A 283340-nucleotide genomic window follows, 5' to 3' on the forward strand; every position below is an offset into this window, starting at 1 on the left:
GAACAGGTTTTAGTGTGCTATTTCTCATTTGTAGTCAGAGCTTGTGGTGATGACTTGTAACTCAACCTAATTTGGTTGGAACTGGTAAGGTAGAGGCTCTCAATTACTCTCTTTTGCATGGAAGTTAATTTAGTAATGTTGGATTGCTTGACTTTTGGTTTGTTTATGTTTTGTTAAATATAGAGATCATAAGGCTACTGCAGAAAAATTTGCCTTGTTTGATAATCTTGTGGCAATGGTCAAGTTATGTTACCAGGAGTGGAAAGGGTCTTTGTGTAGCATAGGAACAGCATATTTCCCCATGGGACAACAGTCCTTCACTTTGACTGATGTTCCCATTGTAGCTTTGCTCTGAGCACTCGTTTGCAATCTCTGCTTGGAAAGTTCGGTTCTCCTCCTTGGGCCACTATTTCCTGCAGTTAAGGTTCTCTAGCTGGTGTGTTCTGCCTGTGGGAAGCCATGAGGTCTTGACTTCATGGAAGGAGCAGAGATAACAGCAAGCACCCATCTGTTCTTTTTTTCCATCCCTTCGGGATATCCGGGTGTCCCTGGTTAGAATTCTTCTCCAGATAAGATAGGGGAGGTGTCACTGTGGGGCAGTCAGGCCAGAAAACAATAGTGGGTTGAGTCCAAAAACCAAGATTGGTCAGTAAGTACATCTCTGTTGTCAATAAGGGGCAGAGCTGCTCTGTGGAGGTCAAGGCTGGAGCTATACCCCACATCCCTTCAGCTTCTTCCTCTGATATACTTCCAGGAGAGCTATCACACTTGCTCTTCAGAAAGCTTGGGTTCAGAAGCTCCATTGAGAGGAAGGCTGTAAGAGGCACAGCTTGTGCAAGGGCTTTCGAGCCCCTGTTCCTTGAATGGTAACTGTTCCTTCACTGAGTGGGATGTTCCAGTACTTGTTTTTCTTTATCTGCTTCACCATTCAGTTGCAGCTAGCATCTTCAATGGGTGAGTAAGGAGGCAGGGCCTTCAAGCTTATTCCTGTTTGCCATTTTTAAGGTTCTCACTGAGCCTTGCTTGGTATTAGATGAAAGACTGGAAAACGTGAGAAATATCCTTTCTCTTTGAAGGTGGTGTGAAATTCTTCCTAATTGGAAAGATCTTTCTGTTACAGAGTGTGAAGCCTCCTATATTGGGAGAATCCCAACTGCCGAGGCACTGCAGGATTTTCCTCTCCCTTCATAGGAGACGCTTTATGAGTAGATATTTTGCTACATTTTTACCTGCTTCTTTGGCAAATCTTAACTGAATTTAGTATCATAACGTAGTGCTTCTCATTTCATTGCTTAGTCATGCCAAAGCAGAGACCTCCAGTTACACAATACACACAGAATTAATCTCTCTGCAGAATGGTGGGCTTGTGAGTGCTTGCTAGAGCCTTATTTGTCATGCAATATATATGCTAGCACATCAGCTAGAGAACTAATGATATCATCAAGATTACAAATGGAAAAGCTTTACTTCATAGCTAATGCTTGTCAGGCTGAATTGCTCAGGCCACACAAGAAGTGTTGGGGAGGAAAAAAAAATGCGCCAAGAAAAATTAAAAACAGGGTGAGCTGGAGGCAGTTATACATCTTGTGCAAAACCCCCATGCTTTCATTGTTTGGGGAGAAGTCACAGGAGGTTGATTGGTTGCTTCTATGTTTTTGTGGAGTTTTTTCTTAAAAACTTAAATTAGTTTTCAGTAAACTGTGCTGCCAAAGAGTGCTCGGTGTCTGCATGGAGGCTGGCTTGGGGCAGCGCTGGCAGTTTGAGGGTGGCCATGAGGGTATGCAGTGTTCGGAAGAGCACTGTCTGCTTTTTCTGCTTGTTTGCCTCCCCTTCACTCCTGCCTGAAGCTCTCAGAGAACTGAAAGATGTGAGAGTGTGCTACCCCGTTCCCCTGAAGTGCCTTCTTCCAGCTCCCTCTGAGCCGCTGCTTGTTCATCTTAGTAAATTTTGTCTTTAAATTATCTTCTGAATGTTTAGGAGACAACACAGTCTCCCTAGATGAGTGTTTTCAGAGTCTGTCGACAAAGGATATGTCATAAAGTTAATTATACTATGTGAAAGCTAATGAATGCGTGTGTATTTTTGGTGCTGCCCAGCTGGGAAGCTGGCAGGGCATTCCTTGCTTTGCCTCATTTGGCTTTTAACAACACACACCTTTTAATCTTAGTCAGTGACTCACCCTAAGGCCATACCAAATTATCTTGTGGAGCCAAGTGAGTTACACTGAGGGAAGCCCAGAGGAAGCTCTGTTCAGCTGCATGTAAAGAAAAGGCAGGAGCCATCTTTTCTTGTTGCAAGGAGTCGAGCAAGCCTTTGGAGGATGGGTGCTGCTGCAGCCTGTGGGTGGGTAAGGGGGTCAAGGAGAGGCAGGTGAAATCAAAAGCTCATGAGGGATTGCCTGGTGAATCTCCTCAAGAGATTTCTTGCAGCGTTCCCCCCTCTGCTGCTCAGGAGAACTAGGCTGGTTGTGGTGAGAGTGTATCTGCTTCTCTGCATATCTCGTGGAGATTCCCTTCGTAACCCAGGTCTGTGCTCCCTGTGCCAGCTTGCAGCTCTGCAGCACTCTCATGGCTGTGGCAGATGTTTCTGCCTTTTATGCTGGATTTGAGGCCAAACAAAGCATGTCTGTGGCTGAGGAAGGTGTAAGGGTGTTTGTCAGGAAAGATGTTGTATTTGTGAGAAGGTACAAGGTAGCATGCTAGTGGGACAGGTATTTACAGAAGATGCAGCTAAATAAGGGTGACTTGAAGTCCATTCTCCGAAGCACTGGCAGTTCACACTTTAAAGTCAGTGAAGTGAATCAAAATAATGAACCAAGAAGGTTTCTCTGAGTTCAGAGCATGCTGATAGAAACTGATAGAAATACACTCCCTCCCTCTATTCAAACGGTATCACCCTGTTGTTTAAACAAAACAGTTTTAGAATGTATAAATAAGTGTGATATGGAAAGTAGAGGGTATTCCAGTCTGAGATGCGTTTAATCAGAATGACTGGGTTTATTAGCCTAATTCTAGGAAATAATAATCAATTTTCCTTACTCAAGACAGTATTAGCATTCATTTTGCTTAATAGGGAATAGCCACGGGTAAGTAGTGCTTAATCAGGTATTAAATGTAAGTGAACATGAAAGCTCTGGAACTTTTGGTCGGGAAGCTGCCAAATCGGGGTTGATTAGGAGAAGACTGAAAATGTAATGAATGCTTCAACTCTTCTTTTTTTTTAAAAAAAAAGTTCTTCTCCCTGTGGTATTCTTGTGTTATAATTGTTTGCAGAAGGTTCAGAAAGACCTCTGAAAAGGAACACACCCCTTGACACACTGCATGAGCAGACATGCACGTACCAGGAGGTTCGTGTGTTTGTATCTTACCCTCACAAACACTCACTTCACTCACAAACATCTGATCTGCTGTGGAGATCAGGAGGGTTTGTGGGCTTGCAAGGAACATACCTGTGTAAAGGGCTGAACATTTTGCTCCCCAGAAGGTCCTGGTTCAGACCATCATGCTCTCTAGGTTTTAAGATAATAAATAAAAAGATACAGGGAAGCTGTTTTAGGTGTAGGAAGACTGCAACATCACACAAAACCACAATAGATATTGTGAATCGCAGAGGTGGGTGGCATTTGGCAGAGAGAAGTCGGGGACAGAGTCTCTGAAGGAGACCAGGGCCCATCTAAATAGGCTTTTAAATACAGGGGGCTGCCACCTCTCTCTCTTGCCCTGTTGCAGAATTTTACAGAGTACACATATTTGAGTTACAGCTGTTGGCATAAATGTACATAGCTGTAGGAGAGACAGTGGATGCCAAAACCCTGGGTAAGTGGAGCAGGATCTCTTTCTCCTACCTCACCTCACTAACCATACACTCTTGGTTAGAGACCACCTGCTGGGCTATAGATCAACTTCTTTGTGACCTGGGAGAGCAGTTCTTATATTTAGCTGTTTAAAATTGTACCCTGAAATGAGTAGGAGCTGGTAAATTATGCTTAGATATTGCTTACAGTTATATAAGGGTCTAATAATTGAAATGAATTTTTTTTTCCTGTACACCTTAAATGTACCATTCCTGTGGCGTATCTTGTAGTTCACATTTTAATTTGTGCTTTGCAAGGTGATCTCTGGCTTGTAGTTATGGCAGCTCAGCTGTGAGGGCTGACGCTGGCTATGGATGGATTTTGAGAGAAGCTGCATAAACTTTTTGAGTTCTGGTCCTTTTCTCCAAGGCACCAGTGACCAGGAGGGTCTTGCAGATGCTCGGTTAGTACTCAAAACAAAGGGTGGCTAGGTCCAGTGCTCCCAGGACGTATTTCCTATGGCACAGTTGCTGCCTGGACCTTAAGCTTGCTTTTTTATATTTATTTATTTATTTTCTCGTCTGTCATACTCTGCAGCAGCTGAACAGCAAGTCAGACTGTTACATAATGTTTTAAGGGCTCTGTTAATTTACTTGTTCTTCCAAAACATTTAAGCCAAGCTGTCAGAATTTTCCATAAGGCAATTAGTTACCTGGTTATCACTGTTTCTCCCCAGGGATCCCTATCTATCACAATGATTCTGTTAACTTAGGAATAGAAAAAGAAATTATTTTGCATTCCTTGCAATTGTCAGTCAACAATTTGATTTGATATCTACCAGATGTTTTTTCTTGTCTCTTGCTGCACGTCTCAGCCCTGGACCCCTGCTCTGCCTACATCAGCCTGAATGAGCCCTGGAGGAACACAGATCATCAGATAAATGGTTCCCATGGCCAGCCGACATGCGACAATCAAATCAACGGGGAGTGGTATCGCTTCACTGGCATGGCTGGTGATGCTATGCCTACCTTCTGCATCCCAGAGAACCACTGTGGCACCCATGCTCCCATTTGGATGAATGGCAGCCACCCACGAGAGTCTGATGGCATTGTCCCACGCCAAGCCTGTGCCAGCTTCAATGGGAACTGCTGCCTTTGGAATACCACAATTGATGTCAAGGCGTGCCCAGGCGGGTACTATGTGTATCACTTAACCAAGCCTAGTGTTTGCTTCCATGCATACTGTGGGCGTAAGTAACTGCTGAGATCACTTCTCTGAAACCCCTTTGTCTTTGTGATGCAGGAGAAGGCAGTGAGCATCCATATACCCGGGAGAGATGGTGACTGTCTTCTGGCTTTCTTACCCAGAAGTGTGTCAGGTGATGCAGTGCAGATGGTGGCCTGTCTATATGAGAACGATTAGACAATCTCAGCTCTGTGAATTCTAGCCTTTGTTCAGGTGGTGGAAATCTTCCATAGCTGACCTGGCCACAGTGATTTAATGCTCTCTGTGGGCCCTGTGTTTTGTCTGGCATGTTCCCAAAGTCAAAATTTGCATTTCTGACTTAAAGTAATTAAAATAGATTGTTTCTCATCAGCTTTAGTGAAATCATTCAGCTTTCCTAATTTGGACTGGGTCTATAACTGATAGACTAGACACAGGACATGAAGCTGATGGTATGAATACATTATTTACATTGCATGCTCAGTGTTTGTGCTGACAATGTTTTGTCATACCCTAGATTTTTATGACATATGTGATGTGGTGGATTGCCAGGGCCCATGCCTGGACACCAGCGACTGCACTTGTTCCCTGGGGACAACACTAGGACCTGATGGACAGACATGTCTTGGTAAGGGTGAAAATAATTTGTCTTGGTTACTAACACTTTCTTTCCCCTTTCTTCCATTGCTTGTGTCTCAATCCATTGTCTTACAAAGCAGTACAAAAGAGGAAAAGTATTCTGAGAGGAGTTTTTCCCCCTTGCTGCCTAGAACAGGTTTTTGATTCTGTAAATGGTTCTTGCTCTCTTCCTGCGGGGTGAGAGAATGACATCCCATGACCAAACACATTTTGGTGTCACGGGAGCTGCGCACGTACCGAGGCTAGACTTGCTTTCTGCGTGGTTCAGCTGCTGAAGGCAGCAGCTTCACTGTCAGTAGCAGTTCCTTTGCAAGATCACGGTACAGTCTCATTGGTATTCAGGAACCGCTGTGCCATTTGTCATTAGAGATTTCCTCTCACCTGCTCTGTTGAATGCCTCTTTCCTCCAAGAAAAGTTTTGCTGGCTGGTGGAGGGCTGCACACTAAGCTTCACCATAATTACTGCCCCTGTGGGGCATTGTCCAGGGCCTGGGGCTTGAGGAAAGCCAAAGGGTTCTAAGTCTCAGCACAGCTGCAGTGTTTTTAGGCAGCATGACGAGGTGGCATTCAGGAGGCTGGCACTTGGTGGCTGTGCTGGCAGAGACTAGCATGACCAGGAGGGAGGTGGAGGGCTGTGAGAGCAGAGCAGGGGAATGTGGGCTTCAGGGATTTGCAAGGGAATCCCCATGAACCTCTGTGGAGAGGATGGCTGCAGTTGTGCATGTGGTGCTGGGAGGAGAGCACCTGGACTACAAAGTCTTAGTAAGAAGATGGTCTGTGGGGCTATGGAAGGGGCTGGGAAGGGGTGGCTGTTGAGGAGCTGCAGAACCGCACTGATGGATAGCAAGAGGTGATAAAGCAGGAGGAAGGGGTGCTAGTGTTTGGGAGAAGTGGGATCTCATCTTTGTCTTCGTGGCTTAGTTTGGTCAAGTTGAAAGCAGAGTTGGTCCAGGAGGCTGTGTGGCAGATTAGTTTCTTCCATACAGACTACAGCTGACAAAGCAGGTGTGGGTGGTTTCTTTATTCACACTCCTCATGTCTGTGGGCATCGGGGTAGGGGCTGCAGTCTGCTGAGAGAGCAGCCTGGCTCTAGTGCAGATTCACACTTGTCACGCTGATTCTGCAGAAGGGTTTTGCTTAAGCTGCTCCACATCTCTGTGGCTGAGTTGGCACTCTCTCAGCTAATTAGAAGTATTTATTGGCTGCTTCTGTGCAATACTTCCAGTCATAGAAGTGCCCTTGACAAGCACCAGCACTCAATAAATGTGTGGCAGGCTCTCAGGAAAGGATTTCCTGCAGCAGGAAGGCATGCAGGAGTCCTGAGCCTGTCTGCACGTGCTGCAGCTGCCTTCATCCCACTGTGGCCAGGCAGGATTTCTGCACTGCTGCTTCTCTTTATGATAACCAGATGGCACAACATCTCAGCTGTAGAAATCACACTGGTTTACCTGCCTGTAGCCTCTCTTGTTGTATGGCTCACTCATCTATCTAGTGACTTCCTGTTGTGTTGAGTAATTGTGCAATCTCATCTCTGAGAGCAATCATGCTGGCATTCTGGAGAAATCAAACAAATCTGCATTAGCTTTTCCTATACCTTTCCTGTATGGAGAATGTTCTTCCCTTCCCAGCTCACTCTAAGAGGGAGGCTGAAGATGCTACAGTAATGCTAAGCGGTTCTGTCTGTGACCCTCCGTGTGCTAGGCTGTCTTCAGTATATTATATGCTTTGAATCCTAGAGTAGAACTGCTGATCCTAAGTTACATTTTCATTTGCAAACTTATTTAGGGGTTAGCTTAGGTCTTAGACATTCTGTCATGGATCCACCAGCTTGGTGCTTTGCCTTTGACCTCTTGAATACCTGGATCCATGTTGTACTAAGCCATGGTTAAAGTCAGTTCAGTCCTCTCCTAGTCCAGTGTCAAGAAAACCAGCCTGTATCCCAGAAGTGCTGGTTTTCATGGGAGTCGGAGAGCAGAGACAGATCTGCTGTGTGCTGCAGAACTTGGAGGACTGGCAAGGTGAATTACTGGGTACAACCCTTGACCAAATTAAGCTCTAGGACCTTCTAACAGCATCTTCATGCCTTTGCTAATAGCCCTTTCCTCTTTACCTTCTGTTTTTAAGCAGCTTTAGTTTTATTGTTAGCAGGGAAAGTGTGGAGCCTGTCACATGTGTGAAAAGGGAAGTGTCTGTATGTGTCTCTTGGACATGCTTCCTGCCTCCCAAGGCAGGGTACCAGACATTTCTTTGGCTAAAAATATTCAATTCACGTCATTTGTGGAAAGAGACACCACCAGCAGCTGCAAGCTGTGGGTGCTGTTTATGTGTGGGACCACTCATACCTAAGAGAGCTCACCCCTCACCTTTCTCTTAAAATGGTATTTTTCTTTATTCTTGGGTTTAAGGGTCTGACGTCTAGTAAATGATGACTTCTAAGCTGTTTTGGTGAAATCCCACATGAACCTTGATTGATAACCTCAGCATTAAGAGAAATCATTAGTTTTGTGGCTCAGCAAGAAAAATGACTGTCCCCTCCTCTCTGTTTGATTCACTTTTTGCACACAGAGATTAAATCAGGTTGAAGAATGAAAATTTCAGAGAACAAAGTACTTTTGGGGGAAAAAAAAAAGGCAGAACATAGAGGAACTTCAGCCTTTAAAACAGAAAATTAGGAGGACTTTTCAGAGATTGAGGCATCTGCTGCGCTTTTTCCTCAATAAATACCCTCAGCACTCTGGAGGGCTCTTGCCTGGAGCTGAATACAGCCAGCACAGAAATGTGACACAGGTGTACTATTCATGGGTATATTGCTTTAGGTTATAAGAACTCAGTCTAGGCCTAGTACAAAGTTATTCTGCAACCTTTATCCAGAGTCTGGTCCAGAAAGTGTGAGATGCCAGCTCAGGCACTTCTTTCTTCTGGGCTGGAAAGGCAGGAGCCACAGCTCTGTGGAAGGCTGCAGAGGAGCGGAGCAGGGAGGGCTGTCATGTGGCAGTGGGGAGCTAAGCCCGCAGAGGGAGGGAGTATCTCAGAACTCAGCTCTTCATCTCTTCTTTAGTACTGCGTGTCTGAGCAGCTAATGGTTGCGTTGGCCTGTGTGGCACCAGTGCCCAGGTTAGGTCTTACCATGGTGAGTTGACCTTTCTGTTCTGCAAGAACACCTGAGCTGCCCGGTGCAGGGAACCGCCAGAGCTGGGACAGGAAAGCAAAATTATTGCATTTCTCATTATGTGGCTTTTCTTGGAAAGCTTCATGGGGTTCATTAAAATGGTTTGATTTGATTTCAGCTTTGTTTATATGTTTAGAGCTGGGTTTTATTCTTGTCTTTATTTTGAAATGAGGGGTGAATCATTTAAAATTGCTGGAGGATAGTTGACCACCTGTACCAGTAGCAGGTGTGATACAAAAAGTAGATAGGGTTTATTTTTGACTAGTTCTGGTATTCGTCTAGTTTTAGTGTGCAGTGAAGTCATGTTGACTTCATTTTAACGTGTTTGTGAGTGGAGTGGAACATAGTTTAGGATGAGAAGATAAATGAAAACATGAACTCTCCAGCATGTGGGACCAGTTTGGAAGCTTCCCAGTGAGACTGTGTCCATCTTCACTCTGAAATGGCTGTTCTGTGCATGCAGACTTTCCCTCCAGGTCTGCTTTGTTCCTGAGGTAGACACAGCATAGCAAAACACTCCACTAGCGGCCCGTAGCATTCAGCGGGATTACTCGTCTCTGTTGCCCTGATCCAGGTCATGAGGTCAGGAAAGCCAGTCCACGGTCTGACCAGTGCGCCTGTGTAGCAGCTTTTTGCCAGCTATGTGTTTACCAGGGGGCACGTTATGACAGTGGGGTTTGATTTTTTTATTTTTTTTTCAGATGAAAATGAATGTGAGCAGAACAATGGAGGCTGCAGCGAATTCTGTGTTAACCTGAAGAACTCCTACCGCTGTGAGTGTGGGATCGGGCGCACTCTGGGAAGTGATGGGAGAACCTGTGAAGGTGAGGTTTCAGCTATTGCAGTCTGCTGGAAACTATACAAATCATTCCCCTTCCCTTGCAGCACTAGTTCTTTCTTGGCTCCTTGCAGCTGGGATTAAATGTCACTCATATCACTTCTGTGCTCGTCAGTGGGGTTATTACTGAAATGTCCTTCTAATCAAGCAGAGAGAAGTCTTCTTGTTGTTTGTTAGGATTTGCTTGTATTTATCTCCATAGGGGAAGAGGCAGCAGTGGATCAGGAAGATTAGTTGTCCAGACTGAAGTAGTTATTGCTAGATATGCTGCAGTTTGGCTCTGGAGATTTGTATGATAGTTGTGCACGGGAAGAATTAATGTTGCTGGTTTTTGATAGATAGCATTAGATATGGGGTAATGTCATGACATTAGACTAGAGCATGAGGATCACTTAGCCTCCCAGAATAGAGATTGAGGAGAGGGGGTGCCAGTCTGTAAACAGAAGCTGGATTTGAAATTAGAGCTGCATTTTCACTGTGCGATTTTTATAAGTGGTTAGTTGTGGGTTCTGCTGTGTGCAGCTGCTACAGTTCCTTCCCAGTGGTGGCACAGCTGGGTTGAAAACCCTTGATGAGTTTAGACTGGTAGCTTAGCAGGGGTTTGAAGACCAAATTGTAGGTTTGATCTGTTGTCACAAACAATGTACAAACATCTTTGAGTAGAAATATGAAAACCCAGCAAAAATTGACTTGTGCCTGATGTTTTCTGTGGTCAGCTGTGAAGAGCAATGTGCCTCCTCCCAGGCAAAGCTGCTGGGTTGTATGTTCACAGATACTGTGGTGTCTCAGACAAGAAAAACAGGTACAGCTGTGCCTCAGTCTTGAGCTGCCCAATTGTCAGATATTAATACATTTGCAGCCTGCATGCAACCTTTTATCAGCTGCTGTGTGACAGACATCCATGGTGCAGGGAAAGAGAGGGATTGCCATTATATTTTTGAGCTGGGCTCCACCCTTTGTGATTTGCTGAGAAATGGCTCCAAGCTGCAGGTTTTGTCTCTGTTTTCCCCCTCTTTGATACCAAAGTACATTTCATTTCACTTGTGTGAAAATCTCCTCTCTGAGCTGTGTTATTAAAACGTTGTTCATCCAGACAATGACACTTCCCTAGGGAAAGCTGCTGTGTGGAGTGCTCCTGAAGTATTTGTTGTGTGGAGCCAAAAGTGGTCTGTGGGCTTTGTCCCTTCCACATCCAGCACTGAGCTGGTGGAGTGTCACATGAACCAGCTGTGCTACATGGCAGTTTTTATTCCTCAGCACTGCACTCTTCTGACAGGGCTGGAATAGTCTGTGCTTGGAAGCTTGTTTATTTCTGCTGTTCCCAAAGTTGGATTTTAGGGCCTGTGATATATCATTTAATTTCCCCTTCCATAAGAGGGATTGTGCTTTTCACAAGTTTAACACTGCTGCTGGGAATTTTTACAGTCTTGTTAGTGAGTTTTATTTTGAAAGATGTGCCCTCAGCTTTGTAAGCCATTAGAGTATGTGATTTACTTGTGAGCCACCTCACAGCTGTTGCTAAAGAGAACAAATCTAAGAGATTTAGCTTGATTACATGAGCTGGTGAGGCTGAGTAGGGTTATGAGTATCTCAAGATTTCCATTATAATGGTTTACCCATTACTTTGTTCAAGCTGTTGTTTTCCATGCAGTGTGTAAGACTGAGTATGGGATTTCCATTCTTTTCTTTACATTTCAGAGAAAACTACAGTCATTTCTGACTGCAGGCTTATGGAGAAATATTTTGTATTTATGATTTGTTTAAATTATATGAACTATTATTTTACTGAGAACATCTAGTAATATTTATCCTAAAGGGCTTAAAAAAATCAAGCAGTGAAGGTTTGTTGTTTTTTTAAAAAAATCGTGATATTCTGCTATTTTCTTTATACTAGAAAGCCAACAACACCTGGAAGTTACCTTATTTGCCTTCAGTTTTCAGATCTTCAGACTGTGTTTGGGTGACCTTCTAGGCTCTTTTCTGCAGCTGTAGTGGCTAGGAATATGTTTTACACAAAACCTCAGATCCTCAGAGAGTTGCCTCACCTGAACAGAAAAGATATAAGGAAAGACGTGATAAATCTTCCAAATAGCCGTGCTGCCCTTTCTCCTCTGCATTTTAGAATGGGGAAAATTAGGAGGGGAATCAACCTTACACCACGAACGTGTTCTGTCCCTGTGATAATGCCCTTCAGTTCAGGGTAGCTAACCTCTAAGCTTAAAACTTGTAAACTAGCACAATTCCTGCTAAACAAACTCCTACGAGCAGAGTTGCATCCTCAGCCTGCAGAGGGGAAGCAGGAATCCAGTATGCCCACCTCCATCACAGATGGGAAATCCACAGGCAGGGAGTGCATCATCTTCTCTCTGGTGTTCCCTGATGGGAATAGGAACTGGCTACTGGCAAGTCTTGTCTTCCCCAAAACACCTCCCCTGCAAATCTCAGGGCTTTAATTCTGGTGATGACTAAGGGAGTGAGTATGGTTCCACATAGAAATTTTAAGAGGATTTTCCTCCCACCTTTTTAAAGTAAGAAACAGCAGAAAAATTTCATTTAAGAGGATGTCTCAGAAGTTAGAAAGGGCCAAGCTGAAGATTGCCTATTCAGCTTTCTTATGTATGCCAGTTATAGCACGCGATTTAATTTGGTAAGCTTTTTCACAGAATTCCTTGTTAACTTCATGGCGAAATGACAAACATAGAAAATTGTACTATTAAAAATAGGCTTCCGCTGAATTTTCTTGGAAGCAAGCTCTCACCATGCTGTGGCCTTTGAGCTCTGTGTTGGTTGTACTGTTTGTTAGTCAGCCAGGAGTGTATACTGAGGCCTGCACAGCCGTCACACAGCTGTCTGAGGAGCAGCGTGTGCTAATTTTCCTTTGTTTTGCAGAGATCGAAGGCTGTCACAATAACAATGGAGGCTGCAGCCATACCTGTATCGAAGTGGAAGACACATACCAATGTGAATGTCCAAGGGGACTTGTTCTGTCAGAAGACAACCACACTTGCCAAGGTAGGTCAACAAAATCTCCCTGACAGTCTCTGTTCCCTGGATGCCAAAAGTGTGTCTGAAGGAACTTTTCTTCTTGTTTTTGTTATCTTTTCTTAGTTTGCGCTTTCCAGTTTGGTTAATGGAGCTTTGTCATTAATGACAGATCAACCAAAACTGAGAGCCTGGAGGTGCTGCTTTTTTTACCAGGCAGGAGAACAGACACAGGACCCGGCTGGGTGCATCTTGCATCACAGATGGTTTTGGCAGCACTCACTTAAAATTAAGATTGCTTAACGTCTCCTGTTACATTGCTCCGCTTCAGCTCTGTGTGTCTTTGACAAATTTATGTTATTAGACTGAAATTTTCTGTGCTTCAAACTGGGCTTTAAAAATTTCAGCTAAAGTGGTTCAATCCTTTCCAAGAATGAGAGGGGCCTTTTTTTGCCCAAATCTCAGTAGCCATTCCAGTAAGCATTCCTGTGTCTGGAAGCAGGGCACTAGTTCTCATAATAGGTGTTTCTGCTGTCCCTTGGAAAAGCGCCCAAGATAGAATCTGAAAATGGACTGTTGCTTCTGCTGCATTAGAGGCAAGCGCAATGTTATCCTTGGAAGACCTTCCATCTGAATTTTACTCCATTCCTGTACGCAGGGAGTCATTCTTGCAGACTCATTTGCACCTATAGCATTGCACGTGGAATAAACATGTTCCCTGTTTTGGGTAGCAAGAGCTGAGTGAGATTTCCTTTGCAAATACATCCAAGCTCTCAGGGGTCAATTTAGCTCTGCAGCACTGAGGGCAGGGAGCAGGGGATCAGGGAGAAGTTCCTGAGGGCATTGAGAGTTAAGCAGAGGGTCTGTAGCTCCTCATGTAATGACTTCTTACAAGCCAGGACTTGCACCCTGGATTCTTCCTGGTCTTGTAATCTCACAGCTAGCTGAGCTCCTATGTTGCTGAAAGCATTGAGCACCCTGTGTATCTTACAGAGATGTCTACTGTGATCTGCTGCTGAAGGGACGTTCAGTCAAAACTGCATGTTGGGAAGAGCTATATGGGCATGTGAAAGGCAGATAGAGGTCATGCTCTCTGGTGGGTCTCATCTGACTTGGCTGGCCACTTCTCAGATTTGTCAGGCTCGGCACAAAGCTGGAAAAGGTACACTACTGCCTTGGTAGAGACAGGCCTCGTAGCGCTCTGTTTGTGTTTTGCCTTGGTGGGCCCATAAAGAAACCTGTATGGTTGCTTTCAAACATTTCTGTGGGAATTTGCTAATGGGCTGGACTCAAGCCATAGCCAGGACAGAATCTAAAATGCAATAAAAGGGATTCTGTCATGGGCTAATTCACTTGGGTTTTAGATAATACCAATGAGCCGGTGTTATCCCGGTGTGCTGGGAATCTCCCGTAGTCTGATGTGTTACCGAGTGCTCAGACATCAGTTAGAATAGATCCAAATTTCGTGGTGGCCAACAGGGCAGGTATGCCTCAGAGATGAAGTTGGAATGGTTCTACTTGATGAAATTTGTGCTTTTTAAGCTTTTTAGAAATGCAGGGTACTGTTGTCGGGGCGAGCATAGCACACTTGGGAGTCAGTAGTGCTTACTGCTCCAGCAGAGCCAGGTGGGGAGGCGGAGATGGGGATTTCCAAGAGCTGTGATTATACTTACTGATTGGAGGTGTGATTGATGGATACAGGCCAGAAAAGGGAAATGTTCTTCAATCCTGGCTCCCTGAGGCAATGCCAGCAGGGTGTTAGAAGGCCATGCATTTCTCAGCCAGTGTTTCCCCTTCTTCTGAGGCTGCTAATGAGAGCAGCAGCGCTGCTGGGTACCAAGCTGAGGCTTGAGATACAGAATCTCATAAAGCAAAATTGCTTGTTCTTTTGGTACATCCTCACACAGTGGTCTGCAATTTTGAGCACATATGACAGAATATATCTGGAACTTGACCACACAATTTTTTTAAAGGCATCCAGTCGGGTTTATAGTGGCACAATTAACAGTGCAGGGCAAGCACAGTTGCCTGAAGCAATTGGATCTGCAGCCTGTCAACCCTCTGCACTGCCTCTACATTCAGAACAAACATTAATAATCTTCCACAGAAATCAGAATCTTGGCCACAATTTTTCCCACAAAGACACCAGACAACAAAATACTTGAAATTTTGCAGACCATCCTAGTACCCCACCTCTTCCTGAAGTGTGGTGGTGAAATCCTTTTCTCCCCTCTTCCGTGCCCAAGCCTCATGTGCAGCTAAGAGGGTGCAATGGTGTAATTTGTGCCTGTAGCAGTGGTTCAGGGCTCCCCAGCACCAGAGTGCCTATCTTACTGAGCAGCCGACGCAAAAAGATAACCTCTGCTCCAAGCAGCTGTACTTTGAAAGGCCAAGGAAGGAGCCATACGCTGGACGAAGGACGTGGTGCCAGCAGTAGCAGACTGCAAAATGAGCGTTGGATTCACCACAGAAGCTTCCTGCTGGGGTCAGGGTACTTGCAGACATTGGTGCAAAGCAGAGTTTAAAGCGGTAACGAGGAGACTTTCCCTGCGCTTACAGGTGTTCAGCGGTGTTTGAGGGTGAAGAACTGGAATGTGTGACTGGCACAGACTGGGTGGGGCTCTTGAGCCTCACAGGCTGGGGTGAGCCCAGGGCAGGGATGCAAGAAGTGGATGCTGACAGCACATCAGGAGAGTGTAGCTCTCTGAACAGATGCAAGAAGTTGTGAATACAAGTGGCTTCCTTGGCACCCAGATTAACTCATTTCGGCTGGGCAGCTCAGCCTTGACAGTCAGGACCTCATCACTTGCACTGGAAAAACATGTCTGCATATAGTCACGGCTGCGTTGTCAGCTCCTTTTCAGCTCCCCCTACAATGTTATTGCTGGCAGTCTGTCTTGGGGGAATCAGGCCTGCTCAGAGCCGAATCATGCTGGTGCACAGTGTCTCTCTGCTTGCAGCACCACTGTTAAATTGGTAGAACTGAAACACTGTTCTCTATTGATTACTTTTCTGTGTACAAATGTCTAGGGTTGGTTGAATTATGTTACCAGTTACTCTGAGATGGTTAGTATAAGGAGTTTCCCAGAGTATTTTCCCCAATAGTGATGAGTTGGCTTGAATCAAAAGTGCATCTGCTCACAGGTTTCGTTCACTTGTTTCTGTGCCCAGGTGGTGGAGTGTACACTGAAAGCACCTGCAATGCCAGAGCAGAGGTTAAATGGGTGTCCTCTCTTTCTTCCCCTTTGTGCCAGTCAAAGACATTTAGAAACGGAGACAGCCTGAATCAAGTTGGTCCTAAACTCTGGAGGATTGCAGCTGAGATCCAAACTGTCTTGCCCTGAATTACGACTTTATAGAAGCATTACATTTTTTTATTAAATGAGTTACTAGAACAGTGAAGCTTTAAATCCAAATTGAGCCAATTGGTTCTCCAAAAGATGTTCATCTCTGTCTGGGTTGCACTGTGTTCTCAAAGTCCCTTTGTCTCCTTGTGAGTTTTGCCATTTGACACGCTCAGTTACTGCTGCTGTGGATGGAGGAAAAGTTAAGATAATTCTTAGTTCTTTAGTTTTCTGTTCTAACTCAGCAATGTCATTATGAGAGCATATTGCTTTGGGCACACTGCATACATTTTAGCATATCACCTTGAAAAGATCAACTTTTAATAAAAAATACTCCCTGCAGGTACACAGTAGCTATTACAAATACCTTAGCTGGGACAGGAGAATTTTTTTGTAAGGGAGGTAAAAGGCATGTTTTAGCAGTGTGCCTTGCATCCAAGATCCAGAATCTTGGGTTATATAATTAATGATTAAAATTAAGGGAAGGCAGATCATATGAATGTCAAGCATTGGGACTGTGAATAATTTTAGGAAAAAGCTTGGGCAACTGGTATATTTGAAAAAAGTTTTGTCATGTGATTTTAAAATATGATAAATGGAACTTCTGCAGGGGTTTTGTTTTTCTGGCTGAAACTAGAATATATGCACCAGTACGCTTGTCCAGTATCTAACTGAATAGATATGTTTACACTCAAGGACTATCTGTAATAATTACTTTTTCATTGAAGTTTATTACCTTTTCTTTCCTCTGTCATTTTGTCCGATCTTTTTTTCTTTTGCTGCTTATGTAATGTAATTTTAAGTTTTAAAAGTTCACATGGATATCTGTATCTAAATTCAAAGGTTGGAAGGAGTTGGAATAAGTGAGCTAATTAGGTTGGTTTGTCAGAGCTGGGTTTATTGCTTATGAAAATATTATGGCATTTTGAGGTGCTTCCATTTTAGCTCAGCATCTGTATGGATTACTCTGCCTTGTTTTGATATGTTCTGGTTTGATGTAAATCTGATTAAGGGTTTTAAAAAATGGCTTTGCCTGGTGTGTTGTGAATTTGAAATCTGTATCTGAGAAAGGCGCTTCCCAGGACACAGCAGTGCAAGAGGTATCAGTCAAACCTGTGCTGAGTATTAAGTATAGCTGGAAGTTACTGCACAGCTAAGTTCCTGTTGCAAGTGTAGCGGTCACGTTAATTGTTTTTTGTGGCATCGCTGCATCAAGAAAATTTGGGGTAGTTGGTAGCTCAGGAGGTTTGCGTTGTGTAGGTAGGAATGTAAGATAGGTAGTTAGATTACTACGGTAAGATAGTAATCATAAATGCAACATAGGATCCCCCTTTTTTTACCCAGTATCGATCGGTATAGCCCTTCCCCAGCTCCCTGGTAGATTTGTAGTGCAGGCTGTTATTCTGGGGACTTTTCTTGTAGTTCCAGTGCTGTGCAAGTCCAGTTCTATTGAGGTGAGCATCCCAAAGGACCTGGTTGGAGGCCTGGACCTTTCCCTCATCAACACTTCATGCAAAGGAGTGTCCAATGGCACTCACGTCAACATCCATTTCTCCCTGAAGTCCTGTGGCACTGTTGTAGACGTACGTATACCCATTGCTGTCCTGTCTCTTGGGATCTCTCGGATGTGGGGACTTGGCTATGGCTTACTTGGGGAATAAAGCTGATTTAGCTGTACCATCAGAACAGTTCCCTGTGTTGCTGTGCAGTTGGCCTCAGACTAGACCTGGGGTGGCACCCCAAAGTAGGAGAGCTTGTTTCCTCTCCTGTCCAGTGGCGTGCATCTGTCAGCATAGGTACTGCTTTCTGCTCACCTAGCACTTCAGAGGCAGCTTCACTATCATTCCGGTGCAGAAATCGCGAGTGGTGTCACCCTTCATCCTCCTGTTGAGACAGAATCTGGTCCCCCCAATAATAATATCTCAAAGGTTATGCTGGCAGCTGGTCAGGAACCAGAGAGCTCATCTTGGGGGGTGGCAACTGGAAGAAAATTCTTCTGCTTCATGCAGGAGTACAGTGCATCAAAATTGACAGCAAACTGATGGAGGCTTTTAGTTCATAGGTAAGGATGAACTTCATTCTAGTTGCAGCATATAAATTCACAAGCTGTTCTGTTAGTGGCTAGTTTATGTCTGAGTTTCCTGAACAAGGTAAACTCAGCAACTAGTCTGAACTCAGGTCTTCTTCAGTGATCTCCCCTTTCCCTTAAACTCCTTTCTTTGCTGCAGGTAATAAATGATAAGATCATTGCCACCAATCTGGTGACTGGCTTGCCAAAGCAGACTCCAGGAAGCAATGGGGACATCATTGTCCGCACTGGCAAGCTGCTGATCCCAGTGACCTGTGAGTTCCCACGCCGGTACACCATCTCTGAAGGTTATGTGCCCAACCTCAAGAACTCTCCCCTGGAAATCATGAGCCGCAACCAGGGCATCTTTCCCTTCACTCTTGAGATCTTCAAAGACAAAGACTTCGATGAACCCTACAGGGGTGCGCTTCCCACCCTCAAGCTCCGGGACTCTCTGTACTTTGGGATTGAACCCTTAGTACATGTCAATGGACTAGAGACACTGGTAGAGAGCTGCTTTGCCACTCCTACTTCAAAAATTGATGAGATCCTGAAGTACTACCTGATTCAAGATGGGTGAGTTGACTGTTTCCTCTCTTGCTGGCTATGAGATGGGAATGGGTAGTGGGGCTAAGTTGCATTGCCTGTGTGACACAGGAGAACTGTCATTTCTCTACAGCGACTTATCTGCTGTGTTCCTAGTAATCACCAGCAGCCAAGCCTTTCAGCCATCAAGCTGAAACCATCTGTCCCATCAAAAGTGATTAGAAGCGATGGAAGGCAGTGAAAGAGGTTACTCCAAGTGCAGCCTTTACAGGATATATTTCCCTGTAACTAGCCTTGTGGATAATTGAGTTGGATCCTATAGAAAAGATATCCTTCCTGATATCCTCTCTCTGCCAACCTGCAGATTGCCAAACCAATCGGCAGAACCCCGCCAATGGCTGCGTGCCACCGCTGCGCAGCCGCTGCAGCAACTGGAGTTAATGTTCCCATAACAGCCTTATTACAGTGTGAACTGGAAGGCTCCATGGCTGGTCCAGGTTGGAGCTCCCAGAGCTCCCCTTGCTTTGCTCTCTGTCTGATGCCTGTCACATCACTGTTACTGATGCAGTAAGCTTAGGGTCCCTCAGTCTGGCTTGTAATTTTCTGAGATGTTTGGGGTTAGTGGTCTTTCCAGGATACGCTCGTAAAAAGCTCACAGTGGATCTGTGGGTTCACGGTTATGGGTTTTGCATCTGAGGTTGGGGGAGCATTGCCGTGGGCTCCTCTGTGGCTCCTAAGATGACCCCTGTTTTCAGGCACTTGTTTGGGTGCTAACATGGCAGTGCGATGCTACAACATTGCTGTGAAGTGTTTGCATCCAGCAGCGCCTGACAGCTTAACCAGACAGCACTGTGGAAATGTCACAGTTGGGAACCAGTCTGCTGTCCTCTAGAGAAGAAAGTCTAGCCACATAATATCTAAGACATACCCAAGTGTCATAGCCCAACAGTCAAGGGACTGTGCTTGTACACGTTCTGTATTCTGTTTGCCAAACCATCTAATGAGGACAACAATTATTTCCTCTGCTGCCAGACTAAATCACCCACCGTTACAGCTGGTGATGACAAGCCCTGTGTGATTGTCTTGTAGCAAAAGGGTCCTGCAGAGTACAGTATGCAAAAATACTGGTTTTATTTCCTTCTGACAAAGGTTTCAGCATTAGCTTGCTCTCCCTTCATCCTAGGCTGCAGCTCTTCTGTGCCTGACATTTCTGCAGTTTATGAGCAGATTGGTAATGGAAGGATTGGTTTATTGACTCCCTGGTTTGGCTGTTCCTGTGGACCCTTCACAGAGTCAAGGCTCCAAACATTAATTCATTTCTCACAGTGAGTGAACATGGTGGGATTCAAAACAGTGGCCAAAACCTGAACTGAATAGAGCAGGGACAGGGCAGAAAATGTCATTTCTTGAATTCACCACAGCACTCTGGAAGATCTAGGGCACCAGCAGCCCCTTTGGTACTGTTATCCTGCAGAGGGCATTAAAACTTCACCGAAGGGAAAAGGGGGCTGGAGTCGGCTGGCTGGAGCCTCACCCAACCTGCTCTGCTCTCCAGCTGTCACTGCAGGCCCCAGCGTCCCCCGAGGTGCCAGCCCCTGTGGGCTGTGCTGTATTTAAATTGAACCACTCGCTTAGACCAAAGGCTAACGATGTGCTATTGAGCTAACTGCAGTTGTCTTTCTGTGTGCTCACACCAATTAAAAAGTAAAACCAGGTGAATACACTGCTGATTTATCCCTGCCCCAAACAGCTCTGTAATAAACCAGTTTCCTTCCATCAACCCAGCCCCAAAAGCCCAAGGCAATAAAGGTGGGATTTTAAAATCAGTTTGATGATGTAGCATCAGACCACAGGAGATAACTGCAGCTTCCAGAAGGAAACTGTTAAAATTTGAGGGGATATACCTTAGACTGAGGAATGGGAAAATTCCCTCTCGTGCTTTCTTCCCTGTTAATTCCCTGCCATGTCCAGTTGGCAAGAAGTGGGGGTCACCTCCCTATGCTAATGTGACCATGCTGGAAATCAGGATTTTCCCAGATCCCTCCCCGCTGTCTCTATAAAACCCTGTACTGCTGCTAGCCCAGCTAGCCAACCTTAAAGCAGCTCTCCCATTTCTGATCTTATTCTTCCTCTTTCTCAAAACAAAAATAAATAAAAGGCATTTACTGGTTGCACAGGTGATAAACATTGAAGCGGTTTGGGGCATCTGGAGCAAGGTCATGTCACTGAGGGCAATTGTAATCTGATGCGGTCAGGAGCTGTGATTTATCTGAGCATGGTGTGGTTAAGGTAGTTCCTTTTCAAGGCTCAGCTTGTTACACCTCCGGCTGCCCATTGTTTATAGGCTGATGTGGTTGTTCTGTGACCAAGCCCTCCTTTTTGTCTTGCAGTCCTCCAGTAAGAAGGTCAGAGCACAGCTTCCATGGCACAGTCGCTCCCTGCTCCCCTAACCTAAGCACATTGGGCACAGGAAAGGGGTTATTTTCACCATGTCCTGGCCGGGGTCACCTGTTTTCTTTCAATACCTGTGCTTCCTGCCCTTTCTTACTGCTGCAAGGTGGGAGGAAGAGTCTGGGGGTTTCCTAGGAGGGTGGGACATGATATGGTCCCATACAGAATGCAAAGGGGCCTGACTCTGCGAATCGGGAGGTTTCTGAGCTCTTTTTGTCACGCTGCAATGCATTTGTCAGAACCCTCCATAAGACATACTCAGGGGCATGGTAGGGGCTCCATGTATCCCTGGTTCCTCCTTGTTCTTCCATTTTTCCTCTCCCCAGCCCCAAAGCAGTAGGTTTCCTGCTACCAGTGAGGAAGGACTTTGGAGAACCCGGAGTGTAGGAGTCAGTTTGAGCCAGCATCCAAGAATCATCACAGGTTTTATGCTCACAAATGAGGACGTGCCTATGAGTTGACTTTATGGCCCCAAAGCTTGGCCAGTCACTTATGAGAAGTTTTTTAACTGTCATTCTTTACAATCAGATGCCTTCAGGAATGCTACTTTTAAACGCACTTTTTTCCTAAACAACATAGTAATGTCTAGTGTTTGGCCTCAAGGGGGAGGAATCGATGTCACTTTTTCTAGATGCGCAATGTTAATTCATTAGCTCTCCTTGGATGGCTTTTTATGTTTGCCTCCCAGGCAAGTTAACTAGACAAGCGCTGCAGACAGGGATATCCCTTCAGACCGTGACTTCAGCTGGCTGAGAAAAGCTACAGAAATACACAGTGGTGAAAATAACGTTAGGATCAGACCAGTGCTTAGTGCTCCCATGAACATACAGTGCTCTCTACTGTACGTAGCTGAAGGGCAGTTCTGGAGGGATTGCAGAAGGCTGCCACCCACAGAGCAGAGTCAGCCAAAGAGCACAGAGATTTCCAAATACGTGTTCTAGTGAAAGCAGAGCTACATATAGATACGAGGTTTGCTGCTGTTTGATAATTGAACATGTCAAATGTCAGCATTTCTGACAATGCGTTATATATTTCTGGTGTAAAGATGGAAGCTAAGGATTTCTGCAGGAGTAGGACTTTCATCTGTCACTGTTACCTTGTCTCTTCCGCCACCATATTATTTTTTTTCTTTTTTTTTTTAGTATCTTGCAAAGTCCACATTTCTGGAATTCACTGGCTAGAAAGGAAAAGCTACATTGTAATGCAATATAACAGCAGCATCTGGGCCTCTTAAAATGCCTAAGGCTTTGTAATAGGCAGCAGTAATTATCAAGTCACTTTTTGTCTTGCTGTTTCTCTGTCAAACTCTAAATAGGCTGTAATGATTTATAAATAGACTGCACCTGGAATGTAACTTTTATTAAAAGTACCTTATTTTCTTGCAGTTCTGTGACCTCTCACATGATCATGTAGTACTAGTGATGGAGAAATTCAAATTAGGAATTGTAGTGTAGTCAATTTGAGCTGTCTGACCAAGTCCAGCAGGACAGTAACTGATGTAAAGCAAAGTAAATCTGATTTTTTTTTTTTTTGTGGTTTTCATCTTCTGCAATATTTTAGTAATGTGGGTTGAGACTTCTTCATTTTAAGCATGATTTATGTGCATATATATGTGTATACAGAAACTACATAATATATTATATACTGTATAACAGTTCTGTTGATCACTGCAGACTGTTGCACAGGAAGGTAAAATGAGGACAGACTTGCCTGCAGCTCTCTGGCAGTCCCTCTGCCGAGGGGACTGGACCATGTCCTGCCAGCTCTCTGCTGCTGAGTTGTTCTTTGTCTGGAGATGCTATTATCATTGCTGTTGTTTTTCCCCATGATTCCCGAATTTTCTCTTGTGGCCAAAGAGGAAGTAACATGGATGGTAGCTTAGCTTGAGAGAGCCAAGCCCTCCTTTCCTTTCTCTGGTTAAATAGGCTGGACTGATTTTTTTCTCTCTCTTTTTCCATTTCTGGGAAACCCATTAAAGCCTATCCCTCTGCTTTCCTCAGCTGCGTTTCTGATGATTCAGTGAAGCAGTACACGTCAAAGGATCATCTTGCCAAGCATTTCCAGGTTCCTGTGTTCAAGTTTGTGGGCAAAGACAACAAGGTAAGCTCAAAATACACCTCTTAGATTTGAGCTGATGCAATATCTGAGGGAGTCTCAGCACAAAGACAGATGCTGTTGCACCTATTCCAGCAGTTGTGTCTTTCAGGAGCCTGACATAGGTACTTTAGGAGAGTGATAAAAATGACTAAAATTAAATACAATGTGGAGAATATTTGTGGAACATCAATGCCTAGCAGGCTGAAATCATTGTTGTTTCCAGGGTAGTCTTAGCGGACCTTTGTATGCTGGGTGAGAAAAGTGTTCCCCGTCACTAGGCACATTATGCAGTGTCCTGTCTTTAAAACCGGACAATCTGTAGTTCTGAACCTCTTCAACCTTCTATCTTCTCTAGCTCTTTTGAGTACAGATGCCAGCTTTCCAGATACAAGGCCACCACAGTGTTTGATTCAGTGTGAAACCAGGCCGTTCAGGCTGGTGGCACTCTGGGGCAGAACCTTTGTAGTAGGAGGACAGTTGAAGGATAATGCCGTTTTCCTAATGCAAATAGCTTTCCTTTTCTGTGCTAGAAGAAATCAGGCCTTACAGTTGCGGTTATGCTCAGCCAATGCTGCTTGATCCAAAAGGCATAAAGCTGCCGTTGCAGCTACTGGAGAGCCTCAGCAGAGTTAAAGGAGATGAGATCTTCCAATATTCAGAAATTTAATTTTGCTGTCTGATTGCCGTTGCTGCCTCCAGCCTGTGCAGTGGATTTTGCTTCAGACCTCACTATTGACCAAACATTCACAAATATTTGCTTCCCTAACTGCTGCTTGCAGGGATCTTGCTTTACTGTCCTTGTCCTTTAGAGGGCAGGGAGCAGGCATCTTGTCACTGTCTGCCTTTACTGTGCAGAAAGAAAAGGCCGCTATTTCCCTGCCCTTTGTGTTCTCCTCCTCCTCCCAACTGCCAGTCTTAACCCCTCATCAACCTGCATTTTCCTCATTTGCCCCTCGGTCTCCTAGCTTTATGTCTGCTCAGCTCATGTCAAATTCTCTTGCACGTTTGTATCAGTCCATCTTTTTGTGAGGCTTCATGCATTCTTGGCCGCCTTCCTACCGTGCAGCTCCTACCCATCCATGCAAGCTCTTCCAAGCTTATTCCTGGCATTTTCATCCCTTCCTCTGGAGGATCTTTTCATGCCTTCATATTGCCTGTCTAGCCCTTGGCTAACAGACAGACACCATGCTCTGTGATCTTGGCCAGGCACTCTGGAAAATGTGCTCTCTCCTGGGCATGTAAGAAAAGAGATGGAGCCAGCAGGTTTGGCTGTGGACGGCAATGGTAGATACGGAGCTTATTGATGCAAGGACAGAAATGGCTGTACAGTGGGAATGCTGTCACTCATGCTCTGTGAGAGCTGGTAGCACTGCCAGTCTGATTCCCAGATCTGCACATTGACTTGGCCTGCTGTCTCACCACCTTCCAGGAGGTGTTCTTGCATTGCCGCATCCTCGTGTGTGGGGCGCTGGACGAGAGCTCTCGCTGTGCCCAGGGCTGCCGGAGACGTGTGCGCAGGTCAGCGGAGACAGAGGAGGAGGAGGAAGAGGAATCTGTTCACGTGACAAACCACATCTTGACAGGTGGCCCCATCAGAATCGACTTTGACTAAGACCCACTGGAACAACATCTCCACCTGAGATGGACCTTTGTTATCAATGCCGCCTTTCATGGTTGTTTGAGAAACAAAAAGTATTTGGTAAAGCCCCTCTTGAACCTCAGGACTTGTTTCCCTAATTGTGTGATGATTATTTGTGAAGTGTGTTGGGCACACGAGGCAGCCCTCTGAGTGCAACCCAGACCACAGAACAGTTTGGTTTTACCTGCGTTTCTTCCCCAACAGCCCTTTGGCTGAAGGGACCCTATTGCTTTGCAGGCCTGAAGCTTGTCTTTCCCTAAATCCACCTGCAGGCTCCATAGGACTGTTCGTCCTTGACTAAACAGAGGTTACTCAAGCCCTTCTTCCATCAGACAAGACAAATAGTATCGCAGCTGAATGTGTTTGCTATATGCAGTTCTGTGAATGATGCTGAAGCTTTTGGATGTGATGAGAGTTTGGGATGACTGTTATTGAAAACATGTATAAAAATATTATATCTCCTAATGTGTAAGTTCTTTGGAGCTATAAAAAGTTGCCATTGCAGGCAGCTTGGATCTATCACAGGCACATTTAAATGTTATTTTTAAGTAGTAAAAGGTATTTAATAAATACCTTTTTAAAAGTTTTTTTTAGTGTCTTTTGATAATTGCATGCAGTTTAACAGTGTTTCCTCTTGTGTTTAGTGTATAATTTTTCTCTCTCTTCTTCACCCACCAAATCCTTGGTGCCTTTCATAAGTGCTGTAGCACTTGATTGTAAGAAAAAGACCATTAAAAATCTATAAACACCCTCCCTCCTAAGTGTGCTGCTACCAAGTCTTTGCTTGAAACTTGTAATGCATTACTTTGGTCTAGAGAAGCTGTGGCTCTGACAAAGGGATTAGGGGAATGTGCATTAAGTATTTATAGCAATCAGTTGTAATGCAGGTAGTTCTCGCGATGGAGTTGTCCCCAGTGAGCCTGGTGACAGGAGATGTGGCAGCACTGTTTGAGTGACTGTGCACATTCACGGGCTCCTGGTGGGTGAGAGCGGGCCAGGGATACAATTAATGGTGATGGCGGCAGCATCACGGTTGTCAGGAATCCCTTTGGGCCATCAGGCTCCTTCCAAAGAAAATAGAGTGGCTGATCAGCTTGGGCTCCTCTGGGCTTTGTTCAGGAGCAGGAGCGCTATGTAGAGAAGGATTTAGAAATGTGAGGTGAAAGGAAGGAGGCTCGGTGAGTGAGCAGTGAAGGACAAAGCAATAGAGGCAGGGCTGGAGGATGAGAGAGGAAGGATCAGTCTCCACCGTTGGCTGTGGCACTGCAGGGTATTCATGGGGTTTTCTGTAAGAAGCTTCACAGTGTGCAGCTGTGGCCTGTGTGTTTAGAGGTGTGCTGGAAGGTCCCCCTAGCTCGAATTACTCATTTTCTACTTTGGTTGAAGCAGCCAAATTGCTGCCAAGGCTAAAATTTGTTGCGGCTCTCAAATGGATGGGGAGTCTGTTTGAAGGGACCATTTAGAAGGGAGTCACAAATCACCTCAGCAATATTCCATTTCACAGATTTATTTATTTTGGTGAATGAGATTCCAGTGAGGAATGGGCGCTTGATGGGCTGGGAGTTTGATGATTTTTCTCAACAGCTTCATGGCTGCTTTTCCAGTTTGGGAATATGTGTGTGCACATGTCTGTGTTAGAATAAATGAAAATGTTTCTATGATGATAAGTAACTGTAAGTGGAAAGACTTTTCATGTGTTTATCTAACAATATGTGAAAGAAAAAGAAATGAAAAAGCCTCCTTTAACTGCTGTGCATCTCCTGGTTCTGCTGATTCACATGTGCATTAGGACCACACAGGCAATTTCCCGCTGTCACTTTTTTTGTTCAGGCAGCCCCTGCTAAATATACTTGTTTTGATAAAGCAAGAGCTGGGAAATGAAATTAGCTTATGCCTTCTGGAGGGGCAACTGGTGTTTTCTTGTTCGTGTGAAAGTGATGTGATGGAGTGGTGGAGGGAGAGGTTAATTTCCTGGCTTAATTCTGTTAGCGTGCGCATTATTTGGTTCTTCCTGATAAATTCATATGAAGCAGCTTTTCTACTGGGCAGCTTCTTAGTTAAGTAATCTGGAAGAGTAATGAGGAGGAAACACTGGTCTGGGTGGCCATGTGAATGGAGCGGTCTGGGAAGGTGTTTAGTTTGCCTTGCAAGTGGGGTGGTAGGTCTACCATCTGCCACTGCCCTATGGCCATTCCTCCTCTGACGTGGAGTGCATGGCTCCTAGACCATTTTTTAAAGTCTTTTAGCTCTCTCCAGTTTACCTTTTGCTTCCGTCTGTCATCTTTGATGGCATTACACCCTGGACATGAAATAGAAGATTGAAATCTGAGCACCAAGGGACTCGTCTGTTTAATTTAATCTGCCATGCCACAGAGTGGAAGCAAAACACACAGCCCAGGCGTGTGCAAGGACACAACGTACCTGACCAGTGCTCCCAGAGGTCCACCCAGCACTGCCAACCATAGTTCAAAGTTGGAGCTGCATCAGTGCTGCCCAGTGTGTGCAGCTGGTGTTCTGGCTGGTGCCACCTCATCTCTCTTAGGATGTGAAGTGTCCAAGAGTAAACACCTATTACCTGCTGTCCTAGTCTCTGCTTTTAGGTCCTCAGTGGAAACACAGAGATTGCTGTTTGGGGAACCATTGGTAGAAGAGGGTACACTGGCTGAATGGGTTGAACATCAGTTCAAATAACCCTGCCAATACACAAAGTCAACAGGAAGCCATCAAGTGAGCACAATGCTGTCTCCCTGTTCAGAGCAGGGTGGGAATGAAGATGATTCAAGGTTTGGGCATTGACCTGCAGAGGCCTGTGATCAGCTGCTTCAGTAGCTCTACACCGCTGGGTAGCAGGAACAGCACGGAGGGGAAGGAATTTTTAGTTTGGATGCAGAAGTTTTACTGTAGTTCATGCGTTGGTTTTCTCCTATGCAGGATTATCTAGTGGTTTTCGTGACTCTTTGCCACCACTTGGAGGTTCAAAAGTTTCCTTGTACGGTTGCTTACGGGTTTTTCAGATTGCCACAGTTTAACTTCATAGTGAAAAATGCGCTTATTCAGTTGCTGTGCTGCATGAAGCAATCTGTAGTGTTTTGAGGTGAATGGGGGTCTGAAAGCATGAAGAGATTATTCGTATTAGTGATGTTTCCGATGCATCAGTGTCTGGATAGAGAGACGTTGTTCAGAACCCTTCTATTTTTCCAGTGTATATCATTGTCTGTCATCATTTGCTTGACCTGGCCTTAATCTGATATCACTTGAACTATAAAATGCTTTCAGACACTTACCAGCCAGTTGGCTATTGAGTGTAGACAACAAAGCGTAGATCTTTTTTTTTTTTCTTTTCTTTTCTTTTTTTGTCATTTCATCTTAAGAGTATACTCACGTTTAAAACTGGCAACAGGCACCATTTCACCAATGAAATGCAAAGTCTGGGAAGTGTCTGAAATGAGGAACGTTTCCTTTGCATCCCTTGCCGAAAGTAAGTGTTTCTTAGATGGATGATCAAGACTGTCTGTCCAGCCTCGTGCTCTGAGACACACACTGTAGTGAACCTTGGCAATGCAGCATTCACTCTCCAGTAGCATTAGCACAGCTAGGAAAGGATGTCATTGCATCTGATCAGTGTAAATTAAGATCCTCCTTAATGGAAAACATCCCAGTACACCTCATGCGGTTACTTATTTCCTGGTCTTAATACCAGTGGGCTCTTGTTGTTTCAGTCTGTTTGGGGTCAGATAAACGTCTCATTGCTGTTCACTGTAAAGCAAAAAGATGACTGGCAAGAACAGGAATATGGGGCTTAAATAATTTATAGCTCCATGCATTCAAACACAAACTAACAGAAAAGTAACTAAGGCTCTTCCCATTCTTGTTAAATCACCCTTCTGTAGCCTTAACTTTTCCACGGCAGATGGAAGAACACAACCATAAATGTTTGCAGAAGACACTGAAGTATTTACGTGGCATGGCACGCACACCCAGTAGCAACTTCCTTTCAACAAGTAACACAGATGAAAGCTGTCTGCAAATGTTATATGTAGATGAAATTCCATATACCACTTTGAATTCTAATTTTGCATGCAATAAAAGCTTACGCTAGCAGATGGAAGTATTAACCACGTTTTAGAAAGAATGCCATCTGAGGCTGCTGATCACTCATCAGTTGACGGTGTCTCTGCCCCACAGAGGTAGCATGTAAGCCTGACAGATAAGCCTTCAGGATTTTTAATACCTCATCCAAGGCAACTGTGAGCCTCCTGTTTCCCTCACACAAAAGAAGGCAGGCGGATACCCAACCATTTTTTGTAAAAAGGGATCTTAAGGGAAAAGCTTTGTTAAATGATACAGGAGGAAGATAATTAAATAGATCTGGATGACACTGCAAAAGGAAAGCAGCTTCCTCTCCTGAGACAGTGGGAGAGTGGTGTGATTTCATATCTCAGACGTGATGGGCTTTGGTCCCCTTCTGCCCAAATATGATTTGTGCCCGTATCACAAACACTTAAAGTCTTTCTCGTGCTCACAAAATCCCTGAATGTTTTAAATTGTTTTAAGATCCACCAAGTATTTAAATAAGCAGGGTTGTCAGGGTGTGTTATGATAGGATGGAAAATGTCAGGGATGGGTGTGAGCAACATACTGAAAGCAAATTACCCCTCTTTTCTTCAGTCTATCAACAGTGGTGGAAAAATGTAAATAGTGTGTCCATGGACTGAGTTTTTCAGGGTTTGCAGAAACCTAATACCTTGCACTGCAAATTAGAGAGTTAAGGGGCAGGGGGAGCTAATACAGGTGTGTCTAAGGCAAACAAACAGGTAAAGCCCCTTGTTTATAACCAGAGCTGCATCCTGCTTGCCTCTCCTGATGAGTCTGTGCGAGTCTGTAGAGAAAACTGGCATCGGATCATTCAGGCTGATGGACTTGGAAAGGGGTAGGTAGGGCTGTTGAACTGCATCTGTGGTGGACAGCGGGTGTCACTGCGCTGTGTGCACAGGCTGTTCTCCCGTTTGTTTGCAGCCCTCTGCCCAGAAGCTGTAGTTGATGTGTATTGCCTGGCCCAGGTCCCCCCATCCTGTGCTAGGCCAGACTGCTGATAGAAATCGCTGTGCTGAAGTGGTATCAGAGAGGGGACGCTTGGCAGCAGGCTCACAGAGGCCGGGCATCTGCTCTTCCTCACAATTCATCTCGTTCTTCCTCGCTGCAAATGCAGGCGCTCCTTTGGCTGTTCATGAAGGGCCGGCAGCCCAGGGTCCAGACAGCGTTGAACACTGTGTCTGCGACGGATTCACAAGCTGTGGAGAAGGAAGAGATCAGGCAGGTAAGTAACAGGCACTCCGGGACATCTGAGGGCTGGGTGGAAGCAACCTCCCTTGAGCCGTGCACTGAGTTACGTGGTATTTGCAGTTGGAAGCATAGGCTGTCTTTTTCTCTCTGGGTATTAGGTTTTTATAAATCTAGAGGTTCCCTCTTCCCTCTTGCTGAACTGGGAGCTCATTTCTCCCTAGGATGACACCGATCTAGCATTAACTTCTCTCCCCTCTAATCCCTTTCCTTTCCTGCCTCTCTCAGGCTTTTCTGGCTGATGGATCATTTGGGGCGCTGCAAATAGCACTGTGATCTGCTTGGTAGATTTCCCAGAAGACCTCCACAGTGTACTGTCTTTCCTGGTGCTCTCTCCCCTCAGTTTTGCTTATAGCCACTACTAACCAACCTTTTCTGCTTTCTGGGAGTTACAATGCCAGCTGCCAGCCAGCTTGAAAAATTCTGCTGTGGTTGCAACAGCAAAACTGTTAATACAGTCTGCCTGACCGCTAGCCCCTCCTCTTCTGCAAAAACAAGCTTGAAACTGCTTGTTAGTAAGTAAATAGGTTAATATTAGGTCTTTTAGGGTTTACTCACTGGCACTAACAATAATTGCTGTATGCATAAGGGATTTGGGAAAGCCCTGCCTTTGGAACTGTCTGCTCCTGCCTCAGTCTCTCCGAGCACCTTGCTCTGCTCCTGCTGCTTCAGGGGTCTGCTTGGCTGGAGGGTTCTGCTCGGCTGGCAGGCATTGAAGAAGCTGTAGTGAGTCAGTGAGAAAACCAAGGTTTTGGTTAACTGGCACTGCTGCAGCTGGGATCTTTCTGCCCACAGGAAGGGAGTGCTGCTGCTCCTCTCCAGCCTTTCTCTGGACCCCTGGTGACTCAGTGGAAAAGAATCCCAGATAAGAGTTGGGATGGCAGTGGAGAAGGAGGAGGACTGTGTGACAGGAGCTGCTCGGAGCTGTCCTGAGGACAGGGAGTGGTAGGTATAGAGCACAAGGCACGGGGAGGAGAGGATAGCCCAGAGGTTTGTTCATGTTAGCAACTACCTGTCCCTTCTGCAGCAACTATGAGAGAGTTGCTGTCTAGTAGGAATCTAGTCCTACTTGACTATAGGCAGAGGTGGCTTGCTCAGCCAAGGGCTGTGGGCTCTGCTCCACCTTAAGTCCCTAGGATCTATCTGTTTGCTTCGCTGCTGCAGGCAGAAAGAAAAAAGGAGGGATCTGAAAAAATGGCAGGGGAAAATCTGAAGAGATAGGAAGAGGTTGGTTGCATGAGGACCTGTAGATAAGGGTGACCATGAAAGATTGGCTGTACTTGGCCTGTAGCACTTAGATTTCAGTCCACATCTTTGTTTTCTCTGGCCTGGACACTCTTTCCAAACGTTTATCTGTGATGAGGTAGAAAGCCATCTGTACTAGTACCAGTGTCATGCAGTGTGTCCTAAACAGGCTGCACCTTTGGAAAAAAAAAATGCACATTTAACTATACCTTACAGCAGGGCATTGGCAGAGGGGATGAACCCAGAGGGGCTGGCTGCCATTAGCTGCAAGCAGCTCAGCAGCACCATGAGGCTTATTCTGCTTTGGGAATGGGCTGTTCTCAGGGGCTCTGCCAGGTTTGCATACCTGAGCTTCTGTAAATATCTTTAACTGCTTCAGGGTCACCTGCTGTTGGAAGGTCTTATCTCTGCCTGTCCTACGTTACTGCCACACAGCCCGTCTGCAAGAGATGGATACCTGCCTTAGAGAGGATAGGGACACTGAAATGGCCTCAGGAGGAGCCTGGGGGAGGCTTCCCTGCTGTGCCCGACATCTGGTAGCGACCTCTGGTTTCTACCTCCTCGCATGGTGCAGAGGTGCTTGATGTTGGCACAGAGGATCGAGAGGCAAGCTTGGGCTATCACACATGTAACCTTCACAGAGGTTACCAAATGCAGCCTTTACGAAAAAGCTCTTCTCAGACTTGCAGACTGAGGCTTTTAAAATTAGGCAAAACCAGGGTGGCTCTTCAGCTGCAGACACACCATGAGAACTTGGTTAGCATGGGGGCTTCTGAGCAATCCAGATCTCCTTGCAGTGGCTCCTTCACCAGCCACTCTGTGGTGTGTCCCTGGTGCCATCATCATCTCTTACCTGTGAACCACATTGCAGACAGCCCTTGTCCTTGGCTCTCCCAGCTTGTTGGCCCTTGGCCACGTACAGGTTTCAGTGTGTGGCTTACTGGCTCTGGAAGGCTTTTTGGTCTCCTTTGAATGGGGGGCATCCAACAGTTGAAGGCATTACTTCTAGGATTCTTTTGTTGTTTGTTTCTTTTTTTTCCACATGTGTTTTGTAATGTTTTCCAAATGTAAATATTTTTAGGTTTCTAGTCTTGGGACAGAAGTGTGTGTGGAGGGGGCAGATGTCAGGGGTCTCACTCCTCCCTGACCCCTCTATGACAAGCACAGGACAGATGTGCTGCTCCCTACAGCAGATTTTTGCTTCCTTTGGCAAGGTAAGGGCTCCCTGCCCACACCCTCCCCTCCCTGCCACTGCTTGCTCCCTCCACAGGGCATGTGAGCTGGGGAGCCTACCTTCCACCTTGGAGACGAATCCGAGGCTGCGCTTGAGGTCGGAGCAGATGGAGTGGAGGCACCAGCGGAACTTGGCATCGCAGCGGTATTTGTTGGCCCCACAGGTGTCGTAACAAATGTCCAGCTGGTTACAGCACTTGGTCATGGCAGGGATGCCCAGATCTAGCTGGGGAGAGAGAGGAAAGAAGTGTCCCTTGGCTGTGTCCTGGCCTCAGACTCCAACAGCTGCAAATGGGTGAGGTGTTGCAGAGCCCAGCTGGCTTCTTTTTCAGAAGCTACTCCTGATAGCTGTGGCAGCAGGAGGGAACACATGCCTCTCCCTCACCATCTAAAGAAAGTGGCAAAGTAGTGCAGGTCCAACGAAGGGCAGACTACATTCCTTTCTCTCCTCTCTGTTGTGGGGGATTAACTTCTGGTAGTAACAGCCCCTCTGCAAGTATTTGTTAGATCTCATTTATCAGAGCTCATTGGAGAGCTTCCTGTCCTTGCCAGCAGTAGCTCAGGCCCCTTTTCTCTTTCCTCCTTTTCCCACAACCTGACCAGTCCTGCTTCTTGGCCTAATAAATCTGCTCTAAGTTTTATTAATGCCTTGTTTTTCAGAGATGCATTTGTGAGGCCAAGGACAGCTTGGTCAGGGGAGTTCTGCTTGCTTGGAGGTAAACAGCAAGTTTAGCTAATAACCATGGAGGTGATGGGATAGAAGGCCTGTGTCCTGGAGAGACGGGACTCATTAGCTTGCTACAAATTCCTCCTCTTTTTGGCCTTCCTCATGTAATATTTAGGAGATGAACTGTTTCTTCATTGCGCTTAGTGCTCATGACTGGTGGCATAAGGAAGAGGTACCACAGAAATGCCCACAAGGTTTGCAATGAAACGTAGTTTTAAGGAACTAATCTTAACATGAAAAATGGCCTGTAAAGAGAGGGTATTTCACAGCAGGAATTAGCTTAATTGCCGCAGACTTCATGGTCAGCAGTAATGCATGAGCTAAATAGTAATCCCTGCTCTGAGAGCTTCCTGGGAGTGCTTTTCCTGGTGATTCCTATATAATTTTATTAATTGCCTTTAAAAATAACAAGTGGGTCTGATATTAAAGCCCGCGGGTTTATTTCAGTGCTTGGCAGAGGCAAAAAGCATGGAGTGAACAAGGGGCCAGATGTGGAGCATGCATTCAAGTATTGCTGTTCGCACGTTAGGCTATGTCACTAAGCTGCCTAGTGTTGAACATCTTCCCTGTCCTATCGCAAGGGCGTAGGATTGTTCAGGGCCTTGATAAAAATACATTTCTCCACACTGGCGCTCTGCTTAGCCAGGTACCCCCTTTTCTTCTTCTAGTGCTAACCTACTTAGGAAACTTTCTCTATTTGTACCGTCCGAGGCAATGAGAGCAACAGGCCAGTCCTTTGTAAATGTAACTTTTGTCTGTGTGATTCCTGTTTTACTGCCACCGGCAGCTGGGATCTTACTGCCTCCCTGACTGACAGTAAGTTAGGCAGTGCTCAGACTGACACGTTCGCCTTGCCTGCTGTCAGCAGGCAGTCATGTCTTTTGGCAGTCCCAGGCACATAGCTTGTCCCCTAACAACACATAAGTGACATTTCCTCCATTTTCCAGAGCTCTGGCTTCAGCTGCAAAGAGAAACCATCACACGGGCGCTACATAGCAAGGCAAGCCTTTTCCCTCCCCAGTGTTATTAGCTGGTAGCTGTGATTAGAGAACTGCATCATTTGGAAATGGTGGGTGTGGCAGTACATACACTTTCGGGTACCTTGAGCCCCAGAAAATAGGAGCTACAGCCGTTGGGTTCTTGGGGTTTGTAGTGAGGTCGCGGCATTGGAGCCTTCCCTGATAAAGAAAGGAAAAATGTTAGGACAGCCGAATCTTCCCAGGAGAAGCACCAAAAAGCAAGGAGTGACGGGCAGCTCCCCTTTGGTCTGCATCCCCAAACACTTCATTCTCCTCGCAGAGATGCAAGGAGCAAAGGGTGGGTACTAGAGCTGGCTGAGACACTGGCCCTGTTCTCAGCTCAGTCTTGTCGAGGCTCTGCAGCCTGACTTAGCTTGCACCTCCTCTGGCATGGCTACTGGAGCACTGCAATGTGTGTGAACTGGGTCCCCAATGCCTCTCAAATGTTTAAGCTGGTCTGAGGCCAGTCCCTAGATCTGGGACTCTCCCCAGCTCTTACAAATGGGCAAGTCCCTCTTTGCAGCATGGGGTTTTGCAGTTGAGCAGCCCTCCACACTGGAGCTAGTGCCTCAAACTTCCCAAATCCCCTAGGAGCTTTTTCACATGCTTCTTGAGAGCTCTGTACAGCTGGGATCACCCAACTGTTTTTTTAACTCCTTCAAGAAACTACTAGATAAACTACTAGTTTAGCAAAGGGATTTCTTTCCATTCTCAGTTCATTCTCAGAGAGTTGGTGTGCTATGGGTTCTCAGAAAATTGTGCTAGACCTTGCATGTCTGAGCTTGCTCCGAGCAGGAGGTCTTCTTGGTCCGTTTTCTGCATGTGGTGATGCAGTGCATTTTTCAAATAGTTTCTATTCCTTTATCTCCGCCCTTCCTTAATATGCTTCTTAATATGTGTAGAGTAGTAAGAATTGCCCCCGTGAATAATTATTTACCCACTATAGAAAGATTCCAGCAGACAATTGGCTAACAGTAGCTTGAGCAGCAAGGTAATACGTTTTACTTTGCTACGAAGGTGTGCAAGCCCTCCTGTCTGCCTGCTCGCCTGCGCTGGGGCTTTGTGGATGGCTGGGCGAGCGCTCTGGGTGCGAAGGGGGGACTCCCAGGACTGGGGTGGGAACTGTCCATGTGGAAAGCAGATCAGTTTATTCCCTGCCCTGTCTCATCCTCTTTTCTGTCATCCCTGCCTCAGCCTCCATCTCCACCCAGCCTAACACCTCCCGTTTGGGGGAGGACAAGTCACCAGGCTGCTTGTGTGCCTTGACCCCACCGTGCAAGGAGCTTGTTTAAAGGTGGGAGAGGATTCTCCCCTGGAGAAGTTGCAGGGACTTCCCCTCGTGGAGTTGGGTTTCTCTGTGCTGTCCGTTGATGTGTGTTCAGTGCTTGTTCTGTTTCGGTCCCAGCCGGGTTTATAAAGGGGACACCTCAACTGCAGAGTGAGATGTTAAAATAAGACATTTGAACCCTGCTCTGGGAAAACCTTGTGAGCTGTGTGAATACTCCAGCAAAAAAATGTGCGAGCTGTGCCTCCTGTATGTCGATCAACCTCTAGCATTAAGTTTCTGCTTCCCTGAGCACTGCTAGAGAATTTATATAGATGTAAATTAGATCTAATTTAGCTCTTCAGGCAGGGTTGGGTTCTTTTAAACTCAGTTTCCACTGTTTTCTTCTTGTCAGCACCAATAATCATTTAAGATGCTTTCCCTTTTTTCTGTCAAAGTATGCCAAAATACCGGGGGTTAATATAGCCATAAATCAGCGGTGTTCTTGAGAAGACCTCACAGCCAAATGCCTCAAAAGGCCTTACGCAGGAATGTTCCCAGCACCTTCTAAATTAAAATTTGCCAGAGCGGTTTTGTTTAAACAACAGATTTGCAACAAATAAACAACAAACTGGAATCCTGTCCAGCTGTGAGGCGGCAATAGCCAATTTTCTCCAACCCTACAGAAATGCAGTATGCACTGAGGATTTAGCTGTCTGCAGGCCAAGATAAAGCTCTCTAGTTGACATGGCCATTTGTGTGAGAAGGTATTTCTCAGTCTAACTGTTACTACTGTGTGTTGCAACCTTTTTGAACAGGTCAGATCTGCTTCATGCTTCAGGTGTAATTTTCTAGTGTAGAAAGCATTGTTATCTTGAGCAGGTAGAGCTGAGTTAACAGTAGTCAAAAAGCACAAATTGGTTGGTTGCAGCACACCGTTGTTATAGGATTATCTTTAGACCAAAAACTCAAGGCTCTGGAGGTACGCTGACGCAAAATAACTTCTGAGTTCATGATGCATTGCACATTACATAATGTAATGTGCAATTACATGGTGGTTACGCTATAGAGAGAAGGAATTGTGTCTTTATATGGGTTGAATCTATAACCCAAGGCTCCCAGCAATATAACGAGAGGAGAGCTGCATCCAGGTGTCAGTGCCTAGCTGCTCTTTTGGAAAGGGATGAGAATTGGGACTCGAAATTCAAATGTTCTTGAACTGAGGTAGCAGCCAGAGGAAAATTCAAAATCCAAGGTGGGTTTTGCAGGATGGGTTCAAATTTTAATTACTTGCTTGTAATACTGACGATAAGTTATGTTCCAGCAGTACATTGTCGATTAATGGGATAAGGTGGCAAGTCAGAGTAGGAGTGGGCTGTTTGGAGGTATGGAGATAACTGTGTTTCTGGAGATAACCTTCCATTAATCTGAAGTTACAGATATTATAATGTCTTAGAAAGTTGTCCTGAGAAAAAAAATATCTCACATGAGAATCATGATCAACAAAACATTGAACTGCCTTCAAGATGAGCCACTGTAGGAAACCTTGCCCCACTCCTCTCTGAAAAATAAAGCTTAATCATTTGTGGAGTGCCTCTTTGAGCACTCTTTCTCAGCTAAATAAAGTCCAAGAAGGCACAGTTAACCCCTCTCCCACATCTTGTTTTCTAGCTAACAGCTAAACAAAAGCAAAGCAGAAATAATAGGTGTTTCTGACTCTATGGGAGCATCAGCTCAGTGCTCTTGTTATCAGTTACTGCTTGCCCATCCTAAAGGCATGTCTGTGACAGGGGAAGAAACTTGGTGGGTCACACCGGCTGTTTTGCTAGCTGTGTTTCACCAGGGACCTGTTGTGGTCTGTCTGCCTGCTGCAGGGCATTGCTGGGGAGAGCTGCAGAAGGCAGCTGCAAGCACAGCAGGGCCTGCCCAGCAGCATGCTGAAGAGCAATGCTGATGTGTAAAAGCACAGCATTACTGAGGAAGCTGGTTCTTTGGAAAAAGGTCTATTTCAGGGCACTGCCTTGTTGGGACAGCCTTAGAGGAGAACTGAAACTGAGTTTCTAATGGGAAGCGAGTTTCCCTGGTGCATTGTAATATCTCCAGACTGTTGTAGCTATGCCAAGAGACTGGAAAACAGCCAGCTGGCTAGAGCAGCTGCTGGCAATGCAGGAGGTCTCAGACACTGCGGTACTGGTACACCGACAGAGGGAAGTGAATGTATTTCTGGGTGAATAGATGGTCTTGGGACTCTTTGCTGTTTTGAGTGATCCACTGTTACTTCTCTGCCCCAGGCAAGCAGGCTGTGAGCAGAAGTTGCCCATACTTATCACAGCCTTTTAGTGCTGTGCTGGAGAGCTGAGTTTGAAGCTTCTTTTCCTGCAGCCTGGATGTGCCTTCTCATCTTAAGCCCCTCAGGACCAAACGTTGAGCAAAACATTGAAGTCCTCCCTGGCCAGACAGCTGAAGGAAGCCATCAAGGGATTTACCCCCAGTTGAGGCTGTTTCCCCCTCTGAGACGCCCAGAGAGGTTTTGTAAGGAGGAGGAGATATTTGCCGGCAAACACTAGCATAACCCTAATGTCCTGATTTAAGAGAGTAATCCATCAAGCTGTTTGCAGACCTCACTAGCTGCTGAAAAATCAAGAGGTGAGTCTTACAGCCAGAACAGCCAAGTGCTACGTGCTCAGCTGAAGATGGATGTGGCAATCACAGGTGAGTCCTGACCTTTATCATGGCAAAATAAGCTATTATTGGTGTCTCTTGGCTGAAATCAAAGGAAGTAGAAGGCATAGTTTTTGCTGTGTGCCTGGCGAAAAAGCAATCAGGCCCTGATGCAGCAGGAAGATGGTAAAGATGGTTTGTGTTAATTTTTCTGGGGACAGACTGGGTCTTGCTGGTTTGGGATTATCCCTGCCATCCCCTCCCTGGGTCTCACTTGTTTGGGATTGTCCCTGCATCCCCTCCATTTGCAGTTTACAATGTCTGTGCTAGAGACGAGCACGGTCAAATGGTCCTTGGAGGTGCACAGGCAGTGTTTCAAGAGTTCCCTCCTTTAGCCAGTGATTAATGAGTTGTTCAGCAGAGGACAAGAACAGGGCTAGTGATGTGCTTGTTTGTTTTCCTTCCTAGGTAAAACCTTTCTCCAGTAAGGTGCAGGATGCTCTGAGGGAGCAGGCAGACATTTGCACCATTCTGTGGAGGTGCTCTTCCCCCTGCCCAGAGTGCAGGGACAGGGGCAGGGAGAGCCCTAGCCTCAGGATATGCCCAAGAGCGATGACTTCTCCAAGACTTGGTGAGTCCTGAGATGCCTTGAAACTAGCTCTGAGTATCAGCTTTCCCAAATCTCGTCTCAGGCCCACTGCAGCCCCAGCCACGGTATGTGCACTACCAGGGTTTTCAATCATTACATGAAGAAGGGCAAGCCTCTTTCAGCTCTGAATTTGAAGCATGTGTGGACCTCAAGAGAGGTTGTCACACATGTTGTGGGGCTGCCACCACAGGGCCCCACAGAGCAGCCATGCCCTCCTGAGCTGCTGCAGAGAGGCAGCTCTAGCCAGGGAGTGCCACAGGGCCCCGGGCTGAGGGACAGTGGCCACTGGGGCTGAGGTGATGGCCTGGGGCGCCTGGTGCCCTGCAGGTCTGTGGGGCTGAGGTGCCTGGTTTACTGCTCCCTGTTTGCTGTTAGCCATGGGGCCTGGGAAGCAGAGCTGGCAGGAGCAGAAGGACAGATGTATACACATTGTTAAACAAAACAAAAGCAATCCAACAACCTTAAGGCTCATTTTAAACTCCCCTTGTGGCCACACTTTGGCTAAGGGTGGCCCATCTGCCCTCTCACCCTGACAGGGAACTCGGGTCCCGGCCCTGCAGCATCTGTGTCTCCCAGCACCCTCACTGCTGGCCTGGGAGGGGCAGGAGGTACTTCCCTCTGGCTGCATCTGTCGGGAGCATTGCAGACAGCCCGGTGCAGGCTGGAGAGGCACAGCGTGCAGCTGGTGTTCTGGAAGAAATGGGATGCAGCAGACTGAAACTTGGATTGGTGGGATTTCTCTAAAGCATGGAGTCTGTGTCTGTGAAAACCAGTGCTCAGGGAAGGGGAGGCGCTGACATTGCCTCTGTGCTCACAAGTATCTTGCCCAGGGGGTCACTGGGATGAAGCTGGGGTGGAAAGGGCTGATGAGCAGGCCAAGGTGGCAGAGAGCAAGGAAACCTTGCTGTTCCCAAGCAGGTTGTTTCAGCCGGTACCCTGCTGATGGCTGGTGCTGCCTGTGCCTCCGCCTGCCAGTGCCCCACAGACCTGCACCATAGGGGCCTGCCCTGCTGCACCTCTACACCTGCCTTGGCTCCTCCTGCCCTGCTCTCCCTGAGATGTCACCCCCTTCATCCTGCCCCCAGGACAAACCAAACTCTTCTTTTTGGTAAATCGCTCTAAAGTCCAAGGCGAGCGGTAGCTGCCTCAGACCGCCTTGATTACTAAAGGTTCCTCCATGGTTACAGCAGGTCTCGTTTACCTTCCTGTTATCTCCTCTCCTCCAGCCCACGTTATTAGCCAACTCGCAGCTGCTGAACAATGATACTCCGAAGGTTGCTGAGATCAGGGCCACTGGCAATACTAGCAACCCCCTCTGAGTCAGGTCTGCATGGCTGCTCGTCCTCCCTTCTGGGGCCTCCTCACCCTGGTCCTTCTCTCCTGGGGTCTAGGCAGCTGGGCAGCCTGGTTACCCATATGCCCTGCCTGTAAAACCTGTGTCCTCTCTGCTTGTCCCCCTGCACACAGCACAGCAGCTTCAAGATCAGGCTGTTCTTGGTGAGAGGGAAAGATGAGGGTTCCGTGTCCCCGCGCTGGCACTAGCAGGGAAGTTGTGACTCTGCAGTGACTTTTCTGTGCTGAGCACAGTAGGGGTCACGTCATGGATAGGAGCTGGCTGTGGTCTCGGGGGAGTGTTGTGAGTTTCTCTATGAGAGTGAAAGAGGGGAAAGGGCAAGGAAAGAGAAGCCAGCAGGAGTGAGCTTTGCTTACCGTATCGACATCTGTACTGGCAAACGCCGTTTTTTCCCCCAAGCAGTTCCAAGAAGGAGTCAAAGTAGCTGTTAACTGTTTCGAAGCTGTCCCGGATGGCTCCGATGCCCCACTCTGAATAGGTTGACTCTGCTTGGGAAGCTTGGTGGACGGTGTTCTCCTGTGTTGTTTCCTCGCTACATTGTCCTAAGCCCAGGGTCAGGCACAGAACCACTGCCTCAAAAAGCAGCCGCATGCTGCGGTCCGGATCCAGGCCCCAGAGCCCTCGTCCAGGCAGGCAGATGTGTAGGCAGGGAGGAGTGGGAATGAGCTGTTGTGCGTAGGAGGCAGGTATGCACCCCTCTCCCCTGGACTTTAAACACTGCCGAGGGAGCTGGCATGAGGTCACCACAATCAGAGTGCAAAGTGCACCGTGGAGATTTAGACCAAGTTCATCTTGTGGAGAGACACCAGTATGTGAGTTTGCACAATCCCGTTGGAACAGGCTCAGCCTCTGCGGCACCAGGGCTTCAGCTTCCCCAAAAGAGACTGCTCCCCGGGGTGCTGAGCAGGGTCTGTCTGCTCATGTTGTGTGGCACACAGGACACCCTCCGCCTGCCCCACCGAGGCACTGCATGGGCTGCCCTGTTCTCTCCCCAACCTGTCAGGAGATGAAGAGTATCTCTGCCCAAAATTTGCTGCTCTGGCCGTGGGAGTAATAGAGCAGCAGCAGACTGGGGAGTACCCCTTGCCGTTTTCCTGGGCACTTAATGGGGTGGGACAAGACATCTAGCCAGCCTAGCTGCAGTGGGGGAGTGCTTCTAGCAAAACCTGCTGGACTGCAGGGCTGACACACTTGGTGTGTGAAGGGGCTTTCCGTGCCTGCACGCCCAGAACAGGCTGCGTTGCAGGAACACACCCAGGACAGAAAAGCGTGGCAGAGCACTCGTGTCCTGCCCTCCTATGGCTAGAGGGTGCTGATGGGGCCTCACAGGGGCTGATCCAGCAGCTAGGAGTAGTTTGGGTTTAGAAAGACTGTATTCAGTGCAATCCCTTGGCATGCTCCCTCCAGTTATAGGATCAATAACGTAGATGAGTATTTGCCTTTGATGGCACTCCTGAAGGCTGATGTTAGGTGGCTGGTTGTCACAGCTTTTGTGTAATGCCAACATTGCTGAATGAAACATGTAGCATAAGTGGCCCAGCGTGAGGAGGGGCTGGCGCTGAAACCCATCAGGTAACAGCTTTGTGGGGGAGCTGCAGGTGCTGGCTCTGGGGTGGGACTGGCTCTCCAGGACTTGGGGGCCTGCAGAGCTGGTGGAGATTTCAAAGGAGTTAGTCGTTAAAAGAAAACCACCAAGTGAACACCAACAGCAAAAGACAATGCAAACCACTGAAGAACAGGGAAGGGAAACAGCATGAGAAGGCTCCAGCTGCTTGTGGAAAGCTTTTTGGATATGTCCCAGCACAGCACTGCCTCTCAGAAAGAGCCACTCTGCAGCTGTTCGGCTGATCTCTGTGGACTCTAACAGCCAGCTTCAGCAGTTACTTCTGTTTGAGTGGCAAGGCTGTCAAGTGGAGACCTTCCAGAGGGCAAGGGAGAGCTGGGCAGTGGGTCTTTCAAATATATGGCAAACATAAATGCACATTCTGACATTCTGTTGTTTTGCAGGAGACTCAGCCCACTGCATTATTACTTCAGAAGTGCCAGAGCTTCAGCGCCTGTCTGCCAGCACCTTTCTGTATACAGCTGTGTATTAAGTGCCTCAGACATGGGGATAAGGAGGAAGGACCACAGTGAAGTCTTGGTTTTTCAGACAGGTAAGTCAGAAAAGAGGTGAGGAAGAGGAACAAACAAGCTGGTTAGTCCTTTTCTGGTGAAACGGTGTGGAGCGTGGAGCCGGCTGCTGCCATCTTGTTGCATCTGTGCTGGTACCCACCACTGACTGTGTTCATGCTCAGTGCCCCTTGGAGGTGACTGTGAGGGTTCCTCAAGTCAGCAGCTGGAGGCGATTCGATCGTACAGCCACAGCTGATAGCTGTGTGGTGCCTCCCCCCTGAACACTGTTATGTAGCCAGAGCTGTGCACCGCTGTCCCAGACCGTGGGAGGAAGCTTGGCTGAGTTACCGGATGACAGGACAGGAGGTCCCAAGGGAACCTCAAACCAGCTTTGTCTGTTGGGAAATGAATCTGAGAGGCAGAGAGCATCAGGAAGGGAGGTTGGCAATGTCCAGGCTGCAGACAAGGAGGGGGAGCACTGTAATGCCTGATGAGAAATTAGAGTGAGGTTTTGGGTTGTTAGAGGTGCCAGGTTGCTACTAGGTGGTTTGTTTCTTGGAGCCTGGGAACCAGCAAATCCCTGCCTCTAGTGAGCCGTTCTTGAGCAGTGTGTCATCACTGACACAAAGCAGTGGGGACACTCCTGAGGTGAGGACTCCCCTGCGGGGACACGTTGCAGGCCAGGACTGGAGAGCTTGGGCCTGTCCTGCTGTCCAGACCATGCTGGGGACTGGTCTATCAGTCATGGGTAGAAATGGGCTGCTGTGCCTGGAATTTGTTGTCAGGGAGCCCCAGTGAAGGGAAAACTGGGTTCAACAGTCCCATGCTGTGTCTTGCACCAAGTGGAGCCGCTCATGTCCCTGTCGGCTGGATCACTGCCCTGTGTGACACGCCGGTTTGCAGTCCTAGTGCTGTCTGCCCTTAGAAAGAGCCTGGCAGAAGTTAATGTAAAAAAGAGCAAAATAACTATTTAGAAATAGCCTGGAAACATTGTGTAGAGCCCCTGCTGTGGCTGAGCTCGGTGCTGTGCTTTTATGTGGAGCCTTTTAGGGTTGCTCTGGAGGCAATTCCAGAACACAGCTTTCTTCATCATCCCTGGGTCCCTGGTGGCAGATCTATGTGCTGCTGAACTGAACAGAGAGGGGCAAAAATGCCGACAGGGCTGCAGAGGATGCGAAACAAGTGACTGTTGCATGAGCTGTCCATGCTGCATCACGCAGGGTGTGCAGCCTGCTGCGGGGTGGGGGGGTGTGTGGCTATGGCCAGAGCGTGGAGCCTGTGCTGTTTGCAAAATCAATTGGAATTAGTTAGGAAAGCTGGACGGGGTGTGGGGGGGAGCAGCTGGCAAAGTGCAGAGTCTGGGGAAGAGTCAGAAACTTTCCTGCTTTTTGTCCCAAAGCAAAAGTTTGTGAATAAAAAAAGCAGCTATCTGCTTTCCCAAAATATGGCAGCCCCTTACCCTGTCCTGAGGATGGGCCACTCTCCTTCCCTCCTTCTGCTCCCTTCCACCCCTCCCCACACTAGTCTCCTGAGACATTTTCAGTCCAGCTGCCAATAGCTCAGCTGCACCCAAACTTCAAGATCTGAAGACCAGGAAAAATGTAGGATTGAGTAAAACCAGCCAACACCTCCCTGCACACACAGTTCCTTGGGGAACTGCTGTTCAGGCTCGACAGCCGCAGAAGCGAGGAAGGGCTTCCTGAAGTGGATGTGCCCAGCAGGTACTTGTAGGTTGTCTGACTTCGCTTTGACCCACTGTGGTTGCAAACACCCCCTGCCTATGCCGATTTTTCTTTCTCGAAAGATTTGAGAGAGACAGATGCTGTTTGTCACAATGGTGAACCCTGACAACTAATTTCTGAACCTTGTCTTGACCTGAGGATAAGCAGCTCCTGACTCCATGCATTCATTTCTGACTCTGTAATGCTTAAATATAGAGCAGCCCTGGGGCTGTGATGAGTCACCCGCTCCTAATGACACTATCAGACTGTTGGCAGCACGCTCCTGTCAAACAGGAGGTAGAGCTGACTGCCCCGGGCAGACACCCGTCCTGCTGCAGCACAGCTGGATGTGTTTGCCTTGGTCCCCCCCATGCTCATGGTAGCGACCCCTGTCCCGAATGGAGCTGAAAACCCTCTTGGCTCTGGGTTTCACCCGTGCCAAAGCAAGTGCTGAGCCCTGGGTCCTGGGCTCGGCTCCTGGGAGGGCAGCGCAGGGGCTGGTCCAGCTCCTTTTGTGTATTTCTTTTCCAGAGCACACTGCCACAGAGGTGCGTGGTCATGCGCTTGGCCAGGATCCTTCCCTTGGTGTCCCGCTGGGGACGTGCGGGAGCGCAGAGGACTGAGGGGCTGAGCTCTTTTCCTATCAGTTTTGGCTGGCTCAATGAGTTGCTGGTCGATGTTTAAGCACAGCTGAAGCAGGGAGAACAGGCTTCAGGTTTTTTGTTTTTTCTAAGTTGTGGTTAAGGTTAGTGGGTAATCTGTGGTGGGTTCGAAGCCTGGTTTGGGAGCCAGATGAGTCACTGGTTATCAGAATGAGAAGTGTAGCTTCATGATGAAATGTCCACGTCCCTCAGAGTCAGGTCAGAGTGCACAGCTGGAGGAGGGTGGGTGGGTGGCTGGTTAAAGACCCTCTCAGGAGGGCTGCGCTCAAGCTCGTGGTCTGGTCCATGCTCTCCAGGAGTCTCTGGGCAGTTTGCTTCAGCCTTGGGCTGCCTTCCCCCATCTGTAGGTGCCCATCACGTCACACCCTTTCCTTTCTCTTCCTCTCATCCTGTCAGGTGGTGACTCCTGGGCCTTTGTCCCTGTCCCTGACCCTACCCTGCCTTCTTTAGCTGCAGCTGCTGCATTGCTCACCCAGGCGGGGTTCCTCCCACGGCCACGGTTCCCCCGCTGTGGTCTAGGTGCAGCTGTGCTGGAAGAGCCCACGTGGGATGGTGGGAAGCCCCAGTGCATGAGCACTGCTCGGGGGTAGCACAGTGCTGAGCCACAATCCTGCCTTCCTCCGTGGGAGGGGGCAAAGGGCCGCTGGTCCGGTGCAGGGCAGCCCCTCTCTGGTGGCAGAAGGGAAGGCTGTGACCTCTCCTGCCCGAGGCCCCGCTGAGCCCCTGCGCTACTGGCTTGGCAATAGCAGCTGGGTGGCCAGGCTGGCAGCAGAGCCTCACGCCCGCTTGCAAAGGGGCAGCCCTGCTTCATCCATTGCTGGCCTGGGGCAAGGAAGCATCGTTCTTAGGCCGAGCAGCTGGAGAGCAGCCCCCGAACACCCCAACAAGCTCTGGGGGCTGGGGGTGAGCCCTGTTCTCTGAGCACAGAGCCGTCCGGCTGCTCATGCTCTCCTGGCATTGGCCGACCTTACTGAGAGGGACACGGCAGCCGTTGCGCAGCATGCATGGAGGAACTGGGGACGGAATCAATGTGTCCAAAACAAAAAATTGTGGGTATGCTTTACTTGTTTCCTATCCTGTGGCTGCTAAATTTGTGAGCACGTCAGCTGTGTCTGTGGGCTCTGTGGGGAAGGGAGGGCAGTTCCCCGACTGCAAGCCAAGTGCTCGATCACCGGCAAGTGGTCTCCATTCCACAGGCAAAAGGATCAAGGCTTCTAACCAGTCCTGGCTATGCCTTTGTGCAAGTTCCCAATGACCAAACGAAGTATGAGCGCTGGTGTTTTGAGAGAGTGAGGCACAGGAACAGCTGTAGCATATCATCTGCACAAGTCTTGATTATGGAAGACATCAACCTGACCTTCCTCCATGTAAGTGCTCTCTGCTTCTAGTGGTGCTGTTGGTGTCTGCATTGCAGGACAGTCTGGTTGTCTTCCCCTCCCTACAATTATTCAGAACAACTGGTTGGTTGACCCCTTGGCTTCAGGAAACAGAAGTATTTGTCACCCCTGGAAAAGGGTCCCTCTGCGGCTGACCCTTTCCTGTGCTTATTTTGAGTTTCAGGCCAGAAGCTCATGCAGTTCCCATGTCACTACCAAATCCCACACCAGCTACTGCCACAAATCAGTGCGTTATGGAGACAGCGGGGCTGATCCATACTCCTAAGAGCAGTTCAGTTCCTTTTCATAAATTTTTGCCCACAACATGCTTTCAGCCCTGTTATCTGCCCCCCACCCCCGCCTTTTGCAGCCCATTAGTGCTGTGTTTCCAACTGACAGACAAAGTTTGGGTCTGAGAAAGCATTTAGTAGTAACTTGGTATGAGCATCTTCTGCACCTGCCCGCCTAGACTACGAAGCAAAACAAATGAGCTCAGTTTCTAGGGAACGCATATGGTGATAAAAATCTGTGTGATCAGATTTACAACAGCCATATATAAGGAGAGGGTGATGTGGAGGATTTTTCACTGCTAATGGCAGTGGCTTTTATTTTAAGCCCATTTTTTTTACATTAAAAATTTTATTACAAAAATTTTAACAGTAAGGCAGTTTCTCCATTGTCAGTCACTGTGAGCCACAGTTTTCAATCATCTTTCAATACAAAACTAGATTCACACAGGAGCCATGCTCTTGATCCAAAAGCCCTTTAAGAAATGAAGGGGTAAGGCAGAAAGCAGCAGCACCATCTGTGTAATAATCCCTTACATATTTAGTGTTAGTTGCATAAACACTACTGCAGTGGAAAAAGGAAATACGGATTGTCTGTAGTTTAAAAAAATAAGCTTACCCTTTCTCTTCTAATAATCCGGAACATTTTGGTCTGATGTGCCTCAGCACACTTCAATTTTAGTTTTGAGGGATTTTTTTTTTTTTAAACCAAGTGAAATGTTGCACTGTCAAAAAAATAATTTTCTTCCCCAAAGAACTGCAAGTCATTGAGTATAGTTCACCGCTTTAAAAAGTCATGTACTAAAATATTTTTACTCCCCAAGCAATGCCTCTTACAGACCGTTTTTAAAATGATGTTTTAACACTGGAAGTAGTTGATGGTAGTTGGGGTGAGGGAGGTAACTGTTTAGCAAACTTCCCCAGACATTCCACAGCTTCTCTCAGGCTTGTCATTCATCTTTTGGTGTTGGTTGAACAGAGATGGGGGGAAAACCCCAAACCCCTTGTTTAATGTAACAAAATTATTGTTTATTGCTCCAACCACTATGTAAGAGACCATAGCGTTTTCTTCCACTACAACAGTACCTAAAGCAGTCATTGACACTTTTTATTCAGTGCTTCTCTTACCTTGTGTAAATTCTACAACTTTTAGCTTGTAATCATTTTAATATGTCAAGTAACTCCTCTGCTTACTTTAGGAAAAAAACCCCCAGGTTTTCTGTAATAGCAAAACCAGATGCATTTTCGAAATGTGTTTGTGGTGGCAATACATTGATATTTTGTGCTTGTTAACTGTGCAGGCCTGGCTTTTCTAAAAGCATAAGCAGTTGCCTTGGAGCTACCGAGAGAAAATCAGAGCCCCAAAGGCAAGACTCCTAAGACCACGTTGTTTGCTGTATTCTTTTACTTGCAGGAAAGTGGCAGGACTTACCTGCAGCCATGGTTATCCTTTTCTGGAGCTTAAAGGACTAAAAAAGATGGGAAAGAGAAAACCATGGATAGGAATGGAGATGAATGACACTGTGTGAAAGGGAGAAAACTCCAGTAAGTAGAAATGTTACGTGGGTTTTTTAAATGATTACGATTTAGTGATCAAAAATATGCTCCGATAACCTATTTCTTTGGTGAATCTATTTATATATTAGATACTGCTCTAGTGTACCAGCTATTTGGAATAAATGAGCAGTACAGACGTGAGGTGGAACTATTTCTGATTTTCTTTTTATTTGTTTTCTTAAGTGCTGGATGGACTTTGTTTCACATCTGCCAAAAGCACAGTCAAATGCAAGAAGGTGCAGGGCTAAGGATAAACAGTTACGTAGGTCCCATTGCTAACAGGCTCAGCAGAAATTTAACAATGAATTTTCCAGCAACGTTTTTAAAGTGTCTTCTGAAAGTATGCAGTTTCTCAAACTATAGTACCTTAAACTGCATTCTCAGTATTACAGAGGTATTTCTAGCATGTTAACAACAGTTGGCTTAATCTACGTTTTGGCTCAATTTTCAAGATTGTATTGAGGCAGAAAATCCAATTAACTAAAATTGGAATTTTTCCCTTGGTAAAGACTTCAGGCTTGACCTCTAAATCAGTAAAACCATCATCATCCAGAAAACCAGACTGTTTAGGTAGACTCTGGTGCAGCTCAGTTTGATTCTTGTCCTTGTGCTAGTGGAATATTCAGACATTTTGCTAAAAATCCTGCTGTTGAGGAGAAATGGCTTAGGAAAGCGAACGAACCTCTCTGCAGCCTCTCCCCACCCTGCTTAGCAATTCCTGTGCTGGGGGCGGTAGGGGGGGACGGCAGTTATTCCTCCCACAGGAATCTGAGGAGCAGAACCTAAGTTCAACAGCTACAGCAGCCACAGTCTCATCTCCCTCAGAGGCTTCAGCTTCATCTCAGTGTAAGGATGACTCGTCACAAACTAAGGTCCCTGAAAGTCACTGTGAGCAAGTTCTTCCAGTGCGGGCAGTGCTGACTGGGGGGACACTTTTTCTGTGTGGGCGGCGTGAATCGGAACAGCTCCAGCCCTGGCTCGTGGGAAGAGCAGCAGTGAAGTGAGCAGCACCAGAGCCTCTGCAGGAGGCCCCTTCCCAGCGCTTCCTCCCTCACGGGTGCCAGTGACAGCTAGAGAGAGGGGAGGCAGCACGAGGCGCACAGCAGAGGCAGCCTCTGCAAGGTAAGCAACACCAAACCATCCTGTGCAAACAGTCGCCCCGTGACTAAAGGCATGTCACTGCTGTGACCTGCATTCAGCGTCCACAGCAGGAAAAACATTTGCAAAATAAAAACCATCTACAAAAGATTTAGGATTATAAATAGGCCATCTGTTTCTCACAGAACCTTGAGAACTGGGAAGACAAGGGTGGAGAGCATTCTGCAAGGACCATGTATTACCTCATCACCTGAAGTCTCATAACCAATTTGAAATTCCAGTATCCTAAGGCACAATTATTTTGATTTATGAAGATGGTAACATTCCCATCCCCACTGCCCAAGGAACAGATGTAAGAGTTGACTACTAAGACAGAATAAAAGCAGCATTTGTTTATGTGGACAACACAAAAGAAAAAGAATGAAGGGAAGATGGGCTCTAATTGTTGTCAGGCTGCTCTAATGCAGGCATGTGTTTGGCACAACACTGCTGAAGCATCTCATCTACGTGTTTGGAACTGCTGGCTCACATTTGCAAGGTTAAGAGCCAAATTCCCCACAGAGGCTGAGAAGGAAGATAGTTTAAAAACTGGGGCTTTCGCAGAAGTGGAAGAATGGGCTAAAACATGGTAAGAACCTGTTCCGCAGAGAAACACAAACCATGCCTGCAGTTCTCAACAGTAGTGGTCAGGTACTCTAGAAAAGCAAGGAGTCAGACCTCTGGAAATTGAGGAATATGAGCTGGTTTAATTCAGCCTGCCTTAGAAGGGAGCCCTCCCATTGAATCGTCCCGCCCTGCCCTTAGTAGACTGACGGTTGTGAGGAGGGCTCTAAGCAAACCATCTCTGGCTTGCCATGCTGATCTGAGGGGGCGATGGTGGTGTGTGTGGTGTTCCCTTCACCACTGTTAGTTGTGGCCCTGATCTGTATTTTGTCCTTTTTTTTTTTTTTTTTCCTGTAACACTCATAGATTTTAATATAGTCTGTTGATAAAACCTTAAGGAGATATTTAAAGGGAACTAAAAGCATGTTTGTTTTGTCCACAGATGAAACACCGGTGTAGTTGAAGACTGAACCTGTAGTGGAGTGTTAGTCAATTGTAAACTGTAGGAGATGTGTGCATTTTACACAAACTGAATACAGAAGAGACAAAGGATGAGTCTGCATCATTCCAACTCTGATAAAGTGCACGGCCTTCGGAATTCCTGTCCCCGCTCATGGAGCCATTTATTGGATACTGCAAAGACATAAAAGGTATACGATCACTGCACCTGGTTAGCTCATGTTTCTATTTAAGCTAAATATACGCTGCCTGCTAGCTTTGAAGTAAGCACAGGATTATCTTAATTTTCTGAAGTATTTTAATACACACACAAATGGGAAGTTGGTCTAATAAATCCAAGAGGGGAAAAAACCCTTCCAGTAGCTGCAAAACTACGAAAGACTATTAAAGTAGATGCAGTGTATATATGTGTGTGTGTATATATATATATGAAAGAGAGAGAGCACTATGAAGTAGATAGAGCTATAAAGTAGATTTCCTTACAAAGGACCTAATTTCTGCCTGCTTTTTATTCCACCACGAAGTCCAGAGGAAAAAGAAAACCAAGACAACCCACCAACAAAGCCCCAGACCTCCAGGTCACAGGCAGTGCAAACAACATGAGGGGTACTTACCCCATTTGTTTCCAACTAGTACTGGGCAGGCTGCATGCCGTGTGCTGTAATCTCCTTCTCCACTTGGAAAGAGGTTGTACCAGAATACAGCTGTTCCCTGGAAATTGCAGTGAAAACCCTCAGCATTTTGCTCTGTGCAATACATACTTTCACACCAACTTACTCGACGATAAGGCAGGGGTATGTGTATTTTTATTTCAAATGTTCCTTTTAAACTATAGGCTCTTTTGGATATTCCACCATTTGCTTTCCTAAGGAATGGGTCTCCTTGGACTCATTCCGTGTCCATATATACTTGGATGCTGATTCTTTTTAAACTCTAAACCAGTTTCATTCAATTCTGACCAGTTTCAGAAAGCAAGACAATTTACTAAAAATGAGAGCAGGCCAGTGAAAAAAGACCTTATCTGTGACCCTTCTGAGGGAAAAAAACTAACAGGAACACAGAATTTCAGGGATAAATGCCTACAGACACCTCGAGACTAAACCTATTTACAGATTTAAGTATTTTCAAAACGTTTTGAAATATTGTAATGTTTTGCAAAGCCTATGCGTTAGAAGCAGTTTAGTCCAAAACACAACTATGCATTAACATGCAAAACAACAGAGGCCCTTGGAATCAGCGGTACTGCTCCGGTCGCTTCACTTAGTTTTAAGTACCTCTGTGCTCCATGAATAGTACTCTAATCTTCTTTATATAAACTCATTTTAAAGCTTCGTTTTAAGCGTTTGTACATCTGTTGTATTTTTGAGTAGCGGAGAGAGGAGGGGTTACGCTGGATAAAACGCCCCGCTCACCTTTTTGGGCCAAACACTAGCTCCCACTTCAGGAAAGACAGTAGCGCCCCCTGCTGACACATCGCTCATCTGAAGAGGTGGGAAAAGGCACAGGTTAAGTTGCAAGCCGATGCATTTCCAAGTGTCACGTTTTAGTACAGTAAAATTAGGCTACTGAACAACTTAATTTCTACCTCCCAATTAGCGAGCAGAGGCTGCTTGATTAACAGTCTTAACAAAGGCCGAGACCCGCCCACTTTGTTCCAATGCAACAGTCGGTCTCGCCCTGAATGTCACATGCTCCAATGTTTTGGGAACGAGCATGCTATAAATACCGATGCAGCTACAAAAATGAATAGACAGTCAAATAATATAAGCTCATGCTCAACTTTGAGGAAAAAAGCCTTCTGAAGAACAAATGGGAGAACCATCACTAACAGGTAAGAAGATACCCTGTATGTATTACCGCTAAGTTGGTGGCTGCCTTCATTTGCAAGTCACTTCAGTAAAGAAATGTAATGAAATCATTCAATGGTACAGGATATGCAGTGACAGATATTTTTGGCACTAGCACACGGCAGAAATACATCACTTACATAAAACAACCAAGTAGCAATTCTGTTGCCTGTTCCCAATTCCTTAAAAGCATCTGGCTCATCTTTCTGTGAATAAAAGCAAGCAGATTTAATAAGCATTTCCTTTTGATTATTGAGAGGAGCCAATGACATACAGCTGCAGAGCCAGCAGCAAAGTCATGCAGAAAAACTAATTCAATCCCTCTAGTTGGAAGGAGGGGAGAATGCAATATGAGTCTTGTCTATTAATTTAAATAAACCAGGTATTTTAAAACGCTGTAGGGCAGGGAGGGCATAAGCCTAAATTGCTAGTGGATAAGAAACAACGGTACTGTCTGAAAATTACTATACAAATCGTCTTCACGGCTGCAAACTTAATGATTTAATTACACTCACTTATCCCCTGTTGTCCTCAGCCAAGATTATCAACAGCAAGGGCAGCTCCTTTCATCCCTCTGCCACAGGGGTGGCCCCACGCGTGCCCTGAGGGCAGCTGCCAGCCCTGCTCCCCTGGGGGTGGTCCTGCATTTGTGGCCATCACCCCCTCTGGCCTCTCTGACCTTGCGCTGGAGCTGCAGGTGCCAGCTGCTGTGCCAGGCAGGCTGCTGCTCCACCTGGCCGGCCGGCCGAGTTCTGCACTCCTCTCCGGTGTACAGGCGTTTCAGAGTGCCATTAAAAATCCAACAATGATTCATTAAGCAACACGCTGCCAGCCGCAGGGCGTCTGTGGCAGCCCTTCCCCAAGCCTTCGACAGGAGTAAGGTATGTCCCTGCCTAAACAAACGCACACGGGAAGGCGTGTGGTGCAGCTGCGAGGCCACCAGCTGCCTCCCTGCCACGCTCCAGCATGTGTGCACGTTCTGGGGCATGTTACCGGTGCTCTTCCTTACAGCTGGGAAGGAGGGAGGAAGGCGAGTGCACCTCAGCAGAGCTGCTCACAGGCTAACGAAGTAGCCCTGAGAGCCGTCTGGTAGCAAAGAGGGTATTTTATCACTGACTTTCAAAAAGCCCTATTTTGATGGGTCCAAATACCCACTTTTGTCACACACCCGTCTTCACTTCTAGAACCCACCCTGGCTGTGACCACCATTTCTATGTGTGTGCTAAAATTCAGGCAATCATTACTCCAGAAATCAACCCATGCATTTCCCAACAAAAACTGTTAATCATTTGCAATGCTTTTGAGCATGTGCTTACAGAGCAGAGATTCTGATTAATAGTTGGTGGCTTGGATTCACAGCATAAAGTTAATCTGAAGGTGTTAAATCACACATACGTATGCCCAATAAATAACCAACTGAATTCAGTGGCATTATTTCCAGCAGTCCGCAATTTAAGCTGGAACAGAAATAGGTTGAGAATTTAAATAATTTTTAAGGACAGTGGGATGAGAAGGCCTTGGCAGGCTTTTTCCAGTTTCAGGAGTCTGCTAGCAATCAGCAGGTAAACTACAGTAACAGAGCACTTGCTGTTTTCAAAATTTCTTCCACAGTAAGCAAGATGTCTCAGCTCTAGGGAAAGAAGTTCTCCTTCCGCATCACAGATGGACACGGTAAGCTGCAATGCAAATTTTCCTATGCTGCCTACGTCTCTCTCATGGAAGAGGACATGAAGCTTTCAGCCGTGCAGCCACGTTTGCCTTATTCAGCAATGCCTGGCACTGCAGACACGGCTACGGTGGCTTCCGTGCCTGGATGCATGTTAGCTCATCATCTGCCGCACATGTCATACGCCAAGTGTTGATACAGTTTAGCTGTATATCCTTCAGTGGTTTTAAACAAAATAGCTTTACATGGCCAGTACCTTGGCCAGCCAGAATATTTCTAAACGTTTCCTCTGATTTAGAATAAAGCTAATGCCCTTTGCTCTGTTAAGAATTCTAAGTCATCAATATATCTTTCTTAATTATGTTTTTGAAGAAAAACCTTGTTGCTCTGTAATGCCCAAAATTTTTATCGCTTCAGCTGGTGGTTTAGAGGGCTTTCTGCACTAACATGGATTAGAAGAAGTTGAAAAGCTACAAAATTTAATACACATTGAAGAATAAAAATTGTGCCACAGCCAAGAGGCCAAGGCTTCACCAGGTGACTATCTCTCCTCCATCTCTTTACTTGCCCGTGCAAAGTCAAAGTGGGGTTCATACTGTCCTCCCACTCCATAATTTGCCACCTGCAAAAGAGAAACACAGTGCTTGTGAAGAAGAAAGAGGTGGAAACAGGAAACAGGACTTACCCTTCCAAAATCAAAATGAGGCTCATACTGGCCTCCTACTCCGTAGTTGGCTACCTACAGTGAAAGGAGAAGCACAAAATCTAGTAAAGCAGTGTTTTATCCAGAGGAGAATCTGACCATCATCTACAGCCTCTTGAGAGGTCAAGGTTAAAAATGAAGCCATAGGAAATTACAAGGCTCTGACAGCTAACCTGTACCGTATGCAGTGAAGTCCTACTGGGTTCATTCACAAACAGCTCTGACTTCAGCCAGACTCATCGGTGTAGAGCCAAAACGGCACTCTGAGCTTTAGGGTCTCAGCCCTTCAGCCCGCCTTAGCCATTCCGAACCGCAAAGCAGCTGGCCTTCCCCTTCCCCAGCACTGGCTTTCTTGGAAAGCTCTTCTGTTCACCCCCAGCTCAACAGGTAAAGACATTCTCCCATTTCTGAGTGCCTGCTCTGTCTGATGTAATGACTTTCAGGTCACAGAACCTGGCCATGAAACTTTTGAAACTCCTGAAGACCCGGACAGCTGCAGACTCCAAGGAGCCCCAAGAAGCTTGTTTACAAGAGCAGCAGCACATCCATGACTGGCACCGCAAGATGCAGGGTACTCCTGGTAAGGAATGTGGTACTTCCCTAGGTTAGAAAAACATTTCTGTTCTATAGAAACTTTACAGGCTCTACTCTCTTCAAAGTAGGTCATGGCACTTCTACATCATTCAAGTTTAAATCACTTTTTCAGCTCTATGTCAGTGAAAAAGAGGATACACTGTCCTTTTTGCTGATTAATTAAAAGTACTTCTAAAATAACATTTACTCAGGTTACATGTACAGTCAGTCCTTCCCCCATTACAGAGACACCAAACACACTGTTAGTCTAGGACTAAGGATGGGAAGGCAAATCTAAACACCCATTCTCTTCCCCTTTCCTTAAGTATTAGTCAAGCTAAACTCTTTACTATCACCACAACAGCAAAGTTTGACCCTGCAGCAATGAAACTCAGTTTTACTGGTATAAATAAGAAGGAACTACATGTCCACTTCAACAAACATCAGGTGTTTCATTTGTTACTGCTTCCCTCCAGCCATAGAAAGCCATTTCACGCTAAAGCAAGCTGCAAAGACAACTCTGTTTCTTCCTCCCTGTAAAAAACTCACTCATTCCTCCCACAGCGTTGAATCAAACCAGTCGCCCCTGGGGCACTGAGCTTTTGTGGCCACCTCACCAACACACCTGAGCAAGCACAGTGTGCACACAAAGCCACCTGCAACAAAATGCTAACTGTCATTCACCACCTTGTCCTACCAGTTTACCTGTAGTTCCTCTGCTGTGGAGACATCAAGTCCTGTTAGGTCCTGTATCCTCGTGTTAATGCGAGATACCACAGGGCTTTCATATCCAGACAACCAAGCACTAAGGGGGGGGGGGGGGGAGGAATAATTCATAAAAATTATTAAAATATGGTAATAGCAGCCTGTACGCTAGCTGTACAAAAGCAACATTTGGAATTACTTAGCATTTGAGTTTCTTTTTTCATACTTTTGAAGAATTTGGTAGGATGATCAGAAATATTTCCAGGACATTACAAAGACCTGCATTTAATAAACATGTTTTCTGGAAAGAACACTTACAGTGCTGATTTAAGGAAATTCTAAAACTAAGGGCCTTAATTGCCGTACTAGACTAGACTAGCGAATGACTGAAGAAAATGTTCCAAGGAGTGACATCTGCTTCAAGCCGTTTTCTAAAACAGGCACAGAGCAGTTTTGCCCTTACCCATTCCAGACAGATCATTTAGATTTAGACTCCACATTTGATGCATTTTGAAGCAACACTGTGGAAAGGAATAGGTGAGTCGCTTTATGTAACATAGGCTGGGTCTATGTGATTAATTGTAACTCGGCTCTCCTTTCACATTACTTACCTGTGCAATGGTAATAAAAATCATTATGAAAACAATTAAATAATGCATTAAATTCTTTAACATTTTCCCTGTTGAACAACTTCTACCAGAACATCCCCTTATGAATTTGGTATTTAACATGTTTCAGGTATACAATGGTTTTTAAGGGGAAAAAAACCCCAAACCAACCCAACATCTTTTTAAAAATATACATGTGAAAGGTCAACCTCACAGTTCCAAAGGCATCTTCAAAATGTCTGCCTCCTACTGCACGTTAGTTTTTCAGCTAGAAATAAGACATTTAAAATAACTGGCAAACTAGTTAGCAGAGAAAGGTGTGAACAGGTAGAGAAGCAGTTCTGCATGAGAGTCACTGCCTTCACCCACACCCAGAGCAGCATTTTCTACTCTTAAGTGGTGGTTCATTCTTGAAAGCTGCGTGACTGGGAAGCAGTTCTGTCATCCAGAAGCAGCCACAAACCCAGAATAGTGTTTGGCAGAAAAGGGCACAAACAGTATAACCGCAGCTCTGCGTGTCCCTGCAGCATGCTTACCAGCCGTGAACACATCCAGTTGCTTACATGGAAACAGACAGGCATTTTTCATCTCTTTATAAGATAACATTTTGTTCTTTTTGAAAAAATAGTGATTTCATCTACCTGCTGGCTTTTTTTCTTTTACTTTTTTTAAAAAGCACTCATTTGCTCACATGATGCTTATTTTCTTGCTGCTTTACTCACACCCCATTCTAGCCAACGCACCTTCATTTTATCTAGTCCCTCTCTTCTCCCTCTTGGCATGCTCACTATCTCAGTGGTCCTCTTCTCTATTTACGTTGCCAGTCCCCTGCTAGTCACTAATGTGGATGATAATATTGGTGATTCGGCCCCATTCCCCCCCCCCCCCCTTTTAGCAGGAAAATGGAGACAGCTAGTTCTACCTTTTTTCTAGCACCTGACTTGGACTTTTGGGCTCATCAGTGGTTCCTGCTGCTTTTACAAGACTCGGACAGAAATACCTGTGCTCAGAGCCTAGCTGGTGAGTACATCACAGTATTTCTACTCAAATTAACTTTCACATCTATACTAAATTAAGGTTGGTTTTGTTAATATAAAATCTGTATTGACAAAATACTTTGCATGGGAGGAACAGTAGCATGACATGACACAAGGCACTGACACAGGTTACAGAATCTCTACGAGCGTTTTTTAAAATGACAAGTAACTATAGATAACTAAGATTTCTCAAGACAGACTTGCACAAACACATACACAGATTCATCCATTTCTGAACCCTGTTAGTATAAAGAAGTGTTACAATGCAGCCTTCTTTGATTTAAGGTGCTAGGAGAATGCAAAGACTACTTATGAAGCATTCTTCCCCCCCACAAAAAAAAAAAGCAGCTATGCAGCCATGTTGAACAGGTAACGCTCACATTTAATGCACAAGAAAAGCCCCAACACAGCCATCAGCTTCAAAGCGTAGGCTCTAGCTACCTCTGTATAGTTGACACATAAAGGCTTTAAAGAAAAAAAAAAACAAACAAAAAAAGCAAGCATTTTTCCTATATTGGTTATTTAGAATTGCAACAAATGCTTTCAACAGTGAGAATACTACATCCTTTCATGAGGGAAAGTACCATATCTATTTTAGAAATAAAATTAATTGCCCAAGGATACAAAGAAAGTCTACGAAAGGTGAAGGAAACGGGGAACTGAAAGCATATTCCAAGTGCCAGCCTGTCTGCTGGTTGCTGAATAAAACCTAGGGGGAGGCCTGTAGTTCTGCGCGGTGATTTAACCCTGTGTAAGCATCGCCCAATCTGCTTCAGTAAGGGCAGAGAGCTCAGGATGGCCTGCAGAACCCTGCACCAACTGCCCAGCACCAGCAAGTCCCTATGCCTGCTGCACTGAGAATACGCACAAGAAGGACCTTTGGTTACTGCAGACTTTGCCTAGCGGCCTTCACAAAACGCAGCAAATCTGTCCTATCTGGTAGGCTCAGCCTTGGTCCTTTAGTGACATCAAAGAACGCCTGTGCCTAGTTCAAGACCATTTACAGCAGGTATCTCTTCACACAAAGCAATCTTTTTTCCTACTCATCTGTCAAAAAAGAAAAAAACAAACAAAAAAACCCTTCACCTAGTGGCATATGTGATGCAGAATTAAGAGCCTCAGATTGTGCTCAGCAAAGTTTTTTTTTTAATATATGCATTGTTCAAGGTTCAGCATGATTCAGTAAATGCACACAGCTCTGCTCTTCAATGTACATTTGTTAAATTGTTTATCTCGCAGGTTAATTCACGAACAACATTCTGTCATATTTTTGACCAGCTGACACCTATGAGTCCGCCATGGGCAGAAAACTTCATAATGAAAAGAGACAGGCTTATTTCTGGGACGTCATAAGCATGGCAGTTTAAAGCGTGGGTGACTTGCTTAAGGCCTTGATGTTTCCTGAATAACTGCCACATCAAACCCCAAAATTCCCTGACTACAAAGGCACAGTATTTTGGTGTCCCATTTGGCTTTGTAAAGAGGCACACATGCACTAAGTTAATATGTTATAGAAATTGAAAGAATTTCATTGATGTGCTGAATTCATGGCTGGGGTTTGCTTTCCTTCTTCCTCACACAGAGATCTGGCTTTCAGCAACTTTCATATTCATTACAAAGAGCTAGCAATAACTACATTTAGTCCTCCCTAATGCTGTCTCAGGTATCTTCTTAGAGACTTTTGAAAGCACTACTTTTACGCAGAAATAATTTTAGACTAAGCAGTATATTAGAAAAAAACACCACCCAGACAACTGTCCAGAGCTACATGACGTCCAAGGGCTTACACACCCAAAAGCTCATCTCCAACTGCACTAGCTGGTCTGGTACCAGACATTACAAAGGCTGTGTCCTTAGGGCTCAGCTACACCAGCATATTTCAACACTGCTTTTGTAACAGCCAGCGGTCACACTAAATGCTTGCATTTATGTTGAAAAAACTTTCTAAAATGCGCTTTGTATGTAAAAAGTACTAGTAGAGATGCAACAGGGAGTGAATAAAAGCACCAACTGGTATCGCTGAAGCAGAGACTTTAACATCATACGCTACAAGCTCTGACTGGCTGCTGGGCAGAGAGAGCAAAAACCCAGCTTCTTTAAAAGCAGCGTCAGAGTGGCTGAGTTTATTCTGGTACCGCACACAGCACGGCTCGATGGTGCTCCTCATACTGCTGGCAAGGTGCCCCCTTTTATACAGCCTGCCACGTACTGCACCGCGAACAGTAGTCCTCTCAAAGAGAGAGGAATGCTGTAATTTAGAAGTGCATTTGCTAGGAAAGAATGTGAGGGGGAAAGCACTCATCTATTAAAAAAATAAAGCAAGAATTTTTTTGGTTTTCAGGAGCAATGATTCATCTGGAATCCAAACCAGCTGAAACAGCTCAAAAGATGTTTCTACCAGTGGTTCTGCAAGGGAATCTCAGCAATCCAGCATCAATAACATGATCCTTCTAAAGCAGTGGGGCTTGGGGTTTTTGGGGGTGCCTTTTACCCTCCCACTATAGGTTTAGGTGTTGAGTTCTCTTGGAAAGTATACACATCCTAAACAATCTGCCCGTGGAGGAATGCAAAGGCAATGGGAAACAGGAGAAGGGAAGTCCCCCCTCCACCCTCAGAGGCAGTTCCTACCCTCAGAAAACCGTCTTTGCTAACTTCCCAGTGTGCTGTGCCCCATTTACTTGTATGTTTCTTTGCAGTTCTAATTCCAGTTTCCAGTAAGATAGGGAATTAAAAAGCTTAGCTCAGTAAAATCCAGTTTAATTCTGTGTTCCTTATGTACGGTGGAAGGAAGGCCCAGAATGTCATCTTCCTGAGCACTAAACCTTAAAGGTTTAAGGGTCCCCTCCACCAGGTACTACCCCTGAGGCTCTCCACACCAAGGAGGCAGCAGCACTGCACAGCCAGCGGCTGCCCTTACGCTTTATCACGAAGTCCCTAGGCAAGGTACAGCACGCGGTTAATTCTAGATTCAAGCCCTAAGAGAAGCAGATATTTTGTCAGATCACAAAGCCAACAGCAAGGTGATGGCAAAGGGGACCTGGCTGCACCATCAGCTGCGTGAATTCACAAGGAAATCTGCTTTTAATGATGGGTGTTGTCTAATACTATTTTTGCTGACTTGTGGCATCTGCAATAGTCCCAAGGCGTAACACTTCCCACTAAAGAAAAAGCAAAAACTCTAAATAAAAAGATCTTTTACTAAGGATCATCTATTTAAATAGGGGGCAATTATGCATTTCAATTTCAATTAGTGATCTGGTCACCTTCTCTCATTATCGGCTTATCACATTTGACAGAAAACGTGAGGACATGTTCAAATGGATTAACAAGTTTCTTGAGTCACAGAGGACAAATCCCAAGACTGAATAAATGCTTTCTTTAAAATACACAGTCACAGATAATCAAGACAGATAAGCCACAGACAGACTTTAAAATTCGAAACAAAAAATAAAAATGAAATGCAAAATATGTCCAACAGGAAGACGTATGTCCCTGAAGTCCTTCCTGGGCGGAAGGCCTGCAGAGGGAGTTTAAAGAGCCAACGCGTAAAGCTCACCAGACAGTTTCCAAAGGACTCCCACTGCCTGCAGCGCTCTGATGAGGAAGCAGACCTGCATGCTGCGCAGGGGGTGAGGCAGTTCTCAATGTATGAAAACAGAAGTTTTTGACTTGCCGCTACTTGTAACAAGCTTAGCTTTAAGGATCAGGCGTCGCCTACAACGGTTTACTAGTTTACATGAGAGTTAGTTATAATCATTCCTAAATCAACCAACTTCTTGTGATCCAGTATTTTGAAACACTTTTTTCTGTTTAAATAAATTCATAGCTAAATAAAAACCCTTAAGCTACTACCCATTCTAATTTCAGCTTTCAACAAAAAAAAAAACCACCCAACCCAAAACAACCCACACTAGTTTTCTATTAAAGCAGCAACTACTTTCAATCATCTAAACAAGAAAATGCATTACAATTATCAACTAGCTTTAATTTGCGCTATTCCCATGAATTACAGTGGCTCATCAGTCAGTGCCTGGTTTTAAGCCATGAACACTGAAGTCCAGTGGCAGGTGAGCCGCGCAGGCAGCCTTTTCCACCAGTCGTTAGTGTCACAGAAACCCGCGCTGTGCCAACATTTTAGTACGTTAGTAGCACCAGACAAGCCATGCTAAGCAAAAGAGGGCACTCCCACCTGGGCTACCACCAACACTGAGAACTATTTTCTATTCCACCAGACCGCTCGCTCTGCTATATGACAGCTCAGCTTGCTTCAGGCCATTCTCTTTCTTCTGAAGAGCCACTAAGAACAGTGAAGTTGCACAAAATCCTTATTTGCCCCACATTTAAAGATGAAGCAGTACAGCCCCAGAACAGACTTCCTCAGACTGAGTATACCTTTGGAAGACGTTCCCCTTACCTCTTAGAGACTCTGTAATGTGCTGTGGTCAGTTTCCCAGTCTCAGGGTCATGAACAGTAGCACGGCTCAGCTACAAAAAGAGAAAGGACAAGGGCTTACCCACCTAGTAGGCTGCTTTTTTGCCAAGCCACAGGTGTTTGAAAGGGTTCCGATTGGTCTGGATGGTATGCAATGCTCTTAAATTAGCAATATTGGAAGGGCAACAGAAGCTGTAGCTGCCATGTCCAAATCAAAACAAATTGGTTGGAAAAATTTGGTTAAGATTGTCCTTTCACTTTTTTCCTCCCTTTTTTTTTTTCACTTTTTTTTTTTTGTTTTGAACTAGAGACTTTCTGTAATTTACGATGCTGAGTTTCACAGACAATTCCTCTTCGCCCAGAAGTTTAATTCCTTTCAGAATTTTAGCTTAACGTTGATGGAATGTGCGGCCAATCTTTAACTACCACTTTAAAACCAGAGGAGGGAGCAGGCAGAGGGCAGGTGGTTTCATTTAAGGGCAGCCAATTTTAGAAAACATTGGACAAGCTGGAAACAACCAGGCACCCGGTGAAAACGAGCTTGCCTTCTGCCACATTTGTGTCAGGCAGGAGGTAAAAGAGCCCAGACAGGAGTACACGGGATTATCTCAGACAATTAAATGCCATGTGACTAATGAAGGTGTGTTCTGCATGCCACTCCAGCTGTCATGCACAGTAAGGACTTGAAGCAGCTCTTACACCCTTAAAGGCACTTTAAGTGGTCTGCTAGATTTTACAAGGAAAGGAAGGACAAGTATTGGTTGGTAAGAAGAGCAAGGGGAAGACAGACCCCCTAGAGTCTACTGGATGTTTTGTAGCATCACCTGTTTTTTTTACACTGCTTGTAGAGACTTGCTTCTTGTACAGATTGTTATCTCAGGACACACACTGAGCAGGTGACCAAAACAAAGAAAAAGAAGAAATCAAAATACACCCGCAGCACTTCCAGCTGAAGGAAAAGACTGAGAAACTCAGCAGTAACAGCCTGTTACAGATCTGCATGTAATCAAGCGGTGGGCTACAAAGCCAAAGTTGTCTTTTTAGACCACCTCCTTTTTTCCCCATAATGAGCAGAATCTACACACTCATTACAGGCCCAAAACATCTGGCATAGAGCTCTCTTACCTTTTGCTAATTCTGTAATGTGCCGTCTCCAAGGCTCCTGTTATGGGGTTTGAAATGGTGGCTCGCCTCAGCTGTGAAGCGAACCATCAGAATAGTTGCATTACAACGCACATACTGCATCACAGCAATCCGACCATTCAGAAGCCTAAGGGAAGTGTCACGCAAGCGCACGCAAGCCACCCCGCCACCTTTTGCGGTGGTTTTTCTTTTATGGAGGGGGTGGAAATTCACAAAGCTGTGATAGGGAAGGAGGGAGAGTCTCCAGTTTTAATAAAAGAGAGGGGGTTCAGGCTTTTTTGGTTTGCTTTTTTTAAACAGCATTAGAGAAGATCAGGTTTTCCAGGAAGCAATGTTTCCATTTCTGTAGCAAGAAGAACAACAGCTGTCTGAATAAAGTAAACTAGAAGCTTTCATTTCCTTCATATTGCAGCAACTGCTGGAAGCAGTACAATTATTATGGCACATGTACAACTGGTCCTTTGTTAGCACTGTCCTACGCATGTAAGAGGAGTTTTACAGTTAAATTGAATCCAGCCAACACTGTGATCTTGTAATAAGCCAAAGACAAATAAACCCCCACCTTTTTGATCCTTTCTATACCAAAAGCAGCAATAAGTCCTGCAACACTGACTGCTAACACAAACTACCTGCTTAGACCAGAGACATTTACCTTGTATTCTGATGTCACGCAGAGAATTCTTGGTTCAACGCTTTCCCTTCCCTCTATTGCACTCCATTTACTTGACACCATCCCATCTGTGCTGATCCTCTGACTCAGAACCTTCCGCGCACCCTTTAACTTTGTCCATGCGCTATCAGACACTCTCCATCAGGCATAACTGGAGAGGCTGATTTGTAGAGCCCAGATTTTGGAAGAGGCACAAAACAGCATACCAAGTCCCAAATGATTAGAAGTATTTTTCTATTGTTAAAACACACTAAATAAATCAAGGCCTCTCCATGCCTACCAACAAGAAAAGGTACTGGGAACTCTTCATAGGCTGCGCCTCCTCTCATCCCATGCAGACACATGTAAGAATCAAGGCACAAAACACGATTCTAGTGAGACTCCCCTAGCTCAGTAATAAGGCTTCGTCCTGCCAGTTCAAGCTGCCATCATAGCAGAAGGCTGGGCACGGATCAGACAACGTGGTCTTCTGAGGGGCAGCAACAGTCACATCCCAAGCATCGGGCAGGAGGAGATGGACCTTTCAGCTCAAAAAACGCAGCCCTTGTGCTACACTCAGTAACGAGCCCGGCAAGGCTCGCAGGAAATGTGTGGAATGCTAACCGCATACAGATGCTTCTATGCTAATGAACTACAGGTCTCTAAGTCTGTACCACGAGCCAGACATCTGATAGGAAAGCAATTATCTCAGCAAGTTCAGAAGTTACAATCACCATTTTCACAGTTTTTTGTCTTCCGTGCTGAGACTTATTTCTACTCCATACAGAGGCTATTTAATCGTATTCCACGGACGTAATGCCAGACCTTTTGCAGCACCAAAGGGACTTAAATCATCTACAGACAAAAACCACTGGGGCTCTGATTTTTAGACCTGCAGCAAGGCTGCCTGGCAGGAGAACAGGAAGAGACATTTTACAGGTTAAGTGAAGAGAATTGCTTGTACTTCTTGCTTACAGTTCAGAATGATACCTCAGAAATACAACATATCAGCCTTTGGGAAGCTTTTAAATTGCCTTCAGGCTCCCTATTACTCAGTGCAGTGGCCAAGGACAGTCTCACCCTCGACGGGCCCAGGTATAACTCACAGCCGGTTTACTTTGCCACAGACCAAGCTAACAGTCTGTCCTGTACTTAACACACTTATCCCCCTAATCTCCATCTGCTCACCTCTCTCTGGACAAAAAGCTATTTAGGCTAAAAACCAAAACAAAAAAGCAGGAAAATTGTGTTTCTACAGGTTTAAATCTTATTTTAGAAGTCACTGGTAACTGATGGAAAAATAAATCAATTTATCTTCAACAAACATTTCGAGATGCAGAGTCACACCAACTGGATACAGAAGGCGACTCCATCAGTTTGCTGTTTGGCTTGCATGCTCCTGTTGACTTTGACAGTTGAGCTGCCCCGGATCACCCTGAATTCAGAAACAAGAAGCTCAGGATCCAGTTTCTGAAATAGGATTTGGTGAGCCAGCATTGTGAATAAGCAGCTGAGTGCCACTGATTAAGTACTGCCCTCTGAAAGCTCTTTCATCTGCAGGCAACTTCAAAGCCTGGAAGACAGAACTCAAGTTTTATACTGAATGGAGAATGCAACCGTTCATTCTTGTCCATACAATGGCATTCCAGGCCCAGAGAACAGCTGCCTTTCCCCAGATGGCACTCTTCTCCATGTCACAACTCTGGCAAATACAGACTTAGAAAAGAAAAAAAACACACCAGAAAACCAAACAAAAAACAGATGACAGGTACGCTTCAAGGCAACCTAGCTGGAGTACGTTTGTTTTCTGTCGTAGAACATTCTTCTCCTTATCTGAAATAGCATCCACTGAAATTGTGTTTGCTGAAAAGCTTGACAATCCTGCACTGCAATTACCAGGCTCTCTTAACTACACAGGATTTCCAGCTTCCCCACTGCGTCCTTCGAAGAGCACGTCACCAAGAGCTACAAGGTGAGAAGAGCAATGTGTGAGCACGCTGCACACACATGTGCATTCAAGAAGGGACAGAATCACACACACTCACACAGAAAACTACCGACAAAATCTAAGATTCCAAAAGGCAATGAAGTGTAAGGCATTTACCCTCGGCTTTGCTAGTTCTTTCACAGTTTCGATCTCTTCATCGGAGATGATGTCAAGGAAGCGAACAATCCGAGGTTTGTCCCACTCATCTTCCTGTTTGACAGGGCCCAGAATGTATCTAGGATTCCTGTTTCCGTCATAGTAGCGGCAGAAGAGTCTTTTTTGTCTCCGAGGTGTCTGAAAGCAAGGTGGAGCAAGCCATCATCAGAGAACTTCCATACGACATTAATCTCTCTTAAGAAACAGAAGACATCCCAAGAACAAGAGACAGGAACAATTCACTTTCCCTATCTTAATGCCATGTTACAAGTTAAAAGAGATGCTTTAAGTTTGAGAAATTAGTACTTTCAGCATATTAATGTTACTTTGTAATACTGCAACACACAGTACTTTACACAGTCCTATTAAAAATAATTTTCTCTCTAAAAAAACACCCTCATTCAATTCCATATGTAAATCTAGACTTCCAGCATCCTTATTCCACTAATTACATTGTGTAGCCTATGCAAGTTAGTCAGCAGTGCCTATGGCAGGATTACTTTTTGTCTACTGGACGGAACAAAAATGGGGAAGAAATCCAACACACACTAATCAGTCAGCCAACTGCTATAACAACTTCCTTGCTCTTGTGCCACATACAAATTCTTGACATTGTTTTGTAACAGTTGGTTTCAGATATTTGAAAACAGTCTACTCCACTTTACCATTTTGAGACCCTCCCCACGGCACAGCATTTCGTACTTCCTTCTCTCGGGCAAGTAATCCTTTTTCTTAACCTCAGTGTCCTTGTCCATCTGGTCTTCTGAATCTGTACTGGACTTATTTGCTTCTTTTTCTTTAGCCATGATATATTCAAAATATTTCATGTTCCCATTTGCTCTCTGATGTTCAGGATCTATTGACAAAGAAACAGACAAGTATCACTGGCAAGTTTCAAACTTGTGAACAGGTATCCAGAAGAGGCTATTTACAAGAAGAGAAAGAAAACAGATGCACACTACTTGCTTCTCAAATAGAAATGAGAAACATCTACTCTGGTTTGAGAGCATTCGCAGGATAGCTAAAACTCTGAGCTAAGCTGGAAGCAATGCCAGCCTGCAGCACGCACGTATCCTTACTCATCTGCAGGAAAACACACAATGAACTTTCAGAGGTGAGCTCGACTCATTCGCAGTTATGGAACTGCTCACTGTCAGGCCTGGATCCCTCAGTACACACAGAGGCCCAAGCATGAAAAAAAAGGGGGTTGACCATTCCAGCCAATCTCACCAGAGAGGAAGAGAGAAGGGAATGGGACAGGGAGAGAGCTGGGACAGCACAACTGACTTAAACCTAAAAACTTCCCTGACAGGGATCAAGATTTCCGGTGACAAAGCTTTTAACAGTCACTAAACGTACAGAATTAGCTTCAGTTTAATAATAAATAGCTCTCAGTAGCCTTTGCTGTATTAGGCTTAGCTCTGCGCTTCCTGCAACATCCTTTACACAGTCCATCAGTGGAATATTTACAGAACCATACATACTTATCGTATTTTACAAAATGGACAGAATTGTAGCTCACTGTACGGCATTCTGTATTTCTCATTTTTGCAAGCTTTTCATCTCAAGTATGCTTAATCTTCATTTAAATAACCTGCACAGATTTTGCATTCACTGATTTAGTTTCAATTTGATTAATTTTGTTTGCGCTTGTACCTAAGGGGAAGTAATCTCAACACAGCAAAGGAAGATAGAGTAAGAAACCCAAATTTCAGGCAGTATGACCAAGATGAGTAAGTGCTTAGAAGCCAACAGTGACAGGAGGCAGAAAATACATCAATAGGAAGGAGCAAGCCTTAACCGTGACGCTTTCTGACATGGCAGTTGAGACTAACTGTCCCTCTAAAAATATGGTAACAAAATATAATTTCTGGCAAGTCTGAATTTACTGAAAAGTACACATCAAGATGTTAACATCAGTACCAACCCATTTAAAAAACCCTATACGAGTCAGAACACAGGCAAGGCTGCGCTCCCCGGTACAAATCCATAGCTAGCACCTGCTGGAGCACAGAGCTAGATGGTGGTGAGCTGTGGGTCTCCCTTTCACATACCCAGTTCCAGAAGGCGTTTGGTGAGCATCATGGCTTTGCCCAGATCCCCCTGCTGATACACAGCGTAACTCAGGTAGTCCAGAATGTAGACTTTATCTGCAGAAGACACCTCTCCCTCATCCAACTGTTTCAAAGCCTGTTCCATCCAGAGCTCGGTGTGGTAGTAGTCAGCTTCAGTGTAGGCAATCTTTCCCAGCTCAAAGCAATCTTCAGCTGTTAAAAAGGATTTGTGCTTCACACCTGTATTTGAAGCAAACCAAGACAAACAGAATTTACATAGAATTCCAGACCAGTCTTCAGAGTAACATGCAGTTATTTCTTATTCTTCACAGCAAAGTATATTTCTGTTCCTCAGTACCTCCCTTCTGTGGTGGCTCTTTGTTGAACACTCAGTTTCTAAGTATCTAAAGCCTGTAAATCCTTGGCAGGACACATAAGCAGTTAAATGCAGTTTTCCATTGCTAGAATACCAGCAACTAGCTAAATGTCTTTACCATTAGTGAAAAATCCAGTAAAATAAACCTTCCTTCTTCAAAACCTCAAACACTTTGATCAAGAGCCATAGTAAGCCAAATATGAAGTTTCAGAGATCTGTTTTCAAAGACACTGCATTATCGCTTTCAAAATGTTACTGAAGCACATCTTGTTAGCGATGGCTTAGTGGGGAGGAAAAAGAAAAATAAGTCAGTAAATTCTCAGCTGCTCAAGATTTTTGAAGTCAGTGATTTTTAGAAACATTTGAAGAGATAGATCTCTGAAAGATTAAAGCACTAGTAAGCAAATTACAGATTCCTATTTTTGCCACTGTAAATTAAGGCCCAATGAAAAACCAAATTCAATCTTGTAGAAAGGAAACAGGACCTGCCAGTTTTACAGCTAAAATTACATTCCTGATTATATCTTAATACATCCCGAATTTATAGTCACAGCTCCCGCAGCTGCATTCACACAGGGGAATTACTCTGTTGAAGATGTGCCTTAAGAGATTAAATAGCTGAAGAGACAGTCCACAAAATGCAGTATCCCACAGAACAACTTTTGTTTCTGCTGATTAATTAAACACCTTGTGGTCTATCCGGTGCTGCCAGTGTTTTTAGTTTTCTAAGCCTGAAGCCACAAGCTCTAAAATAACACCAAGATTAGGCAATCGGGCACGGTGGTGGTGGAGCGCTGTCAGACAGAGATCCTCTAGAACGAGTAACAGGTTTCAGGGCCATAGGCCGGTACATTTAGGGGCAACCTAACATCCACAGGTGAAAAGGCAACTCTTAAAACGGTGCTTAAGACAGAAATCATCAAATAGGGTTGAGAGTTAATATAAAGAAACAGCACAGCCTGTAACGCAGGAAAGAGAATTAGTAAGTGGTATGACAGTAGTTAAGATTCTGATCAAAATTTGGTGGCCTGGCCCAACAAAAAATCCCTGGGAAGGAAGCCAACGAGCACAAACAAGTGACCACATGGGATGTCCCTCACTCTCTGGAGCCCTGAAGAGACCAACCTGTTCTCTTTTGTACTCTAGAACTTTCAGGTTCTGCAATTACACTTTATTCCACATGGTCTGGACAGCTGATTTCTTCAAAAGAAGCAATCAACTACAGCCCACCCAAAGCACTTAGTCTTGTATTTTTTGTGCGGTTTTAAGAAAGCAATAACCAACTACTTATTGTATTAGTGTGAAATCAGTAGGTCTTTGAGACTGCCTTGAACTAAACCCAAACCAAGGTTGTACACTGTAACATACAAAGCCAATTACCCTTAATTTTATTAGGCATCTGTCCACAATGAGTGCTTGCAAAAACACATATGGATTGTAGAGAGCTGATTTTTTTTGCCAGCTGGCACAGTACTATTTTCAAACAGAGGAAACCAGGAAAACTCAGCAACGAAAGAGTCTTCTAACAAGAAAAAAGTGTGTTGTCTTCTGCATATAAACCCATTAAAGGTTACCTCAGGTAATGCCATATAAGCTCAAGTCTGTGTATACACTCTGCCTTTTGTTCTTCAGTTTATACATGCCATTAAGTTTAATCTCAAAGAAACTTCAGTCACGCCCAATCCGAAAGGTCCATCTTATCCATGAGAGGGAAAGGCATAATAAATGACAGAACTGTTCTGTTAAAATGCATTACATTGTGCAATAAAACCAGGTATCTGCCAGTGCGCAACCACTTCAACACAAAGAAAATCCTCACCCAGGCAAGATTTTATTGCTATTGAATTTTTATTATAAACTATTAACACTAAATTATCTTACTGCAACTACAAGAGAGATGCAGACTTCAACTACAAAGATATTTTCAAGTTCTAGCACAAGCAGAAAATAAGCATGTGAATAAGGTGAGGAGAATGACAGGACAAAGGAGAGTCTCAGCGCAGAAAGAAACTTGCATTCCGTGCAGCGTGTTTTATCCGCGTGCCCTTGGGCGGAGTGCTGACAGTAGAATGGAAAGGCAACGAAGCCAAGCGGATGTAGTTTCCAACAGAACCATCACAGCAACAGACCCGACAGCATGCCAGAGCAGGTCAGCTCTTCCAGCGTTCCTCTTCACCGCTAAGCCTGAAGCAACAGGTTTCTCTCTTTCGAGGTGTGGCAGAATTAGAACTGACACCTCCATCAACCTATGTTCAATACCCCACATCATGCCACTTTCCATGAAGTATCAGCTAGCTCAAATGCTTTCCTGTTGCTACCCTCACACTACGCGGTTAAGCAAGACAGAACAGAGTCAAATGATTTGTAATCAGGACATTTTGTAAAAGGTCACAGTGTCTTCTGAAAATAACATTGATGACTCTTTACCTGGAAGATTCCCTCTTGAGAGGGTGTCTGTGTCCAAATTATACGTGTCTTGAAGCCGCAAGAGGGCTTTTGCTGCACCGGTCTGATCTTCATCATTTGGGAAAAACTGCCGCTGGATAGTCATGTTGGAGATAAAGCCTGGGCAAGACAGCGAAACACTTAGCATCCTTTGTCCCCAGGAATTCTATAAACTCTATGCATGAAATAACTCCCTACTCAAGGGAAAAATTAAGTTTAGGAAAGTCCATTAATAAGCCAAGAAGAGCTATCAGCCCTGCAGAGCAGCAACAAATGCCCTAAGTTTGATCCTAAAGGCCAAGAATACCCGTTCAGTTGCACACAGAAACATTTTTGTCTTAAAAAAAAATAAAAAAAAGTCACATACAACAAAAAAAACACCCCCACATTATAGATAATATATTGGTATGTTTTGCAACCATTCTGCTCAATCTGCCTTTCAAAAGGCTTTTCATTTAGTAACAAGGAACTTACAAGTAATTTAGAAGAGGGAAAAACAAAACAGTGCTAAGAATAGCAGTGTAAAGATTAAGGCTGGTCAATAAAAAGATGAGAAACAACAATGCTGATGTCTGCTACCTGCCAACAGGTTTTGGTAAGACTTCAGGCAACTAGGCAGTCCCTGCGAACCTAACCGCTTTCTGTGGACTTGGGCATTAACATATTTACGTAGAAACTTGAGAAACACACAAAGTTAAACAGATTTCTCAAGATCCAGCTTCACACAACTCTGAATTGAACTCAACCCACATGTTGAAAAGTAAGCATTTTGATTATTTTTTTCTGGTGAAAAGAACGCAAAGAAATTATCAAAAACTTGGGGGCTTTTTAAAGAAGCACCAGGACAACACTTATGGAACAGAAGACAAGCAGATTCTATAATGTAAAAAAATGTTCTCTCTAGGAACCGTTCCCTGGTCATTAGCGTTACACGTAATCATCTCCCCTGTTAACAGCCGCTTCCCAACTCCTCTCTGGTGAACACACAGACAACCACTGCTGTTACTTGAAGGGGCCACCTGCAGAGCTAGCACATTATCCTGTCTTCTGTGGGAGAACTGGTGCTATTTTTCCCCTTCTGCTTCTGCACAGTCAAGAGGCTGGTGGGCTGTTTGCATTGAGGAGGGAAACAGATCTCTAGAAAGCCAGAAGGGCAGAACCAGCATCCTGGTACCCACAGCCACCAAAAGGAACATCATCAAAGTCCACCACGAGGACCTCAATTGGAACAAACTGACACCCACTCCAGCATTTTCAGAGAAGTGACTTTTCTACTCAACAAACTCTTTTATCCCAAGATCCAGGAGCACAAAGAGCTTTACAGTATTAACTAAGGACAGTGACAATATGTTTGTTAAGCTTATCCAATAGCCACCAGTAAAAAACTAAGCAGCACAACCAAAACCAGACAAAGCACAATATGCAACACTCAGCTGCAAAGCCATCCAAAAAATAACAAACTGGCCAAATCTGTGATTTTGGCCACACTCTAGCAGTCCTTTTCTAACTCTTTAACACTATTAGTTTATGGAAAGGCAATCCTTCTTTAAAAGCTACCATAGCCTTTCACTGCTATGCATCCTTTCTTTCACTACACTATGCTTCTCCCAATATTCTAATACTTTCCTTTTTCCTGATGATTTTTCTCAAAACAGAACAGTCCACTTGGGGTTTCTTGTTTTTTTTTTTTTCCCTCCTCTCCTCTTTTTCCTCATTCAGAAGGACTTAAGATGCACTGGTTCAGATTTCTGGCTGACAGGTGCAGTTTTTTCAGTTGGCATTATTCAGTCCTTCACAGCAGCAACAGGGAAGCTGAACATGCTGAATCCTTACCAGAGACTAACCCTGGGCCTTTTTTGAAAGCTCCACTTTTTTATTGTTTCTTACTACAAACCTACACCTTGTACTAGTTACTTGATCAGACAGATTTTCACAGGTCAAATATAATCATCCAGCTTCCTTTGTGGCTAAGCATCTTTCAGAGTCAACTATTTTATGTCCTGGTCCCTGCTGAAGAAAGAGGCAGCAAAATGTTCACTATGCTAATTCAGATCAGTTCCACAAATGCTCAGTCTCTGCCAACATTCAGGTTTTGAACCATAAGACCTTAACTCTGGGCATATCAGCAGCAACAGCACCTGCCCATACTCACAGACAGCCCCACGTCCTGCAGTTCTGTTCCCCTTTTTCTGTTCACCAGTCACCACACTTAGAGATTGAACTTCCTAAGATACTAGTTCGCAAGAAGTGGGAGAATATATGAAGCAAGCCCTGACCCTTGCAAAATTTAAAGCATCCAAGGAGATTACTCAGTTTAAACATGGTAATTTTCCTAAATTTTTGGAAAACTTAAATTACAGCACACTGACAGCAAAAAAGCAGGTCTTTTAGGATTTTTTATGAGGGCACCTCAAAAGCAGACCCACAAATCTAATTCAAACCATGACATGTGAAAGACGTAGTCAAGTAAATGCAATTATAATGTGATCCTTGTTCTTACTATAGGCACACTTACCATCAGACATGTCCTTCAGAACCAGGCTCTCCAGCTCACCCCACTCTGTATTAAGCCGTTTCATCAACTTGAACGCATTTACAGGATGTCCTAAAAACCCCTCTGGGTCTTTTGTAGCCGTATCTGTCAGCTGATCCAATTTCTCTGCCCATCTATAGTGAAAATATAAATTCGTTAAAGTCTCTTGTAGAAGCCTACCAGCACTGTAAAACTCATTTCAAGCTACTCAACAGTCTTTGTTAATAAAAAACCCAACACAAATTGCAAGCTTTTACGTCATCTATATATAATGAGCTCTCCTAGAAGGAACAAAAAGGACTTTCTTCTTTCTTCCCTTTTTTTTTTTAAAGATCATCTTCCTCAGCTGCAGCCTAATCTCGCGTTGTTCTTGAGGCCTTTTTTTGTTGGAACTGCTCACTACTGAACAAATTCCTTCCCACAAATATCGCATGCAGTATACGAGGAGTTTCATTATGAGTTTTCATACAGGACCAATCAAAAACAAAGCATTACACATATTTTTGACATTTTTAAATGTTCTTTTTCCTAAAGCTTACAGAACAGTAGTTCAATGCTTGTCTCAAATTATTTCATGTTTAGACACGGGCTCTTAAATCTATAAGCCTCTTGCTTCCCACCACAAAACTGCCTTCCATACTGGGAGCCTGTATTAAGAAAGAGGTAGTTCTCACACTCCCAAATGAGGAGCCCAGATCAGCTTTCTGATGCTACAGCTCTGACTCCAGAAACCTCTCCAACACCACTGGTGACCTCAGCCATTCACAATTCCAACGCACGCTGAAACAAGCACACCTTTCAACAACTGCTGCTGTTCATCTATCATTTTACCAGGAACATCCAGGGAGTCTGCTCCAGTCTCAGTCAGGAAGCACGTCAGTCATGCTCTAAGCACCAGTGCTATGCTACTACATGTCTGCAAAACAACCAAACTTCCCCTCTCTATCCCAAACAACGCAGATCTAGAACATGAAGACATGTAACAGCACCCTGGTAACAGGATAAATCAACTCTAAAAAAGCCACACCCCATGGAGAATAGAAAACATCAACACCACTATAAAGCAAATCCAAAACCTGTAGCCTGGAGAGAACTTTGCACACGAGCTGACATTCAGCTTGTTCCAAAATTTGGTTTGCCTGAATTAAGTTTGCCTGCTTTACCTGAGGCAGGTAGATGTTTACAGCTGTTAAAGGTGCCACTACTTGCCTTCACTCTTCCCACGCTGTCTTTAGTTGTTTTTCTACACTCTGACAGACCCTATGTCTGGGTTCTTGCAGCAGCAACATGAGTGAAGGGGTTCCCTCCAAAATGCAGTGATCCACGTGCTCCCATGGCCCAAGCCCAGCTTCCAGCAAGACCAAGACTGAAGAAACAGGTTTCAACAAACTGTGCATTCACACTGCAGGTCGAATCCATCATACATTACTATCAAACCTAATGAGTAGCTGAAAGTCACTGCAACCGTGAGCCACAACCACAGAGCCCTGATTTCTTTCCAGTAGTTTCTGTTTCATAGAAGCCTCCACCACAAGCCACCCACAAGGTGCGAGCCATCCTCCACATCTCAGTGAATTACCAACTTTCAGTGAGTTTAAGTCAACACAAGCTACCAATATCCTTCAGCCAAAGTACAGAGCCCAACAAACTTAAACAATGCTGGCATTTCTTACAGATTCTTCTCTCTCTCTGTGACAGTTAGATTAACTTTTCTGACCTGACAGTGAGCACCTCTAATATAATAAAAACAGAGCTGCAATGCTTGTATGGTAAATTCAATTTATACACTTTTGGATGCCCAACTGGCATGCTCCCATTTAATTTGTAGCTGTAAAGAATACACTTACATAATGTTCTAAACCTATGAGCAATTCCAACTCTGTATTTTAAGTGATTAAAAAAAATACAGTCCAACAGAGGTATCTTTCTTCCTAGATGGTAGAATATAATAGACAAAGGCTAAAATAAAATAATGCATCTACCTAAAACTGTTTAAACATCCTCATGATAGATTTATAGACATTTCTGAAAGCCAGGTAACCATCCCGTTCAAGGATCCAAAACACTTATTTCTAGCAGGGATAAAATCTGACATACTGAGCTCTGGTCCTCACACCTATAGAGCCGAGCAATAATCGGGTCTCTTGCTTTTACACAAGCAGTAAAGCAGTTTTCTTCTGCTTTATTTTACTTTTAAATCTAAATACAGCATGTAGAAAGAGACTCTGCTCCATAGTGGGCTGTTACCATTCATTGGTTAACCGCTCTTGAGCAAAGCAGCCACAACACTTTTTAGTGCTTTCACATCTAGTGCATCATTGCAATCCTTCTAACACCCGTTTGGAGACTTCCTGCATATTAGTTTCCAAATTGTCATTCCAAGAATTACATCCCTTGGGAATTACATACAAGCAGGAGTCCTAAAGTGAAGGTATCATACAGAGAGCAGGTTGATTAGATTTCATCATTAGAAAGCTGCCTAAAACAAACCAGTGGCTCGGAGATAATAACTTAGGACAAAAAAAACAGCAAAACCTGCTAGTTTAAGCTTTGCCTCAGAGGAAAAATTCCACAAATTTAATCAGCCTTGGGAAGTACTTTTTACATAAGTATGGACTCTAATTATTAACTATTAGCATTATGAAACAAGCTGCTTACTTTTTGATCTGTTCCAGCTTGCTTTCTTCTGCCTTGATGTAATCTTTCAGTGACACCACCAGATCTTTTTCTGTATTAATTAAGTCTGTCATATGACCTAGAAAACAAATGGGTTTGGTTAGACAAGGAGAAATTAAAAAAAATGGCGAATTACACACATTCTTCCTCTTTTCTACTTCCTTCCCTTCTTCCCCCAAAGTCTTTCTGCCATTTGTTTAAGTAAGCCTGAAGAAATATTTAAGTAAGGCTTCTTGCCCTTTTGTGTTTTTAAGCAGAAAATCTCCTGTTGGACCAAGCTTGTTGCCATGGAAATGAACATAATATCACTTTTTATTATTAGAACTAATTTAGGATTCATTTGGAAAAGGAAGTAGGTTGCAACAGAATAATCTTTCATCCAAGCATACATAATGTAGAGCAAATAAAGACAAAGCTACAAAAATATGCAAAGTCTTCATGTTTAATATACAATACTAATCCAGCATTTTAGTTTGAAGATTACTTGCATGACTTCAATGGGTCCCCTAACAGACTGTTATTAATTAGTAATTGCTTCATTTCCTGCTAACAGGCAGCTGAACTGGTTCATCATGAAGTGATAAGGTCCGCCATCTTCAGCTGTGTCACAGGCCATTAGAACCCCAGAGAGAGTATGCTCATCCTATCACCTACATAAATATGTACCCTGAACAGCCGTTTTGCTTCCTTCTACATGCGTGCAACAGTCCACGCCAAAAGTTGTGTTTAAAATCTAATACCTGTAAGAATACATAATGAATACAAAGCCTAGCCTGGGTCACTAGGCTAACCGGACTGACTTAACTCAAAGCACGTTTCTCTCAAAAGGAAGAAGTCAATGAGGACCCAAGAACTAGTAAATGGATTCAGTTCTGTACCAATTAAAGCCCTGGATGTCATTAACACGGAATCAGATTTTAGAGCCATCAAGAAACTCTTTTGGCTATGCAGCACGTACACCAAAGTATGTCTCACCAATGGAAGTGAAGAAATCCGTATGGGCATAAGAAAAAGGCAGCAGAAGTCCAAGGGCTACGGTATACCAAATCTTGTTGAATGCCATAGTCAACAGCTGTCACCTCACCACAAACCTGTGAAAGAAACATAAAGTAGGTTAAAAAACACCCTATTCACCAGAGAGTTGAATCTACCTTCAAAAGAGACAGCTTATTCTCTTAGGGCTGCCACTAGTTCTTGAGGTGGCAGAATCTCAAAAAGCTTGAGCAGCTCTCTAAGAGAACGGATACCCTTCTGCAGCCTTTCTTACACTTTTGTCTTGTGTGGTAAGAAACAAAAGTATAGCTTGGAGAGAGGGTTTTCACAGGCACTCTTCATCTTTTTGACATTTAAGACACACTGCAGGTAGAGCTGCTTCACAAAAAAGCACCAAACAACGCACGATCAGAAACTGGGAAAAAACATAATACCACGTTAAAATACATATTATCAAGTTCATCCACCCAATAAAAAAAAAAAAAAAAAAGTTTCCTTTGATCCATTAGAAAGATGCGAGTGGAACAGGTCTAAATGAAAACCTAACCGGTCCACAGAGTAATTTACTCACGTAGTCCTGCTCTTCAGCTGCCACCACCACGAAGCCAGCCTCCATACCTGATACAAAAGGCTTCTCTGTCTGCTGGTCCTGTTAGTCCCTGGATAAGCCCAGAGCAGGCTCACAGGCAGTGCTTTCTCCCACAGACAGCTGCCAAGCTCTCAGCCTTTCAAGATCCTGAACACTCCTAACAGCCTAGGATTTCCTTGCTGCTGCATGCTTTAGAAGTAATTATGCAGTCTTGGAATTCACAAGATTAACTTTTTTCCAAACACAAAAAGTCTCATGTATTGTGTATCTGCTCAGAAAACTGAAAACAACTGCATGTGCTAACAGAAACTATTGTACAACTCTTTCAGTGGCAAGACAACTAATGAAGAAAAAAAGAAATAAGAAAAAAAAAGCAACATCACAAAGCAAGTCCAGCTACAAAGTGGTTTGGCTGATTTAGGGAAGAAAGCAATATGCTTTTGATGAAGTTAGCAGTACTGATAGCACACAAGATAAAACCAGGTGTGCCATTCACACAAGGAAGTGTAAACGAAATGAGGAAAGTGCAAAAGTCACACCCAAAGGAAAATCACTTCACCTACAAGTGGACATACTAACAGGAAACATTACCTCGACTGCAGAGTGCAGGACCTGTACTCATAGTGCACCTGAGAGGTCAGGAAGCAGTTCCTTCCCTCCCACCTCGAACACTACAGAGAGAGCAGTACTTGGGATTTCCATTTACTGACTCAGTGGACTGCCTCTTGGACAGGGCAAGCACAGTTTCCCTGGCACTAACAGGAACAGGAAACTATACCAGCCTAGAATAGCAGCACAACCGCCAACTCTTGTAAATCATCTGAAATCTGCATGACCACAATTGAAGGGCTGAAGCATTCTGACACGTTCACTGGCAGAAAGTAAGTTGTAAAGTAAAAATGTGCAGCAGGAAGCCTGGAGTCCTGCTTTTTCCCCAGTGCAGTGACACGCCTCAGCCTCACCAAGACCCTAAACCAGCCCTGCTGTCCACAGCAGCATTCCTCACCTCTGCCTTTGCTTGCTCGTCCCCTCCACGAGCAGCCAGGCAACAAGCTACATCAGACTGTTTGAAATAGAACTAATCAAAATAAATTCCCTCCAAAAGCTCATTTCACCCTAAGCCCAACTCTAATACAGCTCATAGCATCCATGCCAGTACAAGACGGCAATTTGGACACAGGAACTGGAAGCCAAAGACAGCAAAGGAAGGCAAAATTGATTCTGGAAGCAGCACAAATTTAATCCATTTGTGAAACTCCAACCCAAAACAGAATGAAGAAATACACAACCCTCCAGCCAGCCTGTAACATGTAACTTTTCAGCATAAACCAGGGATCCTGGTAAGTAAGGTCTATACCACGGCACCTACCTCTTCTGTGACTGATGTCAGTCTCAGTAAACACGGGCTCCCATCAAGTAATTGCTGTAAGTTAATGGGTCACACCTAGAAGCAAGTTGTCTTGCTGGCAAATCTTTCATTCTTTACTTAAAAGAAGCTGTATCCACATGCACAAGGACAGCGAGGTGTACCCGGACCCTTATTAAACACACTGCTCAATTCATATTTTATTCTGCAGAAATGCCTCCTGCTCATTCAGCACTCAAGCTAATACATCTGTGAATCAATTACAAAGCACAAACAGTTCTACTACACAATAAATATTTGCCAACTTTATCAATACTTGGAATTCATTGAGCTATTTGTTTACTGCACTCAGTGAGAAACACAAGGAAAGCTTCAGAAAGTTTACTTTTTGCTATGAATCAATACGAAACTTTTCTAAAACACAAACAAAACACCATAAGGGTGATGAAAACTATGTTCTCTCTCCACCTACTCCTCTTGGTCTTCCACCCTGCACAACAGAATGATGCCTCAAAGCCTGTTTGAGTAGTTTGGAAACAGTTTTTCCTCTCTCTACCTACCTTTACAGTCTGCTTCAACAGCAGGCTGACTCCTAATGCAGCTGCAACCCTTTTCACCTCTTGTACCTTCACAGGCATACAGCAGAGTAAGTGAGTAGCAACGGCCACAAATGACTAGGGATATTCTAAGTAGGTACAAAGAAGTTTCTCACAAAGACAGCAGTTAGGCCCTACAAGAGGTTGCCCAGAGAAACGAGGTTTCCCATTCTTGGAAGAATTTCAAAACTAAACAGGACAAGCCAGCCTAACCTAACCTCCAAGCTCACCCAGCGTCCACAGGAGGTTAGGCTAGCTGGCGTCCAGAGGTCACTTCCAACTTAATTCTTCTTTCCCTTCAGTCTCCCGATTTTCTGTCACTTGCAAGGACTCAGACTCCCGTAATAGCTTTCAGCCACCCAAGATTACTTCCTTCCCAGACGGAATTCAGTTGGAAAGAGAGCCCAAAGCAGCAGCCAGCCAAGTTTTCACTGCCCTAACAGCAGTTGCTAAGTAGCACAGCTTTCAAAACTACTGCAGAAGGATCAGCTACAGGTTCCCAAATCAAAGAAAATAAAGCTCAGTTAAGATAGATGCTGGAAATCTCTTAGATACATAAGCTGCCAAATAAGTAGGCTTAATTTCTTCCTGTCATTGACGTGAAGTAAAACAAGATGAAAATCCTCTCTACGTTATTACTGTCAGTCTGACTCGCCTCCTCAGCCATATCCCTTCAGGCAAACACAAAGATGGCAGTGGGGCATCTCAGAGAGGAGGGAACCCACTACCCACACAGAGAAGTGGGAGTCCAGCTGACAGCTTTAACACGGGAGCTTCCCAATGTTTCATAAAAAGTTTGCTAAGCTTTGAAACAGTAAAACACGGCAGAGAAAAAAAAAAAAACAAACACAAAGGGGAAAAAATAGCAAAGAACAAACACGTAGATGCAAGTAAAACAAAGCAGTGATTAGACAAACGATACTGCCACACAGTATTCCCTGAATAGTAGGGATATACAACAAATGCCATTTCCAATTATGAAACTTAGAGGTGTGGGTTTTTTGCGGACTTTTGAGTTCAGCTCTGCTCCACAAGGAGGAACAAAATGCAAGGTAATAGGAGAGTGGAGGTGCACACAGCATCCAGGCCAGCAGAAGGAAAAGTGAAGTTAAGGCAAGCTACAGAGACTGATATAATCTCACAACAATCGAGATCACGCTAATTGGCAACTGAAGACCAAAGCGTTTAACTGAAGATGCTTATGATACAAGTCTCCTCACTGCCAATTCCAAGCCCCAAGGTGCTTACTAGGATCCAGAAAACAAGATAGGAAATGGAAACTGAGGCTGTACTTCAACATGAAATCATTCTGGAATAGCTCTAACTTAATTCCAAAACAGCTTCTTTATTTAGGTAAGAAATAAGCAACCTACTCAAAATTAAGTCTGCTGCAAGGCCAGAAGTCAGAACTGTATCTTCAATACCCTAAATTTATTTATTTACATACTGGTCTGCTCTCACAATCCTTACTGCATCCCACTGAGTCTGGGGGAACAAACTGCATCCCACTGAGTTTGGGAGAGGACAGCACCAGAAATTATAGCTCTGCACTGCACCAAACTGCTCCTGTCTCAAAGACAGCTGAAGTTAGTCTCATGACACAATGTTACAGGAAAGACTACTCAAAAGGAAAGGACTTATCCAGAGAAAAGCGTACTAACTACCAAGAACATTTAGCTGTCATCATTGCTTAGTATGTGGTCTCACAGGACAGAAACAAATGAGGAGCAGAATGAAGTCCCCATAATCCAGGAGGAAAGAGTTAGTGACCTGCTGCTCCACTTAGACATGCACAAGTCTGTGGGGCTGGACAGGATCCACCCGAGGGCACTGCGGGAGCTGGCAGAGGAGCTCACCAAGCTGCTCTCCACCATTTATCATCAATCCTGGCAAACCGGGGACGTCCCAAAAGACTGGGGGTCAGCCAGGGTGATGCCCATCTACAAGAAGGGCAGGAAGGAGCATCTGGGGAACTACAGGCCTGTCAGCCTGACCTCGGTGCTGGGGAAGGTTACAGATCAGATCATCCCGAGCACCATCACACGGCACATGCAGGATAACCAGGGGATCATGCCCAGCCAGCGTGGGTTTGTGATAGGCAGGTCCTGCTTGATGAACCTGATCTCCTTCTAGGACAAGCAAGCTGATGTGATGTGCCCAGTAGATGAGGGAAAGCTGTAGATGTTGACTACCTAGACCTTAGCAAAGCCTTTGACACCATCTCCCACAGCATTCTCCTGGAGAAACTGGCTGCTCATGGTGTGGACGGGTGTGCTCTGCACTGGGTGTAAAGCTGGCTGGACAGTCGGGCCCAAAGAGTGGTGGTGAATGGAGTTACACCTAGCTGGTGGCCGGTCACACGTGGTGTTCCCCAGGGCTCAGTACTGGGGCCAGTTCTTTTTAATGTCTTTATCGATGATCTGGATGAGGAGATCAAGTGCACCCTCAGAAAGTTTGTAGACGACACCAAATTATGGGGGAGTGCTGATCTGCTGGAGAACAAGAAGGCTCTGCAGAGGGATCTGGACAGGCTGGACCCATGGGCCGAGGCCAATTGTATGAGGTTCAACCAGGCTCAGTGCCGGGTCCTGCCCGTGGGTCACAGCAGCCCCACACAGCCCCACAGGCTGGGGCAGAGCGGCTGGGAAGCTGCCTGGCGGGGAAGGCCCTGGGGGTGCTGGCTGACGGCCGGCTGGGCATGGGCCAGCACTGTGCCCAGGTGGCCAAGGAGGCCAACAGCATCCTGGCTGGTGTCCGAAACAGCGTGGCCAGCAGGACCAGGGCAGGGACTGTCCCCCTGTACCCGGCACTGGTGAGGCCGCACCTCGAACCCTGTGTTCGGTTTTGGGCCCCTCGCTGCAGGAGGGACGTAGGGGTGCTGGAGCGTGTCCAGAGAAGGGCAACAAAGCTGGGGAAGGGGCTGGAGCACAAGTCTGATGAGGAGCAGCTGAGGGACCTGGGGCTGTTTAGCCTGGAGAGGAGGGGGCTCAGGGGGGACCTTGTTGCTCTCTCCAGCTGCCTGACAGGGGCTGCGGGCAGGTGGGGGTCGGTCTCTTCTCCCAGGTAACAAGTGACAGGACAAGAGGAAACAGCCTCGAGTTCTGCCCAGGGAGGCTTGGATTGGGTATCAGGAAACATTTCTTCACTGACAGGGTGGTGAAGCATTGGACAGGCTGCCCAGGGATGTGGTAGAATCACCATCCCTGGAGGTGTTCGAAAAAATGCATAGATGCTGTGTGCTTAGGGACAAGGTTTAGTGATGGACTTGGCAGTCTTGGGTTAATGGTTGGACTTGATCTCAAAGGTCTTTTCTATGATATGATTCTATGATAAGAATTCAGTTCTTTAAGTTCTCTAGCATATTAAATTTAAAGGCTGTTTGAAAATTAAGATCCAAGCAGTGAGAAGAAAGATTTCCTAGAATTGCTCCTAACAAAAGAACGTGGCATATTTCAGGCTTCTTTTTAATGACAAAGTTGTAATATAAGTGATCATATATATGAAAACAATAAAAGAATCAGGGATTAGAATCAATTTCAGAGTCAAGTAGGTGATGTGTTTTAAGTATCATTTACTGCTAACTTGAAGACAACACTCATGAGTCAGATTATAGAGCGGGCATATTAATATACAGATATGTACCCAAGGAACCAAAGAAAGGTTTTCATCGGTTTCTTTCAGATTAAGAACGGACACAGCTCTCTCAGAGCCCACTTGTTTTAACTTTCTAAGCCAAGACAAAGAACACTGGCGATGGAGCAGAGTGTTGATCTTATTAGACACAACAAACAGGAGGCTATCCTTCTATTTATCCTTCTGTTCAAGGATTAGCAGAATATCTATAGAGATATACACAATGTTTTCAGATACTAAGGCTGATTACAAAGAAAGTAGGACAATCCCAATGATCAACAGCTGAGGAACAGTAACATACAATAGCTCTTTTAGGCTGAAGTTGTAGCCCCACATGTGGTTCTCCAGTAGTGCAAAGCCTGCTCCTCTTGAGGGGAACAGCAAGTCATTCTGAAGTTCCTGCAAGAATGCTGCCCAGAAACACACAGCACAAATGAGAGCAAAGGTGCTGTTTCAGCACAGACTTTATTTACAGTCTTTCCTGAGTTACAGACAATTTCTCAAGTAAGCTTCCTTATCTACATCAACCTCAACATGGAGGCAGAGTTCACTTCCCATAAACCTCTATTTATCCTCACTTCTTCTACAGTGTTATTGTCATTTGCGTTTTTCAGATTGCACTGGGTATTTTCCAATCTATGCACACGCCTCGCAATCACAGCTTTCGATGCTAGATTTTAAAACCATTCATGATACAACAACATTTAAATCTCTACAGGTCAGAGAGCCACTCTTTCTTCTAGCTCTATGCGCAGCCCTTAATGCATGGATTAACCCTGTTGCTCAACTGGAGTTTCTGCAGCAGCTCCCATCTCCACGGCACCGCTTCAGCTGCGCCAGTAGATGCCCCATCTCACGCAGGGCTACACGATGTATTAGCAAAGGGAACTAATCTACAGGAGCTACTTTTTGCTGGGAAAGTAAGTAGTGATCCCCCGCCTCCCCTCCAATTACTTCTGTTCTAGTTTATCAAACATACCGCCCTGTGTGAAGAGCAGAGACCTGGAACTGCACGTAACAGCACTGCCACTGGACAGCAGGTCATGAAATGATGCTGCTTCTTCAGTTTCTAAATTAACTAACAGCTAGAAGAGATATGTCTACCTATGCTACAATCACTGCCTAAGTAGCAAAACTAACACCCTCAGTATAGCAAGATTTAGACAAGCTCCTGTTGCTTTGAGGGAAAAATATAAAAAAAAGAAAGAGGGGGAAATAAAATAATCATTACTGGTTCTGTCAGCACATAATTAAGAAACAGTGCAGAGTACTCTAGGTCAAATCAAATGCTTTGCAGTATAGTACAAGCCATTCAAAAGTCTCCAGCAGTGATCTAAAGGTAGCAATGGGTGTGAAACAGTAAGACAGAGAACACCTCTTACCCCAAAAGTAGGCCTCCGCTTCCCAAACTGGGAACTCACTACTTTCCACTCCTGCCAGAGCGCTGTCTGCCTGCTTAGCTAAACAGTCTTTGGCGTCATAAGAAGTTGCATTTAACATTTATCTACTGGTTGTAACCGGTAGCTTCTTCCACTTACTAAGACCTTGGGCATGGAACCGAAGCTGGTGAACACTGAAGCACTCAAGCACCCCTGCAACTCCTCATACCAAATTCAGCAGCAGAAAACCTGCGTGAAACTGAATGCTGCACAATCCTTCTGGTACCTTCTCTCTTAACCCTGAGGTATCTTTCCTCTAAAAGCATCCAGCTTTTCAGGTAAACTAGATATGTCTCATATGTATGGCATTTTTATGTTCTCTTCATTCAACAGCATCCTTGCGACTCCACATCGTGTTTTTTCTTTCTAGTCGGGTTAGACCCTCTCAAGATAGCTACGCAGGAGCACTGCTGACTGCGAAGCGAGATGCAAAACTGCAGGTCACGCAGCGCGCCGAGCCTGGCCCGAAGCGGCGAGAAGAGCGGGAAGCCCAGACAAGCCCTACTCCTCACGGGGCAGCCGCTACACACAGCGCCCGTGGTTACAAACACCCCGTCTGGCAACCACTACAGCCCCCGCCGAGTTGCTCCTCACCCATCCGAGCGCGGCACCGGTTCGGCACCCGAGAACTAACCTCCCGCGGCAGCAGAGGCGAGCGGGCCGCCAGCCGCAACCCCGGCGGGGGGCCGGAGCCCACCTGCGCCGCGCACCGCCGCGAGGGAGCCGGCCGGGCGGCCCCGCGGCTCGGGGGCTGCGAGCGGCCACGCTGAGGAGCGGGGGACGGGCCACAGGGTCCCGGCCCCCGGAGGCGGCCGCACGGCTCAGCCCGTCAGGCGCGGGCCCGCCGCAGCCCTGCCCGCCGGCGCCCTCCCGCCCCCCTCCGGAGGCTGCCGGCTCCCGTTACGTAACGGCCGGAGCACCGGTCCCGAGCCGGGAGGGGCGGCGGGGCGCTGCCACGTATCGCCCCCACCCCCGCCGCGGCCGCCGCCGCCTCCGGACCCCGCCGCCCCCCTCGCGCCGCGCCGTCCCCCCGAGCCAGCCCCCACCGACCCACACGCGACCCGTACCGGTGAGAAGCGGGGGGAGGGGCGCGGCTGGGCCTCACCTGAGCGAAGGTGGGGGGCGGGGGTGGGGGGCGGCGGCGGCTGACGGGGCGCGCGGAGCCGGAGGGGACGACAACGACGGCGGCACCGGGCAGCGCGAGCTGCGCCCTGGCTCACCCAACCGCGCGCGCCGGCCCCGCGGCGGGTTTTATGGGCCCTCAGGCCCCGCCCACCCCGTCTGGCGCCGGCAGGGGCGGGGCGCGCGCCGCGCTACGTGAGCCCGGTCACACGGCGGCCGCCCCACCGCGCACGCGCCGCCGCCCGCCGCTCCACGTGGGCGCGCGGCCCCGGCGTCCCCCCGCCGCGCTGGCGGCCGGTGCTCGGTCACACCGGCGGGGCGCGGGGCCTGCGCACCCGTGGGACGCGTGGGGTCCCCGCAGCGGCCTGCGGCAGCCCTGCCCGGGCGGGCGGTAGCGTGCTGCCCGGGAGCCGCCTCGGGGGCGCGGCGGGATCTGCCCGCTCCTCTCCCCTGCCTGCCACTGAACGCTCCTTCTGAGCCCGTTTATCTCTGGCGGGTGCTTTAATTTCCATCGATAACTTCGATTCCGCGCCAGCCTCGCACCTCCCGCTCCCCAGCTGGTGCCACTGCTGCATCCCACAGCACCCCTGCTGCTCTGCCAGCCCTCCCCGCTGGCAGCCGGTGCTCCCGCCAGCCTGCTGCAAAGGCCAGGTGAAGGTGTTTCCAGATGGACACGGTCTCTTCCCCAGCTGCGGCCGCCCCTCCTTCCAGGGCTTCCATCTAAACCAGGCTGATAGCAAACGCATCTGGAAGGGCAGTACCGAAAGCTGTATCACCTGTATCACAAAGCACATCACCCCTCACCCCACCCTGGCACACAAGAGCTCTCCGTTGTTGCAGCAAAACATTAAGCTGCCCGGATGCGTCTTGCCATGACAGATCTATGCTGACTGTTCTTTGTTTTCAGGAGTTCATAAATAAACTATAGTTTATTTCTTCCTTGTAGTTGCAGCAATGAAGTTAGAATCGGGGACCTTCCTAAGGAATTTTTTGCCTTTTAGACGTGGGCTTCAAATAAAGAATCATCCCCTTACCAGCCTAGCCAACCTGTGGTCTTCCTTCTTTGCAGACAGACAGTTGGGCCACCCAGAGCTAGACAGCTTTCACAACAGCAATTACAGGGTGCTGGCAAAGCTGCAACAGGGGTCAAAATCCCCTTCTAACACACATTCTTTAGCATGGTTACTTTCAACTGGCTTAAAACTACCGTATCCAGAGGAGGTACCTGGAGGCTGCAGCATGATCCAAACCCAGGATTTCTTCCATATACCTAAACCGTTCCCTCAGCTTCAACTCCCACAGCAATGCCTTTTGAAGAGCAAACATCTCAATATCAGGTGTTATGCCCCATTTGGGGGAAGACTATGAGATATGTTGGATCTCATGTGAGAAACAAACAACATCATTAAGTGAATTTAGTCATTTCTCGTACAGATGTGGACACAGATGTGTCCACACAGCCGACTACAGAACCAGTACTGCGAGTGCTGCTGTGCCAGAGCAGGAAGGAGGCCAGATTTAGTGGAACTATCCGTCAAAAAATAAGCCTTCCTTTCCTCTCATTTTGGTTGTCTTCCAACAGAAATACAACTCCTACAACTAGCAGGAAACACTGGAATGATATCCAAGCTTCTAGCTGAGGCATCTAGTTAAAGCCCTATTATCCAAAGAGTCTGTAATATCTAGCCAGAGATTTAACAGCAGCTTCTAGAGATTTGGCAAAACCTCACACACTGTAGAGGCACTCATTTTTTCTAGCAAGATTCACTGCTTTCTCGTCATCTTTTTCAATATCCAGATATTTCTGGGAAGTAAAGCAGACAGTGAAGAACAAGTTTGTCAGCATGTTTAGTAGCAGGCTTGCTTGTATTGACCAGCATGGGGATGAAGGCAAAGAAATTTCTGCTAAAAGGAGCCCAGGATTTTGGCATCCACCAGTCAAATCAAGAGTTGTTCAACAATCGTGGCATCATCTTGCTCCATGAATCTGTTTCTGCCCCTTACCGGGGCATTTCTGCCAGTTAGGTAGGGAGCATTTAACTCATTTTCTCCCACCTTCCTCAATTCTGGCATAGTTGCTGATGTTCCCGTTGCATTAGAAGATTGTTTCTAAATTGCTCTGTGCTGGACTTGTGCATTATCACCTGCTGTCAAATGCTGATGGGGCTGGGCAGCTTCAAGCAGGCCTTAGCAGAGCAATTCATGTCAGCACTTTGTTAAGAAGCACTTACTTTCTCTAAGAACAGGTGCAATAGGAACGTGTGTTGAGAGTGAACTGGAGCAGAACAAGTGGCTTTCAGACTTTCTTTATGATTTGCAGAGCACATAGCAGAAACTCCTTTGTAACAAGCACAAGCCTGACCACATGCTTCTTTTTCTGAGCAATCCTGTAGAAGCACTGTATAGACCTGAGCAGAGGGATGCCAAGAGAAGGGTCCATCTAAAATGAGAATGAAGCACAAGAGACCTCATAAGAACACAACTGTAATGGCTCACACCAAAGCTCCGTTTAGCCCATGCTACCTAGAGCACTGTCCCAGCCTCCAAACTTTTAACTTAGGGATTTTCTCAGGCTGACGTGGTCTATTTGGTAACCCTCAGTGGAGTTCTCTCTTAAGTATTTCTCCTTTTTTGAGCTAGAGCTGTTTTGTACCCACAACATCCTTCAGCTAGCAGTTGTGCCATCTCTTTAGCCAGGGCATGGAAAGCCACCCACCTTTGTTCACTGGGAACATAGCTCCAGCTAGTTAGATTTCATTAGCCAGGTTCCTGCACAGGATGAGACAGCAAACAGTTACTGCGTATCTCTTACACAGACTGAAGCATCAGATCCTACCTCATCCTTGCAGTGGCCGTACTCCAAATCTTTGATCCCAGTTGTTGTCCTCTTTGAACCTTTTCCAGGTCTTCCGTATCCTTTTGGAGATGACAGGCTGTGACCTACATACAGTGTTTTAAGATACAGGTGAGTCATCTTTATATCACACCAAGTTAGCTCACAGTACTGCTTAGCTTTTTAAAGTGTACTAACTTAGGTTTACCCTTTGTGAAGAGATGAAGCCTCATCTAGTTTCACGTGTTCAGCAAACGGTACTAGCCTGCTCCCAAAATGAAGTCATTACCGGCAGTCAAGGAGCTGGATCCTATAATCAGTTATTTTGTGCAGTGCAACAAATCAGTGCCAGAGTCTGAGGATCTTGCCCATCCAAGAGCAGCAGGGAGGGGAAAAAAGACAAAAAAACCAAGTTACCCCTGTAAGCTGAAACGAGCAAATCCTACTGAAATCTCATTCAGATGTTGAAGGGTCTCCTCCATGCCTGTGCAAGTGTTAGGAGCATAGGATGTAATCAGCAGTATCAAATTAGACAGTTTTCTTTCTTTCAAAATCCCCACCCTCAATATGAGAAATTGTAGGAGCCTATCATACAGACAATATACATAAGTCTAACCTTAGAGAAAAGCCAGATTGGGTTAGTTTGCATCTAAAATTTAATGACAGAGAGAAAGACTACTCATTAACCTTCTCTTTAAAGAAGTGGTTTATCATTCCTTGGGCTTTTCCTAAAAAAAGATGTATTTTTTTTACCAAGAGGTTTCTTGTGGCTTAACCATAAGTTTTCAGTGTGGGTTTGCTAGCTTTATGTATTTAAAGCAATTAACAGTTGTTTTGCAAGGGCCAGCTGTTAGCAATTCTAATGCTTGTTTCTGCTTATTGGGGGCAGCTGGAAAGACACAGAACAGAATAGCAAGAAGAAGCCAGACTACGACTATAACCATTATTAGCCTAGATTACATTTTCCAGCCACTTCTTTGGCTTGAAAAATCTTTTGCCAACTGCCAAGACCAATACAAGTATTTTACAAACCCAAATTAAAGCAAAAAATGTCTTAGCAACACAGGACCAAAGATTTGCCTATTTTGCCATCTCTTCCATGTAAGAGATTACAAGTATTTGTCCCCGCTACTTGCGTCCTCCTCGCCTGCTCCTTTTGTTTGCCCTTCTTGCATGAGGAGAGTCCCAGGGATGCACTTCCTCTGTTGGCCTGTCAAAGCTCAAATTAGCAAGCAACAGGAAACTGTAAGCAGCTGTTCCCCTGCTTATGTGCTGCAGAAATATTTAATAGGGTAATGCGCAATCACACGGAGGTGTACAGGCCCTTGGAGAAGGCACAAGGAACCTCTCACAGACTGCGTGACTTCCCACCGGTCAGATCAGTCACGGAAGTGACTCTAATATCATTTTCTCTTTGCGGACTCTAATATAATTTATTGTATTATTTATATATGTATTAATTATTAGATAAATAACATAATATAATTGTCCATCTTTGCACAGCATGGGGGCCAGGTATACAGGATTGGACTAATCCATGACTTATTTTCAGCTGCATATAGCTACAGCACTGAACTGCCTTCAAAGGAGTCTTTACAAGGCAGCAGAGTACTCTGGCTTTTAACCCTTCATGTGGGTAGGGGTGCATTTACCAAGTGACTGATTGCTTTGTGCTGAAGAAGGTTGAGAGGCTGCCCCAAGATTTGAGGTCCAAAGTATCTCACCCAACTCCTTCCCTCTAAAACCAGCTCCTCTTGCAAGATCCATTTCTGGGAGCAGTCAGGGTCAATAAATCTGTTAGTTTGTTTTAACATCAGGGTGGATACTTCCCTTAGAGATTATATTTCAATCCTTTATCTTATTAAGGGAAGATGTGTTTTATCCATTAATCCAATTAGCCTAGTAGATTAATAAGATTGGGCTTGCTCTGTTTCAGGAAGCACACAAATAGCAGTCAGGCATAATTAAACCTAAACTTGTAAGTAACGCTGGTAACAAGAGCACCGTTTCCCTGCCTATTCTATTTATTATTTTTACAAGCTGTGCTCTCAAATTACATGACGTGCATTCTCGATTAGAATGTCTCAATTCATGACCAAAAAGCAAAAGGCTGCCCTGAAAACGTTTACTTTCGTATGTTTATAAAATTCTCTTTGTGCTAAATATAGGCAGGTAGGTTCCAGCCCAGAATAACGTTTTCAGTACTTGAGAGGAATCTGTTTGTTCAGTTATAAAAGCATGAAAATAATCTGCCATTATTCTGACATCTGCCTTGGCAAAGCACACTTTCTGATCAGAGCTATTCACTTGCAATTTCAACTGCGGGTTTGGGTGCTTGAACACTAAAGAGCTTTGTCCTTTAGATATATACAGCTCTTGGCATATTTTCCTGTTTGGGGACATATGGTCCTTAACTTGAAGCAATGCTCTTATGTTGCTGATACAAAAAACAGAGAAGCTTTGAAGAAAAAAAAATGAAAACGAAAATACGAGAAAGAAAGTAACAGGAACAAACTCCTCTGCTAGGAACAGCTCAAATGACTGCAGTAGGATTGTTCCTGTGATAACTTCTGTACGGCTAAATGCGGCATGTGGATTTCTGATAGAAGGAAGCAGGGGTGGGGGGAGGAAAGGGAGCGTTTACTTTCAGGCAGCTTCACTAACTCCAGAAGTTAATGGAAATCCGGAGCAGCTAGTCGGCCATCAGCCTTGCCAAGGGCTTGCAAGCAGCCTGTGCAGAACTACATTTCCCAGCGCTCCCAGTGGGGGACAGTGACTCAGACCCAGTAAGAGCTTGTGCTGTTTGTTTGCTTGTCGGAGCAGGGCTTCTGCCTGCCTGCCTGAGGTCACCGTGAGGCTGATGGCTGATCCCTGCTGCGGCAGGCAGCCCCCCTTCCGCACAGAGCACAGTAAGTGGGGAAAACGTGTGGGGGCCACAGCCCTAGACCCACCTGCTGCCAGCCCTACGGCACAGCTGAGATCCGCAGGCGAGGCGGCGGAGCTCGGGCCGGCCTCCTTGGATCAAGTTTTCACTGCCTCCCTCTCTGCGTTTGCAATGATCCTCTAACGGGAATCTGGCGCGGTGGTTCCTAGGAAGGAAGGGGTTATACCCCTCCACGCGTTGCATTTCAGTGTTCCAGCTACAAGCCATTCCTCTTGCCCCCGTGCCCGAGACACGCGTGCAGCGCTCCTCCGTGCAGGGCTGGGTTTTCACACGCCAGGCTGTACGAGACGTGGGGGTGGAGAAGTGACGGGCATGTCGCACCACAAAACCGTTTCAGACACGATTTCTGTGACAGTCGCCGCCCTCGCACGTGTCTGCCGAGCCTGTCGGCAGCGTGCCGAGCTCCTGCTGCGGCTGAAGCGCCAAGCTGGGATGCCAATGCTCTCCAAGCAGCTTCCCCAGCAGGCTCGGCTCCCCTTTCTCCCCAGGGATCATCCCGGTGAAAACCACCCTCAGCTGAGACAGTGGGAAAGAGGGATCCGGGGCAGAGATGTCAGAAGCCGCAGAGCAAAGCCTCCATGCTGCTGGCTGTAGGAGCTGTCTCCACGCACTGACAGGAGCCCCTGCTCAGGCACCACTGGGGCTCGGGAGCCATCACGGACCTTCACCAAAAGGGCGGGCTCTCAGACTCTTCTTTGGCACTGCTTACGTGTCTGTAAATCTAAGCAAACGTAACTTCCTCCTTAAAGGGCTTTGAGTTCTGTGGTTGAAAAGTGAAATATTCAAAGTACTAGTTAAGGATTATGAATTGTAGTTAATTTTTGTTTCAGCTGAATGTTAGAGACGGTAGCGTTTCTGGCTGCTTTGACATCCTGAAGCCGAGTTCAAACTGCAGTCTGTGACTGCCTGAGCTGAAAATGTGGTAGGATGCTTTGGCACAAAAACTATTCATAGCTGGAGGTGATCCAATTCAGCTGCAACTGCTGTCTCTCATCTAACTCGGGGAATTCTCTTCCGCAGCTGATATTTTGTCTTTCATTCTCTTCTGGCATCAGTGCCTTTCCCACAGATCTACTGTGTGCTGCAATAGGATGTTCAGTTGGATCAAGGCCATTACAACTGTGCAGGGAACAAACAAAAAAGCAGCAACCTTCACCGCTCTTTTCCCCAGGGATACAGAAATTTGGGACAGGAGCATTTAATCTAGTCATAGGCATTTCTGTAAGACCTGTGCACGCTCACAGATGGAAACAAACTGACGTATCTCTAAATAGACTTAGAAATTGCCTGAAACTGGGTTTGATGTGTGACTGGAGGCTAAGACTAAAACAGCAACTTCAGAAAGCAAATGCCTGCATTCTGCAGGCTCTGCAAGTGGGAGATCGCTGGCAGCAGTGGGTTACTGCACCTTTTAAATCAAACTTAACTTTTTAGGGCCGCTGCATTATATTCTGTGCTTCTCTTTTTAGGCAGAGAGAGCTTTCCGTAGCTGTTGGTTATGGCTGCGATTCATCAAGCAGTGTCTAGAAGAGCTTCTTTTCTGGTCTGCAGGTTACATTCTACCTATGTTAGAAAAATGAGGTAAGTTCTCATCTGATCCTTGTGTGCAGTGACAATACCAGAGTTTGGTGCTTTTGTGTCCACTGTCACAAGTAGCCCTACCAAAATCTAACCCAGGGGTTAATCTGTTAACAGTTCAGCAATAACACGTAATTCTGCGTGAGCTCTGTAAATTGTAAGTCAAAATCTCCACTCGCCTCACTACTGGTAAGAACTGGTTTTCTCAGGCTGAAACTCTGTTAATGAATGCTTATGGTTGCTGTCCTGGCTAAAGATCTCTTAATATACAAGGCAGACTTGAAGTGATGGTGCTCACCTTGTTTAAAATAATACGTCAAACAGTCTGAAAGAAGCACATCCTGACACCCTTTTTCCAGTGATCGCTTTTCCTAACTCAGGCCCTGGCCAGCTGGCCCCTAAGGCTTCAGCTTGGTCTTTACCCCTGATGTCACTGTGACAGAACGTACCCTGCAGTAACGCATGTAAGCCTGATGGGAAGCTTATTCAACATCTGAAGTTCAGTAGCCTTGCCAAACAGGACTTGGACCCATCCAGACTGGGGGAATAAAAGGGAAGATCCAAGTTTTCCCACACATAAATGATCATGTCTATAAAGCAGACCTCTTGGATTAAGAGACTGGGTTACTGATCTTCTCAGATGTCCAAGACTTGAGGCTACTTGTGTAGTAGTAAGAAGTGCAATATTTTCTGCCATACGGCACCTTCACTAGAGGCTACAGCCCACCAAAGAATAGACTCAGCTGTCAAAAACTCTAGAAGCATGTGGAATACATAAAATCTGTACTGTCCATTCAGTCCCCCTGCTCTGCACAAAATAAATGTGTCCGAATAAGTGTAACACAGGTAATCTCAACACAATCTTGATTTTATCTTCCCGATTATTTTCTCACTTCAGATACTTAAATGAGCTAAAGGAAGATGATAGCCTTTGTAGACAAGCCCAGACGTCGGGAACTTTCTGCCTCTTTCACAATCTCTCCCCCTTCCTGCAGAAAGTTGGGAAGAAGTACTTGGTACCACAGATCAGTGCAGCAGGTAAGCAGGTGTCCAGAAGGAAACACCTCCTGCATCACACAGATGAAATGATACAGAGTCATCTGCAATAAGCAGCCCCTTACATGGGGGTTGAAAAATCTATCAAGCTGTGCAGGAACATTCTGCTATATGTAGCACTCCATTTGTTAACAACCAAAGACTATTTAGAGTTAGAACCTTGACATGCCAATACAAGCTCATGCTCTTCATACACATATGGTATCAACGTATATCTGATCTGTTTTGAGATGATCAGGTTTAAACATTTGGGACCATGCCTTTTGAAGAGAAAGGGCTGGCAGGAAAACAAGCAAGGACTAACTGACAAAGGTTATTTGGCGTAACGCAGGAAAAGTTTTCTTTGAGAGAAAGGTATTGTCTGGTGTAGGACAGAAACAGAATGGACAGCTGCTTCCCAGCTGCTTTCCAAGCATTACATTTGCATCTTGAGCAAAAGTCAAAACTTCCAACAGCTTGGAGGAAAGCCAGACTTTTGGTCTCCATCCAGGTGGGACCACTTATCCACTTGTCTGGTCCCCTCTCTCACCTGAACACCCTGCCCTGAGCCAAAATTGTGTGTGCCTTGAAGATCCAGAGAGAGCATCACAGCTACATGGATTTGGTTTCACCTCAGCTTTTTCTTCCCCTTTCTCCTGCTGTTTAGAGATGAAAAGGATCCTGGAGATATTCAAAGAGACGGAACAGTGGATAGAGAAGTCGGTGCTGATCGGTTGTTCAGACGAGCACATACCACACTTTGCCTTGGAATTAGGTTGGGATGACCCCTCTCCCATCTGTGTCAGCATCATGTTTGATGCACTGAGATGAAGATGCTGCCTAGGCAGCATCCCTGGCCCTTGCCGGGTGAACATTTGCTACCAAAAAGGACTCGGCTGAGTCTCTGTAGGAGCTGTTGTGAGCATGGTGGGTCAGAGGCACAGAACTGCACTGCTGTTCCTGTGCATGTGTTAGTAAAGGTGGGCTGTTGGCAAGTCACTTAATATTTGGGAATACTAGCACTGATGTGGTATCACTTCCCCGGGAACTTCCAGAAATTGTATACCGGAACAATGGAGGGCATAAAGTTGTGATCACAACTGCAATTTATGAGATCAAAGCTTTTGTTGTTGGTTGTTTTTTTTTTAAACAGGAGCCTTAGAGAAATCGGTTATTGAGTCTGAACTTAAGGGATCATTTACTGACTTACGAAAGGCTCTCTTCGTGGTGGATGAGAAGGACTCTCCTTTGCTGGCTTCGGTACTGCATAGGATTTTTCTGCTTTAAGGAGCTGCAATTTTAAACAGCAACCCTTCTCCTTGTCTCCCGTATTGTTTTATCGTTTAATGCGTATTGTGGAAGTACCTGCTGTACACTTTCAGTGACGTAGGTACAAACACACTACAAATTAACAGCAGTTTACCAAAATCTGCAATCCCAAAAGCAAGCTACAACAGAAAAAGAAACAGAAAAGTGGCTTAAAAATGACCACCGTGATTAGCCGTTTAGCGTCAACCTGCTGTATGTCCAGTGTGAAACATACTGATCTTATCAGTAGCCACAGCAATCCCAGTTTGTTCTCAGCTTAACAATTATCAGGCACTTGTTTTCTGTATTCTTCTAGGCAAACTGAATTTCATGAACGAACTTACAGATCTTCTCCCAGACCTGCTTTTTTTAAAACTACTCACTTGTAAGCTGTTATTCTGCCAATGCCCTAACACTTAGAAGCCCTAAGAAAAGACCTGTGTGTGAAAATCTGCTCCCCTGACTCATACATAGAAATAGCTTTTATTTCTTTTCCTGTTCTGTAATGTTTTGGTGCTTGGGCTATTTTTCAAGAAGGTGTTCAGGGCTGAAGACTCCTTAGAAAAGTTCAGTTTCCATTACTCCTCCCATGATATCCCAACAAAGAACAACTCTTCCCCACCTCCCCCAAACATGCTGCAATTTGGATGCTAAAGCAAGAAGCATGAAACATCAACTGCAGAATGTGCCGTTTTTCAAAGCAGTGCCCATAGTTCATTTACCTTTCTGAGGCTTCCGAACATAGTCAGAGTTTGTCCACGTGACTGCAAGCTGGGGAGAAGACAGCAAAGTATTATTCAGGGAGACTGCTCTGAATCATCTCTTTGCCCCAGCTGTAAGTAGGGTTTGTGTTTGTCCCTTGCTGTTCGCAGGCCCAGGCCCTTCTCCGGTGGCACGCTTCCCACCAGTACTGCAGCAAAAGCGGGCAGCCCACTCAGAAAAACGTAGCTGGCAGCAAGCGTGTCTGCCATGCCAGCGGAGTAATTTACTATCCACAGGTGAGCACCCGGGCAGCAAAGGTAAGCAACACAGGGTCCCTGCGGCAACAAGCCAATGCTGCTGGGTCACGTGGAGGGGAACCTGTAGCAGGCAGCAGCAGTGCTTTGCATGTAGCTGGGTAATTTTTCTTTAGTGTTCATCCAGTGACCTTCCACTGGCTGGGAAAAGCAACAATTTGCATTCACTTGTTTGGTCTGAATTTCTTGCTTTGCTTTTTGATGCATTTGCTAGATGTCTCCAGTGGTTGTGACCCTGGTGTCTGATGGGAGCCGGTGCCTCCTTGCACGCCAGCCCTCGTTTCCCCAGGGGATGTACAGTGCTTTGTCAGGCTTCTGTGACATGGGTAAGGTGGGCTCTCATTTAGCGCAGTGGCCTCAGACATGCAGGGTGGGGGGAGGGGCAGAATGGAGGGACATCAACCAAATGCCTGTTCACAGAGAAGGATGGACACAGGTGATACCAGGGAAAAACATAATGGATCTAAATAGATCGGTGTTCCTATTCAGAGTTGAAAATAGCTGTATTTATCTGAAGTGAATGGGAATTATGGGTGTGTATCAGTTGCTCTAGTCCCTGATGGTAAGTACAAGTGTGAGGCTCCCCAGGTTAGAAGCCTGGATAGCTTTTTAGCCTGTCTAGAAGAAAAACTACAGGCCTCTTGTTACAGGAGGGAGAATGGCTTAAAAAGGGAAATGATGAAGAGAGGCAGCACTGTTCTGTCCACCAGCTGTTTATAGACAAAGCCAACAATGTCTCTGATGCCTCTGTTTAACAGAGGTAAGCACTGTTGATGAATTTCGTTGAGCATCTTGTTGACAGGTGTTTCCAGGTCAGCACAGTCCGACCTCCTGTGTGTGCAGTCAGGGCTGGAACGCCTCAGAAATGAGTGTGCCTACATTTTCTTTGCCACGGTTTGCTGCCCTGAGGCCAGGCCGTCCTCACCTAACTCTGGTTGCCTCTAGGTGAAAACGTGGAGGAGACTGTCCGTCGAGAGGTGGCAGAAGAGGTGGGCCTGGAGGTGGAGTCACTCCAATACTCAGCTTCTCAGCATTGGCCCTTTCCCAGCAGCTGCTTAATGATAGCTTGTCATGCATTGGTGAGACCACAGCAGGCTGAGGTGAGCAGACTCGGGTTCCCCTGAGATATTTCACTGCCTGCCTTATGTAGCAAAACCTCTTTCAGTCCACAGACTTAAATTTGGAGACAACAGATCCTCTCTAAGTGCAGCTTGCCATTGGCTTTCTCTACAAGTGAGGAACAAACTTCAAAATAATCTGTTGCAAAGTACCAGATTTTGCACAGGTTACTATATACAAGCCCAGAACACAACGCCCCTGTGTTTTTTCCTCTGACTTTTTCAGAGGAGGTACTCTCTAGTATTAATATCATATTTGACACAGAACATGCAGATTCTGCCATGTTAATTACTATGCTCAGTCACTGCTACTTTGCAGGCCAATGCCACGATGGAACAGGGCTACCTGATTTGTGGCTTCCTTAAGGAAAGCAAGACGACAAAGCACAGGTGGATGGTAATGGCCTCTGCTGTACTGGCATCAGCACTTCTTTCAGGCGTGGATAAAGCACTCTGGGTATTCTAGCATAGGATCTTTGTGGGTGCGAGTACAAGAAAGGTACCACTGCCCACATTTACATCCGATTTAAGGAACTGATACTCCCTGAATTCTTTCCAGATCAGTATGAACAGCCTGGAACTAGAGGAAGCCCGTTGGTTTGGCCTGGAAGAAATCGTGGAGTGTCTCAAGAGAGCGCCTGGATCTTCAAAGCAAGACAACGGTACCTTTTTACCCTGGTTCCCTCCCAAACAGGCCATTGCTCACCAGCTGATTTGTGAGTGGGTTAAGCAGCAGACTTCCCAGCCAGCTTAGGCATGACGTTGAGCCTGCGATTCTACCAGAACTACAAGAGCTTGATACAAAAGCTCCCGAAGTTACTGAACGCAAAGTCTGTGTAACAGCGAGGACAGCACCAGACTGATGGCAGTCTTACACTCAGACACATAGATTTACATAGCCATTTCTAAACTGATCATCCTCAGACGATTCCATGTATGGTGGATCACCTTTAAGATCCCAAGACTTGCAGTAAATGTACAGTAAAATTCTTGGTTCCAAAGTTCAAACGTACTGTGACCAGCTGCTGCTGTTGTCCAGGAAGCAACAGAACCGTGAACCACTGGCATTTATATCCCATTTTCCTCCATTTTATCCAGCTTGGGTAGGTATCAAACACTTTTTCCAGAAAAAAAAAAATAAAGGGACAGTGGCACCTTACAGCATTCATGTCTATATGGATCTAGAAGAACTATCAAAAAACCAGAAGATAAGCCACTGCCTGTATGCTTGCCCCTTCTTCTGTTTCCCTTCCCATTCAATCTTCCAGTTTCATATAAAACATACTATTTCTTCCGCAAATGTTAAATAGGTTTCTACTTTATGGATATATCAAGTATCTCTAGAGGCATTCTTCCCACCAGTAAGCAGTGTTACTTCCAAGGAAGAGAGAACAGAGCTACCTGGTGGTAGAGAGTGGAAGAACAAAACCTACATATAAGGATATTAGAAGAACACACATAATGCAAAGGTGAGAGGAACCGCTGCAAGAAAGCTCCGTACTTCCAACGAGAAAAAACCTGAAAGGCACAACGCCCCTTACGCTGTGCCAAAGTTTGTGGCTTGCCTAGACAGCTGGTCTCATTTTACTGATAAAATAACACCACTTCTCTGGAGGGAGAGAGACAAAGAGACAGGCTGGGCAAGGAAAGCTTAGTGAAAGAGACAGATTGAAGTATGTTTGATCTGCTGCTGATGCAGGCCAACAGTCCTTTCTGCCTGTTTGGTAAGAGTTCAAATGCCAAGATTGCAAAGCCATCAGTACAGAAACCTGAAGGGGGAACGGGAATGTACCGCTGACCGCCACCATGAGGATTCATTGCAGGTGAAAGACCTTTTGAGCAATGGTAAAATTACTGTGTCATGACACCTGAGCAGTAAGTAAAAAAGGTGACTTTCTCACACTATTGAGACATGTTTTGTTTCCCCAGGTTAATTTTACTTTAGGGGGTTGGGAGGGGATTCTTTCAGGCCATGGTGGCATGTACAAACACCTATCCCACCCTAAATTTCAGTCAATAAACCCCGTATGTTTCATATTTATGAACTCCATCTGTCAGTCATCCTAGTAAGAATGTACCCTGGTACAGCCAAGGGCATTGCTTCCTCCGCTCCAGCCCAGCCAGACACACCACAGGAGCCCACACACCACTCAGCTGCAACACTCCTGCATCCAGTTTCCTTTGAAACATGTCTCACTCTCTTCATAGTAGTTCCTCCTGTTTTCTCTCTCACCACACCATTTTACTTCCCCAGCATTTATCACATCTTCTCTCATCTCTGGAATCTGTCATTTTCATTTTCAGCCTCGCTCCTTTCTTCCCCTTCTCTGCAGTAGAAGATTCAGGGAATCTACCCACCACTTCTCATCCTCCTCCTTCCTTCCCAGCTCACCCTGATGTAGTTCATTAATGTGCCCCAAGCTTACTTCCAGCGTACAACATCCAGCTCCATGTACCTAGTACTTTTTAATAGCCACACATGATCTGTTCTCCCAGTGGCAGAAAAAGGACTAAGAAGTAAAAGTAACAAAAAGTACCTGTGAGCGAAAGGAGGAATGGCTGTGTGTCTTCTGCAGCAATCTGAGCTTTCTGTGTTTCGGTTTTGTGCTTTTACAGTACATATCTGCAGTGTGTGTCTTTGTCAAGCCAGCTGCAGTGCGATCAGATTCAACATCACAGAAAATTCACCTGTGTTTGGGGAACACTGTGTTACTCTGCTTATCAAATTATGGTTTTTAACATCAACGTGCAGGCTATTGTTGAGCTCTCACTGAAGGAGAGCAAGTACTGACTGAGACCAGGTCCTTCTGAACTGTCCCTTCTACACCACTGATACAGACCGGTCTTGGTACCCTGTCCCTTTGGGGTGGGGGACAGAAGTGGCCACCACAGAGGAAGGCAGGTTGGTCACAGGAGGTGCGATAGTTACTGCTGCCCCCTTGCTGGATGCTGGTGGGCCACACACTGCCCAGGCTGAAGCTGCTAGATGCCCACAGAATTCAGGGCAACTCTAAAAGATCTGCAGCCTGTCTAACACTCAGTCTATACCAGGCTTTATCAGATTTCTTCAGTTACTGCCTGTTTTCTACAAGAAGTATGTTAGAGGAAAAGCAAAGCTATTTTCTCATTTGTTTGCTTCTGTGATTCACCTTTTAAAACACAGTTTTAGATGTCTGCATATTCCTTGTAATTATCAGTAAGAAAAAAGCCTTCTCAATTTAATCCCTTTTTTTTTTTTTTTTGGTAGAGCAAGAACAACTACAAGGCAATATTCTCATCACACCTTTTGAAAAGCCTTAAATTTTAAACTGTTTTACAAAATTGTTAATCCATACCCTTTTGACTTAGGTATGAAACAATAGTGGTGGCCTCTGTTCCTGGTGTTAAACCAGGAATGACTACAGGCAATACACATGTATGAACAGAGCAGAAAAACAAGGCGAGAAAGACATAGTTCTCGCTTGCATTTGCCTCAGAAATCTGGCTGAAGCCTTAGTAATACTGCAGACAAGACAGAACATGCTCCCTTAAAGGCAGGTGACCTGGAAAAAGAAACAGGCAATTCCTGACAGATGCTTCAACAAAACACAGAAGGCTTTCCATGTAAAAGATACAGGCAGGCAAAAGGGACAAAGCAACATACTTGTCTCAAGAACACACCCCTTAAATGAATCCTCTCTGGGGACACTTACTTGTATAAACCACCGAGACTGCACTGCTTTCAGAGACTGCAAGGGCTTGGGATTTACAGCAAGACCTAGCAGTGAAAAGCAGTCAGCCTGTGGCATTACAACCCAGTTGTTTACAGGTATGACCAGTCTACATACATGGGCAGCTATAATATAGTAACGTTCGCCTGATGAATTTGAAGTAGCTTTTGAGAAAGCAATGCAGGCAGGTTCAGAACAGCATTCCACCTACCTATCAAAAGCAGCAGGGGATAAAAGTTATGTTTACCTTCAACATGTACCAACAGAGGATTAAAGTAACTGAACCACATGACACAACTATCTCTGACTGAGGGAGCTCAGAAAAATCTCACCTGGAAATGGTGTGGATTGAGAATTCACTTACCCCACGCTCTCCCACCACCTTGGGTGCTCTGCGGCTGCATGGAAAGGTCATGTTTTCCTACCCAAAGGGGTACTCATCCATTGTGAATGGCAAAAAGTCTGACTTCAGCATTACAGGTCAAGGAGGAACCTCTTACATCAAGAAATTACTTCACCTTAAAACACGCTCTGAGACACGGTGGACACATGCCAAATCTGATGTTTAGCCTGAAGACCATGAACACTTAACAGAACACCCTGACAACATGACTGTGTTAAATCAGGTTATCATTCTACAGGTAACCATGAGCAGTTCAACTCTGTCAGCTGCAAGAGACAGATTGTCAGAACAACCTGTAATTACACAAATACAGTTCCTGTGCTTCAGTCTGAAGCACTGCTGAAATGAATTCAGCAGCCGCAGCCTTCAGCTCCCATTTAAAACTCGTTCACTTTTCAACTTCACAACAGATGGCAAGCAGCTGTGTAAGGGAAAAAAATACTGCCAAATTTGTGCAACAATGCATACACCTGGGAATGACAGAGCACCACCAAAACTACCGCTGTTTAAAAAAAAAAAAAAAAAAAAAAAGAAAAAGCTCAGGATGCCAATGTGGATATTGTGTGACCTGCACTTTCTTTAAGACCCATCAGTGGTATTTTGTAGGCAGTCAGGTGCACTCACTCAGTGACGTCCAGATTCATCATTACATGGAGAAACTGAAGCTGGCATCAGCTGTCACAAACATGACAAACACCGCAGCAGCAGAAACCCAAAGCTGCCCCAGCTCCCTCACAGGCAGAGCAGTATTGGCACAGAAACAGAAAATGCTGATACAACATCCCTCTCCACTGGTCCCTGTGCGCAGCTATATGTAGCATCTTTTTATACACTGTTCTCCACAAAACCTCACATCTAAAGAAAATACAGATACAGAGAGAAACGGCAGAAGTTAGGAGGCAAGGCAAGGCAGAGATTTTTCAATAAGATTTGAAGTGATTGGGGGAAAAGAGTGATACACAGTAAGGTCATTCTAATAGCCAGAAATGCAAAGGCAGCCCTATCTCTATTTGTGGAAATGTTGTAAAGGCACTGAGAAGATTTACTAGTATATGAATAGAAGAACAATGAGGTTTGCCATAGGGGCACAAACAAATTCACATGTTGCTTTTATTAATAACTCTAAGAATCTCAACAAGATCTTTTAAGGAATGGGAAGCTGAAAATTCATAAATGATAAGGTAGATAATGCAGTTAGGGTGCTAAATAAATGTGTGTTGGATTAAGGCCAGAGGAGCTATGCAGCTTTACCTATGAAACTCTGCTGATTTAACAACTACTGCAAAACCAAACAGACACCACACAAAATCCAGTAACTGCGATCTATCTGAACAACAAAAACCCAGAAAGTTTTTATCAGTGAAAGACAATAAGTCTACAGTTACAAGAGATATGCAGTAATGATTTGAGGAAATATGATATTAAATATGGCTCCTGTTATTATGCAGGATGGAGAATGCCTAGATTAAACTAGATCGTAACCCAACACTATATGGCCTTATAACTGCAGATAAGGTTAATAATGCTCACCAATTAAAAAAAAAAATTCTAGTCTTAACTAATTTAGATTAATATCACTGCAGTCATTGGATATCATTACTACTTTTCCCCACCAAATTATAAAGTCTTTACTGGAAATATCTCACTTTGTGCCTCCTACCTGCAACAGTGGTCAAGTCGCCTACATGTCTTTTTCTGAATAAACTGAGCTTTACTTTCATGTTAGCATTGATCTTCACTTCCCATTCTTGTATGCTTGAAAAATTGTGAATATCCATCTCGGAGTGCTGACCCACTTAAGTACAGGTTGTACTCCAAACAGCAATTCACGCTTTACAGAGGAGTAACACACAATGGGACATTCTTCTGCTTCAGTTAATTAATTCTTCACTAGTTTTGCACCAGAAACCTTTAAGTTGTTCATGACACCCTTTTCCATGACACTGTACTGCACAAGACAGTTTCCCAGCTTGGAAACACAGCCAGCACGTATTCCTATATCTGACTGTTGTTTCTATCTTATTTCAACAGGACAAGTCGTTACTCTAAGAATTCAAACACAAAATAAACTGAATCACAACATCAATCTCGGTTCTGTGCCCTGAAAGCACAGCTTTGCTGTTGAATTAATTATCTACTTTTGGTACCTGGAATTCATAATAGGATACCTTCTCTATCCTCAGGAAGCAGTAATCAGGTTCCTCAGCTGTTGGCTGAGGAACACACTTGATGCACATCAGCTAAGCTTCACACCCCTGACTTCATATTCTTGAGCAATTCATTTTTTTCAATAACTCTGTATTCTGCTCTTTAAGCTGAGAACTCCAACTGCCCTCCATGGTAATACTTTCTTAGGGGAATAAACAAAGTTGGAAAAAGAAATAAATTTCCATCTTAGACCTACCAGAACAGATGCTCTTGTGTTCCATTCCAAAGACACAGATTGCAAGAGGCAGGGCAGCTGTTGCTGCAGCTTTTGCAGCATCCCAGGGGATCCCTGGGGTGGTACAAAGGGCCTGCCCTGGCTCCTGCTGCTATTAAAAACAAAATCCAGTTTCTCATGAGTTGGGTAAGTAGCTGCAGCAGGAGCTGTGCAAACATTCATTATAAAAATGCTTTTCTGCCACTGCAACTAACACATGCCCTGGAGATAACCATCAGTCCTGTACTGCAGTGTTAGACAGGAAAGGCTGGAGGCAAGCACCACGCAGGGAAGGTGATCTTTCATGGTAGCAGGGCAAGCTGACATCCTCTTACACAGCAAGGATGCTGAAACTGGTTTATTTGCAGGAGTCTGACATAAGCACAGGGATTAGTATCACTGACACCAAACTGCACTTGAACAGAGCTACCTGTAGTTAAATACCATTCCTTGTGAGCAACACCTCCTCGCCACTGACCAGACAGGAGTTAGACTCACAGTGGAAACATTGCTAGCCTCTGGGCTGCACACTTCTGCACATCCTTCATTAACACACCAGAAAAAAAAGGTCCTCTTCCTTAGGCTCCTCGCTATTCCGTAAAGCTTATTGGTGGAAGGAGTGGCAACAGCTAAACTGCCCAGGTGTTTAGAAAAGTTTTAACAAGTCAAAGGTCTCTGCTGTCCTCTGCGATTAGTTTTGATCTCCTCTCTCAAGATGAAAGAGCCATTGTTTGTTTTCTTGCTTGAAACATACCAGTAAACAACTATGCCATTCACAACTGGGACTTCAGGGGTCAAGCCACAAACAAGAAAACTACATTTCTGGAAAGGGTCAGAAGTTCTAGGATGAACAAGGGCTGTACAAAAGGCAGATGCTCAAGTGAGCAAAGTGAATAAATTATGTTGGAATGCAGTTCTAGTTAAACTAATTTAAAATATAATGGAAACTTTGATAGCAATCCGTTGAAAGGGAACCACACTACACTTGTCTTCCCTAATTAATTCCATCAGGCTTCCTTCACTAAAAATACTCTTTCAAAATTAAAAGCAGAAATGCCTCATATGTTACTTCAAAGCAGCAGAAGAGGCAGCATGGAAATGCTTATTCTTCGATGGGAAATTCTCTTGTGAGCAATTTCAATCTTGAAGTTCTCCACTGTGAAGCTGCTAAACAAATGTAAATAGTTGGAATAAGTACAACCCCACAGAAATAACAGTCCAATTGATGGAAAAGATTATCCAAGAAGCCAGATCAGCTGAAGTTCTTCCAAAAGAGCAGCTTTGTTCTGAACATTAGCTTAGAAGTTTTCTTCACATACTAGATTAGAAGAGTCCTTTGATCTATTTTGACCTTTTGTATAGTACAGGCCACAAGAGAGTTTAAATGTGATCATGTTCTTGCAACTGAATTCTTTTTTAAAGTATCTAAACCTGATCTAACTACTCATCAATGGAGAATTTTATGTAGCTTCAGCATTAATTACCTTACCTGTTAAAACATAAACCCTTTCTAAGGCCCAGGTACATGTGTTTTCCACTACTAACTGCTAGTTATCCTTGTCTGCTAGATTCAGAAACTCCTGCTACCCCAACTGCTCTGGCGCAGATTTGTTAAACTCAATCTCATTCCACCTCTCCTCTCTGCAGTACAAACTCCTTCAACTTTAGTGGCATCTCTATAGTTCCTAATTCTTGTTGTCTGCCTCTAATCCCTGTCCAACTTGCCAGTACTCTCCCTAAACCGTTGACGAAGTAACTTACGTGACACTGATGGAGGACAAATGTGGAAGTAGCATAGCCATCATACCTTTCAACCACATTCATTCCATGCATTTGTGTACAAAATCTCCAACATTTATGATGCCTTAATGGAGTATTTTACCAGATATTTGCAAAAACAAAAACAAATCTGGAAAACCAAAACCCCCCACAAGCATAGATCAGTAGGGAAGCCAGAAAGCAAGCATTCACTGTACCTCACCAAGGTCTCATTAATTTCAATGAAACTACGCCAATGGGACTTTCAAAGAATTTTCTATGCATTGGTCAGACTCAGTCGGCATGGCAGTCAGATACCGAAGGGCATCATTCGGTAAGTGTCTGAGTGCTGCGGGGAAACAACTTTTGCTACATTCTGCTTTGTCAGTTAAAACAACGCTGCCACTTAACATGCAAAACAATTAAAGGCTTCAACTAAATTGACTCTAAACCTTAAGACTAATAATAATAACCTCAATAATAAATAATAATAATATAATTCAGTCCATTAAAAGCAATTAGGTATGCCTTCAGGATCAATCAGGCTCTTGTATCATTGAACACTATTTTTCTCAATATGTTTAAAAAAAGAACCAAACAAAACCCAAAAACTCAACCAATGAGCTTCTCTTCTACCAGTTAAGACACTTGATTCATTGTTGTGTGAAAGAAGAAAAACAGACTTGTAGAAACCTATTCAGAATTGACAGAACTGTGCTCCTGCTGTCTGTAAATCAAGAATTTCTGCATATTTTGTTTCAAATTTATCTTGTTACAACTAAGTCTTCATATCTAGAATAGATTTTTCATTCTATGTGAAAGCAACATGCTGAACACCTTCTAGCTACATTTTCACTGAAAACCAAACCAAAACTCTTCAGATCGGGATCATATACAGCTACTGCTGGCACGATACCAACATTTGGCAATAACGGAACTCAAAAAATGCCCAATTATGAAAATGCTTCCGATACTGCCCTCAGGAAGTTATGCATACCTTAAAAGAAAAAAACCAACAAAACTTTGCAGTAATCAAGTTGTATTTCTGCTTTTATTTAAACAAATTTTAAAAATACTTATAGCCAATATTTACATATTCAGTCCAATTACTCTTCAAATCCTCTTGGTTAATAAAGAACATATTCTTACAGTATTTATCAGAAGTTCTTACAATGAAGCACTGTACTTTTGGAAGAGCTATTAATTCCTTGCTGAACATTTAACCAGGGTTTCCAAATCTGCACGAGAACACTGTTCCTATAACACAGTATTCCTCTATCTCCCCCTGAAGGCAGCAGCATTTTCAGAACATGAACTGCTTTCCAAGATACTGAAACCACCTAGTAATGGTTAAAAGCACATTTTAGAAATATGGCAAATTGGATCATTGTTATGAAAAATTTAAGACAGGTTTAGTACTAAAAGTTTCATTCAAGTCACATCATCATTTTTCAGTTTTCTGAAAGCATGCTACCACTGGAAAAATCTGATTTCTACCCAAGATAGTATCCAAACAGATGGCTTTTGCTGATAAATTCACTTTGCATCTTTGAAGTCACACATAACTAATGCATAAAATCCTATAAAATTCAAACCTTTTGTCTCTTCTTCCAAATACTGCTAGTTTTCCTGTGCTTCATTTTTTCAGTCAGCCACGTCTTCTGAATTAAGCCAGTCTTACTCTGTTGCTCGATTGTTTGAGCCAATATGATCTGCATTTTCAGGTAAATGCACCCCCATGCTCTGTAATATGTTAGAGGTGGGTCCTGCCAGTCCAGACTGAGCACTATAGGATTCAAGCAGGTTAGCTACTAGGTTTGTATCCACATCAACTGGTGTCAACTCAGTATCTTCTGTTCCAGAATCAGGGCCAACACTCTGCAACATAGCTGCTTTAGCAGAACTTGCCTACAGTAAGTATAAAGAAAAAAAAATGTATCACACAAACCCTTTTTTTTTAAAAAAAAAAAAAAGACAAACCACAAGACAAAATAAACAAGGAAACAGTTCTGCAGCCAACAAAGTTCACTACATTCTACACTGTTTTGACAGACACAAATTTAGTCACCAAATGCTTATGCCAGTTAAAAATCATCACTTTCCATTACACAGAGTAAGTTCCAAGAGGACAGAGAGGGTTACTGAGTCCTGGCTCAGCTTGCTATGGGAGTAATCTACTACAGGAACTCATGAAGTCAAGCTGCAGCTGCTTGCCTCACTACTAAAACAGAGTAAAAAAATAAAACTAAGTCTTGGAAATGATGTGCAAGTTAATGCTTAGATAACTTTTTGTTTACAAAAAAAATACCATGGTGCAACCACAGCACATTTTGCTTGCACATGGAATTTCTTAATTAGTTAACACATGACTAGAAGACAGAACTTTTTCATCATGTTACTCAGAACGACCACTTTAGCATATTTCCTCTTTCCTACTAAAACTCTCAAAACTATTATGCTATGAACTAGAACTCAAGGCATACTTACCCCCTTCTTTTGCATGGTGAAACTCTTACCAACACTGGTATGTGCCAGTTCACGGTCCATCTCATTCATGTATGACTTGAGACTGCCTATAAGCTCATTAGGTGACACCTCCTGGTCTTGTCTTTCACTTTCAGCATCTAAGCCTTCATCATCTTCATCTGAGAAATCAAACTCCTCCTCTTCATCCAGATCATCAGAATCCAGCTCTTCTGAGTCCACCCCTATGTATTATTTTGTGTCAGTACAGATCGCAAATGTATCAGCACAGTGCCCACGGGTGATCAGAAGACCCAGGGAAGCTAAATAACCAAGTGACAGTTTGACAAAAGAAACAAAGAAGCAATCTCACCTAAAATTCTGTCTAATGCTTTTGTAAAAGAATCTACATCAAAGGTAACATGGGATTCATCAGATGACCTGAAATATAAAAATATTTTTAAATAAATAAAGCTTTTAACCGTGCATAAGCCTGAAAACGCCATACGGCATACTGATTTCACTCAAGCCTAGATTAAAGTTGGGACGTCTGAACTAATGGTCTTGGAAGTGTTTAGAAGTCTGACACCTGTACGAATTAGAACAGCAAATGGAGGAACTCCTGGCATGAAAGGGAAAATAAACCCAACAATGTTAATTGTTTGTCATGGTCAAACAAAAGTTGCACTGAAGACAACCAAAATAAGCATGCCTAAATCCTTCTGAACAAAGTGGTGGCGTTACACCTTAAAAGAAGATTTTAAAAGTTAAGAATCTGAGGTCTCCTGCCTAGAAAGAACACTAAAGGCTTCATTCTGGTCTCCCTTAAGGCTCAGTGGTTTGCTTTTTTTATGTGTTGAGGTTTGTTTTTTTCTTTGTTAATTAACTGAGAAAACCTACGGTACAACTCAGACATTGACTTCAACATTATATAAAAGGGATCAAACAGTTAAGAGCATAAATAGAGCTGACGCTTATACTCTTCATACAGCTTACACAGCATTATTTTCTCAATATTAAAGCTATTAGAAAGAACCTGGACATTAGGCTATCACCTTTCTTTTTTAAATTAAAGGCCTGTCCACACAACATTCTCACACACTTATTTAACTCCCAACAATTAATCTAGTGGCATTCTGCTGTTGTCTAAATACTTAAGTATCTTCAGTTAGCACTCCTCTTCTACTGTTGGCAACAATGAGAGGGATCCACAGTGATTCTTTTCTCCCGCTTCTAGGCATATAGTGTGTACTTCAGTAGTGCAAAAACAAGCCCAGTATATTCAAAATATTAATCTACAGGAAATCTAAGTACAGCTGTACCCCAAAAATCAACAGGCTTAATTCACAGAGAGATTCCCTCAACTTAAGTTTCATTTTTGCTTCTGCACAGCCTCATCAGCAGAATCCTAGCAGTCTGAATAGTCTGCCATGGCAGAAAAACTTCAGCGCAAACTAACTTGAGATGTACATTTTAGTAACAGTACTAAGAACTCCGGTAACGAAGAATGGTAAGCCTTAAAAAGTAACCTTAAAAAGGTTAAAAATTTTTTAGTATCACAAAACCAAACTAAGTAAGAGTGCTGGAAATGAGCGCAACTTCCAGCACTTTTACCTGCACAGTCACAGTGGTCACCAAGTGGGTTTAAAAGCAACCACATATTCACGACTACCATGGGTTTGTTTCGGACCTGTCAAGTAGAACATTTACAGACTCTGATTCTCTGCATTATGAAATCAACCAAAGGGCTGCAGCAGAATGAAAACACAATCTACAACAGATACCAAACTTAAAATTACTACTACCATGGCATTTCTGCTCCTTCATGTGTTGAGACTTTGGATACAAAAGCCTTCATACTTTCAGCAACTGCTTCCAAGTCGTATTTCTGCTCTTCCTCATTTGAGGAAAGAAGGGACTCATTTCTTGCCTCTTTCAGCAACTTATCTAGATCACCTGGTGTAATCTCCAGCCAACTGTCATCTGAAAGAATACAGGACATGTTTGTTATTCTGCACAAGTCTGTTTGCCCACAAGGCCCAATCCAGACAGTTGAGAGTACTGCTAGCATTTTGTAGCTTATTTTTGACTATTAGATTTTCATGCTGATACTGGATAAAAAAGGGTCTAAGGCAGTGAGAAGCTGAGAAAAAGAGAGTTCAGATTTCATTTTACTACTTTAAAACTCTGCTTTATAAGCAGCTTCAAACAAGCAGATACTGTTCTAGTCACATATAATCCTTCTGCCACTAAATGAAGAGAAGGCTTACACTATAAAGGGAGAGCCGATCCAACCTTTGACTATGATCATTAACATTAAATGTTGAATTTGTGTGCTACTGCATCATTCAGAAATACAGACATGACCTGTACTGCACACTGGCAACAACTACATTGCCACCAAATGAGTGAAAAAAAACCCTATCATATACTGGCCATCCGAGTAGACCAGACCGTAATTTAACTTTCTATTGTCAGTACTGGAATTGGTTTATTATTATAAAACGCTCAAATACTTTCTGCCTGGTAGACAGCTGACACAAAGCACTTGATCTGGTGTCAGTGTGCATGGTGTTCCTGATCTCGTGGTATCAAATCAGAAACTGCATTGTGTATCTTGCAAATTCACAGCCTCAGGTTTTGCTGCTTAATACAAATGAAGAAGCTGCCTCAATCTTCACAGCCTCAGGTTTTGCTGCTTAATACAAATGAAGTAGCTGCCTCAATCTTAAGTGATGGCACCTCTAGCAGTCATAGGATAGGAGACAAACTAAGCAGAGAGACCAGTACAGTGCTGTGAACATTCACCCTCCCCTCCCAACCTGTAATCATTTGTGATAGGAATAGTCCACCCCCCTTATACTACTCACCATCCTCTGGAGGAAGACAAGCTGCTTCTCTCTCAAATTCCTTCAAATCAATGGTTGTTGCCTGTAGCAATGTCAAGATTTCATCACCTGGGCTTACTTCAACAGAGCTAGAAGAAGAAAATTCTATTTACTGAAATGGATTTTTACCAGCATTACAATGCCAGTGGCATCACACACTTTACATGCAGGTTTCCACTCAAATTCCTCATTATTCCTTCTATGCAAACATGTCAAAAAGATAACTGAATCTGGGGAAAGTATCAGACCATGACACAGACAGAATTAGCCAAAACAAGACACAGGCAATTACTGTAATTCCTTGTTGATGGCTCCCAAGCCCAATTCTCAGGTTTCTTTTGTTCTTCCTATTTATTTTCTCTTGGTAAACATTATGATTGCCAGTTCCCAAACAGCACAGACTGGAAACTCAAGCAACTTACAGTCAAGATATTATGAGCTGGCAAACCCTCAGATGTTTTTGTAATGATTTATTTTTTGGATCTGATCTTTTGGAGAAATCTACAGCCAGCTGCCTGTCTTGAGTAAAGGAGATAGATTACTCCATATTTATTATTCACTGGGATAGCTTTTCAATGAAACTTTTATACACTTTCTATAGCCAACCAAGAAAATGATGCTTTTCAGTCACCACTTAACCCACTTCAAATAGCTCAGCATTTTACAAAAAACAAGATAAACAGTTACTCAAGCAGTAACTTCTGCTAGTAGAGAGTAATCTAGAAGAATTAATACCCATATGTCCTAGCCACAGCACCGATGTTAAGTTTACAATGGAGAAAATACATTCAGGTTTTTTGTATCAAGTATTAAAAAAGGTAAGTTAAAGTACTTGTAGGTACAGTGTATGATTACTAATCAATTTCAAGTAGTTCTTACCTTTCTGGCTTGGTAACAGATTGCTGGAAGTAATCTTCTGCCATGTGCAACAGGTCCAAGTACTTAGCAGATCCTTCCATTTCTCCCTGTTCAATGCAAGTCACCAGCATGAATCTAAACTATTCTCCCTCCCCTTCCTTTTCACAGGCTTCACAACAATGACTATTTGTCACCTAGAAATTTAGTGCTGAGAAAAGCAAAACAAGTAATACTGCTTTACCGTGTATACTTGGAACAAAATATAGCAAATGGGCATAAGGTGTTTCCACAGTCAAATATGAATTGAAGCCTTATCCTGCAATACCATACGGTGTACACTAAAACCAATCAAAGACAATACAAGGAATCCCACAACACGGTGGATTTACCATGCCCAGGTTACAATTGCACAGACACTGTGAATGAATCTCTTGCTGTCTGGGAATTATCCACAGAAGTGACATCGCAACACTGTAAGAATACTCCCTTTTTCCTATATTTAAAAGACATTAATTGCCAAATTTTGTAATCTTCAAATAAATAGTCAATTTAAGTCAAATTTATAAGCTTCAAATAAGAAGTCAACAGCCTCTTTAAAAAAACCCCACCCAAACATAGAAAACAAAAGCCACCAAACCCACAGAAACAAAAAATATGCTTACATGGGCCCAAATGGGTCCATGGGTGTTACTATGTATCTTTAAGCCTATTTAATTCTAGACGCATGCCAATGATATGTGAAACACTGAAAACAGTTACACTGACACACAACAGTATTGTGGTTTCCTTTATCTTACTGTATCTCCCCTTCCTTTCTATGTATGAGTTCATCCCCAAATCCTTTTTCCTTTTTAATTTCCAAAAGAAAAACATTCATTTCAAAGGGGAACAGACGGCACGTTATCTCCTTTAAAGATGTTAATGCATTTTCCATAGACAGAAGCATTAGATTTCTTGCCCTGCTGTAACTACTTACACAAGTTCAAGAGCTAAAACATGTTTTTCCTGGAACGTTGAAGAGACACACACATGCATGCACAAATGCATGTGCACACACACACACAAATTCACCTTGAAATATTTTTTTTCCTTCAGGCTCCTGAGGAATCTCTCCCACAAAGGACCGCTTAACACAGCTCTCTTGGAATCAGGAGATACTTTACTGCACTTGGAACACAAAATTTCAAAGCCATGAGCCTGTACAAGAGATGCAACAAGAGGTTCTCAAGATGTGACAAATTTAAGTGCACTTTTCAATGACTGCATAAAAAACAATCATTCAGCTCCTGATGCTGCCATTTGAGAAGCAGGTGCCCAACTGTATGTCAGCTAGTAGTATTTTGCTTTGGAAGTTGGAATCTGTCTTTCTACAACAATAACGGATCATTTTGACTGTGCAAAGTTTCTCTACATGGGCAAAGCAATCTAGACAGATCTATAATGCACAAGCTACTCGTCACATAAGCACAAAGACTCACTCTACCTGTATTCATGATCTATGGAAGTACAGGAGTGCTCCATTCTGTAAAAGAAATCTCCCATGGCACTGTACTTCCAGAAAAATGTAACTGTGAATTTGCTCACATTTTTCTGTACTAGCAGACTTAGAAGAAAAGAGTATCTCAGACATATGTAAACAAGCGATCTAAGTAAAAAATGCATAACAAATAACTACCAGTTTCATGCCCAGTTCATAGGCTTTGTATTGAGGGTGAGATGGAAGGGGCAGTGTATATCCACTGCGTCTATCTGGAACAAACTTCTGCTGCATCAGTTGTGCATATAAACACTTCGTGAAAGTGACCTGAAAAAGCCAGAGCAAAAAAACACATTCACTGCAGCGTGACTGTGTCATGTACAGGCATCAATTTTCCACCACTCACATCTAAACTTTGTTTTAAAGAACCCATATTACAGACCACACCTGAGATAATATTCAAAATATATCTTAGATACGCTTGCACAAGATATGTTGCTTTTCAGATCTTACAAAGTATATTCCAAGTTGACATCTCTAAATAAACATGAACTTCCTTCAGTCTACATATATTAGGAAAAATTTTCAGTATTCATGCCAATAAGGTATATTTTGAAAAATCTAAGGGCTCTTCAATTAATGAAACAAAATTTGAGATTTCAGAAACAGTCTAGAAGTCTAAAATGTGACTCCAAAGCTTATTTTCAGGAGTCCAGGAGTATGACTCTATAATGCAAACATATCAGGTACAACACTGCTTGGACAATGCTCATAAAACACTTCATAAAATAGCTTTCACAGAGCTGTGTAAGCACAGCTGAGAAGGTGAAAAGCCTTGGAATGAACAGCTAGGGGTAGTTAGCAACTCCTTATGTTAGGCAGCAGTGCTGTCAAACTGCTCTGATCACAGAACTGGATCAATTTATTTTGAAGCGTTTCAGCAAAGGAGTAACCTCTGATTTCAGAAACACTTTTCTCATGATCAGCCATTTGAAAGTCTAGCCATGTCAACCTGAAAGCAGAAAAGCTATTGACGTAATGAACTGAAAAATCATGCCTAGCATCGAAACAAAGAAATGAATCAGAAAACATGCTGTTTTACAAATTAAATCCATGTATTTTTATCACTTGACCACAGAACATCCATCAGTTACAGAACCTAATTAAGTGACAAGTTACATTAGAAGGATCACTTACTACAGTCATCACACGCTTGTCTGGAGGGAAAGTTTGAAAAGAGCGACAGGCTCGTAAATCTACAGGATCACGAAGGTAAAAGGCCTGGACTGCTGCAGCCACCAGCGAAGGGCGCTGCCTCAGCACTGCCGCAATGCCTGCCGGAAGGTAGCAGTGGGCTCTGTGAAACGAGGCCTGAATTTTCTCAGGATACCTGTACCATACAATAGCAACACAGTGCATGCATTAAGTGTACTGCAAGCCCAAACCACTCCTTTTTAGTTATTATTCCCATTTTCACTTTGATATTAAACTATATTATGGGCCAAGTGCCAGAAGATTATTCTAAATTAAAGCTAAAACTCAGCTAATCTAACACCTAGAATATGTTTTTATATATATATATATATGAATATGCACGGCTAATAAAATTTAATCCCCACATTGGTAAGATGAATCACTATGAACCTGACTAAATCAGCTATACAGTGCCCTTTACCGCACCAAGTGCGGAAGTCATCTGGCTCACGCTGTTAAATCCTTGCAAAAAAATAATGTACAGTGCCGAACACACCTGTGACAAGCTGACGCTCTGAAAAGCATGCTGATTCTACATTTTAGCTCAAAGTCCTCTTTCTGCCCCTGAGAAGGGCTCCTAAAGGCTCACAGAACTTTCAGATTTTTCAGTACCAGAAGGATATGAAGGAAGAATAACCCTTGTCATTGTCAGGTGTGGCATCATAGCAGTGAACCACTTTCAGACTCCCCATATCACAGTACAGCCTACAGGACACCGGTCCCCCTCTTTAGAATGCCAAAAAAAACCCACTTCCAGCTGGTGCTTTCTGAAAAGGAAGCAACTTCATCACATCTAACAGGAAAATGACTGAATACGAGTACCCCAGACAGCCTAGAATCAAAACTCACTGTTGCGGAAGACCAAAATAAAACACCCACATACCCACTGATGCGTTTATACACTGCTGTTCTAATGGGTTCCGCAGCCAAGAACTCCTCCGAACGGGTGGATAACAGAGTTAACGCCTGCGAGATTGTTGGACTGGCAACAGATAGGTCGCATTCCTGTTCATCAGTATCTGACAATGGAATGATGTGCAGCTCTCCTTTGTAAAAGAACACCTGGCAGATAGTAACAAGCTCATCAGACAGGGTAAGAACAGTCACACACTAAGCAATGCAAAATTTAATTGCATATATAAATGCATTTGTTTAAACACAGAGAATACTGAAGTACAAATAGAGAAATAACAGAGGAAACAGTGTCATTTCTGTTAAATGGGGGAAGAAGTAGAGATGCTAGAGACCACAATCCAACCAGTAAATAAAAAGCCCCATTTTAACTGCAACATTTGGTCAAATATCTCGTTTCCTTAATAACAGTAACACCAAAAGCTTCTATTCAACTAGAGATTTGCTTCAGAAGAATTAGACAGCATAACCTAACTGCTGAAGAATAGGACAGGGACTAAAAAAGCATTATTTCAGACACATGACCTCTGTTGGTTCCCGAACCTAAGGGAAGGAGTGAATGTAACATCAACTCCCTCACTCTGTCCCCTCAGACGGAAGGAAAATATGGCCCTGATAGTCCAGATACAGGTTTGCAATTAATTTTTCTGTGATGCTCCACCCCTTTTCTTTTAAACCCATTGCCAAAAAATTCAGCAACTTAACTACCAGCAGTCATCCACAGCAAGGCGATCTGGCAGCAGATTGCAGGGGAAGGAGTCCACTCACTAATTCACCTATGCCAGACCCAGTGTGTCTCCTTGTAGAGTCACCAACACTCTAGTTTTGGGCAACAAACCTTCATGCCTGAGCACTCAAGAATATGGTAGAAAAAATTCAAGCGGCTATAGCAGAGCTAGAAAGTTCAGGTGGACCCAAGAGTGGTCCTTAAGGAGACCGATATGGTATGTTTGTACTACACTGCCAAATACATTCCATAGTTGCCATGTTATCCAAGCTTCCCTTGTACTCCAGTAACTTAGAAAATGGAAAGCTGGCCAAACTTACTGATTTTACAGATCAATCAATAGCACAACAGCTTCACTGCCTTCACATCTGCCACCACGAGCAACAAGTTTTTAAAACTTCAGTTAGCTCTGCATTAAGGAACAAATCTTCAAGAATGATTTACATGCAAGCGTCAGATCTAGCTGAACACTGCAGACTCACAGCCTAGAAGACAGGTTTGCAGTCTCCATATGAATGTCTTGCCATTAGTATAAAAACATGTAAGAACTTTCTCTCTCTTCCTTACATCAACAAACCAATTCTAGAAGAGCCACTTGCTATCTGTAACAATTTCCAGATATCCCTACAGCAGTTTCGCTGGACACACTCACTCTACACAGCATCCTGCAAGACAACACAGACCAGAGTCAAGTATCAGAGGTTTCCAGTGGTGAAGTCTCTCATTCAAGATCTACAGCAAGCATAAAGTAGCTCATTAAAACCAGAATGAAAACAAAGTGTGCTGAAAAAAACCCCATGCTGTTAATTAAGCCAGGTCTTGAGCCCTGACCAGAAGTTTCTGCACTAGTAAGGAACAGACAGCACTCTGGATTTTCTGTGGCCAGTCAGACCACTTGGCTAGACTGAAGGCAAGAGAAAACTCCAGCTGGCAAGCAAAAGGCCACTGTAAGCCTCCTGCCGATGGGTACGGCCGTCTCACTCACCCTGTTGTCACTATTCTCAGGATTCAGCCACTTCGGAAGAAAATCTGCAGCTTCGATCAAGAGAAACTCCCCATCGTTGTCATCGACCCTGGCCAAGGAGAAAGCGGTCTCTTACCAAGGGCGGCCCCCGCAGCGCAGCAACGCACGCTCTGTACTCACGACCACTGTTTTTTTAACATTAAGACCCGACCCCCCGCCAGCCCCCGCCGGGGACCGCGCCTCAGCGGGCCCGTTACCTGCCCGCCAGCCCCGGGAACGCCCTGGTGATCTCCCGCACGAGGTAGACGATGAACCACTCGTCCTCCACGTTATCCCCGAACGCCGTGGTGCCGCCGATGTGCGCCGGGGTGTCGCCTGGCCGGGGGCAGAGAGAAGAGGCAGCTCAGCGTCCCGCCGGGCTCCCCCTCAGGCGGCCCCGCTCCCCGCCCGCCCGGGCCCCCCCTCAGGCGGCCCCGCTCCCCGCCCGCCCGGCCCGGCTGAGCTCCCCGCCCGCCCGGGCCCCCCCTCAGGCGGCCCCGCTCCCCGCCCGCCCGGGCCCCCCCGCTCCCCGCCCGCCCGGGCCCGCAGTGTCCCCCGCTCACCCCGCGGCGGCAGGTAACGCAGGCGGAACGGCTGCCGCTGCCAGATATAGGAGGCCAGAAGCGGCGCGAAACGCACCACGATCGCCTCGGCGCAGCGGCGCAACAGCGCTTCGCCGCCCGACCCCGCCGCCGCCGCCGCAAAGAAACGGTAGCGCACAGTGTCCTCCGCCGGCGCGGCCCGCCCGATCCCCTCCATGGCGCCGGGCCGAGCCGGGCCGGGCGGCGACGCTCCGCCTCCCCGGGGGTGGGGCGGCGGCATGGCGGCAGCGGCGGCCCGGCGGCGGGCGGCGGCGGCGCGGCGCGGCTGAGGATGATCTCGCGATACGCGCGGAAGCCGGTGCCCCCCGGCGCCCCGGAGATGTGAGTCGCTGCCGCCTCCCCCGGCCCCGCCGTCCCGGCCCCCGCCGCCCCGCTCGGGCCGCGCTCCCGCTCCATCCCCGCGCTCGGGCCTGCCCGCCCGCATCCCTCTTCAGCCCGAAAACCGGGCCCCATGGCGAGACGGGGCCCGGGTCACCGCGTGTCCCCGGGCGGGGCGGCCGCGTTTAACGTGTAGCAGCGGGGTGGGGGGCGGAGGCTTGTGCGGGGGCTGCGGCCGGCGTGAAGGCAGCGGCGGTGGCGGGCTGGCGCCCGAGGCGGCGGGCGAGCGTGGCGCTGCCGCTTGAGGGACGCGGGCGTGACGGGAACGCGAGTGAACCCTGCGCAGCGCTTGGGGTCTGTGTCGGGTTGTTTGATTTTTATGAGCCCGAGAGGCAGCGGCCGTGCAGGCGCTGTGCAGGGCGAGGCGAGAGGTTTAAGCAAACGCTCCGGCTCTGGCAGCTGGGCTGTGGCCTCGTCTGAACCTGTCGCCTTCCCCCCCCCCGCCCCCGAGCCGCGGTGGCAGCAGAGCGGCGGCTTCATCCCAGGGCTCTCCGGGCTGGTGCTCCTGTACTGGCACTCCTCTCCCTGCCTCCCGCTGCTCTGACTTCTCTTGACCCACTTTCTTAGCTATCTAAACTGAAAACAAAAATCGATCCAACACTGTTTCTCCTAACTCGCCTGTGCCCACTTTGGTGGCTACTCTTCTTCTGTTTGATTAGAAGTCTCCTACGGGGATGATGACCTTGGATCTGCTTCCAGAGAGCTGCAGACCAAGTCACAACTACGTTTTAAGTTTAAAGGAAGATGCCGATTTCTAAGCAAAGACCTGTAACTCCGTGTTTAGCCTGGAGTCAGTTTTAATACCTTAATTCTAAAGCTTTGGTAACAAGAATTAGCCTTCCAATAATAACAGATGAGCTGTGGTATGCAAATTAGTACCTTCATTGAAAAGCAGAAAGCACCCCAAACCTTTAAAACGTGAGGACTCTGTAGATGTGTATTCTTGTAAGTAATGTCAAGTTCCACTTGTTTCAGAAAAGGACTTCCAAAACAGGCCTTGCGGCATCATCCGCCACCAGAACCACGAGCTGAGGTGTGCCCAGCCGTGCTCACGGCTGAAAACTATGGCAAGATCTCAAGGTATTTGTCATAACATAAAACAAATCTTTGTCTGGAGATTGTGGCAAAACCAGGCACCTTTGTGTTATCTTTACAGAAGTGACGCAGTTGGTAGGCTTTACCTCAGAACTATATCATTGCAGAACATGGCCTTCCTATTTTGGAAATAATAAAAAAGTGTGTAGCCGTGTTCTGTTCCCAGATCCCAAGTAGCCTGGGTCATCTAATTTTAAAGCAGAAGCAAGAGGAGAGAAGATAAAAATAATTCCTGAGTGGTGGGACTAGAAATAGTCTGCAGTTTAGCTGAGATGATTTTTGGAAAATCTATGTTTTGCTTGACCTCTAGACTTCCTACATCATGGAGATTATTAGGCATTACAGTTGTTACAATTACTTGTGCACTATAGCTTCTGCTTAAATGCCTCTGAAGTAAATATTTACGCTATGAAAAGTCTGTTATTGCTATAGCTATACTTTTTTTTGTACAGAAAGAAAAGTACTTACCCACTTTATTTCTCATTGTGTATTGTTTGGGGTTTTTTCTTCCTCCTTTTCCTCAACGTGTACATTTCAGGGAGTCTGAAATCTGGAAGGAGTCAGATTACCCTTCTGTTACTCCAGCTGATGATGGGAATTCAGGTTCTGCTGGTCAGAGTTACGCTGACACTTCCACCGAAGACAGCTCAGTCTTCTCTTGGGGCTATGATGTGAGTAGAATAGAATCATCCAAGCCAAATCTAGCACAGGAAAGACATTTGTATTACCATTGCAAATACATTTCAGGATAAAAATGAAGATGGGATCTGTCAGTAGATCAAGATAGCGAACATCATGAAACATCTCAGAAGGAGCATCTTCCTCCTCTTTCCTTTCTATCCAATCAAAACCTATCAGGCTGATTTTACTTGATATTCTGCATTTCCACCTAAAATTTTGGAAATTAAAATCATTTAATGCATAAGTGTATACAACATAATAAATGCTGTTAGCTTGGAATCCCAAACATGAGTGGATGACTTGCAGACATGTGGCATGAGTTTATCAAACTTCTGCATACTTGTAAGTTTCTCAAAATATAGTAAGCCCCTAAAACATTATTTTCATTTAGAAGTATGTTTTATTCTCCACCTACCAATACGAAGTGTGCAGTTGCTTTCTGTGAGGTGAGATGGAACTGTTTAGATTTAAATTACACAGGAACTGACCCCATTTTCTAACTACATGAGAACATGTAGCAAAGGCCCTGAACATCCTTCACTTTCAGTCTTTCACACCAGCCTGCATTGCTTTTTGTTTTGCTGTTGCCATTGGACTTTGCAAGCAACAAATTTTCGATTTCATTAAAATGTCACTGAATTTTATCCTTCCTGTTCTGATTTCTTTTGTGTAAATTACTATGTCTTTAACTTAATACAATAGCACAGATATTTCAGAATGGTTTAATAGTTTTTCTGTTGTGTCAATGTAAGCTTTTTCTGTAGCTACCGCTGGTCTTAACAGCAGTCTGCATTGTCTCCGGGGGGGGAATTATTTAAAGTTGATGTCTTTCTGTGAAAAAGAAATATAACTGTTTGAATCAGTCCTGCTGAGCTGGGACTGACAAATAGTTGTCTTTTTCAATTATATAAAAAAAAAAAACAATTAAACCCACTGAATGCTGTTCACTAGGTATTTATTGAATACCTTCCCTTTCTAGGAATTTGATAAAGCTGCCACACAACAAGTTCAGCAAATGTTCAGACAGATTGATGAACTTCTCTATGAGCAGAAAGAAAATGCGCATGTTGAGGGACTGCGGGAAGAATGCCACCAGTGGACATCCAACTTTCCTCATCTCAGGTATTTTATTAATAGGCTAATGCTAGTACCATCATAGAGTTATAAAAGGGTAGGGATGGAAACAGTTGCTTTTAAAACAGCGTTAGTAGCAAGGTGATAGAGATAAAAAGATCACTTCGGTAATCTACCTGCCATTCATTGTTGTTAATAAACATTCTGCAATGTCACATTTGGTTCCTTACCAGAGGATCATTGCTATTTGCAACTGACTTGGCTTTAACATAGCAAAATTCTCTTAGAAAAGATGTACGGTAGAGCTAAAAGACAGGTGCTTAGAATAATTTAAAAATCCTCCTACCCTAGTTCAGCAGTTCTTATGGGTATCTGGAAATTTCAATTTTAAATCTTCATTATGTGGACTTGAACAGTTTTGTCCATGTTCAAAAGTATTATGATAAAGAGAACATAAAAACCAAGCAAAATTTTCTTAAATCTATCTACCTGACTTGAAGCAGCCTGTACTAGGGAAAACAACTGAAACCACGTTTAACTGTCACTAAGAAAATCACATAACTTCTCAACAGAATTTTTAGGATTTGCTGCTGCATGTTCTTACACACACTTCAATAATCTTACTTGCAATGTTTTCTGATTTATTTATCTTTTGCTTTTGCCATGGCAGGGTTGTGGGGAAACAGATAGTGATCCCCACAGATGAAGGGTATGGATGGTATTCAAGTTCACCTTCTGGCAGTTTAGGTTCTTCAGATGTAAGTTCACCACAAGAAAAAGATTCTAATGAGTAAGTACCAGCGGTTAACCCAGACCGTACCAAGGCAGGAAGGTAATTATGTTCTCAGTGAACTGCAGTGATAGGCTTCTTAAAATGTGAAGCCTAATTCCTTTCTGTTAGGCTGAGTTTTGAACACAGCACACTGGTTTTTTGTTTTTGTTTTTTTTCTTTTTAACTAGTAGTAGTACATTCAGAATAGCAAGACTGCATAGCTGCGCTTGTTGCTTACCACAGTAAACTAGTCACTAAGCAGAAATACTGACTTCTTAAGAATATGTATGTATTGTAGCCGGTTTTACTATTGTCTATTAAATTTGTATAGAACTTCAAAAATACAAAGCACTACATTAGTACTACTTTTATTATTTAATGTTTTTATTTAATGTTATTATTTAATTATCTTTGACTTTTTTCTGAAGTTTCTTAGCAAGAATTAAAAATACCCAAACCAAGAGTTTTAACTGTCAAGCATAATTTGTTGGCCTCCCTGCTGCTTGGCCTTAACTATCATGTTGTCTCTCAGTTCACCAGATGCTGCTATTTGAAATAGAATGACAACTTATTTCATTTCTGCTTTCTGAAAATTGTCACCTGTTCAGATTTAGTGTTTTTGGCAAGAAGGTACCTCTTTCTGTTACTCCTGTTCACAAAAAGACTGACCGTTCCAAGTCTCCGACCTTGTGTTCTCCAGAGAGCGAAGAAGGAGATGGAGTAATTGTCTCTGAAGGCATAATGGAGGAATATTTAGCATTTGACCGCAGAGATGTGTAGGTATTGAATACAATAATAGAAGATACAATTCAGTTGAATACAATTGAAGATAGCAAGTACTACCAATGTCCCGGAATTCCTGCTGTTAAGATATGTATGTATTTGGTTTTGATGTTAGTTGATAAGGTATTTGATGAATTTGTTGGGGTTTTTTTATATCTATCTTCTAGAGAACCTTCAAAAGCCTGAGGTTGCTGGGGCTTTGGGAATTTTCCCAATCCATTTCCTAGAAAAGTTTATTTTGCTGTATTATTTTTATGAATCTTTTGTAATTTTTCATACTAGTCATGTTTGTGCCTGGTTTAAATAGTTAATTCCATCATAACTAAGAGCCTGTTATGTACTGGCATATTTGTTTAAATGCCATTTATTTTGTATACTAAGTCAAAGTCCTTGTTGTTTGTTATGCATTAGCAGCATGCTGATTCAGTTTTGTACTAGCATTTTGGGTGGAATTGTACCTTTCCAGATTTTCGGTGGTAATTTAAGACTTGGATTTGATGCTTGCCAAGAAATAATTACCACTATTTTTATCTTCAGAAGAAAGGATTAAGGGTGGCATAAAGAGAATTCTTTTTGACCCTTTACTTGATTCAACCCATCCATGTGAACACGTGGCCTGGGTAAGGACTCTAGATGGTACTGTCCGTTGCTTATTGCTTAATTGGTTTTAATAAAAAAAGCCACTTAGCTGCATGAACTGTGAGATTCGCATTGCTAGGTGGTTTGCTTTGACTGGGCCAGGGAGACATGGCTGCAGCAAACCATATTGTGATCTGTAAAATAATGGGAGAAGCATTATAGCTTTTTCTAGTGGTATTTCCTTTTTTGTAGCTTTTTTGATGTTAAGTGCTAGTTCAGGGAGCGGATATGAAAGCCATAATCAATGTGCTTGTATCAGAATTGTTTTCTTCCTTCTGTACAGTTTCAATTGGCAGATGAACGTCAACTTTTTTGAGCAGCTGTCTGCCAGGTTTCACACTTCAGAATATCTCTTGTATTGTGGAAGTCAGTAGCAAAGTCCACCTGTTGCTGTGGACTACGGTTTCTTTTCTCCTCTCTCATAAATTACATCTAATTGTCTAAAACTGAATTAAGCCTGTGCCCTGAACACCTTCTGGCTGTTAGAGCAGCAGGCTGAGTGGCATTAAACAATCATGAGTAGTAACATTCCTCTCTCTCGTCTTCAGAGTTTTGTAGTGACGTTAGATACGGAAACTAACAATGTGATGAACAGAGGTCACTGTAACTATGAATATTTAGTTTTAATGGAACTTTAATCTCCTTGGTAAATGATGTATTATTCATGAAGTATCATTTATAGTCATTCTGTATGGGGAAACGAAGGTGTACAGTGATAAGGTGATTGTCTCAGTCATTTCTCATTTAGGTCACAAGTAGATTCTGGAAGAAATAAAAGTTAGGTGCCCAATGCACAGAAGCTTGCCTTTTTCAGTATTACACTGTTACTTGATATTACCGTTTATTAAATTATCAGCTCCCAGAAAACAATATTGTGTGATAAATATGAAACTTCTCCTGCAGTAATGGCTTCAAGCTATTCAGCCAGCTGCCTTGACCTGTTTCGGTTTAAGAGAAAACAGAACAGAAATGCAGCCTTAGCTGATATTTTAATCCTGTTAAATAAAATATAGGAAACAAAGAAAATGTGTTTATGGTACAGGTAATGCTTACATTTTTACAGGGAGGAGGAGTTGCATGAAAGGAAAATGGGATTGTCCTCTGGTAGACGGAAATTGCGGTTTCCTCCTATCTCTCCATATTCCTGCATGAAGGATTCTGTGCTTACATTTGTGTTTGATGATGTATGGAGTGAAGTCCTAGGCTGCATGGAAGAATTAATCTGCAGACACTGGGAAGGGTCAGCCTCTGGTAAGGATCACAATTAAACGGAAGATTCAAAAGGGGATTTCAGTTACTTAATTTTGCAAGGATGCAGTGAGGGAGATGTATGTGGGAATAATCTCTTCAGGGCAGGGAAAAAAGGGTTATTTTGCTAACAGTGTGAGACATGCCTTCAAAAGATTTAACAGAGATTACTATCCAAGAGGACTGTCTTTATAAAAATTCGGATTCATAGCACTGTCCGCAGATAGCAATGACAGTAGTCTGTATTGACAGGGATTCTCTGTTGCTTTGCATAGATGATGAGAAAAACATCATAACAGTAGAAACAATCAGAGCAGATGCCAGAAGCCCTTTGCAGTTTGATCCTCTGCCAGTGTTGTTACCCCATGTGCCACAAGCTAAAATGCCCTCAGTGACATCAAATCTGGTAAGTATTTTTAGCCAGCTGTTTTGTGTAGGGATGAATCAATACAGTGTCACCTAAGCAAACAGATTCAAATACGCCAGGGGACTGTTTAGATACATAACTAGTTTGGATTTTGTATGAATGCTGACTGTCCTTTCTGATACTTAAGTTCTGTTACTCCTCAGCTGCAAGTTTTAATTCCTACTTTTCTCTTCAAAACAGTATTTTACATATGTATTGGGCAACCATGTGACTTCATTAACGATGTAGTTCTTTCTGTATTTTAATAATGTTTGAACTAAATTCTGAGATCAAGGATTATGTCTGTGAGATCCACTCTCACTAATTTACCTATAGTTAACTCATCAGGCAATGGAGGAAAAATTTCAGTGCAGTTGTAAAACAGGTTTGTTTTCTCAGATGCTGAATTTGTCTATATAATCTGCTTTAGATGATTTGATCCTAAAGTGGTGAGCATCAAAGTGTTACCTGTTTGTTTAATTTTAATTCATCTCTTTCCATCTTATTTCTTTTTATTTCTTTCTCCTTTGTTTCTTACCCCCACCTCTTCCTCATGTTTCCCTTACTGTATGTGTAGTGCCCAAAACCCAGATGCAGCCGCAAAAGCAAAAAGAGGAGAAAAACACCTCAAGTATGTATCTGGAGAGATTAAAGCTCTGGTATTTTCTATTTGCTGCCATTACGGTGGGTGGAATTTGATGGTTTTCCAGATAAGTCTGTATTCCAGGAAAGGAGTTCGCAGTTCTGTTCTTGACATAAAATGTCAACATACACTAAAAATCAGTTTTGTAAAGCTTCTGATTATAGCCATTGTTGGAAGATCCCATCATGCAAACGAGAAGCTCAGTTGGAAAGCTGGAAAATACTAAGTATGACATAGCATGGTAGAATATATTTTCTAAGCACTGCCATTTGCATGAATGCTAAGATGCCTGTCTTAGGTGGGGAGATAATATAACTGAGTATATATATGGATGTAATGGAAGAAATCAATTTCTTTCCTCCAAAATTATTTCCAAGGACAAAAATCTGTAAATATGTGTGTATGTCTCTGCCTGGCAGTAATTTACTTACTTATTTTTTAAACTTCCAGGTAAGTCTCTCTCAAGGGTCAAGTAGTGGCTCTCAACGTAATCTAAATGGCCTGATGGTGATACATGGGATCCAGTTACAGCAAAGAAATCTGCCTGTAAAGGAGAAAACACTGTAAGTACTATAGATCATCTGTTGAACAGTAGAGCACTCCCACAGTGAGAGGAATTCAACCCAAAACATTGTGAGAAAACTTTCTGCACTGGAGAATGCAATTCTTAATTATTTTCCTGCTTTTTTGTTTGTTTCTTTGTCCTCTATGAAACAGTATGCTCCTAGTGCAGGTTTTCTGTTTCATTCCTGCTGGTTTACCACTTAGTAAACAGCTGTGGCATTACTGTTGGCACTATCTGACATCCTGAAAAGAGATGAAGCTCAGAATGGGATAGAGAAACTGATTTTCTCAGCTGCAGGAGGTGGACCTGTGTTAGATCTAGGCTATGGGTGTGAAAACTGATGTTAACAGTATGTTTTTTTATAATCTGTTCTGTGATTAATTTTATACTGAAATCTCCAATGACAAGGTTCATAGTTTAGTAAAAAAAAATCAATAGGCTTTTTTTCTTTTCCGTCCCCTGTTCTTTTCTAATTTGGCTGTAAATTACTGTAGTTATGTAAAAAAATGAAAACACATCACCTCTATCCACTTATCATGTTATTAATGTCACACGTAGATGAGCGCTTTGATAACAGGTAGTTATCAGTCATGTTGACCATATCTCTTGGTTTTGTGATTCTTTTGTTAGTGACCTGGATGACAAACGGCCAGGCTCCAGTTCCATCCTCTCTACCAGAGTGTGGCCAAGTCGTCCTCTAGAGCTCAGCACATCATCCCTGTCACGTTCCACAAGAAGGCGAAACCCACCACCACGTACCCTGCATCCCATCAACAGAAGCCACTCTGGTACTGGGACCCCAGGGTCTGTGGATGATGTCTTCAGGGGAACTCGATTGTACGTTTCAAAAGCAGTTTCTTGCTGCAAGTTACCATTATTTAGAGAACCCAGCTTATTCAGAAAGCCTTCAGGTGAACAGAAAGAGCATGAGTTATTTTAGGGTCTGGAGAACGAGTCTGATGAGGAGCAGCTGAGGGACCTGGGGCTGTTTTGCCTGGAGAGGAGGGGGCTCAGGGGGAACCTTGTTGCTCTCTACAACTACCTGAGAGGTGGAGGTGGGGTCTGTCTCCTCTCCCAAGTAACATGTGATCGGAGAAGAGGAAATGGCGTCAGGGTGCACCAGGGGAGGTTTAGTTTGGACATTAGGAAAAATTTCTTCAGCAAAAGGGTGGTCAAGCACCGGACCAGGCTGTCCAGGGAAGCGGTGGAGTCTCTGTCCCTGGAGGTATTTAAAAGACATATAGATGTGGCACTTAGGGACATGGTTTAGTGGTGGACTTGGCAGTGCTGGGTTAACGGTTGGACTTGATGATCTTAAAGGTCTTTTCCAACCTAAACGATTCTATGATTAAAGAAATTAACTGCCCATTAAAGCACAATCTCCCCCAAGAAAGCAGAGTTGCTAAAATTAACATTTACTGTGCTACAAGCTGTGACTCAATGAATTGCATACATATTTAGGTAGTTTTGCACATAAACTATAGACTCTAGTCTGTGCAGTACAAGCAAAGCAAATACCACCATCTCTTTTTTGGCATTGACTTTCTTTTTTTATAGCCTGTTTTTAAGATTAACTTAAAAATCTAGGGTTTGGAGATCAAACTACCTGTTGCTATCCTAGCCCAGACTGGGCTGTGAAGAAGGTGCTTATCTTAGATAACCTATCTGACTGACTGAAGGACTCCTAATGAACTCAGCAAGCCCTCAAATCACATCTAGAATCTCTGATTTTTGTTTGGCATAACAATCTGACTGAATGTAGTCATTTAAAGGGAGCACAGGGTATTAGGAAACAATACAGGGTTTAATATACTTCTGTATTCCAGGTGCTTTAAATTGACGTAGTTCCCCTTCAGTTTTGTAGTTTACCTATAAACTCATCCAGTCTGTTATTTTTTGTCACGTACTGCTCAGAGACTTGTTCCTTGTCCTTTCACACATGATGTTTCTACTTCCAGTATTTTATTCTTCTGTTCCCTTTCCTCAGGTTTCAATCGATCTATCAGTTGTTGACATCTCCCCTTCATTACCATATATTTTAGATGTATGTAGAGCATAGACTTAGACTTGTCTAATGTAGACATGTCTACATGACAAGACATGTCTAATGTAAACTTGTCTATGTAGAACATAGACCAGAAAAATCTTTTTTTTAAATGCTGACTATAGTTTGAAGCTTTTCTCATGTATTCTTCTGAAGAATCCTTCCTTCAGCCAGCTCCAGAATGCGTATAGAGCTAGGACCTCTTGATCTTTTCTAGCACTTCTCAAACATACAATAACATGCAGACACATGTGAAAAGGCTGTCATACAAAAAGGCTGTACCTAGAAAATACAGTACCTATTTACCTGCCTCCTGTGACTAAAGCTTAATTAATTTTGTATTTTGTACAATTAGATTGGTTTAGCTAAAGCTTAATTCATTAGGTATTTTGTGCAGTTAGATTGTTTAGAAGGCTCTTGCACCTGTTCCTTCTATTACATTATGCTCAAACATAACATGGAGAAGGTGGAAGCCTAGCGTTACCCCCAGATGTTTTATTTGACGCTTGTAGTAAGTGAAAGAGCTACAATATGCACTTGGATTAGGTAGCTTTTGTTACTTGCTTTGCTTAAAACATGGGCTGCTGCTGTTTTCTAGGTTCATCGTTTATCTCCAGTTGCTAGGCTGAAGTTAGCAGTAAGCAGTTCTTCATCCTAAAGGTTTTTATGAACAACGAACAGAAAATAATGCCGTATCTGGGAATGGGCAGAAAAAATTCTACCATTGTATGGCAACTGGCCATGAAGACACCTTTATATACACACACCTTTATTGTGGAGTACCAGCTGCACAGCACACTCCTTCAAAATGTGCTGGATGCTGCATTTTAACCACCAGCCAGCTTTTATATACACTCGTTACCAGGATTTCTGCTGGGGCATTCATTCTCAGACTCACTTTTCCTATGTGCTTCATATTAAATATTTTGAAAACTAGAAGTTCTTGTTAATAGATGAGAAAGATTCCTGCCAAACTTTACCTGCGTCAGAACTCCTCTTCTAAATTGTCTCCAATAGGCAGCCCTAACACCAGCATCTTACAGCAAAATTCTGCAACTGTTGCTTTTAGTTTTAATGTTGTTTGTCTATAATGCCAAACAAACCGACCATATTGTATGTTTATGCAATGCCAAACATATAAACTGTATGTTTTTTCTGCTCTTATTGGGGCATTTCAGTCCAACTGCACATGAGCAGCTGACCTCACCCTCACCACTGCTGCTAAACCGAAATAATCCCCTACCACCTATTACTACCAGCAACGTGGCAGAGCATGTGAGCACTGCAGGATCCCAGAAGCATAAGGTAAGAGGCATAATAATTTAAATTTATTATTGAATAATTGAATAGTATAAAATTGTAACCACTGCTGATCAAATTACCAAACCCAAGAGTTCCCATTTATTTGTTATCTTGTGACAGCAACTGAAATAGATGCACAAAAAAAGCCGTATCAGTTTTGACTAACAGCATCACCAAGAGTGGAATGCTTTAATTCTAATTAATGGCAGAATTTTTTCCTTGCCATAACTAGGTACAGAATATTTGTCTTGGAAAATTAGCTTTAATTTCTAGGCTAATTATTTTGCATGTACTGCTGCAATAAGAAGTTATCATAACTGTTACTCTTCAATGCAGAAATCTCGAGGGAACTCAAGTCGAGCTGACAGTGTAACAATACAAGAAGATACCCACCAGCAGCCACAGGAGCGGCTTTTCTTACCTGATCATTTCTCCAGGCCTAACAGAACCAACACGTTCTCGGTAAGGCATAGCAAATTACACCAAAATCATCCTTAGTTACTGAATAGGGTGCTTTGACAATTAACATAGTCAAACATTACTTGAGAACCAGATGTCGTACTTGGTCAGTGCCAGGGAGTTCATCAACTTTGCCACTTGATTAGATACTCTCAGGTTAACAGTAACATTGTTGCTTGGCACTTCTGAAACAAGCAGAGCAAGTCACTTGTTCATGGATAGCTCTTCCACTATAGCCCTCACAATCAGCTGCTAACCACACCTATATGCAGCTGGTGGTACTAAACTTCTTTTGAAAAATAGAAGTTTGAAACACTTGCGGAAAAAGCTAAGTATTCCATCTTACCATTCGATCTACCATCTGCACTGGTAGTCTAGCATCTTCTGTGAACGTTTTAGAAGAACTATGGGGTAGGAGAGGATGCTGTAAAGTTTTGCATAGGTGTTAAGAAGTCATTCCTGCATCTGTATTCAGAAGCACGAGGGCAGGATAGTCTTTATCACTTTCTTGCATAAGTTTGCGGTACTACCACTGTCCAGTCTGTTTCAGTAATACTTTTGGTTTAATTTATTGAAACACCTACTCTACTGATACCTTGGTCTGTCTAACAAAGTATTCTTTATCTAAGCCTTAAAACACTAATTTCAATGATAGCTTTTAGATAGCTGCTTGTTTGGTTTCTGTGTACAATTTCGACATCCTGTGACTTCAGCTTTCACAAGTGTACAAACTTTCTAAAATCTATTTTGTAACAGAACAATTTCCAGAAATGGTGAGAATGCCTTTAACTGGCCCAGTGATCATTCTAAGTAAGTGTTATAAGAATATATTTTCTACTCCTAAAGTTGGTTTAACCCTCCTTACACTTGTAAAAGCTCTACTTAGACCTTTACAACATCATACGAGTTAGGAAATGTATGTGTTTAAGTAGCTCATAGCTGTATTATAATCTTGATGTTTAAATTTTTTTCACACAAACATAAATGACTTGAACTGTCTTTTCAGCCAGATCCACAGCAGCACTGTTCTTGCACTGTTACTGATCATAGTAATCGGTCTCGGACAAGCAGAGGATCAACAGGTTCAGGTACGCTTATCAGTCACAGAATTCAGTTAGATCAAGCAAGAGGTAATCTTTTGGGACAGGGATGCATTTTCTACATAGGTAATTGCACTGAGGAGGTTTTTCAAAGTTCTGTTTCGTGTTTTACACTTTCCATTAAACAGGTTTTATACTTGCATGTAGAGTATGGAATGGCTGCATGCTTTTTTCATTACCACCTGGTAGTTTAAATCATTTAAGGAAGTTGAATGTAATCTGTCACAATGCTTCTCACGTTAAAAGCAGGAGTTGCCAGTTTAAACAGAAACTAGCAACAGCTACTTCCTGTCCAAGGATTTTTCTTCTGCTCAGCTATACAGCTGAAAAAAAATGCATTACTTCCAAAAGAAACTTACTTGTGCTGTATCTGGAGGGGATTCTACTAGATCTGTGCTAGATCTCAAAATTGCATAATCAGCCCGAAGTGTATTTTAAAGCCAGTACTTGTACCAGTATAATTTACATGCATACTCTGAAATCAGAGCTGCTTGAACTGTTTAACAATTGCATGAACTTTATGGAGTTACTTGGTATAGCCTAAAATGGACTTCATCTGAAATGACTTGTTTTTAATTGACTGAAGTATCAAGGCATTCTTGTTAATGTAATGCATAACTTTTACCCTCTAGGTTCCCTTCCTTCCCTGCAAAGTCATCGCCTTATATTGTTTATGGTTAATATGCTTTGAGAATAGTCTTCATAGAGGCTTCAGAGTAGTTACACAGTCACTATCAGGGTTGTTTTGTAGTTTCTGGTTTTCTTTTAATAGTAGAAAGCTACAACATTAAGCTGCAGGTGTGTACGTAAGTGTTAATGGTAGACCAGTGAACCTTACCTTCAGAGATTTAGGTTTTGACCTTTCGCTGCACACACAAGGGCTTGTCTAGCCAGTGGAAGGGGAGTATGTTCATGGATGATGGTAGAGCAGAAAGTTGACTGTTGTGCCCTGGATCAGCTTTTCTGGATGCCATCTTTATAGTGCTCAGCTGAGTTCACCTTGATTGCTCCTCGTTACCTTCAATACAAAGTCCAGTTTAGTATCACCTCCACCTGGAAAGGGTGGCACAGAGCAGGGCATTAGATGCACTGGGTTCTTTTCATCGTAGTGTTTTGGGATTCCTTACGGTGTTGTCAGAATTTCCCACACAAAAATAAACTAACAAGATAGGATTGTAGCTGCAAGAGTTAATGGAAGCTGCAAAAGTTAAGGTAGCAAGTACCTGGGTGATGGGTCTTTTAGCTTAATAGCTGAACAGCCTACTACCACTAATGTAAGTGGTACAAGAGGCAACTTGAGTTTAACAAAGGCACTGAAGTAACTTGTTTTTAAACAAGAGTGGTTCATGCTGAAATTAAAATAAAAATCTGCATCCCCTCCCAAAAAAACCCAATCAATCAACAGTACCTTTAAATGTAAGACGAGTTTCATGACTGCTACATTAAAATAATTTAAATCAGCAACTCTGTAGATTTAAATACTTCATGAAGCATCAAGAAATACAGTAGTTTCCTGCAACACAGCAACTATGAAAGCAGAAGATTTGCCCCTTTTGGAAGGCCCGTCACTTGTCCAAAATTCTGTTAATTATACATAATGCAGTTGATAGCCACATAGTAGAATTAAAAAAAAAAACACAACAACCACCCACCCCCTCACCCCCGCATTTTAATTTTAAGCTAAAGGAGATGTGTTTGGTACTTAGTTTTAATACCTTCCAGAAGTCTTAAAGTTGTACATGATCTCTGTTTATTAGGTCTTCAGCTGCATGGCTCTGTGAAAGGCCACAGTCGAAGTGGATCGGTCACAAAAAGCAAACAAGGGTTCTAACGTGCCATGAAGAAGTCTCTCTCCATCTCCAGTCATGAACCACCTCTCATTCCCAGCAATGTCAACATTGTTTACAGAGAGTTTTCAAACACCCTTCCTTAGAAATAGTTATTTTTATATAAATCTAAGAAACAGCTGCCAAAGATTAGAAGTGGTATACTTAAACATTCCATTTTCTAACACTAGAAAAAGTTACACTCCAGGGAAGGGCAAATATACTCCAGCAGACAGTAAAACCTAACTCCTAGAAAAATCTAGCAAATGCTCTCAGTCATTGCTGTTTTCCAAGTACTGGCTTGTGACTGGTTTACATTGTTACAAGCAGGTACTGCAGAACCTGATTTTTCCATTAGCTGTACAGAAGATTAATCAGGCCTTCCACATCAGTAGTCATTTAAATTTTTTAAACTGTATTTGTATGTTTTAAAGCAATATTATACTATGAAAAGCAAGCACAGCACGTGATACTGCTTCTACAGCTCAAGACTAAGTTAGGAATCCTGTAGTAATGGCAGCAGATAGCACAGTTGCGTAAAACTAAGGTAGCAAACCAAAACAGAACTGACAGCTTCAAGGGTAGCACACCACTGGCTCTGCCTGTGTTACATACTTGTACCTCTTCCTCGTGGCTAAAGAAGGTTTAAGAGGCAAAAATGAGACTTCTACTCTAACTCAGTAGTTCCAGACAGCATTCAAAGTACATTGTCTTCCTGGTGAGGTATGTTACGGTCATTTCACAGAGTAGGCCAGAATCCCTTTCTAAAACTACCTACAATTATACAAGACTTCTGCACTCTGCCGTGGAGCTCCACAACCCACAGATGCCATGTAGCTTTTAATAGACGTTCTGCACTGCGTGACAGACCCACTGGAGGTATTAGCTGTAGTTGCCCTTGTGGCTCCAGATAAGACAAAAACATGAAATACAGGCTTCTCAAAATAAGCGATTAGTTGAAGGTCTTACTCCTAAACAGTAAGTGCCACACTACAAGTGTAAAAACAAGGTAAAGATAACCACTTACCATATTTTAACAAAGTTAGGACACTGCACAAAACCAGTTGTTCCTCCATAATCTAATTAAGGAACACTTTTTTTCTACATTTCCTTATTAATATTTTTTTCAAATTGCAATTCATAACTGAAAAAACCTGTCAGTATTCTTTATGAAGCAGTTCCCGTACTTCCACAGTCTTTAAGTTATTCAGTCCATCAAATGTCAGTGGTACCAGAACAGAAAAAATAATTTTTAATCAATATTGAAGTTTTTCAGTCCAGCTGATCTGAGTATACTGTAATCAAAAAGAAAGCAAAGCAGAACTGTGCAAATATGGCTGAGTTAACTTTCCTTTGCATTTCTAGAAGGGGAAAAATAAGCTCTGGGCTCAACCTAAATCTCTTTAAGTTTGCACAGAGATAAATGGATGCTAAAGAGAGGCCTCTATTCACTGAACTCTTTCAAAATACTATTTCTCTTCACAGTTATGACTACTGGAACATTGTACACTATGTCATTTAGTTACCTCAAGGTAACCGGAGATAAGCATCCCCTCTGTATCAGTGCTATTCCTCAGGGACCAAGTTAGTTTTCTGTAGCTCTAGTGTGTAAGAGTTACAAAAGTATACAAACTTTGAATAGACTTCTAGTAATATAATGTAGTATTTTATAGCCTAGAGGAGTCAGTGTGTTAAAAGTGAAAGCAGCCTCATCATAAGGTAATTTTTGGTTTCTGTATGAACAGTTGACACCAGAGACTTCTCCTGGGCTGTCGATACCTATTTCATATAGTAAACGTTATGTTCAAGTCACATGTTATGCAACTTAATGGTAACACTATACTGTCTCCAAATCAGGATTTTTGAAAGCAGCCAAGTAAACAGGAACAGTTCCCTCCTACCTCTAGCTTCCCCTAAGAAGCTCTGTTAGTTCCTGAATGCTGTCAGTGAAGACCTTCAACTCAAAAGTAAGCGTTCACCTTGTGGCTCGTAAGCCTTTGAAAAATCAATCACAATATAAGGCCAGCCTCATTCCTTTGAATAGTGAAAACTAGTTCCCTTCAAATTCGTGCCCCTGCACACTACATCAAGTGGTTTAGAAACGGGTGAAGCAAAAACCTTCTAAGTATTTGCGCATCTTAAGGAAGTAGTTCACTTCTGAAATAACAGAAGTGTTGACAAATACAGTGAAGTAGCTCATCACTACCGTCCCACAGCAGGCTTCACTGTCATGGTATTGAAGTAACACAGAAGATATTCCTAAGCTTTGGAACATCATGGGACATCATGAACCCTAGAAATACACTGAATAGACTCTGTGCTGTGGATTGTTAACTATTAACCTCACCTCAGTCTGTCAGAGAATTTCTGCATAGTCATGTACATGCTGCAGTCTCATACTCTTCTTAAGGCATCTATCGCAGGCAATCAAAGACCAAACACAAGGTGGCCCTTTCACCTAATGTAGCGTGACCACCACTGACACCACAGTTGACCATATAGCCATATTTTCAGCTGCTATAAAAGTATGTAGTAGTTACTTGACTTAAATCAGGCAGAAGAGTGCACGTGATGTTTGTTTTCAGCAGCTGCCTAGAAAATGTAGAGACAGTAGTGGAAGCAACATAGCACCAAATTCTGCAAAAACTTTTTATTTATTAAATCTGTCATTTTCCGAAGTACCTTTATAAATCCGCTGGAATATCTGGAAAACATCTGTTGAGCTGAACTGCAAAACCTTGAAAAACAACAGAAGGTTTGTTACAAAAGAAGTGTGTGAATAGCAAAAAGATAGTATTTCCAACTCAGAAACCACAGGAATATGGCACTGAAGACTCTCAAAGGTATGGGATTACGCTGCTTTACCCTCAGCTGTACCAATATCCAATAAGTGTTTGGAAGGCAGGTGCTTCAACAAGTTCAATAAACACACCACCATCCCAAACATCATACTGCTTCCTTACTGTAACAAAACTTTTACTCAAAGAATCTGTTTGATCTTAACTGAAGAGCACCAAAGTGATTTTAAACATCTTCAGGATGCATTCCACATCATACCTCCCACTCAAAGCAAGTTGATGTACACGCAGTCCAAAACAGTAGCCCAGAAAAAAGCTCAAATTCTCCCAAATCCACATGTTCTCATACAAAATGACACCTGGTATTTCAGCCTACACAGTTCTTCATTTCTTTCTCTATTTCTTTCCTTTCCTGGCTGCAGTCTTCTTTCCTCCTTTTTTAGCACTATTCCCATATTTTGCTTCCAGTTGGGCCAGAAAGTCATCCATTTCCTTTTCCCGATCTTTATTTCTCTTCTGGGGAAGGGGGAGAAAAAGAAACCAAATTCAAAACTTTCACTACTGCCCAATACAGCTGATTCTATTGAAGATAAGATAGCTACATAAAATCTTGGAATAATTAAACAGGGAATACAAGCTACAGAAGGTATAATACTGTAAAGGAAAAGCCTGCTTGTATGGTCTAGGCCAGGGGTCCTCAAACTTTTTAAACAGGGGGCCGGCGCGCAGATGAAGTGTCAGGCAGCCATCTGCAGCTGCTTGGTTTCCCCCCCAACCCCTGGCCTGTGTGTGTGTGTGTGTTCTGTAAATACCGGGGGCCAGACTGAGGACCCTGGGGGGCCACATCCAGCCCGCGGGCCGTAGTTTGAGGACCCCTGGTCTAGGCTCTATACCTAACTTCCTGAAGTATCAAGACAGAGGTAAAGGGTGACTGTAAAAATTCATGACAGAAGGCTAGGAAAAGCCAATCCACTTCTAGTTTAGACCCAAAACTCTACTACAATTGGAGGAATTATTAAGCATGAACATTCTAGGGAGCTCACTGGATGACAAGAAAGAAGAAACAGAAAACGTTCCAGAACACGGAATGTAAACCGTGTGTTTCTTTCCTCAGTCCCCAAGATGCAAAAGTGAAGTAGCAAGTTCTATTGACTTCTACATCCTCCGGGAATCCCTCAGAAAAAAATCATTAACACTTCCTAATTCCCTAAAACTAGAATTTAAGTATTTTGACTGTGTATGCAATAAGGATATTAGAGTAACTTTGTTAATTTTTAAAAAGATGCAGGAAATAAAATCCATACCATGCTCTGACTTAATTAAAGTACATAGATAGTTAACATTAAGGTCAGGTTTTAACCTCAGGAACTCAGAAGAATTGCAAGGATGCAGAATACAAAGATGCTCAGGGAAAACACAATTATAAGCTGGTAACTTATCTTCAACAGATACGAAAAGCCTTACTTGAATCAGCGCTTTCAAGTCATCTTCTCCACCAAGGCCCAGTTCATCTTTAGTCTTCTCTGCCTCTCTAGCTTCTTTTTCTGCCTGAAATAGCAAACTAGTTTTTTAAAAAGCATTTCGGACAGTATTTGACAAAGCCTTACAGTAGTTACCAATAACTTTTTTTTGCATCTGAATACAAATTGATGCAGGAGAACATGAATGGTTTCCAAGTTTGGCCACAGATGAGAAATTGTCAAAGAAAGCCCATTCCGGTTCCACAGTTTAGTAGATCAGGTTAGGTTTTTTTGCAGTTTCACAATGCTGAACGTGATGTCTGTCCCCATCCCTGTGACCCCCACACACACTTATTTTGTCTTAGTAGCTATTACATTTTCTTTAAGTCAGAAAAAGGTTACTGTGATGTGTATATAACATACTCTACAAAGTGCCCAAAAAAAAACCGGGTTGGAGAAGAGGTCCATTTAGTCCAGCATGTTATTTCAAACTTGCCAGAAGGCAAGCATAATATATTTCTACCATGTATCCTTCTTCAATACAGCAACTCATAGCTTTGTAAATAAACGCAGCGCCATGCAAAACTATTAAGCCATTGTGTATAATAATGAAATGAAAGAATAATAAGCAACAGCCTATTACAACTCTTTTTAAAAGCCTTTCACAACAATTGCAGGGGGGCGGGGGGGGGGGGGGGGGGGAGGGGAGAACACAGGTGATAAATGTGAAAGTCAAGGATTCTGAGAGCAAGATCTGTAACCCAGCAATCCTGTGGCAAACATTTGTCTCGAGAACAGCTGTGTTTATTTCTACCAAGGAAGATTAAAGGCTTATCACAAATAGCGCTTCCCTTTGGTCCCTGATTAATATAACCTACCCGCCTTTTTCTTGCCATTGTTTTCTGCTTAGACTCTTCTAAAAAACATTTGTAGGATGGGACTTCTCCAGAATCGATGGCTTCCTGTATGATTTTCCTTATTCTTGGTTCATCGGTATAGTCCACACACAATACAGACTCCATTATTCTGTCCATGTCCCCCTCAAAATCCACGTACGCTGCTTTAATATCGGCGAGCTCTTCTTCCGAGTGTTTATAGCTCTTCTCAAAATCTTCGATGTCTTTCACCGTGATCTGAAGCAGAGAGGAGACACTCGAGCCGCTGGATTTACCAGGGTGCGGCGACGGCACGCACCCCCCGCCCCCCGACAGCACCTTCCACGAAGCTGGCAAGGTGGACACGGCCACAGCGCTCAGGCTGCGGGCTGTGCCCGCCCCGTCCCCGGGCCCACCTTGTTGAAGAGCAGCCGCCAGTACTCGTGCCAGTCGCGCTCGCCCCTCAGCGCCTCGCCCTCCTCGTCCACCGTGCCCCGCTCATCGTACAGGGCGCGCTGCGCCTCGTCGCTCAGCACGGCATAGGCCTTGCCCAGGACCTGCGGGGAGAGGGGCGCCCGCCCCGTCGGTGGGGGGGTGGGGGGGTGTTATAGTTGACTTGAAATAACTAGAGCCCGAAATAAATTCACTATTTATTAAGGCGGGAAAGCAAAAACAGCTGGGCGGCCGGGGAGTCACAGCTCCATCCAGGCCTGCCAATTCCGACAAGTAACACAGCCCTCTTATCCTCAGCTTCAGGGCCGGTTTAAGCAAACAGTTACGCTTTCGGTCACGTAGCAAGAAGCTGTACATTACAAAACTAATCTATTTTTACACAAAGGTCTAAACAAAGACAAAAATTGTCACAGTAACATGAGATTACGGTTTAACATTGGCCTTGAGAAAGTACATCTTACAACCTCACGGTTAAGTCTTTTCCCGCTAGACAGAACGTTCTCAAATCAGTTGCAGCAAGATCATTCCTGCTGTTAAAACCCAACCCGATCAGCAAACTACCCTCAGTTACTTATTACAGGGGGCGAGCCGCCCGCCCGGCCCGGCCCGAGAGGGGCGGCCCCCCCCCACCCGCGCTCACCTGGAAGCGCCGCGTCGCCTCCTCCTTGTCGCCGGGCTGCGCGCGGTCGGGGTGCACGCGGAGCGAGGCGCGGCGGTAGGCGCGGCTGAGCTCCCGCCCCGAGGCCTGCCGCCGCGCGCCCAGCACGCCGTACAGGTCGGCGCTGCCGAACGCGGCCCTGCACTCCTCCAGCAGCCCCATCGCGCCGCGCGCCTCCCGCGAGAGATGGGCGGCGCCGGGCCGCGCGTGCGCGGCGCGCCACGGTGGGGGCGGGGCCAGCCGGGCTTCCCGCCGCGCTGCGCCCCGCCCCGCCCCTCGCGGGGTCCTGCAGCGAACCGCCGCGGGGCGGGAGCCAGCGCCTGCCCCCGCGGGGGGGGGGGGTGAGGGGGCGGCAGGCGGGAGAAAGGGCCACACAAACAAACAAGGCCAAACAAAAAAAAAAGCCGAACGCGGGGGAAAAAAAAAAAAAAAAGAAAAAAAAAAAGGGAGAAGAGCAGAGCGGGAGAAGAGCTAACCTGTTTGGCTTTCCAGTTCCCACCACTAAACAAGCAGCTTTGGTGGCTCCTGTGGATCACTCAGGATGAATGAAACCCCCGATCCTGGAAAAGCTTGCCTTTCTGCTAAACCACAGACTATGAAATAGCTGAGACGCCCCAGAAGAAAACCAGCAGCTCTTCAAAACAGCTGTATTTATTAAATGAAAATCGACAGTTTAAGCAGTTCATACATTTTCTGTTCTTTACAGGCTGCCCTAAACATGACAACAGGATGGTAAAAGTGTTTGCATATATCCAAACAAACCATGGAATAAAAGTTCAATAAAGATACTTTTATACAAAACTGACATTGTCTTTAGTTAAATGCAACATAAGTGTTGTACACAGGTTGATACATTAAAAAAAAAAAAAGACGGATGCATAAAAGTATTTTACATTTCTTGTGCCTTTTGTTGAAATGCAGAACATTTCACTACCAATACCACGGAGGGAATAAACCACAGCAGCAACTCAGATTTCAGCTCTTACAAAATTTAGATGCTAACATTGCAGAATATTCTCACTTTTATAAAAAATATCCTATAAACGCTAGTGTTAGCTACCGTTAATGGAGAGCTCTGCTGATGTCAGTATCACTATTCACAGCTTGATTAACCAGTTACCGTTGCACAGCTCGGGCTATGCCCGCAATGATTATTTCAGTCAGTTCCGTGACACAGTGAACCCCGTCCGACCCCATCACCTTTTTCACTTCTCCAGCGGGCCCTTCATGGGTTTTCCAGATTTCAGTGCTAATGCCGACAGCAGCATTAACACAGCAGGATGAAGACAATGCAACCAAAGGGGACTAAATATGAAATACTTAACCATTTTATTCTTCTGATCTTTTCAACTGTAATTTTGCCTTGTTTTCATGTGAGGAAGCTTTGGCTGTTGCGGTTTTCTCTTCAGTTTCAGCAGTTTTCTTTTTTGGCCTTGGCTTTTTGGAACGTATCAGGTCTTCACGGCCAAGTTCAACCATTTTTGCTTCCCATGACCTCATTTCATTCTCATACCGAACCTTATCATCTTCAGCAAGCTGCAGGTATGGCTGGAAGAAAATCAGGTATCAACAGTTACAGCAGGGGCTTTGTCTGGGTAACTGCCATGTCACATAATCCCCTCAGATACAAAGGGACTTCGAGCAAGACCCAGTCACTGTGCTTCCCAGGCATTCGCATTCACCTCCCGCAAAGTTAAAAAAAAAAATCATCAAACTTGCACAAAACCATAAAACCTTAGCACTGAAGTACAGTTATGTCAACAGATGGCCACTCCTGAAAAGGGAGTTTATTCAATATTGCTGCTAACAACACTAACAACAATCTGGAAGAAGGGCATTCAGGCGGAAGGACAGTGAGGTACAGAATATTTGAAAATGTGGAGGTTTAGATTCACTTTCAGTATAGCACCCCTCCAACTTCCATATACCCATCTGCAGGTTCACATCTCGATACACCAAGAAAGCTGGCAGAAAACTGTCCCCAAGACAACTAAAGGTAATCAATTCCCATGTGCATATCACTAGTAGATTTCTGTTGCTTTTACCTGTCAAAAATCTTTCCACAAGAAGCAAATTACTATGGTGGCATTTAAAAATACTACGTATTATTAGAAAAAAACCTATCTAATGATTGCAAATTATTGCACCTTCCGCACTAGATGCATGTATTTCCAGGCATCAACAACTTCCATCCTGCCCCACTGACTCGCATTTCATCAACACTGTGAAAGAAATGGTCACTAATGGAACAAGAGTAATGGCAATTTTTTTCAAGACACGTAAAACCTCAGAGTATTTTCCTTAATACTAATATTTTGAGCAACCGAGTTCAAAATTTTGTATAAAGTTATAAATTTTAACTCAAGCTTGTCATTTTCTGACCACCTCAGAGGCTCATCAGAACCCACCAACATACCTGCTTTTGAGTACTGGACAGTTTTTGCCACGCATCAAATAATTGCTTCAGCTTTGCCTACAGGATATAGAATATGCAATATATTAGGATTATTTCAACAGCAGACTGACCACAGAGGGTTGCAGGAAATTCCACACTAGCGAAAGCCAAGTATAAAGCAAACAGAAAAAAAAGCATCAAGTCACATGGGCTTAATACCCCACCCTCTTAACGTAATTAAGTAATGAACAATATGGTTCAAACTGCTGGGCATCACCACAGCCACATTTACAGACAGTATCAGGACTAAGCTGTTAAAGTTACTTGGCCTGCTGAAAAAGCAGGCAGACAGAACAGCTGAGCTGATTTATAGCAACATGACTAAATCTCAGCCCACATACTGGTTTCATTTAAACCAAGCCCTAATTTAAGCTGAACCTAGACAAGCATTAACCATATTCACAGGGAACTCTGTACCATGTCAGGAGTATTTTACCTTATGTGTCACACCAGGCCGCAGCTGACTGGAGATGCTGCATTGTATGCAGAAAGCCAAGGAACAAACCATTTCCACTACCCTGATATACTGACTAGAATGCATCAGGCACACAGGGGAGGTCTCCAGCACTTCAAGTGCTGTAATCCACCAGCGCAACTCAAACTGCCCCAAAGCAAGGTTCAGTGTGAAACTTCTGAGCTTGCTGAAGAACTCCTGCATGTTCTGTGACACGAACTGTGCTATAGGAGGTACACCAAACAGTACTACAGAAACAGCAGCAGACCACCACAACCATTTGAAAAACTAGTGTATTTCTATACCAGAACAAAAAGGAGTAGAATTCTCTCCTTACAGAAGAAACAGATGAAGTCTGTAACAGAGATGTGCAAAAAAACAGCACAAATATTTTAAGTCTGTATACCCACACAGCAGTTTATACAGGACATGCCACCAGCAGTATAGCTAGACCACTGCAGCCTAAAAAAGTAACCTAAGCAAAGCAAAATCCAGATACCGAACAGTTTCTTTGAAAATGACAGAATCTAAACCAGATTTTTTTGAATACAACAGATGTATTTTAAAGAACAATCTTTCCTGGCTTACCACAGGTGAAACTCCCTCACTTTCTTTAAAGTTTTCTGACACAAAAATGTTAAAGCCGCTACGAGGTCTCTTAGGTTTTCCAAGCACAGTCAATTCCTTTAAAAACAACAAGAGAAGTTATACAATGCACCAAGCATGCACTTTTCCAAAGCTAAACCTACCATTTGTCTTTATATTCTATACAAAAAGTCAGACTCAAATTCATTTTTTGGTGTTTTATTCTGTAAACTGTATTGGACTGTATTGTCAAGATGCTCTCACCACTTGTCAGGACTAATGCTTAACTAAATTAAGAAAAGCTACGAACTTGAATTCTCACAGACATAACATAAGCATTTCGAAATGATTTGTACTTCAGCTAAGCCTTTTCAGAAACTAAAGACTCTTACTAAATTCCACTCAGTAAGAAAGTCATGACGACACATTTTCTGTTATCTTTGCAGGGCTTCAGTTTCTGGTGTGAAATACTGTGTGTTTGCAGAGAGGAGGGCAGATACCTAACTGCAGGAGATGAGAAGGCAGAACAGAACCAGCAGATTTTCAGGGAAACAGACCTAGGTTTCTGCTACCAGAACACTTCACCTATGGGGTTGGTGGTGAAAGAGGGAAAGTACAGCAAGTTACGGATGTAATTACACTTGTTTTCTCCAGCCCCAAGACATTCCCACTACAGCCTGGATGCTGCAGATTAAACACCTGTTTAGGTATCAGGTATGCCAGCTAAATTCCTTCTGGTGCCATACTCTAAAAAAGGATCGCTAGAATTATTTGGATTTAAAATTACTCTAAGTAGGGAGTCTTTTAAACCAAATTAACTTCACTTTTGCCAATTAGAGCAGTATCACATCAGCAGTTCTATTCACAGGAATGAATAAACAGTAAGTAATCCCTTCAACTGATCCTGCCACTGGACGAACCATATTGTACCTTTACAGGTGGTTCTGTCTCTCAAGATTTATATATAAACCAGCTAAAAGGGAATAGGGAAGATCATCTGAATAAGTCAATAAAGGACACTAACAGATGTGCCTCTGTGCAGCCCTAATTCTACATGTCAGCAGCTATACAGATAGCAAAGTGGCAGAACCCAAACAAAAGAAGGAAAAAAAGCTACTTCAAACAGCTATTACCTTGTAGGGGTCACTGAAGTAACACATTCAAGGCCTTTGTGAAAAGCTATTTCAGGATTTCTTCCCAACTAAACAAAGTGTTGCTGGTTCAAGTATCTTTTATTACCTATCATTTCTCTGGCACCTTTAGGAATAGGAAGAAAAAAGCACAGAGGAGCAACCTCCAAGCATAAAGATATATGCTATGGTTAAAATTCTGGTCTTCAAGCGCAGGAAAGCCACCTAAATAACAGCTAACACTAGCAATTATTTTAGTCCGTGGGGCCTTGTTTTGGGGTTTTGGTGGTAGTTTTTGGTTTTGTTTATTCTGAAAGTCTCTTTAGTATTTCTAAACATGCTTCAACCCTGCTCTGTATACTAGACAAACAGAATCCATGTTCCTTGAAAGAAAAGGAAGTTGAACTTCAAAATACTTACTCTTTTTGCCTTGAATGATCTTCTTTTTGCCAGTCGTTTTCTCCTTTCTTCTTTCAAAGCTGCAGCCTGGGCTGGAGTTAGCTGTGCTTTGTATGAGGCCATCTGCTCTTGATATTTTTGCCAATCTGTCTTTCTAGCTTCCTCATAAGCCTACAACACAATCACCAACCTTAAACAGATGCTTTCAGGCTGTGACCCCATAGGCAGCCCGTGCTGGAGCAGCTCCTGGCAGGAGCTGTGGCCCCGTGGGAAGAGGAGCCCGGGCTGGGGCAGGTTTGCTGGGTGGGCTGGGGACCCCGTGGGGGGGACATGCTGGAGTCGGCCGTTCCTGAAGGACTGCACCTCGTGGGAGGGACCCACGCTGGAGCAGTGTGTGAAGAACTGCAGCCTGTGGGTAGGGCTCACATTGGAGCAGTTCACAGACAACTGTCTCCCATGGGAGAGACCCCACGCTGGAGCAAGGGCAGAGTGTGAGAGGCCCTGCCCCCTGCAGAGGAACGAACAGCAGAGACATGTGATGAACTGACCACAGCCCTGATTCCCTGTCCCCCTGCACCACTGGGGAGGGAGGAGGTAGAAATAAACCAGGAGTCAAGTTGAGGCTGGGAAGAAGGGAGGGGTGAGGGGAAGGTGGTTTTAAGATTTGGCTTTATTTCTCATTACCCTACTCTAATTTGATGGGGAAATGAGTTTATAATTTATTACCCAAGTCAAATCTGTTTTGCCCATCACTGCAATTGCTGAGCTATCTATCTCTCCCTGTCCTCGACCCACAGGTCTTTTGCTGTATTTTCTCTCCCCTGTCCAGCTGAGGAGGGGAGTAATACAGCAGCTTGGTGGACACCTGGCATCCAGCCAGGGTCAACCCAGCCCACCATATGTCCCCTGAGTACTCTGAAGCTCCCGATTCTCTTCAAAACTGTTCTTAGGCCTGAGCGTTTGTTGTACGCAAATGGTTTTTTGTAGTTTAAAACCAACCAACCAAAAATGCTCCACACAAAACAAAAAAACAGAGGACACCAATCCAAGTGAAACAACCACTAAGATTCTATAAGTACCAAGTACACAGATCAAAGACACAAACTCACCTGCTTCTGTGACACTGGTAACGCCTTCCAAGCATCTGCTATTTTTTTAATCACCTCCATACTGCTCGCTTCTGTACATTAAAATTAGAAAGCAAAAAAATAAAGATCAATATTGTATCTTTAGTAAGCTTCTTCAATTTTTTCCCAAGGAAATCTGTCACTAGTATCTTTTTCCTGTACAAATACATCTTCCCTCTTTCTTAAAACTAGCTAACTTACTGTGGCAGTTAAAGGGAACCGTAGCATTTTGGAGCGGTGGAGAGAGTCCTTGCTCTTGACTTAAACTAGAATGAAACGTGCAGTTGTAAACCAAAGCACCACTTCAAGACTGGCAACTATTACCACACTACAACAATATTAGTTTCTTTCTGTTCAGTTGGATACTCTTCTACACAAGACAGGATGGTCTGAACTTGGAGGGGGGCCAGGAAAGAAACCAAAAGTAAGATTTGCAGTTTTCATTTTTTTTTGGCAGAAAGACTGCTGGATTCTTCAAAGCAAGTACAACGTGACCTTACCCACCTTGTAAAGCACATATGCTTGATCTTTATTAAAATAAAGTCCTTGATTTATAATATAATTCAACAGAAGCAAGGTTAAAGAAAAGTAATTTCCTTCTCCAACAAACAAAATTACAGTGAATTAAATCTCTTTAGTTTTCAGCTGGCTGCCTTTTGCCTTTGGATGCCCTTGCTCTATGGTCATCTGCTGAAGTTTCCAGCCAGACCTGAATTTACAAAGAGAGAAAAGTAATAATAATAATAAAATATATAAAAAAATCTGGGGGTGGTAGAAAGAGAATATAAGCTTTTCTTTTCTTGAAAAATCCTTTACAGGCTTTCCCTCCACTTCACCCTAAAAGGAACAAGTAGATCTTCCTCTCTCCCACCTCAAATGTGCATTTCAGCCATGTCAACAGTGGAAAAGTTGAACTAAGCTCTTATCAGTAACCTGACTTCCAGAATTTTTGAAAAACAAGAAAAATAGGGAGTTTTTAATCCAAGTATACCAGTCTTAAAACCTTTGAAAATATGATGCTTTGCCAATGATAGAAGATAACAAGTGAATTATCAGTTTATTTTTAAATATTACCTCTACTGAAACAAGAAAGCACCCAATTCTCAATCTATGTATGATACAGCACATTTATTTGCAGATTATTCGAATTTCAGAAACACGTGGAATACACTGGTGTGGCACACAACCACAGTAAGTTCCAGAAGCTCAGTTCTCAACTTTTCCGACTGTTGAACTCCTGAACTAATGAGCAAAACAGGGTATCAAATGGTTTTCGCTACTTAAGTTTAACACATGACTTGCCCAATATGATCCTTGTTCTTTAAACATATTAACGTTCACTTTACAGTATTTTCAAAATCAGCACAGCTTTCCACTTTGCTGCTCTCTGGCAAAAGTGACTGCACTGCCTATAAATGAAGTTTTTGATAACAAACATATTCACAGAAAACCATTTTTCTCTCATATACTCTGAGGCAATCCAGTACGTGTAGTTTTCAGATTACTAAGCATCAACATAAAATCACATACAGCTCCTTTTATCAGAAACAGCATACTCGAAACACATACAGATTTAAGGATAACTTAGAACCCCAAATCACTGTTAACACATATTGCCCAGGTGAGCTCCTTCTTCTAACGTTTTTTAAGTCACATACAAATATTCACTTTTTTGAGTGATTAAATATCGAAGGCTAAGCTAACAGAGATACAGGCAATAAGCACAGCAATACTGAATTTACTTGTGATACACTATGAGAAAAAAATAGCTTTGACCTCCTGAAATCAGGGTAACGCACTTTACGGCGTTTAGTTTTACCAAGCAATACTTTGTTCCAGTTTCCTTTTCAAACGACGGGTTCTGGAAGGAACACACCGCCTGCCTGCAGAGCGCCGCACGTTCCCGGCCTGAGACTGTGCTCGTAAAAGCAAGGCCAGGCCAACCGCCAGGCTTCTCGCCCCCAACTCCCTTCAGGCCTCGTACCTGGGTTTTTCTGCCGAAAAGCCGCATGATGTTCTTTCAGGAAACGAAAATAGGCTGATATGGGCCGCTTCGGGCGCTCCACCGAGCTGATGCCCCTGGCGAGGCACGCCGCCGCCGCCGAGCCGCCGCCACAGCACCTGCACACAGGGCACCGCCAGTTACCACCGCCGCCGCACGGCAGGCCCGGCGTCCCTCCGAGGGAGACCGGCCGCCCCAGCCCGCCAAGGCAGGGCACCCCCCGCCTCTGAACTCCGCTCCCGCCCCGCCCGCACCTGAGGAGCCGCTGCGCGCCACCGACGAGGGCCGCGGCCCGGCCCAGCCACCCCAGCGCCGCCGCCATCCCGACCTGCCGCGCCTGCGCGCGCGAGGATGGCGCGGCCGCCGCACGGCACCCTGGGACAGCGGCCGCCGCGCGCAAGCCGTCCCGCGGTGAAGCGACGGGATTGGCTGCCGCCGCCATGGCGCCCGCGGGGGACGGAGGCCCCGCCCCACCTTCCCCTCCCAGGCCGAGGTGACCCCGCGCCCCCCCGCGGCCCGCAGGAGCAGCACACCAGTTCCGCAGCGGGGCTCCTGCGCCGTTAGGGCAGGAGGCCGCCGGTAAGCACACCGCAGCAGCAGCCCTACAGCGATCGCAAGGGCGCCGAGCGGGAGGGGGCGAGCTGCGGCCCGGCAGCCGCCCGCCTGGCTGGGGCACCGCCGGGAGCCTGGCTGCAGGGCGAACGCTGCCGAGGGGGCGCCGCTATCGTTCCACCGCGGGGGCCAGCAGGGGATGGCAGGAGGACAGCCGCGCCGCCGCAACCGCAGCCAGGGGCGCGGGGCGAGCGGTGCGGGATCCCACCCGCCCCCCACGGCTCAAGTCACGTCGTGTTTATCGCCGCCACCCTCTCAGCAGCAGAAGGGCCGCACTGCCCGGAGGCCTGCCGGAAGCAGAGACTTCGCTTGGAGTTGTTCTGTAGCATGCAGGAGGCTGCAGGCGGAACGCCTCGCCCGCGGCTGGGGGTGTTGGGTTTTTTTGATCCTCCTGCTAGTGTTGCACTGCGGTGGAAAGTCATCCTCTGTCACATATGGCAGACGGCAGAAATGCTACCACTTGAAATACCAACGTTTTCAAACCATCTCTAATAGAAATCCGTAAAGCAAAAGACAGTATTCCAAGATGCAAGTCAAACTTCCAATTTCATACCGTTCAACACAGATATTGCAAACGTTTAAAAGAGCTCCGAGAACACAAGTCCTACTACCACTGTAGCAGTAAAAAGAAACAATGGCTTTGCCTTCCCCCGCTACACTGTCCTAGTCCAAGTAATGAAGCACTCATTTTAACAACAAAAATACCCACATTTATTCAGCTTACAATTGTAGTGAACAAGGGTATTTTAAGATTAATAGAGCCACTCTACATCAAGCTTTTGTTTCAGAAGTCATCATTACATCATAGATAAAACTGTAGCACAGAGTGACATTCTTCCCTGTACGTGACCCACTCGTGCCCTGTGGGTCAGTAGCATAAAGATAACAATATTCCTCTGCTAGGAACAAAAGCTCCTACTGTGCATGCTTCCCATCCACACCTCAAACTCCCATTTGGCTTTCATTACAGTAAAAAAAAACCCAAATATTTTGGTTGTCTTATTTTATGACAACACGTTTCCCAACTGCAAGTCATTTTTCTTTCATGTGCAAGGCACAGAAAAAAACATTAGTCACACATTTTCATTTTTGGATACCCAAGAAGAAGGTACAGTAGGAAATCAATGTTGCTCTGCTTTTAACCAACTTTTTAAATTAAGATTGCCCCTTTCCAGCACTACTGCTATTCCACATGCATAGTCTGAAGCAAATGAAGTGCCAGTTAATGGAAAAATTAGGTGCATGCGTGGTAAGTTTACTGTGACATTCTGATATTGCAAAGATACCACCTCAACTGCAGTGTTTGATGTTCAAACACTTGTGCTATTTCCTCCATAAATGAATATGGTTGTAACATTATTAAGCTAGTTTAAATTCTATATAAAACAGTGGGCAGAGCATGCTCAAAAAATCAGGCTAAAGCTAGCATAAAAATTAATTGCAACACAGTTCTAAGTAGTATGCGATGCATGGCTTTATTTTCCCTTTTGTCTACAAAACACATGCACACATAATACTTCGATCCTCTAATGTTAAAACAAGCACATTAAGGATATGCATGATTTTTAAAAAATAGCCAAGACAAGTAGTAGAAAACCTGTTTTATTTATATGGAAAAGGCTACATTAAGATTTGTAAAAGGTCTGTGATAGTGTTATGTTGCCCACATGTCAAAATCAGTTGTGAAAAGCAACAGAACGGTTATGTATCTTTCTACATAGCAGTGCAATTAGTTCACATTGCAATAAAATTAAGTCAAGTATGCAACAACAGAATCCAAACCAAGTGTTTCTCCATAATCAGCGTACAAAGAAGTACAGTGCAAAGATAATTTCAGGTTTTAAGAAGTCTGCAGTCAGTCTTTAGAATATCCTAACGGGTGGGATACTCCTATTACTATGAGTTGTATCTTGTCAATACTGTGCACAAACAAGTACGTCTAAAATGAAGTGACTTACATGGTAAATAAAATATTTAGTCTATACAGTAAATAAAAAATACAAATTACATAAGTGAACTAACAAAATTAAACTTGAACACACTTATGAAACTGACAAGGTACTTTAAAGACACACATACAGTATTCATCACATAAAAAACGCTACTTTTTCCAGCAAAAATAATTTGGTTGCTTTAAAACTGCATTATGGGTCTTGTAGTCTGAAGATGCAGATGTCCAACTCTTAAAAACCATAATAAATGTCTTCTGCAAAGCATACAAAGAGGATAAATATTCTTATCACAGTCATAAGGTTATTTTTGGAAGTTTGTTCTCCCTTGCTCCAGAAACACACTTACATGGGTGAGAAAAGGGGCATCATGACACATTGAAAGAGTAAACTGTGCTCCGTTCTCTTCGGATTTTGAACAAAAACCCTAGAATTTACAGTACTCTGTGGTATATGAAAAAGTCTTCACAAGTTTACATTGCATATTTCTGAGTCCATTCTCTTGCATGTCTGTTGTATCTGTACGTGCAGAAAGAAGGCAGTACGGTGAAGAGCTGTTAGTGATACATTGACAATAGCCACATATTTACTTAATACAGATGTTATTGTGCTTTTCACCTCTTAACATTGATTCAAATAATGTTAAAATAGTCTAAAACCCACGAAACATACACCCACTGTATGTTCAGTTTCTAAGGTTACCTATTAAAGCTATTTAGACAAACTCAAAACCAATCTCACAAGTTTGTATTAAAATGCATATAATTGTGCATACTTAATTTGCATTTCACAACCTGTTCCCTTATTTGTACCTTAACAGGAATTTGTTGTCAATTATTCCCTAATGTGTAGGCTCTTAACAGTCTGACAAAGTTCACACATTTTAGTTGCATAAAATTCAGTAAAATTAACCAGTTTTGGAAAGGGTGGGGATAGAACGCACAGTGGCGGGTTTTTTTATTCTCCATTCTACAATGCCTTCTGCATTTCAGAACTTGAAAAATTTTTGAAAAGCGTTTCTGATTAAGGTCTTGGGGGCTTCTCCTTCTGGTGTGAAGCCATCAGCACTCCCAGCGGTCAATTTCACTCTGGGTCTTACATTTGTTCTATCCCACCCTTCAGATGAGACTCACTTTCCCTCTGGGTCCTCCAGAGAAAATGCTGACAAGTTTTTGAATCTGTTTCTTAAGACCAGTATAGCAACTCATGTAGTAATCGGGGGTTTTTTTCTTAAGAATATGCTACCACGCAAGTCTTTGGATTTTACTTATACTAAAATACCCATAGATAAATGCTCAGGGGTAACCAGCCATATCTTTCATTTCCTAAATCCAAGATGAGATTAAAAAAAATTAATAGGTATAAGAAGATAAAGCTATAGTAAGACTATACATTCTCTAACTTTCTCTAGCAATGATTAAATGCTGAGTTTTGGAGACAGAGAAATATCCCTTGTTCACTTCCTTCACAAACAGGATACCCAATAGCTGAAATCACTGTTAAGTGGGTGGACAAAAGCCACTTTGTGAGGAGAAGCTGAGATAACAACATCCTCAACTTGACCACTATCTGCTTTGCAGTACAAGCTAAAGAGTTCAAGTACTTCAGAAGTGGATTATGTGATTTGATTGTATCAGACATCAAGCTGTCAGAAAAAGGCCCACTTTAATAATTCTTACTCTAGGGAGAGAAATACTAGACCACAGACTTCCATGTAACTTCTACATCACTCCTCTATCCAGTCCTCAAGGTACAAGCAATACTCAAATCTTCACGGACCTGCGATACGTGGTGAACCACAGGCCATTAGTACACGTTGCAAGAAGTCTTCAATGGCTCAGTATTAAAAAAATCAGTACCAAACAATTTCTCAGTCAGTTAACCATAAAGTCAAAAATTATTCTGGATATCACAAACATTCCACAGAATCTGAACCACCAAGTCTAACTGTTAAAACAGTGAACAGCAAGGTTACCAAAAAGCAGCTTAAGTTCCAAGGGTAAAAAGCCTGCCCCAAACTAAATCTGTAACTTTTTCCACAACTTGAAGCCAAATAAGCAGTGGTGGTTAGATTGTCTATGAATATACCGCATGGCTATGGCTCTTTAATTTATGGTCAAGGCTGCCAGAAAATGTGAATTCATTTGGGGAAGGTTATTCCATTCTTGGCAAATTGGGACTGGATGTATTTGAAAAAGCCTTAGAGGCTCCTATTCCTTGTTACTATCCTTAAACTGATCTTGGTTTTCAGTCTTTCTTAATCTCACAGAAAATCCACAGGTGCTGAAACCCTGTTAGAGAAGACAGCTCAGGCCACACTGATCGTCTGTAGACTGCATCCTGGGCTGTGCCCAAAACACCACCGATAGCAGCAGAGTCCAATGAAATCTCACAGCAGTAAGCAAAATGGTGTTTCCTTCCTGGATCACTGATTCCGCAACCTTTCCCATGCATGAAGTTTTTAGTTTGCAAGCCCAGGAAAAGCAGGCAGTCAATATATCAGCAGAAAGCTGGTAAGATGGGAAAATCTCTCATACAGGTAGTATTCTCCCCGTGGAACCTTTGGGAAATCACACAGTCTAATCTGTGGAATAAAGGGCCTGAGCTTCCTGCCACCCACAAAACTCTCTAAGAAATCAATTCATTACTTCGCTTAGACATCCACAGATGCCAGTATTCAAAGTCTGAGTGCCGGAAGGAATCGCTCTGGAGAGGTGGTGATCTGGAAAGAAACACCACGACGCCAAAGCACCAGGCTTGCTAGTGACCCCTAAATCCTGTTATCTGATGCTGTGAGAGTTCAGCCATGTATGTAGTTTTAAGACAGCGTTTCAAAACCTTCCTTAAGAGTGATGCACAAAAAGAAGTCAGCAAGCCTTAAAACTGAACTTTGGGAAATCCAGGGCAGTTCCGCACTATAAGTAGAGACCCCCAGACAGATGTTCCAGTCAGTATAGTACTTTTAGAGTTAAAAGTTCTCAAATCAAAATCAGATTTGGTCCAGAAGCATGTAATACTTCAGTTACATGCTAACCATGTAAACCTTCCCAAGATCAAACCACCTGCAAGTTCTACAGCTGTTCCAGAAAGTAAAAAAACCCCTTCTTTTTCTCTGCAAGATGCTGCAAATTGCAATGTAACAATGGCTTTTAACACTAAAAAGAGCTGAGTATTGTCTATCCTATATTTATAAAATTTTGTCAAAAAATTGCTTGTTGTTCATTCCTAACATCTTACTAGAGGCACAGGTTGTACAACCAGAGGATCACAATAGTAACAAATAACTCACATTTGTGAGATGAATTTTCATGCAATGAATATAAAAATGAGACACAAAAGCGTAAAGGTTTCATGCAACTAAGTACAATAAATTAAGTACCCAATAGCTGTGTATGCCTACAGTTTTCTGCTTGCCATTCCACTGACCGACATTTTCGAGAGTTAAAAATTCTAATACTGTAGAGATCTATGAAAACAGTACCTTTAACATTTAAGATAGAAGGTGCATAGCAGATAGCCATCTGCAAGTACCACACATACAATTATGTATATGTTATACTCACTTTTCCTTGTCTGACTTGTAGATCTGTGCAATATCTGGTACTAAAGGATCATCTGGATTAGGATCACAAAGTAAGGAGCATATGGACAATAAAACTAAATAAAAGAGACACTAGATTAAACAAGTTATTTTGCTTTATTTCTATAATCCTTTAATATATTCCAGTACACCGAAGAAGGGTGGTGAAAGGGAGATCGGAAAAAGAATGCATATTTGAATCAAGCTTTCACATGGCAGTTCTGTTTAGAAATATTTATACAGCATCATTTTTCTAGGTCCTAAGTAAACAGCACCTGATAATAGCCTAGAGAACTTGCGACCCATGGAACTGTACCTTTCGTAATGATCTTTCCCCCACATTTTAACCTATGAACATTAAACAAACTACCGACTGCAAAGCTATGTAAAAATATCTGATCAAACTAAGCCCTTTCCATCTACAGCTATTTAACATAATTAACATTACACTGCCATGTGCTACTCTATTTGCGCATATCCTTCTCCACTTCTGTGCTGCTGACAGTTATTCTCCCCTTCATATGAACATTTCATTTAAGTGTGACTTCCATTTTGGAAAAACACTTCATCAGCATTACATGCATGTATTTATTTATAATTCCATATTCATTTCCTGGTATTGCACCAAGGATGTTTGATTTTTCTAACATTTCAGTCCATACTTTTCAGGAAATGTCTATTTTTATACTCAGAACTAATATGAATACAAGAGTACACAGTTAAATAATTCTAAGTGTGCTGTGAAACGGAATTTGATGCTGCCGTAAGAACCTGATATAGGATTTTTTTTCCTTCCTTTGTCTTGTTACCAAAAAGCCCAGACTAACACCTATTTTCAGCTGTATAAGTTCAACCACATCATACTAACATGTTTCATTTTATTAAGTACCAAACACACCAGTAATATTAAAAAAAAAAAAATCAGGTTAGAATACTTGGCCACACCAACAACAGGTACTACCATTATATTGTAATCCTTTGATTGAGTAAAGCAAGAACTATAAAGGAGAAACCTGCATGAGCCAGTGAGCTAATTTCCAGTTTATACAATGTATAACACGCAAGCACCTTAAAGCATGTCAAATCAGAACCTAAGACCAGCAGACTGCTCCACTTTGTAACTGAAGGAACACTCAACAAGTAAAGACACAGAAAAGTACTGAAGATCTAAAAACTTCAAGAGTTCTCAGTTGTAAATGCCAACTGGTAAACATGATGTAAATGCCAACTTCTGTTTGCTAAATACCTTCTAAATAACTAGAAACAAGGCAATTTTTGCTCAGCAATAAACCAGCCAGTTTCTGTGGAAAGCTGACACCAACTACACACAAAAGTAATTCATGCCTTCTGCAACTATTTCAGAAAACAGTATTAAAATTAAGTTTTATTTAGCTTATGAGATTACTGTACAGGGTCATTGTACACGAGCACAAGTTGCTTTTCCACAGGGGAGGTATAACAATTGCACTTACATATTGCAATTTCCATTGCACAAAAACTAACATGTTTTTCCTTGCTTGTACAGCAAATGCAATGACACTGTTCTAAAAAAAGACACATAGACACATGGTTTAGAGGGCTCTCAAGCACATAAGCAAGATGTGACACTGTTTAACCTTGAGTCACATGAGAACTTTCTGTAATATGACTAAGTGTGCCTGAGCATTTTGAAGATGGGTGAGAAAAAACAACGATAGCACCCACATTTCCAGCAGCTTTTGAAGTGGCACAAAATGCCTACAACAAAAGAACTGCTAACTGTAACCTCAATGTTCCAAAAAATCTAGTGTTACCTTGAGAAAGTTTAACTACAGGACTAGAATATTTTAATAAATCTTTAACTGATGACTTGGAAAGCAGCTACATTTTACAATATTAATCTTTAAGAGGAATGTAAACCAGAACAATTTATCTCATTTTAAAATAAAGTATAATGAAGACCTTAGCCCACACAAAGATGCTCAGGCAAGCCAAAGAGCCACCAATAAGCAGAGAAGCCCATCACATCAGTATCAGGGTTTTCCATTTACATCCACATTAATTTGATTTTGAAGGTCTGCTGACCATTTTCTCCTCAGTTCTGCATGCACAGTCAGCTATAATACAGAAGTTGCATTTCAGACTAATTGGATGTTTGTTATCTTACCCAACTTGTTTTAAAACCTTTCTTTGCCATTCACATAGTATTTTATGTAATGTGACACTCCAAATAAATTGTGCAAAATCTTGGATCATAACAAGAATACCGATAGAATTTGCCACTTCTGTAACATGCAGGAGAAATGAGGTTGCACTGCCACCCTTACTACAGTAATACACAAAAATGTGCCATGGCAGTGTAAGCAATTTCATAAATACATTAGCAAATCTGTGAGTTTACCTTTTGATACAGTCAGAGCTGGTGACCATTGAGATCTCAGGATATCAAGACAAATACTGCCATTACTGTTTATGTTTGGGTGGTAGATTTTTGTGGTAAAAGCAATCTGGAATAAAAAAAATAAATAAAACCAAGTAACAACAAGTTATGTTTATTACATTTAGAATCCTTAACATTGTCCCTTCAGTTCCAGACATACAAGATCTGCCAACAAATTTATTGTAGTCTTATCTGTTCATCCACTATGAACATGGATCCTATTGCTGGCCTTTCTGGTTTTATCTTCAAAAATTAAGCCTCAAAGAACAAAGAGACAGAAACAAAGCTTTGACCAAAAAAAACCTGTAAATTTTGAGAAAAGACTTACCTTTGGCGGTTTGAAAGGATAGTCTGTTGGAAAGTGTACTGTGAGAAAAAACACTCCTCCTTGATATGCACTATCAGGCTGGGGAAAAAAACAAAACAAACAAAACATATTAATATATTTCAGTTATTTTGGAGCTTCCCTTCTGAACACAGATAACCTCCCAAAGCTGTACATATCTTATAAAATCCACTTTTTCCCCAGTACACAGCCCATGCTATGCGCCACGGCCCACTATGGGCTGTGTACTGGGAAGGCACAGTGGGAACTGAACCCCCCCACTGGCCTGCAGGGCTACAGTAGAGCCAACCGTGGCTACTACTGCAGTAGCGCAACAAGGCTACTGAGTGCTGCCCTTCCTGGGGAGAAAAAGGGAGGGAGCTATGTGTGACTGGTGGAGCTGCAAAACTGCTGGTCCATCAGCTCCACCATGCCAAGGGGAATACAAAAGCCAGAGCAGGTCTTCCAAATCCTGTCTCCGTGCAACACCACCGCTGCTCTGATCCTCCTCCATCCTTAAGCTACAAATATACTTACCTTAAGAAGTGGTTTCTCTTTGCAGATGCAAAGAGTAGGATTTTCCAACATAATTCAGTTGATCATGATGACATCAGGGAGTTTTAAAACACACAACATCTTTGTGACCTGTACAAATCTGTGAACATGCATTTTGTTAGAGAACATGTGCACAGGTTTACGTCCAGGTTGCACACAGTAATAGATAGAAATAACTATGTGGCAGTCATCTGTTGAGGAAATCTTTCATTTTTATTAATTAGAAAAGTGAGGGGGAAAGTCTCAATGATAAATGATAGAGAGCAGTGCTGCCGTTTCTAATTAAAGGAAGGAGAAGAAAACCTTTCTCATTACTTGGCAAGTTTAAAACAGCAACATAGGACCTCAATCTTGCAAAGCTGCAGAAGACCAAGTTTTCGGGTTTTCTTAGGGAAGCAAAGGCAGACTTCTTAAAATAAAATGTTTACCTTGGAAATGAGCAAAAAAACCCACAACAGTCTGAGATGCATACAGGAGGTAAAGTCACAAATGGTCCACCAAGACATGTCATCTTACAGACTCAAAACGCAGACCGTGTTGCAATGCAAGGCAGGTTATATATAGTATTGCTAAGAAGTCAGCATTAGGTAACATCAGAATAGGTTGCCGCTGTACTTCCAATAAGGTTTGAAAGGACTGCCTGCATGCATACTAAATGGATTTGTCAAAGTTAAAATAAGCTGAAGATGAGACAAGTTCAGAGTCAGAGAAAAGGCAAAGTGAAGTCACACCGTGTTTTATGAGTAAAGTACATAAAACAAATTGATGATGCCCACAGACAGGAGAAAAAGTTACCCTACTTTCACACCTAGGAAGTGAATTTTGAAGGGAAGTTTTAGTCCTATGCTTCCCTCAGCCATCAGGCAACATACAGGACGTGCATCCCTATTTCTTTATGTCATCAAGATAAAGGATTAATCTTGGCGGTGTTCTTTTCTTGTATCTCAGCAGCTACTGCTGACAAAGATCGGCAAGAGACACTCATTCTTATCCTTAACTAGAGAAATCTGAGGAACCTGAAGCAAAGAAAAGAATATTTTCCACTACAGAACATGAAAGGTGAATTGCAAGCTGGAAGAAAAAAAATGGAATTTAAGTCAGGATTTACACGATAGTATTTCCCTTAGATCAACAGAGTCATTCAGGATGGAGACCTTATCAGTGGCAATCAGCACATAAGGTTTTGTTAACTCTTCTTTGCTGTTTTGCCATTCACCTTTAAGCAGTGTAGGACAGCAAGGGTCAGAATGACTTTGCATATGAAAGAACATAGTTGTTAAAAGAAAAATGGCAAAAGCATTAGTATTCTACAGAAAAACTTGCCACAATCACTTCAGTTGCTGCTGGGCCATTGACAAGTTGGACAACAGACACCAGCATACTACTGGCATTAGCAACTGATCTTTCACTGCTTCAGAGCAGCTGTGCTGAAAATCCAGAAATAGTCTCAAAGCAGACACAATTCCATTTTTCTCTGCCATATGATGCTGCACTTTAATCCATCAAGTATTATTTCAAAATTTCAACTCACACAGTGATTCAGATCACAATCTGAACCAGAGACACTTCTTTCCAAATTACTAAGTCCAAAAGGAAAACACTAGGAATACAAACTCCCTAACATAATATGAATAAACACCCCTTTCCTTAAGTCATGTTGTTCTCTATTCTTTTTGTTAAAACTCTTTTCAGTTTTCCTTTAAACCTTCCCGTTCTTAAGCTTTGTTGTCCTTTCTTATGTCACTTCCTTGACAAATGTCATCAATGGGGTCTTCAGAGCGTCACCCAACCCAACAAGGAAAGCAGGCCTTTCTCAAACAGAAACTGAAAGTACCCACAATTGCTGGTCTACATTTTGCAAAAGTCGTCTGTTTTTGCCAAAGCCTTATCACAGCCAACAAATAATCACCCTGTGCAATTCCACTCTTGTTTACAGTTACCAACTTTAACACTGGATCATACCCACTCTTTCTCTTCTCAGGCAGGTGAATCTTCCAGAATTGAAATCATCATATTTGAAAAGCAAGCTTTTCACTTTGCAGCCCACCTCACCAATTCATACATTGCAATTTACTGATTACGCACCCCTAACTTCATGAAGTTTGAAGAGTTACATAAAGAAACTCGTACCAGACTCCTAAGAACAATAATACTACCCAAAATCTTTCATCTATACACAGCACAGCTGAATTTGACTGCCATGTTTACAGAAACCCAAATGAACCCTTCTGCAGCAAAAAGGGAAACAAGGTCTACATTCTAAGGGGCATGAATTACATATACTTACAGGTCCCATAATTGTTGCTTGCCAATGAAACACTGAAAGTCAGAATGATACAACAATTAGAGATTATCCAAATGTTTTTGAAACTGAAGAAAGGTCAGCAGTGACAAAGCACTATGAAGAGCTTACAGTCATCTCCAACAGGTCCGGCAGAACAGTGGGCCGGTGGGTCTCGCTGCAGATCACTCAGTTCCTGTAAGAAACACACAAATATTGTCAAGGCATCTACACGGAAGTGCACAGCGCTCAGCAGCATCACTTCAAAAGTGAGAACACAAACAGATTTTATTAAATAGACCTGTGTTTTTTTAAAAGAAATCAACACTTGAGATGCCCATTGATACCTAAAGGGTTTTTTTGTCAAATAGGTCTGCAGCAACAGACAGCATTCTGCTATAAATTAATATCCAAAAGTATTTACGAGTTATAGTCAAGTTCATAATAAACTGGATATACTAAAGCAGATAAAAAAAAAATAAAAGTAGTAAATTAAGGGTTTCTGGATTTGTCTGTAAACTCACTGCTTAATTTAGAAATTTGTGCCAATTTGATCATTTCTTCTGCTATTGATTTTACAAAAGCTTCTTGCCAGTCAACTGATTTATTCCTCTTACAGAAATCTACATAGTCTGAAGTAATTTAAGATTATTATTTAATTACACAAAACCAGCTCAGCTTTTCGTGTGATTGATCATCAAATGTAAAACAAGCCAGGTATTAACACTGGTTCATTTTCCTTGTTTAATTCAATATACTGCGATAAGTTTAACGATTATGTGTAAATGCTTCCACTGAAATAAGCTAAAAGATGTATGCTAAACGACCTCTCAAGTCACTCAAGTAATTACTGAAAACATACATTTAAGCCAACAATAGCCAGAAGCAGGTCTGCAAATACCTCCTTCAGTTTAGCTTAAGGACTAACAGTGGAAACATTTCTACTCAAAAATCATTAGTCAAGTCAACTACTTACAAAATCAAGGTTTAAATTGGAACTAAGTTTAATTCAAATGTAGAATTCGTGTACATAGCATGATCAGATCTTGCATACAAACTGAAGTGTTAGAACTCTGCTTTATTTTATCCATGAATTTATTAATTTATGACATCCAGTAACTCACACACTGCTCTGACGGACCCAATTTACCATGGACTTGGCACCTAAATTCAGGCACACTTCTTAAAGGTCCACTCTTGGCCCTGAATTCAAAGAAAAGGAGTGCAATGTACCTTCAGCCAGTTAACAGACTAGTAACGTTACTACTGGCTCTGAAGTCACTCCTCACAATCCTTGCAATTTAAAACAAGAGGCAGTTCTTTCATATACTAAAATAGCTCAGGTTGCCAACTAGTGTTACTTATCTGCCCTAAACTTTATTCTGCTGGTGAAATAGTATGCTGGTCCAGAAACACCACTCAGGGCTAGACTCTGACGAATAAAACCAATAGCAAAACCCTTCAGAAGTTCAGTTCCCTTTTTAATCAGAGGATTCAAATTTCACTAAGGGATTGAAACAGAGAACCAGTATTCTATGCAAAGCCAAGTCATTGCCAGCGCACCAAGGGAGTCAACAAGTCTCAAGTTTCCAGGAGTTGCAACAAGCATTAGCAGCAGCAGCGCTGTTACAGCCGCTGTCTACTCTGTTCAAGTGCAACAAGAAAAGCTTCTACAGGTACATCAGGGATAAAAGGAAGACTAGGGAAAACACGGCCCCTCTCCAGAAGAGAACAGCAGACCTAGTGACTCAGGACGTGGAGAAGGCTCAGGTCTGCAATGACTTTTTTGCCTCAGTCTTCACCAACAAGTGCTCCAGCGATACTGCCCAAGTCACAGAAGGCAAAGGCAGGGACTAGGAGAATGAAGAACCTCCCACTGTAGGAGAAAATCAGGTTCAAGAACATCTAAGGAACCTAAACATGCACAAGTCCATGAGACCTGATGGGCTGCATCCACAGGTCCTGAGGGAACTGGCAGATAAAGTGGCTAAGCCACTATCCACCATATTTGAGAAGTCGTGGCAGTCTGGTGAAGTTCCAACTGACTGGAAAAGGGGAAACATAACCCCCAGTTTTTAAAAAGGGAAAATATGGAAGACTCAGGAAACTACAGGCCAGTCAGTCTCGCCTCTGCACCCAACAAGACCATGGAGCAGATCCTCCTGGAAACCATGCTAAGGCACAAGGAATATAAGGAGGTGATTGGTGACAGCCAACATGGCTTCACTAAGGGCAAATCATGCCTGACATTTGGTGGCCTTCTATGATGGGGCTCCAGCATTGGTGAATAAGGGATGAGCAAAGACATCATCTGTCTGGAATTGTGCAAAGCATCTGACACTGTCCCGCATGACATCACTGTCTCTGAACTGGAGAGACATGGTTTTGATGGGCAGACCACTCTGTGGATAGGAATTGGCTGGATGGTCATGCTCAAAACAGTTGAGGTCAACAGCTCAATGTCCACGTGGAGACCAGTTACAAGTGGCATTCCTAAAGAGCTGGCATTGTGACCAGCACTGTTTAACATCTTTGTCAGCAACATGGACAGTGGGATCAAGCGCACCCTCAGTAAGTTTGCTGATGACACTGAGCTGTGTGGTGCGGTTCATGTATTCGAGGGAAGGGATGCCATCCAGAGGTACCTTGACTGGCTTGAGAGGTGGGCCCGTGTGAACCTCATGAGGTTCAGTAAGGCCAAGTGCAAGGTCCTGCATGTGGGTCGGAGCAACCCCCAGCATCAATACAGGCTGGATTGAGAGCAGCCCTGAGGAGAAGGACTTGGGGGTGCTGGCTGACAAGCTCAACATGACCTGGCAATGTGCCCCTGCGGCCCAGAAAGCCAAACGTACCCTGGGCTGCATCAGAACGGTCAGGAGGCAATTCCCCCCCTCTATCTGCTCTCATGAGAGACCCCATCTGCAGTACTGCATTCAGCTGTGGGCCCTAACGTAAAGAAGGACATGGACCTGTCGGAATGAGTCCAGAGGAGGGCCACTAAAAGGATCAGGGGGCTGGAGCACCTCTGCTATGAAGACAGGCTGAGGGAGTTGGGGTTGTTCAGCCCGGAGAGGCGAAGACTCTGAGGAAATATTATAGCAGCCTTCCAGTGGGCCTACAAGAAAGCTGGAGAGGGACTTTTTACAGGGGCATGTAGTGATAAGAGAAGAGGGAATGACTTTAAACTGAAAGAGGGGAGATTAGATTAGATATTAGGAAGAAATCCTTTACTGCGAGGGTGATGAGGCACTGGCACATGTTGCCCAGAGAAGCTGTGGATGCCCCATCCCTGGAAGCGTTCAAGGCCAGGCTGGATGGGGCTTTGAGCAGCCTGGTCTAGTGGGAGGTGTCCCTGCCCATGACAGGGGGGTTGGAACTAGGTCATCTTTAAGGTCCCTTCCAACCCAAACCATTCTTTGATTCTGTAATTTGCAACTCAAAAACTAACCAAACAAGGGAAGATTAGGTCTTGTACTCACACTAAAGAGAAAGCCACCTACATGAGACTGTTAGCTAAAACAGAAAACTCAAAGCCTAAGAATCACGCATTTTATAATGGTCATTGCTGACTACAAAATTAAAGGCAGTGATGGGAAAAATATATAGCTTAAACTCTTCAGAAAGTCTCTGAAATATATGCAAACATTCCCTTATACATATGCAAAGTGCTAGGCAAGAACTTAACTTTGAAGTCACAAGTGTGTAACAGTGCATTCGTTTGCTAAATGCCTTCCTCAAGGTCTTTACATATGCCAAAACCACACAAACTGGTTTTCTTTCATATGTACAAATGTACTTCAGAATTGGCAGGAACTAGGAAAGACTCCTCAAGTATATACTTTCAATTTGTTCAGGCTAAAGGCACTGAAATGTATCCATGATAAAAAAAAACATGTCTTTAATCATACCTTGATGAGACCCAGAACTATCAGCTCCTTTTATTAGTATTTGCCCAATAATAATGAAGAAAGGTCTCTCTTCAACCAACTCACTATATGAGAGTGATGTTCATGGGTACATTCAGAGAGCTTCTGCAGCTAGGAAACAAAGCCAGACCAAATTTCAAAATCAATAGAGCAAATTCAAGCCATATTTTCTAATCATAAGAAATGTACCAAAGGTAATGTGGTTTAAAAATACAAATGGTAACATGATCAAACTTTGTAAATTGACACTGACAGTGTTAAAAGCTTGAGCATTTATATACAGAAGCTCAGATCAAGCTGTGATAAAACCGAAGTCCTATTCAGCTTTATATTGTTAACTATGCTGTTTAAGCTTCACAGTCGAAGCAAAATGATCTGGAGAGCTGTAAGATTTAAGCTTTAAGCCTTCCCACACCTTCTGAAACGGTGCCAGGGAATAGTCACCATGTCCCCAAGTCAGACTGACTTGCCAGTGTCCAGTACTGAACACTGCAGAACAGTTGTGAGGACTGTAGAGTAAGTAAATGTAGAAAAACTGCTTCATGACTTTATATAGTCACAAAAGAACAAGAAGTTGAATACAAGAATTCTCTACACAAAGCAGAAAAGATGCTCTTCTTAAGAAGCCTAAAAACTTGCTTTGTCAAGGGACAAGGCTGAAGAGTTACACAGCACAATGGGCTGAAGCCTCATCAGGAAGTGCAGGAGAACAGCATGTAAGGCATTACACAGTCAACGCTAAAACTTTCCCTGTAATTTTAAGTTAATCGGTTCCAGCAGATTTGTCCATGTTTTATGGATTATCACCATGCAGCTGCACGATGCAGGTCTGGTTACTTCAAGACTTTGTCTTTACCAATAATTTTAGTCACTGGTAAGGAAAATGCTGGTACAAGACTTTGATGTGTGTATGCTAACAAACAGGATCCGTAACTCAAAGCAGTGCCGTTTCAGTTTCAAAAGAGGAAGTCAACACTCTTAATTACAGTGTACACCACCGAAACATCTTTTATGAGAATACACAAGTTTTGTATGCAAGAGATGCAAACCAAAGCGTCAGTTATTTCAAACACTGGTGAATGGCACATCATCTACCAAGAGCTCCAACACATGCCACACTATCCTAGTACAGCCAGGACAAACTTGTACAAACAGCTAAACTGAGGACAGTGGTAGAAATAAATCTAATCCTCTCAAATACAGAAAATATTACAGAGTAGAGTAGAATACTGTTAATTCTATGCTTCTAACTAGTTGCAATGCAAATTATTTCTCCCATTTTTAACTACAGAACAGCAGCAGAGCACAAAAGCAAGCCAGACACATGACCAGGTGCAGCTAACAAAGCAATATTAGCGTAACGCCACAAATGCTAAACAACAATTACTGGAGATGGACACAGCCAAGCCTCCAAATTACCACCTTTCACTGTGCCACACACATTGTACAACAGCTCTGTGGGCAGCATGAGGTAAAAATTTAAGGATCAAGTTTAACTGATCTGAACCACACACTATGGCTGGCTATAAATGCTGAAAATATTTTTGAATGTGCAGATTAGTACTCATTGTCAAAGTAGAATACCCGATGTATTTCATAAAAGTATAAAGTTGGTGACACTGGTGAAGGCCAGTTTAACACTAACATGTTTCATTAGCAGTGGGGCTTCTCTCCTAAAAAGCTGCTGTAACAAGACTGTGAAGGACACTTTGGTAACAGGGAGAAAAGTAGTCTCAGCACAGTACTCATGGACACTCAGTGACTATGAGCATAAGTAGTAACAACAACAAAAAAAACCCACAAAAAACTTAAACAACAACAAAAAAAGGCAGGCATAAAAATGTCTCCTTTTTTCCAGTTTAAAAAGAAAAGTCAGAAAAAAAGACCGCAGACTATCAGAAGACCAAAATAAACTGCAGGCAGCATCACTAAAAGTTATTTTAATTCTCTAAGCGACACAAAACCACAACCAGAGTTCCACACCGTTACTTAAAAAAGAGGTTTTTATACTTGCCAGCTATGTTCTTCATTTCTTGCACAAAATGCACTGTAGACCACAAACTCATTTCCTACCAACTCCATGCATACACTGCTGCTATTATATTAACCCTGTTTGGAACCATCTGTCAAAAAAACCCCAGTGATTATCCTTATGACTAGTTAAAGGATTCTCTGTTCTTCATAAATTTGGGAAGTGTAAAGCAAATATTAATCATAAATTTTCTTGATATAAAGGTAAGTCTTAGTTATTAAGTATATATATTTATACAATGTTTTAATGCAAAAAAAAATATTGCTGTGATATCACAGCTGATGCTTTGTAAGCAAGTTAAAACTTTTTACATTACAGATCCAAAAATTTCCTCAATATGTTTACTACCATCTGAAGATAGTACATGACTCCACAGTTTAAAGTCAAAACCTAAACTACAAGTATTGGTAAAACTTCATCTACTTGAGTTTATTTACAGTAACAAGTTATTTTCAACATAAATATTCAAGTCCCTATGAATATAGGAAACACATAGTGAAACAAACAGACATATAGTTCATTCACATACCTAAACGTTTGAATGCTTCTATTCTTTCTGAGTTGTAGGGGAAAAACAATCGAGCACTATGTACCAACAAGATAAAAAACAACAGCTATTTTTAAACCCTCTTCAAATGTCTCTCTTGTAACTGGTTTCAGAATCTCTTCTAAGTCCAATTTTTTTAATGTCTATAACAAAAGTAAATACTGGTTTTGTACGTATTTCAGAACAGCCCGAGCCATTAGCAGGCACAACATCAAGCCCCCATTAACACTGGGGGAGCACCCAGAAGTACAGGATTTATGATGAAAACAATCTCCCCAACTGCAATAGACTGCAATCTCACAATTAGATATATAAACAAAGAATTCAGAACGGGAATCTTAGAAACATCGTTCTGCATAGGATGATGGATGGGCAGAACTGACCTATGCACTAACTTGCATAACCTGACAGCCTGAATTATTTTCTACCTTGCACAAAAGCCATGGTGTCTCAATTTCCAGAGGTGGCAACTATAAAAGCTTCTTTGCACAATATCCCTTCCCAACCAAAACCTACACTATTAGCTTTCACAATTTGCAACACCTGGAATTTTCGATGCCCACAAGAACATGCATTATTCTTTCACTGGTGCGTCACAGACTACAGAGAAGCAATGCCCGCCCCAGGGAACATCTATTCTACATCACACACAGAGCGCAGCCTAAAGTTTTTGACAGCATAGAAACACAGTGCCTCTCTTTCATACAATGGCAAAGCAAAGCACTGACAAGGTAAACTAACACAGACTCCTCATCTTAAGATGAGTAAGAAACCCCCATCCTTCTGAGATTCTCTGAGGAACTCAGAGATTAATTAGTCACGGAAGCAGCACTGATGGCTATGCTTGCACAGCATGGCTTCACGTCCTGACCACTTTTCTTCCAGTCCAGCACTATGCTGAACATACTCTCATGTGCAGTGATCAGCTTGTTCATTGGTTATTCTGTTGCCCATTTTTTAAGAAAGCTCTGAAATGCAATACATCTTTCCGTTACTAGTGTATCGTGTTGAAGCCCATAGGCTGTTCTCCTTTGAGGAGACCCTCAAGACTGATCAACAAAAGATAGGATGCAACAACACAGATCTCAATGACAATACTATTTAGAAATTGGGAGTCCCAACTGGTATGAGACAAAATATGCTTACTAACATTTCTACATATTACAGCTTTCCTTCCTCTGTAGGAGCTATCATCCTGAACACACAAATTACCAAAATGATTGTGAACAAACACTCAAGCTTGCCACCAAAATCCCTTAGCTGTGTTTAAGTACAATTCTGAACCACCCTAAAACCACCCAAGCTTAACTTCAGACAGTATGTCTAGACTGACAAGCTCTCAAGTAATACCATTGTGTTTTCTGACAATGCTTTGTTCTCCAAAGAGTTCCTCTAGGCACTCTGTGAAACTATGAAGTCCTTACAGCATTTCCTCTACTCCAGATCTTATCCCTTCCTACCCTTGAGATACAACATAGCTATCAATCTTTACAGCCAGTCTGAAACATGAGGAAGTCAGATCGGATAAACACCCTGTCACACAAATACATTTAATCTAGCATTAAACGTCCAGGTTTATGATTTTCAGGAAAGCTCTGTCTACTACAGTGACTTCAAGATAGTCTGTCTTATCGATCTTCTCCCTTGCATTTTAAACTTTCCATTTGAAACAATCCTATTTTCTTGCCACTTTCCTCTTCTACTACTCTGGAGGCAGGCTGCTGGCCAAATTCCTCTAGTTTTATTTTTTCTTCCCCTAGAAAGGCAGCAGGTAAGTGATGTTGGTCATTAATCGAGAAAAGAAAATGAGCAACAATAATTTCTGCAGCAAACTAGAAGCAAGAGGTAACTAGTTCTGAATCTAATCTGACCTCTTCTCATAGGTCGTTCCCAAATATCTCTTCATGTTTTGGATAAAAGTTACTGCATAATCAGGAAATCTTACACTACCTTGAAGTCAACATCCAGGTAAGTGTTTCTACATTTTCAAAGAGGAAAACCAGAATCTAATAAGGCTAACAGGATGAAAGATATGCTTTTGTAAATAATCTACCCATCATTTCAGATCCATCAAACACAAAAGTTTTAAAATGCCACACTAAAGAAAATTGTAGGTTACCAATATGTATGGAAGTCTCTAAAGTTGAAATAAAAGTTACCTGGGAACGTGGTAAGAGAAAAATATGGAGAACAATCCTGTTCTAGCAGGACCTCATTTGGAAGGCCACGAAGTACCACTCCATCTCAAAAACACCAGAAAACTACCAGCCCTTCCAATTTTTCTTTGTTCATCTTAGCAGAAGGGAAGCGAACAAGGAGAGCAAAGAGAGTAATATATTCAGAACAATCCCTTTCTTATAAACACAAGGGTAAGAAGATGCTCAAGAAAAGGTGGGAAATCAAAAAGGCAACAAAAGGCAAAGCATTCCCATAATACACAGAGGCATGACAGAATTATTGCTAAAGGACACCACTGTAGTTCTTTATTAATATTTGATATAATGTTCAAATGCAACCTTCACAAAAAAATACATGATATGAAGCAACAAAAATCTCCCTTAATTGCACTACCTGTAAAGGGATAATAAGATTTGTAGCACGAGACATGACTTCCAACTTCCCATAGAAATTCCTCCAAAGACCTTTACATTTAGTGCAGGGTACCCTAAATCTGCTCGCTACAGGGTTAACTGGCCATTGTAGAATTGCATTTCTGTAACACCAACGTTTTCCAACAGCAAAAGGGAATCCAGAACAAGAAATTACAACGCAGAGAACCAGGATAGCACAAAGGCCAACTAAACATGGTGGATCAACAGCGACTATAACACATAGAATGTATCAACATCAACTCAACTTCTATGCTTACCATGCATGATACTTTTTTTTGTCTGTGCTGTACCAGCCAGGTCTTGCGAAACAAAAGGAATCTAGACATTTACTCCAGCATTAAAACCTGGTCATTTATAAATCTTATGAAAAAAACCCTATAACTGGGATAGAGTCAAAGGTCATATCAAGTACCGTGCTGACAGCACCTCTTAGCGCGGACAAAGCCTGCTGCCCAGAGCTGGCGGCGCCGAGCCCAGCAGGGACGCGGTGTTTTGGCAACAGGCACAGCACTTGCATCTCTGCTAAAGATAACCCACCAGCACAAGGTCGCCCTTCCCAGCACCCCACGGCCACAGGGCCCCCCTCGGGAAGCCCTTCCCCAGCACCCCACGGCCACAGGGCCCCCCTCGAGAAACACATCCGATGCTTCGTTAAAGACAGGTTAAAATACTGACTCGGGGTGGGGGGCCTTCAAGCAGGCGAAGAGGCCCCACACCGTGAGCAGACCGACAGGAGCCACCCCTTCTCCCCCTCAAGCCCACTCCGACCGGGACAGCCGCGCCCCGCACCGGTCCGCCCCCTCCGCCCCCTGAGGCGGCCCCGCCGGCCAGGCTCCGGCAGCGGGGGCACGGCCCGGGCGGCGGCGGGTTGAAGAACGGGGCCCAAGCAGACAACGCGGGGCAAAGGCTCCCGCGAAGCCCCCCGCCGAGCCGCGGCCCGGCTGGGCGCCACCCCCGCGGGCGGCAGCTGGGCAGCCTCTCCCCGCACCCCCCACGGCCCCGCTCACTTTCTGTATCCGCTTCAGCGCCATGGGAGCGCGGGGCGGCGGCGGCAGCGGCGGGGAGCGCGGCTGGGGGGCGGGGCGGGCGGGGAACGTCATCGGCGCGCGCCGCGGGGGCGGGAGTGAAGGGAGCGCGGGGCGGGGCGCGCACGCGCCGGGCCCCATGTGGCGCCTGCGCAGCCCAGGGCCGCTCGCGGGGCGCGCCGGGATGTGCAGTGCGGGTAGCGGGCGCGTGTGGCGCTTGCGGTGCTCTCCTCGTATCGGCGCTTGAAAATGTACTGGGGTTTGCGAATGGGCTTTGTTTGTCTTCGTTCTCTTCCCCCTGCGGATCCTGTGGGTGACTGGGAAACGGAAGCGCTATTAGGCTGTTTGGGTTCAAAAAGCAAAAGGTGCTTGAAGGTCACATCCCCCGCGGACACCCCGACGGGCGAAGGGGAGGTCAGCTGCGTGGGGCTTCTCACAGCACCCGCCCCTCGGCAAGAGCCACATGTCACGTTTGCAGTGCTGTACGAATGGAGCGGGAGAGGTGTGCTGGCTGAGAAGGCCGTGACTAACAAGTCCTTAATCAGGGATAGGACTCTGGTAGTATTTTTTTTTTTTTTTAAGTAAAAAGTAGCAATCCTCTTGCTTACGTCAGTATCCCAAGTTTGTGAGGTTTACGACAGCTGTCACCGAGGATATCGCTCTTTAGTTCACCTCCACAGCTTGACGGGACCAGTACGCTCTAATGGGCTTGCAGCGCCCCAGTGACGGGGGACACTGGGCTGCCAGTCGTAAGGCCGCGCCAGGCCGGCGTCTCCTCAGGATACATCGTGACGCCCTGCACCCACTTGACACGGGCACAGGGCCCCGCTGGCCTCAGGCACCGCCTTGCCCTCACTGAGCGTCCCGTGCCGGGCGCCAGGCCAGCGGGCGGCTCGGCTCCGCTCCGCTCCGCACCTCCCTCTGTCCCCTTCCCCGCCTGCAACCACCCCCCGCCACCGACCCCGTTTCCCTCGCGGGGAGGCCTTTAAGAGGCGGGGCCTCGCCGCCATCTTGCGGGCGGTCGGTCGGTCGGCTGGCGGCGCATGCGCGGTGGGCCGCGGAGCTTCGCGTGCCCTCTACGGCGTCGGAGCGGGAGCCATGGGCCCGGGGCAGCACTCCGCCGTGCGGGGTACGGGTGCGCACGGCTGGTGGGGCGCGGGCGGGGGGTGCCGGCGGCAGACGGGGAGGGGGTACCGTCCCGCCTCGCGTTGCGCGGAACCCCGGACCCCGGGGGACAAAATGGCGGTGTGGCCGCCCCCCGCGGGGGCTCCTGGGGACGGACGGCGCGGACGAGCCGCTCTCTGTTAGTCGGCTGGGGGGGGGGGGGCAGCTGTGCCCCCCGTAAGGGCCCGGGGTGCGCGGAGTCCCGCGCCGCGCCTTGGCGTGTCTGGTGGAGGGCGGCCCGTTGCGGGCCCGCGGTGCTGCGCTGCCTTGTCCCCTCGCCTCGTGCTTGGTGTTGCCGTTGTTCTCTGATCAGCTGCCCCCTTGCTTTGTGTGCAGCTGCTCGGTGTAAATTTCATGAAAATCTGTGAATTTCTGGGATTGTCACTTCTCCTCGCAGCCCGGTCCTGTGCCGGTGGGATAACCGCGGTGCTCGCCCTGTGCGGCGGCGGGCCTACGCCGCGCCTGGAGTACCTTGCGTGCTTGCAGTGCTGCTGGCGGGGCTGAGCTACCTGATTTCCCCCGAAAAACGAGCTTCGCTTGTGTGGCCGTGGCTCCCAGTTGCAAAGCTGCTCCTGGTTTGTGCCTTTAACTCAGTGGGCTCTATCCAGCTAGGTTGGTTTGTTTGTTTTTTTTTCTGGGGGAGGGTTTACACTGTTGGTACAGAGCCTGTTTGGCCAAGGCATCACTATAATCTCGAGTGGGTTATATGGTGATGGAAGGCTGAGCTTATTAAAGTAATGAAACTGACGCCCTAAGGGTGACTTGGTAATAGCTTGCATGCAGGTTGCGTTCCCAAGGGCAGTTTGCGGTCATTTATAAGCTTGCAAGAATTAGAACAGCTCTTATATGGTAGGAATTGAGAAGAAAACCGAGTTTGTGGGGGAGGGAGAGCACGTGCTCTTAATCAGACTGCAGACATCCTCCTTATCCCAGGAAAGCAGGGGGACAGCTGATCAGAGCAGTCTGGAAGGTGCTTTGTCTCAGAGGAGGCGGTGACAGCGGCATACAGTTAATGTGATTTCTGTCAAGATTGAACTTGATCAGTGACTGGCAGGTCACAGCTTGCTCTTCAGCTTGCATGTATCTCAGGCTGATGAATTTTTGAAATCATGCTAATGCCTTACTCTCTGCTGAAAACTAGGCACCAGAAACTCATCTTATTTTTGTGGCATTTAATTCCTGGTATTCAAAAAACCCAAACAACTGCTTTTGTGTATATGTGCTCAAAGGTTACCCTTTAGAAGGCAGTGAATAGCACGGCTAGTGCTTTTTCTCATGACTAATATGGTGGTTTGCAGATGTGACCCTACAGTGACCACAGATCCAATCACTGTGACTTATCTTGTGCTGCTTGTTGGCCAAATCCAACAATCTTTGTCTCTCAGGTGGCCTCTCTGTTTTATGGTTTCAGTTAAATTAAGCTTGTCAGTCATAATCCCATTTCCTCTGAATGTTGTGAAGTAGTAGAAGTGGCTTTATCTGCTTGACAGGTTGGATTTTACCATTAGGCTTTCTGTGCAGCCAGTTATCCTGGACACTTCTTCAGTAAGCGTCATGTGTTTCTCCAGGCAAGGCCTGCAGAAAGTGGCCTTTTGTTGTGGTTGGTTACACTATGGGATTGTCAGTAACAACTTCTGGACAGTAATAGCCTCTTCATTGGCAACGAAAGGAGGAGAAAGACATTTGAAAGTTTTTAAGCCCTTCTGAAGACAAAAAGTACAGATTTCCATGGAGTTACTATTCTGTAGCTGAATTTTGAATAACATGAACATTTTTTAAGCAGCAGAGGTAACTTGAAAATTGCCTCTTAGGTCTGTCTTGTACTAACTTTGTAGGGCTGCGGCTATGCCCCATGTTGTTGCGAGTTCCTGGAAAGTAAATTGATACGTGTCGTAATGAGATTTGTGTACTTCTTACAGAGCCAAGAGCATCTTGGCTTCTTCATATGCTTGTCAGTGCAGATAAAATGTCTGAGCACTCTGGTAGGTCTAAGACTTCCTCTGTAGCCTGTATGTGGAAACATCCAGAGTAATACTGTAGCTGGTTAGAGATGGAAGAGAGGAGAAACTGTGATCCAAATCTCTAATTCGTTAGGACATGCCCAAAGAATATAGAAGAAAATAAATTCCCCTCATTGGCTTGTTGCTGTTCTCATCTTCTTTTTTTTTGTTTTTCTTTTGTTGTACTTCTGTGCACTGTCTCCTCTCCTAGGATTGCGTTCTTTGAGCTCCTGTTTACTTCTTTCTGTCGCTTCCCTTCTCTTCTTGCGTTAATTTTCCTGGACTTTTAGCCAAACCTTTTCCACTGTTTAGTGCTTATGACATTGAAACAATTTTTCTGCCATGTTACACAGACCTCTAGTGTGTGGATCTGTAGTGCTTTGTAACATTGTGTTTTGGTATTATACCAGAATTGGAATTTGTTTAATAATCATTCAAAAGTTGCTCTTAGTGTTTTTATTTTAAAAAGAAAAAAAAATAAAAAAAAAACCCTGTCATTCCACATCAATGTCACTCTGTTAACAGATTCCTCTTCAAGTAATATATGCTTGACCTTAGGAGTTTGGCAGCAAACTGTTGAATTGGCATCAGAGGCCTATTGAAACAGAGGTTAAAGTATTTAAAACTTCTGGGAAGTCTTTTCTTTCCAGGTGCAGTGTTATGGTTAACTTAGTTTGAAAGGTGAAATGGGCATTCCAGCTCTTTCAAATGTATTTGTGAAACAAAACACTTGACAAGGAAACTTACTGTCTCTGAAACCTTGCAGGATGGTAACTCCATAAGAGAGTCTTATTTGTTAAATTTAAATAGCTTTCATAAATTTACATTATGGTTATTAAGGCAATTCTGAAATTTATAAAGAGTGGGCTACTCTAAATGTTTGGATTTCATGTATTATCAGCTGATAGCATTTTTCACCCGTATACAGCTCCTGAAAAGTGATTGAAAAAAGCTAATACAGTAAAAAAGACACTATGATGTATTATAAGAAAAAAAAAATCTTAAGCTATTTGTATGTATACACTTTGCCCATGTGTATAATAATGAATCTGGCCCTCAGGAGAAGTAGTAGAGGGTCACTGAAGTATGAGATGACAATTACTTTAATGATCCCTGCTTGTTGAGCTGGTTGTGCTGTGCATGGTTATGTGGTAGGTGGCATTAGGGATAGCTAGAGGGATCTGGGTTAGATACAGGGGCGCAGACTAGCCCTTCTGAATGTGCTGCAAAGCTACTGAATTATAGTGCAGACTTTCTTGCTCAAGCTGTGAGTTGTAGAAGTATTTTTGTCATCAGGATTTTTTCCTCTGCTGTTTTGTTTAAGCTGACCTGGACTTTGGGATAGGTGCAATAGACAATCAGCTTCCTTAAGGTACAGCACCTTAAAAGGGTGGTTCAATGGTAGGTGTCAGCCTTGGCCTTTATTAAAATCACTTTTTCCTTTTGGTTTCCTTAAGGGGATGGAATTCTATCATTGTCCCCTCATTGGTTACTTAAAAACATAGGTTAAGATTTGAATCGTTGGCAAACACATCGGCTAGCAGCTTGGGCAATGCTTGCAACCACTGCTTTTCTGAAATCCCCAGTATGGGGAATCCCTCTGTTTTGCTTGCTGTTGTTGCTGCACTTGACATCTCATCAGAAATCACATTAAAACTTGTCAGACCCAGCTTGTCAGTGAACTGGTTGGGTACCTCCTCCCTGCGGTGTTTGGGGAAATAGGCTCAAGCAAGAAGGGGAAAGGGTGCTACAGACTTCTCTGCAGTGGCTTTCCTTGGGAGAACCTGCTGCCTCTGATTTAAACTGTGGTGGTTCTTTGGATTAGTTTGGGCTGGTTTGCTAAATTAAAGCAGATTTTCATAGAATCCCTTCTTTAATTTACCTCCTGACTTCTTTACCCTATTAGAATTAGAACTCTGGCTAGTTTGTGATGGGGAGATAGAGAGGTGAGAACTCACCGTGCTGGATAGATTCACAGTATGCTTTCCTGGGTTTTTGTTGTTCTAAAGAATTTGGGAGCAGGGAAACATGCCCTAAATCCTTTGCTGTTAAAGATGGCTTTCTGTATCTTAATATGACCCTGTTACAGAGAGGGTTTGTCGTTCATTTGCAGGATAGGTCTCTGTATGTTGGTCTCTTCTACTTCATTTCCTAAGAAAATGAACTCTGAAGGATTTCTGCGTCTTTTACACCTTTAGTAAGATTCTAAAGGAGTGCCTGTCTACCCTGATCTTACAGAGCTGCAGACATCGTACAAGTATTTGTCTAATTCCACCATTGCTGTGTACAGACCCTCATGGATCTGCATGGTGCATGTGAGCTAACACAGTGTTTTAGCTGAAGAGAGGGCTTGGCATGGATTTCAGAAACTGCTGTGGAACAGGGGCAGAAAACCTTCTTGATCTTTTTAGTGCAAGCTTACAGTGGCAATACAGCGAGTCACTTGCCTGTGGAAGGTAGGAAGAACTAACAAAGGCTTTTTGTTTCTTCTTAGCCTTTAATGTAGTAAAGTCATGCTCCAAAGATGACGTCTGGCTTGGCATCTTTCAAATCCGATGTGAAGATGGAAGGGTGAGGTAGAAGTTCCCAACTGGAGACGGTTCTAGTTTTCTCAAGTTGTGTAAATGTGCTAAAACTTAAATTCCTCTTTGATTTGTCTGTAGAATCAGCCAAACTGTGTATATATGTATTAAGAGTCACGTGTGAGTAAAAAGTGGTGGGTAAAAAGCAAAGAAAGACCAGTTAAATGCTGCTCTGAGAGAAATGGCTGGGCTGTTGCTGCAACCAGAACCTTTGGGCTGAAGTCCAGCGTATTTTCGTGAGGCAGAGAGAAAAAAGAGTCACAAAAAAGTAGGAAAACTCTTTGCAGGGAGGGAAATTGTACTAAGTGAACATGACTGCGAAGTTTGTAGTGATAACTAGATGGAGGAAAAGTGAGGATGAGAGGTGTTGGGAAGAGGCGTTTTTTAATGGAAGTTGTCTTTCAGAGAGTCAGGACCTAGTCCAGTTAAAATAAATTTGTGCTATTATTCTTAAATAACAGTCTTTTTGGACCCTTGTTCTTTCCTGTACACCACAGTAGGGATTTCATCCAAGCTGGCTTTTGTTACTGGTGGTAGTATATTAAGTAATTTCCCCATTGCTGAACACGGGTTAAATTTCTTCAGTTAGAAGATGCATGATGCTAAAACCTACTTGGTAATCATACCTTGGGGGGATCCTGCTTGGGTTGGTGATGCTGAATGTGCTGCTTCAGTGACTTTCCTGCAACTGAAACTACAGGGTTTTCTGCTGGTGCAGGGTGTATTTATAGCTGGTTTAATGTGCTGAACTTGGAAATGCTATACTACTATTGTTGGTATTGGAGGTTTCCAAATAAAAGGGTAAAAAACCAAAAAACACCAAATGCTGGCAGTTGAATCCTCACCTTGTGTAGAAGGGCTTGGGGTGAAGGAGTACTGATCAGTTAAAAGGAGTAGATTAACTTGGTAAGTGTCAAAAGAAAATATTCTTCTGAATCAGTTTATTACTACTACAGAACAAAAAGGTGTTGGGAAGTAAAGGTGTTGCCACAAGCGTGAAGACATTTACTGCTGAGTAACTTTACCAAAATGTTGTGGTCAAAACCTGACATTTTCTTTTTCTTCTTCTCTCTTATTCTAGTTGAATGGATTGCTGCAGTTTCCTTAGCTGCTGGAGCAGCTGCTGTTGGGTATCTAGCTTACAAAAAATTTCTCTGTAAAGACAAATGCTGCAAAGCAATGGTCAATCCCCATATCCAGAAGGATAACCCCAAGGTAGTCCATGCATTTGATATGGAAGATCTAGGAGACAAGGCTGTGTACTGTCGTTGTTGGAGATCTAAGAAGGTAAGAGAAGAATAAGCGGTCCAATTTTGTTCATGTGCATGTATCTTTCAAAAAAACTAGTTTCAAACCGCTTTATTTAGTGGAAGCTAACTTCTTTTCACCTGAACTATTCTGCAGTGAGATGTAGCAGTTCTGTAATACATAAAACTATGTAGTTTTATGCTGTCTTGCAGTGAAGCCTGCAGATCGGTGCTAATAGCGAACAAAATGTTTCCGTAGCTCTGAAGAAGCAGATCTCTTGAAAGGAAAGCTGCTGTATGGAGCAATTATAGTCATGAATGACAGCTTTTTGTGTGCTGCCTGTGCCAATACTGAAGTTTATCCAAAGCTACTGGCCTGTTGGCAATGGGAGCTCAGGAACCATCGTCTGAGAGGACCTTAAACACCTTTTACTGGAGAAAGTTGGAAGCTTAGTTTTTTCAGTCAGAAAGTACCTTGTTCATGATGTTAATAGCAGAAATCAATTAAGAATTCTCTTGGTATACCACACCTGGTATCAAATTGTCACTTGCAATGCCTGAACCCATCATTAAATCTTGTAGACAGAGCGAGTTCAGAATTGTTGTGGGAAGAGCCTGACTTGTGCAGATGGTAGTACTGCTGTTCTGTCCTGAACTTAGTGTTGTAGTACTGCCGCGTACTGTAGATAGCTATCTTTTGCTACATGAGTACCTTGGTGAATTGTTTCCAGTGGTGATGGAGACGATCTAAAAAGAAGTCACTGTGGTTAAAAGCTTTTGAAGAATCTAGACAGATGGACTTAATGAGTTTGTACCTTTGCAATGCAAAATAGTTATATGGGTAATCCCTAAGTAAAGCCAATGAAATCATGATGGCATATTTTAAGCCTTTATTTTTGAGCAATTAGAAGTCTGGCCTAGACACTGGTCCAGCTTATGTGCATGTGAAGTTGGGTTGTCTCAGTTGACTAAAATTAGTGGTAAGTGTGACACCCAGCCTTTCAATAACACGGAGATGAGATTTAATCTGAGGTCGAGGTGCGTGACATTTGATGTAGCTGACATCTGTGCAATGTATCTGTAGCGGTAGTGCCAGGACATGTAATGAGAAAAAACAGATTTAATGAGTAGCCTTGTGCATGTACCACTGGCACACATTTAAAAGTTTTTTTTTGGAATTCAAGGCGCTAATGTGTGGAGACTGAAATAATACAGACCTTCAAAGCCAGGTAACCAAGGCCAACTGCCTTGAAATCTAGCTTGCTCTCCATCAGTGAACTGAAACCCAGACTTCTCAAGCCGTAGATACTAGTCTGATTGGGCCATGATGAAATTTTCCAGGTGTTGTAACTTTTCAGTTCTTGGTGTTGTCAGATCTGACTTTATTGCCTTGCTGGTGAAAGTAACTCAGGTAGTCACTGTAGCTGTATTTGTTTTAACACTGAAACACTACTGAGGATTAAACAGCACCATGATTTGATTCTAAAATAGTCCTGTGGAGATGGACTCCTCTGCCCTGCTCTGTCCAGAGTCTGAACTGAAAAACATAATACATTCCTCCTACCATGGCCACAGTGTGCTCCACAGACTAAGTTACATATTGTATGGTTATACCACAGGGAAGTGTGTACATTTACATGCAGTGCTGATGGCTGTACACCATGCAGGTATCATTCATATATATTCCAATATTGTTGCTAAATATTTGTGGCAAGTCTCGACTGACAGCCGAAATCCAAGCACTGGAAGTTGCCATGACTGGTACGGTTTCAGAAAAGAAAAAAGGGAAGGAGAAAAGCTGCTTTAGGTATCTGCACTTTCTGAATTAGGATTTACCTCAGGTGCCTCCTTCAGTGCTTCTGGGAAAAAAGTAAAAAATAAAATCCTAACTTGAACCTTGGTTTTTTTCTGAACAGAAATGGAAGATAGTGGTTGCATTGCAGCTCCTGCCAATATTCTTGCTATTGTTTGAGACTGTCTTTCTTTGTGTGAAATAAAAATCTTAAGCACGGTTTGGCATATATTGAAGGGGACTTGTCAGTTCAGGAACGTACTGTCCTACCGAGTTAAGGCTCTGAAATCACACACTGAAAGGAAGTAGATGGGGCTACCTTATAATGAGTCTATTCTTTGAACTCTGATCTGAAAGTCTTGTAAAGACATTAAGGAGGTCAGCAGAAAATTTTGAAGGCATTTGTTTTCTTTTACTGATGCTTAATAATGAGTATTTTAATCAGCATGTTCTGCTTGAAGGACTGCAGTTTCCAGTTTTGCTGCCACCTTCTTGCCCTGATTGGTTGACCTTTCATGGTGGGTAGAATAATTTTTAAGATGGTGTGCGTGATTCTTATGCTCAGTTATTGCCAAGCAGTAATAAAATAAGAGACATTCCACATCATTCCAATGTGTGTCATCTTTGGAAGTAGTTAACGGGCATTATCTGTTCCCTACAGTTCTCAAACACTAAGGTCCTGTTAAAATTTCTACGGTGATGTTTATATGATCACAAAATGGTAGAATGTGTGTGCTTCCAATGCAGGGGAATAAAAATCAAAAGCAATAAGTATCCACTCTGTTAAATCAGTGGTGTATGGGGATCTCTATTCCATATATAGGTTAGAATGAAGTGTCCTCTTATATCACTGCATGAGCACTTCTCATCAGATTTAGCCTAATCTGAACCAGTAGCATTATGAATCATAGGATACTTCTGTGTGCGCTGACAGTGTGCATGCACTACAGCTGACTTTGCATGGTGTTCCTCCCATACAGGGAATTAAAAAACAGTTGGACTATACCAGGGTGGTTTGGAGTAACCCTTCAAAAAAGGAGCAAAATCATTTTCAGGGTTTTGTGTTTTGTTTTCCATGCGCCGCCCCCCCCCCCCCCCCCCCCTTCCCCCCCGAAATAGTACTTCAAAGGCTTTTGCTTGTTCGTGCTGGCCAAAGCCTTCGTGGAGTATTTGTGTTTGAACAAACCACATGTGGTATCTTCAACGTGTAATCTGTTAAAGCAGGTAGTAGGTAGTTCTTTAAATGCCTGTCTCCTGTCCAATGTTGTGCTGTGCAGGCACGTGACAGGGCTGCTTGTCAAGTTTTGTGGAAGAACCAATTGCTCAAATTTACCAGTGTAGAGGCAAGAGCTTTGTCTTAAAACCAAACTGTAATTAGTCTAAAGTCAGAACACTTGTTTTCTTACTCTTCTACATTTTTAACTGTGTGAGCTGAAGGGAAGGGTTAATTTGCTTTCTTTTTCGATGACCTGCAGCCTCTGTGCCTTCCAGAGAATTATTAGTCCCCAGGCTGTGGGTCAAGGAATACTGCTGCAGAACATCAGAAGTAGCAGTAGAGAATCTAAACTTGTTTAGTGTCAAGGGAAATAAGCTGAGCTGTCCGCATCCCTGTGCGCTTCCCTCAGGGTTTGAGCTTTGGTCACTGCTGCTAGCCTGCTTTATTTTAATTAAGGATAAAGATGTTGCGTCAGGCTCAGGATCCACCTATTCAGTATCTGGCCTTCAAGGTGATCAAGTGGGTCCTCTGGAAGAGCGGTGGTGGTCTTTTGGTTTTGGGGCTTTTTTCCTGGTGTGGTTTTGGTTTGGCTTTTTTTTCCCCTGAGGAGCTCAAGTCTATTGTCCTAGCCCCTGGGAGCCAGTGGTTCTCGAGACCAGCTGATGCAGAGGGTGAATTCAGAGCAGTCATAGTTGGTAGCTGTTAAATATCTTTTGATGTTCTCTGAAACCTATGAATCCCACCATTTCTGTCACTTGCTAACTTGAAGTGATGATGTTGCTGTAGCTGGACCTTGGGCTTGCCTCCTTGGGCCCTGTGAGATGTTAATGTCAGATGGAAGCTGGGTAGATGCTTCTGTGAAGACCAGTGGACTGTGGGGCTGCATGGAAAAAAAAAATGGCCCAGGAATATCTGGGTCGGAAGCTGGTCAGTGTCCCATGAACATACACATTCTTGTTTGATCAATTTTCCAAATATCTGTCAGTACCTACTCATTGAGTCACAAATGACTGATGCAATGATAAAGTTCCTGCATTAATCAGCTTACAGGAGTATTCTCTGAATTCAGTGTTTCTTTATTTGGAAATATCACCTGCCACTTATAGCATGGATTTTGACATTTTGTAACTGTGAAAAACAAAAAAAACCCTACCTCTTGTCTCTGCCCCCCACCCACCTCGCCTCACGGGGCATGTGGCTTTATTTTTAGAGCTCTGGGAATTTTTTTTGCAAGTATATTGTCTTCATTATATTATCTTGTGCAGTGCTTTGAAAATTTTTATTCTAACTTAGCATGGGTGATAGGGTATTAATTTTTTTCAATGGCTATGACTGAGGCATGAACACTGGGATCAGTGGAATGTCAAAGACTGATTGTGACTGTACTGTGAGAGAATATTGCTGTTGAAAGAGGCAAAAGCTGAGTAATGCCCAACTTTGATTCCCAGAATTCCCCAAAAAGCAAACAAAATAGTAACAATGCAAAATACTAGAGTGATTTCTGTGATCGCCTCCCGAGTTTCCTTTGCAGAGCAGGCATAGCCCTGAAAATGCAACCTTGACAAGCGATGGGATTTAACCTCGCTCTTGCATGTAAGAAGAGCAACCCAGGAGCAGAGTGGTTGTCACTGGTCTGGGACCTGGGCGGTTACAATCAGCTAGGCTAAAGGGAGTCCCCATGGGTCTTGCTCTGACCAGGCTGTTCTAGGTTTTTTTTTAATGGAACAAATGTTTCTTCAAATTACTTCCTCAGTGCTACCTCGGTGCTTAAGAGCCTTTCATGAATAGCCATGTCAGTTGGAAGTGCAGGTTTTTTCCATTAGCAGGTCAAAATCCTAATGTGGAAGCCAGCTTATGCAAAAGGACCTTTGTGTCAATGAGAGAAATTAGCTATGTCAGGGTAAAGCAAAGCTGTCCGGAGGCAGGACTAATAGACAAGCTAGGGAAACTGTCCCTTTCCTCATCGTGTGCTATGGAAAAGCAGGGAAAAAAATCAGCTAAGGATCTCCTCACCCTACTTACCTTCTGTAACTGCTCTCAGCTCTGGCTGTTGCCCAGGAAAATGGTCTGTGGGGCAAGGCTGAGAGCAAGATATTCCAGGTAGGTTACAGTTGAAGGTCAGCTCAGGATGAGTTTTCCTCATGCTGGCCAGAGGCAGGAACACCCAATAGGGTGGAGTTGCTGCTTTTTCGTAACAAGCCTTTCATCCATTCTGTGCTCACATGGACAAAACTAGTGTTCAGCCAAAACCCTGGGAGACCTGAGATGCTAGCACAGAAGTTGTGGTGTGCGGTCACAGTGGATTTAATGACAAGATGTTCTAATGAACTTTCAATGTAGGTTCTTCATGCTGACTCTGCATGTACTTTAGATGTATTTATTCTTTCTTTTTTCAGTTCCCGCTGTGTGATGGCTCTCACACAAAGCACAATGAGGAAACCGGTGACAACGTTGGGCCTCTGATCATCAAGAGGAAGGAGGCGTAGAGTGGACAGTAGAAGCTACGAAATGAATGTCTGACAAACCCTCTGCTCACTTGTAATTGGGGAAAAAACCACAAATTCTTTGTCATGCCACTGAAGACTTTCCAGTGTAGTATATACATCAGGCTTCAGCATGTGTATTTTCTCTGGTGTTTGTCTTGTTTTAATCACTACAATGCATAATTTACTAAATAGTCATGGTTTAGATTTTTTGTCCTGTAAGGTGTGTGTACCCTGTCACTGAGTATGAAACTAAAATGACGCACAGAATGTACTTCATCAGAAAATAAGTATTAAATTATTTTCAAATACATGTGTACTACTTTGAGGCTATTCCATAGAACAGTGTTTGAAAGGTAGATCCTAAAATCCTGGAGAGGTTCTGAAGTTACAGGTCTCGACAGATTTCTATGTAAAAGGCAGCAGCAGGAAAGAAGTCATGGTGCCAAAATGCAGCTTAAGCTCTGATTATGCTGTGTTTTCTGCAGGTGTCACATTTGGCCTATTACACTACTGTTCTGTGTGGCTTCTGTAAAAGGAACAAATTCAAAATAGCTATCTGTGAACAGAGGACATGAAAGGTTTACAGCAAGATGGGGCTAAAGGGCAATTTTACCTTTGATTTTCCTGCAGTGATGAAACTTGACCCTACTACCGTATGGTATCAGGAACATACTACTGGAACTGCAGATCTGTATTTAGAGTAGGATGAGGAAGATGGTCTCTGCGAGAGCTTTCTTAATAGACAAGCAGAATAATACAAAGTGCTCAAAGAGTGATGGGCAGGGGTGGCAGGGTTGTTTTTGCTGCTAGAAAGCCTTTGTTTAACTTGCAGTGTCTAGCAGCGAAGCTAATTTCCCCAGACTACGGGACGCTTCTCGGGCGGGGAGGCTATGCTGATATATTCCAGAAGCTAAAATAAAAACTAAAACCCCACCCATTGTTACTGTCTGCTTCATCATTGCTCTGGCTGGTTCCGGAGGACTCTTCCTGCTGCAGAGGGAGGAGGCACACCTTTCTTACTAAGTGGCCTTAGGCTCTATGTGTCTTAAATTACTAATAGCCCAGGGAGATAGGAGTTGTTCAGCTAATTTTACCAAAAGAACTGACATGGACAAGGAAAGGCTTTGGTGACAGCTAGAAACAAGGGGGAAAGGGTGAGACAAGGAGAGCTCTTACCCTCCTTTTGTATGGCACTTGTCTGCATTGTCTGGCATGGTTGCGTTAATGGCTGTCATGCTGGTTTCCTTAAATTAAATAGCTTTGATTTATAAACAGGCAAATAGTACAAAGCAAAACCCAAAGAGTAGGGTAGCAGAGGGCAGTTTTTTATTAAACCCAGTCCCTTAGCATAATTGCAGCCTGTGTAAGACTGAGCTCTCACTGTCCTGGGACAGAGAGACTACCTCAGAGCTAGAAGAATAGGCCTTTGCAAGAAGCTGACATTTTGACCTGGACCCTTAAGGATTCTTCCAGATGGCTGGGGCAGTAGAGGTTTTAGTTAATTTTCTTTTTTTACAGGTGTGGTTGGTATGACTGATGAAGATTGAAGAAAAAGTTTTACATGTTCTCTATGTGAGACTTTCAGAGGCTGGGGTCTTAGCTGACTGATCTTAACTTTGGCAGAAAGCACAAAAAGTAGAGAAGATGGCACAGAGGTAGAAAAGGAGGGTTTGCAGGTGGAGTGCTATTGCTATAGTAGGGACAACAACCGTCTGTGAGAGACCTCTGCTTGTAAGAAGCTGCAGTCAAATTTTGTTTCTATCTTCCTGTCCTGACTGTAAAGATACCTGATATTTTTTACTTGGCCAAGTACTGATGCATATGGAAAGTTGTTTTAACCTTGAATTATCAAATACATTGCTTTTATCCAAAACAAAGTTATTTCTGTATTATTAGAATGTGACACTGCATATTTCTGTATTTTTGTCAAATACACGTTTGAGCTAATCTTAATCTTGAGGTTGTAGTATCTGTGTTATCTCATGAGTGTGCTGTTTTTGTCAAGGGAGAGTTACACTGTTGTGTAGTGCTGTATGCCAATGCTACTGTAATCATAAACCTGTGTCTGGGTTGGGTTTTCCCTCTGAAACTTCTTTTCCCGTTAGCAGCAAAGCCTGGCTGCTCTTGATGGAATAAAAGTTCACTGAAAACTGCAGTATGTTCTGAGAGATGAAGTCCTGAAGTTTCAGATGAGTCTCCGGAGTCCTAAAACTATTTCCTGGAGTTTACCAATAAAACATTTCCTGGAGTTTGGGCGTTGGGGAACTGGGTTCCATGAGGAGTTTTCCTTACTGGGAAGCAAAGATGCACAAGCAGTGTCTTTGTTGATTTACATCTTGGTGGGTTTGTTTGGGAGAAGTGTCAAATTTCTGAATATTGACACAAAGGGGTTAAATCTTATTTTTATGTATGTACAGTTTTCTGTACTGTACCTAGAAGTTCCTGTTACTTGTGTATGTGAGCTGTTTGAACATGACAATGAAGAGAGATACTTGAATTTGTGTAAACAAACTTGGCAGCAGCCTTGATGAGCGTCACAGAAAACACTTTATTTTTTTCTTATACCATAATAGGTTATCATATTCTGATGGTCTGAGTGCTTGCTTGCTTGCTCTGGTGTTTTCTGAAATCTCTGTTCTTCAGTGCTTTCCTCAAATAATCTCTAGAATACGAAGTGAATTGGTTAGATTTTTACCAAGTTTTAACTGTAAAGAAATTATTCTGCAAATGGGCAATTTTCATCTCACACTGAAACTCGTACACGAAAATGTGGTACAAATTCTTGATATTAAAGTAGTGAAGGATTCCTGTCCTAGAGTAAAACTGTATTGCTGTTCTGCATTGTTATTTTTCAACATGTAAGTGTTCATTAGGAAGGTGAATAAACTGAAGTACTGATTCTGCAGTAATTGAGTGTGACTCATCAAAATAGTCTCAATGTCAGATACTCAAGGGCTTTTAGAATCAGCATTCTTGAAGAGGAGATGGTTGTAAATTACAGGTATTTTCTCCACAGTTAATTCAAGCATCGTTAATCTCACGGCATAATTTCAGCACTGCAGTCACATGCTGCTCCACTAGGAGGAAACAGACACTGTGCAATGGATACTCCGTGATCTGGGCAACGCTGATTTTAAGGGTTTTTTTTAATATGCATATACTTACGTATCTGGGTTTTTTTCAGCAGCATTGCTGTCTGCCTGAGCCCAGGCATCTGCAAGTGCTGCATAAATGTATTTGGGACTAAGCTGTTTGTGCACAGAGGCTTATGCGCTTTAAATCTAGGAGTGGTATTGCTCTTTCCCTAACAGCCAGCTGCACAGCTGACCACAAGCCCTACTAAAATTGTCACCGTATTGTTGCAGTTTGGACCTTGTTCTGGTGCACAGATTTGCACAGTTGCACAGCAGTTGGAGCGGCATTTTCCTTTCAGTGTAATACAGCTAGATAAAGACATAGAAATGTGAGTCACTGCTGTATCACTGTCGTTCCAGTAACAGAAGAACATTGTATAGTAGGAAGGATAAGAACGTAGGCATGAAACTAAATGTTGGTGTTGCAAAGAAACCTTGTCAGCTGGCTTCTCTTTAGCCGTTCTGAACATGGAAGGAAGTCTTGCTAAATTTGTTGTTTGTTTCAACTCCTGAAGCCTCAAGGCTGACCAAACCCATGCCGAGCCCTGGCTGGATTAGGCAGAAGAGCACCATCTCTCTATAGGGTGTGGGCAGGGAGGGGATGCCCCAACACTGCTGCCAGCAGGCTGAGTTCATCAGTGCTGTATTTCAGCCTGGGCAGACCAAACGCTTTTTCCATTGTTGCGGGTACACATTAAGCCCAGCAGTGTTGGATACCCATTCCCCCAGTTGCTTTCTGCACCCAGGCTTGTGCTGCCCTGGTTTTCCCACATTGATGAGTGGCTTTTCTGCACTGGCAGGAGACAATCATTTTCCTAGAGCCATCATTAATTTAGGATGGGTACTAGAGGCTGCTACTTGAAGCTATCTGCTGCTTGTTTTCTAGTATAGCGGTGGTGCAGCTGCACTGACTGCAGAGCGTAGAGCATTTCTCTGGCATGATGATTTCCAGGCTGCCTAATCCTGAGGCTAATGCAGAGAGGAGCTGAATAAAAACTAAATAACATAAAAATAAATAAATCAAATTTATTTGTGTGGAGAGAAACAAGAAGGTGAAAAAGAAGAAATGAAATGGCAGATGGGAGAAGCTAGAAAACACCATGTAACATTGTTCCAGGTGGTAGCAAAAAGGAATAAAACAAATTGCAGAAACTGATGTGTTGCTTTTCATTATACCTCTTAATAGAGCTAAGCACAAGGTCTACAAAGTGGCTGTTCATTAGCTCTGGGACTAAGCAGTCCTATTAGTCCAAACTCCTTGGAGCCAAAGGGGTTATGTGCCTCAAGCAGTCTTCTGTTACTGTGGTTTTTTCTTCCTAACTGTTCGTGGAATCCCACAGTACTGGTCAGAAAGTAAGGCACGCTCATGCTGTGGGTCCCCTGTTAGCAGTCCGGTGTTCCTCCATGCCCACCTTTGTAAACTGTTTAATTAGATGTGCCGTTATAATATATAGAAGGAGTATTTACCAGTATGCTCCCTGAAGGCAGTAAAATCACAGTGGGTTTATGTAACTGTAGTGAAGCAGATCTCAGTCCAACTTTCTCATGTGCAGTTTGGACTGGTAAGAACTCTCTCAAGTAACTTCTGTTTTCCTTGATACACAGCAGTTGCATACACCTCATGTAAGCACAGAGAGATCATTTCTCTTGTTACTTTTTCCTAGCTGAAGACTGAACCATCCCTCCTCTCCAATTTGACATTGCACTGCCCTTAATCCACTCTGCTCTGCACCCTTTTTGTTATGCAGACTGCAGTTTTCTTTTGGTGTTTTTGAATGCATGGCACATTTATACAAAAAAAAAAAAAAAAAAAAAAAAAAGCCTTCTGCTCTCTGGGAGAAGTCCGTAGAATAAAAGAGGAGCTTCCTGAGCATGCCAGAAATTATAGCGTTAATGTGTGAAGCATTCAAAATTCAGGATTTTTGCAAGGATCTGCAAGGATCTGCTCAGTAGCTGGAATGTTTGTGCCATTCAGTTAAGTCAGCCGGCAACAGAAAGAAAGCAAAGTGAATGATAAGGTTACTGACACTGTAACTTTTCTCAAATATTTTTCTACAGCTGGCAAATATCACCATACATGGTTAAGATGTGGTCAAGATGCACTGTCTGTTCACCACCAGGGCTCTTGCTGGAGTCTTGGGTACCAAAACAACGGCCAGAACAGACTTTCACTTCAGTAATTATTAAATTTGTTGCTCTTTTCAAACAGTGTGATCCTGCTCTTTCAATCTCATTCTTGGCTCCAATGTGTGCAGGTTAAATTACTTTTTAAGGGTTGAAAATCTGTTGTTTTGCAGATATATCTTGGCAGTAGAATACCGTTTAATAGAAGAGGCTTTTTTTAATGCCAGTTGGCCGTGGGTTTAGTCAATAAATAGGTGTTTAATTTTACTGCAGGTGGAGGCAATGTAAGTAGCCTCTAGGGAAAGACAAAGAGGCATTTTAAATAAGCCTCTTGGCATATTAGTCATCTTAAATCAAGTATGAGGGTTAACCTAAAGTATTAGGATGTGACTGGTAAAATGCCATCATGCATTTGTAAACCCTGAGCAACCCCCTGATAGAGATACGATACCATACTTGGAAAATATTTGTTTAGAAAGACAAAGGGAGAAATCTTTATCTACCTGTAAGCCATGAGATCAGGAGAAGGTACTAAAGACTTTGATCTAATGCCTCTATTTCAGAAAGATGCACAACTTCTTGATCAAGGATGTCAACGCATACACCTCTCACTGCCATTTGCTAGGGTTGGAGGCAGCGAAAATATGTTTCATTTGTTCAGACTCTCCACAAATCATCAGTTTAATTCCATCTTCTGCACCGCTTAATTAATGGTATGTTCCTATTCTCTGTGAGAGACCAGGCATGGAAGCTGGACTCAATACATGGCATGCTGAGGCTACACATAGCAGCAAAATTATGCCTTTTGACTTTCTCTCAATGCGCTTCCTGATGTTGCCCAACATTTTGTTGGCTTTTTTTGGCTGCAGACATGCATCAAGCTGATGATCTCAGACAACGGTCAAAAATGACTTCAGGATCTCTTTCCTGAGCCGTGACACCAGTTCCAGGATCAGTATCAAAGACCTTTGGTTTGGGTTATTTCCTTCTACATGTGATACCTTATGGTTCTCCACATTGAAGCTCCTATGACAACATTGTCTCTTTTATTCGGTTTTGTCAGAGCCTGCAGGACTTATTTGCCATCAGCATGGCATTTGACTGCCCTAAGGAGGTCAGGAGTATCCACGGACCTGGAGACTTTGTGCACATTCCCATCTACAGGTCGTGAATGAAGATGTTGAATAAAACCAGTCTCGGCAAACACCCACTTGCTGGCTCCTCTCCACCACCAAAGTCCTTCTATTTGCTTCCCACCCCTCAACCTCCTCTCAGTCCAAAAATGAACCTTTCCTCTAAATTCTGTGATTAGTTTCTTTAATGATCGCCAATAAAAAAATAAAATCGAAGGACACTGAGGAAGAAAGGAAATGTTGAAATGAAATTAGCTTTCTAATACAAAACAGACCTCCCCAAATTTACAGCTGCGGTTCTGTTTATAGAAAAGGTGATCCAGAAAATACACAACTGCCATGAATTAACCTCACAGTCATTTTTGAAATGTACTGTATTATCTCCAGAGAGTGTACGTTGGCTTTTGACACCATCCCTTTGTTTTCATCCTGGAAAACCCCAGATGTACCCTGGTTGCCAGGGAGGAGAGTAGTGTCAAAGACTTTGCATCAGTCAAAGCCAAATAAAATATTAATCATTGCGGGACCTGATGCCTACGTGACAAGGCAGCAGCTAGAAAAGAAAGCAGGATAGCACTGTTGAGTCTTACAGCTACATCACACAAGAGTAGTTTAGATTTTCCTTTACTTAACAAGAACAAAAAAGACAGCACAGAACTTCTGTGAACTTAACGAAAGATTAAAAGCCCTGAGCTATTTTTAGAGGACACGATACAGCAACACTTCTGCTGTGAAATTGCAAGGAAAAAGAACTGCAACACCTGCTGTAATGCCAAATGAGCAGGACAGGCCCTCCTGCCTGCAGAAGCACCACTGCAGATGTTCTCACCCACCCAGCAAATTAGTGCTTTTGCTGATCAACATTTCTGATCAGGACCACAGGTATGGCCCAGGTCAACTCTATTGCAATCTGTATGGCCAGTAGAAGCTACACAAGCGCAGCTGCCTGCTGCAGGAAGTGGCTGCGCGGGCAGCAGGATCCACGTCTCTCACACAGACCTCATGCAGATAACACGGCTCCAGCAGAGGAACTGGTTTTGGCGAGATGGGGAAGAAGTGGCTGTAAACCACGCAAAGGGACAGTGAAAATCCAGCAGTGCTTGTGGTCAGCATACCTCTACAGTACTGATATTTTGGCCAAGACCCAGCCCCACTAATCTGTTTACCTAATGTCCCCCTGTACTTCCACTGAAGTAGGAGCTTTTTTCCTGTACTAAACTACCGTGTGTCTTGCAGTTAAGTTATTAACTAGCTGTTGTGTTTGAAAAAGGGCTTTATCTCAGCGTAAAGTGATTCATTTTGTAATCCTCACTCAGTTCAGGGGAGCTCTGCAATCTGCTGGCGAGACATCCTCTTGCAGCACAAAGCAGTTTGTGCAAAACAAATGCGTGCGTAACATTTTGTAGGCATTGTCAGTCTTTGCATTTTCATCAGTGAGAGAGGTAAGACTGATTTCCAGCAACAGAGAGAAAGAGTAATCCAGAATTAAGCATAATTTTGCCAAATTAATTTTGTTTGGGTGGGTGGGGGTGAGGTGTCCCAACCACCTGCCCCTTCAGCAGCTGTTAGCAGCCACTTTCGCTTTCTCTTCCAGTGCAATTGCACAGCCTGGAGATAAGAAGTTTCTTTGGGGTAGGTTCAGCTTTCAGCACAAACTCTTACAGTATCACACTCTGTGGTGATATTAATTATTTGTAATTTCTGGTATTCTCTCGGTTTAGCTCGTTTTGTTTTAGGGGAAGTTCCCAGATAAGATTAGTGAACTCCCTGTGCTGAAGTGTGAGGGTGCAATGAATGAGCAGAGGATAGTTACATGTTGGTTGATTTCTATGTGCATAAATCTGACTAAAGCAGTATCAGGGAAAAGGAAGTAGGCAGTCTTTACTTATTCCAATTACTCATGCTTTCGTTATTTCTTTTAAATCCTTCCAGGCCCACTTCTGTTAGCTCTAAGGATATCTAGATGCTGTTCAGGACTAGGTACTTGAATAGTCTTTAAATTCCAATTTTTTGCCTTTTAATTCCCTCCTTCTTTCCACCAAGATTTCGAGTTCAGGTAGATTGCAGTGTTATACAGGCACTCATGCAGGTCTGAAATGCCATCTACGTTTTTCTCTCTGTGTTTAGACCCAGATCAGCTGAAGTGTCTCACATCTCTGGAGGGGGGAATATCTTTCCGCAAGGTTCAGGCTGGCATCCGAACCTTGCAGCAGCTGCTGCTGCTGAGACCAGGAACCTTCTCTCTGCCAGACACGTACCACTTGTGCTTTTTTTTTCACTATACCGCTCAGTAATTTTTTTGTGTGCAAGGCTTGACCAATCAGTGGTATTTCTCTCCTGTGTCAGCACCCCCCTGGGAAAATTCACCATTGGGGAACTGAAGAGAGGAGTTTATGCTTGCAGCCATCTGACTCCTAATCTTTAGGGCTGGACAGTAACGACTGTTGAGAAGGGGATATTTGTGAGGGAGAAACGTTAAGTTTTCTGACCAGCCTTGTTACTTCAGAAGGGATTTTTCTGAGTTGTTACTACTGTCTTCCCCATGTTACCCAATTAAGAGAATGAAACAAAGTGTTCCATGAACAATGAACTAATGAAACTTACTTTGATAATTTATATGCTATGCTCCTTCCTCTCACTCCTCAATACTCTAATTTTCCCTGTGACATTCCTGTTCCCTTGATACTTTACTTTCACCAGTAAATCCCCCAGATCCCATCCAGTTCTCCCAACCACCTGCCACATCTCCCTACTATGGGATGGGGAAGAGGCTGCAAGTAATAGCTGAGCTCACTGCATTGTTGTTCCTTTAATGTCAGCGCTGATTCTTGATACACGTCAGCCCAGTTTTATAAAACCTGAGGGAATGTCATATATCTGCTAAAATTCATTTTCCTACCTCCAGCCTCATTTTCCCATTCTGCATCCTACTAATGTTAAACATGACTTGACACTAGCAGATACCATGGCAAAAGTGCAGATCTAATATTCACTGAGTCCACCTAGTTCTATAAAGGAAAGAAACAGCAAAAAGAGAAGCCAGTAATTACAGGCTGACAAATAGAGCTGATACCTGCCCCAGTGAAAAGAAATGTTAATGAAGCCTCCTAGCCAGGCTTTGGGGTCCTGTGAGTGAACGCAGGGCCTTGTGCGTACCTTCCTCCACCCACGGGGAGTTAAAATTCGTATTAGAGATTAATCCCTTGTCCAATTCTGATCTGGTGTCAGGCCAGGTGCGCCCACCTCCAGTACAACACCCGTGCCTAGAAGGCCTTTGCTAAGGCGCTGTTTTAAGCGGCTTTAAAGGTCCGTACCCACTGTAAGGGTCCGACACCGTCCCCATGCTCGGTCCGCTCTGGCTTGTGCTCCCTCTGATCTGCTGGAGAGAACACACACAAACCGCGGGATGGCGGCGAACCGGGACAGCTGGAGAGGAGCTCGGGCGCATTTCTGGTCGCCGAGACCCAGCGGAGGGGGCACGGCCCCCGCCCGCCACCACCCGGCTCTGGGCGCGCCCGGCGGCAGCTCTCCCGGCACAGCCGAGGGGCGCACGCTGCCCCGCTGGCTGGCGGCGGGCCGGGGCGGCGGTGGGGGTGCCCACGGGGGGTGTCACCGCTCCCTCGCACGGCCGGGGTCGGTTTAGCGGGCGCTAGGCCCCGCTGCCGCCGCAGCCGGCCGACGGACGCAGGCGCTGCCCGCCCCGGCCTCGCCGAGGCGCCGGGGCCCGGGCGCGGCCTACCCCCGCGCCGCCGCCGCCGCCGCCGCCGCCGCCCCCTCAGCGGCGGCCGGGCCCCCCGCCCCACCGCGGGCCGGGCCCGGCCGGGCCGGGCGGCGGAGGCGGAGCCACGTCCGGGGCGGGGCGGCGCCGCGGCCAGTCGCTGCCTCAGCGGCGGGGTGGGCGGCGCGGAGCGGCGCGGCGCGGGGTGATGGAGCCGCGGGTCCTCGCCGCCCGCGTCCCGGCACGCAGCGCCCGCTGAGGCCCGCCCGCCGCCGCCGCCGCGCGGCCGCCCCTCTCCTCCCGCCGCCCCCCGCGCACCCCCGGGAAATGGCCACGGAGCCCCCGCGGCCGGCGCCGCCCGCGGCGGGGCGCCCCGAGGGCGGGTGCGGGCGCTGCGCGGGCGGCGGGCGCGGCGAGGCGGAGGAGGCCGCGGCCCAGCCGGCGCTCGGCGCCTCCGCGGGCCCCGCGGCGGCGGCGGGGGGCCGGCGGCGGGGGCTGAACGGCTGCGTGCCGCTGTCGCACCAGGTGGCCGGGCACATGTACGGCAAGGATAAAGGCGGTGAGCGGCGGCGGGGCGCGGGGAGGGGGGCGGCGGCGGCGGGCCGAGCCGCCCGTGAGGGGCTTCCCCGCCCCCCGCCCTCCCGTTTACCTTAATTCTTCCCTACCCGGTGGCGGCGGGGCGGCTTTCGCTTCAATTCTCCTCACGTCCCGCTGGCGGCGGCCGGCAGCTCTGCGGGGGGCGGGGGTGACAGGCGGGCGCCGCTCCCGGGCGGCGGGGCGACGCGCAGGGCCCCTCAGGCGCGGCGGGCAGGGCTTGCAGCCCCGGGGGCGCCGCTCTCGCCAACGCCGGGTTCTGCCGGGCTGCGCGGCGGGTGCCCGTTCGGCCCCGGGCGCGGCCTCACCGGCCGGGGGGTGTCGGTGCGCGGTCAGGTGCGCACCTCGGCGCTGCGGGGCCCGCCTCCGTGGCCGGCGCTGGCGGGGCTCGGCCGGTGTGGGCGGGTTGTGGACGGAGCGGTGTCGCCGCTGCTGGGTATCTCTTCTGGTGGTTTTGCGTAAATGGTAACGGCCCATCAGGTGCGTGTTAACCTTCAAGCCAAAGGGCCTCTGTAGTCCGGCTTCGTTCCCGCAGGTACCCTTTAAAAAAGTGGGAATTTAGGATGGTGCACTGGTACCCTCAGAACGAACGCTGGAACCGGGCTTTACCTCACGGGAACCCCCAACCTCTGTCGCCACTGGAAGCTTTGGCAAAGTATTAGCAAGAGGTTTACCAACCAGGGGTAACTTATTAGTTGCTTGTTTATTTGATGGTAAGAGTAATTCTGAACCGGTGGCTAATAAGCAGTCTAATAATACAAATATCATGAAGATACAGTGTTACTCAAGCATGCCACCGGTAGTTTTAAATGTCTGTTTTAATTCTAGGTTGAGGAGCAAGGTGTTGGCCCTTCCGATGAAGGCGCATTTTAATACAGGCAGTGCTCAGTGCCAGAGTGAGCGGCCAAGTTGATGTTGCCTGGTGGCATCTCTCGCCCTTCCAGGATGTCACATTTGGTATCACTGTGGCCTCTGAGTCAAATGCAAAGTGTACGTCCATTCAGCTCTCAGTGTGCCCTTTGGGAGTAGCTATAACCAGTACCTGCTGTTCTGTTACCTTTGAGCCCTGTTAGTAGGAATGCCTCTGCCAGATAGGCCAAGGGCTGAACTTCACAACCTCTTCAGCTGTCAGGGCGTGGAATTACAGAACTAATGGCACTGGGAGTTGGTCTTATCTCCAGCTTACATCCATGGTGTGTATTGCCACTGATAATCTCCACAGCAAAGTCGTTCTTGTGCCTTGCCTCTGTTGCAACTGGTGCAATAAAATGTTGAGGGAGGGGTGTTGGATCCTTGGAGATGTACATCTTTGTTGTTGTTCCCACATCATAACATGGGGTGGGATCAGGCAAAAAAGGCTCACTTCAGGGAGAGCCTCACCTTTGGCATGTCAATTTTATTGCAGTTAGATTGAGGCAACATGGGTGATACACCAACTATATTGTGTGTGCAGCTCAAATGGGTTAGATAAAGCTAGCTCTGCTACATCTAATGAGCAAGACAAATTTTCTTGCAAAGGTACTACCATGTTTGATGATCTTGTCTTAGAAACAGACTTTTAGATTTAAGTGAAGACCAATGCTGCTCTGGCCTTCACAGGTCTCTTTTTCTTGTAACCAAATCTTCTCATTTTATTTCTTTATAGATGTTGTATGTAGGAGTGCTGGCAGTTGAGATGCTAAAGATACAGGGTCATGTATAATTTTGCGGTGCTGCTCCCCATGGTGTCTTTGTTGTGAAAGTAGTGGCCAGATGCTTGAGTATATGTAGTTGGTAATAGCACCAGTAAGGAATGTCCCAGGCAATCTCTGTGTCAGAATCTGTGAGAACTTAAAGCATGTGAGAGGAGACCAGTGTGTCTTCTGCCCTCTCGACTGTGTTTTCTGCCTTTACTGTCAGTAGTCACCCTTCCCGCTGTCTCCCATTCTGCCTGTTTCTATCCTATTGAACCTTTAGCATTTTAAAGCCTAAAGCTATAAAACCAGTGCGCCTTTTTGTCAGGATACCTCTGTTGCTTTGCGTACGGCTTGAAGGTTGTACCTGCCTGGTGCCAGTATCTGAGCTGTTCACTGATTCAAGCTCAGAGCCTTCCTTGTTCTGCCCAGCTTCTTCCTGCATGTCACTTCTGTCCTCTGCATTTCACTTCCCTTCTGTCCCCTCGTAGAAACATACAGAGGATTTGAAGGTATCCAAAGCATTTTTAAACTTGTTTTTTTTTTCTTAAAATATACCTTAAACTTTCTTTGCCATAGGCTTTGTTCCCTCCTTCCTGATGGCAATCTCCACCCAACAGAGACTTCTGCACCTGCCTGTGGTTTGGTGCTTACACCCACGAAGTGCTGGAGGTCCCCAAGTCATTAGTGGGATTCTGTACTAAAGGAGCCATTCTCTTTCCCTGGGACTTTTGTAGCCATGCAAATCACAAAACTTCAAACTCTGGCTGCTGCTTTCACAATGCAAAAGTGAAGGTGGCACATATATACTGGTCAGTCCTTATTAGATACCCTGAGAGAACAGAGGATCTTTTCTAAAGTAAATATTCAGTGTGTTTGTGCAGAAAAGGTTTTGTCTATATTTCAGTGAAGCATGTGGATTGGATGTGATTTTTTTCTTTTTTGTTTAGAAGAGTGTGTAGTCTGTATTCATTATTTTTGCAGTAGATTTGAGTTCCAGAATGCTAGCAAGCTTTCTGTACAGAGCCACAGAGAAATGTTTGTGAAATATTTCAGAGTTTTAATTTTGGTATAGTTCTGCTGCTTCTTTAGAAATGTTAAATTGCTGAAATAAAGAATAAATTATTCATATATTAAACCGATACTACTCCCGATCTGTGCTGAAAAACCCCAGGAACCCTAAAACAAAGCCATGAACCAACATCCATATGTTAGTATGATCTACAGGTGATGGTATCTATGGTGGTTGTTGTAGATCAGAGGGAAGGCTATGGCATTTTCATCTTTGTGATGAATGTTGAAACACGCGTCTTTGGTTTTCAGTCCTGCCTCAGTCACAGTTACAGAGTAGGTGCTCTAGGCGGTCAAGAAATCCAGAGGATAAGGGAACTTCAGACACTGTCAGGTTATATTAAACTCTTTTCAAGTAGTATGAATCAATCAAATAGTGTATGGGTTCTACCTAAAGGAGTATTTGCTTGATCTTTCTACCTTGTGGATTGTCTACTTGTCTTATCAAAGCCAACATGCAGATTTTGAGGAGTATGTGTTATAAAACCTTTTTTTAATGTTGTGATTGTTAGCAATTTGCATTAAAAACACATGCCGTTCAAATACTTCATGCAGTTTGCTGAGTGGCTTCCAGCACATGTAAAAAAGGGTACAGAGGGTGGGGGAAGAAGTTATTGTGTCCTGAAGATGTTGTGGTAGTCTGCATGTTGTTGTGTGGCATATATTTCTAGTTCTGGAAAGTGTACAAAATCCAACTTTGAGCAAGCAACATGACTTGAGAACTGGTTTATGCAAATTTTTAAAACCACTCTTTGTTCATTGGCACAGCCAACTAATGAAAAGACTTTTCTAAGTCTGGTGGTTGTTTTAAAATAAGTGTCTTAAGCTCTAAAGATTTTGTTTAGTTTCCAAGACTTCACAACAGAGCCCATTCTAAGATAATGCTTTCTGAAAAGTGAAAACACAATTGTTGTTAGAACTCTAAACTCTTTTTGGGACACAAAGCTCCTGGCTCGTTTCACTGTGTTTCCTCAAGTGGTAAGCTGAAGATGGAACCTATTTTGGATATTTTGGATACAGTTGACATTTTTACTTCCCTTTTAAGCAAAATAAATTGCTATCTGGAAAGCTATGAATAAATCCTAGGAGAAAATTTCTTTTCCAGAAGTGGGTTTTTCTTTTTCCCTTGCAACTGATGAACTTGAAAGTTAGAGTGCGTTTCACAGGGATGCAGTTACTTTTCTCTGTTCTTGCCCATATCCATCTCTTGAGTATCCTTAGATACTTGGTTACATTTCTTACGCAGCTACTCTGCAATGTTGCTGGCTGAAGAGTCATTAAGGCTGTTTCGGAACGATATTTGGGGTTTTTCTGGTGCAGGCGTGTTGAAGATGGTTGCCTGGCTGAGGTGAAATTCTGTGTTATAATTGTGGGAAATAGAAATAGTAGCATCTGATTAGCATGAAGTGCTATAGGGGTGCTGCTTCTCGTAGTACAGAAGTGCTCCTTCTATGCCACTAGTACAGAAATACATTGACAGGACAAATTACTAGTGCAGCTAGCAGGAAAGGCATTAAACTTGGTACTGACTCCTTTAACTTCTTGGCATTGTTGGAAAACCAACTTATCAGTTACTTAAGAAGGGAGTGTCTATGTAATCTTCCATAGTTGAATCAATGTTTTTTTTGGGTGGAACTTTTAATGTCAGATCCCAGTACTGTGTTGGCCTTGAGCAGAATTATACCCAGGAAATCATCTGATGGCTAGAAAAAGAGGAATGCAAGCAAACCTCTGCTAAGGGTTTTGTGTAGGAGCTGCCAGTTTCGACTGTACTGTGCATGTACTGAAAGCAGTACAACTTTGCAAATAGGTTGTCCCTGATGGTGTATTTGCTATTTGGTGGGGATGGGGGTGTGTAGTTCTTAGACTACGTCCTGATGTATATGCTTCCTTTCCAGGTATACTGCAGCATCCAGATGGGACTGTCCTGAAGCAGCTGCAGCCACCACCTCGTGGTCCCAGGGAGCAGGAGTTCTACAACAAGGTGAGCGTCCTGCAGGGTGGAGGGAGCTGGCTTGCTGTGGGTGAAATGGGTGTGCCTTCCCGTAGAAGTACACCCTTATTGTTGTGGCCGGGAAAGTGCAACAGAAATATCTGAACGGTAGGTCACCAACAGCCTTGTCGTGGTATCTGTGTGCTTTCTAGAACTTCCTCTTCTTTGAATATCTGTCCATCTGCCAAAGCTACTTCACTTGCAGGATTTAAGCTTGCTCATTTGCTCATGGGACAGCGGGGTTTTCACAGCATCTAAGATTTTATTGAAAAGACTTGTATTATTTCCATCTATGATTAAAAGGTGGTATATTTGATCCCATCTTTCTCATGATGGTGAGGGTCTCAGAATGGGTTGCATCTAAACTTAGCATGTCTTAGTCTTCCACCTAGTCTGGTTTACTGCTAGAAATATGGCTCTGTTGACTGTATTAAAACTGTTCACTGTATTAAAACTCAGCTCCTGGGTCTCAGAGCAATTGTAGAGTGGCAGTGGTGATGGACACCAACTCTGTATCAGGTAATAGGCAACACTCATCACTGACTCAGGGCAGCAACTTCCTTATGTCGCACCCAAAGGTTTCAAAGCCAGCACACTTTCTTTCTTAAGCAAGACACTGCTTTAGTCAATAAAAAGTGAATCTCTCCAGTTTTTAACTGTAGTTTGTTGCAATTTTCCTATTGCTCACGTTCAGTTTGCTTTATCATTAAATTTAATAACATAAATCAGGAGAGTTGTTGCTTGTTGTCTATGAGGGCAAACTGGTTTTAGAGCTGCTTTCTGTTACTGACCTAACTGCCAGTGATAGTCTGTCACGTGTTCTTTCTGTATCAGCTTGATGTGTCATCCCTTTCTATGGCTTATTCAGTATGAAGAACTGTATGCAGGATGAGAGAGGAGTCTTGAGACCCTCTTTTTGTTGCGGTGTTTGGGGTTGGGGTTTTTTTTGTGGTTAACTTTAATATCCTTCTAGGAAAAAAAATATCAGAAGACCTTAAGTATTTTGTGGAAGTGCCTCACATGAAAACTGGCTGAGCAGTGTGCTCTAGGTGAAGAATGTGTTTGCATACTAGAATTATTCGATAATTCTCCTGATGGGACTGCTAGACAAAACAGCAGCTCTTGAGTTAGTAGGAGCTCAGCAGGAGCCAGTTAAATGGAAATGTAAATATTTCTCTGAGGTTTCTCAGTGACTGTCATTTAGATGAGGTTAAGAAAGATGCAGTCCAGCCTTAGCAGTAACTCTTCAGCAGAAGGAGGAAGTTGGAACAGACTCTTTTGAGTGTCAGGCCACTTACTCTTCTGTGAAATCCTGAGGGATGGACAGTAATGTGCTATCACTGTCTAAAGGCAGTGCATAAGGAGGGTAAGCTTGAGCATTGCCTAGATGTTAACCGTTCACAACACAGGCTTTATCATTTTGCCTGTTGCTTAAACTGTCATGACAAGCTGTGAGCAAGACCCTGGGCAAAATCTTCAAGGAAGAGGTCTGTGTTAGTGCCCTTGTTACTATGCCACGACACAGTGGGAGAAGTTGGTCTCAATGCTGGTAACTTGCAAAGTTAGGTTCAATTATGCATGCCAGGGCCTTGCCAGGTTGCTTCTGACACTAAGTTTTTTTTGGTTATAAGCTATTTGTGAAAGGGCTTGGGCAATTCTCAAAAAATAATGGGAGAAAGGGAAGGGTGTATACGGAACTAGTTGTGCGTGAACTAGAATGGCTTTTTGTGGGAGAAGGGAAGGAGAGCAAATGCCTGTATGTTATGTAGGTGAAAGTACAGGAGAAAGGTCTTGGGGATTTATCGCTTCTCAGTGATTAACTACTATCATGTTTGCTGTCAGGCCAGAACCACGTGATGTGGGATATAGACACCCAAGCGCTGCCTGTCATTGTTACAAGATGAGGATTACTGTGGATTGTGAGGTTCATTGTAAGGTACAGGTTCACATACAGCTTGATAGAATAGCTCGTTGCTGCCAAGAGGGAAAAGCCTTTCTTGCTGTTCTTGTCCTTGACTTTGTCCTGTGCTGGTGCTTTTTGGACACGATGAACTGATTTGATTTCCCTAAAAGATGGCAAAACTTCCTTGTGTTGGTAGTCTATCAGTTTTAGTGATGAAACTGTGGGGGCAGTGGGAACAACAGCAAGATAGCCCTGTTTAGGTGCCTGAGCTCAACACATCTTAAAATCAAAGAGACGTTATCACCCTGGAGTGGGCTAGTGAGCCCCCAGAGAATGGGGGAAGGAGAACTTTACCAGTCCTTGAGACAAGGGGTTGTTTACCAGGTGGTTTAGTACAGGAGGTGGTGAGAAACAGTGCAGAAATGAAACAGGTGAAACAAGACTGATGTATCCCAGGCTGTCACTTTGTCAGGCCTAGACAGTAAGTCCGTTGGTAAGATGGTAATAATGGTTGCCCATTAGTATATGTGGATTAATTGTGACTTAATTTCTGCACCTGCTTTTCCATATGTGCTTATAACTGTTCTGTCTGTAGTGATAGATCAGTTACTGCTTCCTTTGCATGCTACCTTACCCTGGCCTGAATTAAGATTAGTACCTCAGTACCTGGCCCAGAAAACGTGTTGTTTTATTTTTTTTCTTAGGGGTAAAGCTCACCTCAGCTGAAGTAGTTAAGAACCTCGGTAGCAAGAAGATGAGCGTGTCTCAGTTTCAGCTGCACAAGTTGGCTGGAGAGCATCTATCAGAGATCTGAGGCAGAAGCATCTTCCAGTAACCATCAATGACCAGGAAGTGGTATTTCAGCATGCAGTCTGAGTGCTTGTGAGCTGGAGGTTGCAGGGAGTGTGTCATGATAGGAGATTACGAGCCTTTAAGAGACAAGTTTGACTAACTCTGATGTATTTAACCTGACACCAGGCAGATACCATCTTCATTCTGGTCAAGACATTCTTCTCTTCTGAAGTTGCTAGATTTGCGTTCAGCTGGATGGGTGAACATGACAGAGGGCCATAGTCTGTGTCCATGAATCACCAGAAGTTTCTTCCCTTGGTTTTTGATGGGTTATTTTCTATTGAACATGAAGCTGAGTGCTGACTGGTAGAGCCCAAACAAAATGGGCTTCTCTTTTGGCATGGAAACTTGAGCAAGACACTGTAGTGCAAAACACTAATAGTGATCTAAAACCTCCTCAGAAATGGTGGCAAGTAAAGATGTTGAAGAATTTCACAGGTCTCTGTCAAGGTGGAAAACTGGAAAAATCTCTCATTTAATTCCTACTCAGACTGCCATTAGGTTACCTTCCTGTGTTCCTGATAGTGTATTCTCAGTTTAGCAGTTTAAAAAAACCAACAAAACCAACCCACCCTCTAAATACAGGTCTCCTTTCTTAAGAGATGATTTCACCAAGTAAACCAGACTTTTATCTCTGCTACAGCAATATGTGTCATTCTCTGCTGATGGGGAAGTGGCTTGCCATGGTTCTGTGTTATGAGGGAGGGGAAACACAGAATATGACAAGATGATTGTGAAGCCTTCCCATGATAAAATGTAGCGGAACAATGAGTGGTTTGTAGTAATTGTTAGTAACTTACTATCTGTTGCTTAATTTGTCATTGGAGTGTGACTTTCCAATGGTAATGTCTGCTTCCTACTGAGTTCTGTAAATATGAGTAATTATTAAATCAAAATAATAACATTTTAATTTAGTTTGTGCAAACTCCCTTCCTGTACCTGAGGGCATGAACTTCTCACAAACATTGGCTGCATAACCATGGAGTGCTCTAGCAGGTCTTCTGGTAGCCTTATCTGGGTAAAAAATCTGGAGTTTTTTTAACCTTGAATAGCTACAAGATACTTTGTTTTGGATAGGTATGAGCACAAGGGAATGAAAAAAAAATTGGAGGGTTGTGTTTTTTCAGGACTCTATAGTCTGCAACAGTTGTTTCCATCTAATGGAAATACTTGGTGAGAACCTGTAGGTGGAGGCACTCTAAAGGACTGCTTTTTTTTTTTAAAGGAGTTTCAGGAGGGAGTGGCACACAGAGATGTGGAAACAGGAAAATAGTGTTTGAAAATGTAATATATTATGTAGTAGTGACCCATTTCCACTAAAGAAAATTAATTGTTAAAAGGCAGTGTGTGTTTATGGTAGGCTGCCTACACGTGCATGCTAAGAAATCCACTAAAGCAGGCTACTAGTTGCTGTGTTTTAGTATTTGGCTTCAGCTTGCTTTATGCCAGGGTGCATTTATACATACTGAAACAGTCTGATTTAATTCAGCAGTGTTGGGGAGAGGGAAGAAGCCCATCAGCCCTCCTATGGTGATCTCTTCTGGCAGCTGAGTGGGGAACAGAAGGAAAAACATCCTTTGACAAAGTTAGTGCAGTCACTTACTGTATGAGGTAAAACCTTGCATAGCTGGGTACAGAGCTTTTGTCTCAGACATGCCAGGCTGTATCCAAGAGCACTGTGTGCTAGCATAATTCTTCCCATTTAAGAGCTATCCTCTTCAGCACGAGGTTTTTCTTAATTTGACACATCAAGTATGTAGTGTTGCAGAAACTACTGTCCTGTTGATGCCCTGAAGAGGGGAAGCTGGAATGTCAGGCTTAAAACAGGGCAGATGCTTTTGCAGGCAGAAAAGGACAGAGCCTGTGCTGCAAGTATTTAAAACTGAGGAAAAGAGAATTTACAGTTGTTGAGGTTACCTTCGTGACTGCAGTTTCCTACAAGCTGTGTGTTTAGCACCAAGAGGTGGAGTGTTACTTGGGTTCAACAGAACAGGAGAAGGTCGCTGAACTGTTTTGAAATGGCAGCTCTTTCACTTCTGATTTCTGGCATTTGCTTGGTGGGGCTGTAACCTTCTGTTTACTGTGTGTCTGTGTTCTGAGTGTGGCATACTGAAGTTTTGAAGGTTGCTAACACGGTAGCTAATAAACTGGGATTTTATGCTTAGCAGATCAATAAATGTTCCTGTAGACTTTTACTTGAATTGGCTTTCTGCTTTTCTGTGGTGACAGCGTGATGCTTGGGGTATGAGTAGTACACCTTGCCCCCTCATCCTGCCTACTGAAAACTGTCCTGAGAAGGCTCTTGCAGCATGGACTACTTCCAGTGCTTATATTTTTTGTCCCCCTCTGTTTGCTAGTGGCTGCGTATCAGAATTGTCATAGCTGGTTCTTGTGATGTTGCAAAGTCATGGCTCCAAGTAACATACCTGCAGTACTATAAGGTTTCCAAGGCTGCTGTAACACAACTCTGAGCTGAACTGTTGGATACCCTTGTCCCAGAGTGCAAGGGTAGTTTTGGGAGGATTGGAATGAAAAGGTGGATGGAGTTCTCCCAGTCCCAGCTCAGGTCTAGTAGCATTCTACCTCTATCCCGGTGCTTGGGAACCAAGGGATCTGATTCACCCCACGTAGCATCGGGAAAAGATAATCAGGCTAGTCAGCTGGCCCTTCTGGATAACAGATCTTCCACCCATTGCCAATCACTAATGGTTTTGTTAGCTGCTGTAGCAGTAGTCTGAAAGTTCAGAGTTCAAGCCCTGCTGCCATATAATATGAATGCAAGGAAGCGGTTACCACTGTAGATAATGGAAATTGTTTTTCACTTCTGTTAAATGTCCTGAAAACAAAGCCAGGATGTAAGACACACAAATAGCTCCAGCATGTAAAAGAGATTTACGTTACTTAGGTGAGAGTCAAGCACTTGAAAGCTAGGAAGTAATGGTTTCATGGTTGCCCGCACAATTGTTCTTCTGAACTTTTGTTGGATGCATTATAATGCAGCTTTCAATAGGGCAATGACCTGTCTTTCTGTTTTGTTTCCTCTAAAGAACTTAGTAATTTTGCAACCTGACATTAGGCAGATTTAATATTGTTTGTGCAACTTCTTCTGTCTTGTAACAGTTGTTAGTCTTTGAGTTTGTGACCAGAGGATAACATGTTAGTGAAGACCCAATTATGTTAATATTCCTGAAGTCATAGTTTCTTGTGCTTCTGTGGTTACAGAGAAGAAACATGGGAAGTATGCCCCTTTGGACCATTATCAATAATCTTCTCTTTACTGTTTATTTCATTCTCAATAACCTGCCACTAGTCCTGTGCAGTGGCTTTTCATTACTGCTTGATGCTTGCTTGCTTCTTTTTTGCATTGTCTAATTCTAATTGGTATTCAAGCAGCTTAAGGCAGTGCAGAAGACTTCTAGTGACTTCCCTCCCCCTCCATGGTACAAAATCAAGCCAGCAGCCTGAAAGATGTGTTTTGGCCTGGAAGCTTTTGCATAGAGTTGCAAGAACTGACTCATAAGGCTCAGCCCCCTTTCAGACTATATAGCACAAATCACGATAAGGCAGTATGTGTTCTGTAAACTGTTCTCTGCTAGTGACGGAAAAGGAAGGGAATTGGGGAGGCAAAGTATGTCTGTCTTCAGGATGAATTACCCTATTTTGTGAACTCAGTTGATGGGTTTTATAGTCTTGATTTAGATTATTATCTTTGACTGAAAAAGGAGTGGATGATGGCCATCATGCTGCTATTGTGTACTAAAATATCCTTATCCTGTGATCAAGTCTCCAGCTAAGGTTCTGATTTTTCAGTCTTGTATGGACAAAGCTTGGAGAAAAAGGATGCCCGGTTTTCTTAACATCTTATATTGAGGATGCAGTGCTTTGCCCAAACCTTTCTTTACTATTGCATTCAGAGCTGTAGCTCAGTATCCTGAAGGGCTGTCTTTAGCCGTATCTCATTCTGTTACATCCAGACCTGCTGCATTTCCAGTAAGAGGTAGCGGTACTGAAGTGTGCAAATTACCTGTTTGCAAATGTGGTGGGCATGTTCTGATACAGTCCATTTCTGCCCTTGGCAGCATTCTTCCTGCTGAGAATCTGACTGGGAGGGATTGTGTTCTGCAGGGGAAATAAGCAAATTTAAGTTCCCAAACCACTGTGTGAAATTGCCTCACACTCTATACTTTAAACCATGATCCTGGACAAAAGTATTGTAATAAAAAGAAGGACGCGCAGTACTCATCAGCTCGTGAGAAGAAAATGGCTTTTTGACCGAATTGTGAAATACTGTCAGCATGTATTCAGATCTTTTTCACATTAGGAGTTGTCTAGGAGAGGTGAAGAATGAAGTGTAGGTCTAAATCTGCTGGGTTTCTACTACTGTCCTATAAACACTCACATTTTATGTACTTCAGGTCACTATTAAATGACTGAAAGCCTACTGTACCAAGACAGTAAGACTTAAAAAATACGGCAGATTTTTGTGATTCTTGCACCCTGTAGCAAGAAAAGCTTGAAGGGGATGCACTGCACAGTAGAAGGTTAACAGTGAGCATCTGTTCCCTGTGCTCCTTGTATGTTGTGTGCCACAGAATAATCTACAACCAGCTTTATTAAATCTTAAGAAAACCTCACAAAAGGAAACCATAAAGGGCCATTATTGCAATTTGATGCTATTGGGGAGCTACTAGGTAGGGTAGCTAACAGGCTTGAGTAGTCTACAGTCGATGCTATGTAAGCAGGACAAAAAAAACCCAGTTCTCTTACCAACCTGATTTTAAGGAATATTCCTTCCCGAGAGTAGATCTGGCTGAAAATAAAGCAAAAATGCATAGCTTTAATGTGCATACCCAAGTACGTTAAAATGGATTAAGTTAAAAGAGTACAGTGCTCCTTCTGTGTTAGTCATGCAAGCACTGACTTTTTCAGACTGGATCAAATACTGTTTAAAAGTGAATTGAGTTATGAATCTTTCAGAATATGGATCAAATTACTGAAGGTATGTTGGTGTTATACAGAAATACAGTACTTTGTGCATTTTAAGTTTATTTAAAAATAAGATACGGTTGGTAGGCTGCCAGTATGGGATTGAGGAAAGCGTAGGTTGCCTCCTTGGAAGAAAAGGAAAATAAATTCAGTCTCCGAAAACACGAATTCCAGTTTTCAGATTAAAAAAAAAAGGCTTTTAATATGAGAATATTGCATAAAGCCAGAACTGTGTATGTGTGGAAAGAGATGTGAATCTCCAGTGCATACGGTAGAAGTGTAATGCAATGTTTTGGTGTGTTCTTGGTCTTCCAGGTACCAGATCAACCATAAGTAAATGAAAAACTCCATTAAATATTATGTTGAATGTCCCACTGTGTATATAACATGGTTGTTAAAATTCCGGTAATATCCAATACTTAGGGAGCAATTTGGTAGCAATTATTTTTCAGTCTTTGAGTATTTATTTTTCTGAGTGTGTATATTACATAAATATATGTATATATACACATACATAAATATATATGTGTTTATATAGGTGCAATATACACACACACATATATGTTTATATATATAAAAATCTTCTTGACAAAGCAAAACAAATGACTTAGCTCACCATGCCTGGGTGTAACAGAATCCACTTACCCAGATTTTTTTGCTCTGCCTTACTGGAGCAGACTCTGATCAAAGGATTCCTGAGGTTTCTTGGTGGTGTTATTGCTGGTTTTCTTTGTTTCCTCCCTTCCACCCCCGATTCCAGCACAAGCTAGCACTGCTGCTTTCCTGTCTTGACAGGGGTGAGCAAGGAGGTTGTTAGCAGGTTTGGGAAGCAACAGCCAATGTGCTTGTGCAGCAGATGAGTTAGTGAAAGGAAGATGTGGGCTCATAGCTGATTCTGTAACTTAGTTTTACACAGTCAAATGTATAGGTGGGACCCTAAAGAGTTACTTATTCAAAGCAAACAAAAAAATAACTCTAGTTATTACAAACCAGCTATTTTGATGTTAGCATATGTTCTCTAACAACTGAAAACCACTCTACTTGGGTAGAAAACATCAGAATAGCTTTTGGGCTGTTATTTTTGATCGTCATGGAAGGAGCTATTGCATACTTCTCCAGAATCATAAGCCATCATGTAAAATTCCTGTTAGTAGGTACCATTCTTCTCTGTCTGTTTAAAAAAAGTTAATAAAAATAGTAAAATGAAGAGGTTATTACTAGCTGCCTGTCTCTTGGCAAGTGTTCTCATGGCAAAGTAGAGCTCGTGCTGGCAGAGGGGCTTTTGATGTAGAAACTGAGACTACAAATCTGATGTAACATTTGCAGGGTAGTCCTTGAAATGATTATTTTGGATACCTGGCTGCAGGTGGGAGTTGAGTATTCTGGAGTAAGGGGTAGGGTATACTAGAAGATGGTAAAATACATAGTTGCTGTTAAAATGCAAATAATTTAGATGAACAAAATTGTCAAAAGTAAGGGGAGCCCAAACAGGTGTTCTTTAAAGGAAGGTATTGACATGATTATTTTTTTTCAGGGGTATTGATGGTAGATGTACTTAAATGGCAGTTTCAGTGGAGTGCCTTGGCCTGGTAATGAGGCAGTAAGCCAACTCAGGGTGCTCAGCAGGCTGCAGGACCAGCTGGATGCTGACACTGCCGCAGAGAAGTGGATGAAAATGTGTGTCAGACTATGGTAGCCCTGGCTCTTACTTAATTATCGTGAAGCTGCACCTTTAGGCTAATGCTGCAGTAAATTCTTTGTGAGGGCTGCCTTTTGCAGTATTAGGAAAAAACCAACCCAACATATGTCTGTCAGGACTTGGTTCCCCTTTCTGTCTCTTTGAAATGTAAAATTAAATTTTGCCTGTTTAACTGCTTCAGGGTTCCTCCCTCCCTTTGTTCTCTGTTGCTCCCTAGGTTGGATCTTCAGCTGTTATCAGATGGCTTTCCAGAAACAAAGGGTAATGCTTATTAATGTTCTCAGAAAGTGGGGCAGTCATACTGGCTTATTTACCCTTTTGTCTTACTGTTCCGCCATATCGCTTTCAGTGATAATTTAAGCTTGAACTCTGGAATAGTTGGTGTTGCTTAAAATACAATATCTTGGAGCAGAAAATTTGTATGAAAAGACTCTTGTTGTCTTTGTTCAACTTGCTTTTGCAACTGTGAGGATTTGGGTATGTCAAGGTGCTGGTTTCGAACCAGGTCCATGTCTTCCCTTAAAATGCTAAATAGTATTCATGTTGCACAACTTAGTGCATTGCAGTAATAGAGCTGTTTTTTTGGCACAACAGTTGTAAAGACAGATGAGAAAACTGGTTGTACCATACCTCTTCAAGGGAGGAGGTATGAAGTGGCAAAGTGACTTGACTTTTTGTCTTGAAATTTGCTGGATCTCTCTGGCTGCTGGTAGCTTGAGTTTTTGCAGTGGGTAATTTCAGGACAGCATCACCTCAGCTCTATTGGTAAGTGTTGTCAAACTAAGAAGGAAGAGCAAGTAAGAATCGGACAAGTGTCTTAAAATTGAAACTTCCTTATCAGGTGACCAATGGTAGTATGTCTTAACCACTTTTTGTTAGGCTATCTTCTCTTTATTTTGGCCTCTAGTGGAGAGTACCTAATGTGAACTCTATTTCAGTCTGTCATATACGCACGTTGACATAACTGAACCAAAGGAACGTAGATTCTGGAGTGGAGACCTTGATGTGTGATTTGCCATGTACTTTTGAATTACACTCATGTAAGAGTCTGGTAACCTCCTTAGGACACTGCTTAACAGGTGTTTGTGCTGTTGATGTAAATACAAACACCTACGTTTCCCTGTCTATGTTCTTAAAGAGTTTTGGGGTTTTTTGTTTTTTGGGTTTGTTTTTTTTTCTTTTTTTAAGAAAAAGATGAATTGGATAGTGGTGCCTGAGGGGTCAGGCTTTGCACATTCTGAAGGAAAAATTCTTTGACTTCAAAGAGCTTTGAAGTTCATTAAGACTCTGGCTTCTATGCAGTTGAAGATCAATGTAACATCTGATTGTGTTAGTGAGTTGTGAACCTAGGAGAGACTGAAGGGCAAGAGGAAGCTCACTTGTGTGGCAAGCGATTTGTGATGAAACATGATCTTTAATTTTGCAATTTGACCGAGAAGGTCCTGAGGGCCCACCAGCCTGCTCAGCTCGGTGGCTTGCAGCAATTGTAGGCATGTGTGGGGAAATTATTTAAACTTGCTTTATTGTTAATCTTTAGTTGCCCAGGAATCGTGTGGAATGAAAGATGAGATGAGAGTTTGCTGTCTTGTGAAGAAGGAAACAACCTTTTTCTGCTTGTGATGGGGTAGGGTTGTGTGCCTGCTGATGTCTTTCCAACTACATTACTGTCTTGCCTCTGTAGTAAGTGGTTATTGGCAAGAAAGAGTGACTGGATGATCTGTCTCTACCCAACTTAACTCTGACTGTTTCAGAGTGACTTGCTGCATATGGTGTCTGTGGCTTTTCACTCATGGCTCCACTGTGGTATTTGTTCAGCATTGCTCTGGTGGCTGTCTGACTGATGCCTTTTGGTTTCTTCTGTCTGCTGAAGTTTTGAAGCTCTGCCACATCCACAGAAATGGGTCAGGGTTTGCTTTGCCTCTTGTAAAGATGATTCCATGCCTGGGGCTGCAAATCTTGCTAGGGTCAGCCTAAATTTGACTATATAAAACACATGGAAGTGGATGAAATAAGACATACTGTTTTTTTGGCATTGCTAGAGAATGACTGGTTGGTAAACATGACCAAATAAGTATCTCTTCAGGAGATTTCTGAAGCTTATTCCACATCCTTCTTTTTTTTTTTTTTTTTTTTTTTGGAAGGTGAGATGGCTAACTCCTAGCTATTTATTTTTTTTTCCAGGAAGAAGGATTTGATTGTCACAAGTGTGCACCATTCTTAATTGAAAATCCACTTAGGTGATCAAATTGTGGTAATATATCCTGATTTTTTTGAAGCTTTTTTTTGTCTTTCTGTAGGCATCTTCAGTGAGAATACTGATGACAATCTCACGTATAGTACAGCTATATATTAGATAGTAAAATAAGCAATTCAATCTAATAGCATTTAGTGTAATGGCATTAACAAATATTTAACTTCTGGAATTACTCTGGTATCAGATACTTGGAATTTGAGCAGAGCTGGCTCCAGTCATATTTGTGGAAACAAATACTGTGGATGCTTGCAAGTCAAACTGTGATGGTACTACTTAGAAAACGATGCAAGGGCTATCTGAGTTGTAAAGCCAAGCAGATAGGAATTGCTAGAATCACAGCTGCTGTTTCAGCCTGGTTTTTTGGCCCTTGTACTTACCTGGTGTAACTGGGTGATGTAGGAGCCCAGAGGGAAATGCACTGTGTGCTCAAGTAATTAAAGTTTGTAACATAATGCATACACATTGGGAGACAGAATTAAGATTGCACTATCACCTGTACATCTTGCATTTGCTACTGAGTGCGTGACTAATTAACTGCTCCCCACCCCCCCAGAACCACCAAAAAAGCATTTGGGAACTGAACTCTGGCTGATGCTGGCAGCTGGCTGTGTATGCTGACACTCTGCAAGCTATAGTGCTACTGCCTTTAGGGACAGTTTATGATGGCTGGCAACAAGAAAAGATAATGCTTCAGACTGACATGCTTAATCTGGTGTTTAAAGCTTCCTACTCAAATAGCTTTAAAATACATGCAAACTTAAAATACATATTCTTCTAAAGAAACTCCTAACGTACTTGAGAAGATTCTCTTTAGACTACATCTCAGTCAAGGTGGTATTTGTTCATCCAGACAATTAAAGGCGGGTCTGTACTGCCAGAACTAGTTTCCTGCTGAAATTCAAACATTTGTTTTACCCTCCCTTTGTTGTTTATGTGATCAGCGAGTCTTTAGAAAACAAGAAAACCTGAATGTCATGAATAAGGAAAAGAGCATTCCCATTCTCCCAAGCAGCCCCTGTTTGCATTAAAAAACAGATGAATCTGTTTGGATCAGACTTAACAAAACAAACAGAGCGTACTTTGGATTAAAAACTAAGGGATGGTAAATTTGCCTCGGAATTAAAAAGTCCCAAGTAACTGGAAATTATGACTTCATGGTGCCTATTAGACTATCTGAGCTGCCACAGGACATATCTGGGACATATTCTTCCTATGAGTTCGTTGCTGTAATTTGTAATGGTCATGTTGTAGTCTTCCAAATGTCAGCATCCTGTTTACTTGCTTTTAAGCCCAACAGTTATTAAATTTAATGTCTCCAGTTTGTGCTTTTGGAAGAATGTAGCCTGTGATACGTCGAATGGATACCTCCCCTGGCTGAGCTGTCACTGATTGTTCTGCAGTTCTTGATTTGTTGGATGGAGATGTTAAATACAGTTACTAGTAAAGCAGAAATAACTTAGATTTGTCAGTCTGTGCTGGAGAAGTGGACCTGTTGTTAGATTAAAAAAAAAAAAAAAGATGGGGCTGCTTGAAATTAAATTGGAATATTGCCAATATAAGCAAAAATATAATGGCTTATTTCTAAAGGTTGTTCTGGGGTAAGTGCTAACTTGTCTTCTCCGTGAGTTTTCCAGCAATGTTGGTAGCGATACCTTTGGGGGCATAAGGTGCACAGTTAATATTCTGTGTAATTTTAGGGATGGTTTTGTCATGTATAGATTTATATTTGGCATTCTGAATGATGCCTGAATATGTAGCTTGCTACCGGGTTGTATGGAATGAGAAGTGCCCGTGGCATGGGTGCCATTTGCAAGGTCCTTCTCTAAGGAGCAGAAGGGGTTCTCTCCTGCACAGAAATAAGTGTAATTCCTGAAATGCCTGGGTTTGTTGCTTTGCCCACACCAGATGACTTGCTCTGATCTTTATTAACTGAGTGCTTATTCTTGTTTGACATGCAGCTACATTACTGGCTGAGACTGAGGTCTATATTAAAGTCAAATAAGTGCTTTGTGTATGTTATGTCAAACTTATGAGGGGAGTTTATTACTGTTTCTGGGAGCAAGATAACTTCTTGAGAGACAGAAATAATGAACTTAGTTCTGTTATGCTGAAGTAATGATACTAAACAATGTATTACTGTGAGTTTTGTCTCAGTTTAAAATGTCTTGCATCGGTGTATTAAAGGATAGACTACTTGGAAGATACCATTCCTGGAGCTCTTTTCCTCATTTGGCCTTGACGTTGGCCTATTACACTGCATTATAAATTACCTGACTATCTTTTTTGTATCCTACTATTTGAAATACGCAGGAGCACACTTGTAGGTAGTTGCAAAGTTGGTAAGTTCAATTGCCTAATGTTTGTGATTAAAGTCAAAGCAAATGTAGTGACTTAAAAACATGGGAGTGGTCTCCTGACATGTCACTTTGTCAGAACCTTATGGCCAGTAAGTTAAGCAAATGAGTTCTGATTATGTTTGCCTGTTTTTTTCAGCTGCATTCAGTGTTTCTTCTCCTTGTCTGTTGCACTTAATGCTTCCATCTCTCTCTTTTTTCCTGTCCCAAGTACATATATATGTTCCCCTGTAAAGGCTGTGATAATGCATGATGGTTGCTGCCTCTCAGATCTGCCTAAATTCACCTGGGAAAATAGTATTTGTGCTGGGTGCAATGCAATTCCCTGTCTTAGCTATGAGGTGCTATGATAGTAAACTACCACAGTAAAAAAAAAATAATTGAGATTGTAGTACTTACTGAAAACACTCACAGCATGAAGTAAATCCACTGGTCAGTGCTTGGAGCCCTGGCCCAGAAACAGCTGTCTGTATGGTGGTGAGCAGTGAACTCTATTACAAAAGATAGTAGTGGATGGGTCTGTGCCTCAGCGTTTGCTTGGTGCTAATTTTTTTCTCTTCTCTCCCACCCTTAATTTTTTTTTTTCTAAGTTAGTAAGATCAAGCTACATTGCAGTCTTCTGGTGAAAACACTTGTCTTCTGCTGGCAACATCTGAGGCTCAGCAAAGAAATGTTGCTTAAATGAAAATAAACAGCAGCGACTGATCCCAGGGACAAGCAAGGTTTTTTGTCTTGGGGCACAAGTGTATCAGCGTACCAGCTTGTGTTAACTTGGAGGAAAAATAGCCCTAGACCTGTAGTCCTCAGGGCCTGTCGAACCGGGGCCTGTGAAAAGAGATCAGTGCCCTGTGCTTGGTAAGATAAACACCCAGCAACTTTTGTATGCTTAAGCTTAAGATAGCGACAGTAGTGGTAGAGGGTGTGGTGGTAGGTGTACATCAGTGTTTTGCATCACCCCGTGGACGTATTTGTGTAGTTTGAGCTTTGAGGATTCAGCCTTCTCCTTAAGGTCTTTAAAATGGGGCTTAAATCATAAGCTAGTTAAAGGAATGTGTCAAATTGAATTATTTAGCATAAAGTCAGTGTGGATTTGGTTTTATCACCACCTTGTTGCTGCCCAGTACAGTGCTGGCATAAAGGTGTCAGAATTGTGGCTGGTACAAGCCCAGGAGAGGGTTTTAAACATACCTAAAGGCTGTGGAACACGGGTGCATTTGAAGCACACTGGTGATCTGAGTTTGCCCATTTGAGGTTTCTATGATGAAAACTAAATGTAGCAGAAACCCGCGCTGACTAATTTTAACATTCTGCTGCTGCATGCGGCTCTGTCTAGAGTTACATGGCATCGGTGGTCATAGCTGAGGCTTGCCTTGATGCTTTAAAATAGTAGCTAGACTTCAGGTCTGGGGTTTTTTTCCCTCCCGAGGTGTATTAATATTACAACACTAAAGGCGTGTATTTTGTGATACGTACATTTTGTAGTTTCTGTTGCAAGATAGTCTCCCACCATGATTAAATGTGGATCTTGGTGCAATGAGCTGAGCTAACTGCAGAGCTCTGTTAACACCTTAAATAATGTTTTACGTTGCTTCTGACTGCACTCCTGTACATTGCGTGCTGAAGTAAAAGCAAAATTACCAGCTTGCCCTAGTCACTCCTGTGCAGCGCCTGTGGTATTGCTGTGCAGCTGCTGTGGAGTTGAGGGACAGGACATGAGTGATACGGTCAGAAGTAGGGTAGGTGCAAGGGGGTTAGGATGGGATGGTTCCTACATGCAATAATAATCATTGTAACCTGTGCTTGTGTGGATATAGATCTTTTGGTCTGCAAAGCCTGCTGAACCATCCTATAGGCTATCGCCTACGCCTGTAACTAGATCTTCGGGCAGAGTGGGGGGAATCTGGTCGAGGGGATGGTTTTAAATCCTCTTAGCAACACCACTGCAAACTGGTGACAGTCATGTGATCCCATAGCAGATAGTATCCAAGGCTTCATTTGAACCCTGCAAAGAACTACTCCTTCAGGAATATAAACCAGCTGCTGTTCCCAAACTGTTGTTTTTCTCACGGAAGTTGAAAAGAATGTTGAAAACAGTAAAGCAAATAAAAAAAAATTATATTTGATTTGTGCATTGATTGTGTAATGTAGTTACAGAATGAGTTGTTTTGGAGGAAATGAGGAAGTACTATCCGGTCTGAGCTTTTTTTATACTTTACCTGATACAGCTTAAAAAGCTTTGGGAATATGATGCAGTGTAGTAATCCTGTACAATCTTGGATCCAGGATGGAAGAACACCCATGTTGCTAAATAGGCTTGATGCTAACAACTATAGTTTAGATTTTTATTCAAGGTAAGACGTAAATTATTCTTAGAGTTGATGCATCTTTTCCACTTTTAAAATTTGAAAGAAAGGATACCATTTATTTATGTTGGACTATGATAATTATAATCTTAATCTTGTGTGGCTTTTAAATGTGAAGTAGAAATCTTAAACATATGAAAACAAAGACTATAGGAAATTACAGTTATGGGACAATTGGAAGTATAAAATGAATGTTCTAAACTGATGATCTCTCCACCCCTCCCTAATGTATTTCAGGTTTATGACTCCAACTGTTGCGACAGCATTCTTCTGGAGCTGCGGGAATATCTGCCAAAATACTTCGGTGTCTGGTCACCACCTACTGCACCAAATGGTACTGTTCTAATTTTATCTGTCAATCCAAACCTCCCAGAAAAATCTTCTGGAGACTGATTTTTGGCAGTTGCGAGCTCTGTGGGACTTCTTTTGGTTTTGGGTTTTTTTGTTGTTTTTGTTGTGTAACCCACTGGTGTTCCCTCCCCTGTTCTAGTTTGCAGCCCTCTGACTGGATTAGTTTTTTGGAGCCTTTCCTCCCAGGGCTGATGGGACATGGCTGTTGGTATGGCAAATGTTTCCTGGTTGCTGGATCTGATGCATATTGCCCTGGAGCTGCTGCCTCTGTCTGGGTCATGCTGGAGGAGTGGGCTGGTTGCATTTTTATGTCTGGTCAGGCCATCAAAGCAAGAGGCAGGTGCTGAGTGGGTGTGTAAGGAAGAAAAAAAAAAAAGGATAGGTTGGGGCCTAAGGGGAGGCATTCAAACTGGAATCTGCTGCTGGATCTCCAGAGGTTGGATCCCATTGTTATGCTGTATCATGCAAAGCAGGTACTGGTGAAGCTGGGGAGCTCTGCTTGTCACCCTCTGTTACTGCTTTGAATGGAACAAAGCTCTGCTATCTTAACTTTGTGTTTGTATAACATGTTAGGAGTCAGGAAGAAAAAGATATTTTGGGGGAGCAATTGGATTTTGAGACAAAAGAGATATTATTGATGTATTTAAAACAGAAACTAGTTTTTCTTCTGAGGACTTCTCTTATACTGGGGAATTGGAGCTTCTGGAACATACAGAAACAAAAGGATGACTCTGAATGTATTTAAATACATGGGCACCAAAACTACGTGCTGTGCTCCTTTAATATAGCTGTCTTCTTATGCTGTCACTTGATAGACTTATTTTCAAAAGGGAGTAATAAAACAGCGTCCAAAGACACTGTTTAAACTCTGCAGAAAGAAATGCAAGGAAGATTGTGGTAGTACCCAGCACTTTCTTGGCTCAGTTTTGCCTTCATGCTTTCGTATCTGGCATTGACTCAAATAGCTGTACTGGAGCTATCTTTTTTCCTTCCTGTATAATTTTGTGTGTGTTGTGGAGCTCACTTAATGTCCCTTACAAATTGGAAATCAATTTATTCTATTCATGGTATGATCTTAAGATCTAAAAATGTATGGTCTAGCCAAGATACAGTACTTGAACGCATCCTGAGTTAACTTTGGGAATTCACTAGCACAGTGTGCCACGGGGCTGAATTTTGGCAGGTCTCCACCAGGAATCCACACATAGCCAGTAGGAATAACTGTTTAAAGGAAGAGTAACTTTCGATTTTGTTTGGTTTGCTTCTTGAAAAGACAATGCACAATCAGGAGTCCTCTTCATAGAAAGCTATGGCGGGAGTTCAAACAAAACACTCCATTGCCAACTCTGTTATCTGTAGTATTAATGAGTTTTGATTTCTATCAAGACTACACAAATACATTGGAGATGATGGAGTTTAACAGAATGCACACATGCTGGGTACATCCAAAGTTGAGGAGGTAGTCATTCATGTTGGAAGTCATTGGTTGGTTAGCAGGCGTTTGCAAATGCATTTTGCTAATGCCAGGTGCAAAGGAAGACCCATGATGCATTTGTGTGTGTCTGTGCACCAGTGCTTGGCACCAGAGACTAAAAGAATTGGCAGTGTTGCATAAAAAATAGGAAAAGACTGCATAAAAAACAGGAAAAGAAATTTAGAAAAATAGGAAGAAGGGAAGTAACCACACAGAGCAAGGGACATAGAGAGACTGTTTTGGGGAAACCATGGATGGGTTTGTTACCTGTCTGCCCAAATTAACTGTGGGTTAAGCTCTTGTTTAAATGATTGAACAGTATATTTAGGTCCTGTGGTGTGTCTCGGTGACATGAGATAAGAGAATCTTGACATTGGGAGCCTGACCTTTGTCAGTCCCTGCTTTACAGATTCTGGGGATGCAGCTCCATATAATCTCTGAGTAGTAAACCAAATAATTCCTTATTGTTCCTACATTGGGCATAGGTGACTTCTAAAAAAACAAATTGAATTAAACAATTACCAGTTACCAAACTGCTTGCTGCATGTTCTGAACTGTACCTATCTTAATTATTTAAGTGTGTGTGTGTAGGAGCAATGGCTTGCCTGGTTTGATAGGACAGTGTTCTTTCTTAATAAAAAGATTCCTTACTTATGAGATAAGGAAGAAGCAGGACTCCTTGGTAGAGTGGTGTTGCGTATGTGTAGCGTCATAGTTGTTATCTTGGGCACAGGGTTGACTGTCTGAGTAGGTTCATACAGATACGGAGAGAATCACAGGCTCGTGGTAAGAAAAAAAACAAGAGTAACTTAATCTAGGACCACTCAGAACTTCATCTGTGACAGTCTCTGAGTTTCCATGTGATGGGTGACCAGGAGCTATGGTGGGTAAGTTGAAGAAGTCCAGGAGTTTATTTTCTTGGAGAAATACTTAGGGAGAAGCATCAGTCCTCTATGCTCAAAATGTAGATGAGTGGATGGAATTGCTAGCTAAAAGGGGTTAAATGTATTAAGTGTAAATGAGGATATAGGAAGCATGACAGAAAAGATGGACACAGTATCGATAAAATATCAACGTTAAGAGGACAGTTATTTTACAAGTTGCATACCATACTACTGCACAGGGGATAGAGTTAGAGGTGGGTGACACTCCGTCTCCCTAAGCTAATCTAAAATTGGAGTGAGACAGTTTGGTTTGAAATTTGGGTTCACTGGCGTTGTGGGCATTGGGAGTTTATTAATGAAGTGGAAAAGTTGTTATAAAGATGTAGGAGCCATGTCGAGCTTTTTGTATCTCCTGCTGAGAGTTCTGGTTTTTGCTGCCTACTTGTTGCCTCTGCATATTTTTTTTTTTTAAGTAACTTTACTGCTGCTCATTTCATACTGTACTCTTGATTTTTATTGCCTAAACTGAGAACAGGGTAGATAAATATAAGCCAGCTTCAAACCTTTCTTTTCTTTTCTTGTTGCTGGGAGTAACTGAGGCTTTCCCCTGCTTATTCATATGTTTTGAGAGATGTAAGTTATGAGAAGTCAGATGCTTCAAGTTATTTTGTCACTTCTGATTCCAGTGAGGACTGAATGCATCAGCATGTACGTGCTGAAGTCTGCAGTGGTTCATGTCACGCATACTTGCTGAATGAATGTTGGTGGTGTTGGTTTGTCTCCTTTGGGAGTGTAATAAAATATGTAAATAATAAGTGAAGCCACGTCTTCCTGCCATCTTCCCCGCCCCTGAAAAACAGAAAGGGGGAGGGCAAGTCTCTGAGGAATGATTTGTTTAATTTCTTGAGATGTATAGTCAGGATTACCTACCAAAGCTAAGATGCAAAAATCCTTAAAATTATTTTCTCTGTAGGAGATTTTAATTTAACCTGGTTTTAGATGGCAAATGCATGATGTTCAGAAACACATTGCGTTAGCAGTGTGCTACATAATAGTTTAGAAAATCTGAACTGCTTGGAAAATCTGTTTTTTTTCTTTAACAAAACAAGGAGAGGAAGGATAGTGTGCTAGTTATCTAGGCTGAGCTGCAGGCTTGTTGATGACCTTCAGAAGGACACTTGGGGGTCAAATCCTCAAAGACAATGAGAGCATCTGACTTCAAGGTGGTATCTACCAATGTTTCCATCTGAAGCTTTGTTTGCCTTAGTCTTAATGCTTCCAGATACTGTAGGGGGAAACGTTGCAAGTTGGGGTGTGTTCTGATACTGTGGTTTTGGGGTCTCTTTCAGTAGCCTGTTGAACACAGTGCAAATAACTGAACAGTGCCAGGAAAAATGAAGCATAAAAACATGATGCTTTTTTTTTTTTATGCTGTATTGAGGAAAAATAGCTTGGTGTAATGCTTTATCTGTGGTGGCGGCATTGCTTTCCCTGCAAGGACAAAAAGCTTTTTGAGAGTGGGAGTGTGCGTTGAACAGGTGTAACGTAATCTTAATTCTGAGCTTGCAGTTAGCTTATGAGGAAGATTTAAATAATAATTCTAGAAAGTGTGAGAGAGATGAGTCACTTAGGAATAGCTTACAGGCTTTGCCAAGTAATTAGTGTTTCCCATGGTTAGTGTTAGCTCCTAAGTTATTTTAATGCTTAGTTTTTTAAAAATAGTAATTGTTACACTTTTAGGTCAGTAAGAGATGATCTAGCTTAATAGATCTGAAATGGATGGGGAACTGAAAAGTGACAGATATTTAGAACTTCTAAATATTTGGGAGGTGTTGAATGTTGGTGCTCTATGCTTAGAAGAGGGATTTGGACCAGTGGGACAGAAGGTGGCAGATGACCACAGGCACTCTACAGATGCCTTCAATGGAAAGAGCATGACAATCTTGTCCACTTGTTGTCTGACGGGAAGTATGCTAGGTTTTGGGAGACTTAAGTTCTTTTTAAGCTAGTTATTTTTATGGGCTCACTCTTTGTTGTGTTATAGAAATAGATGTTTCACACTATACGCAGTTAGATTTCAGGGTTGATAAAAATATTGCATCTAAACAATTCGTACAATTTGTGGCAACTTGGAATTTGTATAATTTTGGTTTTGTAACGGTTTGAGTCAGGAGGTGCTCACAACATAATCCAAAGCATTTTGCAGTTGGTGGTAAAGGAGTGCAGCCATTTTCTGAGATGTTTTTGTATTTCTTTCCCCACCTCCCATGGCATACCTTTGTCTCAGTGCTTTTGAGAGCTAAGCACTGAAAAACTTGAATTTCATTTAGTTGTTTTCTGGATTGTTTTAGAGCGATGACACAAATCTATTGATTACAGCGATTTCTGTAATATGCAAAAAGGATTGAAGGGTGGTGTTTAGATTTTTACAATTTTTGTTTTAATAACAGATAGCTAACAGGTTGTATGGACTCCCTTGGATTTAGTAGCAATTCTCCAAAACCCCACAAAAGCTGTGTTAATATCTGACTGAATTAGATCAGTGTATAAAAACTTTAAACAGATGATGTGGCACCTGCAGTTCAGGTGATGCTTTCCCTACTAGGAAGTGTATTCTCTATTTGTCCTGTTTTTCCTTAGGGGATATCTAGTCAGCAAATACAGAGTATGTTTGCTGCCTGTGGCTTCTCAAAGTTAAGTATGAGTTATTTTAGCTGGGCATCCCTGCAGTTGCAGTTAACTAGTCTATGGGTGAGCTAGTCTATAATTAATCTCTGGATTGATTCTGTAGCCCAGAGGACATTGGAAAGGACTGTAAGCTGCAGTGAGTTAAGAGACTGGATTTTTATAAGTAGCGTATTAGTTCCACATGCTTTCCCGAGAATGACTTTAAATTAACAATATGCTTAGTCTCATTTATACATAAAGCAGGCATCTGAGAATTAAATAAAACCTATTTCAGATTGATACATAAGTACTTTGGGGAATTGGGCATTTGATCGTGATGGTGTAAAAAGTGAAGCTTTATGTAGGACTTACTAAAGTAATAAAAGCGCCTCCTGCTTCTTACCCTTAAGAAAGTGTTTCTGCTTATTAAGTGGAAATGGAATATTGCTTGTGCCCTTTATCTTGACTTGTAACTGGTTTTGTTACCTGTCTGTACAGCAGACAAGTAACTTAAAACAAGCCACTGTCCCTCTTCTCTCTTTAAACTTGAATTCATTTTGCTTTCTTTGGCAATCTCATTTTAGGTTATGCTGCAGGAATGGGGAATACTATAATGGTTTTGTGTATTCAGATTGCCCTAAAGCCAAAGAAACACACTGATGTAACAGGCTGTACTTGAAAGAAAACCAAACTTTAATGTGAAGTTTGTGGCTGATAACGGATGGATTTGCAGACACAGATGGGAAGAATGAGATGTGTGTTAATGCTGTGTCTTGTCTTGGTGTCTGTTGTGTGCTGGCAAGTGCCGGAGATCTGTGCAACCTTGTCCAAGCAGAGCTGTCAGAGTCAAGCAGTTACTGAATCTTGTGTTTTTGCTGTGTTCTGGCAATCATGGTGGTAATAATTTCTTGGGTGTACCGGAGAAAAGCATAAACCAGTTTGACCAGGGTTTAGATGGTCCTTTAAATCTTCAGGCACTCCAAGGGTTTGGGGTTTTTTGGTCCACCCACCCTCCCAAAGGAACTTCTGGAAACAGATGAAAGGCAGCCTAGGATTTGAGGATTGTTTTCCCCAAACGGTGTGCTGTGAGAAATGAGCACAGATGGGAGTAGGATAAAAAGAAAAGCGAGATGCATTTTGACCCCTGTGGTGTACAAGTCTGAAATTTTAATTTAATTTTTTTAATTAAAGAAAAATTGCAGTTTTAATTCTAGCCCTTTCACACACAGAAAGAGAACGCAGTCTCCACTGCAAAACTGGCCATGTAGTAACCTGCTTTTGTATGTGCTTATTAATGCTATTTGAAGTATGTTAATGGCATAATAAAAGCTACTCATTCATTTCATGTGAGCAATGATTTGAATTTGAGTGCTAGGTTAGCACACTTTAATTGTATACAATTTTCTAAACAATACGGCATTTAGAACTTAATGCCAAGAGAATTTGTGGGTGTCAATGACCATGATATTTAGTCTGTGTTCCGAGGCAAATTTGACTTTTAAAGAACTCATATGATGTTAAGCCATGAACTAGTCTCCTTCCTCCACAGAAGCTCAGCAGAAATTATATAATTATTTTGCTTTGACCCACTGTTTATGAAAGTTTTGTCTTTTTAACAGATACGTATCTAAAACTGGAAGATGTGACCCGTAAGTTTAATAAGCCTTGCATAATGGATGTAAAAATAGGTCAGAAAAGTTATGATCCATATGCTTCAGCTGAGAAGATACAGCAGCAGGTCAGCAAGTACCCGCTGATGGAAGAGATTGGCTTTTTGGTTCTTGGCATGAGGGTAAGAACATGTTTTGTTTTCAAATTCAGCTTATGCTCTGGCCTGTTGTCCCACACCACATAGAGCAGGTAGTAGGGGTTTGGGTTTGTTTTGGTTTGGGTTTTTTTGGTAGTTTGTGTTTTGGGTTTTTTTGTTCTTTTTTTTAGCAAATGACAATCCTCTGGAGTTCTGTGTAAATAAAATGTTACCTGAATATGTTGGTAGTATTGGTATCAAGTGTTGTGTGAAATATGTTCCAAAAGACTACTCTTGTTCACAGCAGGTGTTTAACTTGGCTGTGTCCCTCCTGGGAATCTGTTTGCAACCTCGGTTCTGTATGCGTGTACAAGAAAGGGGTTGGGACTTTTAAACATTTCAATTTATAATTTTTTTGTTTTGTTTTACTTTTAGGCTTATAGCAGAGTGTTATGTACTGAACCAGTCTTTGTAATAATGATAAATTGTCTCCAAATTTTTCATGTTGATTTAAAAAAAAAAAATTTAAAATGTAATTTTTCTATTTAGCGAAGAGTAAGTTAGCTTTGACAAATGATGCATGTAGCTAGAAATAGCTGCTTATGTTCTGCATTTAAAAAAGCTTTCCATCAGGAAAAAAACTCTTACGTTCTGGAGGAACAGCTCTCAGTTGAAGGTTAATTTCAGATGGATAAGCCCCTGCAGATGCCTGTACTAAATCTTGAGGAGAAAAATGGGAGATTCAGTATTTGTGTGTTGGCTACTCTAAAACTTCAACATAAAGAAAAGCTGTCCAGAACATTTATGCATCAGAAGCAGAGGTGTTGATGTCAGTAATGAATTCCTGATGCAATGCATTTAAAGTAATTTTTTTCTGCTGTGATTGGCACAAGAATAATTTCCTTTTTGATATGAGATTTTTTTTTTCTTCCTTCTCATGTACACAAAGCCAGGGCTTCTTAAGCTCTGCATCAACAAGCATAAATGGTTGAAGACTTTTGATAAGCTTGCTCTTTGCTGTTAGATAGCAACAGCACACAGGTTGCATCATTGTTTGAAATAATTGTAATATCTCTGTAATGTTTTGTACTTAATTGCCTAGGCTCTCGGCCTTAACTCTGTCTTGAGATAAGCTTCTACAGCTATAAATTATAGTGGTCATGAGCAGTAATTATGTAAGCTTATGAGAGAGAACGTGGGAGTCGAGTCAAAAAACAGTCAAACAGTTTAGATGGAGAAAGAAGGCTGGAGATTATAGCTTTGGATTTGGCTTATGTTGTTACATAACCTTTCTTATCTCGTGTATAACAATGTACTTCTCATCCTTTGTTTCGTGACAGTGCAAAAGAAATGAATGCTTGCTTCCACAGTGTGTTTGCTTGTGACTGTTGTTTCCAACATTGTCATTTATTGGTGTCATTATCCTGTTGAAGAAATTCTTTCGATTCCCTAATTCAAACTGTATGTATAATGATGGTTCCCCAAAACGTTGCAGTTTCCCATCTGATGTTTGACTAGATGACATTTGTTTTGTGCCTTTGGTACCAAATTGCATGTTGGAAATTATTTTCCTAAAAGAATTCAAAAGGTTCCACCTCCACTCATGCAATACTTAGCAAAGTCGCATTTCATGAGGCATTTTCTCTGCTCAGCTTGCTGCCTCTTGATTGTGGGGTGCTCTCTACCTGTCTGCTTGCTTTTATATTTGTAAGATTCTGGCCATAATGTAAAACACTCTGCTGGGCATTTGCTGCCTGTAACGGCTGACGTGCTGGGTGAAGGTTGCTGGTGTTTGCTGGACAAAACATGGTACAACACTATTCAGAAAGCAGAGCATTTTGTTTTTAAATCTCTCTGTTCAGTGTTGTTTTTAACACGGAGGTGGGCTTGTTTATTAAGTTTCTATTTTAGAAAAGCAAGAAAGGGGCCCAGGAAAAATAGAAAATGTAGTTATCTGTGTTTTTTAAAGTACGCTTATAAACTGTCATTAAGAGATACAAGCAAAAATGTGATACAAGTGGGGTTTTTTACCCCAAAAATTTATTTATAGTGGGTTTTCACCCCAAAAGACATTGATACAGTGCTTTTTCCTTTTTTTTTCAATGTACTGGTAAATGAAGAGTCATCTATTTATATATAGAATATGTATGGTTTGTCTTTAAAAGAAGCAAGTCTCCTATCTGGCAGAGCTTTGATTTACGTACATGGCTCTGGCATTTGGCATATGCTAAACTACATTCATCTTAATGCACTGAGTAGACAGAATAAGTGCATAGAAATGCATTTAGAAAATAGTCATTTCAATGGCTTTGTTAGAAACCCAATTTCATATTTAGTGGAACCGTTTCTTTAACAGAAGAGGACATAGATTTGTTATTAGTGAGAGTTTAAATAGAAGTTGGAAAACTAAGGTGCAGTTCCAATAGCAAAAATACAAGTTTACAGTATGGTTTCAACAGTAAAATTTAAATATATAAGAATTATCATTGCAGTGAAAGCAATATTAAAAATAGAGTATTTTGTATGCTGCTGAACACAAGCAGAATGTGTGGGTTGTGATCTCATTTCGGATTTGCAATCCATTCAGAATCCATAATTCCTGATGTCTGCAGGTTTTCGTTTTTTTTCTTCCAGAACATCTTGATTGCAAGATCACGTAGTCCATAATATTTCTGAAACATGTTTTTAAATCATAAACTGGTGATCATATAACTTGACCAGTATAATCCATCATCTATTTTTACTGCTTGTGCCTATGAACTATTGCATGCAGTAATGCATATACCTCATTAAAGCTGTTTTTACAAGTGAATTTCCTAATCTGCAGCACATGTTCCTGCAAGCTATTTTAAAACTGCCGGTAGCTGAGGCCGTTTTCTGAGTTCTTTATGAAACCTTTCTAGTATCGTAATTTTCATAAGCTCTGATGTGTTAATAACAAGATTTGGGAAGGGAGGAGTAATAAAGCTATTAAATCCTGCATCTAGTGTTCATATTCTTCGACAGTAAAAACTAATCAGCTGGTTGTTTTTTACGTTTATAAGTATAATTCAGTCTTTGATGTTCAAGAAAACAGCTAGACAAAACAAAAACTAAACGCAGAGCACCCCGAAACTAAAAAAACAAAAACACAAAACCACCCAACAAGTGAAACCCCCAGCAAACCAAAGGAACCAACCAAAAGCCCTGGGAAAACAAAAACCAAACAAACCCAAAAGTCTGGAAATAGATGTCTGCAGTGGTTGAAAAGAGCAGTAACTCAAGGCTCTTGTTGGGTTTTCTCTGCTGGCTTTGTTACCTCTTCGTATCTCCGCCTCCTCTGCTTTTCCCCCTTTCTGCTTTCACTCCCTGGTTCTTGCCATTGACTGGCTCATCTGTTTCTCAGTCTGATGGTGCTGAATCTACTCTGCAGAACTGAATGCGGCAATTCCATGGAGTCTGGCACCTGCTGGTGAATTGAAGGGTATCTTGCAGCAGTACTTCATTTGTAGAGTTCAGGAGATTAATCTGTCATCCTCTCGGGCAAGTTTTAGCAGATGGTTACCCTGGCTTGCTTTTTTTTTTTTTTTTTTTCCCCCCAGCAGTTTTTCCTTACATGAAGGACTTGTTGTGTGTATGACAGCTGGTCCACTTGTGTCCTTATGGCTAATAAGATTTCCTCTGTTTGGAAAAAGCTGATCATGGATGAGACGAGACATGGCTCCTTCCTTCACCCCCTTATATAAAAAGGAGGCATAAAAGAAATACATTCTATTGAGGTGCTCTGTGGAAGTTGTGGGAGTCCAAAATAATGTATTTAGCTATTTTTAAAATGGTTCATGATTTACCTGGAGTGTTGTTACTTCTTCTATTAAGGAGATTATTAGTCTTTTTTTCAGTCAGTTAGTCTAAACATAATTTCATTCTACAACTTACTTATGTAAGGACCTTACTAAAATATTGTATTGATTGTAAAAGCATTTGGTGGTGTACTTGATCATATAAAGCACTCTGCTTCTTTGTTCTTCTAATATTTGACAAAGCAGACAGAATAATATGTAAGTACAGCCTTAGAAGTGGGGGAGCAGGAATGCATCCTTCCTAGGCTGAATTTTCCAGCCAGCAACAAGCAGGGATGTGTGTACTTCTGTCACTTGTAGTGTAGCAATGACATCATAATGTTGGGGGGGGTTGTTTGGGTTGTTTGTTTTGTTTTTTAAAAGGTGTGTATGTGTGTTTCGATAAACGGATTTAGCTATATGGGCATGCTCTCAGCAGCAGTACTGGTGTTGTAGCATTACTATAAAGCAGTACTATGAAATAAGAGTATTTTTTTAAACTTATCCTTTTGTAATTTTTTTCTTCAAATTCTTGTTTTAATTTTGGAAAAGAAAAGATAAGGCTTGTTAAAACTCAGTGTTTAAATCTTCCACTGTGGCAGGATCGGTCCCTGAGACATCACAGGACTGCAGAGGAACCTTGGTTCTTCAGACATGAAGGGAACTTGTATATTTACCTAGGGATAATCGTGATGTCCAGGTAAAAGGTGCCAGGTTGTGGGGGTGGGCCTCGGCCTGGCGCTGGAGTTAGTCCCTGCAAAGGTGCTGGTCTGATGCTGATGTTGGATGCCCTTGCGTTCACTGGGGTGCTGCCTGCTTACTCCCACTTTCAGCTTGGCTCCAGTTTTGGCAGCAGGCTGGGTACTGACCTTCTGATGCCAGTTGTGAGGGCAGAGGTGCCTTGCTGTAAACAGAAAACTCTGTGTAACATTTAAACACTCGCTCACTCTTACCTGTGTGAGTGTAAAATAGGGGTGACCATTAAGCATGTTTATGGAAAAAATACGGGGGGTGGACATCTCGGCCCTTTCCCCATTGACATCTGGGTGTCTCGGTGTCAGAGCATCTATCTAACCTCAGTGTCCTCGCTTAGAGGAGCAGGACCCAGGCTGCCCTCGCGGGGTGTGTGGGGAAGCAGGGATGGGCACCAGGAGCTCCGCAGGAGCTTCCCAGGCACCAGCTAGTGCGTAGGGACATCAGTGGCGCGAGTCCCCGCGTGTGTGCAGTCGGGTTAGCCGGTGCTTTGCAGGTGCCCCTCTGCAGTACCGTATGAGCCTGCTCAGAATAGGGATTTTTCTCCCCCCAGTTTCAGCGATGTGGATTGGTTATTATTTTTTGCAGATCTGAAAGAGCTCTGTGAGTTAGTTAATAGATATTTTTATTTGTGCTAGCTGTATCTCCACCAAACAGGCTAGTCTTAATTAATATGTATTTAAATCATAGTTTCTGGAAGTTGGGGAGTTGCCACAGATAAGTATTTGAACAGTGTGTATTTTTCTGCCTTGCCATGGAAGTCAGTACTGAATTTCTGTAAACAACACGACATAACATTTGATACTTGTTTTCCTCAACCCTGTCTTCAGCTTTATTTCCTAAAGCCGCAGCTGCAAGGTTTCCAAACTGTTGAGATCTTACAAGGGTTGTGCCTTTTTAAAAGCCACACTGGACCAACTTAGTAGTTCAAGGTTTCCCTCAGTTTGAGAATGTCAGGTGAGCTAACCATAATTGAAAAAAAGGGTACAAAAATATGTGTGCATGTGCAAACAGCAATAACTCAACACCTCATGGGGAAATAAAAGCCAAGTGCAGGTTGAGAAAAGTCTAAAGGTAATTTCCCGTGACAGTTAATCACCTGGATTTTTTTATGTGCTGCCCACACAGAGTTCCTACTGCTACTAGTTAAAACACTGAACCCGTTGGCATGCTGGATTCCAGTTTATGTTCCTACAGAAACCTCGCGGACTGGGAGCTGCTTGTAGGCACGAGGAGGAGCCTTCACATTGTCGGCCTAGGCCGCACTGGTGGTGTGTAGTAAGAACGTACAAAAATCATTGATAAAGTGGGAGTTTTGTTGAAGGTGATGTAAAGTTTTCTTTGCCATGCACTATACACTGAAACTCGTTGTGAATACAGAGCAAACACGTAACAACCTGTGGTGGGTGGACAAGAAATAAAATTTTCCTGTCTAATAAATTTTCAGCCACTGTTAAGGTTACAGATTTGACTTACTTGACTTGTCATCGTTTGACAGAAGTGGGCTAGTACAGACAGCTACAACAAAGTTGGTTCAAAGGGAAATAGCCTTTTGGGAAGGGTTAGAAGCAGACTAGCAGCGGTAATGGAGTGAACAAAAGCACAGGGAAGCAAGAGGTCTGTAGATTTACGAAGTTCATCGTACTCTTCTGCTACTACAGCACCGGCCATAGCTGTGTTTGCAGGGGTAGGTGTGGGTGAAGCAAGAACTGGTGAAAGTTTATTTTTGTTTGAGCTTGGGTTTCTGTTCCTCTGCTATCAGGATGGGACTTAATTTATTTGTATTTGGTTGAGGTTTTCCAGGAACGTTTCGAATAGTCACCTCCTTGCAGTTGAATACTGCTTGAAGCAGTATTGAGAGACAGCTCTTTGGCTAACATGGAGAATACTTACACAATTACCTGTATGTGTTTTCCTTTAATACTACTGTCTGCAGTCAAGCCCGCTGGTAACTGAGGGTTTTCTGAGTCTGCTTGTTAACAAGATAGTTAAATATATACATTACACTGTTTGGTATGTGTGCGGGACCTGCTAGTTTGTCATCGACTGTTTTGTATATTTAAAAATGCACTGTTAATGCAAAACATGCACATCTGCCTGGGTATTTTTAAACTATATAGAAAGCCATATGGGGGGAATGGTTTTGTGCAAATTATGAGAAGAGATAGAGTAGCTTCATGGGAAACCCAGCTCAGAAGCACAGGGGGCTTATGTGCTGCTCCAGCTTTTCTTTGGAAAACAAAATGAGCTTGCAGATCTTAATCAGCGTTTTTGAGCAAGTGCCCACGTCGCAAAAACTGTTAGCTCCTTCATGGAAGCGATAAGGTTCTTGTAAACAAGGTTATTCGTTGAGGAGCGTGCTGCAGTGCTGGTGTATGGAGGAAGCTGCCCCTAGACCAACTAAAAGAGAACACTTAATACTATTAAGATGAAGACATGGCTAGTGAAAACTTAGATGCAGTCATCAGACTCTTGACCCTCTTTCTAAGCGATGTAGTTCTTGCTTTATTTAATTACTTTTGGCTTGATGCTCTTCAAAAGAGTTTTGAAACTTTAGGTATGTTTTTGAAAGTAGCTTTGGTACCCGGGGTATTTATGGAAGTAATCTTTTGGTTCAGACGTTGTATGCTGTATATCTCTTCTGTGCTTTGAAAAAAAAAAAAAGGGGGTGTGTGTGTGTGAAAAATGATTGTTTTCATGAAACCAGGAATTTCACTACTCAGATGCTGTTTCAGAATAACTCACCTCTGCTATTCTCATCTGCAATTTATAGACATCAGGGCCTCAGTTTCTGTATGTATCATAACAGTGGAAATAGGAATCATAACAGTGGGAAGTGTCTTTGCTACCAAGCAAGTTGAAACATTCAGGCTTACAACTGTTATTTAGAATAAACAGAATTATTTACTGCCCCTTCTGCTCAGGGTTGATGACTTAAATCAGTTTCCACACACTGTGATTTAAGTTCCTTGGGGACCCTGAATTTAATTAATTCTGTCTTATTGTCAAAACAGGAACTATTTGAGACTTTTCTTCCCAGCTACTTTGCGAAGAGGGAGTTAACATATGAACCTATGTTTTCATACTGTGCTTGGTGTGGTTTGGATGGGGGCAGAGGATTTGGGCAGGGTGGGGGCTGCTATGAAAACAAGGAATTGATATATTTATTTTTTTTTTTGTTACTGCTCATGTACCTCCTTTTATGCACTGATGTTTCATTGCCCTGAACTTCCTCTGTGGATTACAGCAAGAAAAAGACCTCAAAGGAGGGAATTGGGGACAGGTGCCTCACCAGTCCACCCCGACTTGCTTGCCATGGGATCCTTTCTTTTTAGGGCGGGTGAAGGGAGGGCAGAGCACTGCAGCCAGGATGGGTGCCGCAGGGTTGGGTGGTCTGAACAAATGCCAAGCACAAAGTTTCTGCCAGAGACAACTGCCTGCTTGGTAACACCATTATTTCTGCAAATAAGAATTGTCTGCACTCTCATAAACAAATTATACTTGGGCCTGGCTGGCTGGCACATAACTGCTATGGAAATTATTTCAGTTAGAGAGAAAATGTATCTCTGTAAAACACTTTTGAATTAAGTTGTTGAGCTTGTACAATTCCTGATATGGACAAAACTGTACCCATACGAGTTGCCTCCCTTTCAGGCAAGTGGTGATGTACTGCTATCCAGGCTGGAACCGAGCTTTCACTGGGCTGCTGTCGTTTATTTAGTGTGTATATGTATATATATATTTACTATTAACCTGTAGTTTCGGGTGGGTTTCACACGGAGCTAGGCCTTCTTGGTCGTGTGATATGTTTTGCTGTTGTGCTAAATATTGTTATAGTTTTAAGAATGCAAAATAATTGCATTGAATTTTGTAGCTTGTTACATATTACTGATTTAATAGTCATAGTCGCATGGGTAGGAGTACCACAGTTTCAAGTCTTAGCGTTTATTTTCAAGGGAGGTGCCATATAAAGTGTTTTCCCTTAATGGATACGTTGTTTTTTGCCAACGTGATGGTCTTTCTAAGGCCGGAAAGCTGCAGCATAGACCCCAGGATGTGAAGGGGAGGCCCTTGCAGATGAGCATACTAGAGGGCAGTGCTGGCCGCCGCAAGCAACTTCAGTCTGCGGGAGGGTACAGGGAACCAAAGGTTTTGTAGCCTGTCTTAAGGTGTCTCTTAGCTCTGCGGAAATACTGGTTGTTTCAAATAAGTACAGAGTTATCTCCTTGTTTCTTGCAGGTTTACCATGTCTCTTCTGACAGCTATGAGACGCAAAACCAGCACTATGGAAGGAGCTTGACAAAGGAAACAGTAAAGGATGGTAAGGGAGTTTGTGTGTCAGGGTTTGGTGCTCTTGGTTGTTTTTCCTTTACTTACTTACTTATTGAATGGTATGGCAAAAGTAATCTCTTGTGTTCCCCTTCTAAAAGTCTTTTTTTCCTCCTCTTGCCAGGTGGGTCTTTAGCTGTTTCCTGTATCATTGGAACTGCTTGTTGATCCTACATTAATTTTGCAGTTGGATATAACAGCAGTGTCAACTATAGGAATTTTCTCATCCTGTCTTTTACCACTACGAAGGGGGTGGTAGTCGTAGAATTCAGTTTCTTTGCAGCTTTGAAACTATAGTTAAATAGAAATATTTTAGAATTAATAAATATTTTTATAATAAGCATATTTTTTCTTCTGGTTGCCTTCTGTGAATATGTCCAGGTTTTTATAGTAGCAAGCTGCTATAATTGCATCTTTCAATTTACAGGACTTTCTTGGTTGAAGTCAATCTGTATGTTGCTCTACATTAACAATAAATAAAAAAGCTACCATCATATAGCTGTTGGGTGATAACTGTTTCAAACTACTTATTAGTTGACATCTATTCCTCGTGGAGGGACAGAAGTACAGATGCCCAAACACCCCCCTCTCCAGACCTGGTACTAACTTAGCTCTGTCACCCATGATAAAGAGCTGCTTGAGCTTGTTTGTTCCTGGGGAATTTAAAGGGTCCTTGCCCAAAACTGCCCAGATACTTGCTAGAGTGACCCGAGGAACAGGAATCATGTTAATCTATTGTTTGATTGATAAATTGATTAGTTAGTTGTACTTACAATCCAAGCCGTATCTGTGGTATTACTATACAGCTGGCCTTATGCAGGTGAGGTGACTGAAGGTATCAAGAGGTTCATGGTGTGCTTCTAATTTAGTTAATAATTGCCTGAAAGGGAACTATGTGAATGGTGTCTGTTTCTTCAAATAGAGAACTATTCTAATCCCAAAAGAAAAGAAACCCATTTTCTTCTCAGAGGTGAAAATAATCCTGAAATGTGTCTATTTCTTGCAGGCATCTCAAAGTTTTTCCACAGTGGGTACTGCTTGAGAAAAGATGTGATAGCTGCCAGCATTCAGAAGATTGAAAAAATTCTGGAGTGGTTTGAGGGCCAGAAGCAACTCAACTTTTATGCAAGCTCATTACTGTTTGTTTATGAAGGTTTGTGTCAGGCAACGACCATGCGATTGAGTGATGTCACCTTGGCAGAAAAGAGAGGAGTGCCCAAAGGACTGTTATCAGGTGGAGACATACTGGAGTATAATAATAATATTCATGTAATAAATTCTACAGAGAATGGAAAAATTGAGGCCTCTGTAAGTAAAGGCTTGTCCAAATTTTATGCACTTCACAAAAAGGCATACTCAAAGAGGCACCACAGTCAACTCTCACTAAAAGTTGAAAACTTGGAGCAAGGCAATGTGTGGAAAAGCAGCACATGCATTACGCAAGAGCATCTGAACGGAAATGTTATACCCCAACTGGAAAAAGTTTTCTGTCACATGCCAGCAGAGACCAAGGAAAGTGCAAACGTAGAAGTCCGAATGATAGATTTTGCTCATGTGTTCCCTAGCAACACAAAGGATGAGGGCTACATTTATGGTCTGAAGAATCTAATCACAGTACTTAAAAATATTTTGGATAACTAAATTCTTTGCTATGTTTTTTACTGGGGCCAATGATAAATAAGAGCAACAACACGAAGAATTTCTGCACTTGTAATGCTGTATAACTGGGTTTGTATTGTTCTATATTTTATTTGTCTTTGTACTTTTGGTAGAAGGGTTTAACTTTTTATAATCTCACTCAGGAAAATAATTGATCGTTAATTAGCAAGTGTGAAAGGATGAGAATATTTGAGATGAAGCAGGATAGGTAAATTAGAATGAAACATACGTGGTTGGCTTAAATCCAAGGCGTACAGTTGTACAGTAAGGAAGGATTATGCTATTCCCCTAACAACTTTAGCGTAGATAACATTTGCCCACTTAGCCTTGACACTGAGCCATATCTCCATTAACAGGTTTTTAGAAAACGGACTGAAAACTAACGTGCAGGATTGATGTCCTCAGCACTGCCCTCTTGTGTTTACTGTATTTGGATAACTGGAGTTAACCTACTTTGAGTGAAATCCTGTTCTGAGTCAGCAGTCTGACCTGGAAGCCAGTGTATCAAAAAGTGCTTTTCAGTGTCACAGGACAATGTTAATGTTGTTTCAGCCCTGGTGTGGGCACTCTTGGTGGTTGTCCGTAGCCAATGCTCACCATAGACAAGCTACAATGTGGTTTGTGTTGAGGTGCTAAGAAAATGCTGGAGTAAAATACTTTTCACAGGCTTAAACTGCACAACTGGTAGAGAAACTGTTTGTTCCTAAGAAAGAGTAAAAACATGCAAATGTGAGATGTTCCAGGAACTAATTCAGTTTAGGAGATTAAGTCAGTATGTTAATGGAGTGTCTGATGTTGTGACTAAGGGAAATGCTTCACTCCTTTGTTCTGATGGCCCTTCTCCAAAAACATTGCTTTTAAAAGCAAACTAATTGAATGGGGAAAGAAAGCATTTTGAGTAAGCATACAGAGATTTCCTCTAGCTGTTTGCCACTTGTAGTTTTGCAGCAAGCGTTTCACTTTTCCACTGCTGGGGAGCACCAACTGGAAACGATGACCAGTACAGGTGAAGGACCCTTCACTGCGAAGATAGAGTTCAGCCCTGGAGCAACCAGATGTACCTGTTTGTTGCAGTGGAGTTGTGACACTCTTACCCTCGGCTAAAGCCAGCTCTTTCCTTAGTGACACACAGGCAAGCTGCATAATTTGAAAGTTGTCCCACTTCATTCTTTTTCACAGGAAAATTCCACATTTTCATATGGAGTATTTGAGATCAGGATGATGTATCCAAAGTATTTTTGGTGCGTCTCTTCTGTATGCTGTGTACATGGCTGTTGTACCATACGTATATAGTCAGCTATATGGAAAGTTGGGATGGAGGAGTTTTGCCATCCATAGAGCAAGATTCTAAGGCTTTAAGCAAGCCCCAGAAAAATAAAACTTTTTAGAATGGATTTGGTTATTGGAAACATACATCTTGTACGTGTGGACTTAATGTGACACTGTGGCCTTGCTGCTCTCTCTGTATGGTGTTCTGCACTATGCACTCATTTGTGTACATGTCTGCAAGTTCTTGATTTGACATCTGTTTTCTATATTGGAAAGAAATACTTCTTCAAGCAAATACGCTGTTTTAAATAAAGCTGAAGTTTTAGCTCTATTTGAGAGCCTGGGTTAGTTGGAAGAAACAGGGTATTACGTATAAAACTATATTGGTTAAACTTTAGAGCTAATATTGGCCAATACATTCAAGAATGAAACCCATCTGTTGGTAACATGATGTTTTTGAAGCATGGGAAATGATGCTTGTAGGAAGGGTGGTACCTTTGGTGAAAAAAATTATGCAAATTGTGGTGAATGCTGAGGCGAAAATATCAGGATGAGAAATATATTTTTTTTTTCCTACCTGGTATTTCCACTGCACCATATAGTTAATATATTCCCCACTCTCTGTGAACTAATTTAAGCCATATTCTGGAAAGAGTTTGTGGTTTTGTTTGCTTCAGCGCTGGTTTCTCTGTTAAGATTTTGTAGTTCTATCCCGTAAATAGTGAACACTAGAGTAGTCGAGGCTGGTAGTGGCCTTGTGTGATAAATTCACAATGTATTGTAGAAAATATGGGGGAAAACACTTCTAAATCTGAATTTTTTCTTCTATAATTCATTCTCTCTTTTGTCTTCTGGATTTTACTCCATTTTGTGCTGGAAAAATCAGGCATCTGCCTCAAAGAAGTCAGTTATTGGGAAATTATCTGTATGCTTTTAGTATGCACATTCTCCTGTCTCTGCTTTAAGATACAAGTCTTCAGTGTTTGAATGCTCTTTAGGTATTGATTGTTGTGTTGATTATGGCAGTGTTTGTAATGCACCTGGAATATTGTTAAACTGTCAGAATATTTTGAATTAAAAATAAATAATTTTATCATGTTTTTTTACCAGTAGTTACTATGGATATATTTCTGTTACTTTAAAATGTAGCTTGAGCGATAACAGTATTTTTAATTGGGAGTTGTGTAAATAAAGCTTGCTGTAGGGACGCTCTGGCATAGTACCAACTGTGAATCTGAGCCTGCAAAGGTGTTATTCACATTGTTCTTGCACATTTTAGATTAGGCATTTCTAGTGTCTTGTATCTGATAGGATTCGTTTCAGTTACAGTTGGAGATGTATTCACAGAAATCATTGAACAGATTACAGAATTAGTTGGAAAATGATGAGGGAGGTACTGGCCAATAAATGTGTGCATTGCCATTGATCTCCCTCCCTCTCAGTGATGCTTCTTTTGTTGTCTGTGTGAAGTGTACAGGACAGGCGACAGTTACGTGGAAATATTTATGGAAATGGTAACCAGGCATATAGATATTTCTGTCTCATAAAACTGAGAGCAGGTCGCTTCCCCAGACTGGTGTGGTGTATCTGAGCGCTCTTGTCATTGATGAAACCCATCTGTTTTGATTTTAAGCAATAAGAGTTTGATTTAGCAGAGTTGATTGTCAAAAGGAAAGATTCAGGGAAGCATTGTCATTTGTGTACTTTCTCAGAATATGCTTTTCTGAAGACTTTCTACTTTGGTTATTGTGAGAATTGTGTAAAGGCTTACCTAATGAGACCTTGAATTGTATGGAGTTTTATAAAAAAAACATTTACATACATGATTATTTTTGGATATGGATGGAATTTGTTGCATAAATTACATTGAAAATTACGATGCCATTATGAAATTTTAAAATACTGTAATCAGATAATTTTAGGAACTGAAGTGGAGACTTTTTGTTGTGATTCACATGAAGCTTGTACTGTTTTTTTCCTGCTGTAATGCGTAGTCAGACCATTGTCTTCCATAACCCTATAGTTCCATGGAGAACTTCTGAAGTACTCAGTAGATTAGGAGATCACTAATTCCCCTTAGTTTGATTTAACAGAGTGCGTATGTTCTTGAAATAGTTCAGTGCACTTATTTTAAGTACTGTTAGTGTATTACGCACCTAGAGCCCCAGTAAAACTTCCTCACCTGCAGAGAGCTCCTGCTGATCTGGGTCTGGACTACACAGTGTTTAAAGCGGGCCTTCTCACAGGGAGCAGTGGTGGTGAAGGGAAGGCACCACCTGTGCTGCTCGTGGCAGGCGGGGGGGTGCTTACAGCCTGAACTTCATATCGTAACTTCTCTTACTTGCTGGTGCGAAGTACTGTCGAGTATAGGAAGATAGTGGAAGGATAGAGACTTGCACCCACATCTGCTGTTTACAGTTATGATTAGTTGTTCATCCTCTCTCCTAATTTTTTGTGGCTGCTTTTTTTTCTCCAAGTAAGCTTTCCTCCTGAGTGCCTTCTTTAGCTCTTGCCACCAATAACCTTCTGTAGCATCATTGTGAAACAATTAGAAGCGAAATTGTTATTTCCTGGAAAACTTGTGCCCCATAATGGCTCTTAAAGTGCAGGTATTGAAAAACATCATGAAAATCCCTCAAATACTGTGGGAAATGCAGTTTCCCTTTTGCACCCTTTCCCATGAAAGAGGAGTAGTAGAATGTTAGTGGTGAGACTGGATGGGAGGTTGTGTAAAACTTAGTTACCTGTGTTCTGAAAGGGACATCTTGGGGACAAGGTGAGAGATGGCAACACTGCATGAAGTTTTCCTTTTTGTACTGCAATTAATATGGAGGTTTGGGGTTAAGAAGGTAGCGTAGCGGGAAGTGACGGAAGCTTTTTGTAAGGAGCCCTGAGTAGGGCATCTGGTCAGGTCTGCAGTGCAGGTCACCGCTATGGATAAGATCCAAAGGCTGCGTGTCTTCAGTTCTCTCGCAGGGCTAATATACCATGCATACCCATCAACTTGCAGCAGAGCCTTGCAGGATGTTACATGGGAAGTACCTTCCATCCCAGAGCCACAGGCCGAATACTGCCCCTTTGCCATGTTCACAGCCATCTGTGTATGAAAGCTGCAGAAAGGGTTGTCATCAAAAGGAAAAATGTAATGGAGTGGTGTTTGAAAGGGGAAAAAATGAGAAAAGCTAAGGATTGTACAGCAGAAAGCACTTCAAGAAACATCTTTCAGTGTAGTCTTGCTTAGTGGAGATGGGCCCCATGTATTTGGAGTTTAATTTGTTATATGACATCCAACAGCAAATAGAAGTACTGTAAAACCACCTTAGTTTGAATTGTGTACATTGGTTCAAATAGTTATTTTTTTAAAAAAGTGACCTATGAAGTAATTTCCAAATATGATGTGTGTTGCACCTGACCATAAATGAAACTAGGGTGCACAAAGGCACTTTAATTCTCTGGGAACTGTACTGGAAGGTAAATGAAAGCATGTGAAATTGCACCTGATGTTGTGTTAATTGTTTTCAGAATCTAAAAGTCTACATTAATTATGCTTGATGGATGAATGTATCTAGCCTAGTCTTAGTTTATTTGATTCAAGTGTCTAAAGCCGTCACTCAATCTCCTCTAATTTGTATGTCTTTGTAATTTCATTTGCTATTTTTTTCCATTATTGGACTGCAGGGGGTATTGTTAATAAATGTGTTTATTTTATAGAATATTGTACTATGTGCTATCTACCAACTTTTGTAACTTAATTATAAGTGATATTTAGGATAATTCTAATAGCTGTATATTTGGCAAATTATTAAAACTTTCTGCAAGTGACTTGCAAGTATAATTGGTTTCTTTTTCATACAGGAAGATTGTTGAGAAAATTTTCTTGACTATACCTGCACTGATTAATCCCTCTTTTTCTCCTCTCTTCTGTGCACTTTATAATGGGTATTTACCTTGGATGTACCAGCTTTGCTTTACCACTGTATTTTTGTCATGCCATGCATTACCGTTGTTAGGCATACCTGCCTTGGCATACAAGAGACACCTCTAAAAAATTAAAAGGAAAAAAAAATCCAAATCCACACACAAAAACCCCACCAAAACATCAAAAAAAACCCCAAAAACACAACAGTCCATGATTTTCTGTTGGTTTGTGTTGTATTTGGTTTCCATAGCAGTACACCAGAGTTTTTCCTAAAACTTTCTTACCTGCTAGGAAGTGCTTCTCTGAATGGAAAGAGGATTGGAAAGGACAAAGCCATCCTCAGTGGGCGTGGGTGTGGGGGTTGTGGATTTTTCATAAATATGGGACAGGCCTCGGTGAGCAGTTAGGAAATGGCTGTTTTACTCCAGCAGAATTGAACCTTAAGGTTACCTTTAGTATTTGCTTGAAAGCTGTGAAAATCACAGGTTGAGGGTGTTAAAGCTGACTTTTTTTTTTTTTCCCTTGTCCTTTCAGAAGAGGGTGAGTAGTTGGGCAGTAAAAGGAAGGCAGAGATGACGAAGCGCAAAAGCTTGTCCGTTGTGCTCAGGGTTGTAAAGCAGGAATCTGTGTTGTCTTCAAACAGGACGTAATCTGAGCTGTGTATGACAGAATTTACTGCCTATGTTAAGGCAGGCAACGGAGTTATTGCTTTGCAGATGCGAAAACTAAAATTAATCAACTGATGGCATCATGGTTGTAATTGGCACAGTTGGTGCCAATTAATAGTTGTTTTGGGCTAAGGGATATTTGCAGACAACGCTTAAAATTGTTTTGTAATACAGAGCACAGTAGTCTTATTTTTACACTGTACCTTTAGGTAAATGAGTTACATGCAGATGTCCTACATAAGCAATTTAAGGTTTCCGTAATCTTTTAAACTCATTCTGGAAAACAGGTCCATGAGAGGCTGTGTACATGGTTGCTTACAAGCTCTTTTGCATCTACAGTCAGGTCCCTAAATCTAAAAGCCTGTGGGAATAGCCTTCCAGTTTCATGGTAAATTTGTTTGGTGGGGTTTTGGAGGTTGTTTTTGTTGGGGTTTTTTGTTTGTTTAAATGTGTTGTCTTGGTTGTATACCAAAAGCTGTCTGAATGTGTTCAGTAGTCCTAGCATTGGCCTGTGGGCCTGTGCAGCCTTCCTTCCTGTGCTCCAGAACTGAAGAAATGAAAAATGAGGTGAGGCTACAACTGTGGCAAGAAGCACGGTTTTGTGAGGATCTAGTTTATATTGGGTTTTAAATTTAAAAAATCTTAATGGTGGCTATGCATTGAAGCATCCTCTAAAGGAAATGCCATTTGCTTGTTTGGGAGTGAAGGAGAAACCATGCTTCTCCGTTGCAAACTCAAATCACTTGTACGGTGGGTATTGCCCAGTTGGGGGTCACCCTGTCTCTGCTGTGTCTTTCCTTGTGCTGACATGAGTGTTGAACGGCTGCACAGTGAAACATGGCGGGGAGCTGACGTGGCTGACAACTGACTCGGGCAAAGAAAATTGCATGTGAGATTGCATGAGAGGTGCAGGGTGGAGCGGGGAAACTGCAGAGACCCCCACAAGGAAGTCCGATCTAGGATGGATGAGTTTAGGCTCCTTGGATACAGCCCCATGTGAAGACTATTCTTGTCTTATCATTAAGACGTACTTGCCAGTCTGCTAGCACAGCTTTTGGGTTTATTTTCCCGTACCTCTGTTGCGCAAAGCGTGACCGATGGCTGATGGATGCTAAATATTACAGTCCTGCTCTCTCCTTGCCCTGGGTGATCTGTTCCTGCGCCTTCTCCAGCTCAGCTGAGGCTTGCTGCAGAGAGTGGGTTTCACTGGAAACCAATGTGACACATTACTTATTTTCTGCTTTCTGGACTTCCTCAATTTGGCTCATTCTGGGGGAGCTAAGTGCCTCTTCTGGGTGTAGTGGAAGATTGTGGCTGTGGAAGGGGAATGGGATTGCTAGAGAGCTGTTAAGGAGGCTTACTTTTAATGTCAGGCGTTTCTCTTCATCTCCTATTGCTGCTCTGCTATCTTTGGTTGTACTTTTTGTCCTTCCTGCCATCCCCCAGGTGTAGACTTGCACTAAATGTAACCTATTGTAGTTTGTAGATTTGGTCACCACAAGATTTAAGGATAAACGTAACCTAGAATGTGAACTGTAAAAGATCTGCAGTCAATACACATTTTCCTCTGGTCATCTCAACACTTACTTTGGTCCTCAGTAGAGTAAATATATCTACCTATGTATTGTGTATCACACCTGAAGGGCAACCTATAGCCTGCTGCTCTGTATGTCCCCACTGCTGGCAGTAAAAAAGCAGCGTCAGCACACGCTTAGGTTGATGAAGCGTAAGGAGAAAATGAGTGCAGCCCATTTTCCCACAGCTATATAAGCTTTGCGATGTGGCTAGCAATAAAAACTTTATTTTGTTAGCAGATTCAGTGGATATAAATTGGGCAAGCAGATGGGAAACTATTAAATAGATACTCTGCCAAAGTACCAGTTTTGCAAAATTACTTTTAGAAAGAAAAGCCAGAAACAAACCAGGAACAGCTATGAAGAAAATAGTGACTTCTTGGACTTTGGTCAACACAAACCTTTTTGTTCTCAAATACCATGAGTCTAAAACCGGAGTAGCGTCTCTTCTAGGATATGCCCTCAGGCTTCTGCAATATTTCTTTATGTAAGTTTGTGGGTAGAAGAGGTGATTCCCCAAAACCATCATGTTCTGTAGCAGTTAAAAGCCACTGGGAATTTTTACTGGATGCAAACAGAAAACAGTGTTATGCTACTATATAAGTCTGTAAAAGCTACAATCCTCGTATAGCTTGAATACTCTGTGTAATACTGATGGGAAGCAGAGCTGTATGGACCCTCATGCAGAATCACATGGCCTTTTGTTAGGTCTCACCCTGTTTAAAGTCACAGCGGTCTCACTTAGCTGGGGATGATGCACCTCCTGGAACGCTGCTCATGTCACCCAGGGTATGTTTCCTCTCCAGCTTTGGTGGTCAGAACATCTTCCTCCTTTCTCCTCTATCCCATGAGACAGTGAGTTCAGGGACTCCCTATCCTATTTCCAGGTTTTAGTCTGAGTTCTTCACAGAGTTTTGTTTTGTTGGGGTTTTTTTTTCCTGCTAAGATCTATCTGGGAGGGAAGGGAAGCAGTTTTTAACCTGTGAGGTGCCATGTGATACTGGATCGTAAGCAGCTGGGTTGGTTATCAGAGGCCTCATCCAGCAGTACACTGCTCTCCTCAGCATGTAGCAAAAGTCCAGAATAACCCATTAAACTACAGTTGTTGCCATAGGCTTAAGTAATAATTATTAGTACTGTATTGTGCAGCCTCCTCCATAAAGAAAAATAATGTTCTTGTGAATAGACATCATGATGTCAGCCTGCCTGCTTTTTTCTCTTTAAAATCTGATTTTTACTGAACTTCAGTATTAAACCCATGGTTTTAAAATTAACTAAGATACATCATAATTCCTTTTATCAGTTAAACTGTTTTTGTGGTCTGTATGAGGAAAATGGAAGTAGTAAAATGGAAAAAAGAGCAATCCAGGCATCAAAGCAACAGTTATGATGTCTCTTGGTCAACAGATGTGGTTTTATGAGTTTGTAATTATCATTGCAAATTAGAAAAATGTACTGCATTATAAAGAGACGAGAGCTGGGCAGTTTGCAGAAGCGCTGCTCTTTCCTTTGTGGTGTTGAATAAATCTAAGCAAAATCACAGCCCATACACATCCTTTTCATTAATTTACTCTTACCCTTAAAGCTAATCAAAATGCATGTAACGGAGGTTTTTAGTCTAATTAAAGCCCAGCAACCCATACAGGTTTGTGGGACGTGCCCCTGAAACTACCTGAAGGTTTCCAGCAGCCTAGATTGAGCGCTCTCTGAAATCTTGCATCTGATGTAAATAATTTCAGTGCTAGTGACAATTCCTGAGTTTGACCTTAGCGTTTGCTTACTTATAGCTGAGAGTAGTACAACTGTGAAGCCTTTATTTGTGTTAGACCTTTGTGCAGCCACTGAAGGAGAGGTACCTCCGGGGAATGTAAAATATGTTCCTTTCCAGGGTTGGCAACTTCTTTTCAGTGACCTTTTTCAAATTAATTGTACAGAGGGAAGATTATTGTAAAAAAGGAAAAGAGTTGAAGACGAAGGTGAGTCTGCAGTGCTGTGCTTTCCCTGCATCCCTGCTCAGCCAGGGCTTTTACAGAATTCATCCCACTGACTGTAACCACACGTTGGCATTTAATCAGCTTGACTCAATGATGACTTCTTACCTTGTGTGGTAGCTTTTTGGGTCCATTTTCCACATTGGTACCCCATCGTTTGGAGCAAGGAGGCTCTGGGTTTCCAGGCTCTGTCACAGCTCAGCTTTCACATCCACTTGGGGTGAGACTAGAAGCATTAGTGTTTTAATGATATTAAAACTCTGTCTGGAGAAGTAAAATGATTAATTGTTTGTTCTACAAAAGCCAGTGTGTCTCTAGGAAAATAGCAAAGATACAGAAGTCCTGAGTATGCCCTTGATTTACACTTCTTTATTGACCCTTTTTTTCATTTTCAAAGTGTCCATCTCACCTGGTACTTGCCAGTAGAAAAGCAGCTGTGCTGCCTGTCAGAGCAGGTGGCAGGACGGCCAGTGTGGGAAGTCAGAGAAGTGAATTGTAAGGTCTTCATAATGCAAAACTTTTTTGCCAGCAGGAAAGGAAGGTGCCACTTTAGTCTTCAATTGCATTAGTTTTGTCTAAATGAAAGCAGCTCCTAAGATACAGAAATAAAGACAGAATGAGACAGAATGGATAATTGATTAAAGAAAGGAGAGGGGGAGAGAACTGGGCTGAAGAGGAGGAATGCATTTGCAAGGAGCTGGGAGTTATCCCTTAAAGAAAAGTGCACTGAAATAAAAGTAGTTTAACAAAAAAGAAAAGGGGTGGGGTGGGGATGGGTTTGTTGCTTGTGAAGCATACACATGTAATAGGCTAGTAATAGAAATCATTGATTTATTCCTACTAAACTAGAGCCTGGGAATTGCAGAAGGGCTCCCTTAACCTTATCTGTTATCCTTAAGTCCCAATGCTGGCCTTCCCCATGGGGGCCGCAGTGTATATTCCGTATGACTCTTGGTAAAGTGGAAAACTGAGATCAGTTTTTGCCTTTAAGTGGCTCTATCATTTGGTACAAAAAAACTCAAGCTGTTGCATTTCGGTTGGTATTACTAATCGAAGACTGTGTCTGCTTTTCTTGGGGACATGAGCGGAGAGCTTTCCTCTTGGAGTACATTTAGAAAAAACTCTTTTGCTTCTCTGAGCAAATTCAGTGCCATTTCCAGTTAGTTGCACACTAATCCCTGACTACACATTCCTGCCAAATATCCTGAGAGTTTGGAGATTGATACGATGGTCTGCAGCATCCTCCTAACCAAGCTGCTTCTTTGGGTAATGCTTGGTACTGGTTTGGGATGTGCCTTTTGTACCCGGTAGGGACAGTGGCATTTGGCATTATGCTATACTGCTGATTTATTCTTTGTTTGCTTAATTCCTCACATTAAGACCTTGCAGGGGGTCAGACCAGGAGAAATGAGCCTCTGGGTTTCTCCCGTGGGGACCTGTGGCATGTGTGACCAAGGTTGGGATGAACAGGGGAGGTTGGTTCATGGCACTGCTGCGCTCTGTGCTGGCAGCCCACTGTGGCTGCCTGTTGCTAGTTTTGGTGGTATTGGCACAAGTGTCACTGATGCCTTCCTTAGCAGCAGCTCGGCTTCACACACAGTTTTCCTGTTTCTCAGAGCTGAAGTCTTTCTAGTCATATTTCTTCAGTGCCTCAAGATGAGTATCCTGTTTGTTTGTGGAACATGTCCTGAATTCTGGTCCTATTTTGGCTCTGTGCCACTCAGCTTGTCTGGTTCCAGACTTTCTAGTGACCTTCCTGAGATTCTTTCATTGCTTCAGGGTTCTTTTTAATTTCTCTGCCTTTCCTTTAGCAGGAGCTAAACCCACCACCGACAGACAGTGTTTAATTCCACCACTGGCACATTTTTTCCAAAACATGTTACAGTAATTCTGGCTTGTGCACACCATCTATCTTAACAAGTATCCCATGCAGCTTTCCTACACGTGTAGAATGATTGGGGCTTTTTTGGCAGGTAGCATCTTTTGCATTTTTCTTGGCTGCAGATCCCTGTCACAGTGGGCAGACCCTGGAGCCTCCCAGGTCCCCTTGCACTTTCTGGCACTGCTGTGGCCCTGTATTTACTGAGGGTGTTAATATCTCACTAGCATGGGAGATTAACCCTGGGATGGTTCTGGATGGTGACCTGTAAAATTCATGGTGGAGATGGCTACTCTCCATGGGGCTTTCAGTTTTTGACCTGCAATTATTTTAATTAAAAACAAATTTTAGAGCATTGTTCATCACCAAAGGCTGATCGCTCTTGATTTTTGTTCCAAGCCAGGATCATCTGTTAGTGATGATGGCTTTTTGTTATTTTCATACTCATAGAATCATAGGATAATTTAGGCTGGAAAAGACCTTTAAGATCACCAAGTCTGACCATTAACCCAGGACTGCCAAGTCCATCACTAAGCCACATCCCTAAGTGCCACATCTACATGCCTTTTAAATACCTCCAGGGATGGTGACTCCACCATCTTCCTGGGCAGCCTGGTCCAGTCTTGGCCACCTTTTCAGTGGGGACATTTCAGGATGAGAGGGGTTAGGAGGGGAGCTGCTGAAAACCTCCCTGAATTTCTCTCCCCTGCTTGAAAATCTACAGTTATTTTCTTTGGTGGTAGTAGCTGAGATACTGCCAACAATAAAGAGAGCCACTCTGCCCCAATAAAATGCTAGAGACAGTGCATTAAACCTGACCAAGACAGGTTTACTACTGCATATCTCTTGGCTTTATAAACATATATTAGAGAAACCATTCTATATGTTAATGGGATCATTTCACAAGATGTAGAGAAGTAATAGAGCTCTTATGTCAGTGGAATTGTGGTAAATAGTCTTAGTACTAATTATTAATTACTGATAATAAGCAGGAGCACTTTCCCAAGGGAAGCTGTTGCACATGTTTAGTGCAATGTGTTACTGACAAATATTGATGTGTTTTCCTAAAAATTGTGGGTTTAAGGACATCAGTCTGTGATTCCCTCAGCTGTGTGGTTGTAACAGATACATATTTTTAGATGAAAATCTGTGAGAGTTATGCTACCTTGCAAAATAACTACAAAAGAGACCCTCTGGAAGATAAAGATATGTATACAGAAAATATCAGTTCCTCCAGGAGAAAAGGCTGATGGCTTTGAATGAGAAATGGATGGGAATAAAATCCTGAACTCCTCCATGCAGCCTCATGAGGTGTCAGGCAACGAGGGCATAATGATGAGAGGGACTCACAGTCGGCAGCTGGGATATGGGAGAGAGCCTATTTTTTTCCACTGAGCCTTCATCCTCTCACTCCTCCAGTTAAAGCTCCTTAATTGCAGTTTTGTCAACAAATTGGTCCTTGAAAGTAGGTTAGAGATGAGCTTATAACCAGCAGACCTGCCAGGATCAAGAGAGAGTGTTGAGCAAGAGCTGCTCCTTGTGATGTTTTTTCTCTTGTCCCTGAGGACAGTGGCAATGATCTTTGCCAGCAGCAGGCACAGCAGCCCGGTCGTGCAGAGTGACTTCAACCACAGACCCTGCTGGCATGCCTGAGAGCATCAGGTTAATCTGCTGACTTATGGAAAAAGAAGGAAAATGCTGTTTTTTCAAAATCCCTCTATTTAGTGGTATTATAGTCAGTGGAGGCTGAAATAACAGGACTGATTTTTTTTCTTTACAGCAGCCTGGGCTGGGTTACAGCCACTTTTGGAAGCAGCTTTGGAAAATAATATTCCTTCTTTCTAGGACAGTTCATTTAGGTAGTTGCTCTGGGTTTTACCCTCTGGCAGATGGTTTGCATTCTGTGTTAGGAACAACATATTTCACAAAATAATTGTTTTTGCAGCTCTTTGGGAGTTCTTAGTTAAAGACAGTGCCCTAAAGCCAGTGCATGTCTATGTAGCAGCATGGCTGTTAGGGGCTCTGGCATGTAGCTCTTCCCTGGCCACCTTGTACAAGGGTTGCAATATGCTATAGGTTTGTACCACCAAAGGCCAAGTTTTGGCTACAAGGGACCTCCTGAGAAAGGACAGAGGTTGGAAAGACAGAGTGTGTGTGTGGCTTTCTGCCTTTTTCCCCCTTTACTGGAGACCCCGTCTCCATCACCGCCAATGGATGGGCCTGCAGGGAGCTTCCCACCCTATCACCACTTGGGGAGAAGGCATTTTCTACCCCAAGGCACCTACAAGTGATTAATCACAGCAACATGGTACTCTACAGGTGGCCAGAGGAGCCCATCCTTGTCTCTGGGCTGGGTAGGGTCTGAGCTTTGAGCCAGTTCATGCAGGTACATAGAGCTTAAAATGAAGCTGCTCAAGCTTTTTTAATCTCTTCAGATGGGTCCTGACTCTGGACACACCACTTCCTGCTCCCACCACCAAGGAGGTTCCTGGAAGGTTGCCATGGCTGGTCATCCCTAGCTCACATCTGTTCACATGCAAGGCTGCCACAACACCTGAGTGTGGAAGGAGAGCAGCTTCTCTTTTTAAGGAAATTCAGAAGGTTGTAAAAGGAAGAGAGTAATGCAATTGCAGGCCTTCTGGCTGTTTTGCAGTACTTAGGATCGTTTTAAAAGATGCAAAATAGAACAACAGCTTCTGGAAAAAATGACACTGTTGAAAGTAATTTCTTTCCTCCTCTGATCCTCTCTCATCTGCCCTCCCATCACTCCTTCCTGGTTGCTCTTGAAATAGCCACAGCACCTGTTTTTTATTAAATAGAGGAGACGCAAAGACTCGCCGGAGCACCCTTTTGTGTCAGTGCTGGGAAACATACAGCTCCCAATGTGACAGGAGAGCCTGTTCCTGCTCTATGTGCAGATATGCAGTGATGTCTGGGATTATTCTGGAGGCAGCTGCATAACCTGTTAGGCAATTAGGCAATAACTGCCTTCATTGAGCATGCAGTGCCAGCTGCTCTCCCAGCTAGGATGGGGAGGCAACTCCTTTTGGGTTGAGTGAATTGCATTAGGGTGATTCAGTTAATTTTGGCAGAAATAGTGGCTACAGCTGCTTCAGGTCTAGCTGCAAACGGCCCATCCAGCAACCAGCAGCAACCCTCCTCCTTTAAAAGCCCCAGAGCCCTCAACTAGGCAGGCTGCAGTTTGGATCTTTAGTGTTTATCAGTCTACTATGAAGAAGGTTCTGGAAGTCTGTGGAAAATGCATATAAGTTCCTTTCTTTGCTTTGGTCCCTTAGGTTGGTTTATAGGGCGGCCTGAGCATGCCCTGCTGTTACCTTCTCTGACCAATACCTGTGTAGGGGATGTTCTGCAGTGGAGTGTCCAAATTCACTGGGAAAGCAGTTTCACAATAAACAGAATGCAATGTTAAAATAAGAAAGTGCCCTGCCACCGATTTGTGCTGTCTGGCAGAGGTGAGATCTTCCTACATCATGCCCATCTCTCCTTCACACTCCAGCTGCCTCATCAAAGTCTTCCTTGTGTTTGTTTTTGTTGGAAAATAGCAAAGCACAAAAAAAAAAAAAAGCTCTAAAGCAAAATATTTCCTTTTCTATATTGTGTTATTTTTTTATCTTGTGACAAATAAAATTTTCTGTTGGCTTTCCTGATGGAGTTGGAAACACTAGGGTAACCAATGCTTTGCCAGGTATTTTTATTACACTTAAGCAGTTAGCAGGGGGGTTTCTCTTTAAAATCCACCCAGATGAAGTCTGTGGGGATTGGATGGTGCACAGGTGAAAAGGTGATGTGGGTCTTCCCTTCTAAACTGTCTGTCCTTGCTCTGCTTCTTCTATGAAGGAATTTGAAGGAGCTAGTGTTGGCCTTGAGGATTAAATACGTGAATAAAGTAATAGGGGATCTGTAAAGTTGGAAGTTACTGGGGAAAGCGTCTGCTTACGGGTCTGCCTGTGTTTGCAGCAGGATTTCCAAGCTGGCTTCAGTAACAGAAACTCTGGTGGGAGCTGTAAGTGCAGTATTTCAGCACAGCTTTGGGTTTGTTTTTTTTCTCCTCTCAGCCAAAATTGAGCTTTAAAGAGCTGGTGTGTTAGGCATTTGAAAGTGGGTGTATTTTTGAGTGATACAAAAAGGAATTGTTTTTTTTTATCCCTGTTTTTATAAACTGCAAATGTAATTACTTAAGTCTTTGTAAGTGGCATTCACCTGTGCCTTTCCTGGTTTATTGTTTTTCCTCTGTGTACGAGGCTAGCTCTGGTTTCTGTGCTGGGTGTTAGCTTTCTCTGGAACAGAGGAACAAAAGGGTAGGTAAAACTACAAAATATAGGCAGGGATGTGTTGGGGTTTTGTTGGCAAATGATTTTCATGGCTTTAAGGTGTTAGTGCTGTTTTTGAGATGGTTATTACAGACAGGGAGGGGTGAATGTAGACACAACATCCTGCGATGTATGTGTGTTTGAAACCAAAGCTGACAAAAAGATAGCACTTCGCTGTGCAATGTTCATAAACTACCAGGAGGACTTTTTTTTGTTGGCAAATGACAGCTGAGAAGCTATATAACATCCAATGTAGGGTGACAGACATTAAAAAAAAAAACCTTGTCAGAGGCTGACCTGGAGTCTGCACGGTTTTCCTCGCTCGTGTGTCGCTCCAGGCCCTGGAGGCTGCTAGCTCATCGTGCCTGTAGAGTGTGAGGGAAGCCTGGCCAGCAGCTCCTGTTTTTTGTTGGTTTTGGAAGAGTGTTGTTTCTTCCAAGATGTCCTGCCTGCTCAGGAGGAGCCCTCTTCCCTCATAAGCGAGGGAGTCACCCAGCTGGTTCGTGGTGCCGGTGTGTGAGGAGCTGGCCTGGGCTGAGGAGTCCCGGTTCTCATCAGAAATGCCTCATGGTGAGGAATGTGGTTATTTCTTGGTGAAATAGTGCTCTTTTCCCCAAAGACCTTTCCACTAAAAATTGCGACCGACTTTTTGAAGGAAAATACATGTTTGAGGAAGGCTTTTGCAGCCAGAGGAGTGGCGAAGCCTGAGGGCGCGGCGCTGCCAGCGGCCATTACCGACCCCTGGCTGTGCCCCGGGGTCCCCTGGCTGAACGACCAGCTCGTAGCTCTTTAGTGCTCTGCTTATCGCTAAAACAAATGCGGACTTGGTTGTGGCATTTTTGTGTGTGTGTGGTGGGGCTTTTTGCGGGGTTTTTTGGTTTTTGGGTTTTTTTCTTTCAAGCCAAGGCGCAGTGGCCGGACCGTCGGTCCCGCCCCGGCGACGCCGCGGGATGGCGGGCTCCCGCCACCGCCCGGCCAGGCCGTGGGCGCCACCTGGCGGCCCGCCTCGCCCTCCCTGAGGTGAGCGCTGCCCCAGTGCACCCCGGCCCGGCCCTGAGGGCGTCCCTGGCTGGGAAGGAGTAGGCGGCACCCGGGTGGTCGAGGGGCACGCAGTATTCCCGGTATGGGCGAAGCTCACACTACAGATAAGCCAAACCTTCCTATTTTAAAATCACTTGCTGCCTGTAAGGGGGGCGTGTGTGAGGACAGTGCCTTGGGGGGTCACCATCAGTGGTGATGCCTGAGGTAACCCTGAGCAGAGTAGCTGTGCGGCTGGTGAGGCTTTCCTCAGGGTGTGCCTCTGCGGCCAGTGAGGTAAATTTGAAGCTCGCCAAAGCTCAGGTTCATGTCTTCACCACAGCCTTTGAGGCTGGCTCACGGGGAGTTTGTTTTCCCTGGGCTGAGCTGCAGGACAGTCGGGAACGGCTGTCTCCAGTCAGCAGGCTCGTGCATGCAAGGGTTTTTGGGGAAAAACCACCCTCGGGATCCTACTCTGGGAGCAGCAGCAGGGTTGATTTGCTCTATTAAATAGTATATTGCATGCTGTGTGCACAGGTTGTCTTGGCCTGTGTGGTGGAAAACTGGTCCCCGAACTGGAAGTGAAGGGGAAGGGAACAGGCATCATTAAATATGTACCTTTGGGACATCTGATGCCCTTCATTTTGCAAAAGCTGAGGATGTGCTAGGTTGTACTAGAACCACATGCAAGGAATTGTCCTGAGGCCTGCATGCCAGGTGAGCATCGACTGAAAGGTGGTTCTGGCTCTGCTGTTGTTTGGACCATGAGCTGTTGTGTACTTGGCACTTCTGATGCCTCTCCTGCTTCGCCTGTGGGTCATAAGCACAGGCTCTCTTTGGGAAGAGGTGCCTTTTTCTCATTTTTTTCAGTCGGTTCTAGTTGAACTAATGCTATTTGGCATATGTCCAGTGGTGGCATGTGCCACACAATTGGGGGGGAAAAAAAAAAGTTCTCAGGCAGTAGTCTGCTGCTCCACATCTGTGACATGTAGCAAAGTAAAAGCTGTAGGAGGAATAGTAATGTCTCTGATGTGCCACTGAGGACAAAGTGTTCAAAGAAAAAATTTAAAATATCATGTTGTCCAAAAATTTGATGGAACAGGATTTGTTGGGATGTGGGGGAGCCAAGTCTGACCCAACTTAATTCCAAAGTAAATAGAAAGGCTTTATCCAGTTGTTTTGGGGGATGGCAACCTTAAGGGCAGGAGCGAGATGGCTCTAATCTGGTGTTTGTAAGTTTCTTATTGTTACCTCACTGTATAGCGACCAAGGCAGCAGCAAGGGTACAGCAAGGCTAGCAAGGATGCTGGTGATGTAATACTGCTCTGCAAAAGTAAACATTGTGTGAAGCAAATACATATTTTTTTTTTTTTATGTGCAAGGGTTTTCTTTGTCTGTGTGTGTGAGGGGGGTGTTGCTTTGTGTGCTGTTACGAAAGTGCATCCATCAAAAAGGTAGAGCCTGGAGCTCATGGCATTAGTGTCCTATTAATAAATAGTGTTCATCCAAGCTCAGATCTACTTTGAAGTCCTGGAGAGAAATCCTGCCCCCCTGCTTCCAGTGGAAGTGATGCTGTTGACTTTAACTAGTCGAGGGCTCGATTACCAGTGTTGATCTGGCAGGCATTGCCTGCACTTTGCCACCTTTTTCTTGGCTTTTGTCTGTTGCTGGAGACTGAGGAAGGTCAAGCACAGGCAAAGTTAAGATTCAGGACTGTGAGCAAGCTGCTTCCTGCTGTCCTTGTGACCTTTCATGCTGAAACAATTTTAGGTGAGACAAAGTCTTGCAGAAGCAAAATTTCCGAATATTAGTGGGTACTGTAATTCCTTTGTAGTGCATGACTATGAAATGGTGTTTCAGGTCTGATGTACCAAGATTGGAAAAGAAAAGCCCTGACCTTTAGTTCTTACAAATCTTAATTTTTTTTTTAATTTTAGGGCTGTCTCAAATCTATATGTGAGTTATTTTTTGGAATAGAAAGAAATAGGTTCTTCTGCAGCAAGCATCAGTTTAATGGTAAGAAACAGTGGTGTAGCACTAGATGTCAGTAGTGCTTCACCGGTTTCTGTGTCAGACCTTACAGGCTTTATTTGCTGCTGGCTGGCTTTTGGCACCTGAATGACCTCTCCTTATTCCATATTTTCCTTTATAATAACGCACAAATATTCTGCCCTTCAAAAATATGTTTTTTCTTACTTTGCTGTCCTTGGTGAATAACCATCTTAGGTCACCGACTTCCAAAAATGACATGTTTTCTGACATTTCAGTATATCATGCATAGGTTTTTTTCATTTTAGTGGTCAATCTATAAAAGTTGTGTCTGGGCTTGTAACTTGGCAAATATCACTCTTGTTGCAGTTGCTTATTAAAGTTCAGGTGTGAAAGTTTCAAAAACAGTTCAAACACTACCAAAGAACTTTTTATTTGTAAAAATATACCTCAGGTGTAAAAGCTCTGGTTTAGCTGCATGCCTTAATTAAACTAGATCACTATCAGCCAGAAGCTTTAATGAAGTGTCCTTTATCACACTTCAGGAAAGCAAATGTAGAAAAGAGGTGGCATAATTGGCTGAAGGACTTGGATTTCTGTTCTTAAAATGCTGTAAAGCAGAAGACACATTTTCGTTGTGATCCTATGCTTTTTCCTCATTCATAATACTTAATAAAAACCACTACGGCTAGTGGTGTGACAGAAGCCAGATAGTACAGCCACTTCTTGCTTCTCCTTCCTAGGCAATATTTAATATGCTACCCTAAAATTTCTGAAACCAGATTTCTGTTGTTGGAAGAGTTTCTGGAGATTGTAGTTATTTCTCAAGGGTACGCTGTTGTAAGACATCAGCCTGTATCAAATAGTTACGATTTGGCTTCAGGATGGAGTTAAAAATATAAGTATGTCTTATGTTGACTCTTGTTTTCTTCCCTTGAAGTCACTGTAGCCTCTTAGGGCAGGTGCTGTCCTCGCGTGGTTAGATGCTGGGCTATGCATGGAGTTCAGATCTCAGCTGTGCCTCTTGGGTGCAGCACTTAAACAGTGTGGGGAGGAGAGATGCAAGTTTAGGAAAAAAGGAAGCTCTGTATAGAGGAGTTTACTAAGCTCATCAAATATGGCAGAGGAATCTCAATTACAGAATGAAACTTCGAAAATTGCTAGTTTTCCCAAGATACAAGAAGCAGCAATCTTTCCAATAATCCACGCTTCTCATGCGTGTATTGGATTTAATGAGATGGAAGGACATGCCTCATTTCTCCTAATACAAGAGCTGGGAACGTAACGTGAAATAGTTAGCTGGCAGGTTCTGGCCAAGGTAAGTATGCCTTTTGCACAGAGTTCAGTCAAATTAGAGAATGCATTCCCACAGGGGATTCCAAACAGCAAAAGTTTAAGTGTGCTAAAAAAGGGAATAAAATTTGATGGCAACTCATCTGAGAGCTATTAGAGCCAGATCAGGGACAAGGAGTCTGGGTGTTGCTGATCCATGGAACACAGGACAGTATGTAAAGGCCTTGGCAGAGACTGTGCATGGGGATAAACACATGTTTGTTGCATACATGCTGGGTATCAAGCCAGGTGGGTGAGGCAGTGGGTACCTCTGTCCTGACCACTAGTCCTGCTTTCTGTCTTTATGTAATATAAGAATTTTGTGGGAATAAGCATCTGGGAAGAGACTTCTGCCAAGGAAAAACAAGTTATTCCTATTCTTAATGGAGATCAGAAAAATGACAGCCTTGAATGCAACTCCAGGGGAAGCTGTCCTGCATGAGGAACTTCTTATTTTTAATAGTACTAGTAAATCCTTGATGCTAAAATAAAACAAGAAGAAAATAGTTCCATGCAAGGGAATGCTGTATTTTAAAGAAGTGTAGCATCATGTATTCCTTACCTCTGTGGAGTAGTTATGAACATCTTACCTACACTCCTTATGCTGTCAGTTTTAAGATAGAAGACGAGCTGTATTATTTGCTTTTGTGGCATCTCTTTGCCTTCCTTTTGGGAGTTGTGTTATTGTGGTCAGCTACAGCTGTCACTCTGAGTCAGCTAGCCTGGAGAGTAACTTTCCTTATAATGAAATACGCGTGATCAAGATATGACCTTTTAATCCATTTATCTCTGTTTTTGAGATTTCTTTTTAAACTGGTGTTCGTGTACTAGGCTTGCTTTGGTCTTTAAACTATGTAGACTAACTTCTTTGTGTTACTTCTGGGTTGGCATCTGTTACGGTCTGTACAGAGTAAGAACTGTGGAAAACCACTAGCATGTTTGGGGTATTATGGGAGAGCCGTGTTCTCCACTGCAGCCTCAGATTAAAGAGTAATTAATGCAGGGATGGGTGTTTCTCTTTCACCAAGCTGCTCAAGGCATCCTCAGCATATATTTCCTTAAGAACAGAAACTATTCATGTGAGCATGATGCAAAATGTCTGCAGAAGCCCTTTAACAACAGGTTAGCTTACTGTTGTAGCAACCTTAATGCATAAAATGTTTTTTTTTCAGTACTTGATCACTAGGGTATGAGACAGCTTCTGGGGACAAAAATCAACTGTTCCAGTTGCTCCAAGTAAAAATAAGTAAAAGCTAACAGAAGTGAAGAAGTGACTTTTTTTTAATTATTATTTACTTATAGACTACTCTATTGGCTCATGAGTGTGCCTGTATCAAGTAATCTTACAAAGATGTGCTTGACTGGTGGTGTTATGCAGAAGATGTTGTTACACAGAATTTTGCAAGCATGGGATTTCCTTCTACTTTGCAGACTACTCTGAGAGAAGTAAAGCAAGGATTAAGGATGCAGATGTAAGGGCAGAGGAACTACAAGAAAACTTCGTTTCTGGGGAATTCCTGAGCAGGCTAGAGAAGCTTGGCAAAGGCTGTGTTGTATGGTAGGAAGAATCCAAAGGAAGTTAACAGGGAAGAGAGAAAAGGCTTTTAAAAACATTCCTGCCCTCTTCATTCAACAGAGGAGTGAAAGACTGTGTTAAGTGTGTGCTTGGGAGTGTAGTATCCCCCTCCTTTGAGGCTGAGATCCCTGAGGGTGGGGTGCTGGTTAGTGACTCTCCAGATTGTCCCCATGTGGGTGAGCAATTTGGGAGCTGTAACTCCTCTTTTTTTCCTTTTTTCTTCTTTTCTTTCTTCTCTCCCTGAAGAGGTTGTGGGTGTGGTATGGGGGCTCAGATTCATCAATCCAATCAAATCAAAATCAAATGCAGATTCCCATCGGAGCTATGTCACTGTTGAGGTATTTACAAGGGCTTAGACAAAGTTCTGTTTTAAAACTTCAGAATGTTGCTGCTGCCTGCTTGTACTGCAGTTGTACAGCAGCTCTGCCTCTGCTAGGCTTAACGCTAGCCAGTAAGATAAGGGTGACTGTGACTCTGCCAAGTCTAAATTGTGGGCCAAGGTTTGTGTCTCTTGGCAAAGACAGCTGAGTGGGCTGGTTGTAGCTACTGTTGCTTTTAAGACCAACAAACCCTGTGATGTAGACAGAAGCTTTTAATTTCTTTCTCCTGCTGAACCCTGATACAAAGTCAGTCTCCCTCCTGGGGAGCAGATAAGGCAACTTGTGCTGTTTCTGGGTGCAGTTCTTATAAGGCTGGATGCTTCTAGTCTTTATAGGACTCTATAGATAGACATACCGACTGTGCAGACAGCGTGAGAAGTATTTTTTTTTTTTGCAGTGGAGAAGAGCTGAGAAATAAACTACCAAGTACAAAGTATAAATTGTGTAAGGTAGCTGGGATAAACTAGTCATAAATGACCCTAAATGAAATATGAGGCTTGTTACCCATTACAGACAGGTGTATGTGACATACAGAATGCATATGTATGTTTCTAGATGTTGTATGCACAATCTATTGCAATTCAAATAGGTGTATGCAGGAGAGGCAGCTCTTACCTAGAGTCTGTCCTGTCCTGATCTGAGAACAACTGTGACCATCAGTCTGTAAAAGGTTCAGGTTTACACTGGGGGAGCAGCAGCTGGAGTCCCATGCTCTGTTACTGCCCAGCAGCAACGGTGGGTGCTCTTAATCGCTGTGTGAGGAGAAACAAGTTGTCACATTGAAAGACATGTATTTAGTTGATGGAAACACTTCTGCAGTCTTATTGTCCACCTGGCAGTGAACATTGCTGTCCAGCCTCTGCAAACTACTGTCAATGACTAACCAAAACTAAAGAAAAAGGTTAGAAAAGCCTGTCATGAAGTGAATCTGTGCAAGGCAGTGTCCACTTTGTAATCCCACTGTTTTTAATATAATCTGGTGTTGCTTCATTTAAGGTGCTCTCATGAAAACCTGAGTGTGTTCTGTGGCTTTGCTTGGTGGCATCGGCTGAACTGAAGTTATGCAGCTAAAGGACAGGAAAATAATTATTTTTAAAACTTCAAAAATTCTGTAGGTACTCTATGTACACAGACTTTGTCTAAAACAAGCACAATTTGCTTTTTCTGTGTGATTATTTCCAGTACTGGTAATTGAGTCAGGTGTTACTGTTAACCCAAGGCTTCCCAGCTTTGCTTTCCTCCTAAGGAAATGAAGACAGACAAAGGTGACTGGCTCCATCCTCCTATCCTCCCCAAAAATAAACAGTAGCACTTCTAGTTAAGAACAGTAGAAAGCATTTTAAAGTGATAATGTGGTCAATATTGGTATTAAAAGCTTATGAAGACAGACAAGCATTGCAGATATGAAGCAGATATCATATATTTGAGTTAATCTGTACAAACAGTTTTTGTAATTGAGTTGTGCAAAATTGTATTTTACAATAAAATACTGTTAGCTGTATGGGTTGTTGGCATGAGTATTTGGTTGCTTGATGCTAACGAAGTAGATTCTATAAAAGTACCTATGTAAGTAAGGATTTAACATACTTGAAAGTCATTTCAGTGAAATCATTCACTTACTCTTCTCACTTTTTTTCTCAAAGTATCCCCATATATTAAACAGCAAACCTGAGCTGAAGCAGCTAGACAGCTGAATTTTTTGAACAAGAAATGAAGGTAGAGATCCTGTAAATTTTCTTTTATTGTTCCCTGAAAGCCGAGCTTCATCTTGTCCTCCAAAATAGGTTTCTGAATCTTAAAGGATTAAATTCTCTCATTACAAATTTCCTAATTAATTGTGATTAGTTCTAGCTTATTTTTTCTCAGCTTCTGTTTTTCAGAAAAATAAATAACTGCAAAGTTAAGAACCTTTCCAGGTCTGTGATGGTAAAACTTAAGTCTGTGATAGGCAAGTGTGGCCATTGGACCCATTGTGGTCTAGGCAGGTGCAGTTAGTTCCACTGAGGTCTCCCTGATGTTGGCATACCTTTGAGATCCCATCTTACTTGTTGGTATGGTGGATTATTTACCCCTGATAATAGATGCTTTTTTTTTTTTGCCATGTTCAGGAAATAAGATGTCTTGTGGTGATGAATGATGGTCAAGAATGAAATAGGGGAAAGCTTGCTGAGAAACCCTTGTGTTGCTGCTGGAATCTCAGATGGGTCTGACTCCAGATTTATGTATGATTTATAAGATGATAGGGCTGGTGATATTGAATGTTACCTGACTGTGTTTAAGCTTGCTCTGGCACTGCAGGCAGTGATTTCCAAGGTCATTCCTAGGGCTCCCTTGCCTGTATCCCATTTCTCCTGCTTTGTTATACATCAGCTTTTCCTTTCCTTGTAGAATTTCTGGTGGGCTTTCTAACAGCCACATCTTATCACAGGTCAGAGCAGGTCCTCTAGTAAATAGGACCTTCTCCTAGCTTTGCTTGGGACCATTTTCAAGAAGGGCCACAAAAAGCTCCATCATCACTTCCGTTTGCACAAGAGGTTGTGGGATCTTTGTTCCTGGAGGAGTGCATCTTTCACCAGAGATGGTGAATTTGATGCTGACCTCCTGCATGTAGTTTCAGAGATGAGTTTCCAGTGTTGTCCTAGAAATAACCCATTAACATACACAGCCTGTCCCAAAAGGCTCTAGTGTACCCCAAAAGAGAGGAGGCTGCTTCATACCAAGCAGTAAATAGTTGTTTGGTCACGCTTAATGCTGATGAAAGACTAAGCATGGTATCAGCATATACCACAGTGCGTGCTCCTTCCCAGTTGGTAAGGGGCTAGGAGTTTTGGGCACCTTTTCCTGTGACTGGTCTTGGGTAGGGCTGTTTTGCAAACACTGGTTCTCAAATCCATAGAAATTCAGAAAGTATCTGAAACCTTCCATTAGCCTTTAAATAGTATTTACAAATTTTATTGTGAACATTCATTTTATTAACTTGGTCATAAAGTATTCCAATATTCGATATGGTATTTAATAAACTACAATGCTAAAGTAAAATTGCTGGAATATAAACAAAGTAGATGCAAGCCTTCCAGAAGGAGGATAATCTAGCAGTAGTGATGGAGACAAGAGGTCACTGTCCTCATAGAAAGAAACCATGTGAATTGGGGAGGAGGAGATGTTTGTGTTGTGAGAATTATGCTTGTTTTGAAGTGAAGGATAGGAAGAGGTTAGTGATACACAAATTGTGGCAGAATGTAATAGACACAAATAAGCAAATTCCCAGAGTAGGACATGTGCAGTCCCAGAGGGGCCTTTGATTCATGCAGCAAAGGAGTGCCATGCTGATAAGGGCGTTTGTGCATGACTCGGGAGAGATGGCTTTGTCCGTTGTTTTGCTGTTGACCTTATACCTCCGTTTCTTTCTCCTTTCATCCTCTGCCTTGTGTATTTAGACTGTGTTTCTTTGTATTGGAGCCAGCCTGCTGAAGAGTGTGTGTTCATTCAAGACCTCAGCTTGGGACTGCAGACACTCTTGTCACAGAAATAAATAATCTTTAAAATGCACAGGGAAGCTGTAGAGGATAAGGTGGAGGTGACAATATTTGGTGCCATTTTTGATAAATGGCAGTACTGTTTATGCATATAAATAATTATTTTTTGAAAAGCAGCCTGCTATGCATAGGGGAGTCGTCGGCAGTAGTAGCAGTGATTTGGAAGAGGTTTGATGGTGGTGTGACCCAGCCCTAGTATTCCTGCAGCCAGGGCTAAGCTATGGGACTGTGCTAATAGAGAAGTTGTAACAGTTAAGCTCAGCTGTGCCACAGCATCCTGTGGATGAATGCAGGTGTGGAAAATCTCACTCACAAAAGATGCTGTTTTTAACAGGTTTAGATCTGCTAATTGCTAGATATGAGTGAAGAAGATAGGAGTCTGTTAGATTCAAGCCTACCTCTCCATAGTGATTTACTGACATAGCTAAACCTGGAGACTTTTATGTAATAGACAAGATAAAACTTCCTCATGGGAAGTGGCTTTTGAAAAGTTTTAAAAGCTGGTTTGTTGTAACTTAGAAAGCAGAAAATAACAGTGGGTAAGGAACCAAAGCAAACTTATGTGCTGTTGTGATAAGAAAATGTAAATCTGAGTTCTAGAAGCAGTGATTTTTAGCTTGAAAAGGAGGCTTTATTTCAAACAGAACATGGAGGACCAGGACCAGCCCAGTGTTGGCATTTCTTGCAGGCATACATCCATGCCCTTGTGGTGAGGTGGGCCAGATGGAGCTTCCTTACCTGGGACCAGCATATGGAGAGGATGTGGCTTTTAGCAAGGGCTGTATAACTTGAGCACATCAGTGATTCCCCAGCCTATGTGAAACTCATATTATACCAAGATACAAATGGTATTGTCTTGCCTCCAGCTTGGAGGAGAGAAAATGGGCCCAGAAAAACTAATGCAACTTCTTGTACTAAGAAGATGCTCACCCAGCAGCTAGCTGTCACCTGCTGTTTGTTACCAGCCCTTTCCTGCTATGGGAGCTTGAAATTTAAGAGCCATTTTAATGCTGGGGTCTTTCTGTACAGAAGAACAGGCCCTCCATAAAGCACAGAGCAGCTTTTCTGACAGCTACTGTAGGAAATATCACTAGGAAATGTAGCCTGAGGGTCCGAGTACCCTGGGAGTTTTTCACAATGTACTTATTTCCAGAATAAAGCTACTAATTTTGGCTCTTGACTCTGCGCACGTTCATTAGGCAGATTTTGTATTTCAAAATGTGTGCTATTGAATAAGAGAAGGGTAAGAAAGGTCAGTGGGGGAAACCTGAGAAGACTGAAAAAAAAGGGTAAAACAGAGCGGAGAAGTTTGTGGTGAGGTGGTAAAGATGCCTGCTGTTTTCATGCTGAGGTGGTCAGGCTGGGAAGTGAGGAATAGCTGAGAAATGCGCTGCTGAGATTGGCAGTAAGGAAATCCCACCATGAAGTACTGACAGAAGTTGTGCAGGGCATGATGGTGGGTGGAAACGTAACCCTGCCTGACAGGAAGGATTAAAAACAAGTGTTTGGAGCTCTGTGAGCAGAAGAGATGGCCAGCTTTTTTTCCCTACCAATTTTTGCAATTGCTTCTTGTGCAAGTGTTTTTCATTTCCAACTTTTCATGAGTGGCCTGACAGATGTGAAAGGGCTGTGCTGAAGCTGTAAGGGCACCTGGGGCTGATTAGTAGAAAAGTGCAGCTCTGTGTCTGCCCTTGTGAGATTTAACTACTGGTTTTGAGCTGGTCTGTGTGGCAGTGTGTGTTAAAAAAAGGCTGTGCATGCTGTCCTTTTGTGGGCTTGCTTTTTTTCCTGTTGTCTTTCTGCCTTTTTTTAATCTGCATGACAATGTGGGCAGCAATCGGTAAGAAAACCGTAACCTGAAGCAATGAAACTATTTTAAGATTTGTGTTTTGAACTTCTCAGCAAGGTTATGTCTTTGCTGCCTCAATCAAGCTGGTTTTCATTTCAGTGGTGGACACTTGGCTTTTAAGCCGTTTATGTGAAGATGGAAGTTACTGGTTATTATTCTACAGACCTGTGGAGAATTGTGGAAAGTTCTTCCAATAGGTACTTTACAAACATCAAGACACAAACACTTCTGAATGTGTGCAATGTATTAATTATTTCTAAAAAATGTACATGTTGTTTGCTTAAATACAGCATGATCTTAACACAAAATAAATTTGTAGTGAGAGCCTCTTTTAGAGGAGTAAATGCATAGGTTCTAACAAGGGCAGTGAATTCTGTCCTTGCAGTTGGGTCCAAACCCAAGTTGTTGGCCCTGAAGCCTGCTATGGGTGCTGGGCCATTGGAGACTGCTTTTTGCTCACTGTATTCCTATGTGCCTCTGTAGCTCCTGCTGCATTTTGCTGATCCTGTTGAGCTGGCGGGCGAGCCATTGCCATCTTCTGATGCTCCAAATTCAGTGAATCTGGTTTGCCATGGCAAGAGGATAGGAGAGGTGTTTTCCTTGAAGAAAAAATGCTGCTCTTGAGCCTCTTATGATGGTCCTCTGGGTCCCTCTCTGTCTGTAGGAAAAAGTGTTGAGGATGAGCTGGGCTATCTGTTTTTTTTGGTTGTTGTTGGGTTTTTTGTGTTGTTTTTTTTTTTTATTACAGGCTGTTTTCATACATAACTGCTCTTAAGCAAAAGTGGTCACTGACAGCCTGTGTAAGGTTTACGAGCTGTAGGCAAAGCCATGTGTCCCTGGAGATGTCTTTAGTTGGCACAGGAGAGTGTGGCCTCGCAGTGTCCACTATAGCTCTACCCTGTATCCATTTATTGCGACACTGCTAACAGTAAATAATATTTTTCATCATTTTATTGATAGTAAGTATTCAGTCTCTGAAAAAATATTGAAGAAGTCTTGAAGGGCTCCCTAGAAGATGCTTGATCCAAAGAATATGAAATCCTAAACTGGTGCATATTGGACACAGAGTGTTGTGAAAGGGTAATGAAATTTCAGTGGTATAACTTGAGATCTCTCTGTTGCTTACAAATAATGACCTCAAGGTATATTTACACCAAGCAATCACCAGGTACCTTCACAGGCTTATCTAGTTAAGTATAAACTGAAAGGTATTAATCAGAGTTTGACAGTCTAAAACAGGGATCCTCAAACTATGGCCCACGGGCCGGATACGGCCCCCAGGGTCCTCAATCTGGCCGGGGGTTGGGGGGGGAAACCAAGCAGCCGCAGATGACTTCCCGCCACTTAATCTGTGCACCGGCTCACTGTTTAAAAAGTTTGAGGACCCCTGGTCTAAAATATGTTTTATCAGAAGCTCCTGCCTTATTTCAGTAAAGCCTTTTCAAACCTGCCATGCTGATAGACTAGATATCTGTTTCCCTTGGTTAACAAAGCCAGTTAAAATTGGTATTCTAACTCTTTTCGATTGAGCCATTACATATACTCACTGTTGCTCTTGGTAGTAATGTAGGATCCTGTTTGCACATAAAGTGCAGAGAGATGATTCACTCCAAAATTATGGAGTGGCCCTTTAGAGAGAAGTAAAATTGGTATTCCCTCTAACCAGTGTTTATTATAAATCTGAGTCTCTCAACAGCAGTAGCAAAGTACTGAAAGCGCTTCCTGAACAGCATTGTGTTAGCTGTATGTCTTGATGGACGATGTTATATCACATCTGAGTCCCAACACTGGGGATAGTTATTCAGTTTGTGCAATTGTGTGAATGAATCTCTATCTTTTTCCAAAGCTACAAACAAAACAGCCTTCCCTTTGACACAGGTCTGTGCCCAGTAGTGAAGATGATAGCTTTAAGTCAGAGGCTTTTTTTGTGGTGAGTTGAAGTTTTTCAAATATGTAGATGTAGTTCACTGAGACTATAAAGGTGCATGCATACCTCAGATGCTTTTGTGTCTCACCAAATTTTGTATTGCCCTACGAGCTGTTTAGGTGTGGAAAATCTCTAAATATGACAGGTAAGTCCTAGCAATTTTTAGTGATTTATAACTGCTGGAGTTATAAACTATTGGAATATATGTTCCACAAACAGTTCTGGTAAAAGTAATGCTGAAAAACACTGTTGGAATGCAGTAGGGATGGTGAGTATGTGTTTCAGAGGAACAGCACATCAGGGCTGCATCGTTGGCTATCCTTGCCAGATGGAAAGGATGACTAGGTGACTGCTTCTCCCTATGTGCTTACATGTAAAGGGGAGGGTGTTACAGAGCAAGGTTTTCCTTCTCTGGGTACCACAGGCCAGATGAATTTATTCTCAGCCACCTCTGTACTATGCATGAGGACGCTCAGGAATCTCTTTACTTTTTTGGGGCATTGGACAACTCTGGGTGCTTGAGCTCCCTGAGCTACATATGATTCTGTGGATAATAACTCTGGGTTTCCCCATATACTGAGGAAAAAGCAGTTTCTACAACCTGGTGTTCTCAGCCCTTGTCTGCCTCTGGGGACCTGTTAGGTTTGAAGGTTTATATCTTGAGAGTTTTGCAGTGTGGGTCTTATCTTTGGTGTCCTTTGGTTCTTAAAGCTAGCAGTAATGGATGTGAAGTGGCTGCTATTATGGCTGCTGTGGCTTTAGGTGTTAAAGGAAAATTGCTTGTTGGGAGAAAAAGAATTACAAGTCAGTAGCTTGCAGACAATCTTATATTGTTCCTTAAAATTTGGGTACATGTTATAGCTGTTTCTGTAGTGTATTTCTTCTGGGTATGTATGTGTGCTACTGCTGTCTGTATCTTAGTGCATCTCATGTTAGTCAATGGAAAGGATGATGTCAGAGAAACTGTATTTGCTCTTGCAGAACTTCCTGCTGAAAGAAGAATAACTATGATGAAGTATTTAAAGGTAGGAGTCAGTCCAATATTTGGATAGATAAAAGAAGCTAGGTAACTTTGTAAGGGAAAATATTGCTGTCATATCTTCAATAAGATAATCTTGAGTACAGCTCCTCCAGGGAGTTCAAGGAAAAACTTAGACTATAAGAATGTCAATGGAATAGGAATAACATTGTTTTGAAAGTTCAGCTTTTGGTAGTAGGATTTGTAAATGCAGTTCCGTAAGCAACATATCTGTGTCTTCTCTTACAGCAAGCTTGAGTGAGTTTTATTCCCCATACCATAGCTATATCTGAGCATTTGTCCATTTGTCTTTGCATTAGTGTTTCATTATTTACACGCTCTCAACTCTTACTGAGTTTGGGTGGAAGTTGGGGAGTCTCCCTCCAATGCATTGAGGCTGTGGATAGGTGAAGAAACTGTCACTGCATGCAGCAGGGAGTATACTTTATACCAGAAAGCATAATTTTAATATTCATAGAAAGGTTTGTGGTTCTGTGTAGATGTAGGTAATCTCGGAATAATTTGTGTCAGCAGAAGGTGGCTTGATTTGTTCTTTAAGAACAATTGAACCTTACAAAGAACCACCAAAAAAATAAAAGTCAAGATGCTCAAAATACCCTGTTGAAGACCTTTTCTGCTATGAGTATTTTAAGTAATTTTGTTGCTAGGAAGTTAGGCTGTGCCAGGGTAGTGCAGTGCTTGAAAAGCACTACTGTAAATGGTTACCCCTCCAGACTGACCACTGAGATTTTTTTTTTTAAATTTTTTTTTTAGAAATCAATTAAGTGTCAGTAGCAGGAATTTGCAGGCAAAACGATGTGTTTTTCTCCCCTGCCCTGTAATAATGAGCAGACATTGATTATCCTGCTATAAAGATGAGATGGAGAGAGCATTTCATGCTTTTACTTTTTACGTTGGCAGAACAAAAACACTAAAAAACCCAAACCACTTTGAGAGGTACAAGTCCAGGTTAGTTACTTGGAGATGCTGGTATTCATGCTGATACTACTTGAAGAGATATCTACCTTAAACGCTCATCTGTCAACTAAGCCTTACTTCCCTGTGGAAATCTCAAGGGAAGTGAAATGATCTTCATTAACCTCTTCTTGGATCATGTTACAGTGTAATGCACACTCGTAAGAGCATGTGCCAGCTCTGTGGTTTTTCAGCTGAGGACTAAGGCTGAAATGAGTTCGTAGCCAACATGCTCCTGCTGCATCTCCTCCTGGGAACTGGCTTTCATCTTTCCAAAAAGGAGCTCCCATGAAGAGCTGGCTTGGTTTTGCAGCTGTGTAAGCTACCACAGTGGCACTGGAGCAGCTTAGAGCCCAAAGTTGGTGAGGATCTTATGTGAGACATCTGCCTATGGAAAAGACCTCAAATAAAACACTTTTCACATCATGTTTCAGGAAAGATCTCTCATCTCAGAGCCAGGAATGACAGAAAAGTACCTCCTAGCAGGAGGTTCAGTATTACTGTTGCGCAAATAGCCAGAGTTCTGGGGTATGCTCATGCACGTTCCTGTGTTGTCATGCTTGCTCTTTGCTTACGTGTACTTTCAGGCTAGAACATTGGTTATTCCTGCTTTGTTACGTGTCTACACTCAAAAAAATCAAACTCTAGATTCCAAATGCTGCACGTTGTCACAGTGCAGCAAATTGTGATGAACATGTGTTTTGAAGCAGTCAGTGTGAATCACCTGTTAGCATTGCAAGGGGGGACCCAATATGAACCTGTTCTAAGTGCAGACTGCTGCTATTTTTGGCATCATCACTTTTCAGATATTCTGGTGGGATTGTGGCTGGCACTTGGTGTTTGTGCCAGAGACTGAATTTTAAAAGAATGTTGCCCTGAAATGCAAGATTTTACCCTCTCATCATTGTGCTGCTTCAGGTGTACTGCTATGCTGAAGTACTTTATTTTGATATGAGGAGATCAAAGTGTTCTGCGTAGTAGTATAAGTGGAAAACCGATATAGGGTAGCTTCTGTGCATGCGTTGGAAGCTTTAACGTGTTGTAACAGACACTTTGTCTGGGGGCCAGAATTTCCTTGTTATATTATGATGGCACTAACACCCAAACTGTGTATTTCCAGAGTGTTGAAAATCCTTCAAAACTTCTCATCCATTCCAGGCTGCCACAAAAAGCTTCTGATTTCCTAAGGTTGAAAAAGCTCACAGTTGCTAGCCTTGCTTCTTTTCTTTCTTTCTGAAGTTCACGTTTTGTTATTCACTTCCTGAGTAGCTATGTTGGCTTGGTTCCCTCCCTGAAAATTGGAAGTGAGTCCTATGCAGCTGCATGCCCCCCTGAAGATTCAGACCATCTCTAAAATTGGTCAAAGCTGCAATAAGTTTGGGAGACTTCTTAGAGCTCATGCAAGTGGGGGTGCTGCTTGGGTGAATACCAAGTAGGCTATTCTGTGAACTAAACCAGGGTTGCTGTCAGAAAATTTTGACCGTTGGAGTGAAGCCCCTGCACATCTCAGACAATTTCCTGTTTCAAGGTAGCGTAAGGATCGTACCAGCATACATAGTTGTTCCAAGAAGAGAGCTAGGTACTTCTGCTGGCTATATTGGGACTTCAGCAGCCCTGCAGTCCTGTTAGTGGCTTTGGTGCTTCTAAGTGCATTTTGGGGGCTGCCTGATGTGTGCTGTGGTCTTTGCCAGGGAGCATGTGTGCCCCTCTTCTGCAGTGTGGTGGTTTGGTGCAGGCAGCTAATGGAGCATTCTGTATGTTTGTATATTTGAAAAACACCCTGGAAGGGCCATTACCGAGCTGCAGGTTTGCATCGGCTTCATGCTGCTCAGAAGCCACAGATGTATGTGCCATGCACACTTATGTCATTATTATACCTTACCTGAAGCATACACAGCCTAGTTATGAATCTCTTGAAACACTACCTCCTGCTTATCTGCCTTAAAATGAGCAAACAAACCTGTTCCTCCTACCTCACAGAGCAGGCTAATGAAAATGCCCCTCAAACTAAAAGTGAATATATAAATGCCAATCAGTATTGAGCTAGTCAGATCCAGATTTCATATTCCTGCAAGAATATTAAAACAGTGGGCAATACTTTGCAACACTTACTATAAGAAAATAAAATGGCATAGAGTGTCTCTGAGATCAGGTCTTTAAAGCAGAGATGACTCTACAGATGAGCCTTTAAAACACACCCTAAACTGTCTGACAAACCCATCATTTTTTCGTGTGGCCACTTTGCCTTTTATCATAGAAATCTCACACTTTTCCTCAAGTAGCCTGTACCCTTGCACTTGATGCATTCAAGTGCATGCCATTTGCTGACGTTATCACAGCAGATTTCTGTAATCTTTGAGCAATGCTGTCTTTTGCTAGATTTCTTTACAGTGCAGTGTCTATACCCACTTGCACTTAATTTGACTGATCACTAGCTTTTGCTTAGCATAACTCTCATAAATTCAGTAATTTATTTGATGGGTTAAAAAAACAGAAAAGAGACTCAAGAGCCAAATATGTTATGGTGGCTAGAACAGAAATCACTTGTTGATGTACAATGCAACATAGAGGACTAAATATTTATATGATGCTGAGGTATTAAGACTGAGAGCTTTCATTTGTAGGCTAATCTCTTGTAGGAGATGCTGATACCTGATATCTCATAAATTTAGGATCGTGCTCTTAGAGCAGACTTGGTCTAAGAAACTATTTTTCTTGCTGGTGTGCCAAAAGGTAAAATTTGAGGGTGGAGCACTGTTATGCACCACAGCTCACTACGTTTTAATCTTAAGAGACTATTTTCATAGGATTTTATATTTTGTGTAGGGTATTTGTGTGATTGTGGCTTTGCAAGTGGGGACAGCTGGGAGTCCCACTCCTACCTCCTGTTTGTGGTAACTGTAGAAGAAAGGGTCTTAAATGCAAAGTGTTGTGAGTTCTGCCTGCCTCCCCCCCCCCGCTCCCGTTGGCTTTCCCAGCTCCGTATGTATGTGCACAAGGATTCCCAGCCTCTCTTTTCCTTGATTTCCCACATTTCCACTTGCCCAGCCTCTCACAAGCATGCAGACAATCCAAAATGCCACTTACACATATAGATAATTTAATACTCCTATCCATACTGTTCATTACCCCATATTTGCATATTGTGGCTGAGTTGACCAAACAATTTTGGGTTTAAAATGGCTGCTGTGATGGGATGAAGTTGCCTTGGTTACATCAGCTGAAGGCCTTTCTGTTCCTTAATGAAAACCCACATTTGCAGACTTCTCACTTCCCTGACAGTCCTTTAGTGGATCAGCCTTAAAAATCCATCCTTATGCTGATGCCTTTTGCATGTGGAGTATGCATCCCATTGCATGTGGATGTGTGCGCGCATGCTCCCACATGCATGCAAGGCTCTGCTGAATGGGAAGTGCTCATGGACCCAAAGTTCTGAAAAATCAGTGGTTCACTTTTCTGTGTGGTGTTTTATTTTAGTGCCCATGGTCAAGTCAGATATGTTGCTGGAGCTCTGGCTCGCTGTGATTATGTGTCTTGAAGGTTCCACTCAGTACATTGGGAAGCTCTGCATACTGATGAGCATACAGCCATGTCTCCCAACTAAGATGCCGAGTGGCAGAAAAATTAAATAGTCTGTAAAGGGTTAGTAGTGATAAGGGCAGCCATTTTGATATTGCAAATGCGATAAATCGAGAGGCTGTTTTCTAAAAGATGGGACTTGTGTCAAATGGGCTCCATGCATCTGTCTTAATGCAAGAAGGTGGCACAGAGGTGTCATGTTTGCAAACTTTTGGTGATGCCTGGTCTCATTTTGCTAGCTTTTATGAGAGCTTTTTAAAACAATTGAGAGAAAATATGATTTCCCTGGAAGTACATGTTCCTGCTGAACACTCTTTTTTAATCTGTGTGAAAGAAGGGGCTCAATATTAATACAAAATGTCAATTAAAAATCCTTGTAAAATTCAACAAGCTGAGCTTAGCACTGTGCTTCAACTGAGAAATATATGATTTTTCTTTTTTTTTTGTAATATCTCAAGACATGAAACTTGCTTGTTTTCTTCAACGTTTAGCAGTTAGCTCAGCACAAGTGCTATCAAGTGCCACAGATAAGACCCAAGAGAGATGAGATGGTGAGCTGCCAGGAGTGTTTCTGGGCTGCAGAGTGATGAAGCACGTTACCAGAAGATGAGCAAAATGGGTTACTTCATTGCAATATTTTCAGGGTCTGGGGGAGCTCCCAGTTAATCCCATTAATTCTGTTGTGTGGACACAAGTCACTGTATTTAACCCTTGTACTCTTTGCACTGAGTCTTAGGGATAGGTGTTTGATGAAAGCATATTATAAAGAATTCAGTGTGTTTTGAAAACATAAAGAGGTGGAGAATATATGAGTTCCATGGACAGTGTGTTGTTAGCACACCCCCACACCACTACTAGCTCCCGACTCCCTGCTGGTTAATTGCTAAAGTTGTTTTAAAGTATTTTGCCTTTGATGTTGGCTTCAACTTCCATGTGGCAGTTAGTGTGCACCTTTCTCTGTTGATTTAATTTCTTTTAGTAACCAGTATCTTTTTATAAAAGTACATAAGTGTTGTAATTGGGTTACTTGTTTCTTGCTTATTTATAACCTTTTCTCTGACAGCGGAAACTTCTCAGCCCTTTAGTTATCTCAGCTTTGAGATATTTGGAACAGTTGTTGAATCACTTTATGAGCTTTTTCCCCTGTCTGCCTATTCTATCGTTTTTTGTGTGTGTTGCTCTGTTATCCTTCTGGGGACTTGGAAGAAGACGGAGTGAGTCTTTCCTCATTCCTCTTAGCTTGCCCAGATCAGGTTGAGATGAGCACCTGGTCTTGTTCTATGAAGGATGGCTGTAAACCCATGACCAGAGAAGCAGTGTGTTACCAGCTTTGTGCCTGATGCAGACAGGCTAGGCACTCACCTTCCCCACTGTGGGAAGAAGCTCTAATTGCTGCTGTCTCTTTGGGGTACAGCTGCCACTTCAAGATGTGGGCTGTCAGCTCTTCTGCACATCCTTCAGCAGCTGCCATGGAGGTTTATTAGTGTCTCACTTCTAATGTGCTACCCTGGTACATTATTGTAAGAGAAGATTTCATTAGAAGGGGCCTAATGTTAATCCCCGCCCCTTCTTTGGTGTTTGTAATAGGTGTATTTGTGCATTTATGGGTAGGTAAGAAGCAGAAAACACCTTTGAAATCTAATTATTTTCACATTGGAGTAAATGAAAACCAGATTTCGGTGCAGTCCTCTGCAAAATAAATTGAGTAATCTAGCAGCTTTGCCCTTGAAAATATTTTCATCCCCTGGGATACATTCAAGGAAGACTTTTGTTACACGTTGGCCAAGTATCCCACACGATCAGGTTCTTTGCTAGCTCCTTGACTGTTACCACTATGCAAATAACAGAACAGTGTTATTGCTATGGAGGGGCATAGGGATGGGAAATAAAGGGTTCCATTGACGCTAGATGGTGCTCCGTATCTACATGTGTGTCACTGAGTGCTCTTGCCACTCTCGCTAATTTGTTTGGCAATGTTTAAGGGTTTTTAATCTGTATGAGATTTAGTGGTGATCAGGTAGGACAGAGTTTGTTACTCTGGAAGATATCATTGGTAGAACTCCAGTTTAAATACTCAGATGAGACCCTTTGAAGTATATCCTATTATCTGTGAATCTTAAAGTACTTTTTTGAATATTAACTGATTTCAGTGGGTGTCAGTGAAGCTAAGTGAGCAATACATCCACTTTATAGATTATTAAATTAAAGCACAGTTAGATTTATTGACTGCTGGAAGTCATGTAGTGAGGCAGTGACAGGGCTGGGTATAAAATCCAGGAGTGCTGGCTTGCAGTTCCCTATTCTGTCTGTTAGATAATGATTCATCTGACCACAGTTTCTGTAAAGTGTCTCCACTGAGAGGCTAAAAATGAAATTTAAGGAAAATAATATATATTTTTAAAATTTTAAATAGTGAAGGTCTTTAGCCTAGGTGTGAATATATGAATGTCACATACTTCTTGGTATAAAAGACAGCAGCTGGATATAGCTGTATAGTCCCCAATTTAACCATTGTGATCTACGGAGTCCTATTGAGTCTGTTTGTAGCTGGTAGTACCTGCAGACAGGAAAACCCTAACTTCCCTTTCTGTCAGCCAGCATACATCTCTTCCTATTGCTTTTTTTTTCCTTGTCTGATTGGGATGGAGCAAAGTTCAAGTTACATGCTAGACTTCCCCAGATCTCCTCTTGCCTTTTGGTGATTGACCTGATTCCTGCCATTGAGGACCTGCAGTCACATCCCTCTTCCCAGGCAGGTGGGTGATACCTGGCTCAGCTAGTAACAGTGGTAAATCAAGTATTGAGGTTGTTACCTACCCCATGTTATTGCAGAGCAATTAATGTGAGAGACAATGGAGGATTTCTAGGTACTTCCAGGCTCCCTCAGTGTTTGATGACTCTGCCACCTTCTGTGGTCTTGGAAGATTTCAGAGCTTGTTCTTGTGCTGCAGAAGTGTTTCCAGAGCTGATCTGTCAGAAGAATAAGGATGCCGAATCCCTGAAGAAGCAGCTAATGGTGGTTAGCATATTAATCACATTGGAAAAATGGCAGATTTGGAATCATGGAGGGAAGGCTGCTGTGATCGCATTGGTCTTTCCAGGTACTTGTGGTTTGGTATTTGTGGGATAAAGTGCAGGCGTTCATTAGCAAACATTATTTCAAGTCAAACTGGTAAGGAGGCTGGTTACTATCCACCTCTGTGCAGTGGAAATTGGATCTTTCTTTGCTCTCGGTCTCTATGTCAGTGAATGTACTGGGCACAAGAAATAGTTTGTATATCGTTCTCCACAGTGGAATCTGAATTAACAGCCTGTATTTGGCATAAATTACATATCTTGAACTTTAACTGTATGCTTGTGAATGTGTGATGCTAACTAGGTTATATGCTCTGGTTTGGGCTAGTGGTGCTTTAAACAGTGCAGCTGACTGAAGTCATTCGGAGATGGAGCAAACCTTGCTGCCATTCTGCAGCAGTGTCTCAGGGTAGTTATTTTTGCCAGTCCCTCTGATATGTGGCTATGTTAAGGCCTGCTGCCTTACAGCCATCTAAGCTCTGTGACTTTGCTTGGGACCCACCAGGCTGCAGTTGTAGCTGTGTAACTGGAAATTCCTCAAGCAAATGAGCTTAACGTTTTCAGAAGTTAATTTCTGGCATTTTGGAGCAAAGATTTGTTTGGTCATTTTTGCTTAAATTGCTGCCTTTAAGACTCTTCCCATCTGCTAGTGACATTTTGGAGGCTAATGCACTTGCTTTTAGTACATTATTATTATTATGAAGAAAAGCTGCAGGTTGCATATTTGTGATGCAGTGGTCAGGCATTTGCAGTTGCTATGGCTTAGTATTCCTTTGCTTATGTAGTATTTTTAGATAAGTGAACAGCACAGGTTGCTAAACCAACCATATCATAACGTTTTCATAGATCTGGTCTTTTTCTAGCTTCTTGAGAGAAATTGACCTAAATAATATTGAAGGTTTCATGAAGAGGATAATAGGGTGGAGAAGGAACTCAGTGGTGTTGAATGACTTATAAAAACTGAAATTATAATGAGCAGGTGGGAAACAGTGGCTTTGTTATATACTTTAAAATATATTTTTCCTTGCCACTGAAATTAGAAACATAACTTCTGTCTTGAATGGTCTTATCCAGATTTCAGTCTGGATTATAGTGAGAGAATAAATATAGGTTTAAAAGGGAATCCAGAACAAGAAATAGTGCTATAAAGCTGTATAGTGTCGGAGTTGTATGGCAACTGTGTAAGTCTGTAGAGACTTAGTGTAAATGGCTTGATGAATAGTGATTATTATATCAGTCCAATTTCAATGCAAATGTATGGACAGCCTGTTCCAATGTCATTACAATTCTGTTACAGTTTGAAATTACACTGAAGTATTTGAGTGATTCTTTGGAGGATGTACTAATGAAGCTATTACAATGCAAAATCACTATTTAGGATAGTAGTTTCAGTGCAAATCTGTAGATTAACTGATTTCATATCACTAGACGGGCTGTGCTATAATTTAAAATAAAGAATGTATTTCTGAGAAAATATCTTAATACAATGTTGGGGTTAGGACACAAATTTGTACAGTGACAGGAGTTGAAGGCTGTGAGTTACTGTGATGTTTGTAGGACTGCATCAGCCTTGTGTGTAGCAGCTATAAACTTCATGAAGAGTTTGGAAACAATACTCTCTTATTGTTATATATTGGTGCAAAGCTGCGGCTGGAGTGCAGGATTTCTACTCAGTGGTGTGCCTTGCAGGCATTACAAAACGGTGGGTGGGAGGAGGGCTGTGCTTGGTGGCAGAGCTGGCCAGCCAACCCTCAGCGTGGGGCTCAGGTTGGAAGGCAGGAGCATGGGGTTGACGCACAGGCACTGGCTTTAAAAAGGAAAAGAGCACTGGGTTTGAGCTACAGATGAGGTCACTAAGGGTAGGTGTTGGGAGAAGGTTCTGGAGGGCGAGGATAGATACGGTGTGGCTTCAGCTGACCTCCAGGGAAGGTTTATTTGCGTTTCTGTCCATTTCTTGCCGGTCTTCCTCCACCCGTTCATCCATTTCTGCCTCTGACACTTCTCCTTGGATATTTCTGTCAGATTAAATTTAGCTCAGATAAGGCTGATGGTCTGAACCTCCCTCCTGCTCTCTGGCACAGGTGACATCACTGCTATCTTACCTGTTATCAGGCTGGCAAGCCATGGGTCAATTGTGTTCCTCCCTGTTGTCCTCTGTAGAAGGTTTAGAGACAGAGGAACAGTATTATTAAAAAACAGCTTATATATCTACAATCTGACCCATTTTCTCCTCCCATGCAGCTAGAAGGGTTGTGTTTGTGTAAGGTTAATAAGCAGCAGGGAACTTGCTTGAGACCTGCAGCCCTTTATCCTCAGACCAACCTCCTCATCCTTCTCCATCTTCTTTCTTTTTCTTTTCAGCCTGTGGTTTGTTTTTTTGTTGTTGTTTTTTGACTTCTTGCAGAAACCTTTTGGTGGCTTCTCTTAATACTGCTATGAGCTCATGACAACAAAGCAGCTGAAAACAGTGCCCCAAATGCTCTTGTTTGGTTCAAGTTGTTCAGACAGGCACTGTACCTGCTATCATCTGGAAGGGAGGCTGCATGTAAGAAAACAGCTTGTCTCAAGCAGAAACTAAATTTCCTTTTGCATGTCGTGTCGTGCCCGTGCCCGTCCCCCCCCCCCCCCCCCCCCCCCCCGCCCCCTCCCCGCCATTTGGAGTGTCTGCCTTTCAAGAAGCAAGTGTGGACTGTCATAACAGCAGATTCATTTCATCTGAACTGCTTTTTTGCCTTGCTTAAAAAAAAAAAAAACAGCAAACAAAAAACAAAAAAAAAACCAACCCAAAAAACAAGCTGCTGCTCTCTTACTGTCTTAAAGATTGAGTGGGTCTGTTGCCTGCTCCATGAAAGAAGAAGAAAGATATCTGCAAAACAAAATCATTTACTGCTAAAGGAAAAAGAATGTTTGCATGGGAAATGGTTTCCCTTTTCCTGCCTTTTTTCTGCATCTTGGTAAGTTTTGTATGTGGTGTTCCTTCCACTCCACTCCACCTCAGGGCCTCTGCCTCTAGTAGAATATAGCAGCCATGATGTTTTATTCTTAAACGCTGGCATTAGGTAACAACTTAAAGCTAGAAAATGGTATGTTCATTCTAAGATTTCTGACTTCCCAAGGCCACTTATTTAAAACTAAGGCAACACTTTATATACTTCAATGTTAATGCTTGGCAAATGATATAGAGCGATCTGACCCCCTCTGCAGATAGCATGAATAACCACTGGGTCTCACTACAGGTTAATCTTTCTGCTGTCACCTCTTCTAGTATTTGCTTATGGTATTGAGTCAGTCAATATTATGACTTATTTGGAGGAATGACTGTGTTTCCATGCTGAGGTTTCTGTACAGCGGTTAGCACAGTGTGACCCAATCTTCACAGGAGATTTGGAAAAGTAAACTGACAGAACAACCTTATGACAGAGAAAATAGCTCATGTTTTAGCTAATGTTTTTGGTACCTGGGGGGCAATCCTTGCTGCTTTTAGGGTTTATTGATACTTTCCTCACACTTCTAGTGCACACTTTTTTTTTTTTTTTTTTTTTTTTTAAACGTGGGGGATTTCAGCAGCTTTCTGCCAAGTACAGTTTTTTGGATTCATCTATATCATTTTGCATAGGCTTGATGTAGCTAATGCTCTGTGCAGTACTACTGAAACCAGATGAAAACCAGTGGTCTGTAGCTGCGCGTAAGCACATACTCCTGCCTTAGGCTCCCAGTAATGTGTTCTTGTGCAGCTCCTGAGACGGAGGTACTAGCCACAAAAGGCTGCAGTAAAGCAAATGCAGTAGCAGCTGCTCAGCAGGGAAATCCAATTGCTTTGCACTGGGCAACTATAACTAGTGTGGTATTTTTGATTGCTGCAGAGACACTGATTTAATTTCCTCCAAGGCAACCTCTGTCACTGTGCTCCCTTTGCAAAATATATCTTTCTCTCTGGCTTTAGATCTCTTTCAGGGTTGAGTCAAGTGTTGAGGAGAAGAAGGATGCATCATAAAGGAGAAATTGTAGGAAAACTGCAAATGTACTAAAACATTGCAAGTAAAAAAAAGTATTTTAATAGTGTGATCTGTGGGAAGTGAACAAAACATCAAGTGATAATAAGAGTGCTCAGAGGAAATTGCTAAGTTAAGCCATTTCCTCAAGGGAGGGTAACAAAAGTCAGTTAATAAGGTAAGGCAGACACAGGAGGGAAAACTGTAAGCTCTTCAGTTACGTTTTCTTGAGGAAATGCTGAATTACGACCCTCAGAAGTGTAAACGAATTTTTTCTGGGGGAGCACAGTGGAAAACACAAGTCTGCCACTAATGGATTTTTTGTTTTATTTAACAGAAAAATTCTATTATTGGTTAGTCCAGATTATTGGGTCATTCAGTGAACGAACTCATGTTCCCGTCATTGTTTTTTTTTTCTCAAACTTAAATAGAAAATAGTTAGACTGTGATTTTTACCTAACATAACTAAATTCAGAGTAGTAAAAATCAGAAACAGCAATTTAAAATAGCGTCTTACTGAATTGTATCAGGATGAATACATAGAAATAGTATTTTCTGGAGCCCTAACTACTTACTCAAAGCCATTTTGCATTGGCTCTTATTTCATGCTGTTAAATGCTATTATTAAAACTGTCTCTATAATTAGTATCAGACATTAACAACAGCTTGATTGTGGGAGTTTCCTCTTCTGCCTGTCTATTGACTAGGAAGAGTTGTCCCTCCATGCAGCATCAGGGCCAGCCAGAGCTTGGCTTGGTTAAAAGTATGGATGGGAAAAAATACTTGTTTTCTTTGACTAATATAAAAATGTTTATCTATGTGGTGGTTATGCAGAATGCTCACCTGAGTGGGTTTTACAGTCTTTAGTGAGGAGGTTGGAGTCAACAGGTTGGCATTTGGTGATGTGGGTCTTCAGCAATACCACATCAGGGACTCTATGTCCCCTGTGTTGTGTCACAGTGATGTGGTATTGTCTTGCAATGATGCAGCACTGCGAAGCTGACATGCCTTTTTGTTCTTCGTTACATCAAGGATCTCTGCAATGCTGTAGTCTCTGTGCTGTGTTATTGACGTTATTTCTGTGTTTGTTATTTTTTTTTCCCTTTCAAATTGATGTTTTGGCACCTCTTCTCTGTCTCGGTAAAACATCTCTCTTACCTATGCAGAATTTGTTAGCTCAGTGGATGTCCATCAGTGTTGTATTCATGTACAAAAATGCTTCCTGTAAAGCCTCTATTAGCTGTGATTTAATGGTTATTCAGCGCTGCTGTTTTAAAAGAACCTCCACAATGCGGGAAGTGGTTTCTTCTCAGTTTGACACATGAAATAAAAGGAACTTGTTTGTGCTGAATGAGTTGGACTTTGCCATGTTAATGAATAGCTAATCCAGGCCTGACAAGTAAAGCCTTGTTGCTGCTGCCTGATATAAAGAGACTTGCTCTGTACTAAAAGAAGAGTTTGGCTCAGAACCTGCCTGCAGTCAGGCCTGTTCGTACCCCTGTGCTCATGTGGGCTTCATGCTAACTTCTATGATACTTAGTGCTTGTTTGTTGTGGCCTTAAAAATGAGGATTGAAAACTTAGTGTATCACTGCATGAAAGGCCAGTCAACCACATGAGCAGAGCATATAACAAACACTGCATGCTGTCAGACTTGGGTTACGTGCATTGGAAGTAATTCAGGAAGCCACGTCCCAGAATAATGAATGTCTGTCTGTACTCCAAATGAGGTGAAAAATTGTCAGGTATGTGAAGCCTAGATAATGCAGGAATGGGGCCAACAGAAATAAGTACTGAATCTAGTGCCCCCTTGGCAAGGCAGCTTAGAGATAATGTACCATGTTAGCAAATTTCCTACTGATGATCTTGAAAGAGCAAGTTAGAGATGGATGTGGTTTAAAAGATAACAGAAAGGTGGCTGTTATATACAGGTTACTGTTGTGAGGTGCCAGAGTAGAAAAAAGGCATCCCCAAATGTCCACTTGTGCTGGAATCAGAGTCTTTGCAATAATACTGCAGGAGAGGGCGAGGCTGTGGGGCAAGAGGAGGGCTTCAGGTTCTGCTACTGCAGTATACGCAAAGCTGCCTACAACAGTCCAACATCATGCAATTCTGAGTTTGTTGTGCAGGGGCAAAATGAGGACAGCAGCCTGTGTATTCCTTCATAATGTGTAGGTTTGATAAAAGGAGAAGATTTGCTCTTATCCAAACTTAATCTTAAAAACCACAGGAGGTGAAATGTGTTTTTTGTTTTTTCCCCCAGTTATTAATTCTATGCAGAAAAGACACTTAGTCAATATTTTCTTTTCAATCCTGAGCTACAGGCGCTTTTTCCAGAGAAGTACTTGAGGGAACACAAGTGAAGAGGATGCCATATGGTTTCCTTAAGTGTGTATTTCAGACGAAGGATGTTTAAAGTTTACTCCTCACAATGTGCTGCATATTTTGTTGGTGTACAAGTTATCTTCTGTGCAGTGGGAGGGAAACCCACGTGGTGCTTGCTTGCAGGGTGTTCAGGTAACATGTGGGATTTGAGAGGCCAAAAGGTACCTGTGGGCATGGCTACTGCTGATTCAGGCTGCTGATGTTGGAGCTGGGGTGGCTTTGCTCCTCCTGTCCCTGCAGAGGTAACATGTTTTCACCTATAGCTGCGATGCCCCAGGCATGAGCAGTCCTACATGCAATGCGTCCTCTGACTTCCTCTATCTCTCCCCTGCCTCCTGTAAAACTCCCCTGAAGGAGGATCTAGTTCTGAAGTTAGGATTGCTTATGTTTTGCCTGTGAACATTTTGGAAAGAGAAAACTGCAATATTGCCTGTTTCCTTAGATTTTCATATTTTTTGCTTTTACATAATTTTGGTTTGGGTGGTTGACTGCCAGAATTGGGTTGTTTTGGCCAAGTTGTACTTTTTTTTTCCCTAAGACATTCATGTTTCAATAAGCACTGTTTTTTTTTTTTCCATGTAGAATAACAGAAATGCTTTTTTTGACTGTATCTGAATTTATTAAAAAAAAATTTTTATGCTCCAAGGGATGACTTGGGCATGTAAAAAACCTCTGCAATGTCAGAAGTTGTTTCTTCCCCATGTTGTGTCAGGAAAGGAAATCCCTGGAGTCTTTTCCTGGGTTGCAGCAGCTGGAGAAGCCTTTCGCCCTGTGGAAGGGGAAGAGACTGATGGAACAAAATTTGAGATAGCCCACTGTATCATTGATCCCTCCTCAACCAGCTGGTTTCTAACATGGGCTCGTTTCAAGCTTGTATTTCAGAAAGCAAATAATACCACAATTTGTGGATGGCTGTATGTGGGAATTCACAGTAGAAATTCCAAAATAAGTGTTTCTTGCATTGCTGTGTATTTGTTTTCACTTATGTAAGATGCACTAGACTTGCCTGAAAAAGTTGAAAACTTGAAACTTAGTGAAAATAGTTTGAAAACTTAGTGAAAATAGCTTGGCGTATTTTGCCCCTGATAAAGCAGAAGTGGCAAAATGCACATGTCCTTGGTATAGAGCCTGTTCATCTGCAGGATCTACTATATTCCAATTAAGGGCTCAGTGAGGAACCTGACCTGCAGTTTGGAGGTGCTTATTAAATTCCGTTGGTTTCAGCCACTTGCTGTGATAATACAGGATAAAAATTTTACTTGGAGGCTAATAAGAAACCATTCTCATTGGGGACTTTGATGCGATATCTTCAGAGCAGATATGAAATTTCTGCTTTAATGCATAATGAATAATCTAGTTTCCTGTTTGAACTTCAGACTTTCCCTCAGTGCTGTTTCATGCACTAGCTGCCTGTGATGCCTCTCTTGTGGCAAATAAAAAAAAAAAAAAAAAAAAAGAAAAAAAAGTCGTCTACTCGTAGTTGAGGAAAATTAAGACATGCCAAGGAGAAGGTCAGGGGACTGCCGACGTGGGTAATGAATAAGATTGGGAAGGTGAGAGGGCAGACAGAATAGCAAATCTCTGGCAGAAGGCTGAAGCGGAAATTTTGTTGTTAAAATGAGCTGCGATAAGATCAGGCCCTCTGAAAGATGGATGGTGGAGGTTGGTACCTCCGTTGTGGATGTTGGGAAGGGTGGAAGTGGCTGTAGGACAAGGAGGGAAATCCCTACAGGCAGGGTTGCAAGGGCAATGTGGTCAGTAGGATGCTGTGAATTAGCTGATATGCCCAGTCTGGCAAAACAGGACGAAATAAATTGTAGACTGAGATAAGAATGAAGTGAAAAGGAATAAAAAAAATATTTCTACTTTAAAAGTGATAGCATTACAAATTTTGAGGTGAGATACAATTTGAAATGAAAAAAGTGCTTTGTTTCTGCAAACAGATATTGAATACTTCTAGAAATGAAAGAACATTTTATTTTTAATTCTGAAGTTTTAAAATGCACAAGGTAATCTCTTAATTGACTTGTTTGGAAAAATAAATGTAAAAGAATACAGTTGCTCTGCAAACAGTTTTAGTTGACCTGATTCTTTCAGTAAGTATTTGATCAAAATGTTTTGCTTATCTGTGTCAGTGAATCGGACCAAGTCAAATATCTTACTGTGCCTAAATGTGGACTTAGGATGGTGTTTTACTGCACAGTTATTGATTAAATTCTTTAGGTATTTGTCATCTTGATACTCTGCTTCTCCCACTGCCAGGGAGGGACAGCTTTTGACTATTTTGAGAGAATTAATTGGTGCACCAGTGATAATGATTTCTACCACCTCTGGACAGTGCAAAGTCTTTTGTTATTTTTCACATAGATAGGAAAAACCAGAAGAAATTACTGGAAAATAATTTCTGAAATGAGCATGATAACGAATAATTAACAGCTCAAACCCAGCGTCAGGGATACTTGTTTCAATGGGTATCCAGTAAAATTAATTCTATATTTAAGAGAAGAATTAATGGCGTAAACTGGTGTCATAATGATGTTTTAATGGCTGGAACAAACTTACTAGAAAGTAGTTATTTTACCAAGTGTGGTCCAAACCCAACAGGAGATTGAATACAGCCCTTAAGACTAAATGTGTTTAGCAAAGCTGTGGCATATATAGCTTTATACTAACATTTTAATTGAATGATCATCAATAAATATTAGGTTAAAACTTCCTTACTAAAAATACATTATCACTTCAGGTTAGCTGAATTGCAAACATAACCTCCAGTGAAAAGGTCACTATGTACTTGCAGGTTTGCTTGTAGAAATGTAAGATTCTTGCTGGGGTTCTTTAGGACCAGTAAAACTTTGCACAGGAATTGGTTCACTCTGGGTTTTCTATGCTGCTTCTCAACTCTATGCATTATAGGAGTACAGTTTGCTTGCTGACAACCCATGAAGCAAAAATCTGTTTAAATCAGGTGAATGGCATAATACATATGCCCAGCTTTTTTAGGTGCTTGCTGTAGTCTTCAGATTAAACAGCCTCGATACATAGCTTATAAAGTAACTGCTGAACAAGCATGGGAACCACTTGCTGTAAAGCCTTTTATTGCTACTATTGTTAACCTATAATGTGCAGCCTAATGGTATCGATCCATAACGGCAAATTTACAGATGAGCAATGCATAGTATGGCATGCATAGTACCACAGCAGTTCTTCATAAGGAAACAGACTTGGTGTTTATTTAATCCTTTCTGTCACGAAAGCCTTTTATTTAATTGGGAGAAAAAAGTATGAACTAAACGCTTAAACTTTCATTAATGGGCAAGTAAACTAAATCATCCCTAGAATTGCAGTTCATTAAGCTACTTAACCTCTGTGCCTCAAATTCACACAGAGAGCTGTTGATAAAATGACTCTGAGTGTCTCTCCAACTAGTGATATTGTGGTTACGAGGAGGAGGATCCCATCTGGGAGTCGGGAAGCGGTTCTGCCTCTTGCTTCAGGCATACTGATAAATTGTATGAGTATATGCAACTGCAAAATTATATCACAGAACAGTATCAATCTGTGTAAGATAAAGGTGTCTAACTTGGGGTAATGTTTCAGGTGCTGCCTCTTTGTCTTGCATGATGTATTGAAATAGAATGAAAATAAAGTCTGCTCTTCTTTTAGGGACAGTAATAGTGTCTTCAGGCAGTGCTATGAAGTGTGGTCTAATAATCTTCATTGCACCTACTAAACTTGACCTGCTTTTTGAATACTAATGTGAAAATATAAGGAATAAAGGAGGACTGAAGTTGGAGCCTGGCCCTTGGTTTTGTTTAAGTGATAGGAAGTGGTTGAGAATATGTACACAGTAAACCGAGATAATTTCAAGCACCTCAGTGGCTTATGGTTAGGATTTTATTAACCTGTATTCTAGGAGGAGAGGGAAGGGGAGTTCAACCACCCCTAAAAGCACTGCCATCACAAAGTGGTTACATACCACTGTGTCCAGCCTTATGTTGAAGCCGATAATGTGCCAAACACATCTATCCTGTTCAGCTATCCATGTACAGTGTGTTTGCTAATGTGTGAGCTTACACAGGGTATGAAGTTTTAGCAAAGAGTCTTTGGCGTGAAATGGGGGCAGAGTGCTGCCCTTGCTGTCTGTCGGGCATCCCAGCACTGAGGGTGGCACCAGCTTTAATGATGAGGCTCTATGTTTCCAAAGAAAGCTGGTTGCTCTTCTGGGTATGAGGAAATAAAATTCATGTTAGGAGAGGGGATATAATCTGCCCAGACTCCCTAGGTCTGGGAGAGTTTGACTTCAAAATTGAGTGTGTGTGGCCAAAATAAAAGGCATTAAGAGCTTCAGCCTGCAGCTCAAAGTATGAAAGGTGACGTGAGACCTGAATATGCCCCAAAGAAAAGCTTGCAGAAAACCAGTCTGGGAAAATAATGTGGGAGAGAAGTGTCTGATTCAACCGTAAATCAGGCATATTTCTCTTATTTAACAGATACATCTTCTGCAAACTGCTATTATGAGATGTTCTGCTTTGGATGTTGCATGTAAAGGCTTTCTGTTCATGTATAACTCAATGAGATGATTAAGTCTAAGGTGAATTTTAAGCAAACCAGCTATCAAGAAGGCATTCTTTACTCCATGTGGTGATAAATCTGGAAACAAGGTGTCTGTGGTGTTTTTGGCCTGTGTCCAAGGTAGCAGGGTCAGTTTGTGCAGGAAAGTCTCTCCCTGTGCCAGAAGGGAAGGAGACAGGTCAGGAACAGAGCATAGAATTGTTTAGGTTGGAAAAGACCCTTAAGGTCTGAGTCCAACCATTAATCTAGCGTTCTGCCTTTATTAGGGATTTAAGACCTCTAAAAGCTCTCCTTGCATAGTTAATGTGGTTCTAAATCGTTTAATAAGGGTAAACAAAATCTATAGATTTCTGTGCGGCATCTTCTGCATTGCTGTCTGCAAGTGACCTATAATTATATAGCTATGAGATGACTGTCAGGGAGTAAGACCAGCCAGCTGTTTCTGATGTCATATAACATACGGCTTTTGAGGGCTCTGACTTAATAAAGTAAGTGGTTGTCAGTGGCCTTCTAGGTTTCACTGACAACACTTGATACCACCAATAAACAGTATTTCAGGGCAACTGGAGAAAAGGAAGCTGGCAGCTACGTCTCTGCCTTTAGGTCCTCCCCAACGGGTGTAGTACCAGTGTCACCTGTCACTCCCAAAGTGTGGCCAGCATGTGCACAGTGTTGCTGTGGTTGACTTAGTAGTGAGTGTACTGCTTGCTGTGGCCCTTAGCGTCTCTGGTACCCGAAGTTCTTAATCAGCAAAAGGGGGGGAAAGGTGGACTGTGTTATAGGGAATGATGCTACTGTTATTATCTTCTTCTTGTGGCACAGTAAGTAAAAGGCTTTGGGGAGTCTGTTTTTGGAACCTTTCTGATATAAATTTATGGCAGATTTAAAACTTGTTTGTGTCCCATAAATCCAGTATTTAGAAGGTCAGTGCCAGAGGTGCTCTAAAGAGGTGTGTGTTGACATTGTTTTGCTTTTAACTGTGTCAGAAACCTAAATCTCAACTTGCTGCCCATATAGCGTATCTCCTGAGGAGCAGATGGTGCCTTGCAAGCTGACAGCGAGCAGGCTTTCTGTGTGTCATGCTCTTCTGCCTGTCTCTTTTCCATATGCCTTTTGAAAATAAAAAGCAGAAAATAAGTATGTGCATGTTTGGGTTTCTTTTAATGGTACTAAGCCAACGTGCTGTCTCTGCACTCCACCTTTAAGTGCAAGGTGCTGGAAACACTCTAGTTGGGGTTTTGTTGTTTTATGGTGCTATGGAGTTTGGTGTGCTTGTGCTGTGACCTTCACCAAGACCGATCTCTGTAAGGGCTGCTTTTTTTATTTTATTTTATTTTATTTTTTTAAATCAATGCCAATACACTGCACAGAAGCACTCCTGTTCTTTTGCACACCTTGTCAGGGAGGCTGCCTGGGCTGGGGAAGGCATGCCTAGATCAATAGGAAAGGAGTACGTTGGGGTTCAGGTTAACCTTTCTGTAGCCCACGGAGGCAATGACCTTCTCCAAGGGATAATGCAAAAAAACTTACCAAAAGGCATTATTTCAAATGGGGAGGAAAGAGCAGATTGATTGGTTAGGACACCCTAGGGGTAAGAGAGGCCTCGAGTAAAAGGAAAACTTAATAGGGTAGGTGTACCCGTAATTCTGTGAAAAAGAAAAAAAAGGAATCTTTTGTTGATTTTAATCCAGCATAAATACTCAACTTATATTAATATATAATCACTGTCTGGCAAAAAATGTATGTCAGGAAAGAAAAACACAATGGAATTATGTTTATGTATATGTGATAGTCAGTGAGTTAGTAGCAATAAATTCCATTAGTTTTGTGAGTAATGGGAAAGAGATGATTATTGCTATTACCAGACAAAAGAGAAACCTCTGTGGCTTCAATGAAAGCCTGTTGAAAAAGAAATAAACATGTAAATTGTGCCGGAGAATCATTAGCTGGTGGTGATAAATATAGTAAGATGCATTAGTGCAGAAATAGCAACACCAGCAATTTGTATGCATTATATTTTCTATGGAGGCCTCTTGTAGTGCAGTGAAAGAGAAAATGATGGCATGGTACTGGAGGACAATGCTATTGCTTGGTATGCGCGGTGCGACTACAGCATCATTTTATGTTGGTTATGTGTATAATACAGTTTAGATGGAGATACTTCACACCTGAAGTATGAAGGCAACACTGCTAAAATAAGCTGGGAAAAAAACTTGCAGAGAGGTATTGCGAGGGATCTCTGCAGAAAAATAGTGAATTGTGGAAGAAAAATGTCACTATAGCACATATGTAACATGCAGGTATTTGAGTCTTGATTTCAGCTGCCTGTACTGTGAATGGATCTGGCAAAAATAAGGATGTGTGCAAAACCAGGCATTTGATGTGCACAGTTTAAACAAGTGTGCACACAAAGGAGGGAACAGACTTGTGTGCAAATCATGTGAAATAAGTTCCTCCATACATAGACAAAGATACTGCTGTTAGTAGATGAACTTTTGTGTCTTTCTAGTCACCTTTACTCTGAAAGGATCCTAGAAAGAAAACTTGTTAGGAACCCAGTCAGGGAAGGGGTTTTGTGTACTGTTGGGGTTGCATATGTTAAATAAAATATCCCTTGTCTATATTATTATTTGATACGACATTGTATTTGATTAGCAACATATTTTATATAATTTTTTTTACTAAAATTATGATTACATAATTTGCAACTCGGATGCATTGCTAAACAATGATGGCAAAATCTCACCTGGAATTTTCTTAGCTGGGGCACTGGGCTTTGTGCTCTAATCTCACTGTAAATGTTTCTTGCCCATACAGAGTGGGTAAGATTTGCTTTTGCAAAGTAGAATATGAAGGTAAATGTGAATCTGGGGAGGTTCTTAGGTTGCAGCCTCCCTCAGAGACTTGAAGATGATGTAGCTTTCATAGGTATGTTGAAATTGCTGCCAAGTGTTGCCAAGTTGGGGCCTGCAGCTGCTTTAAGGTTAGTTTTAGCCCTGCTGACTTAAGCTAGGTATCACTTCTGGGTTGTTCCTCAACCCTCTGGCATTAGCGCCAGTTTTAGACAGAGGTACTGTGCCACAATGAGAGACAGGACACTGCTTGATGCAAGCAAATGTCGATTTATTGTATACAATCACAAGTTTATATATGTTATCAGAGGCGTGCTTTAAGCAGATTGGTTCTTTAAGCTAAACCTTACATACGAGGCAATCCCTAATTGGTTAACTACAAAGAACACTTTAAGTTTTTACAGTCATCAATTAACAGCAATGCGTTACTTCTCCTTGGCGCCATCTGTTCATTATTCCCTTACCTTTTCTCGGCTTGACTCATCCTGTCGGTTGTTATCTGTTCACATTCCTTGTCCTCCCGAGGTTTGCAGCGGTCATCCCAAGGTTTTATGGCCATCCTCCC

The 283340-nt window shown here is 43.1% G+C and overlaps 12 protein-coding genes and 2 long non-coding RNA genes across 40 annotated transcripts; 6 read left to right on the top strand and 8 right to left on the bottom strand.

Moving 5' to 3' along the window:
* Nucleotides 1-674: 674 nt before the first annotated feature.
* OIT3 (oncoprotein induced transcript 3) lies at nt 675-25539 on the top strand. The gene is made up of 9 exons (XM_080401651.1): nt 675-954; nt 4668-5042; nt 5535-5645; nt 9527-9649; nt 12553-12675; nt 17412-17572; nt 18218-18633; nt 23055-23154; nt 24581-25539. Exons 1-9 carry the CDS (start codon nt 864-866, stop codon nt 24761-24763), a joined length of 1683 nt encoding a protein of 560 aa, XP_080257777.1. The 5' UTR covers nt 675-863; the 3' UTR covers nt 24764-25539.
* Nucleotides 25243-41600, bottom strand: PLA2G12B (phospholipase A2 group XIIB). 4 transcript variants are annotated; one of them, XM_080401775.1, is made up of 4 exons: nt 40639-41600; nt 34437-34513; nt 32669-32834; nt 25243-30081 (listed from the first exon to the last, which is right to left on the bottom strand). In XM_080401775.1, exons 1-4 carry the CDS (start codon nt 40871-40873, stop codon nt 29963-29965), a joined length of 597 nt encoding a protein of 198 aa, XP_080257901.1. In that variant the 5' UTR covers nt 40874-41600; the 3' UTR covers nt 25243-29962. The 4 variants fall into 4 exon arrangements, with proteins under 4 accessions (XP_080257901.1, XP_080257900.1, XP_080257899.1 ...); XM_080401774.1 differs by having other exon boundaries at nt 34425-34513; XM_080401773.1 differs by having other exon boundaries at nt 29993-32834.
* Nucleotides 41601-41698: 98 nt separating this feature from the next.
* On the top strand, nt 41699-60497 carry LOC308069471. Of its 3 annotated transcripts, none has more exons than XR_013930391.1 (6): nt 41699-41713; nt 42293-42438; nt 47858-50351; nt 54820-54956; nt 57196-57282; nt 59641-60497. It is a non-coding gene; the product is annotated as an uncharacterized lncRNA (long non-coding RNA). The 3 variants fall into 3 exon arrangements; XR_013930392.1 differs by lacking the exon at nt 41699-41713 and adding an exon at nt 42062-42076; XR_013930393.1 differs by lacking the exon at nt 41699-41713 and having other exon boundaries at nt 42145-42438.
* On the bottom strand, nt 46727-85603 carry P4HA1 (prolyl 4-hydroxylase subunit alpha 1). 5 transcript variants are annotated; one of them, XM_080401646.1, is made up of 15 exons: nt 85472-85603; nt 76726-76841; nt 75733-75829; nt 73057-73208; nt 70524-70661; nt 67721-67960; nt 66332-66522; nt 65628-65804; nt 61714-61784; nt 55655-55754; nt 54242-54295; nt 52148-52213; nt 51573-51641; nt 50775-50871; nt 46727-50334 (listed from the first exon to the last, which is right to left on the bottom strand). In XM_080401646.1, the coding sequence occupies exons 2-15, from the start codon at nt 76811-76813 to the stop codon at nt 50264-50266; spliced, it is 1611 nt and encodes a 536-aa protein (XP_080257772.1). In that variant the 5' UTR covers nt 76814-76841; nt 85472-85603; the 3' UTR covers nt 46727-50263. The 5 variants fall into 5 exon arrangements, with proteins under 5 accessions (XP_080257772.1, XP_080257769.1, XP_080257768.1 ...); XM_080401643.1 differs by lacking the exon at nt 54242-54295 and adding an exon at nt 54359-54412; XM_080401642.1 differs by having other exon boundaries at nt 54242-54412.
* Nucleotides 85604-85922: 319 nt separating this feature from the next.
* On the top strand, nt 85923-99357 carry NUDT13 (nudix hydrolase 13). Of its 3 annotated transcripts, XM_080401753.1 has the most exons (10): nt 85923-86401; nt 88393-88453; nt 92735-92846; nt 93742-93881; nt 94546-94653; nt 95032-95138; nt 96059-96184; nt 96417-96528; nt 97148-97302; nt 97880-99357. In XM_080401753.1, the coding sequence occupies exons 3-10, from the start codon at nt 92764-92766 to the stop codon at nt 98072-98074; spliced, it is 1026 nt and encodes a 341-aa protein (XP_080257879.1). In that variant the 5' UTR covers nt 85923-86401; nt 88393-88453; nt 92735-92763; the 3' UTR covers nt 98075-99357. The 3 variants fall into 3 exon arrangements, with proteins under 3 accessions (XP_080257879.1, XP_080257878.1, XP_080257880.1); XM_080401752.1 differs by lacking the exons at nt 85923-86401; nt 88393-88453 and adding an exon at nt 88530-91230; XM_080401754.1 differs by lacking the exons at nt 85923-86401; nt 88393-88453 and adding an exon at nt 91279-91976.
* A 7288-nt stretch (nt 99358-106645) lies between these two features.
* Nucleotides 106646-118017, bottom strand: ECD (ecdysoneless cell cycle regulator; the record flags this gene model as incomplete). Its single annotated transcript, XM_080401668.1, has 13 exons — nt 106646-107521; nt 108101-108321; nt 108450-108517; nt 109882-110059; nt 110947-111053; nt 111844-111929; nt 112894-113019; nt 113498-113626; nt 114497-114689; nt 115437-115615; nt 117178-117265; nt 117414-117531; nt 117759-118017. 13 exons carry the CDS (start codon nt 118015-118017, stop codon nt 107291-107293), a joined length of 1983 nt encoding a protein of 660 aa, XP_080257794.1. The 3' UTR covers nt 106646-107290.
* Nucleotides 118007-135060, top strand: FAM149B1 (family with sequence similarity 149 member B1). Of its 3 annotated transcripts, XM_080401630.1 has the most exons (15): nt 118007-118118; nt 119151-119255; nt 119809-119941; nt 120931-121073; nt 121696-121815; nt 122406-122573; nt 124283-124470; nt 124743-124873; nt 125451-125504; nt 125967-126079; nt 126712-126918; nt 129304-129430; nt 129764-129889; nt 130893-130974; nt 132744-135060. In XM_080401630.1, the coding sequence occupies exons 1-15, from the start codon at nt 118069-118071 to the stop codon at nt 132815-132817; spliced, it is 1821 nt and encodes a 606-aa protein (XP_080257756.1). In that variant the 5' UTR covers nt 118007-118068; the 3' UTR covers nt 132818-135060. The 3 variants fall into 3 exon arrangements, with proteins under 3 accessions (XP_080257756.1, XP_080257757.1, XP_080257758.1); XM_080401631.1 differs by lacking the exon at nt 125451-125504; XM_080401632.1 differs by lacking the exons at nt 130893-130974; nt 132744-135060 and adding an exon at nt 130643-130879.
* LOC308069473 lies at nt 125961-132782 on the bottom strand. Its single transcript, XR_013930395.1, has 3 exons — nt 132702-132782; nt 131825-132567; nt 125961-126060 (listed from the first exon to the last, which is right to left on the bottom strand). It is a non-coding gene; the product is annotated as an uncharacterized lncRNA (long non-coding RNA).
* A 387-nt stretch (nt 135061-135447) lies between the features above and the next one.
* DNAJC9 (DnaJ heat shock protein family (Hsp40) member C9) lies at nt 135448-139274 on the bottom strand. Its single transcript, XM_080401802.1, has 5 exons — nt 139039-139274; nt 138362-138502; nt 137949-138203; nt 137075-137158; nt 135448-136126 (listed from the first exon to the last, which is right to left on the bottom strand). Exons 1-5 carry the CDS (start codon nt 139216-139218, stop codon nt 136007-136009), a joined length of 780 nt encoding a protein of 259 aa, XP_080257928.1. The 5' UTR covers nt 139219-139274; the 3' UTR covers nt 135448-136006.
* Nucleotides 139275-139691: 417 nt separating this feature from the next.
* Nucleotides 139692-147665, bottom strand: TFAM (transcription factor A, mitochondrial). The gene is made up of 7 exons (XM_080401767.1): nt 147463-147665; nt 147191-147327; nt 145189-145259; nt 144101-144250; nt 142554-142649; nt 141473-141529; nt 139692-140604 (listed from the first exon to the last, which is right to left on the bottom strand). The coding sequence occupies exons 1-7, from the start codon at nt 147648-147650 to the stop codon at nt 140386-140388; spliced, it is 918 nt and encodes a 305-aa protein (XP_080257893.1). The 5' UTR covers nt 147651-147665; the 3' UTR covers nt 139692-140385.
* Nucleotides 147666-149406: 1741 nt separating this feature from the next.
* On the bottom strand, nt 149407-169947 carry UBE2D1 (ubiquitin conjugating enzyme E2 D1; the record flags this gene model as incomplete). Of its 8 annotated transcripts, XM_080401797.1 has the most annotated exons (9): nt 169054-169122; nt 162838-162966; nt 159062-159125; nt 158936-158967; nt 156631-156748; nt 156097-156174; nt 155730-155835; nt 153333-153426; nt 149407-150288 (listed from the first exon to the last, which is right to left on the bottom strand). In XM_080401797.1, exons 5-9 carry the CDS (start codon nt 156679-156681, stop codon nt 150243-150245), a joined length of 375 nt encoding a protein of 124 aa, XP_080257923.1. In that variant the 5' UTR covers nt 156682-156748; nt 158936-158967; nt 159062-159125; nt 162838-162966; nt 169054-169122. The 8 variants fall into 8 exon arrangements, 7 of the variants coding, with proteins under 7 accessions (XP_080257923.1, XP_080257924.1, XP_080257922.1 ...); XM_080401798.1 differs by lacking the exon at nt 156631-156748 and having other exon boundaries at nt 169054-169120; XM_080401796.1 differs by lacking the exon at nt 162838-162966 and having other exon boundaries at nt 169054-169113.
* A 107-nt stretch (nt 169948-170054) lies between these two features.
* On the top strand, nt 170055-184463 carry CISD1 (CDGSH iron sulfur domain 1). 2 transcript variants are annotated; one of them, XM_080401812.1, is made up of 3 exons: nt 170055-170200; nt 175899-176104; nt 181469-184463. In XM_080401812.1, the coding sequence occupies exons 1-3, from the start codon at nt 170170-170172 to the stop codon at nt 181556-181558; spliced, it is 327 nt and encodes a 108-aa protein (XP_080257938.1). In that variant the 5' UTR covers nt 170055-170169; the 3' UTR covers nt 181559-184463. The 2 variants fall into 2 exon arrangements, with proteins under 2 accessions (XP_080257938.1, XP_080257937.1); XM_080401811.1 differs by having other exon boundaries at nt 170103-170206.
* On the bottom strand, nt 184087-196895 carry LOC308069446 (uncharacterized protein). 6 transcript variants are annotated; one of them, XR_013930387.1, is made up of 4 exons: nt 193319-196895; nt 192317-192801; nt 191264-191325; nt 184087-189009 (listed from the first exon to the last, which is right to left on the bottom strand). XR_013930387.1 is itself a non-coding variant. In XM_080401789.1 (3 exons), the coding sequence occupies exons 1-3, from the start codon at nt 192736-192738 to the stop codon at nt 184107-184109; spliced, it is 582 nt and encodes a 193-aa protein (XP_080257915.1). In that variant the 5' UTR covers nt 192739-196895; the 3' UTR covers nt 184087-184106. The 6 variants fall into 6 exon arrangements, 4 of the variants coding, with proteins under 4 accessions (XP_080257915.1, XP_080257914.1, XP_080257917.1 ...); XR_013930388.1 differs by having other exon boundaries at nt 192317-196895; XM_080401789.1 differs by having other exon boundaries at nt 184087-184220; nt 192333-196895.
* On the top strand, nt 191825-236182 carry IPMK (inositol polyphosphate multikinase). Its single transcript, XM_080401690.1, has 6 exons — nt 191825-192226; nt 196904-196989; nt 213647-213743; nt 220405-220577; nt 229343-229424; nt 230439-236182. Exons 1-6 carry the CDS (start codon nt 191995-191997, stop codon nt 231071-231073), a joined length of 1305 nt encoding a protein of 434 aa, XP_080257816.1. The 5' UTR covers nt 191825-191994; the 3' UTR covers nt 231074-236182.
* Nucleotides 236183-283340: the final 47158 nt, after the last annotated feature.

This window comes from Falco punctatus (genome assembly GCF_963210335.1).
Source record: "Falco punctatus genome assembly, chromosome: 9".
In the NCBI taxonomy this organism is placed as follows: domain Eukaryota; kingdom Metazoa; phylum Chordata; class Aves; order Falconiformes; family Falconidae; genus Falco; species Falco punctatus.

Coding starts and splice junctions, on each gene's coding strand:
- P4HA1 (XM_080401642.1), bottom strand. CDS start 76,813: ATGGCATTCAACAAGATTTGGTATACCGTAGCCCTTGGACTTCTGCTG. Junction 54,413..55,654: donor CCACAGCAGAGGAACTACAG/GTAAACTGGTAG, acceptor CTTTCACTGTAG/GTAGCCAACTACGGAGTAGG. Junction 51,642..52,147: donor TTGCTACTTGGTTGTTTTAT/GTAAGTGATGTA, acceptor CCACCTCTTCAG/ATGAGCGATGTGTCAGCAGG.
- TFAM (XM_080401767.1), bottom strand. CDS start 147,650: ATGGCGGCGGCAGCCAATCCCGTCGCTTCACCGCGGGACGGCTTGCGC. Junction 142,650..144,100: donor GATCATTCAAGGCAAAAAGA/GTAAGTATTTTG, acceptor TTGTTTTTAAAG/GAATTGACTGTGCTTGGAAA. Junction 141,530..142,553: donor GTGAGGGAGTTTCACCTGTG/GTAAGCCAGGAA, acceptor TATATCCTGTAG/GCAAAGCTGAAGCAATTATT.
- LOC308069446 (XM_080401788.1), bottom strand. CDS start 192,738: ATGGGCCGTTACCATTTACGCAAAACCACCAGAAGAGATACCCAGCAG. Junction 191,329..192,332: donor AGCCGCCCCGCCGCCACCGG/GTAGGGAAGAAT, acceptor TGTTCTCTCCAG/CAGATCAGAGGGAGCACAAG. Junction 184,221..191,263: donor GTGTCGGACCCTTACAGTGG/GTACGGACCTTT, acceptor TTCGTATTCTAG/AGATTATTTGAGGAAAGCAC.
- IPMK (XM_080401690.1), top strand. CDS start 191,995: ATGGCCACGGAGCCCCCGCGGCCGGCGCCGCCCGCGGCGGGGCGCCCC. Junction 192,227..196,903: donor GTACGGCAAGGATAAAGGCG/GTGAGCGGCGGC, acceptor CTTCCTTTCCAG/GTATACTGCAGCATCCAGAT. Junction 196,990..213,646: donor AGCAGGAGTTCTACAACAAG/GTGAGCGTCCTG, acceptor AATGTATTTCAG/GTTTATGACTCCAACTGTTG.
- FAM149B1 (XM_080401630.1), top strand. CDS start 118,069: ATGATCTCGCGATACGCGCGGAAGCCGGTGCCCCCCGGCGCCCCGGAG. Junction 118,119..119,150: donor CCCCCCGGCGCCCCGGAGAT/GTGAGTCGCTGC, acceptor CACTTGTTTCAG/AAAAGGACTTCCAAAACAGG. Junction 122,574..124,282: donor GCATTTGACCGCAGAGATGT/GTAGGTATTGAA, acceptor ACATTTTTACAG/GGAGGAGGAGTTGCATGAAA.
- PLA2G12B (XM_080401772.1), bottom strand. CDS start 40,873: ATGCGGCTGCTTTTTGAGGCAGTGGTTCTGTGCCTGACCCTGGGCTTA. Junction 34,514..40,638: donor CCAGTACAGATGTCGATACG/GTAAGCAAAGCT, acceptor TTTCTTTATCAG/GGAAGGCTCCAATGCCGCGA. Junction 32,835..34,424: donor GGCTCAAGGTACCCGAAAGT/GTATGTACTGCC, acceptor CTCTCTCCCCAG/CTAGATCTGGGCATCCCTGC.
- OIT3 (XM_080401651.1), top strand. CDS start 864: ATGGTAACTGTTCCTTCACTGAGTGGGATGTTCCAGTACTTGTTTTTC. Junction 12,676..17,411: donor AGACAACCACACTTGCCAAG/GTAGGTCAACAA, acceptor CTTTTCTTGTAG/TTCCAGTGCTGTGCAAGTCC. Junction 23,155..24,580: donor TTGTGGGCAAAGACAACAAG/GTAAGCTCAAAA, acceptor ACCACCTTCCAG/GAGGTGTTCTTGCATTGCCG.
- DNAJC9 (XM_080401802.1), bottom strand. CDS start 139,218: ATGGGGCTGCTGGAGGAGTGCAGGGCCGCGTTCGGCAGCGCCGACCTG. Junction 137,159..137,948: donor CAATGGCAAGAAAAAGGCGG/GTAGGTTATATT, acceptor TTGCTATTTCAG/GCAGAAAAAGAAGCTAGAGA. Junction 136,127..137,074: donor ACTTGAAAGCGCTGATTCAA/GTAAGGCTTTTC, acceptor CCCCTTCCCCAG/AAGAGAAATAAAGATCGGGA.
- NUDT13 (XM_080401753.1), top strand. CDS start 92,764: ATGGCTGCGATTCATCAAGCAGTGTCTAGAAGAGCTTCTTTTCTGGTC. Junction 93,882..94,545: donor ACCACAGATCAGTGCAGCAG/GTAAGCAGGTGT, acceptor CCTGCTGTTTAG/AGATGAAAAGGATCCTGGAG. Junction 96,185..96,416: donor GAGTAATTTACTATCCACAG/GTGAGCACCCGG, acceptor TGCATTTGCTAG/ATGTCTCCAGTGGTTGTGAC.
- CISD1 (XM_080401811.1), top strand. CDS start 170,170: ATGGGCCCGGGGCAGCACTCCGCCGTGCGGGGTACGG. Junction 170,207..175,898: donor CTCCGCCGTGCGGGGTACGG/GTGCGCACGGCT, acceptor CTCTTATTCTAG/TTGAATGGATTGCTGCAGTT. Junction 176,105..181,468: donor GTTGTTGGAGATCTAAGAAG/GTAAGAGAAGAA, acceptor TTCTTTTTTCAG/TTCCCGCTGTGTGATGGCTC.